At 49.0% G+C, this 288,358-nt stretch overlaps 8 protein-coding genes across 13 annotated transcripts in view; 2 read left to right on the plus strand and 6 right to left on the minus strand.

Annotated features, from left to right (window-relative positions):
* Positions 1–3,846: 3,846 nt before the first annotated feature.
* Positions 3,847–11,960, minus strand: STMND1 (stathmin domain containing 1). The gene is made up of 5 exons (XM_032954512.2): positions 11,629–11,960; positions 10,365–10,587; positions 9,441–9,561; positions 6,049–6,185; positions 3,847–5,441 (listed from the first exon to the last, which is right to left on the minus strand). Exons 2-5 carry the CDS (start codon positions 10,512–10,514, stop codon positions 5,160–5,162), a joined length of 690 nt encoding a protein of 229 aa, XP_032810403.1. The 5' UTR covers positions 10,515–10,587; positions 11,629–11,960; the 3' UTR covers positions 3,847–5,159.
* Positions 11,961–13,920: 1,960 nt separating this feature from the next.
* Positions 13,921–41,108, plus strand: LOC116942515 (uncharacterized). Of its 3 annotated transcripts, XM_076067256.1 has the most exons (20): positions 13,928–14,075; positions 15,268–15,351; positions 17,075–17,174; positions 17,902–18,035; positions 19,291–19,377; positions 19,861–20,011; positions 21,121–21,282; positions 22,025–22,134; positions 27,841–27,937; positions 28,260–28,285; positions 28,470–28,561; positions 29,460–29,568; positions 31,007–31,177; positions 32,787–32,857; positions 34,520–34,687; positions 35,483–35,601; positions 36,442–36,646; positions 37,277–37,511; positions 37,842–37,954; positions 38,835–41,108. In XM_076067256.1, exons 2-20 carry the CDS (start codon positions 15,328–15,330, stop codon positions 39,064–39,066), a joined length of 2,406 nt encoding a protein of 801 aa, XP_075923371.1. In that variant the 5' UTR covers positions 13,928–14,075; positions 15,268–15,327; the 3' UTR covers positions 39,067–41,108. The 3 variants fall into 3 exon arrangements, with proteins under 3 accessions (XP_032810404.2, XP_075923371.1, XP_075923372.1); XM_032954513.2 differs by lacking the exon at positions 37,842–37,954 and having other exon boundaries at positions 13,921–14,075; XM_076067257.1 differs by lacking the exon at positions 34,520–34,687 and having other exon boundaries at positions 13,929–14,075.
* Positions 41,109–41,446: 338 nt separating this feature from the next.
* Positions 41,447–51,140, minus strand: RAE1 (ribonucleic acid export 1). Of its 2 annotated transcripts, none has more exons than XM_032954726.2 (13): positions 50,970–51,140; positions 50,422–50,513; positions 49,585–49,689; positions 48,483–48,575; positions 48,258–48,344; positions 47,722–47,808; positions 46,594–46,665; positions 45,294–45,401; positions 44,450–44,556; positions 44,024–44,093; positions 42,740–42,934; positions 42,091–42,176; positions 41,447–41,650 (listed from the first exon to the last, which is right to left on the minus strand). In XM_032954726.2, exons 2-13 carry the CDS (start codon positions 50,503–50,505, stop codon positions 41,644–41,646), a joined length of 1,101 nt encoding a protein of 366 aa, XP_032810617.1. In that variant the 5' UTR covers positions 50,506–50,513; positions 50,970–51,140; the 3' UTR covers positions 41,447–41,643. The 2 variants fall into 2 exon arrangements, with proteins under 2 accessions (XP_032810617.1, XP_032810618.1); XM_032954727.2 differs by lacking the exon at positions 50,970–51,140 and adding an exon at positions 50,763–50,896.
* Positions 51,141–54,770: 3,630 nt separating this feature from the next.
* Positions 54,771–176,032, minus strand: LOC116942612 (uncharacterized). Its single transcript, XM_032954733.2, has 4 exons — positions 174,418–176,032; positions 170,682–171,575; positions 67,132–67,341; positions 54,771–64,781 (listed from the first exon to the last, which is right to left on the minus strand). The coding sequence occupies exons 2-4, from the start codon at positions 171,339–171,341 to the stop codon at positions 62,562–62,564; spliced, it is 3,090 nt and encodes a 1,029-aa protein (XP_032810624.1). The 5' UTR covers positions 171,342–171,575; positions 174,418–176,032; the 3' UTR covers positions 54,771–62,561.
* Positions 176,033–182,116: 6,084 nt separating this feature from the next.
* UBE2W (ubiquitin conjugating enzyme E2 W) lies at positions 182,117–191,370 on the minus strand. The gene is made up of 6 exons (XM_032954734.2): positions 191,267–191,370; positions 189,139–189,230; positions 186,537–186,639; positions 185,359–185,514; positions 184,730–184,805; positions 182,117–183,971 (listed from the first exon to the last, which is right to left on the minus strand). The coding sequence occupies exons 1-6, from the start codon at positions 191,279–191,281 to the stop codon at positions 183,958–183,960; spliced, it is 456 nt and encodes a 151-aa protein (XP_032810625.1). The 5' UTR covers positions 191,282–191,370; the 3' UTR covers positions 182,117–183,957.
* A 9,726-nt stretch (positions 191,371–201,096) lies between these two features.
* On the minus strand, positions 201,097–208,728 carry ELOC (elongin C). 3 transcript variants are annotated; one of them, XM_032954738.2, is made up of 4 exons: positions 208,604–208,728; positions 206,106–206,167; positions 204,104–204,247; positions 201,097–202,967 (listed from the first exon to the last, which is right to left on the minus strand). In XM_032954738.2, exons 2-4 carry the CDS (start codon positions 206,122–206,124, stop codon positions 202,777–202,779), a joined length of 354 nt encoding a protein of 117 aa, XP_032810629.1. In that variant the 5' UTR covers positions 206,125–206,167; positions 208,604–208,728; the 3' UTR covers positions 201,097–202,776. The 3 variants fall into 3 exon arrangements, with proteins under 3 accessions (XP_032810629.1, XP_032810627.1, XP_032810630.1); XM_032954736.1 differs by lacking the exon at positions 208,604–208,728 and adding an exon at positions 208,023–208,170; XM_032954739.2 differs by lacking the exon at positions 208,604–208,728 and adding an exon at positions 207,898–207,964.
* Positions 208,729–208,867: 139 nt separating this feature from the next.
* MRPL13 (mitochondrial ribosomal protein L13) lies at positions 208,868–221,159 on the plus strand. Its single transcript, XM_032954735.2, has 7 exons — positions 208,868–209,327; positions 211,599–211,722; positions 214,377–214,470; positions 215,724–215,784; positions 215,936–216,022; positions 218,279–218,400; positions 219,194–221,159. Exons 1-7 carry the CDS (start codon positions 209,301–209,303, stop codon positions 219,216–219,218), a joined length of 540 nt encoding a protein of 179 aa, XP_032810626.1. The 5' UTR covers positions 208,868–209,300; the 3' UTR covers positions 219,219–221,159.
* The window catches only part of LOC116942617 (collagen alpha-1(XIV) chain), a 104,835-nt gene continuing 37,501 nt past the window's right edge, over positions 221,025–288,358 (minus strand). The window contains exons 15-56 of the mRNA XM_032954742.2: positions 287,478–287,642; positions 286,676–286,837; positions 286,063–286,220; positions 285,802–285,934; positions 282,767–282,906; positions 274,553–274,682; positions 273,335–273,477; positions 272,041–272,170; positions 271,038–271,177; positions 270,166–270,298; positions 269,991–270,038; positions 269,325–269,467; positions 266,825–266,954; positions 265,629–265,748; positions 264,921–265,070; positions 264,631–264,747; positions 263,507–263,656; positions 263,316–263,390; positions 260,615–260,754; positions 259,909–260,032; positions 258,095–258,238; positions 257,576–257,740; positions 256,732–256,770; positions 255,521–255,659; positions 254,549–254,691; positions 254,073–254,182; positions 253,523–253,681; positions 250,457–250,534; positions 248,428–248,514; positions 244,665–244,718; positions 243,975–244,070; positions 239,324–239,377; positions 238,818–238,871; positions 237,392–237,445; positions 236,497–236,568; positions 235,363–235,398; positions 232,545–232,611; positions 230,449–230,640; positions 225,756–225,833; positions 225,293–225,457; positions 224,004–224,210; positions 221,025–223,258 (exon numbers count right to left, since the gene is read on the minus strand). Of these exons, the coding sequence (XP_032810633.1) occupies positions 222,945–223,258; positions 224,004–224,210; positions 225,293–225,457; positions 225,756–225,833; positions 230,449–230,640; positions 232,545–232,611; positions 235,363–235,398; positions 236,497–236,568; positions 237,392–237,445; positions 238,818–238,871; positions 239,324–239,377; positions 243,975–244,070; positions 244,665–244,718; positions 248,428–248,514; positions 250,457–250,534; positions 253,523–253,681; positions 254,073–254,182; positions 254,549–254,691; positions 255,521–255,659; positions 256,732–256,770; positions 257,576–257,740; positions 258,095–258,238; positions 259,909–260,032; positions 260,615–260,754; positions 263,316–263,390; positions 263,507–263,656; positions 264,631–264,747; positions 264,921–265,070; positions 265,629–265,748; positions 266,825–266,954; positions 269,325–269,467; positions 269,991–270,038; positions 270,166–270,298; positions 271,038–271,177; positions 272,041–272,170; positions 273,335–273,477; positions 274,553–274,682; positions 282,767–282,906; positions 285,802–285,934; positions 286,063–286,220; positions 286,676–286,837; positions 287,478–287,642 (5,138 nt within the window). The 3' untranslated portion in view covers positions 221,025–222,944. The remainder of the gene's footprint in view (positions 223,259–224,003; positions 224,211–225,292; positions 225,458–225,755; positions 225,834–230,448; positions 230,641–232,544; positions 232,612–235,362; positions 235,399–236,496; positions 236,569–237,391; positions 237,446–238,817; positions 238,872–239,323; positions 239,378–243,974; positions 244,071–244,664; positions 244,719–248,427; positions 248,515–250,456; positions 250,535–253,522; positions 253,682–254,072; positions 254,183–254,548; positions 254,692–255,520; positions 255,660–256,731; positions 256,771–257,575; positions 257,741–258,094; positions 258,239–259,908; positions 260,033–260,614; positions 260,755–263,315; positions 263,391–263,506; positions 263,657–264,630; positions 264,748–264,920; positions 265,071–265,628; positions 265,749–266,824; positions 266,955–269,324; positions 269,468–269,990; positions 270,039–270,165; positions 270,299–271,037; positions 271,178–272,040; positions 272,171–273,334; positions 273,478–274,552; positions 274,683–282,766; positions 282,907–285,801; positions 285,935–286,062; positions 286,221–286,675; positions 286,838–287,477; positions 287,643–288,358) is intronic.

Consider the following 288,358-nt stretch of genomic DNA (forward strand, 5'->3'; position numbering starts at 1 on the left):
ATATTCACACGACGACGCTCATGATGCTTGTATGCCAATTGGGGGTCTCTTCGTCACAGCACTGCTGCTGATGATGATGACGATGATCGTTTATTTATTCTCTCTCCGAATAAAATGGTCATGATAATGATCAGCATCATGACTTCGCTGATATCGTGATATGCCAGCCATTACAATGATATCGTCATACCTCTGGCCCGGTGATGATGATGATGACATCAATTGAATGTCTTAGGCCTATCCAGAGCAAAATGTGCGGTCTTATAAAAAAAATAACTTATGATGAAATTGCCATACCTCGGCCATCGTAATGATGATGAGATGACATTCTGCCTCAGACTAATGACTATGATCATCACGACGACGATGACGAAGGGTGATTGATGCAGTTTTACGCTTAATAAAGCTGATGATGACTGTTATGATGACTGTGGTTATGATCAGTGTAGTGCTGATGACTGTGGTGATGATGGATGTGGTGATGGTGAGTGTGATGATGATGAATGTTATAATGATGACTGTGATGATGACTCTGGTGCTGATGATGATTGTGGTGATGATTACTGTGGTGATGATGATGATGACTGTGGTGATGATGATGATGACTGTGGTGATGATGGGTGTTGTGATGATGATAATGACTGTGGTGCTGGTGAGTGTGATGATGATGAGTGTTATAATGATGACTGTGATGATGACTCTGGTGATGATGATGATTGTGGTGATGATGTTGATGATGATGACTGTGGTGATGATGATTTTGGTGATGATGACTGTGGCGGTGGTGATGATGATGACTGTGGTGATGATGATGATGACTGTGGTGATGATGAGTGTAGTGATGATGTTGATGATGGGTGTGAATGTGTGCCGCTCAGGCACTGGTACAAATCGCCGGGAGGTGGCATAGGCAAGGCCTTCACGTCTCACTGAATTTTATTTCGAATTATTGTTTCTTTGTTGGTTTCTCTGTTTTCATTGATTGACGTATTGACGTGTTATTTGATATTTGTTGACGAACGTATTGTTGAGTTATTTTTCTTGTCAAATACTAATCTTTGCGGTCGCTGGGCACACTGGAGTATGTGGCACGTAATAAGTCGCCAAAAAACCCTCCCACGGCGGGTGGGATACTGAATGTTGTGTGCCGGGCGTCGCGACATTCTGTCCGGGTCACTGACCCGGACAGACCCGCGGTCTGATATAACGACGCCCTGCACATTACTACTGCGGGAGGAGGAACAGGAGATAAGTCAGTGGCTCTGAATAATAATAATAAATATAATAATCCTCGCCAGGCAAATGCGTGCGTCACTTTCAAGCGACCATTAATAATGCATCCCTTTAATTAGGGAGATGAATTGAGGGCTGGGGGATGCATCTCGGAGCTAGGGGCTCCTCTTTCCGTGTGCACGGTAAGGGAGACGAGAATGGGCCGGCGAGTCTCTGCATTATGGATTAGAAATTAAACCCGGCGGGGGCTGGAGGGGGGTGAGAGTGGTGGGTGGGGGCTTGAAGGGGGAGGGGGGAGATTCAACGAATGTTTGCAGTACATGCAGAGAGTGACACATACGCCGCATACAGACACAGTGACACAGAGGCATGCAGACACAGTGATACAGACACACAGACACAGTGACACAGACACACACAGACGCATACAGACACAGTGACACAGTGACACAGACACACACAGTGACACAGTGACACAGACACACACAGACACATACAGATGCAGTGACACAGACGCATGCAGACACAATGACACATACGCATGCAGACACAGTGACACAGACGCATACAGACACAGTGACACAGACGCATACAGACACAGTCACACAGACGCATACAGACACAGTGACACAGACACAGTCAGACACAGTGACACAGACACACACACAGACACAGAGACACAGACACAGTCAGACACAGTGATACAGACACAGTGACACAGACGCATGCAGACACAATGACACAGACACAGTCAGATACAGAGACACAGACGCCGCATACAGACACAGTGACACAGACGCATACAGACACAGTGACACAGGCGCATGCAGACACAGTGACACAAGACACATAGAGACACAGTGACACAGCCCCAGACGCAGATACAGTGATACAGACGCATACAAATATCCCCCGTATAGCCTCAACAGACTGTTGGGGCAAGTGTTGTTAGCAAATGGCACCTCTGAAGGCTGAGATGGCACACGAGGGGGTGGGTCGCCGGCACTACTCCCCGGCCGCCTTTGTCTCCCTAGTGACCATGTTTCACACATCGCCACAGGTATTCATTAGAGGCAAAGTCACTGGTGTTGCCCGTGAGCGCGAACCGAACCAGGGCCGTCGGCTTCGTGGAGCTGTGCTCTCACCACTGCGCCACCGCTCCCCACACTGGCAATTTCCCCACGAGCACAACCACACAAAGACAAATATCCCCCGTAAAGCCTCAAACAGACGGTTCGGGCAAGTGCTGTTCGCGAGTAGCACTTATGAAGGCCGGTTTTACTGCACACGAGTGGGTGGGTGGCCAGCACCGCGCCCGGCCGCCTTTGTCTCCCCATTGGCGATGTTTACACACCGCACCAGGTACTCATTTGAGGCTGAGTCGAGCTAGAGGGAGACACAGTACCTGTTCTGATAATCGTCACTGATGTTGGCCGTGAGCGAGAATCGAACTCGGAACGCCGGGTTCGTAGCGCATCTGGCTGACCGCTACACTATCACTGCCCTCTGACACAAAGGCAAAGATCCCCCGTATACCCTTGACATACTTTTCGGGCAAGTGCCTTTAGCGATCTACAACAACAACCGCCATTCGCCACTAACTGGCGTTGATGTCACCACGGCGCTTGTGCCAGGCTATGTGCACTTTTAGGCCGCGTTAAGTATGGAAGGCTCGCTACTAGGAGGACCCAGGTGCCATGGGTTGGCTGAGATGACTGGCAGATGCACCACCTGTAACACACACTCTCTCTGACGCACACACTACCTCTGTCTGACACACAAAGCCAAAGATTCCCCATATAGCCTTAACATACTTTCGTGGAAAGTGTTGTTCGCGAGCACCTATGAAGGCAGGCATGACACACGAGGGGGGTCGGTGGCCAGCACCACCTCCGGCCGCCTTTGCCTCCCTAGTAGCGAGGACCCACGTGCCATGGGTTGACTGAGATGACTGGCAGATGTAAAGACAATGACACACACACACCACCTCTGACACACACATTCCTTCTGACACACGCACGCGCGCAGCATCTGCCAAATGGGACAATTTTGAGAATAATGATGATACCGTGGGTCGCCCCTCTACCCCTCCCCGTGTGCGGCGGAGGAGGAGGTGATCTCTCTGGCGCGCCCGTGGGGTTACAGCTGCTGCGAGAAGGCGGGCGGGCAGAGGCGATCCGGTGGCCGCTCTCATTGTGCGTCGCTCCAGAGTCGGGTTCGCTCAGCCGTCTCTCGTGAATAATGCAGCAGCAGGAGCAGGACCTGTGCTCCTGCTGCTGCTGGCTGGCTGGTTGGTGGAGGTGGTGGTGGTGGTGGTGCCACGGCGGCTCGGGTTCGGTTCCCGCTTACGGCTAACAACACCGATGACGATTATCTGCACCGGTCCTGGGCCTCTCCTAGGTCGACTCAGCCTCAAATGAGTAGCTGGTTGCGTTGTGTAAACATCGCCAGCTAGGGAGGCAAAGGCGGTCGGGCGTGGTGCTGGCCACCCACCCCGCCGTTTTGCCGTCCTGGCCTTTATAGGTGCTTGCTAACAGCACTTGCCCCTAACAAGCACAAATATTATACACGAACTGTGGACCGCTATTGAACACAGACAGTCTGGGACACATCTCCAGCAAAGGTTTTATTGTTGACAACCAAGTCAAACGAGTATTCCTGCTCACACGAGCAATGGGGTAGCGCCCTGGGTAGTGGTGGAAATCGCCCCTTCGCAGGCCCAATATGCCCAGAAGATGACAGCTAATGACTCGCCACAAAGCGGTACGCACTTGATCGACCCCGGAATGATGAAATAACTGTTAGTAGACTGTGTAAAAACACTAGCTCCTGGTTTTTAAAAAAGTTAAATATTACATTACATCGGGGATACCACGTGGTAAAAAAGTGCACAATTTTAAAGAATAAAAGTTACTGCATGTCAATGCACCGATCCACGGCTGCGTGAAGGTAGCATCCACACTTCGTGTCGTTCGTTGGGGGGGGGGGGTTGACCATACTTCACCACGCAAGTCGGTTCAAGTTGGTGAAGGGGAGATGGGGAGGCAAAACAGGATCGGGTATCACTCGCATCTAATGTTCGCCGTGGCCTGGAATCGAACTGGAAGCCGCTGGATTCACAGCGCACTGCGCTAACCAATGCGCCACGGCTCCCACCTTGAACAATATCAATTAACATAATTACACGTTTTATTACCGTGTTCATCGGCATACATTATGGTACATGACAACAGAAGGTTCGGAACCTCTCTCGCTCTCATCGGCTATTGGGGCATAGAGCCGCGCTGCTCGCGAGCAGCTATGAAGTCCGGCACGGTACGCAAGGGGGTCTGTGGCCAGCACCACGCCCGACCGCCTTTGTCTCCCCCTCAGTGGCGATGAGGCCCCGCTTCCATTCCCGCTCTCTCCTTTTACATCATCATCATCATCATCGTCAACGATTGCACTTGTAAAGTGTTAACCAGTGGACTACATCATCATCGCCATCATAGCCGTCACCATGATGATATTCATCACACTTGTAAAGTGTGGATTAGTATCTGACATCACAATAATCGTCGTAATTATAATCTTACTCAACCACACTTATAAAGTATCGGTGAATGCATGACAACATCGCCATTATCAGCATCACCATCAATTAGTTTGGTAAAGTGTCAGCCAGTATATCAAATCATCATCATTCTAAGACAGCGCAAGTTCACTTGCAGTATCATCATCAATCACTTTGGCAAAGTGTCAGCCAGTATATGACGTCATCATCATCATCATCATTCTAAGACAGCACAAGTTCACTTGCAGTATCATCATCATCAATCACTTTGGTAAAGTGTCAGCCAGTATATGACATCATCATCATCATCATTCTAAGGCAGCACAAGTTAACTCGCAGTATCATCACCATAACCACCACGACCATCAATCACTCATCCCTCCTGCTCCTCCTGCGCGTGCTGCTCGTGCTGGATCTCGATCGCCACCGCCCTGGATCTCCGCACGCGGCCCGCGCGCTCCTCTCGCCGCAGCTGTCGCTCCCGCCTCTCGCTCAGCGCCTCCGCGCGCCTCGCCGCCGCAGCCTCCTCCGCTGTTGCCGCCGCCGCTGCCGCTGCTGCCCCTCTCCCGTCGCCCGCGTTGCCCCGCGTGCTGCCCACGCTCAGGATGAGCCTCTCGAGTCGGGCGGGAGGACGGCCCGAAGGCGCGTCCGGCACCTCCATCGGTTGTGTGCGGGGAGGGCAAACAGTCATCGTCGTCATCATCGTCAGGATCATCACCGTGATTTTCACATTGCCATTGAGTGTATCATCATCGTCATCATCATCAGCAGCAGTAGCTGCAGTATCATCATCAGCAACAGCTACAGTATCATCACCTGCAGTAGCAGCAAAAGCAGCTGCAGTGTCATCATTGTCGGCAGAAGCAGCATCAATAGCTGCAATATCGTTTGCATCAACAGCAGCTGCAGTATCGTCAACATCAGCAGTAGAAGGAACAGCAGCTGCAGTATCATCATTATCAGCAGCAGCTGTAGTATCGTCATCATTCTGGACAGCATCATCGTCGTCGTCATAGTCATCACCCCTATTTGTCCTAACAGATTGCGTACAGTCACCCTCCACACGACGACCCGCTGTGTGGATGTGCTCGTCGACAGACCGTGTCTCAGGACCCTCCCCCCACACTGCTGGCTGAAGCGACTGTCGCCAGGCTCAGCATGACTAGCAGACGATAACAACACGTAATAATACATAATACAATCTCCTAAGACCCCGGGAGCCAGTAACGTGACGACCTCGCGAACGGAGTGTCAGCCCTCACCATGACGTCAAAGGCCTGGCCTCCCCGCACCACGCGGGGGGTGCTCTGGATGAGACCCTGGGCCCTCAGCTCCTCCAGGATGTCGTTGGCATCTGCACGGGGCATCGTCCCGGGAATCGGCCCATCGAGTGGACGCCCTGGGATGTGCGGGGGCGGGGGGGGGGACGAGAATGATGGGGGGAGGGGGGCCAAGGTGTGACATCACTTTCATTGATCTCATAACTGTTCATTGAGGTCATTGTCACGCACTTGGGTGGGAGGGATGACATCACCACCATCATCTCTGGTGGTGACGGATAATGTATACCTGAGCCCATGAGGGTGTCCGTATCCAATGTTTTTTTTATTTAATTGAATCCAATATTCATTTGGTTCTGTAGGAGGTGGTGGCCGAGTAGCTTATGGTTCAAGGAAAGGTCAGAACCCGAAGCCAGGATCGTCGAATGTCTGGGTTCGAATCCGGGTTTCAGCCACCCGCTATTAAATTAGTTTATCGAGTGTACTGAGCTAATAATGGTCTCAGGTAGGTTACCAATGGATACACCAAAGAAAAAAAACGTTGAGTGTTACTAAATCCCAGCTCTGATAATTATTAAAACAAATACGTTTTAATTGATATGCCATGCACACACTTTGCAATAGCAATACAATGTGCACCCTCGTGGGTCTTAAATATATCTGTCGATGTGATCGAATAAATAGTTGCATCGCATCAGGGAAAGAGAGTGAGATGAGAGGTAGGAGAGTGCGTGGAGGGGAGTAGAGTGAGATGAGAGGGGAGAGGTAGGAGAGTGCGTGGAGGGGAGTAGAGTGAGATGAGAGGGGAGAGGTAGGAGAGTGCGTGGAGGGGAGTAGAGTGAGATGAGAGGGGAGAGGTAGGGGAGTGCGTGGAGGGGAGTAGAGTGAGATGAGAGGGGAGAGGTAGGAGAGTGCGTGGAGGGGAGTGGAGTGAGATGAGAGGGGAGAGGTAGGAGAGTGCGTGGAGGGGAGTGGAGTGAGATGAGAGGGGAGAGGTAGGAGAGTGCGTGGAGGGGAGTAGAGTGAGATGAGAGGGGGGAGGTAGGAGAGTGCGTGGAGGGGAGTAGAGTGAGATGAGAGGGGGAGGTAGGAGAGTGCGTGGAGGGGAGTAGAGTGAGATGAGAGGGGAGAGGTAGGAGAGTGCGTGGAGGGGAGTGGAGTGAGATGAGAGGGGAGAGGTAGGGGAGAGCGTGGAAGGGAGTAGAGTGAGATGAGAGGGGAGAGGTAGGAGAGTGCGTGGAGGGGAGTAGAGTGAGATGAGAGGGGAGAGGCAGGAGAGTGCGTGGAGGGGAGTGGAGTGAGATGAGAGGGGAGAGGCAGGAGAGTGCGTGGAGGGGAGTAGAGAGAGATGAGAGATATTTGTTGTCGATCATTCCCCATCCCACCCCATGGTGCTGTCTCTCCTTGGACTGAACTCTCAGCTGGGATGGTGGGAGGGTGGGGGCAGAGAGGGGGGGGAATGGAGGTGCGTGAATTGGAGGTCTCTTGTGACCCTGCAATAACCTTAGCTGTGAAATCGATGGTAACAATTTGGCGCTGTAACTATGTTGTAAAATACGATGCGGGGTTAGTCCTTATTACAAACATTGCCCCCGGACGCGTATCTTTTAGTGCCGGGCATGACAACCTAATCCTGGCGAAACTCCGTACTCGAATTGGAAATGTTGTGGGTTTACTCTCCAAGACACAGGTGTACTAATTGGCTGTGTCGGGTGGTAGCGGGTTTAACGACACATTTATATTTATACGATCTAACCCCCAAAAAAACCCTTAGTATGGATAGCCTGATCCCAGTTTGTCCATGAGCTCAGAGCAGAGGTTTCTCTTAACAGTATCTGGGGAGGTGGCATAACTTTAGCGGTTCCAATTTCTTTCTGTGGCTGACAACAGTGAATCATTATCTGATAACCAATTGAAGCCGTCATGTTCGCTGGCGTCACGATAATTTTTTTTCAAAAATTGAACGTTTTACACCGCAAATAACTACATGCCCATATGTATGTTGAGCTTCTTCGCACTGTACAATCGGGACTACACGTGGCAAGCATCGGCCCCTACTAAGGGACACGTGGCAGGACACCTTTTGAACGAGAGATACGAGACTTAATGAGGCAAACAAGCAGAATAAAAAAAATACATATTATTATAAAGACTAAAAACGTATATTATTTTATTTTAAGATGTAAGGCCCACTGAGCTATGTAGCTATTTTTCAGAAGCGACCTGGCCACAATTTATAGCTCAACGAAGTGGCTTATCACGTGGAAATTTATAGCAGCCACATACTATAAACACGTAATGATTCTAAATGTGGAGGGGAAAAACCGGAGGACTTTGAGGAAAAAAAAAACTCCACGCTTCCATGGGAGGAGAGGGACAGAGAACATGTAAACTCCAAATACACATATTATTTGGGTCTTTCGGTAAAGTTACATAGATAGGTTCAAAGAAAATAACAAAAACTACGACGTTTCGATCGCAACACAAGCGGTCGTCATCAGGAAAATGGGGTTAGCTGCTAAAGGCAAACTGTTTATAAAGGTTTAAAATGGGCGTAGCCCAAATGTCAGCAGCATAGGCGGGGCAGCTAATGTTAATGTGAGTGATGGGAAGCGACTGGGAAGGTGGTGGGTTTCCACCAATTAAAGGGCTACCAGGTAAAAAGAAGATGGGTACAAACTTAGCAATCATTGGAAGGACGTTATCAACCAGTTTAAGTCATAACTGGCTGTGATGGTCCCATCCTGCCTTCCTTCCGATCGTAGTTATTATTTTCGACTCTCCGATTTTATATTAACAGGTTAAATTTCTCACACTAACATAGCCACCTTCGCGCGCCGACCTAGAGGTGGAGGCCGCTCAACGATCTTACATGAACACGCTAATCTCTCACATTAACATGCTAATCTCTCACATTAACACGCTAATCCCTCACATGAACATGCTAATCTCTCACGTTAACATAGCCACCTCAGCACACTCGTCGTGGAGGCCGCTCACCGATCTTATATTAACATGCTAATTTTTACCTGGTAGCCCTTTAATTGGTGGAAACCCACCACCTTCGTGATCGCTGCCCATCACTTACATTAACATTTGCTGCCCCGCCCATGCTGCTGACATTTTGGCTACGCACATTTTAAACGCTTGTGTGTTTCGATCGACACGTCGTGGTTTTTGTTATTTTCTTTGAACCTATCTACGTGACTTTACGAGAAAGACCCAAAGAATATTAATTCCTGCAGTCACGGAAGCTTTAAGTCGAGATCCAAATACGCAGCAGGCATCAGGGGTCACGATCTAAACCCACGACCTCCTGCACTGCCATGCGAGGTAGTTAACGTCTCGCCACCGTGGCGCGGTGGGCTACGTACTGCAAGCTTCCCCGGGGGGTCTTCTGTCATCGCAGCCCAGGCCGCTGTCCACCGTCACGGCCGAGTGCGCGGACGTGGCCGATGCTCCGCGATCCTCATCCTGCGCCTTGGACTCGCGCACCTCGAACCCGCGGCGACACAGGGACGCACGTTACCGGAGTCGCCGAGTCCAGACCAGACACTGCGCTGTAGAGGGTGCCTCAAAAAAATGTTAACGCTTACATGGGACTGTCGTTTTTAATGGAACAAGAAAGGAAAATACACTGAGTGACGAACACTGCTCTCGTGGTTTGTAATTATAACCAGCACCGGTGAATTACGGGATAACCACTTGAACTGAGCGGCAGCGCTCAATTATGCGACCTGCCGTGGTACCCATATCGGCTCTGGATCGTGGAGCACATGCACGACACAGAGGCGTTTTTTTAAGAATGACAATGATCACACATTGACTCCGAGATCGTACACACGTCTCATCTTATGTTATAGCCATGGAGCGCCTTATGTTCGACGGAGACATCGTGGGTTGATTTGGTCGTAAACATTGCAGAAGTAAAGATTCGCACCCACTTCCCGTATTCTCCGGAACTGCCGTAGGACGCATCCCCCACCGTCCCCCCTCCCCCCTCCTTGTATTTGGGAGTTGCGTCTTATAATCCGATAGATGGGTGTTGGAGTGAAGTCATACATAAACACAGAATCATAATGCTGTCACTGATGCGTCATAATGGTGCTGGCCACCCAACCCCCCCCCCTCGTGCGCCGTGCCGGTCCTCATAGATGCTTACTCGCCAAGAGCACTTGCCCCCCAAAAGTCTGTTAGAGGCAACACGGAGCGGCGGGGGGGGGGGGGGATCTTTGTCTTTGTGTGTGACCAGGTTTGCATAACTTGACGCCAGACAACACATTTGGGGCGCGTCTTACTTTCCGGAACGTCCCACGAAGCGCAGAATGTGCAGCCAGCTCGCGGTGCTCTTGGCTGGATACATCGCGTACCCTTCGCTTGTCGTTCCATGCCACGTTTTGCTCATCCCCGGGCCCCACCAATGCCTTCCTTGATGACCCGCAGCCCATGTCTGAGAAATGTAGCCAGCGAAGGACCTAGGCAGGCATCGGCGGTGTCCTAGTCCGGCAGACAAAGTACGTGCTACACAAACACACACACACAGATGCGCAGGTATACTTACTCATAGAAAAAAAAGATAGTTCATTCTCCTCTGCTGCTCTCACAGACTGGAATAATTAATCAGACAATTGACCTCTGTTATATATCTGTACCTTCATGTAAAAAGTGCAGTATTTTATTTTACACATCACATCAGCCACATGATTTTGTGCCAGCGGATAGTTTAAGCAGCATTGGTTCAACGCAAGCAAACTCGGGACCGCTTTGACGTTCACTGTCTTCATCCGCAGAGTCAGGCTTGCTTGAACCAATGCTGGCGAAATTCCAGATGTTACAGGTAAGGACTCTCTCTCTCTCTCTTTAAGATATGGGTCCTCGTCGGGAACTCACTTTTCCCCCACCGTTCGTGCTGTCGACGCCATGGCCCTGTTCAAGTCCAGGCTCACAAACTTAATTTTGACTGTCCGTCTTCTCTATACAATACACAAGGATACTTGTTTCTGCACAGCAGCTTTAGATTCGGTCGCGTTTGGACGCTATGTGAATCCAACTTGCAACGTTCCATTATTGTACACGGACACGCGGAGGCACAGACACACAGACACAAATGATTCACAAAGTGACACACAAAGCCACGCAGATGCGCACCCATCGAGACAAGGAGACACATACGGAGACACACATAAGAGTCATGCACGGACGCACATAGCCAGTCAAAACCACAAAAGGCACGCAAAGACACGCAGATAAACTCACACAGACATACAAAGACACACATACGGTACACACATCCATTCCAACATACAGAGACAATTCAAATACATAACTCATAGAGACAGAGAGATACAGAGTCAGGCACAGATACATACACAGAGACACAAAAGCACACACACACACAAGCACAGACACACACAGCGACGCACACAGAAACACGTAAGCACGCGCGCAACAAGGCAGAATAACGCACGCACGCGTACACAGCCACATAAAAAGACGCAGAAACACGCACACGGAGCTAGACGTCCGATCTTCGCGCCTGCCACGGTCAACTCTAAACCTTACACTTGCACTCGTCCAGCCGGGCGATTCGCCCGCTGCGTTCGCTCTGCGTTTGAACTCGTCAAGAAGGAGAGCAATTCGCATCCTCGTTCCCTCTACCACCTCCCGTCGCTCGGTTGCATTCTCGGGATCGCACGGACGCCCTTCCTCGTTGCCGCCGTCCGTTGCCACAATAGATGACGTCGCCTTTCATAAACTTTTCAAGCGTCGCCGATGATCGCTTTCGCCAATTGCGAGGCCTCGAGAAGCGAGGGCGCGCATTGTTCCCCCGCGTCTCCAAGACGAACAACGTCCCCCACCCCACCACGGGAGTGTTCAGTGGCGTAGTAACTAACTACATTGTCAGCGGTGTAATAGTTAACTACATTATCAGTGTAGTGACTAACTACATTATCAGTGGTGCAGTAACTAACTGCATTATCAATGGTGTAGTAACTAACTACATTTTCAGTGGTGTAGTAACTAACTAAATTTTCAGTGGTGTAGTAACTAACTACATTATCAGTGTAGTAACTAACTACATTATCAGTGGTGTAGTAACTAACTACATGTTCAGTGGTGTAGTAACTACATTATCAGTGTAGTAACTAACTACATTATCAATGGTGTAGTAACTAACTACATTTTCAGTGGTGCAGTAACTAACTACATTATCAGTGGTGTAGTAACTAACTACATTATCAGTGTAGTAACTAACTACATTTTCAGTGGTGCAGTAACTAACTACATTATCAATGGTGTAGTAACTAACTACATTATCAGTGGTGCAGTAACTAACTACATTATCAGTGGTGTAGTAACTAACTACATTTTCAGTGGTGTAGTAACTAACTACATTATCAGTGGTGTAGTAACTAACTACATTATCAGTGGTGTAGTAACTAACTGCATTACACTGTGTAACACATTTTTTTGTTCCTGGGTAGTAAGTGTTATTTCCTAATTGCTTATACCTTAAAAGTACAGAAAATGGCTATTATTCCCTACAAACTTTGCTTTTGTGACCAGCATGGTGATATTTTGAAATGTACCTATTTTCTAGAACATTCCAGATAGATTCAGTGCTGAGTAAAAATGGATTAACTTCTAGAACATTCTAGTAATATAAATAGTAGTATAAATACAGGGGCCTTAAGCCCACCAGTTCAGTTTAGTTTCAGCTGCCTAAGTGGATACATATCTGCATTTTTCTGAGATGGCAACAAGAGGCTGCAAGCATCCGGCAGACGCATTTTGCTATGTCTTCGGCCAATTTATCAAGACAATAGCGAAAAAGTTCTCTATGGAAGCATCTGCTAAGATGTGTGAGGCCTACAAGGCATATTTCGGCATGCCTGTCAGGGATCAAGACAAACCCTGGGCACCTCATTTCACGGGCGAGCAATGCAAAAAATACTCGAGGGTATAATGGACAATTGTCGCTCGGAATGTTAGGTGATACAATTTGTAAAAAAAAAAATGTTTTTAAGTTTTACATTTTAAAATGTTTTACACTTTTCAATGTTATTGTAAAAAAATATATCATACGTGAAAAATGTTGCGAGAATCTCTTACACGTTAGTCATGGGTTGAAATAAATGTATTTTTGTAGGATGATATCAGAGGGGAAAAGAGAGCCATGAAGTTCGCTATCTCAAGAATTTGGGCAGGAACCCACTGACCACTCAAGCAACCGCTACTTCTGCATGGTGAACCCTTCCAAACGTCGGACTGGCAAGAATGCACTTGCTATCACATATCCGGACCTTCCTGTCTCGCACGGTGGCACCTAGGCTATCTTATATATTTCTGCTCCTCTTGCTTAATCACATCGTTACATATCTTTCTGTTCCTTTTACACTGTTGTTGAAAACATCTCGTGGTGGTTGTAAAGGGGCACCCCAACTCGTAGCTTTAGCCACCAGAGGGAGGGGGGCACAAGCCACCCCCTGCACCGATGCTAGCTCCGCTACTGAGTGTATGTGTTAGCGAGCACCTATTAAGGTGGCTCTTCAATGGGTAGGTGATTGGTGTGGCTAACACACCACGCGCGACCGTCTTTGTATTCGCTGTTCACACGCCACAGCAAACCGCCAAGACGTGTAACCAATTATATCAATCAGCGTTTAATTTGCTACACGGAAAAAGTAAAACTTTAGGCAGTTACCCTGCAGTTAGTTTGCAAGGGAGATCCGCGGTGAACCAGCACGGCACAGGTACATCGTGTCTCGACAAGCTGAATCGCTGCATTAATTATGGGGGGGGGGGGGGATTGTTTTCGCTTAACGCGTTCGCTCAACGGCACACTACTCAGGAACGCATCTGCCGCGTTAAACGAGGACGCCCTCTAACCCCGTATGCAAATTATATGTAAATGAGGTGCAAGAAACACGTGGGATTTCACGTTATGCAAATGTATTGGGTCACGTGCGCATCTTGGCCCGCGCGATCGAGGGCAACGGGCGACGGCTGTAAGCGATAGCGAACTTAGTAACACAATACCGTCGTTATTATTATTCAATTTAAGTAAATTGACATTTTATTTTGTTTAATGTTCTTTAACCAAGCAACGGATAATTTATAGTTAATTATTTGCCGCTGATTACTGACGTTTCCCCCCCCCCCCCCGCTTTATTCAACCAGGTTGAACAGGCGGCCCCCCTCACGTGAAGGCGCGAATCTTGACTTTTAAATTAAAAACGTCGTAACGGTTTAGTGTGGTAACTGCTGCCGTCATTAATGTTAAAGTTGCCTTATTTAAAATGTAGTTTAGCTATTTTCCCCCTCAAATGTGTCATTTGATTTGAGCTCCGATCACGGTTGGAACACGATAGCTAAATTCTGCCGGGTATCGTGAATAACGTGCGATGATGATTACAGAGTATATACAATCGTTTAATTGAGCTGTGATTGAAACGGCCACGAGCGTGGCTGCATCAGGGAAACAATTACACAACTTTACAACCACTGACAAGCACTCTTTTTGTCAAATACACTGCTGGATGAGGCGCGTCGCCCATGCGGTGTCGTTCGTCGTAGGGGTTGTTTGACCATACTTCACCAAGCTGGTCAGTACAGGTTGATGAACCTCGTGTCAAAGTAGAAGCGTAACTATAGCGACTAATCAATAGATATATGTTTTAACTAACGATGACATGCATCCTAACGCCTGTGCCAAAAAAACCGAACCCATTGAATACCTACAGTGTAATCGCTGCCACGGGGAAGCGTTTTGCATTATTATTGCTCGTTATTTTAATGATGGAGTTGTCTCTGCTAATTGATGTTGCCAATGACATAAAGTAAGCGTTTAATTAATTGGTGTTGAGTTAACTCGTTCCTGGCTCGGCAGTTAAGGTAATTGCCTCGAGACGTCACCATGGCAACGACGTTACCTTTTTGTAAAATTAGCATTTGTATTGCCTCAGCTACGTGTTTTTAATTTACAAATTATGTACCGCATAATGTGAGTGGTGAGTGTTAGCGCCTAAGTATATGTTGCGTGTTTGACTTGTGTTAGGTGAGTGGTGAGTCTGGTGAGTGGTGAATGTTGAGCGATGATTGTCAGGTGAACAACAGTTGAGTGTCAACTTCACCATGTCCATAAGACGGCTTGTCCTCACGTCATGTAACGTATGCCGCTGTACTTATATTAACCTCTAGGTTCGGCAATTGAAATCGGACAATCGTGGAGAGAGAGTGAGAGTGCACGAGGAAATTACAATGTCAGAGCCAACTGAGATGCAGGTAAATTAATAAAGCATTCCTCATGCCTGCCCACTCGAGTAAATGGCCCAAAGCAATCCAGAGATAAAGATGTGGTTATGATTCACTTTGCTGGCAAATGTTTCATTTTATAATCCATCACCAATACACACCTCGGCTTACGAATAAGGATGTGAATCTACTCAACGTATTCAAATTAAACACAATTATTACGATCGTAGTAATGTAGAGTCTTTTGGACAGCTACTTATGGATGAAGGCCATCTCATGCTCTGGCGGTCATGGTGCTTTGGTTAACCATGTTTTACCACACTGGCATTCAAATGCTTGAGTACGAAATGCATCTATGCCAAAATTTTATTGATCAATTACATCGAAAGGTAATTTTTAATTTGACTTATACTGTTAAAAAAGTAAAGGTGTAGTCCTACAATGGCTTGCTCATGGCACTGCTGGCCGTAGACTCTCCACTCAAGGGATCTCTAGAGAGCCTGTCTATAGGGCATTTTGCCTACTCTTCCACCCTGGCTAGACATCTTGGAAGAGGTAACGTATACTGTACTTCTTTAACTGACAAACTGATGGAACTTTCCATGCTCTTGGCCACAGTTTTTTTTTTTCGGGGGTCCATGCCAACCTAGCTTCAGGAACTCCCCTTTACCACTCACCGTTTAAGCGTAAGCCAAAGGCACGACGAATTCCCCTACGCACACTCTGCCAGGACTCTGAATACCTGGCAGCCACAGCAGGGCACTGCCCAAAGGCTTAGAGGACTGAGCTGGTAGGTAACTCAGCCAGGACAGCGTGTACACGCTGCCTAACGTGTGTCCAGGGGTCAGAGTTAGCCCCGTTGTAGTGAATGACGTTTGAGTAATTAGATAGAAATGTGACCTTTCTTTCAAAGCGGATGAAATTATCAAGTGATTCGAGGGTCAGAATGCTGAGCTGGCACCACTTTGGTCCCTGGTTTGAATCTGGATTTTGGCAACCCATAATTAAACTGGGGACTCGGGTGCGGCGAGTTGATTGGCACTAGCTTAGCCACTACCGCACAAAAAATTACGATGAAATAAAACAAATATGGCTAACTTCTAGGTCAAGCTAAATTCCAGGATTTACTGCCATGTGATAAACCTATCACTGAAGCAAGGCGTGTGGGGTTGTGCCGCACTCGTGACAATAAACATGTCCCTTGAAGAGATCTCGGAAGCAAATTTTGATTTAAAGCTTTTGTGACTGCAGTAATTCATATTCTTAGCTCTTTCGGTAAAGTCACGTTGAAGGGAAACAATAATATATATATAAAACATGTTATATATTTTATTATTTTATTGTTTCCCTTCAACGTGACTTTACCACAAGAGCTAAGAATATCTCAGAAGTAGTTCTGTGAAATCCGCTTTCATGGGCTGTTATGCACGCGCACTCATGATAATATATATGATTAGTTGTTCCTTTATAAATATACCTCGTCAGAGTTCTGAATTTTGGAACTCTGATAAAGTGTTTAGATTTTTTTTAAAGATGTTTAAAAAGTAAGAATCCATTAGAAGCATTAAACCGAATGGACACTGTCTCATGGCAGGATGCTGAGAGCACAATTGGAATAGAATTATGTAAACAAGACGAAAATATATATTTTCAAATGGTGACATAGCTGTTTCACGGCAATCGCTGGTTCTAGTCCGTTTTGCTGGGGGGGCATGGATACACACGCACACAGAGGGCTCTGCTTATTTGTCAGGAGGGAAATGTTGCAAGAGAATCTGATCAGATCCGGAAGAAGCTGTTGAGCGGAGAGACTCGGAGGACCAGCGCTGCTTCCTCTAGCTCGTCCATTGCCTGTAAGTGTAATCAAAGTAATACAACTGATGTACATTTGTGAAGTGGTGCATTTCATCCGTAGGTCCCAATGCGCCATTGTGTATGAAAAGCCAAGAAATAAACATAACCTCCAGGGCGAATGACCAGAACTATGCGATTGATAAAGGGCAGTTTAAAGTGGTGAGTTTTCAAGACAGATTTAAATTTAGCGAACAATTATGATTGTCTTATTAGCAAAGGCAAAGCGTTGTTCCAAAGCGTGGGAGCTGAACTGGCAAAAGCCCGATCACCCCAGGAAATGAGCCTTTACCTCGGAGTACTTAGAGGAAGGCGATCTGAAGATCTCGAGGACCTCGTTGTGTGGATCTGTCTTCATTTACAGGACGACTGCTGTGTGTGTTCACCACCTGGCATGTAACAATTTTCCCTTCTCAAGAATTTGATTAATCGCCACAGTTCAGGAATCAATTCATTTTGGTTTTGTTTTACCTGCTGGATTGTATTATTTCTTCTCATGTATACAGTCATGTATACAGTTGCCTTCTCAAAAAATCGAGCTCACCTTTTTGTATGGATATTTGTTGTACTGCTCAGCCTTGTACTAATTTCGGTTCTCAAATTATAAGCAGTATTGGCAAACAAACATCTTCATTAAATCAGTAGCAGTATGATAAGCCCAACAATGTTGACGGCATGTGCAACGTTGCTGAACATTTTATTTATTTATTTTAAAATGCTTTAAAACAGCTTTCTACAATGCTTTCGATGAACCGTATGATGGACTGAGCTACTTGGAGACAACAGAGAACGACGCTGATGTGAATGCAACTTTCCTGCGACTCTTTGACTGTCAGTCCAGACGAAGACAGAGGATTTCCGAGGTTGGTATTGGCGACATTGGAGGGAGCTTGCAAGTGTTGCATTTTCATAAAACTACCCACATTTTTGGGAGGCTCAACCGGGACACATAGTGAGCTGGCAACTCCTTCCTCCATCAGCCTGCTAACCACTCTCAGACGGTGAGAGACTGAGCTCTTTCTGATGTTGGCCCAACCTACCGTGCTTCTCATAGGCCAAACCCACTCCTCTGCCAACCACGACCGCTGCTCAGATAGCACTGCCCTTTGCACGTATCAATCATACGTGAAGACAAAACGTTTAAACCAAGGATAAAATCCCGATTTTCACAAAAGCTTCTGGGTATCCTTTCTGAAATCAGGACTGTATTGTCAACCAGGATGTTGAGCAGCTTTACCCTGTCGGCATCGCTACATTAATTTTGTCATCAAGCTACATGCCAAGGGCAAAATACATACGGAAGTGCTATTGATCGACGTCTGAAAATGGCCAAAAAATCTATTTCCATTAATATAACACTGGCAGTAACATTTATTGATCAACACAGCGTGGAACAGCGGGAGGTGATGGAGCCATGAGATCAGCAGTTGATGTGAGATGGATGATATTAAAACGGCGTCAAACCCTTGCGACGGTTCCAATTTATAAAAATTGCATTGCAGCTGTGCAGAATGTATTGTTTACAAACTAATGATACATAGTTTACACGTAACTGTCGACACTGTGCCCCAACTCTTTCCCTTCCATGGATTCTCGGCCTACTTAATCCCATCGCAAAAGTGGTGAAATCTCAGACTGGAGTGGATTATTTGTAACGTGACAATTTACTCCCACCCAGCGATTCCGTGAATTGTCACGATTCAGAATCGCAATTTGATTCAATAATAAAATCTTTGTTGTCTTGTCTTTACTATCTCATATTATTTTATTGTTGTTCAGTCTCTCTTGTGCAGTTTTATTTGCTGCATTGGCCTAAATATTACCATAGCGTACCATTTGCATGCAATTCTCAGAAATTGTAAAAAAAAAATTCCATGCATTGATTTGATGCAGTTGCCGTGAGTTTAATAAATGTAGGTTAATTCCTTAATCGATGCACCATTACGTACCTAATGCTTATGATGACCTGGCCAAAGCTGAAACATATCTCTTGCCCTAATTAGGTGTAACAAATATTGAAAAACTAGTTTTAATATGGCAACACTGACAAATATTTGTATTGTGTGGAGCTACAACGCTGCTGGTACTGACACAGTGTGTTCAATAATTTCTACACAGGGCAACTTTGGCTTGCTGAACGCTCTGCTGGAACAAGAAGCCAACATTAACTGTGCGGACGAGTATGGCCAAAGCCCATTGCACAAGGTAACCAATTGCAGCTCAACGGATGTTTGTGTCTCGTTTACATTTTAAACCAGCGGTTCTCATCCTCGTTGGCATGGCAACCACCCAACTCAAGACCACTGGTCCAAGCATTTCCTCCACTCCCTCCAGCCCCAAAAACACAACTAATGGGATTAAGGTTACTTTACACGGGGAGATCACATATCCATGCCTCTAGTCAACGCACCGTTAGGCATTTGTATCATGTGTGTGCATATGCTTTTAGTTGCAAGGCATTTGTATTATGCTGTGTTTATGTGTGTTTTCTCGCCGCAACGTGTCACTAACCTTCCCCGCATACATTCAAGATTTCTCCTGCACGGCCTCCATGCCCCTGCCTGCGCATCCCCCCCCCACCCCCCCACTGCTCAAACCCATAGGTTCACAGCCACTGTTTTAAACATCTGCCGGATAAAATTACATGATGATGTTGCTTAATACGAGCGTGTTCCTGTAACTAAAAAGGTTGCACGCAGGCAGCAGCTGGACGTGGCAAAGTTTCTGATTGAAAAGGGTGCAGACGTAAACCTCGGAGACAATTTTGGTCGGACGGCTCTACACATTGCTGCCATTGTGGACTGCCCACGCTTGGTCGAGCTTCTCATTGACAGTGGAGGTGAGTCCAATGGCCACGCTGCACGATGGCAAAAATGGAATAACCTACGGTCCCTGACTTCATTTCACACGGCCCCACAACTTCATTTCGTACGGTCAGTGGATCAATTTTACATGGCCTGTGGCCACATGAGACCTACCCATTCTAAATGGCCCACATGATATCCATCACTGAAAGCATCTTAGCTACACTGATCAGTTTCTTGAGGGGAATATTTACAACCTGGCAACACTATCAATCTGGTAACACCATCAAAGTCCCATTCAGCACCTTTGAAGGAAAAAAAGGTTCCCATTCCCTGCACTCGGGCAAGTTTAGAGCAATTTATCACGAAGCAATTGTCACCGCAATGTATTTACAATGAGCGCTTACAGAATAAAAAGTTTTTAATCACAGGGTATATCACCTGATATTGGCATGTGGCTCGTAAATAGTTGTTGACAAAGTAAATGGCAATACAGCTGAAATGTGTTTCTAAGCATGGGGAGGTGCATGCTTGGAATTGCACTGAGAGACATGAAGAGAAGCACGTGGATTGGAGAACATTCAAGTTAGAAACATCATATTGACTGTTGATAAAAGCAGGCTCGAGATGGACATGTCCTGAGAAGGGATAATGTGTGGTAGTCGGGAATCATGACCGAGTGACAGCCAAAGAAGGGAATACATCTGAGAGGATATCCACCACAGAGACTGGATGATTAAATCATCGCAGGACTGTAGGGTTGGTGACGACTTCAGGGGGGTCTTCATTCAACAGTGGATAGATTATGGCTGCTGCTGATGTTGCTGATAATGATGAGGATGATGATGGTGATGCGTGTATATTGAACTTCTTTCGCACTGTGCGTAGCCAAATGCGCTAATTAGAGGTGCGAGGGAAGGACAACACAACACAAAAAGCAGTTCTTAAGTAATTCGTTTTCAATCTACATTTAAAAGTGCATAGCTCCAGTGGCTTCCTAATATCGGGAGGTAGAGCGTTCCAGACGGCCGCAGAAGCACACCCGAAAGCGCGCGATGCAGATGACCTGGCCACTTTGCTTACAATACCCGTGTCCCACCGTGTGCGTTACTGGGCGGTCACACTCTTCACTCACGGGCGTTAGTGGACACAGAGGTGCGGACGAAGGGAGAGCAGCAGACGGCAGTGCACTACGCGGCGCGGTACGGCTGCACCAACACGCTGGCCACGCTGCAGCACCGAGGAGCAGACCTGGCCGCTCGTGACTTCAAGAGGCGCACCCCGCTCTTCTTGGCTGCCGCGCAAGGTCAGCCAGCGGCTCCGAGGCGTTCTCGCCAGTCTTGACGGCCATGTGACCAACATTTATCCTTGAAGGGTGCCCCCCCCCCTCGTGTGATGATGAAGAATAGGGTCACTTGAAGGGATCTCAGAAGCGGTTCCTGTAACGTCTCCTTCCGTGGGTCGTTCTTCAAATGACACCCGAATCTCTGTAACACGGGTTGGGGTTAGGGTTTCTAAATGAATTTTCGGAACTATCCGATTGAACATGTGACACTTCTGTGACAGTTTCATTTGGTCAAAAATTATATATATATATTTTTAGTAACAAGTTACATTGGTGAATTGATGCATTATTATATGCCTCATGTTCTTCCTCCACCCTTGCCAAATGCTGCGTGTGTCTGGCTGTCTGCATGCGTTTCTGTGTGTTTGCGTGCATGTCTTGCCTGTGCGTCTGCCTGCATGGGGAGTGGTTAGTGCGCTGCTCTACAAACCCGGAGACCCGAGTTCAATTCCCACTCACAGGCCTCCCCTAGTTCGACTCATCCTCAAACGAGTACCATATCTTGCGTGGTGTGTAAACATTGCCAATAGGGAGACAAAGGCGGCCGGGCATGGTGCTGGACACCCACCCACTCTTGTGACGTGCCGGCCTTCATAGTTGCTCGCTAACAGCACTTTTCTTTACAGTCTGTTAAAGCGTTGCAGTGGTCTTTGTCTTTGTCTGTTCATGTGCATGGCTGCACGTCTGCATGTGTCATCCACAGCTCGCAGAGATACGGCACGCCTGCTATTGCAACTGGGTGCAGACACAATGGCTCAGGACAACACAGGACAGATGTGTTTGTCCTTGCTGCTAGAGAAACTCCCTTCAGTGGTAAATAATATAACAATGTCCTTTATTTACGCAGGAAAGCCTGAGTCTCAAGACTCTTTCACAAGGATCTTGTTGCATTGGGATATTTTACCATTTTCATTAACGAGTGTTTGGCTTCGTGTGGGAGGAAACCTGAGTTCGTGAAAGCTCTGCATGGATAGCTTCTCACCACCTCGCAGTACAATCTTATAATACCTAATATCTCCAGGGAAGTCTTCCTTCCAAGTACTGACCACCAGTCTGCAATCTGCTTAGATTCTGATATCTGATGAAATAGGATGCATTCCGATACATGGATTTGGGTTGTACAAGTCATAAGGAGAAATGGGTATAAGGTGTGAAGCCAGCAGAGATGAATTGCTTGGTTGACTTCGACCAGGGGTCACCATCACTTGCGAGGACACAGCTCCCTTGAATTTGTTCACCGTCATCGGCTGCGGCGGTCTCTCGGGTACAGGGATGACAGTTGTCGGCAGATGGCGGAATCATCGGTGCGTCCGTAGATAGCGGGACAGACTGATTTGAGATCCGCATACTCGACTGCAGACACAGCAGGTGGCTCTGGGTGGAAGGGGCAGGCCCTATTGATGTTTTACCCTGCCCTTTACTTTCGTCTCTGCCATTTACCCGCTTCATCGGCAGGACGAATTTGTTCACTCGTATAGACCAAGCGGTGTTGTGTATTTGTCACTGTTGAGGTTATGTAACCACCCCTGTTGCAGTGCTGTGTGTTTAGTCATATTTTCGGAAATTATATACCACACGGCTGTCCTGCTGTTTGCCAAAAGATCCATTGACTTTTCTTTTTTGCCGACTTCTAATTCAAAACCCTTATCCATTCACACTCTAATATTGATTCCTACGGACTGACCCCTCAGCCTTTTGAAATATCCCCTAAATCTACCTCCCTTTCTCCTAGGAGTCCACAGATCCCTGGTGGAGAACCCTTGTCTTAGACAATACTCTCAGCGCTTGCTGTGCGATTTTCTCAAATGAAGAATTGATCTGGTCATCTCAAGTGGACTTTTAAATTGAATCCACACTAAAATCAATGCGTTAAGAAAACTGCAAATCAGTTAGAATAACAGGTGGGGAAGAGCAGAGGCAAAACAGACAGAGAAAAATAGAGACAATAATGATTAAATAACTATTGAATGTCAGGCCAAGGTTCACTTTATACCTGTCAAAGGCAGAAATGTGTTCTTGGTTATGTGTTGTGACAAGCATTGTTTTTCTGGATATAACGAGTTCTACCCTCTCGCTCTAAACCTCCCATGATCCCATTAATCGCTATGTCGCTGTGTGATGAGAGGTCACTCCAGGTTCTGCATCTAACGTCTAAAATGGCACATTCACTGCCATGCATATTATGACACCCACGTGTAATTTGATGTGGGTGTCAAAGCCAGGTCAGTCTGCCAATACAATACGATATTCCTTGAACCTGAATGAATAATCACACACCCCTGTTATATATTTTTAATTTACCTGTTATTTTTATACTAACTCGGCATTTACAATTTCAGTTTATTCCAATTTTGACACGAAGGCTTTCACGACTGATGATTGATAATAGATTTTGTAACCGTTATTACTAATATAATGAGCCAAGAATGTCTGTGTAACGCGCGTGACGGCACTCCACATGCCGCACCCCTCCCCTCATTAATAATCATTAGTGGGTGACGTCACTCCACATGGGCCACCCCCCCTCATTAATAATCATGAGCAGATAACGTCACTCCACATGGGTTGGGGGGGGGAGGCACCTCCTCCATCCTCATCGTCAACTTATAACCCTCACTACAAAGACAGAACTCTCGCGTCACACGATCTCCGTAACGCTATTGAGACATACAAGTAAAAAGGACGTCATGATGAACAAGGGATTATAACCTTTAAATGAAATAAGTCTGTCACCAAAACCTTACAAATTGCACACCAATGGATGCAATGAATATATCACGTCGCGGTCTGCTTTTCGCTTGAATGTTTCAGATTTACTGCAATACACCCGTCCTTGGACGGGTTATAGGCTAGTTACTAATATAATGAGCCAAGAATGTCTGTGTGTAACGTGCGTGACGTCACACCACGTCGACCAGCCTCCATTAATAATCATGAACAGGTGGGGGCATCCACATGGACCCCCCCCCCCGTTATTAATGACCATGAACGGGTGACGTCACTCCGCATGAAGAAGATGGAGCAGAAACGAAAATTTGTTACGCAAATTAGCTTTCATTTTGATCTTTATGGAAAGTAAAGCTAATACAGAAATCAACGCAGCAACGAATATAACGAGTCAAAAAAGGCTGTGTCCCGTGCGTGACGTCACTCCACATGCCCCCCCCCCCCCCCCCATTATTAATGTGTGCCTGGATTTTTATTTTATTTGGGTATTTATCTCAATGAACTCGTATTTTCCTATGGCCAGTTGTACGTGGCTCTGTCTAGATATAAATCTCCTCAGCGGATCAAAGTGTTCATCAAGAATAGCCAACTGCAGGGAAACCTTTTGAACAGTGATAAGAGATTTCCACAAAATATCGTAAACCGAGAAATTTTCCAAGGTCCTTAATTGCATTTAATAAGTTAAGAAAGATGTCTTTATGTGCTGCATTTCCTAATCAAATTAACAATCGCACAATAAAACGTTAATTTACATCTTTAATATTACAGTTTCCGCCCTAGGACGGGGTAACAAACTAGTGATCGATAAAATAATTTTAGCTCGGATAACACGAGAAAACTGCCAATGTGTGTCCTACACCCTTGCTCCGACCGACACAGCCAAATAAATGAAGTCATGCACAAATGTGCCAGTTTTGTATTCAGCACACTGGTATATTGAACTTAATTTTTACACGTGTGATTATCTCTCCAACATACTGGTAGTGCTGAAGCAGTAATACATTTCAGTCCGAGTTGAGGTTGACAATTACAATATAATTAGGAAAAAATGCACAAGCTAAAAGATATATGAAATGCATAGCCCTGCAGTGTAAGTTAGTGCATGTTCTTGGGCCACGTTTGCGGAACAGGAGTTGGCTGTGGTGGAGGCTGTCACGCGATCATTGTTTGCCCCATGCTGGTAAAAGCTCGCAACTGCACATGTGCAAATACAATACAGTATAGAGAAAACCCTCCATGTGTGGGCCAACACTCTAGATTTGCACAGATAGATTTAATAATAATTTTATGCACTGACAACCCATTGTTAAATGCCAGGCCAAACCTACAATATCTTTGCATTCCGAAGCATTCTTCCATCCAAATACTAACCAGACTTAATTCTGCTTAACTACCGAGATCTGATGAGATCGAATGTATTCAGGGTGAGTTGCCATCTCAAGTTGCTATGCAAATAGAGGAAACGTGCATCCAGAGAGTGAGTTTACAGAGGAGCATTTTTTTGTAATATTCTTTAGTGTAGGGCTTTAATGCTACAGCCCATAAAGAGAGTTGAGATGGCATGATTGTCGATGTGTGAATGAATCGACTTCAAAGGGAGATAATCAGAAGACAAGAGGAACGTCTTGAAGCTGAACTTGAACAGAGCAAGGGTTAGAGTAAAGGAACCTCCAGCAGAGAAGACGTGAGCTTCCATTGAGTGATGGTTGATTTGGTTATTGCCAGAAGGCCATGGTAGGTTTGAGAAGAGAGCACATGAATGGGATATCGGAGTTGAGAGAGGAGAGGTAGGTAGGGGTGCTAACGTTGAAAAGAAAAAAAGTAACCGCCACTTTTTTCGACGTAGAATTGTAACGTATAAAGACTTATTGTTAGTAGGTCAGCTGATTGGAGAGTATATTGAGTTTATTGATAACATTGATGTAGTTTATATTTTAGTTTTTTATCAGTTTACTATATGGTATTCATTATATAGTGTAGTGTATACCCAGTTACTTTATGTTAATAGCTCAACTTATTGAATATATTGAGTACATTTATTATATTGATGTAGTTTATACTTAGTTCTTTTACATCGGCGTATTGTATTGTTGGGTAGTTGCAGTTCTTTAGCGTCAATATACTAAATGCCTCTGTTGATATGTAAACTCTGACTTTAACATAGCTACTTCTGTGACCAGTTACATGCTAATCCCTCACACTAACATCATGCTAATCTCCCAGTTACATGCTAATTTCCGACTTTAACACCCTGCTAATCCAACACATTAACACAGCTACTTCAATGCTAAATTCTTCTGTTGATATGTAAAATCCTTTGTCAAGGCGCTCTGCTCCTCCCGCCCAGCTTAAAAGACGCTGCCAAGCTTAGCAGTGTTCATTGGAGCGATGTCTTCCCGACAGTTCTGTTCCTTCACCTGAAGAAGGCTACTTGTGTTGTGGCCGAAACGTCGTGAGAATTTTATTTTATGTTTTATTTTTATTATTTTATTTCCATTCTACGTGACTTTACCGAAAGAACCAAGAAGATAAATACTGTATACTCCATCATAAATCATTTTATGGATGAAAGCCTCCCCACACTGTAAGTCATGGGGGTAGTTTGACCATATTTCACCACACCGGTCAGTGTAGGTTTGTGAAGGAGAGGATGCCAGGACCAGTAAATGTATCATTCATCACTGATGTTCGCCGTAAATCAAACTTAGGTCGCCGTGTTCGTAGCACAAGTACACTAACCACTATGCTACCACTTCACCCCAAATAATCAAAATATATAGTCCAAATACAACATATTTTCAGGGTGCAATTAATGTGGAGAACACGTTGCCAAATAATGTTTATTTTTTATATCTGGCTAGGTGGTACAGTAGTTAGCTCATCACAATGAGAAGGATGAGTTTAACAATCTTAACAGAATACGTAAGATGAGTACTGTAGAATTTTTTTTAGGAAATCAGCAGCGGTTGTTATGTGGATAAAATGTGCCATAGGAATGCAGAATTCACACAACTGTCAAGTTTGTAAATAGAAACTGAATTCCACTGCACAATAATTTTAATGGAAAAATTACGAATTTTTAACAGCAAATGTATGCTTATTGTAAGTAGTCAGCATGATGTCAAAAGCTACTTTACTACAAATAAGTGCAAACCCCCTTCTTTATCCTTTCCAAAGAGTATGCCAGTAATCTTAGGGCAGATTTTAGTGTTGCTGGCAAATATTTTATCTTTTTTTTTTTTTAAATGTGCCAATGTCTCCATAGAGTGATATTTCTACTTAAGTTATCCATTTCAGACATTGTCTTGATGTCAAACTGGGCCCCACATTATCATTGTATGGTGAGTGTGTAAAGGTTCTAATAAACCGATTCTAACATACATGCAGAAGGTTGATGTGATATGCAATGTATGCTGGGAAGACTGAGCTTTTGATCACAATAGAACCTCTTGCTGTATAGAAACCACATTTTTTGTGCATTATTGTTGGTATTTTTTTTATCTGGCCTGGTGGTGCAGCAATAGTGATCAGCAGGTTGCCGTTTCAAATCCTGGTTCTGGGTTGACTCATCCCATCAAGCCTCGGGGATGGATAAAATAGCTACCATTATCTGAAGATATCAACAGTGATTGTCCTACGTTTAGACTTGCCCATGCCATCGAATATGCGGAATTTTTACCACTGGCTCAGGGCTGTAAATAAGAGATGAGGACTGCCTGAATGCTTATTGAAGCAAGAAATCACTTCAACTTTTTCTTTTGGTGGTAAAGGTTGTGTACGCTTCTCCACCAGGCACTGGTGGCATTGGATCAATTGCACGTTGTGGACCATTCCATTCACAAGCAGTACTATTATTTGAAGGCGTTGGAGAGCCAAACTGAATGTAACGGTAAGTCCGTTAGCAGACGTTGCTTGTTAAAAAAATACTAATGCAGTCATAATTTCGTTCTTGCTTTCACAAGCATTGTTTTCTGCTTGTGAAATATACGGGAAATCATCCAGTTGCATATGTTACACGAGCAGGATATCGCATGTCAATGTCAGCTCAAATGTTTTACATTTAAAACGTTAATATAACCCATTCTGACCAATTTGTGGAGGAAAAGAAGAAACGTGTTGGCCCAGATATCCTGCACCACAAGATGTCCCTCCTGACCGCAGATATAATTTACCATAAATGTAAATTGATATAATTTTTGTTCCAATTTCAGGGAATCCTGGCAGTTTGAATTCTCTGGTGAGCACTAAACGAGATTGGCATATCACAAAACAGTACATTGTTCACTCACGCATAACGAGATTATATTCTTTTTTGAGATGGAATCGAGAAAAGACCATTCAACCATATTCTTATTTATTCCATTACACCGGCGCGATTACACTTAAATGTGTTTTCCTTTCCTAAATGTGCTGTTTACCAGCTGGAACTCATTGTGATACATAAATTATTTGATGTTGCGAGTCATCCCGCTGTCAGAAAACTCGTCGACATTAAATGGAAGGCATATGGTCTGTGAGTATCCACACAGCAAATACACAAACATACAATCGCTCTGACACCAAAGGAACATGATCCCACCTCTATTTTCTAAGACCAGTGGCTCAGAACAGCAGTTGTGGGTGATCGGGTTTCAGGCCACTTTTGTGACTCGCGTCCATTTCAGTATTTTGCGAGTTTACTGGGAGATTCTAATTTGACAGCCAAGTACATTTTAGGATTAAATTGTGTTGTGGTTTCCTTAATATAGTGCCTGCGGTGTAATCTGCATGACAGCCTCACACTGGGTTCTTACAAAGTAGGTAAACAGATGGCAGGTGACTGATTTGAATGGTCGGGGTGTAACGATGCATCACTCCATCTAGCTCGGGAGGTAGAAGTTAAACTGATTCTCAGCAAAAGATTGAAATCCCTAAAGAAAAGTGATACAAATGGATATAACAACTTTAATGAAATTAATAACTTTTAAATGAGTAGAGCACTGAAAGTGACATCCAATGTAAATAAGCTACGGAAAATTATTGAACAATTTAATAAAAGATAAATGTGCAAACCTGCAATTGCTTACACCACTGTCGATGGAAAAGCCACACTAGAGGGAATGTTAGAGAGGTCCTCTAGAGGGTATTTGGATGCTGGCCATATGAGGCAGGAGTACTCACACTTTACCCTACCACATGCAAAATTCTAGTCGATTAACTGCCGTGTATCCATTGATAATGTTAGATTGAGGGGTGGGGGTGGGCGGGATTTAAAAAAAAAACGTGCCCATTGTTTTGCTCTGGGCGATCGAACCAGCGACCTCTATTGCAAATCCAATGTGCTGACCTTTACACCACGCCAGCGTCACTGACGAGCTTAACAATAAGATCGTAATGATTGTGGCTTCCGCCTCCTCTCTGTGTACTCACAGGGCCGGCGCTTGTGTTCGACTGTTTCTGGAGTTATTCTTCATCATCACGTGGTCGATCCTCATGATGGGCGTTGACTGGGAGAACCGCCATGTGTACACCTTCCCACAGGCAATGATGCATTGAATTGGTCGAATTGACAATTGCCGTTCGTATGTATGTATGTATGTTGAACTTCTTTTGCACCGTACGTAGCCAACCGTGCTAATCTGGAGGTGCGGGGCAAGGACAACAAAATCGACCAAAATATGCTGGTGACGTCAGCACGGCGCTTGTGCCATGCTAAGTGCACTTTGAAGCCACGTGAAGTGAACCTTATGGGGTCCCGAATAAACAGAAGTCAAAATTGTAATTAATTATTTTTTTGCCGACTCCGTCCCACCGCGCACATAAACACCGCGACCCACCTGGCGCGGATCGTTCTGTTGTCGTGTCGTCCAAGCGCAGCAGCGAGGACGAATGCGCAGAAGAAACAAAACTTTTAAACTTTGATTAGCGCGTTGTGTAGAGCTCGTCGAGAGGAATAGATTGCCGTATCGTTCGCCTTCAACAGACATGAAATGACGTCGCAACACAGCTTATGCGAGAGCCGGGGGGCTTATGGGACCCCGGGGACCCGCCATAAGGTTCAAGTGTCGAAGGCCTGCTGGCAGGTGACGGAACATACCCAGGTGCCGGAACATACCCAGGTGCCGGAACATACCCAGGTGCCATGGCTTGAGATGACTGGCTTATGAGGTAAAGTTCAGACTGATTGTCTGAATCGCCGAATCTGATCTGATCTCGGAAACTAAGTAAGCTTGAGCCTGGATAGTTTTGATGGGTGACCATCATGCACAATAGGTTGTTATAGGCTCTGTGGCAGCAGAAGGCAGTTCAGCAAAATCTTATTGTACTGTACTTTGATGATCACTACGCTACGAACCGATTGACCCAAGTTAATTCCCGCTCAAGGTCAACACCAGTGACGATTATGTGAACCAATCCTGAACCTCAACTAGGTCGACTCGGCCTCAAATGAGTACCTGGTGCGGTGTGTAAACATCGCCACTGGGGAGACAAAGCGGCCAGGTTTGGTACTGGCCGCCTACCTCCTCGAGCGCTGTGCCGGCCTTATATATGCCCCAACAGTTCTGTTAAGGCTGTATGGGGGATCTTTGTCTGTATTTGTGCACGTGTGTGTGTTTTGGGTGAGCACACACGTGTACGAGTGTGTTCGCCTACGCACGTAGCTGCGTGTGTGCAGAGTGCATGGGTGGAGCAATAGTGTAATGGTTTTCCCACTGCGTTACGAACCTGGCAACCCAGGTTCTATTCCCACTCACGGTCAATACCAGTGACGATTATCTGAACGAATCCTGGGTTCACTCAGGCCTCAAAATGAGTGCCTGGTGTGGTGTGTAAACATCACCACTCGGGAGACATAGGCGGCCGGGCATGGTGTTGGCCACCCACCCCCTCGTTTCCGTGCCTTCGCCACTTGCCCAAACAGCCCGTTAAGGCCCTATGGGTAATTTTTGTCTTTGCACGCGTATGTGTGTGTGTGTAGAGTGCGTGGCGTGCGGTGCTGGCTACTGTGTGCGTGGGCCAGCTGGCGATAAACGTGGTGGCCGAACTCGGGGAGTTCCGCTCTGCGTCCCGTGCCCTCCGATGCTGGCGCGAGTGGTGGCGCAGTGAGCTGAGCCAGGACCTCCGCTTCTGCCACCCATGCTGGCCACAGGCACGTACAAACAAGAGTGAGCTGCAGCAACAGCAATAGCCACCGTTCACCAATGAGTGGTGGAGATGTCGCCAGGGTGCTGGGTTCCAGGTTAAACTAATTATTTGGTGATGCTGCTTTGACAGCGGTGCACAAGTACAAATAACAAAAAGCTCACATTTTTCAAAAACACTGGTCTTAAAAGGAAAAATATATTAGCGGATGTTTCAGGCTGTGAGCCTTCACAGCAAATGAGGTGTTAATTCCCAAAACATCCACGATTTAACATTTTATCTGGTTTTCCTTTTCAGAATATGTTGAGTTTTTTGTTCTAGGTTAGGTTCATTCTGAGGCCATGTAAAGTGTCAAAACATTAGCTGGCAGGTAACATCATGTATACACGCGCATATGGTCACTTACACAATTCTACACACAAAAAAACTAAATATCCCGCATAGCCTGCACAGCTGTTGTGGCAAGTGCTGCTAGTGAGCACCTATGAAGGCTGACAAGGCACATAAGTGGGTGGGTGGCCAGCACCATGCTCGGCGACTTTTGTCTCCCTAGTTGCGCAATATTTACACACGTACCAGGTTTTCAGTTTATTTATTTTGGTATAGCCCTGTGAGCCATTCGGCTCTTGAATCGGGTGCAACCACAACAAACAAAAAAACAAAAACACAAACAAGAAAATAATTTTAATGTGACTGTGCAAACAGAAAATCCATGAAAAAAAAACAGCAAAATATTCCAGAAAAAAGCACCGTACACCACCAACGCTGTGTGCAAAAAATCGCAGTGGGATGCAAGACAAACAACAACAACCACAAGAAAACTTAGATTAAGGCCATCAGTCTAACTCCGTACTACAACAAAACAAACATTTCCAAACCAAAAAACGTTTTCGAAATCAGCAAAAAAATAAAGCCATAATTGCAACGTAACAGTGATCACAGGGACTGTGACCGAATTTTTACAATAAACTACATAAATAACTTACAATGTAAGGGGCCGTCCATAAATGATGTCACGCGATTTTGGACTATTTTTCACCCCTCCCCCCTTCGTCACACGGCGTCACAAGTCAGACCACCCCCCCTCAAGGTACTTATTTGAGGCTGAGTCGACTGTTAGCAGGAAACGAACTTGGGTCGCTAGGTTCGTAACGCAATGCGCTAACCGCAACACAACCGCTCCCCACGTGCATAGACATACATAAACATACACACGTGGTTGCATGATTAAACAATACAAATAATTACTTATTTATTTTTATCATAATATCCTCGTTTAGCCTCCAAGACCTTATTGAGGTAGCTTAGCCAGATGGACTGGTTGCTCAGTTCTCTGGGTGTGGTTGCCTTTGGGAGGAAACCGGATCACGCAGAGAAATGTGAAACGTTTAATGTTTAAACACTGGCTATGTGAGGTCCACTTGCAGTGTGTGCATTTTGAAGTTAAGCGGGGCATAATGGTCATCAGATTTCACTGCCAAAGGTAATTAAATTATTATGTTCAGCTTATTAAAATAAATGTGACACCCAAAAAAAAAAACACCTGACGGTCAGATTATGTTATTCTTTTTGGTTATAAGTGTCAGCAATAGATATTGTTTTCCATTATATTACAGGAGAACATTTACTTGGAACAAGAGTTGAAGAAAATAAATAAAGTGAAGGCTAAGTATTTTGGAGGTTTTTGGTACGTATAGAGCACTACAATCACGCAGATTATTAATGTTTATCATTCTGCTCATAACTGGTGAACCAAAAACAATCCATGAATGAGCAAGACACGCAAGATTCTCATTAAATATTTTCGCTTCGTAAAATGTAGCCTCTTTTGATAAGATACGCTCAACTATTACTCAAAATATATAGCAAATATAAACACGTGTAAATTGTGATACAGGAAATACTGTTGTATGTATCGTACGGCAAATGATTGGAACGAGCTTCCTCAATGACATAACGAAAGATTTTTCAACCAAAATAAATGTACTTTTAAAAAGAATGTCATTTTTTTATCTTGATTTGAAGCTTTCGTGACTGCAAGAATCCATACTCTTTGGTTATTTTGGTAAAGTCACGTAGGTATAAATAAAATAAAACAAATCACGGCGTTTCGATCGCAACACAAGCAATCTTCATCAGATGGAACAACCACAGCAAGAAAAAATGCTGAGGTAGGCGAGAGAGCTGCCGTGGCGAGAGGTTATATAGGTAAGAAAGGGGGGAGAGAGAGGGGGGGGGGGGTGGAGCAGGGGAAGGAGAGCTGCGTGAGCACGAGGGAGAGAAGAAGTGAGGCTGGGGGGGGGGAAGTAGGCGGGGCTACAAGTGGGAAGCTGAGTGTGGGACACGGGGGGAAAGTAACTTGGAAAAATAGACTAGTACCCGGCGGGTAAGATGGAAACAACCACAACCAGTTAAGGCTTTACCTGGTTAATAACATTCTTCCTAATAACATCTCTCTCGCCTACTTCAGCATTTTTTCTTGCTGTGGTTGTTCCACCTGATGTAGATTGCTTGTGTTGCGATTAAAACGTGATTTTTTTAATTATATTTCTACCTACGTAACTTTATTTTTTTCTTTTTTTCTTTTTTACATGTGATACATCTGTATATCATGTACGTTGTTTGCCAATGGACAATTGTCCATTGTAGACGTGACCAAGAAACTACACTAACTAAACTATAGTACTACTTTAAATGTTTGTTTTCATAATGATAAATTCTTATTGATGTATTGGAATATGTTTGTCAGTCATTCTGCTTTTTCACTTGAGCACCAAAAGCAGCAGAAGCACCAGCGACTGTATATACACAGACGTGTGCCTTTCTGTGATTGCTTGATAGGGCATCTCTGGACAGATAGCTGAATTCCAATATTTTTTTATAATCAATTAAAGATGTTTATCATACTACCATTATTTGTTTTGAAATGTTTGTTTTAATCTTCGTCATTAAAACTCAAGCAATTGGATGGATAAATCGCTGAATATGTATTGGTCGCTCTACAAAAAGCCATACAAAAGGAGATCAAACTACTCTTCTTTTGTCTATCGCATCGGGATGATACCAAAGGCGGTCACGAACGTCTAGCATACCATCTCAAAGAACGAGAAAGGCTAGAGGTAGAGTGATCAGTCTACCTCTGGCTTCTCTATGTGCTGTGAAGAAGGGCCATTGCCGGAAATGTCACCTATTATCTCTTTTTTATTAAGGCCACAGTGTTATTGACGAACGCAATTAGTTTTTTTGCTGCTTGTGTACCACTGCCAACGCAGTATCACCGAACCATTTTCTCAACTCAAGGGGAGGCAGCGCTGCGACCGGTTGAGTGTCGCCCCCTCGCTTACCGCAGGAGCTTCCTCCACTGGCTGGTGTTAGTGCTGCTGCTGTCCCTGGTGGGACTCCACGTGGCCCTCATACTGAAACCGAGCTGGAACGTCGCCCAGAGATATGACCACTTGGTTGCCATCACCATAATTCCACTGTGGCTCCACAACATGAAGCACCTACGCCCTTTCAAGTAAATCGCGAGCGGGGAACCTTTATTTTTTTCCCTTACCGAGGGCCGAATCGGACGTTTAAATATTCATGGCCGGCCACGCGTGTGCGTGTTGACCAAGTATTAAGCAACTCTTGCAGCAACAAGTAACTGAATATTCGAAATTTAGAAAGGGAGTTTCCAGTTTGAAAATATTTCCCTCTGGTGGCCGATTAGTGCAGCGAAGATTATTGCAGTGATGTGTAAATGTAGTTTGTGGGTCATATTCAGCAAAGAGGTAGTCCTCATGTGGCCTGGGTCATAAATGTCCCACTAGAGTTGCCACCTGTCCTATTTTTGATGTAGCTGTCCTGGCAAATATGTACTGTCTCCCTGGGACATTAAGATGCCCACCTCTTGTCAGTTGCGTAACAACAATAATAACACGCCACTCAAAACTGCATCAACGTGGCGATCGAACATCGATCATTGATCTCCTGGTCTCAAGAGCAACAACGCAACACACTCAAAACAAGGCGTCCACATGTAGTCCTCCCCTCTTCCGGAACTGTGAAATTTTCTCCTTCCCAAGATATGTCCTGGTTTTTTTTAAACCTCGGAGGTTGAAACTCTATTCGTCACCTCTAAAGATAATCCAGTGATGTCTGCAAGTGCAGAGACATGGCGAGTGTTACCCATCAATCGGCACAGCAACAACCTTCTTAACTGGCAGCTGTTTGTATTGTGGCTGCTGCTGCCTTATGATTCTGTCATCAAATCTGTTTGACGAGCTTTTGTTCACACATTTGTTCCGGTCACATGTGTGGTTCTGTGCAGGATCGTGGGCCCGTTGATTATCATCCTGGGAAAAATGGCTGTTTACATCCTCAAGGCATTCTTCCTGTTTGGACAGTTTTTCCTCGCGTTTTTCTTCTCGTTTTGGCTGATATTTGGCAGTAAGTCGTCGTCGGCTTCTACTACAAAACGTGACACTTTACGTGTCCATCCAGTACACAGCCTTGCGCAACAAAAAAAGATTACAAACACGTGCAAACAATTACACCCCTATTACACAAAAAATATGCAGTTACATTTCCTACTTCACAGTGACTCGATTGGCAAAATAACTTACATTTCTAAATTCTAAAACTCTATGCCAAACCCCCACTCCAGATTTCAGATGATCCAGATTTTCTGGTTAAACTTCTCACTTCAGATACGCTTCTGCGGCCGTGTGAAACACTCTTGCTTCTGATATTAGGAAGCCACTGGAGCTATGCACTTTTAAATCATCTACATTGACAAACTCATTCTTTTAGAATAGATTTTTGTGTTTAGTTGTCCTTCCTCCGCACCTCCGATTCGTGCGGTTGGCTACGTACAGTGCAAAAGAAGCTCAACATACATAAAAGCATGTCGCCCTATCTCGCATATCCCTCGCATCAACAGTAAGATTACCCTCACCTACCTTCAAGATGCATCATGGAGTCGCACCTGCCTACTTCTCCCCTTTCATCTCCGGCTACTCACCCACAGCCAAGGCTTTCTGTCAGTCCCCGTTTAGCCTCGTCTCAGAGGAGAGGTCACCCCTTATCCTCTGCTGCCCCCTTAGTATGGAACTTTGTCCATCTTCAGTCCAGGCTCAAAAATATTGCTCTTCTCTGCCAATAAAGGACTGCTTATTTTCCTTTACAATGTATACACACACAATAAAAAACAAACAAATTGCATTATATCACAATAGAACGCCATTGCGATTAGTCGGCATAACCGCTTTATTTGATTAATTTCGCCAGATAAAGACGTGGCGTCGTTCAAGACTGTTCCGGCGACCCTCTTCACCATGTTCCGCATCAGCGTCGTGGACATGGACGAGTACGAGGCCATGCACAAGCGCGACTTCACGATGCTCTACATCCTGGTCGCCTCCTTCCTGAGCATCACCAACATCTTCGTCCACAACGCCATTCTAATCGCCATGCTCAATCAGGCCTACAAGCGGTGAGTCAGGCCTGGCGACCGACTGTGGAGGGGGCGACCGTCGAGTGAGCAGGTGGCACAGTTGGTCTGGCGGGGCCCGGTCACCGACGGGCTACGAAGAGGATGGGCAAATATGAATAAGGGGCCCCATTTCAATCCTTACACTAGGGCCCGCGTCAATCACGCCACACCACTTGATGGCAGCGTGATACTTATCCATTATTCTCAGTCTTTGTAAGGCACGTTTAATGATGACATCTGCGACGACAGATGTATCATATGTGAGGTGCCCGCCAGGAATTACACAGAGAGACAGAGAAAAAACGTAGATGAGTAAACATACGCAGATTAGACACGTCACATTGACTCGCTCCTGCATATTCAGGTTGTACCCTGTGTTGACTTTCCAAAGAACCTCCGAGCCAGTAGAACGAAACGTTAGAAATTAATCCGACAAAATGTGGTACAACCAAAAATCACATCAGAACTGCACAGGGCAACCGCGAAAAACGATGCGGTCAAATAACATTGACTGTTAACAACAGTAATTGGGATTAGGTCTGACAGCCGACTGACAAGACTGGTGACGGAATGGTAGGCGAGGGAGGGAACATGCCCAAGAAGGTGTCCAGTACTTGTGTCTCCCCACAGCGTGTCACTGAACCCCGTGGGCAATGAGTACATGCAGCGAGTCATCCTGCTGCTCTCCCTGGAGAAGAACCCACTCTTCAGAAGCAGGCGCGAAGGGACACGCGACTACATCCAGCGCTGCGCACGTTTTGAGTGCTCCTACGGGGCGGGCGACGAGGGGCCCGGCAGTGACGGCTGTGGTGGTGGCAGAGACGCGGCGCAGTTGGAGTATGGCAGAGTCTCGCTCAAAATCGAGGTGCGGTCATGGTGTGGTTATTTGTGTTTTACGTTCGTTTTTTCCCTCCCATAATTTTTATCAATTTGTGCTGCGAATTAGTATTGCGTAATCACACGACGGATCCATTTGGAACTGTTGCTGAGCAACGCGTAACCCTATGGTTAGAGAACTCCCAGCGGAAGGAGAGCTCATAGAACTGCTTCTGACATCCCTTCAAGTAACAAGGGAATAATTTATCTTCATAATTTATTGGCAATTTGATTAATTTCAGTTACCAGGAAGAGTTGATGGATGCTTGCATGCATGCTTGTTCTGTAAAGAGGTTATTTACGTTGTATGTTTACCCAGGCTACGCTGGAGGGGATGGTATCGTCCCTGATGAATAGAAGTCTGACTAAGAGTGAGAATGAAGGGATCAGCACACCTCTTTCCTCTGCCGACGTCACCCATGACACACAAGGGTATCTACAGCACAGTTCACAGAGAAATTGGAAAATTGTTGTCAATCGAAGCTCGGATCTTACTTAAAAGCACCGAGTACTTAAGATCAGCATATGGTGAGGTGTATCATTTTAAGGAACAATTTAAAAACCATATGTAACCACAAAACTATAATCTAATAGTAACACATGAAACAAAAATTGTAATCATATTGGATAATCTTTTCGAGAGTTATAACTGCAGATGGAAAGACAAAACTTATACATTTAACACTTTCAACCTTCTTTGGAAATCGCTAAGAACTCCACAAACTCTCATGGGCATGCTTCCCCAAACATGAACAATAATACTACCACATTTATAAAACTTGATAAACTCCCAAATTGTATTGTATGCATGTTGCCATGAACGCATTGATGCTTCAACTATAACCATAGTAACATCACACTACGGAGGTGTGTTGTTACCTTCCTTGCCTGGTATGCAGAAGTTGGGGATTCGATCCCGACCCTGATGCCTGTATATTTGGAGTTTGCATGTCTCTCTCCCCATAGTCGTGTGGATTTTTTTCTCCGGGTTCTCTGGTTTTTCCCTCCACATTTAGAAACATGGATTGAGATTAGATTTCGCTGATATAAATGTCCACGTATAAAGCCACTTTGTTTAGCTATCGTTTGTGGCCAGCTCGCTTCTGAAAAATAAGTTAGTCCCTCAGTGGGCTCTACCTGGTAAGATAAAACATAATTTACTTTCATTTGTATATTTGTAAGTAATTTGTTTGCCTTTCCTATACTTTGCACTCGTATAGTGTTTTTGTACTGTGTGCCGTTGTAATGCTCTGACCCATCCCGCCTGGACATGTGAAAACGAGCTTTATAGCTCATTGGATTCCTCCACCAGGGCGCCCCCCGTGTGGCGGGACGCGCTGCCGGGAATCGAGTCGGTGCCGTCGACGCTGTGCCGCCTGCGGGAGGAGGCTCGGGCACTGTGCTTGGAGCGGCGTGCGGCGGCTCGGGGCACCCTGGAGGAGGCGCGGGAGCTGCGGGGCCGCCTGCAGGCGCTCGTGGACAAGAGGCCGAGCCGAGGACGGCGCCGTCGCCAGCTGGGAAGGGAAACGGCAGCGCAATTGTGAATGTAACGTGAGTGGAGGGGGAAGGTCTTCAGGAGCGGAGTACGCTAATCGGACAAGAGCTCAAGCAATTATTCTAACCATGGTAGCCAACCGCAGGTTATCCATGCACATAACCCTGACCACACTAGCCTACGGGACCCAAGCCTTACCCCTAACCTTACCCACTTGAGCCAGGAATTAACCTTACCCATAAGACTATCCCGACAACTAATTACCAACTCGTCATACATATAACCCTAACCACATAAGCCAAAAAGAGCCTATCCCTAAACATACTGTTCAATCAAACCCTATCCCTACCTCAAACCTTAACGATTAGCCAACCAGACTATAGCCCAACCACTTACCCTAACCAGTCACCAATCCTATCCCAAACTCTGGTACCTTCCACGTAGCCATAATCATTTCTGTCATCCTAAGCGATTTAACAATTTAGAAATTAGAATCGGCTACACTTCGTAACGTTGGATAGACACATAATTGTGAGAAATTAACAGCAGCACGCCAGTGGAGAAACTCACCTACGCCAAAGGAACTTGACACATTTCTATAATTGGTTAAGGGCTGCGAATGGTGGGACGCGTCACCCCAGTGCTCACAAGTTAAGATTCTTTGACAATGATGCAAGTATTGCCTTGTGGGCAGCTTGGCTTAGCGTGGTTATATTCCTCAGCTTCGTAATTAAGCCCCAACAAAATATGAAGGGTGTGCAAATTGAACACTTACTGCTTGGAGACTAAATCTAAAATGTACCCAATCCAAAGTTTGTGTGCAGTTCACAACCCACATCACAATAAGCAAAATGACAGTTGATTCTGAGTTTGGGTCACTGTTAGTAGAAATACACCAGAGTTCTTATAGGTCATGTTAATATGCCACCTTAATGGGCTCTCACGGGCTAAAGGATTTATCATTGCTATTCTTCTAGTGCAAAACATATACTGGTACACCGGATTTGTAAGGCAAGGTCAGAACACGGCAACATTTTTGGCTGTGGAATCCTTCCAGGCTCTGCATGTTTTTAGCTCTGGCTAAAGTTGATTAGTCGGGTCGTATCTGTAAATTTGACCCAGTCACACATTACATTGTCGTCCGCTTGTGTTTGGCCGACCGAGAAAAAACACCCACTTGTGAATTAACACTTAGTGAAGCTTTGCGCTGGTAATTAAAATGTACAAAGCACAAACATGTGGCTGGCAGAATTCGCAGTAATTACAACTTTTATTCGTGCAAAGTCCTACAGCACAAGCTAGCAAGGGAACAAGTCTATTTTAATTGTTGTTTTATGGCTTACAGTTAATGTTAATGAGTTCAACATTTTGTTGAATTCCATGTGCAAATCTTTGCACAATAAACCATATAAAACGAATCTAATTAGTGCATTGTTATATTTGAAACTTAATGGGTTGAAGTGTATAAAATACAAATAGACAAAAATCCCCCATATAGCCTCAACAGAGCAAGTACTGTTAGCAAGCACTTATGAAGGCCAGCACGCCACACAAAGGGGTAAGTGGCCAGCACCACGCCCGGTCGCCTTTATCTCCCTAGTGGTCCCTGATATACGTCGTTTCGCACTCACATCGCCGGCTTTTTGAGGAACACAACGTAAAATGTCCCCGCATCTACATCGTTTTCGATTCGGTTCAGCTGAGCCAAGTCGACAACATTGTGCGTGGCTGCGTAGCGGTTAACGTGGCTGCGCTACGAGCCCAGCGAGCCGACTTCGATTTCCGCTCACGGCCAACACGAGTGACGATTTTCATTTTCGATTCGGCTCAGCTGAACTTGGCTCTGGGGGAGGCGGGGCAAATTGTACAACTCGTGCATGCGCCACCATCTTCAGTCCCATCGTGCTCGCTGTAATCGGTGCAGACTTTATCGCACAATATCGTCGCAACGCTTCAACACAGATAATTCACCCAAGGTAAGATCATACAAATTTTAGGTTCAATCTGTTTCAAATGCTGTTTAAGATTGAGCTTTTTACACTAAAATGTTTAAAATGTCACATTTCTATTAAAAAAACTTTTCAAAATGTACAGGGCTGCTTCGAAATGCTCAATGTTTTCAATTAAATGTTTAATGGTTTTTGAACTTATGTGAACATTATGCGTTGTAAAGTATAGTACATGTACAGTACGTATTTTGGTTGCTATTTATTCTGGGAGAAAATTCCCAGTTTTACATAATTTCGTTATAATTCGCAACTTTCCAGCCCCAGACTCATTTGAGGTTGACTCGACCTTGGGGAGGCCCAGGACCAGTTCAGATTGATCGAGAACAGGAATTGAAGCCAGGTTGCTGGGTTCGTAGCGCAGCCCGTTAACCGCTGCACTACCGCTCCCAGCATAACACACACAAAACTCCCAAGTGAAAGTAGTTTTATAACAAATGTTTATTTGTAGCATGAATTGAGGATGATTTACAATAAGGACATGACTGATGTGCAAAGGGATTTAGAACTGAAATACAACCAGAGAACGCTAAAATTGAGTGGTGTGCCAGTGGCTCTTGCGTGAAGCAGTCTTTGAATCCAACACCACAGGAAAGCATTGAAGAATCTTCCCAAGGCCTTCAAATCCTGCAAGCAGAAGACAACAGTTGAGACACATTTTTACTTGTGGCCAATTGCATCGGAGCTCACAATCTAAGCCTTTGACATGGGAGCACCATTTGCATACAATTCCTTAAGGTTAATTTGCAACTTTGTTCACACTGATTTACATTGCAAACTAAGGGAAAATATCACTTAGTAGTTTATAGAACCGACCACACAGGGCTTTCCAGATGTTTAAGGCATGGGGCTGCGAGGTGGCCAGTGGATGGCAGTGATGAGTTACCCCCTCATAAGCACAGTGCGATTTCTCTGGTTTGAGAATTCCAATTTCCTTTCGCATAAAGCCAAACACTCACGAATGATATTGTCCCAACATTGAAATGCAGTACTCTTGAGACAGAATTGAGGCTTGGGTAAATAACTGTAAATAATGCAAGTAAGCATTTTGTGTAAGAGTCACGGACCCCTTTTTTGTTCTGGGCTTCAACTCCTCCGTGGCACTCCTAAGGAAGATGTAGTTCTTCTTCTGTGGGCTGTAGTACTCATGACCCTGACAACACAAAGGACAGACAAACAAAAGGGTTATGAATGAAAGATGGAACCAGCCCCGACAATAAACAATAAATTAAAAAGCTCTCGTCGATACAAGGCGAGGTTGTATCCCGGTCTGTCCGACATGAGCTTTAAGTTGTCATATCGATTTTTTTTTATTATTTAAAGTCTCAAGTGAGCCACAAGGACACATTGACACAATAAGACGGTTCGAGACTTTCATCCAGTAGTGAACAGATCGTGGCTGATGATACATTACATACACGGTAATGGCTATTTAAGCTCATGGAACATTGAAGACGGTGTGAATGAAAGAAGACGTACAAGACAATACAGGCAGCACACACGACTGACATACAAAACGGAACAAAGCAGGACCAAAAAAATAATTGGTTTTCGAATCTGATAGCAAGCCTAAATTGTGACAATTCATCGTGTCATGACAGTTCATCCTTATATGTCTAGCTTCGTCTTGAAACCATCTGAGAGGCTGAACAGCGGAGCGAGTTTATGCACACGCATAACAATACAAGGCCTTCTGGTAAGGGCAGATAAACTGACCTTGGACCAGTCGTAGCTGGAGGAATAGGCGAAGATGTTGCCGTTGTTGTTGATGGAGCAGGCCGTGATGGGCTGGTCCAGCTGCTCGGAGGTTTTCAGCTTGGTCCGCGCGTCCTTGTCCCAGAAGCTGAAGCGGCCGTCGGAGCCCACCGTGGCTAGCGTGCCGTGCACTGGGTGGAATGCAATTCCGTTGACCTTGTGACACGAAAAACCAACACGCACGCACCGGGTCAATGACAGATTCAATTAAAGAGGCTCTGCGTACGTACTTGTTGAACTTCTTTCGAACCCATATGTAGCCAACCGTGATAATCGGAGGTTAGCACGGTTAGCATCAACTGGCAATTGCACGAGCTATTGCTCTACAACAGGGGTGGCTAACCTGTAACAGACCAAGAGCCAAAAGGTATCCATGAGTTCTGCAAAGAGTCAAGTATATATGTGTGTGTATATAGAGTTTCCAGCACAGCACGGGAGAAATTGATCATTCTTTGCTACTGTGATAGTATGTTTGATGTTATGCCCCTTTGATAGTACATGTAAGACAATGTGGGCTCAAGAGATGCCAGTTGGCCACCGCTGCTCTATAGCAATGGCCTGTAGATGCTATTATGACCACTGTTAAGACCTTTTCCCAACATTTCTTCGTTTTGCTTTTTTTTCTCAATTGTATGAGAGCAGCAAGTGGAGTGGTGGCACAATCGTTAGCGCTCCATGTTATAAAATTGATTACTGGAGTTTAATTGCCAGTCATGGCTAAGTGGTGAGTTATATCAGAAATTATACCGAATCTTCCCTTCACCAACCTGCACTGACCAGTGTGGTGAAGTATGGTCAAACAGACAGCTGTATATATAGCTGTGATATCAATGTTACGTGATGAGATATAAAAAGAGGTATGCATTTGTAACTCCCGCAGAAAGCAGTGAAACGTTACCTTCTTTCCAAAAGCCCCAGAAATTGTAATCGCAGAAGTAATTTTAACATCCCTTGCAATTTTCATATCGCTGGCACAGTGGTCATCGTATCACAATTAAATATAAATGTATCCATCAGTTGGAATATGCCGACTTAACCAACTGAGTAATTTTGGATGTGCAATCACCAGTAAACAGGCTACGCTGGAGAACCCTGTTTAAATAATGGGTGGCTGACACCTGGATATGAACCCAGTCTCAGTTGAGCCAGCTCAGTACAAGTGTAATTAGGCCCCCTAAGCCAGGGGGCCCCTCCGACATTCAGTATGATGAACACACAAGAAACAAACACATTGATGGCACTCACCGCATAAATATCCTGGGGACCCGTTTGACCATTGGAGCGATGGCACTTGAATGTGAAGTTATCTTTGGCACTGCAACAATATTTGTAAAACATGGGCAACTCGTGAGCCTGGTATTATTGCAGCCACTTTAGGCTGATGCCATCAACTCGTTTTTAAATCGCGGTTGCTGAGCAGAGGGCCCAAAGGCCCAAATGTATGTATGTCGACCTTTCATACCGTACGCAGCCAACCATGCTAATCGGATGTGTGGGGGAAGGACAACAAACTAACACACACTCAACAAAAATAGTAAGTGGCCAGCCACAAACAGTACTATTTAAGGAGTATTATATATTTGGTGAACACATGTATTGAATTGGGCAGGTTTATAATAGCTTGAGAAAAGAATAGTGATGGCTTGCGCGAGACTAGCTGTTGTCCCTTACGGGTTGGCGGGCTGGATGTACTGGATGGCTACTCTGCCCTCGATGCTGCCCAGTGCAAATCCCGTCGGCTTGTTCTGCTTGTCCATGAAAATAGCCACACAGCGATGCTGCAAATACAAACACCAGACGTCCAAGTCATACATTAAGCACCACCGTAATTGTCTCTCACCTGATTAAGTAAAGAATGAAAGATAGTATACTTTAATTGGTAGACAATTTATTTCCAACTTCTGTCAGGGCATAAAATATTGCATACCAAATCAAGGTGGGAATTATCTCGGAAACACTCTAAAAAATATATAATTTTGTAATGTGTTTTGAAATATTTGGTCATTAAAAAAGCTCTGTACTAACTTAACCGAGTTAATAATGTGGTATTTTCTGAACACAGAACTTAAGCGTTTGCTCGTAGCAAGCACAGAGGTGACATTTTAATTGGTGATAACTTGGTGGATTGGGTGATCCATTAAATTCTGAGCCCACTCGCACAAGAGGCAATAAAAACGATAACGGAGGTATAATGTAATTTTTCTAAGTATAACAATTTATAGTTCATGGCCAGTTCATTGCCTGATAAAGGCTTCACCATACCATGTCAGTCATGGGGTTGACCATACTTCCTCAGTGCGAGTTCATAAGATTTCAAGGACCGGTTCAGATATCGCTTGTTGTCGGTGTTAGCCATGGCGGATAATCAAACTGGGGTTGATGGCTTTATTGCACCAGATTCAGAGTGCAGCGTAAAGACCACTGTGATACTGCCCCCCCACCCCCCGTCTCTATGCAGTAATATGCACGTATAATCACTATGTACATGTAAGACAATCTGCGGTTTGAAGCAGACCTGGTGTTTTAATGGGGAGTCGATGCGTTTGTATTCTGAGGGCTGGTTCTCGAGCTGATACACCACGAGCCCACGCTCGGCTGTTGCCACCACAGCCATGGGGTAAACCTAAGACAAACACACACACTTTTCACTTCGACCATACTGATATAAGTACACGCCTACAAGCAAGCTAACTCCACAGTATGTGCTCATTTGTTTAATATACATTTTTATATTTTCTCCATTTTACTTCCAATCGTGCAAATGGCATTACGCTTGTCACGAGATGAGCGAAAATCCATTCAGAACTATCACACAGCGGTGCACCACTCAGTGTTTGAGAATGGCCTGTGAAAGACTACTTCAGATGCTCTCTGAATGGTCCCTTATTCACAGTATGCAGACCACATCCCACTATTGTGGTGCAAGTCCTATGACAATAAATCCTAAATTTGTAATACTCAGAGTTGGAATAAATCAAATGAAGCAACAAATATATTTTCATGATGGGGCTTTTGTGTAGTAATTGGTGACTTGGCTGAGACCTCTTCTTTGGTTCTTTCGGTAAAGTCACGTAGAATGAGAATAAAAAAATAACACAATAAAATTCTCACGACGTTTCGGCCACAATGCAAGCGACCGTCAGGTGAAAGGTACAGAACTGTCGGGACGACAGAGCTTCAATGTCGTCCCGACAGTTCTGTACCTTTCACCTGAGGACGGCCGCTTGCGTTGTGGCCGAAACGTCGTGAGAATTTTATTGTGTTATTTTATTATTATATTCTCATTCTACGTGACTTTACTGAAAGAACCAAAGAAGATGAATCCTTGCAGTCACGAAAGCTTCAAATCGAAATTGGCTGAGACCATCAACTCACTATATTTGAGAATCCGTTTTAAATATCGAAGGCTGAAACTCAATGTTGAACTCTGTATTTCAGTCAACCTTCGCTCAATGGGAGTTCGCTCATTCTCCTCTGCTGCTCCAATCATCTGGGACACCCTTCGCCCAGCCATCTGTCCTGTTGACTCCCTGCTCCAGTTCAAGTCCAGAATCAAGACTTTCATTTTTTACTCTGCCTCTGACTACTAACTTTATAAAATAAATATGCCAAGTTTCTGCATAGCAATGTATTTTAGATGCGAATTTAATCCAAATTGTACTTTATCGTATCTGGTGTTCTAACCTGGAGGTATGTGCCTCCTGAATCACACGGCAACCTACAGTGCTTGCATTCACAATGACTGACGGCGGTTCATCGTGCGACACGTTTAAGTCTTTGTTGGGTATCCAAAAGGCGAGTGAATGGATTCGTACCACATCAGCGCAGTAGCACCTCTCTGGCAGCTGAATGGTGAGCAAGGGGTTTGGAGTGCGCGTGTCCCAGAACTGTAGAGACAACAATGCAAACAAATCAGCAGCGATAATTATTGCACAAGTAATACCGCGACAGAAAAAAAAGCTATAGGGTTAAGATAAAGAAACTCAAACTTGAACCACCTCTACGGGGAGGTATCAAGTCTGTGTCTTTACGTTGTCTCTGTTTGTGTATCCGTGTACGTGTCTTGTCTCTCTCTCAAATGTCACACTTAACTTAGGTTTGTGTCTCTGTGTTGTCTCTACCTGTGTTTCTGCCTTTGTGTCTACGTGTACGTGTCTTGTCTCTCTCCACAGTCCCTGTGGGCATGCTAATCTGAGTTTGTGCCCCTCCCCACGCTGCGGCGCCATGTGGGTGTGTGCCTCTACTTGCTCTCTCGGTCTCCGCACTCCCCCCCCCCCTCCCTCTATTTAGGGCTTCGACACAGAAGCATCGTTTCACTGTGTCCCATTTGTGTCTCTCTCTGTGTATCTCTGTGCTAACTCTCTCTGCTTAGATGTCTATGTGTCTGATCTGTGCTCTATCACTCTTAACCTATAATTTAGCTATCTTTAAAATAACGTAATCAGCCAGACCATACGTTAATCGTGTTTTGACCGACCCTCTGTGTTGCATTATATTGTTTCCAAATTTTACTAAATCTTGTTCGATTTGATGTGCTTCTCCATCTCTCTTTGTCTCCCCTACATGCTAGGGCCTCGACACAGAGACCCTGTCTCTCTGTGCTCCATACGTTGTCTCTCTTTGTGTCTCTGTGTTAACTCCCTCTACTTGGGTGTCTGTATATATATCTGCGGTTCTGTGTTTCCTCTCTCTCTTAAATTTAGCTCTTCTATGCCTGATGATGATTGCTTGCGTTGCAATCGAAACGTCGTATGCTTTTATGTAATTTTATTTTTATTATTTCTTATTTCTACGTGACTTTACCGAAAAAAACAAAGAATAAAGAAACTCGTTTGCATTACCACCACATTCCATTTCAGAAATTGAATATTTTGTCTGGAAGGCTTTTGGTGGAGAACATGGTGAAGAATAAATGTCTCAGAAGCTTTCACAATCGTACAAACCTTTAAGCTCTTATCCCAGCTGCCTGTCATAATGCAGCTATAGCTTGGTGCCTTGATCCAATGTATTGTCTTTATTGGACCATCATGCTACAACACATAAAACATCAAGAAGTGTTATAAGAGACAATAGCACAGAAGGAATTGCAATTTTAATTAAACTAAGAGTAGGTGATATCTGTCCATGCCCAATTTACCCAGGATGGGTCTGATCTCACCAGATTTCGGAGGCCAGGGGACTGCGTGGATGGGTGACCACTACGCAGCCAAGTTGGCATAGGTGGCAGCAGGGCTATGTGATGGCTAGCATAGGACAGTGGAACAAAATCCAATGTTATACTATGAATCTGCATGCCCATTTCTATGCTCCTTGCCTTTACCAACCGACAGTGACCAGCATGGTGAAGTATGGTCAGTTACCTCCACGACCCGCACGGCGTGGCATTCATCCAGTACTGGATTGGCCGCAGGGTTCTACGTGTAGAATATATTTACGTTTTACTGTTCAACTACACACAAAGAGTAAACGAACCACTGACCTGTGCAACCTGGATAGCCTGATTGCTGTTCAGATCCCACATCTTGGCCGTCTTGTCACTGGACGCAGTAAACACTTTCGTTCCATCCTGAAACAAACACACAGTGAAAATGCCTCCGTGTGCACATAAACTCACGTAGGCAGCCTCCTCGCAAAAGGGCAAAGAGAATGTAAAACCCTCGACATTGGGGGTGTATCAGGTTGAACGATGAATGACATCACTCACGTCACTCCAGCAGACGTCCAGTATGGGCCCTGTGTGCATCTGCTGGGCCTTGGGAATGGTCTGTCCACTGTCCTGCACTTCCCAGCAGCGAACCTGCAGCGAGACGACACGGTGACGTTAAACCTGTTTGCTGTTACGATATTTAATTTTACACGCATAGCCATTTGACAATCCTTTGCTGGACGAGGGCCTCCTTACTCCATGGTACGCTACGTACGGTGCGAAAGAAGTTCAACATACATACACGAGGTCGTGGATGTTATATGACCATATTTCATCACCATGCTCATCAGTGCAGTTAAGGCATGGAGCATATAGAGTACCACAATTTTTTTTCTGTACTACCTTCTGATGCCCACGACTTAGCACGTTTGTCAATGACAAACGTGGCTTTCATGGTGGTCAGCCATCAGAGTAAAATCCTTCAGGTAACATTTTTAGCCATACTAGGGCGTGCACTCTCCCAAACTTCCTGCGACATTGAAATGTTTGCTGCGTGGCAGTCAACCGATATTAAAATGATCAAAGATGAATAAAGCTGAATTAAGCGAATAACCACCATTGATGCACTGGTTCAACAGTCATTGGTAGCCCGAGTTGATAGCATCAACTCAGTACAAGTGAGAACCTGGTTTAATCACAGGCTGGATTCGAAGCCAGATTCTCAGTGGTGCCAGCTCAGGAGTTAGAATTAAACTATAAGCTGAACAAATTTTTATTTTACCAGGTAAGGCCCACTGAGATATATAGCTCTTTTTCAGAAAGGGCCTGGCTATCACAAATGATAACTCAACATGGTGGCTTAACATCATGTGGAAATGTATAGCAGCCAAATACTCTATGCGCATGTTTCTAAATGTGGAGGGGAAAACCAGAGGAACCTGGATAAAAATCCACACGACCACGGGGAGACACGCAAACTCCAAATATACAAGGGTTGGGATCGAACCCACGAGCTCTTGCATACCAGGCGAGGGCATTAACATCTCGCCACTGCGGCGACTTTTAAAGTTCTGAGGTCTGAGCCACCGGGCCACCTCGGCTGCACTGCATCCCTCAAGGCCACAGCATGCTGCCTGCCACCACGCTCTGCCTCACTCACATCATTCGCCCAGGAACCCGCGATGAGGTAGTTTCCGGGCAGAGCGGCTGGGCTGAACGACAAGCAGCTGATGCTGTCATCTGGCGGAGAAGTCACCTCGATGTCCTACGAGACGGGGGTTAGCGACAGGTCACCACTGCACGCAACGCTCCTCCATTCTAATACACTCGGTATATTGAACCACTGCCGCTTTTGTAACTCACGGTATGCTTTGTTGCGACATTGGGAAAATAAAACAGTTTTAAGTGAAAATATAATAAAATTCAGTTTTATTTTTCTTGCAGTGGCATGAACAGCAAGACGTGTTATTCTTTTGTTGACGTCAATTGTACAAAACATATCTAAAGATGTTACATATTCAGCGGTAAAAATCTGCGTGTGGCTACTGGGTGTGCAGGCGGTGCAATTGCACCGGGGTGCATGGGCTGGAGAGGCCCAGGTTTCAAGTTTTTCAAGTTTCATTTATTAGGTATAGCCCTGTGAGCCATGCGGCTCTTAAGTCGGGTGCAACCGCAACCGGGCCGCAGAGTGGAATTGGGCCATGCCCAATCGCTCTTTGCTCTTATTAAGAACGTATCTTTTAATGTTCTATAGCTGATCCCATTCAGCACACCGATCAGCACGGGCGCGTGAAAGCGGTGACCACGGGGATGTTGTTGCCCACAAGTAAAACGACATGGCAGTACATGCGTCACTCTTGACTGCCTAAGTTCATCAAATGTCTCTCATCGGGTAACTGCAAACCCAGCGGTGGTGGTGACGACGACGACGGTGGTGGTGGTCATTGCAATTGCCGCGATCGAGGCGAAAGCCGCACGCCCAGAGACGGGTTACCACCTTCATTGGGTTGTGGTTGTCCGTAGCCGCGTTTCCAAACATCGTGTTTCCTCCAAACCCCGTGCTGGTGCCAAACAGACTCATATTTACACCTGGAAGAAAATAAAACAACAAAAATTAAGAGGCGAAAATGGGTGTCAGTCTGATAAATGAACCAAGACGCCGATTGAATGGATTTCTTGGTTATCTACCGCATCACACACGCGGTTATCCTGAACGGGCAGCTTCATTATAACTCACAACGACGAATCCAAAATAACCCACCCCCCCCCAAACTCGCTTTTGTTTAATAATAAAATACCAGCAAATAAATACGAGCACAAAACCCATTAAAATCGCACCGTTTCTAAAGCTTCTTTATCGGTGGGAGGTGAAGTTACACCGACGCCGGCCTCGCCACGCGGTCGGGGGGCGCCCACGCGTTCAGGATCGGTAGCCCCCACCAGGCGAGACCGGTGCTCGACCTGCGGCCTACCCGGCCTCTTGTCCGCGCGGGAGGCGACGCGATAACACGAACGGCTCGTGCGACCACCCGGGTCCGCTCTCACCTTGACCCGCTGGGTTCGACACCGACTCCGCCGGGCACGGGAACGGCTCAGGAGGCGCGAGAGGCGCGCATTTGCAGCCCGAATCGACGCGCGTTTGCAAAACGTTAGAGCGCTTTGGCAGAGCTGAGCGGGAGCAGCTTCCATTGGACGGGGCAGGTCACGTGGGGTCGCGGGAGTGGGCGGGGCTTTATACCCAAATCTTTAAATTGATTCATTCATTCTAGACAAGATTCATTCATTCACCTACTTACCCCCCCCCATTATTTAATAAATTAATTCGTTCATTTATTCACCCACTCACCCCACTTTTCATTAATACATGTATTAATTCGTTCATTAATTCACCTACTCACCCTTTATACATGCAATTAATCATATTCTTAGCTCTTTCGGTAAAGTCACGTTGAAGGGAAACAACAAAATAATAAAATATATATAATATATTAAACAATTCGTTCATTAATTCACCAACTGACCTCACCATTCATTAATAAATGAATTCGTTCATTCAATCACCCACTAAGCCCACCATTCATTCATACATTCATTAGTTCGTTAGTTAACCAAAGCCAATAATTCGCGTATTTATTTCAATGACTTTAATCATACACAAACCTTTCCTTCATTCACGTATGAATATGCTTAACTCACCCACCCACAATTCATGCAATAAAATGCGTTCATTATCAAGTCTCCCATGCATTCATTCATTCACCATATCAATGAGTAGTTTACATACTTATCCACACCATTCATATATTTATTTACTATATTTTGTAATTAATCAACATTCGTTCATTCATTTACTTAACAATTAATTTGTGAAGTTTTACTCCCCAATCATTTTAAGTTCCGGTACATCAGGTAATAGATGCAGATGACAAGGCGAGAAGTGCTCGCATTGAGAGGCGTTCATTGTGAAGACATTGAGGTCATTAAAGCAAAGGTAACGACCCAGTAAACATGGAACGTTGGGCCGACGTTGCCCTAACGTTAGCCCAGCTGCTCCAACCACATGCCAACGTTGGGTCAACGTTGAATATTCACTGAGGAGGTCACCAAATAATGTGATGCATCGGTGCATACGGCTTTATATAATCATGGGACCAACAATAAAAACCCCGAGCTCAATTGTTACGAATGTAATTAATTCATTTAACTCTTTGACTGCACCCCATATTCTAGGATTTGTGATTTTTTTTTTGTATTAACAGTATTACGTGTGCTATTATAATGAGATGCCTATTGGAGGTTGAAATGTAACAAAGGTAACATTAAAATAATAATTCACAGTGATTTGTCTATCCGCTGCTGGATTAAGGCTTTTCCATTGTGGTGTCATTCCATTGCTGGATGATGCCCGCCTCTCTCCACGCTGCCATGAGGTTGGGGGTTATTTAACCAAACTTCACATTGATCCATCTTGGCTTTTGGGTTCGGCCACGTGGTAGTTTTATTTAAAAAAAATTGTCATTAACCCTCCACCACCTGACAAGATTGTCACGTTTACAAATACATTAACTCACTATAACTAAACCATGTTAATATTACCAGGTAAGGCCCATTGAGCTGTATAGATCTTTTTCAGAAGCGACCTGGCCACAAATGATAGCTCAACGATGTGGCTTATCATGTGGGAATTAATCGCAGCCAAATGCTCTAAATGTGTGATGTTGATTCTAAATGTGGAGGGAAAACCCGGAGGACCCGGAGAAACATCCATGCGACCACGGGGAGAAAGACATGCAACTCCAAGTCTCGAGGCGTCAGGGTCTGGATCAAACTCACCAGGCGAGGTAGTTACCATCTCGCCACCGTGGCGCCCCGTTAGTGACCTATATTATTTATTTATTACGTATATATTATTTCTACGTATATTATTTATACGTGGCAAATGTATTGATCAAATTCTGACATGAAAGGAGTTTGAGCAATGGGTCGTTGAAGGTTAATGACAAGAACTGTGGCATAAAACGACCACGTGGCTTAACTCAAGACACATGGATAATTGTATTGGCTACACAAACCAACCATTTAAGTAAACTTCACGATAGTGGTCAGTGCAGGTTGGCGAAGATAATGGCGGTGCCCTTTCAGATGTCACTCGCCACTTGATTGTTAGCCGTGGCCCGGAATGAAACTCAGATAGCTGGGACCCAGCGTTCAGTTGTACGAATCGCTGCGGCAACTGTTCCCCACATTGCAGCAATTGCAAATAATTGTATTATTGTAGCTATTGTTAATAATATACCCCTGGACATCAGCGAGTTAACGGAATAATTTTAGTTGAAATTTACAAAAAACAAACACGGCATCTTAGTCCATGTCAGCATTAATTTCTGCCTGTAGAAGCCTTTCTTGTCTTTTTAATTATCAAGTATGTCGTGTGTTCACGAGTTATACTTGGTTGGAGATCTGCTTAACAATGCATGCCATCTGTGCCGTCAAAACTAATCTGCGGTGGCACACGAGGCAGAGCATTTATGAAATATCGATGGCATTTCTTTCCGGCATCTCCGGGAATTCCAGATATATCCTGTACGCTAAATTGTTTATGCGTTTTATTTTTGTCTTCATGCAAAGTGACTCCGAGGTGACGCACGTGTCTGTCTCTCTGACTGCTTCAAGAAACTGCCATCAACAGAGAACACCGCTTCTCGTTAAACATTGGAAGCTGGGTTATAATTGGCGCTAATTTGGTCTACAATCACCGAATGAAATGACACAATTGGGGCGATGTATTAATTACAATGGTTAGGGAGCGGGGACACAGTGGGTTTACTCATTGCGCTATAAACCCATCCCCCTGGCCAAGGTTAACATTGGTATTGAGTGATATTGGCAGCTTTGTGCCAAATGTCTTTATTTCTTTTATCATTGAAGACAAAAAAACCCCCGTGTAGGCTATCACAGACTGTTGGGGCAAGTGTTGTTAGCGAGCACCTATAATGGCTGGCACGATAAAACGAGGGGGTGGGTGGCCAGCACCACGCTCGGCCGCCTTTGTCTCCCTAGTGACGATGTTTACACATCGCACCAGGTACTCGTATGAGGATGAGTCGCGGTAGCGGAGGCCCAGGACCGGTTCAAATAATCGTCACTGGTGTTGGCCGTGAGCGGGAATCGAACTCGTGTCCCCAGGTTCGTAGCGCAGTAACCGCTATACTACCGCTCCCTTGTCATTCAGGACCCAGTCTCTCACAAACAGTACCTGCTGAGCTATGTACGAGACATCCCCGCAGTGTGGTGTGCGAATTAGTGATAAATGCAGTGTACGACACGTCCACTAGGCTGCGACATGAGGAAATTAATTCATGACTCCTGAATTTTGCGAAGAGGGCGAGCCGTGGCGCAATGATTAGCGCGTCACACTATTCACCTTTGCCGACCTGAGTTGGATTCTCGGCCACGGCTATAACAACAGTGGCGAGTGATATCCGAACCGCGCTCTTCCACTCTACCTTTACTAACTAGCATTGACCAGCGTGGTGAAGTATGGTCAGTCAGACAAGGACTGCGAGTTAAAGTTGTTGTTATGATGATGAAGCATGCAACACAAAATGCAGCACAGATGCGCACTTTATTTTAAGCTCTCCTCTGCGTGATGAAACAAAAGAGTCGTTATATTATTTTAAGTTTAATCTCGGGAAAGCTACGACATGGATATAAGATTTATAAAGTAGACGTAGGAGCTTTCATGAGAAAACATATCGTCAGCACGGAGTCCAAAAGTTCACAGCATGCCCTGATTTTGACAGAACTTCTGATAGAGCGTGGATTAAAAGAGAACCAGGCAAGGTATAATGCACCAGCGGGTTGCTTATAAAGTAATTTATTTTGTATAATAATTTCAGTCAAATGCTCCTCATTAAAGTCACATCGTATCGAGATACACTCATTCATTTTATATATAAGATTTTTCCATTTCCTCTCCAAAGTTCATCTCCATGCTAAAATAAGCGTCAGTTTTTTTGCTCTCGCATATACATGTACACATGTCCGTATGTGTCAGTCGATGGAGACTCGACACACCCAAGGGGGCATCGCCACCGCTCATGCCACAATTGACCTGGGACGTTTGCATGCACTCGCAGTAGAAACGCTGGCGATTATGAACAGCCCAAAAATGTACAGGAAAATCGTACAGCGACTCATCTAATAAACAACGCGGTTCTTTCGCTTACCATACATCCCTCTGATAGACCCCACGTGTTCATAGATTACAGAGCTTGCGCTCCGCAAGTTTAAAGATGTGTTTTTTTCTGCTCTTTATTTACAAAGTTGTGTGTGTGTACATCAATCGCTTGGATTTACTTTACAGAGCAAAATTTCAGTGATGCGAGCACCAAGGGGCGTCCTGCCGATATTTTTTAAACCAACTTGCCGTCTCGCGCGGATTCGTAAAGTGCAGTCATAGGCGCTTCGTTAAGGACCTGCTCCCGGTTCTTCCAGTGCCGGATTATCCGAGTAGCACAAGTAGCTACATATGTAGTAGTAGCTACGGGCTCCACACTTTCAAGGGCCCCGCGCTAAATTCTTTCAAGCTATCAATTCCGGTTCAGTGATTCTGCACTTGCACTATTACTATAGTACTATACTTGCCTTCAACTTTTATGAGCGACGTGGCGTTTAAGGTTAGCGATTTGTCGTATTATATGGCTGTATAGCAAATGAAAACAAACAAATACTTTACTATGCAAGTAAAAAAAAATTGTGTTTTATATTTAGGGCCCCTTTATAACATATGCTACAGGCCCCGCACGAGCTTAATCCGGCACTGGGTTATTTCGAAATGAAACTCCGAAACGCAGAGGCCTAGTTACGACATTTCGGACGATTCGAATTTGGGGTTTTTGTTGTGTTTGTTTAGAATCGGAACAGTCCGGGAAAAAAACAACAAACCGAGGGATGACGCCACAACTGTGACGTCACTTACGCCCTAATTGACAAACTGGTGACGTCACTGTTAGCACACAAAGGACATTTTAACATTCGTACATTGTGGGAATAAACTAAACTATTTATTTTTTACCAGGTAAGGCCCACTGAGACACAGATTTTTTTCAGCAGCGATCTGGCCACAAATGCTAGCTCATCGAAGTGGGTTATCATCATGTGGAAATGTAGAGCAATCGAACACTCTAAACGCGTGATGTTGATTCTAAATGTGGAGGGGAAAACCGGAGGAACCGAAGAAAAATCCACACCACCTAGGGAGAGAGAGAAACACGCAAACTACTAATATACAGCAGGCGTCAGGGTTGGGATTGAACCCACGACCTCCTGCATACCAGGTAACGGAGTTAACATCTATCCACCGTGGAGCCCAAATAAAAAAAATGAACGTGAAATTGTCCTTAAAACTCGAATATTCAAACGTTCCAATCTGAAATTCATCCCTGCCGCGTTGTAGAGAAAGATAAAAAAAAATGTGGGGGTGGCGGGTGAAATATTGACAACGAGTTTTGTTTACAAAATCGGTGAAACGAGTTACACAAAATCGGAAGCCCGAGCCCTTCAATCCGCCGGGTTGGCAAATGTGACACTTTGGGGAGGTCAGTTCTCGATTCCTACCGATCTGCAAGAGACACGCGGCGAGGTCTTCCACTGTGTGACACTTTACATACAAAACAAAAACACCGCTTGCATTATCCCGTGTGTCACATGCTCAGAATGTATACACATAAATTTAACTTAAATTAAACCCTTTGCGATTCTATATGTTAATGTGAATAATACTCGAAACCTAAATCACATCTCGGCAGACAATAATCGCTTTGATGATGTTTCTACATTAGTACCAGTGATAGAGATACCATAATTATCAGCCAAGGTCAATGAACTGCTGGATGAATCAATCAGACTATTTATAGCGGAGGAATCCGATGAGCTACAAAGATATTTTTCATAGATGTCCCCCAGTCGCCTTCCCAAGCCCTCCCGCCGTAGCCACCTCTCACAGCCATGCGACGTAACAATCCACCCAGAAGCTATTCACGAGCTGATTCAACCGCTCCATCTCCTCCGTAGACGCGCTCACCGGCGCGTTCCATCTCTTGGCTGCTGCTCCGTTATTGCTCTTGAGCGTTGGGCATCGTCCATTCGAGCCGTGACGCGTCCCTCTCACACCCCACCCCAGCCACTCCTCTTACCAGTGTGGACGACGTTGTTAACCTGCGTGCGTTCATCTCATCCACGTGTTCCTCTTTCTGTATCTCAATGTTATTCCAAGCGCGCATCTGTTGGATCTTTTCACTGAAAATCAAATATCATCAAAGGAACATTGGCCAACTTTTTTTTTATTGGGCTTTTAATATTGAAACACTGTAAGCTAAGAGTGAGATCTACCAGACTCCGGTCTCTGGATCTTCTCTTATCATACCAATGAAAGGACACGTGTGTGTTCTCGATGTCTAGTATATATCACGTTACTGCAGTGGTAAGGAACCGAATATTTGGATAATATATATGTCTCATACACGGATGGAGAGGTGGTGCGGTGGTTAGCACGACTGCGCTAAGTGTTGGTTGTCCTGGGCGTGATCTCCATGCAGGACTAACATCAATGGCGAATGAAACCTGAACGGATCCTGGATCCCCCTCAGTTTCACCAAACCGTACTGAATGACGCGGTGAAATATGAACTAAATCTGAACTATGTTTTATTTTCCCAGGAAAGGTCCACTTAACTCTATAGCTCTTTTTTCAGAAGCTACCTGTCGACGAATGATAGCTGAACGAAGTGGCTTATCATTATGTGGAAATGTAGAGCAGCCCAATACTGTAAATGCGTTATGTTGATTCTCAATGTGGAGGGAAACACCGGAGGACCTGGAGACAAATCCACGCGACCATGGGGGGAACATGCAAACTTCAAATATACAGCAAGCATCAGGGTCGGCATCGAACTCACGACCTCTTGTATACCAGGCGAGGGAGTCAATATCTCGCCATACAAACCCCCATTACCGACATGAAATTGGGAGGCCTCCATCCATCAGTGGACTGACAAAGCGTTGTAAATTACAACTTCACACGGAGGGTTCCGCAGCCAATATAACCATTGCAACATTTGGTTCGATAATTACGGGCACTAACCCGAACTCAATTACGAATCGTATAAATGTTGTCGTCGTCGTCGTCAGCCTCTAACTTCGCACTGCTGAGCAATTGTCTCTCCGATTTGTTTTTACCATTCTTTCCTTTCCCGAGTTGCATTGTTCCGTGTAATGTCCGTTGAAATTGTTTCGCACCGTACGTAGCCAATCGCGCTAACCGGAGGTACGTCCTTGTCCAGTAGTGTCATCCGTACTACGCAGTAGACATGCCAACGTTGGCCCAACGTTGGCATGTTTACTGTGTCTCATTCTATCAGTGATAAAAATATATATAATATATTGCAAATGACTGACATTGGAACGTTGACCGAGTGGAATACCCAATAGAAGCCGCCGTGCTCTCATCCCAAATTCAGTGGCAAACTGCACAGCCGCTCAGCGTGCTGGAACTTGGAGTGCCTCCCGTTGAGTTGACGGATGGCTCGGGGAGAAACACGGTTTTCTTTTTTGCTCATCGGCCCTGGCTTCGCACATTAATACCCGTGTCATGCAACGATACCAGAGTGGCCCGGCCGGACTGAACGATGTACATTTTGGACGCTTCCAATTACAGGTTCGCATCCACCCAAACGCGTGAGCCTCGAACGAACGAACGCCGGTGGTAATTTACGCGTTTTACTGTCCGTGATTTCAGTGGTTTTAACTAAAAATAACCGTGAGATGGAATTTGCAGAGTTTCCCCACGTAGCGCCGAATGCACAGGGGAGAGTCTCGGCGTGCAGCGTGGGTGAGCGGTGTGCCGCCAACATCTTTCAATTGCAACGAAACCACCACCACAACCACCACCACAACCATCATCAGCAGCACCACTACCCGCACAACTTTCAGCACCATCATCACCGTCAGCACCATCACAACCACCATGACCATCATCAGTGCCACCATCATTGTCCATCAGCCATACCTCTACCACCAACACCACCACCTGCACCACTGCACTCATACTGAGACTACAACATCATTACAATCTGTTGTTGTTGTTTTTAGCTCTAATCACAAAGAATAGAGGTGGAACGATTTGGCATCCCCGTGACTCGATATACATTGTTGTGATTCTGGGATGCAAATCATTATTGTGTTTTCAACATCACAGCGACCTCTTGTGGCTGCACACGACGTACGCATTGGAGTGGAATAAAAATCCCTATCGATTCATGGACATGCAAATTCGATGTAAATGATGTGAACGTAAGAATCTAAATGCATCGATGCATCGTTGCAGCTCTGCTTGTTGGAATTTCAGACGGAAAAAAACACGCTCAGAGTCAGCTGCTTTGGGGGAGCGGTGTCGCAGTGGTTGGCGCACTGTAACTCTGAACCTGGCTACTTGAGTTCAATTCCTGGTCCCGGCGGATATCAGTGGCGAGTGACATCAGAGCCGGTCCTGGGCATCCCCCTCCCCCCCAACCTGACCCTTCACCAACCCGCGCTGACCAGCGTGGTGAAGTATGGTCAACCCCCCCCCCCCCATGACCAACACGGCATGGGGAGGCCTTCATCCAGCAGTGGATCGACAAAAAGCTGCACATTATTCATTTTAATCAACTGCATTACAATTGTAACCACCCGTTTTACTGTTACACCGTTAAACATAAAATCCCATTACTGGAATACGCCTTCTGTACATATGCATAACATCTATATCTTTCTATCCTTACACAGTATATACACGCACGCGTGGGACGGTCAAAGAGTTTTGAGAACAGGATATTTTAGAGGTACGAATATACTCAAACTTATTGCTTTGTGTTTTTTTTTATCACAATCGCTAACACCAATGCGTTACTTCTATAGCAGCACGCGGGTCAGTGGCGGTGGCTCGTGGCTCCAGGTTGCGGAGGCTACAAAAGTCCACCTCGGGGATTTTGCCAGTCTCAGTTGATCACGCAAGCACGGGGACTTATTTACAATCGGAACAGAAAGGACACGCGTGGTCAGAAAGATGATGGAAGCGTGTGTATGTTGAGGTTATCCTCGCGCCGTATGTAACTAACCGTTGCTAATCGGAGGTGCGGACACCAGAACCAGTGATGGCTTCCGCTGGACCACTTCTTAGTGGGTCTCTATTGGAATCTATGGGTCTCCATGTGAGTCTATGGGTCTCTATGTGAATCTATGGGTCTCTATGTTAGTCTATGGGTCTCCATGTGAGTCTATGGGTCTCCATGTGAGTCTATGGGTCTCTGTGTGAGTCTATGGGTCGCTTCATGAGTTAATGGGCATCTATGGGAGTCTATGGACCTTCATTTGAGTTTATGGGTCTCTACGTGAGTCTATGGGTCTCTGAGTGAGCGTAGGGGATCTCTATGGGGGTGTATGGATCTCTGTGGTAATCTATGGATCTCTATGGGAGTCTGTGGGTCTCCATGTGAGTATTTGGCTTCTCCGTATGAGAAAGCGCTGATGACGAAGCCACTGCCGGGCAATTCAAGTTTCTCAAAAACTGCAAATTCACCTGCACGCGTCATCACCTGAGAACGGAAAACCGACACTGAGGATTCATTCAAGATCGAGTTGACCCAAAATGTGATCAACTTTTCATAGTTTCAGTATCTCGCTCTCAAAACACGTTTAAATCACATTTTACACGATAAATTATCGTACATTTTTTTCGTAATGTCCGTAATATCATTCAACGTGCACGACTTACAATTGAGCTTAGCACGCAAGCCGGACACAAGAGGTGACGATCACGATTACATTCGGTAACAATTATTGCCTCTTTGACTTTCAACTGTGGGTGGGTGGTGGGTTGACTGCGGGCGGGGGCGGGAGGACATTCAAATGCTGTAAAGTATACTTTTTGGTTCTTTCGGTAAAGTCACGAAAGAACAAAAGTATGGATTCCTGCAGTCACGAAAGTTTCAAAGCAATGCTGTAAAGTGTTTCAGCTGCGCAGTGGCCGTGTCGTCTCTCGTCTCTCGCTTCCCTCCAGTCCCTCGCCACGAACGATTCCCGCACCTTTGCTCAAGAGCAAAATTCACCGCGCAAAAATAAACCAAAAAACAACCCCAACACCATTACCCCTCTTCCTTTCGTTGTCGACCGATGACCGAGTGCTTTTATTGTTGTTGTTGTTGTTGAAAATACTACAAAGAGAAAGGAAATATATTTTCGACGACTGCCGAGTGTCCGCATCCCTTTTGTATATTTTTGTTGTTGTTGTTGATTTAAATTGTAAAAAAAGGGGGGGGGGGGTTACGCTTACTCACGCCTACCGCGTCATCATCCTCAATACTGCAAAACACCCGACATCAATGCGCGTAAATACGGAGCGACGCCAACCAACGCAGCGTTGGGAATCTTTTTTTTAACTTACGAACTCTCTTGTTCACGACCCGTCGATGACCGCATAATTTTGTACATATATATAATTTACATTCATGCATAAACACGTGCGTGCGTGCGTGTGCACTGTGTGTGTATTCGGCGAAGGATGTCACGCCAGACAGATACAATTCGCTACAGCCACTACACCAACATCTCCCGGTAGCCCGCGGGGATTCTCTTGCAAAAGCGCTCGCAGTGCCCTCCGGGCAAACTCTGCTGCTGACCGCAGGCGGCAGTTGGCCTCGGAGGTCATAAGGTCGTGGACCTCCCCGAGAGAGTCCTCATCGAGAAACTGAGAAATCACAACTCCGCTTCTTCTCTTTGCATTAAAACTGTGCAAATTTTAGTTTTTAATGCACACACGCAGGTGGCGCGTGGCGTAGAGAGCTTTCACCTCTGTAGGTTAAAAATATAAAAAGTAAACGGGGTGCATCACGGGGGATTACTAATCTCGCTCAATACCAGCAGAGGAGAGAACTACGTGTTATAATATCGTTTCCAGTCGTTTATTATTAATGTTACTCCTTCTACTACTACTACTACGCAAAATGACATTAAGCGGAACTATGAAAGACCTGGGAAGACTTACAGATTTCGGAGGACAGCAGCTGCCTCCTCCTCAACAACAAGAAGAAGATTCTGTAAAAAAATACGGGACAGGTGGCAACCCCAGCTTGACAGCGCGTCTTGACGATGGAAAACCGCAACCTTCAAAAAATAGAAGCAGCGTCCCTATTTTGGTGACGGCCTATCGTTTGCATAATATCTCATCGTTCGTCACTGTTTTAAAATTGGTATCAATTACTGCAAAATCCTTCACGTTGATGTTCGCGAATGGAACGTGGGTTTGAAAAAAAACCCCCACCCGCGATGGACTCCTCGGTGGGGAGGAACATCCCTTGTGTCCTCCCTCCTCCTTATCCTCCTCCTCCTCATCAACAAACAGCGACACAAGATTTTTCAAAATCCCCGTGTGGATCTCACCATCCTGGGGTTCCACTTCTCATCGGTCCGACTTCCCCCCAACCCTCCCCCGCCCCCCGCACAAGGCCACATCTGCCACCGCCGCCAACACCGCCACCACGGCCGCCACCGCCGTCGTTGCCGGATATCCACCTGGATATCCGCCCGCCGCGAAGACTCCTCACATGCGCGTCTCGTAAGTGACGGGCGATGCGGCGCTCTCCTCGGCCGTCCCCTCCTCGCCGGTGCCGTCGGCGTCGTTGCCGCCCCGCGCCCCCCGCTTCCCCTCCTGCCTGGAGGCGGTGGCGTCGTCGTCGTTGGACAGCTTGCTGTACGCGTGGCAGTGCCCGTGCAGCTTGATGAAGTGGCGCCCGTCCCCGCCCGCTCCGTCGCCTCGCCTCGAGCCCAGCAGCGGGGAGCTCTCCACGTGGTTACGCCCGCCGTCGTAGAAGCCCCCGCGCACGTGGTTCCCCAGCGTTGGCGCGCCGTCGCCGCCGCCGCCGCCGCCGGCGCAACCGCCGAAATCGCCGCAGCCGCCGACGACGACGACACCGCCGGCGCCGCTCGCGACACCGCCGCCAGCGGTGGCCGCGCCGGCGTCACCGTCGCCGCCCGGGTTACGCCCGACCGGCGCCAGCAGCTCCGCCTGCAGCAGCGCCCGGGCCAAGTCGGCCGCCCCTCCCATGTCGTCCTCCCAGGACAGCGCGCTCTTCTTGCCGTTCTCCGGCGCAGACGGCGAGCCCTTGATGTTGTAGAGCAGGGGCGCCGGCTTGCGCTGCTCGCCCACGTGAGCCCTGCTGGGGGCCGCCGGTGCCGGCGCGGCGATGGGGCCGCCGCCGCCGCCGCCGCCAGCCGTCGCCGACTCGGACAGAACCCCGCTGCCGGACTTCACGACGAGCCTCACGGAGGAGACGTTCCCGTTCAGCTCGTTGACCGCTGGGTGCGACCCCCACAGCAGGGAGCCGTGGGAGGCGCTCGTCAACTTGGAGGTACCGGCGCCAACACCGGCAACGCCGCCGGCGCCAGCGCCGACGCCACCGTCGCCGTAACCGCCGCCGCCAAACATGTCGCTGTACGCGGGGAAGACGCCGGTGGTCTGGCTCCCGTCGCTGCTCGGCTGCACGTCGAACTTGGGCATGGAGAAGTGCGGGGCGCGGGGCGGCTCGGCGAGGAGGCGCGGGTGGGCGTGGATGTTCCCCTGCGAGCCGTACGCCTGGTGGCCGCGGCGCCGGCACGGCGTGCTCGTGGTGGTCGAGCCGGGCGTCTTGCCCAGGAAGTCGGCGCTGCAGCTCGCGAAGCTGTCCAGGCTGGAGAAGCTCTTCTTCGTGTCTACGGCGGGCGGCTCACGCAGCATGCCGCCGCCGCCGCCGCGGGGCGGGAACACCGCCGGGCCCGCGCCGCCGTGCGGCGGAAGTGGCAGCGGCGGCGGTGGCCCCAGCAGCAACGTCGTCGTCGTCGTCTGCTGCTGCTGCTCCGTCGGCTTGCGCGGACGCTCCAAGCCCATCAGCTTGTCCGCGAACGCGTCCTCGAAAGTTTCGTTGGTGGCTCCTCCGCCTCCGCCGCCACCGCGGGCCGCCGCGGGCCCGCCGACCATCTCGTTGTAGTCGTCGTTCAGCTTCTGCGCGTCGAGATTGAGCGGCGCGGCGGCGGCGGCGTTGTTGCTGCGATTTTCCTCGGCGAGGCTGTCGAGGCGCTCGGCGCCGTCGAAGGACCTGGCGGAGCTCGTCTCCGACACGGTGCGCTTCCTCCACCGCCACTTGCCTGGCGAGTGCGCGCCGCGGTCCACGAGGACGTCGGAGAGGTCGCCGCCCTGCGGGAAGACGTCGCGCGAGTTCATCGACACGATGCTGCCGTTGCGCTTGGCGCGCTCGAGCGCCTCGCGCCGCTTCACCGCCTTCTCCTGGCGCTTCTGCTCCTTGTAGAACTCGCTGAAGTTGTTGACGATGATGGGGATGGGCAGCGCGATGACGAGCACGCCCGCGATGCAGCACAGGCCGCCCACGATCTTGCCGAGCAGCGTCTGCGGGTAGATGTCGCCGTAGCCCACCGTGGTCATGGTGATGGTGGCCCACCAGAAGGAGGCGGGGATGCTGCGAAATTTCGTGTCGTCCTCGTCCTTCTCGGCGAAGAAGACGAGGCTGGAGAAGATCATGATGCCCATGGCGAGGAAGAGGATGAGGAGGCCCAGCTCGTTGTAGCTGCGGCGGAGCGTGAAGCCCAGCGACTGGAGGCCCGTCGAGTGGCGGGCCAGCTTGAGGATCCTCAGGATCCTCATGATGCGGAAGATCTGGACGACGCGGCGGACGTTCTGGAACTGCAGCACGCTGTGGTTGGACTCGGTGAGGAAGATGGTGATGTAGTAGGGCAGGATGGCCAGCAGGTCGATCACGTTCAGGGCACCCTTTGCAGACGCGAAATGACAACAACAAAAAACAAGCCACTAGTCACACTTGGCGCGTCAACGTTCGGCTTCGGGGAGTGAACCAATCGGAGTGAGATTCGATTGGGGTGATGTGGAGGGTTTCCCTGGATCTGCTTTATGTATCCATGTCGCTATGTTGAACTTCTTTCGCACCGCCCATAGCCAACCGTGCTCATCGGAGGTGTGCGGAAAGGACAACAAACTAAACACAAAAAGCGGTTAGAAAGAAATGAGTTTTCAATCGACTGCACTTTCAGCTGTTATCATACAGGATGTAAAGTTGACGCCGCAAGCAGAGTCGAGCGTGGGTTGCGCTCGAGATTGCTTTGGAGTTACCAGGCGATGGAAGCGCAACAGTGGATTCTTAAATCTGTCTGTGCGAAGCTTTGAGTGTCACCCCCACCACTCCCCCCCTCGTTTTTAGCGCAGTGCTGGGTTTTCTCCGGGCGCTCCGTTTCTTCGTGCGCTCATTTTTTTTTTATTGGACAAGATCCCAATGCAGCAGGACCCTCCTGAAATAAAACTTTGAGACCCAGTGAGACATCCCAAGGTCAAAAGGAGTATTGGTTAATTCAATGGGACACGTAATATGTTAACATATCACGTGTCGTTCATCACATCATTACTATTCTTTTCCATTATTTGTCAATCTATTTATTGGATTCAGGACTCCTCGTGCCGTGTTGGTCATGGGGATTGTTTGACCATACTTCACCACGTGGGTCTATTCGGATTAGTAAAAGTTTTTAAAATTATTTATCACCCTGGTACAAAATACATTTTTCGCTAAACAGATGTGGCTGGGTTAGATTCAGGGGTCAGAACCACTGATCCAACATCACCGAGGTCCTGGGTTTGAACCGGGGTTTCAATCAACTATGATTGAACCAAGTTCAATCACAGTTGATGAATGACTGAAAAGTAATAAAAAAACTACCCCATCCTGTAAAATTTGCTCTTTCATGTAACTTGGAAAAACATTCCAGATGTGAGCTTTTAACATCTCTGTGACAAATGGTGTCTCTGTAACCGGGCATGTGAGAAAATATTGATTTTTATTCTATTTTAATGTGACCAGGTAAGGCCCACTGAGCTATTTTTTTAGAAGCGACCAATCCACAAACGAAAGTTCAATGAAGTGGCTCATCACATGGAAATGTATTGCGGCCAAATACTTTAAACGCACATTTCCAAATGTGGTGGAAAATTCCAGAGGACTCGGAGAAAATCCACGCCACCACGGGGAGATAAACTCCGAGTATAGAGGTGTCAGGGTCGGGACCGAACTCACGACCTCCTGTATACCAGGCGAGAGAGTTAACATCTCCTAGCCACCGTGGCGAGAAGTGTGTTCTGGGGCACTTGAAGGGGTCTCAGAAGTAGTTCTGTGAGATCTCCTTCGACGGACCGATCATCTGACACGTGGAGTGACGCACAGCTCTGAGTTCTAAATTAGCCCTTCGTCTCACACTACGACATCGACAGTGCAACTGAAATAACATTTAGGAAATTATCAAATGTAACAAACATATCATAGCCTTTATCTATCCTCTTCCAACACATCTAGTTAACCCACTGCTGGATGAGCCCAACCCACCCCCAACACACATCTGTTCAATGTGGAAGAGTAAACCAAACACCACCCTAGACTTCTCACAGGTGGAGGCTCTTCCATCAGCAGTGGTGAGAGCATCTCCTGCTGCTTCAGCTCCCCACTCCCAGCCCCGCTCTCTTCCCCGCCCCCCGACATCGTGTCTCTGCTCGCCCTTTAATCCCTGCTAGTAGCGCTCCACTTGGCAGCGCTCCACTCCCCCTACTCCACACCCCCCTCTCTACCTCTCCTCCCTGGCTCCTTCCCCCTCTCTTACCTACATAGCCGCTTGTTACAGCAGCCCCTTTTGCCCACTTCAGCGATTGTTTCTTGCTGCGGTTGTCCCACCTGATGACGGACGCTTGTGTTGCGCCCAAAACGTCGTGATTTAATTTATTTTATTTTATACCTACGTGACTTTACCGAAAGAACCAAAGAGTATGGAATGAATAGACCGCTAAGCAAGAGCTGGCAGATTGCGCATGTAAGTAATACCCTTTATACTGGTAGGAACGAAGTTGTAAACTGAGTGTACCAGCCTGCAATAGATGAATGCGTCCGTCCGTCCGTCCCCTTTCAATACTTTAACGAAGTGAAATCTCGTGCTGTTGGGTGTAAAAAAAATTCCAATGTTCCTACCAGCCCACCCTGCAAGGACCTGTTTTACACGGGCAAGCCTCGCACAGTGTTAAACACATTTACGACGTTGCGGCCCTCCCTCCGGCCGACTGCGGTCACCTTGAAGAACTTCCACTTGTTGGGCGAGGAGAGGAAGCGCAGCATGTACTCGGTGGTGAACCACGCGATGCACACCGCCTCCACGTGCGCCAGGCTCGGGTTGTCCATCACGTTGCCGTACTCGTCCGTCTCCTGCAGGTCGGGCAGCGTGTTGAGCGACAGCGCAATGGTGGACAGCACGATGAAGAGGATCGAGATGATCGCCAGCACCTTGGCGGGAGACGGGGAGGGGCAGAGAGATAGAGAGAGAGAGGGCAGAGGATGGGGATTGTTTTTTTTTACTGGCGAGTACAGTACGGTAAGTCGTTCGCTTAACACGTGTCCATGCGATGCGTTTTCGCTGTTACGCAGTTCTTCAATTCAGGAACACTGTTACGCACAACGCGCTTACTGAGCTGTCGACGACGAACTCATACTTTCTTGAGCGGTTCGATACATCCTGCGGAATGATGCAGTAACGGGGGCGGCGTGCCCACAACAGGTGTTAGGGACGGGATCGAACCCACGACCTCCTGCATACCACGCGAGGGAGTTAACATCTCGCCACCACGACGCCCCCGTTCTTTGTCCCGCCACGAGGATCACTGCAGGCTGACTTTATAGTGCAATCTTGATTCAGGAGCAGTAATTCACCGTTTAACGCGGTTTTCGCTTAGCGCGAAACCTTTCCGGAATGCACCCGGCGCGTTAAAACGAGGAATTGCTGCCCACGTAAACACAACGCGCGCGTGCTGCTGCAGTGGCGTGATTGGTCAGCAGTGCGCTGGAGGTCGCCGGTTCAAATGCGATCTCCCGCCGTGGCAGTTGAAAGGATGGTGCCATGAATCCCAAGCCCGCAGCCCTGTCCACACAGCAGTGTAGATGGGTACCCCTAACCCGGTCCCCGCACCCCCCCCCCTCCCTGCCCGCCACAGTCAGTTGATCGGCACGTTACGAGTGGTGGGGTAAAAATGTGGGTACTCACAGCTCTTACTAAATTATCTGGCCAGCATGGGACAGTAGGCCAAATACTGCTCTGGAGAGGCTCTAGAGAGCTTCATCTATTGGGGGCGCCGCATTGTTACATTTTAAGCAAAGCCAAAGCGGCACGGTGGACGTCAAACACTGCGGGCTTATTTCGTTGGCGAGTGCGCGAGGCGACCTGATCCCGAGCCTTGGGTCATCGAAGCTGAACGTGCATCTGCCATTGTAGATACACGCCTTGTGGGGAGCGGTGGTGTAGCGGTTAGTGCTACGCTGCGCTACGAATCCGGCGGCCCGGGTTCGTTTCCCGCTCACGGCTAACACCAGTGACGATTATCTGAAACCGCCCTGGGCCTCCCCTAGGTCGACTGAGCCTCAAATGAGTACCTAGTGCGGTGTGTAATCACCGCCACTAGGGAGACAAAGGCGGCCGGGCGTGGTGCTGGCTACCGACCCCCAAATGTACCGTGCCGGCCTTCATAGGTGCTCGCTTACAGCACTTGCCCCAGCAGTCTGTTCAGGCTATACGGGGGATCTTTGTCTTTGCCTTCCCTTCCAGAGGCACTTGTAAAACATAGTGGAACGTCCAGAGGCAGCTGCAGCAAGATCCACGTGTTGCTTTGTGTATTTTGCGCTCACGGTGTAAATTTTTTAATGGGAAATTTCCATGGGAATTTTATATGAGAAGTATTTTTTATATGGGAATTTAATTGGGAATTTTGTATGGGAAGTCTTTTTTTTATATGGGAAGCCTAAACGGTGGAGCAGCTGTCGAGTGATCAGGTCACGAGTTCAAATCCTGGTTGGGGATGCCTCAGCCTATCATCCCTCTGGGCCCAATAAAATGAATACCACTTTGTGGAGCAGCTTACAGTGGTCGTCCTATGCATAGACTCACCGCACCCCACCAGGGGAATGTGGAATTTCCACCACTGGCTCAAAGACTATAAAACAGGAAATGTGTACCGCCGAGATGCTCATTTGAGCAAAAACACTGACTTTTGTTGTTGTTGTTCGCATAAAGTCTAAAAATCCTGGACTTTTATTAGCAATAAGCTTCCCAACAGCGTCGTTTCGCGAGTCTAAGTGTCGAAGCGCAGGCCAACGTATGTTTCCATTGCGTAAATGACAACAATAATAATCTGAAAATAAGTTAGTTTTTTGCTCAACGTGATCAAGCCACAGGCGCCGTGGTGGCGAGATATTAACTCCCTCGCCTGGTATACAGAAGGTCGTGGGTTCGATCCCGACCCTGATGCCTGCTGTATATTTGGAGTTTGCGTGTTCTCCTTGTGGTCGCGTGGATATTTCTCCGGACCTTCCGGTTTTTCCTTCCACATTTAAAAAAACACACGCGCTTTGTGTTTTTGGCTGCTATTCTTTTCCACACGATGATAATCCACTTTGTTGAGCTATCATTTGTGGCCAAGTGTGAAAAATAGCTAAACAGCTCAGCGGGTCCTTACCTGGTTAAATGCATTTTGTTTAAGTTTAAAGCGTGATTCATTTCTCGTGCACTTTAACCCCGTGTACACGTGAAATAAATAATTCGCCGGGGCTCCGAAATGCGAGCGACGGATTGAGACATCGATTAGCGCACTTCTTCGCGCCGCGAGGCCTCAACCAAAGCTTCGCAAGAGGTCACGCGGCTCCCCCTCGCCGCTCGGCATTATTTGAGACCGGACGGCGGCGAAGAGCGGACGCGCCGGCAAATTTGTAGTCATTTTGCTCGTTTCATGCCACAGAGATAAGGGGAGTGGAAGCTGGGTATGGTCGGAATGGGGGGGGGGGGCAATGCTCAGATTGAGTGTTCGAAGCTTGATTTTTTTTTTATCTGCGTCGAAATGTCAGCGGCGCAATGAACGACGAACGCGATTGCGCGTGTCAATGTCGTGCCCCGGAGCTGTCGAGCCGAGAGTGAAACGGTGGTCACGTGCGCAGCCGCGACCCACGCCCCACGCTCGTCCGCTCACCGCATGCGCGCCCCCCCCCGCCGCCCATCCCTGCACTCTCCCTCCTCCCTCCCCTAACGTCTCTCAGCATTGCTCCGCAGTTCAGCTTTCACAACACACAACGATGCCTGCACCACCCACACATCCAAGAAAGGTCGCCCGTTTCTCGGCTGAACAGACTGTTGGGGCAAGTGCTGTGTTAGCCAGCACCTTACGAAGGCCGGCAGGGCACAAGGGGCGGGTGTGGCGGCACCACGTCCTTCCGGTGGCGATGTTCACACACCGCATCAGGTACTCATTTGAGGCGGAATCGACCTAGGTTGAGACCCAGGACCGGTTTACATCATCGTCACTGGCGGTGGCCGAGAGCGGGAATCGAACTCAGGTCACCGGATTTCGTAGCGCAGCGCCGCGCCGCGCTAACCGCGACGCTACCGCTCCCCGTACGTCCGCACGGCCACGCACGCACACACAGAGCAACACGGCCACACGCACACGACACCGCCACACGCCAACACACTCGCAGACCAACATACCAACACACTCGCACGCACGCGCACACACCCACACACCCGCGTGCACAACTGAGCTCCCCAGAGGCAGTCGACGCTTCTGAATGGAATACATTTTTAATGCGACTTATTTCCCTGCCGCCAGAGCCCTGCCACTATTGGGTTAGGTCCAGTGACCCCATCCGGCAGGTTGGTGTCCTGGGTGAGTGACGCCAGGCCTCGTGGTGCCGTGCGCAGAGACAGATCCGCATTGTATGATTATAAATGTCATTGTGGGTTTACTCTCCAACACACCGGTGTGCTGAACTAGTAACGAATTGGCACGTTTTGTTTTGCGTGACAAACCTTACTAATTGGCCGTGTCGGATGGTGGCGGGTTTAACGACGTGTTTATATATTTACGCGATCTAAACCAAAAACCTCTATTATGGACGGGCGTAGATCTTTGTTGAACTTCTTTTGCACCGTACGTAGCCAACCGTCCTAATCGGAGGTGCACCGTAGCTGCCGGCGTGGCTATTCGTGAAGGAGCTTTCGTGGATTTCCGTGAGATTGTGGATGTCCATGAATCGCGGTGGCGAGATGTTAACTACCTCGCCTGGCATACTGGATGACCGTGCGTTCGATCCCGACCCCGACGCCTGTTCTGTGTTTGGAGTTTGCGTGTCTCTCTTCCCATGGTCGCGTGGATTTTTTCTCCGGGTACTCCCATTTCCCCCTCCACATTTAGCACCGTGCGTTTCGAGTATTTGGCTGCTTAAAATGTCCACACGATGATCAGCCGCTTCGTTGAGCTATCATTTCTGGCCAGGTCGCTTCTGAAAAAAGAGCTACATAGCTCAGTGGGCCTTACCTGGTAAAATAAAAAGAGTAAAGTATGTTTCGTTTATCTGATGACGCTACTTGCTGCTGCTGCGTTGGCAGCGGTGCACAACCACAAATAACAAAACAATCTCAACGTGTTCGGTAATAACGCCATGTGGCTTTAACAAAAAAAAATATATAACAGGCGACTTTTCAGGCAACGGAACTTTTTCAAGGGACAAAGTGAAGGCCACAAATGATCCACAAACTACTCAAATGGGATTACACATCTACGCACGTATGTATGTGTGTTGAACGTCTTTCGCACCATACGCGGCCAACCTTGCTAATCGGAGGTGCGGGTTCGTGATCGTGGCAGACTAATGCCCTTTTGCCGCACAGGGACAGCTGCCACTTTGAGTTGCAGTGGCGGTTAAGCAAGTGCCATATAAACGTAAACTATCCTAGCCATCGTTATTATTATTATATAATTGTCCACTCTGTCTGCTTCCTCGATCTCTCTGCTTTGAAGAAGGCCATTGCCCGAAATGTCACTCGCAATTTGCCTCCTTCCAGGGCAGTGTTATTGATGCACGCATTGAGTTTTTGGAATTTTTGGAGGTTAGCGGACTGCGTCCCGAGTTCGATTCCCGGCGATGGCTCACATCAGTCACTGGGTCGTGTGATATCTGCACCGGTCCTGACCCGCCACATCCCTTCGCCAACCTCCACTGACCAGCACGGTGAAGTATGGCCTAAGATCGTCCACGATTGACACGGTGTGGGGGGGCCTCCATCCAGCAGTGGATTGACAAAGTGGCGTATATTATTATTATTTTTTAACTAATTGTCCATAAAAAAATTCAAAATAACAATATATTGGGAACATCACCGGACCTGCCACAATTGTAAACGACAATAAAGAGATAAAAGTTTGTGCTTGGGTGCAATAAAGTAAGCGAGGCAGTTTAATCTCTTTAAAGGCTACTGAAGGTTTTGCAATTTAATGCGGGCCCCTGTGGGCAATGCACAAGCGTTTGAGACAGCAATCCGCACTTCTCAGAAGCTGGCCCAAAAGTGTGACGAGAAGCAGCAGCAGCAGCGGCACTATCGGGGGATGTGGCTGGGTGGGTCAGAGGTCAAGGGCGCTGAGCCAGCATCGCCGACAGCCTCGGTTTGAATCGAGGCCGTGATTCACGCTAAAGCTCTCGAGCATATTCTTAGTTCTTTCGGTAAAGTCACGTTTATATATATTTTATTATTTTGTTGTTTCCTTCAACGTGACTTTACCGAAAGAACTAAGAATATGAATTACTGCAGTCACGAAAGCTTTAAATCAAAATTTATCTCGAGCATAGTTGAGTTGATAGGTGTGAGAAGGCCCGTGCCAACAATGATCGCACGGAAAAAAATATATACCCTAATTAAATCAACGTAGATAATTGATTTCATTAATTAACTGCAATTAATTTCGATAATGTTCAGCTCTGAGAATTTAAATAATCGGTTCGACTGTTATGCGATGAACACTGCTCTCTGTAGTACAGGGAGAGAGCAAGTGATGACGGTGATGAATGTGTGGATGCTGATCTTCTTTCGCACCGCATGTAGCCAACCATTCTAATCGGAGGTGTGGAGAGGAATACATTGAATGCCCACCCCACCCCCTAAAAGAGCCCAATGAATCATTCCACAAATAATATTCCATCATTTTTGGGACAGTCAATAAACAAGAATAGTTGTGGATGGTGTTGGTCCAATCTCTGCACTACCTCTGATTTTAAAGTGTTTAACAACGGATATTATTGCCAGATTTAGGTATTTTGTGATGGTACAGCGGTGAATGACAAATATCCAAATATGCCACACTGCATCGTGAGCGTTAAAACAATTGCCGACTGTTTTTAAAAAGAAACAGCGCTCCCTTTCACACATCCCATCAAGCACACAGCTTTGTGTGGTAGCGCATGATTTTAACATCATCAGTTCAACACAAGAAAACTGTGGACAGGTTTTACCACTCACTGTCTATCAGTACAGTCTGGTTCGCTTGCTTGCTTGCTTGAACAAATGCTGGTGAACCCGGCGGGTGATTATAGCCAAGGACCTTTGCCCTATCTGTGCCCATGTCAAACTACTTATACTGGAGGAATCCGATGAGCTGTGAAGCTCTCTTTCACAGATGTCCAGCAGGAGCATGAGATGAACAAAGCATTCTAGAAGCTCACAGAGCAAGGCAACCCTCCCGTGTTGGGAGGGAGGCTCACGGCTGGCTCGGTCGGGCTGTGACCATCAACTCACTCACCAAATTTGAGAAGCCGGATCAATCCCAGGCAGCGGCTCAAGCCAGGGATTCAAACCCAGGGGGTCTGGGCGGCCCCTGCTCGTCGCTCTGACCTCTGAGCCATCCGACCACCCACCAATCACTTTCTACAGCCCCTGATGAGGAGGGCGACCGCGCGCGATGAAAATGAGGCTCCGTTGAAATATTTCTGTGAACGTTCGTGCTGAGTAGGTCGCACGTGATTTATGGGGCTACGGTTGGGCGGCGTTGCAAGAGCACAAATCAAAGACGAACTCATCGCATTTGTCAATTATCGCCGCCGTATAACAGAGAGGTGTGGAGCAGCATCGACGTGCCAGGCGATGTACATTCTCACTAAAAACACACACAAATATACGGCACAATGATCAGCTCTCCCCGATGTTGCTTGGTGAAATGTCCGGCATTTCGCTCCGCGTGCCCTGAAGCTCCCCCCCACTCCCCACCCCCCCGAGACACTGAAAATGCTCCCTCCACGTGGTAGCAAAATCGTCGCGGACGTCGTGGCGAGCACCACGCGGTGCAAACGCGAAAGCGCCCCCCCCCTACCCCCGTGAGAGCCACACGGCACAAGCGAGGAAAACCCCTCGCGTCAGTAAGGATGACGATGTCGGGGCGGCTCAATAAAAGTCAAACGCCACGCAATCGCGGACGCACGGAACGACGCATCGAGGGACACACATTTGGTACGTGCATCGATTCGTGCGAGTGATAATTGGACATCTGTGAAAAATTTAAAATAAATATTCTTGATCATCGGAATTAAGAATATGTATTTTTTACTTTTTCACAGATGTCCAGTGTCCATAAGAGAGGTAAGGTTTTATTTGGGGGTGAGATTGCGTGAATATAAATAAACTCGATCTAACCCCCACCCAAACAAACCTCTACTATGGATAATATTGGTCGCAAAAACCCACGTGTTAAGATGTCCAGTAGTTTCACAGATGTCCACTCTTCAAGGTATATGCCGGCTATACGATTCTAGCCAAAGTTGGCAAAAAAATAAAAACATTTCGGCAAACAACGTTTTGTTTTTTTTGTCTAAAGCAATGTACATCGCCGGGTGCGCGTTGACCACCGGGTGGTGGAGGCTCACAAAGGAGCGAAAGCTAAAGGAGGGAACAAAAACAGAGTCCAAAAAATGATGAAGCTTTTGCAATCGGCCCGCCTGGAGGTGCGTGGCGATGGGTCGTTACCGCGAGAGAGGGCGACGCATCCGGGAGGCCTTCATCCATCAGTGGATAGATCAGGGCTAACGATGACGGTGGCGATGGTGGTGGTGATGATGATGATGATGAGGTCACTCGCTCATCGCCATGAGTGTCACGCCGGGCTGCCCGGAGTGGATAAAGTGCGCGGGAAGGTTTCCAGCCAGAAGCTCTCCACAGCAGCAGTAGTTTTAGTCACGTAGGCTTTTATCTACGTTTACTTATTTATCTCATTATTTATTAACGTCTCGCATTATTTCCCCCCTACTTTCTATTTTAAGAGTTAATTTATTTTGTATGACCTTTAGTCAATAGTGGAAATACAAAAGACACTTAAAAAACGCACGTGCCGGGCAGGAGTTATAATTAAGCACGATGTAGAGGCAGAGAGAGGCCTGGACAGGCTCCAGCTGAACATAAAGTAGGGATAACTTTGGGGTAATCTGACAACCTCATTTATTTGACAACAGCTGCCAACAACACAATTATTACATTCCCAAGAGATTTCAATATCTGTGATGGCAAACTGTTTCAATTAAATCTTCGAAGCCAAGAGTCCGAATATTGCTGCTATTCTGTGCCTACTCTTTGTTAGTCCAATTCATTATCCGTACTTGGAGATCTATCCTCTTCTTCTTTGGTTCTTTCGGTAAAGTCACGTAGAATGAGAATAAAATAATAAATTGATAAAATAAAATAACACAATAATATTCTCACGACGTTTCGGCCACAACACAAGCGGCCTTCATCAGGTGAAGGGACGAGAAGGGACGAGACTGTCTCGCCTCTTCACCTGATGAAGGCTGCTTGTGTTGTGGCCGAAACGTCGTGAGAATATTATTGTGTTATTTTATTTTATCAATTTATTATTTTATTCTCATTCTACGTGACTTTACCGAAAGAACCAAAGAAGATGAATCCTTGCAGTCACGAAAGCTTTAAATCGAAAGAGATCTATCCTCTTACATAGAGATCCACATACCTACATAGAGGCTCACAGATCCATATACACTTACGTGACCCGTAGATGTAAACAGTTTCAGTTTCATTTATTTGGTATAGCTATGTGAGCCATTCGGCTCTTGAATCGGGTGCAACCGCAACAAACAAAAAACAAAAACATGAACAAGAAAAACATCTTAAAGTGACTATGCGCAAACAGAAAAATCCAGGAAAAAAAACAGCAAAATATTCTTGAAAAATCACCGTACACCAACGCTGTGTGCAAAAATCCCATTGGGATGCAAGTCAAACAACAACAACAACCACAAGACAACTTAGATTAAGGCCATCAGCCTAACTCCATACTACAACAAACAAACATGGCCAAACCAAAAAAACTTTTCGAAATCACCAAAAATAAAGCCATAAATGCAATGTAACAGTGATCACAGGGACTGTGACCGCATACAAACGTACAAGCTTACAAAGAGATATACAGCACTTCGGATGTGAGGGTTGACGGATCGCGATGTGCTGCAAGGTGGGGCCACGAGGTTGCAGTACAAGCAAGCGGGTTCGTGAACCCGTCTGTGCAGAGCTTTGAGAGTCAATCCCGCTCGTGTGTGCGATAGGTTTTCTCAGGATTCTCCGAGTCTGCTCATCCCAATGCAGGAAACCTCCTGAAGAGAAATAAAAGTCTCGCGGCTCTGCCCGGCTTTTCTCGATAAGTTTCGGGCATTAGTATGATGAATATGGGACGGGACGATTCACTTTGTGTAACAACTGTCTCAGCTACTCTGAGCGGATTACATTCGTCAAATACAATACGCACACTGTGTGTGTATACATAATGTGCACGCATCACTTTACAGGTTCACGAAGGCAAACGGGTCACGCGAAATGGAAGCAAAGAAACGAATGTGTACTTTTAAAAGACATCCGCTTGTAAGGACAAATAACACGGTATGAGTGACACATACAACTGGGTGATTACATCTGAACAATTTAGTGGGGTTTTTTGGCATATAATTAAAAACATCGCTTATAACCACTGTGTGCTTTGGCGGGGTGGTGGGGGGGTAGGGGGGATAGGGGTTCAGGCAGCGGATAGGGGAGGCGGGATACGGGTGGGGGATAGGGGTAGATTAAATATACGAATGCAATCCACTCGGTCGCTAGACAGCAACACGCCCTCTATAAGTCTCAGCGTCTCCGTTCCAGGACAACAGTGACCAGACCCGGCCCCGCCCAGCCTCTATGTGAATGTGTCCACCAGGTCAGCCAACAGGAGGAAGGTCACGTTGACTGACGTATGGCTGCTCCGACACATGTCTTGTCAGTGTTTAAAGAGTCGACAAAGATACCATTCGGGGGACGGGATCTACTACGGCAGCTTAGTGGAAGCGGAGAGCCCTTCCGCTAGCAGCGGCGCGAGCAAAGCAATTGCAGGGCTTCACCCTTTACAACCTCACGTCTTGGGGCACAACTCCACCGTCCCCCACACACCCACCCAGCGACCGTCACCCACCCACCCACCGTCACCCACCACCGCTGCCGTGACCAGGCACGCGCACGCTCGTCGCCACCGCCACAACGAAAATAACCAAATCCTGAGCCGCGGACAAATCCGATTTGCCGCAACCCGGCGGGGCCACCCGTGGGAACGCGGTTCGCTTATCGCAGGACGGATTTGGCGGGAGGTAAAGCGGCGCGGACCGAGTTGACGTGCCGACGTTCGCGGTGAGCCTTCGCTACTGACAAGCAGCACGCGGCTTGGCCGTGGGCAGGGTGGACGAGATGAGGCCACCACACGTCCCGGTTTGCCCGAGACAGGTTCGGTGGTTTCTAAACTTAAACTCGACGACGAAAACATTCGTTTGTTCACCGGATACCGCCCACTCGAGCTACGTAGCTCTTTTTTTTTCAGAAGTGACCTGCACACCACAAATTATAGCTCAACGAAGTGGCGTATCATCACCAGCATCATCATCGTCGTCGTCGTCGCGTGGACATTTATAGCAGCCAAATACTCGAAACGTATTTTTTCTAAAAGTGGAGGTACAAACCACGCGACCACGGGAAGAACACGCAAGCACCAAACTATACAGCAGGTGTTCGGGTCGGGATCAAACCCACGACCTCCCGTAGACCAGGCGAGGTAGTTGACCTCTTGCCAGCGCGGCGGGGCAGCCTCGCAGACTGCGGTGGTGCCGTGAGACTGAGAGCCTCCTCAAATCGCCCGACCGGCGCGGAATTCCGCGGCGTGAGGAGGCGTTCATAATCCGGAGGGAGGGAGGGAGGGAGGGAGGGAGGGAGGGAGGGAGGGAGGGAGGGAGGGAGGGAGGGAGGGAGGGAGGGAGGGAGGGAGGGAGGGAGGGAGGGAGGGAGGGAGGGAGGGAGGGAGGGAGGGAGGGAGGGAGGGAGGGAGGGAGGGAGGGAGGGAGGGAGGGAGGGAGGGAGGGAGGGAGGGAGGGAGGGAGGGAGGGAGGGAGGGAGGGAGCGTCGGCTCTCTGCACAAGCCCTCGGTTGTCACCCGAGCCGGATCCCGCAGCGGGGACGATTTGGGGTTTTGCGATTGGCGGAGGCTTTTCATTTAATACCCGCGGCGTTGCAGCGCACCGATCAGATAATTCCCCTCGACAGATAAGGCGCACGGTGAAGCCTTCATCCAGCAGTGGATTGACAGCGAGCACTAGTTGTATTACGTTGCTGTTTTGTCTCGTTTTATTCCGTGTCCAGCCCTAACGTGGTTTTAATTTAACAACACAAATCAACGCATTCCTCGTTAACACCGCCTGTAAATGAACTAAATATACAGGTGAAGTTCCAGGCAATTAACCTTATTCATGGCATGTACATGAAGAAGGGCCATTGATGATCATAGCAGCAATGATGATGATGACAATGGTGATCATTACGATGACAATGATGATGATGATGACAACAGCAATGTCTGTCTTAGCATGATGATTATGACGACGATCTTGATCTGGAGTCAGCACGCGACTCGTTAAGGACCGCTTCGGTCTATTTTACCTATCCAGGACCACCGTCTCGTTTTTCCACACAGTGCATTGCGGATTTTCAGATATGGAACAAAACATTTTTTTACCGAATAAAAAATAAAATGTATCTTACTATTTTGGTTGCCTGACCCCTGATCACGATGATGCTAATCATGATCGTGATGATCATTGTAATCATGACCGTAATGATGGTGATACTGACGATAATGCGATTACATTGACGTCAAGCGTGAAGCGCCGCGTCTATTTTCTTCCCCGGGCACCAGAAGCCCCGCAGATTTCAGAGCCCCACCGTGAGTTATAATTAGAGCACCCCGTGGCATTAACCACGACTTACAAACCGGGAGGAGGTGGGAGGAGAGGAGGGAGGGGGACTCTGCACCCCCCCCCCCACGCCTTCCTCCCATCCCCTGCCCCCCACCCCACCCCCACCCCGTGCGTATTCTTGAGCCGTGCGTGATTCTGTCTCTGATGGCAGAGCCGCGAAGTCCCAGCCAAAGCAAACGCCGCTTCAAGTCCGGGCGTCCGCTGTCCGTCAGCCCGAACGCCGCCTGCCCGCGGTGATTGCCTCCGCGGTGATTCTCACGACGTCGCACGCGACGGGAAGAATCCCGTCGCGATATCAACGCGCCGAGGCGTTTGTGTTTTTTGTTTGTTTGTTAATTCTAATCACGACAGCTGCTCCGTCCGCCCGTCGAAGAAGGAAGGATAGCCCGCGTGGTTTTCGTTTGTGTCTTTGGCCGAAATAGTTCGCGAGACGCATCGCACGCAGAGCCGCTTGTACCCAACGCGCAGCAACAGCAGCAGGTATATAGCAGATGACAAACAAATTCTGACTTAAATAAACAAAATAGGCGATGGATTAAATTGTGTCTATTTCGCGTGTGTGTGTGTGTGTACCCAAACTTAGCTAAAACTTCAACAATACGATTTGACTGTTGTACATTTTTGTCGTTACCAAGACATTACACAGTGAACAATTCCCTGCCATATTTAATCAATTATCTTTATATGAAATTACGTTTAAGATTTAAGTTGATTTTTTTTTTAACGGCTGCCCGCAAGTGGGTGGGGAGGGGAGGGATAAGCCAAAGAGCCACCGCACGCGGTTCCATATCCGAAGGTTGCCAGCAGCCCCGGGTCTGCGCAATCCGCGTGTGCGTCCGTGTGTGTCCATCCCCGTCTGTTTGTCTGCACGTGTGTACGCACGTCTGTGCTTCGTCGTCTCAAGGGCTGCGCTGGGCTGGCACCGTGACTTTCTCGCGAGGACGGTGAAATGTAATTGAAACCAGTTGTGCGAATGTGGTGGGGTTTTTTTTGTTATTGCTGCTATTAGGGCTTGCCATTGTGAAAACGGCCACATTGATCAGAATCTGAATATTTATTTATACTGGAGGAATTCGATGACCTATGAAGATATTTTTCACAGATGTCCAGTGATCACAGAGCCACCCAGAATATGAAGCCACTGAGCAGCCAAAATGATGGAATATCGAAACTTGAAGCTTCGTAAGAATCGAGATTTTCAATGTAATGCCAATGATAATGACGACTTTACATTTAGTTTCACTGAGCAAATAATACTGCACGAAAGAGACTAAAATCATTCTAAATACAAAGCGGACGATAAAAACGAGATAAGTGATCGATTCCTGTATCGTGGACCTGAATCGCGACAATTCATCCCCGAGTGGAGCTGGCACGATGAGTCAATTAAGCGGATTAATCGTCAAGAGCAACACAAATCATCGGCGTCATTATCAGCAACTGCAGCAGCAGCTACGGCAGAATCAACGGAACAATCTCATCGGTATCGCCAGCGGCAGCAGCAGAAGTATAATCATCAACAACAGCACCACCGTCAGCAGCATCAGCAGCACAAATTACCATCATTGCTCATCATCATTCTCTAGCCAGAGCTGGATGAAAGTCCCGCTCCCACTATCTCCCGGAGCTGCAGCGCTTGTTGCTTCCAATACCTCACTCGATTTAATCTCCCGCGTTCCACACAGGCCGCCCCCCCCCCACCCCCCTTCACGGATTCCTTCACATCGCGGGACTTGACCCCGAGCTGTGACCCACCCTGGGGCTCTGACCCCGAGGCTCTGACCCCGAGCTGTGACCCCGCGGCTTTGATCCCGAGGCTCTGACCCCCAGCTGTGAGGGTGTGACCCCGAGGCTGTGAACCAGAGGGTGTGACCCCGAGGCTGTGACCCAGAGGGTGTGACCCCGGGGCTGTGACCCAGAGGGTGTGACCCCGAGGCTGTGACCCAGAGGGTGTGACCCCGAGGCTGTGACCCAGAGGGTGTGACCCCGAGCTGTCGGCTGTTCCAACGCCTTCCTTGCGCCTCTCGGTCCCACGATGCGTACGACTCTCTGGTTCGACTCACGTGCTGTTGATGTCGCCGTTAAGACTAAAATGTGGAGCTAAACTTACACCGACGCCGAACCATTGCGGGCGTCTTCATGCTCTCGTTAAATTTGCACGGTGTTTTTTTTTGTTATCATGAATGCGAGTGTGGTTCATATGTGATCGTCAAATACCTTCGTTTGTTCGTCTTGAGACTCAATGAGGCTTCCCGAGGAAAAGCACATTATATGACCGTATTGAATTCGGAAATCCTTACGCCTGTTGTTTCCTTAATATTAACATCTTCGTAGTCTTAAAATAGGTGCTAGGAGGGGGGGGGGGGGGGTTGGGAGAAGGAATTAGGATTTAACGAGGATTATTTCCTCTGCATCTCTATTTGGACGCTGCGAGAGCCGAGCGAGCGCCCTGGCTGAGCCGCGGCTGACTGCGCATTCGCACCAATATGTCTTGATGCGCCAGGCAATCAAACAAGGATTACCAGTGTGCGAGGAGGCAACACTCGATCCCGTACTGACGGAACAGGTGCGAGTGCACACGCTCGCTGTGCCGTCTTCTCCCGCCGAGCCGCGGTTCGGCCCCGACTTGCGGCACTGTGTTGTGAGCGTAGCGCGTGTTGTTCACAGCAGCTGGTGAATGCAATTTCTCGACGGTAATGAAACATTTGTTGTTGGGTTTTTTAAAAAATATATATATACACCACCACCCCCACCCCAGCGCCACCGAGTTTTATTAAATAACTGTGCAAGAAAAATAATTCCTGCGGTGAACGGGAGGGCGAGTGAGCGAGAGGATGAGTGGGTGAAAAGATAAGAAAGATGAGCAGGCAAGAGGGTGAGCAGGTGAGATGGTGGCTGGGTGAGTTGATGAGCGGGTGAGTGTAGTGAGCTCGGAGGGGTGGGTGAGTGAGAGGGTTGTTGGGTAGATGGGTTGGGTGAGGTGAAGTGATCGAGCGAATGAGTGGGTGGGTGTGTGCGTGCGTGGATATGCGGGTGGATGAAAGGACGAGCCAGTGAACAGGTGAGCAGATAGTTTGGCTGGCCACGTACGTGAGTCGGTAGCGTAGCGGTTAGCGCGCTGCGCTTGGAACCCGGCGAACCGAGTTCGATTCCCGTTCACGGCCACCAACACCGGTGACGATTATCTGAACCGATCCTGGGCCTCCCCCTAGGTGGACTCGGCCTCAAATGAGTAGCTGGTGAGGTGTGTAAACATCGCCGCTGGGGAGGCAAAGACCCATCCATTAGTGGCCGTGCAGCACCTTCATAGGTGCTCGCTAACGGCACTTTCCCCAAAACACTGTTAATGCAATACGGGCTGTCTTCGAGGATAGGCACGTGGATAAGCAGGTGGATGGGCAAGTGAATAGGTGAGCAGGTGGTTGGGATGGACACGTGCGTGCGCGAGTCAGTGGGCAGTTGTGCGGCGTTGAGGGGTGGTGGGCGGGTGGGGGCCCTTGAGTGGGCGAGTCCATACGCAGGTGCTCGAGTGACTCAGCGAATGGGCAGGTCTGGCGATTGAGTGGGTTGGCTGTACCGAGGGGTGCGACAAACAACAACAAACAACAACACCTAACGACAGTCATTCCCCCCCCCCACCCCTCGCCACCTCCAGCTCGTCTCCATACACCCAAAACGCAATGGTTTGTTTCCCCCTCCCTCTCCTCCACATGCGGAGTGCGGCTGCAAATGCAGCGGCCTCTGTACGTGCGCGGTGTGCAGTGTGGACCGCCAATAGGATGGATGGTGGAAGCAACCCGGCACCAACACCAGCGATAGTAGCAGGAGGCTTACGCCACCAATATTATCCATAATAGATGGGTTTGTTTTTGGGGGGAGGTGAGATCGCGTAAATATATCACGCGTCACCACCCGACAGAGCCAATCCGTAAGGTATGTCAGGCAATCCATTGTCGCGTTATGTTTAGGCGACAAACCCCTACTAATTGGCTGTGCCGGGTGTTGGCGGGTTTAACGACACATTTATATTTACGCGATCTAACCCAAAAACCTCTATTATGGACCACCAATAGAGCTGGTGCGACCATCCATACCATCGAGAAATTGAATGCAATTTCTCGATGGTAATCACATTTTCGCTGTTTTATATATATAACTCCCCCCACCCACTACTGAGTTGTACTTAATAACTGTGCAAGGAAAATCATTGCGGCGGTGAGTGGGTGAAAGGAGGAGTAGGCGATGCGGGTGGCTGGGTGAGAGTCGGTGAGTGTGGGTGAGTGTCGTGAGCGATGAGCTACGAGTGGGTGAGTGGGTGAGTGGCTTGGTTGAGTTGAAGTGAGAGGACGAATAGCCGTAGGCAGCCGCAGAGGCGTGAAATCACACGTAGCAGGATACAAACGACCAAGAAAAAGTCAGAGTGATTTCTTGCGAAATGATCACCGATTCAGTGCTCACCTCCTGTTAATGGCCCTGAGCCAGTGATGGAAATTCCACATTCCTATGGCGTCAAAGAGCCTCTATATAAGACGACGACTGTTGACATCCCTACAGAGTGGTACCTATGTTACCGACCCCTGAGGGATGATAGGTTGATTCAGCCCCCCAACCAGGAATCGCATGATAGCCGCTTCGTCATTGTTTCCTAGCCGCCTGGTCGGTTTTAATTCCACATGAAATAATCTTTGTTTGGGCTCGATACTCAGGCGTCTATAGATAGTGCGGTCGCCTCCACACGCTGTCCCCCGAAGGGCAGCAGAACCCCCGACAGAGCCCCGCTGTGGCGCTTACCAACAAGGAGGCATCATCGCCCGTGCGAGCGAGGAGCCGATGGAAGGCTGTGCTTCGTGCACAGCAACGCTAATCACGCGCGTGGCGAGGGGAGTTGTGTGTGTGTATACGTGTGTGTGTATACGTGTGTGTATACGTGTGTATACGTGTGTGTCTTTGCGTGTACACGTGAGTGTGTGTGTGTAGTGCGGAGCGGTAGTCGTAGCGGTTAGCGCGCTGCCCTCCGAACCTGGCGACCCGAGTTCGATTCCCACTCTCGGCCAACATCGGTGGCGATTATCTGAACCGGTACTGGGCCTCTCCTAGGTTGACCCAGCCTCAAATGAGTACCTAGTGAGGTGTGTAAGCATCGCTACTGGGGAGACAAAGGCGGTCGGGCGAGGTGCTGCCTCACGTACCATTCTGGCCTTCACGAGGCGCTCGCAAACAGCGCTTGCCCCAAGGAGTCTCTCTGGGTTGTGTCTGTGTGTTGCTGTCACCTTCATTAGTGGCGTGAGACTGTGCCCCAGCACGCCCCGCAACGTGCATGGATCGAAGTCGTCGTCGCAAACATCAAGCGACAGTTCGCGACGGCTCGTGACGGTGGAGAAATCGGCGTGTTTTTTTTGCGCCGTTTATTATTGCTGCCACCCACACACGCGCACGCGCGCACGCACGCGCGGCGAAGCGCCTTGCACACGGACGGAACGTCAATGATTGAATTAAAGAACGCACAGGGCCTCGTTCTCTCTATTTGGCTATCTCGCTCGCCGCGTGCGGCTTCAAGGGTTTCTCGACCGACGCGCTGCTGAGCGGAAACTGCGAATGAGCCTCGCGCGCGGCGAGACTTGCACATTTTCTGAAAGAGCCTCAACATTATATCGCGCGGTTACAATCGCGAGTGGAATTGCTGCATTGTGATGCCATTTAGTTATCAAGGGAAAGCCTCTTCAATCTCACCGACTCGTTTTAATGGAGAGTCTTGCCGCATTGGAGAGGTTTCGGTCAATTTATTTGATGAGAGTCTGACTGCTTCTTTAGCCCTAAGCCCAAATGGCAGGTATTTGTCTCAAACTCCCTCCGTCCTTAACACGTTAGGGTTGCATTTGCCTTTCTGGATTAAAATAATGTTAAAATGAGTGGAAAAAAAATCATAAGGAACGGAGAAGGGAGGAAGCACGGTTGCAGTGCTGGATTCTCCTAGTAGCACAAGCAGCTGCACATGCTACGGGCCCCGCACTTTCAAGGGCCCCGCGCTAAATGCTTTCAAGCTATAAATTCCGGTTCAGTGATTTTGCACTTGCTCTATTACTGTAGTACTATACTGCCTTCAACTTTTATGAACGACTGGGTGTTTAAAGTTAGCGATTTGTCGTATTATCCGGCTGTATAGGAAATGAAAAAATGCAATTACTGTATTATGCAAGTTTAAAATTTGTGTTTTAATATTTACGTGTTTTATTTTTCATTTAGGGCCCCTTCATAACGTATGCTACAGGCCCCGCACTAGCTTAATCCGGCACTGCACGGCTCAAGATGAGCGGTAGAGAGAAATAAGGAGCGCCGGTGGAGGGCGGAGGCCCAAGATGTCGGGAATGATGATGAGCGAGAAGGGAAGAGAAAGACGGAAAGAGCGAGCAGAAGTGAGCCGCGCGGAACAGCGTCTGTTTTCACAATGGGGCCGGGCAGGAGTGAAGGGATTCAGCGTGGGTGTGGCCACACAGAAGTCACGTGGTTTACGGGAGGCTCGAGCTGATTTATATTCAGTGTAAGAGATATAATGGGTACTATTTACTGCCCTCTGTGGCTGCCCGTTGTGAGTAGCACAGGGCAGGGCGGGATAATCTGTTGTTGCACTCCACTCCTTTGCTCCCGGCACGAGAGTTTAAACAAAGACGCAGGTTTATTAAAGTCTACCCAACACCACCGCCGCCTCTGTTCCACCCAGCGGAATAAATGGGTTAGTCGATAGGCCAGTTGGTGTGTGGTGGAGTAAAGTGTGAGTCCAGTAGTTCCACCTCTACGAAGATGCCACAGGCCAACGTGGAAGAGTAGACCAAATACAGATATTCTCTTGGAGGGGCTTTCAAGAGCTCGCACTCTTGTTGCGGCCCTAAAGCCAGCAGTGGCGCAAGCAAGAAATTGCAGGGCTGCGCCTTTATCTTAATTCCCGGTATAACTGCAGTATGCTGTATACTGTACACTATAATGCACAACTAAAGGCATTGCTGAAATACCGTGGGGGAGACAGAGGCATGGGAATGCAAGCTCACGGGTCACAGTGGCTGTGAGCTTATCAAGGCCTCTGGACAGCGTGGAGGAGTAGGCAAAGATACCCTCTTAGATGGGCTCGCAAGATATGTCTCCTAAGTCCACTCAGCAGCGACGTGAACAAGATGAGTCAGGGCCCGTACCCCGAGCTCCACCTTTACCCCCTTACGGTGCGTTAGAATGCCACACTCGGGCGACGCGGGGAAGAACGTTCACGGTGCGTTTGGTCGGAGCATCTGTTGGTCGTCGTCCTCTTCATTCGCTGATGTCGATGGCTAGAGCAAAGACTGCAATTTCACACGCAGGTGGTCAAGCCACAGATAACCGCGTCAGCAGGAGCAGCAGAGTGGTGTCGCTGTGATAAGCGTCTCCTCCTTCGCATTTGTGCATCGGACATTGCGTTGTTACGGTCTCTATAACTGGGTGACACACAATCGCACCGCTACCACTTGGAGAGTTTAACAACAACAAAAATCATTTGTGCGTCGTTAGGTATCCGCATCAGCTGCCACGGTTTGCGCAGTGGGATGCGATTCAGGGTGGACCATGAGCAGCTTCGGTGGGAAGATTAAACCCCAGGGGGGGGGGGATCTTCTGCCGTTGGGGTCTTTCACTACACGGCGGTTGTTGTTATCGTTGTTGTTTGGTTGTTGTTTCACGGAGCGCCGCGCCGTGACATATCGAGGCGACACCACCACGCGCCGGCGTAGGAGGCGGCCCTTTGTTGGGCACCTCGTTTAGAGTGCGGAGCAGAGCGCCGTGACTTTACCGAGGTGGCGATGGGGACAGGCGAGGTAGGTTTGCCGTGACCTTGGAGCAACGAGGGAGCAGCCAGACCGCTCGGGCAGCACCTCCCACACTGGGGCTCTGCTGCCCGCAGAGCCCCAGTGTGGGAGGTGCACGGCAACCTGCCGTGCAAGCTGGACACCCCATCCAAGCAAATGTCCTAAACTGTAAACGAAACTATTTCCATTTAACAAAGGTTAGGTCTATTGAGCTACGTAGCTCTTTTTCAGAAGCGACCTGCCCACAAACGATAGCTCAACGAAGTGGCTTAGTATCACGTGGGAATTTATAGCAGACAAATACTCTGAACGCACGATTATAAATGTAGAATGATTTTTTTAATTTATTTTTCATTTAGAATCAGTATGCCTCATCATTAGACCTCCTTTGCCAGTACCAAAATATAATAATAGGGTTGTTCCCCTTTTTCGGATGTAGATGCTTACCCCGAGCCCTCATTACTTTCATAGTGGCATTATCTTTGAGCTGTACGCCTTTTGGCGTCCTCTGGTCTAGCTCCAATTGGCACGAAAAGAAAGCCGTCTCTGGTGTGGACCAATCAGTTTCAAGGACAATGCATATATTATCAGAGTGTGTTTTTTGTTTGCATTTTGGCCACAAGTATCGTGGTTAATGCACGCAGGATTCCTTGTAAAAAGGATTCAGCTTTGTTGCCAGAAAAAAAGGGGGAAAAACCCCAATTATTATAATCGATATGTCGTTCAGTGTATTTTGCTGCCATAAATGTCCACGTGATAAGCCACACTTCGTCGCGTTATCATTTGTGACCAGATCGCTTCTGAAAAAGCAGAGCTACACAGTAGCGCAGTGGGCCTTACCTGGTACCAATCATTACGTGGTACCCTGAGAGGCTTCCAGCGATGGTCTACGACAACATTTGGCGCCTGCTCACGTCGACGCGCTTGTACATTATTTAAAAGGACCTCTTTTGTGCGATCGCCTACGCGTTGTAAAATCGATATCTCCCCCCCCCTCCCCCTCCCATCACCCCCACTGAGAGGTACGCGGTCCCTACGCACGCTCCCTCCTCAATTTTCGACCGCGTCATTTGCAGTAATGAATGCAACGGGCGGGGGTTGTACGACGGATCGTATCGCACGTGCGCGTCTGAAAATTCTTTCGCCACCACCGTGCGTGGAGCAACCGTTGCTCATCGCAGGCTCGGCGACCCGCTAAAGCGTTCGCTTGCTCCTCTTCCGCAGACGACCTTTTTGGTTTTTGCCTTGGAGTTTGTCGTGCATTCAGCGCGCTTTTGCTAAGGCACGGCGGCGTGAAGCAAGTCCAACGTACGGCGCGTACATACGTGATGAACCTTGAGGGCGATTCATCAAAAAAGGGCGGTGGGGGGGGGTGGTGTTCGTTCGTGATGCCACGTGGCCCGGAGCCAAAATCCCGCAACGCTTGTGGCGATTTGCTCGAAAGTCATTAGCGGGAGAGCGCAGTCGGTCTGTGGCCCTACGCTGCGGTGTAATTAAGGTAAAGCCGAACAACAAATTGGGGTTTTAAAGCAACCGTGCACACGTGACCGCATCTCGACCTCGCTGCGTATCGTGGGCGACGCTTGCTGCTAGTTGGGGCGAGCTTACTGAGAATCCCGCATGGCCTCGCCTTCCTGAATACGCCGCAGTTGGTCAGCATGTGGAATGCGGTGGTGTTAAAGTGTGGGTAACTCCGGCACATTCCAAGACGCCTCGCCAGCGTGGAAGAGTAGGCCAAACGATGCCCGATAGGGGGTCGCCAGAGCTCCCCTCCCGCCAGCAGAGGGCCCTTTAGTCATCGGTGGTGCGAGCAAGGAAATTGAGGGCTACATCTGCACCTTCAGAATCATCCAGGGAAGCCTCACTGTTCGTTCTTTCTTTCCAGGAGGCTGGTTATATTCTTGCGAGACGGCACGTCCGCATTAAACGGCATTCAATTACGAGATGCAAATTTGCAAGCCACGACAGCCAAGCGAATCGCGCACGAAGTCCATCGCGATTTTGTAACAAGCGCACCGCGTGTGTGCGCACGTTCGTACCGGCGTGTGGTGTTTTAATTTCATTGTTTGTTTCGGCGCATTGCTACGATACAAAAAGGGGATGAGACAAACACAGAGGTCTCACGTTGCTTGTCTGTCACCAGCTCGGGTGCTAATTCGGTGAAAGAGATGAGCACCGGAGCGGGGTCATTAAGGTATCAGGCGCTTCTTATTTTGCTGCTGCATACGGCCGATGTTGATGTAGAGCGTCAACTGTAATGTCACGTCGACGTGCTTTCAGTCAGATGATTGCAGTCAGGAGTAGCGGCGCATATCGCTGCGATGGTGTCTCATTCATAGAAATCTATGCGTGAGCCTATGGATCTCTGCGCAAGTGTGTGGGTCTCTATGCGAGTCTATGGGTCTCTATGTGAGTCTGTGGGTCTCACTGTGTGGCAGTCGATAGATCTATGTGAGTCTATCGGTTTCTATGGGAGTATAATGGTCTCTGTGTGAGCCTATGGGTCTCATTGTAAGTCTGTGGGTCTCAGTGTGAGTCTATCGATCTGTCTCATTTTTCTAACGGCTGATGTTGATTTTGTCTGGAGGTGGTCGAGCCTGATCATTGCGTCAGGAGTAGCGGAGTGGCGAATCATCGCAGCTATGATGATGATGATGATGTTGTTGGCTCCTCCTTGTTTGTGAGTCTGGCACTGTTTCGTCGTTACATGACCCACGGATCTGCCGTGGGTGGCGACCACATTTTCCCGCACACTGCCGGAGAGATTTAAAATTCCCATTCGTGCATCACGTTTCGTTTGTTGTCCTTCCCCCCGCATCTCCGATTTGCATGGTCGGCTACGTACGGCGCGAAAGAAGTTCAACAAACACGTGTGCATCTTGGCACTGAAGCGTAGGTAGCAGGTTACAATACCCTTCCAATGTTTTTTGAGTAAGGCTGAAATATAAATATTTTTAAAGAAACACAATTGCATCTATTTTTAAACGAATATTTACCAACTTCATGTCCAAAAAAACTCGCAGGGATGAGGTTGTCACGAGGAGCACTTAGCAACTCCGTTTCTTTAGAACTGCTTTTTGTCCTGCCCTCGCACCTCCGATTAGCACGGTTGGCTACGTACGGTGCGAAAGAAGTTCAACATACATACCAAATAACAAGAACAACAATAAGAACTCCCTTTAGGTAGTCAGAATCTCATTACTGAGTCTCTTTGATCGAAATGACCCTGCTACATTGGAATGTTGGATAATTATATGAATGAGTGATTGGCTTTACGTCTAAGCAAATCTGAAAAAAATGAAAAATGCCCCGTGCATATGATGGAGGGATGAGGTCTGCACAGATGGAGCCAATAATCTATTCCTGGCCACTGTGCAACCCAAGCATTACAGTATAGTACCTATTGTTCCCGGGCCGCCTCCTCTTCAATTAACAACCCTGCAATGAGTAGCTGCAACACTCACATGTAGAGCAACACGTTCACTTGACCAACGTTTTTTTATATATATAAATGTATGACTCAAATAAACATTTCAGATGCTGAAATGATAATAATAAATTCATTGCAATTTGCAAAACACAACTATACTGTCAAGAACTGTAGTTTAATAATAAGTTAATTAATTATAATTCACTATTTGGTGTTTCGTGAGTTGCATTTTCGGTCGTGCGATTAACTCTTTTTATAATATCTTTTGAATTCGTCGACTCGTAAAATGTATACTAATGCCCTCGTTGCGATGAATAATAATTGAAAAAAGAAAGCGAGCTGTTTATGCAGTTGGTCGGCTGTCTGAGCTCAGCGTGTGCATGCTAATTACCGCTAATGAACTTTAACGAGAACTCCGCGTACGTGGGCGTTTTGCGGCCGGGAAAGCGGTGAAATAAAAACCGGCACCCTCCCCCATGCGATCAGCAACGCCGACGACGAACATTTGTATTTCGGACGACATCCGAATAGAAACGACAAAAAAACATTCTTGAGATTGTTATCTGACTATATAGATGATAGGGGATGCTGCTGCTGCTGCTGCCACAGCGCTGCGATGGTTGGCACCGTGAGCTTGCGATGCGGAGGTCACGGTGGCGAGATGTGAACTACCTCGCCTGGTATGCAGGATGTTCGTGGGTTCCATCCCAACCCCCAACCCTCTATGTTTGGAGTCTGCATGGACTCTCTACTCGTGGTCGAGTGGATGTTTCTCCAGGTTCTCCAGTTTTTCTTTCAATCCGCATTTAGAATAGTGCGTTCAGACTCTTTGGCTGCTCTGCGCCTCCACATGATAAGCCACTTCCGTTGAGCTATCATTTGTGGCCAGGTCGCTGCGGAGCTCAGTGAGGCTAACCTGGTAAAAAAATACAAAATAAAAGTTTAATTTACTTCTTAGAGGTCGCCAGTTCGATTCGATCGTGCAGTGCTGTAGGCGAAACGATGGGGCAAGTTTCTTAAATTACTACCTCCCCCTTGCCCCCCCTCTCCCTTTTCCCCTAGGTCAACTCAGACTTAAATGTGTACTTGTCATGAGCAGAGGCGGCCTGCCTCTGAGACGTGCCTTCACGTTCACCAGGTGTGCGTTGGCGTCGTGGATGAGCGATCGTGTTGCAGTTACCACGCTGCGAATCCGGCAACCCGAGTTCCACTCCTGCTCACGGCCACTAACACCAGTCACGATTATGTGAACCGGTCCTGGGCCTCCCCTATGTCCACTCGGCCTCAAATGAGTACCTAGTGCGATGTGAAAACTTTGCTACCTAAGAGACAAAGGCGACCGGGCGGGGTGCTGCCGTGCCGACCTTCAGAGGTGCTCGCTAACAACACTTGCTCCAAAAGTCTGTTAAGGCTATACGGTGGGGGGGGGGGGGGTCTTTCAACCGTGGATAAGTCACTGCACTATGAACCCCGGCCACCCGAGTTTAATTTTGCGGCCACGGCCGCGAACAACCCGGGTGAGCGATACTCCACAGCGAGACTTTGACACACCAGCGGACCGACCGCACTGAAAATGACCGTCAGCCGTGCGTGGATCTCAACTGCATTGACGTACGTTCATCCAGCAGCGGATCGACAAAGAGGCCGCACACGGTGTGATGCTCCGTCGCAGCAGTCGGGTTAACGCCGATCGCCACCGCTGTCGACTGGAGGTTGACGGTGGGACCGCGTACAGAGAGGAGAATTTAAAAAAAAAAACGATAATCAATCACGCTGACAGGGTGAGTTAAGCCGGCCTTGCGTCTCGAACGCTATTTCTGGAACAACCTTCGTGTTTATAGTTGTCTGCCGATTTTTCCCCAAAAAACGAATTAGGTGACGCCAGCGATTGGCCAATCAGAGGAGCAAGGGGAGCAAGCAGCGGCTGTTTGGTCCCAAACAGCCAAACTTTTTTGGCTGTTTGGGACCAAGGTAGTTGATCTTGGCTGGGGTGGTGGTGAAGGTGTCAAGTTGGGGGGGGGGGGGTTGGTGGTGGTTAAGGGGGTGATGGTGCTGGGGGTAGCAGCTGTGTTTTTGGCAGTTTTAACAATACGAAAATCCGATGGCGAGGCTTGTTTATTTTTTAATAAGTAAACACTACGCCTGGCAGGCAGCCCCAACGAGTAAGTGATGTTGCGCATGGCCTGCCCCCCGAACGCACGCACGCTCTGGGGAAGGAACACGCCACAACGTACGGGGTCTGCGTACTCGCAGAACTCCTCGTACCAGGCGCGTCGACACAATTCATCAATAAAATTAGATTTTATTCCCCCCACGCTCGCGCGTCGAGTGAGAATCGATCACTTGCCGTCTATGCAAAGCAATGCGCAAAAAGCTACACGCCAATTTAACATTTGGGCTCGCGCAGCAAACAATACTGTAATAACAAAATAAAAAGTTACAGCAATTCTGAACACAATAACAAACGAGGCGGCATAACGAAGGAAAATTATACATTATTCATTCTCGTTTCGAATTGCCCGCTCGGCGAGTTGTTATACAACCATGAGGCGGGATCGACTGGCGCCTCAGTCAGCTGTGAGGGTGGGGGCGCATCGCATAGACCTTCTCGAGGTGGGGTTCTTCATTCATACTTTGCTTGGGCAGATAGTAACTCGAGTTAACGGAAACTTCGGTCATCCTCGCAGCAGCGGCTTTTGGCTGCTGGGCCATTGAGCAAAGGCGGCGGTCACCGCATCGCGCGGCCCTTTTCGGATGCGCTTCTGCGGCCGTCTGGAACGCTCTTCCTTCCGATGTTAGGAAGCCACTGGGAGCTATGACACTTTTAAATCATCATCTAGATTGACAAACTCATTTATTTAAAAGGGCTTTTTATTTTAGTTCGTTGTCCTACCACCGCACATCCGATTAGCACGGTTGGCTATGTACGGTGCAAAAGAAGAACATACAACCACATGCCAACGTTGTCGCAACGCTGGCAACGTTGCATATTTATTGGGGCAACAGTCGATGGACAACTGAAATCGGTAAAAAAAAAATCGAGCTACATTTCCGAGTTTAACACGTAGGCTTTCGCGACCAATATTATCCACAGCAGAGGCTTATTTCAGAATCTAACCCAAATATACCTCTGTGGCAACATTTCCCAGTTACTTCCCGGTTATCGTCAGTGGGGCAGGTCACTCGATGTAAAAAAAAAAAATTCGGCACCTACGTATTCGTGTATTTTATTTGCTAATCGGCACGTTTGTGCCGCGGGGGATCTGCTCGCCTATGATCGCCACGCACGAGTCCAGGCGAGCTCGCTAGGCGAACTCTTGCGGAAGAATTCCGTGCACCAGCGTGCGGGCTCGAGGTCGAATTGGCAGGCCACCGGTGTTTTTCAAAAACAAAGGAAATTGAGTCGGAGGGGGGTTGGTTCAATGCCCACTCAAATTGACCGCGACGTTGGCCTGAGACGAGATCACCACGATGCACTCTGTCATCAGTAAATGCCGATGCGGTTTGTGTTGTCGTTGTTTGTTGGACAACGCGCAGACGATCTCCGTCTTCTTACCCGCTTGGACGTAGGTACGTTGAACTTCTTTCGCGCTGTACGTAGCCAACCATGCTAATCGGGATCAGCGGGAATAAGGGGCAACGGAATCCGCACAAAAGAGCAGTTCTAAAGAAATTACTTTTCAATCTAGGTTTCAAAATCGCGCATTTCAGGTGGCTTCCTGGGCCACGTTCCTCGCGTGTTGTTTGGAACTTCGGGTCGGGAGGGAAACGCTCGAGAGAGAGAGAGAGCGGTCTCGACCGCCTTGCGCGCGCTTACGGCACCGGAGGATCGGACGACTCCACCTGCTCCTCCTCCTCCTCCCTGTGCCCGGTCAGCCATCCTCCCACCGCCCTCCTCGCCCCCCAATCCGCTTATGAATGTCAAGGCGGCACGACGCCCCCCCCCCTCCCCCCCTTGTACCGCCCGCCCGCTGCCGTGCGCACCCTAATGACCCTCGCGGGATAAACGAGCGCAAGGACCGGCGTAGCGGGCGATTTCCTCTTCAACAACTTCATTCATTACCCCCCTCCCCCCCCACACCACAGCTATAACCTGAACTGCGAGCGTGCGCCAAGTTCGCGCTGCCAAACCACGGAGGCGCGCTGCCAGCCCGACTCCTCGAGAGGTACCGGACGCTGGGCAGACTCCCTCGGCGCCGTCAGTTGGCCTCGAGCCCACTTTGTTTTGCTCGTTTAGGCGACTTCACGACCGAGAGGTCCTGCCGCCGGCGATCCTGCCGGCTGTCTTCTCTCCCGCTTGTATTCGGGCTCGCGCTGTTGGCGTCACGAGATGAATCGAGGTCTGATTTGTATGTGTGTGTGTGTGTGTTGAGGGCCTCGAAGTGCACCTAGCCTGGCACAAGCGCCGTGGTGACGTCACCGTCACTTCGTGGCGAATTACGGGTACTGGTATTGTATGTTGAACTTCTTTCGCACCGTACGTAGCCAACCGTGGTGCTAATCGGAGGTGGGGGGGGGGGGGGGGGGGAAGGACAACACACTGAACGCAACAAGCAATTTTAAAGAAATTAGTTCGTCAATCTAGGTGAGTTCAAGGTGCACAGCTCCAGTGGCTTCATAATACCGGAAGGAAGAGAAGAGCGTTCCGGACGGACGCAGAAGCGCATCCGAAAGCGCCGCGCGTCAGACCCCCCCCTCAAATATGACGTCACAAAGCTCTGCCCACCCCCCCAAAACAATATAAAACATGCTTCAAATGGATTCCAGATTTGAAGCTTTCGTGACTGCAAGGATTCATACTCTTTGGTTCTATTCGGTAAAGTCACGTAGGTAAAAAAAAATCAAACAAAAAATCACAACGTTTCGGCCACAACACAAGCGGCCTTCATCAGGTGAAGGGACCAGCCTGTCTCGAAGACTGCGCTGGAGTGAAACAGAGCCAAGCTCAGACTACGACCTTTAAGCTGTGTGAGAGGGATTAAGGTGCCTTGAATCGGACGCCATCCAGACTTCCACCCTCAGACCTTCCCTGTGGAAGAGATATGTGGATGACACTTTCGTCATTTGGCCACATGGCCTCCCAGCTCTGAATCTTTTCCTACACCACATCAATTCCAGGCATCCCGCCATCAAATTCACCATGGAAGTGGAGAAAAATGGCAAGCTACCATTCTTGGATGTTCTGTTTGAGAGGAGACCTGATGGCTCATTGGGGCATTCTGTCTACAGGAAACCCACCCACACAGATTCCTACTTGAAGCCTGATTCCCACCACCACCCAGCCCAAAATAATTATCTCATCAAAACTTTATACCATAGGGCTCATTGCATTTCGGACCAACACCACCTGACCAGTGAATTAAAACATGTACACCTGGCCCTCAAAAGGAATGGATACTCTGACCGTACCATCCGCCAAGCTGTTTCTCCCTCCATACAGAAACAACCACTTGATACTCCGGTCAAAACCATCACACTACCATATATTGCAGGCGTTACTAAAAAGATTTCCAAAATTCTAAACAAACACAAGATCCAGGTCCGGTTCAATACAGTACATAAAATTCGTGATCTGATCCCATCCGTGAGGGATGTCATTCCTGACTTACAGTTCCCCGGGGGTTTACAAATTGAGTTGTACCTGCGGTGATTGCTATATCGGGGAGACGAAGCGACATGTCTCTGACCGAATTCGCGAGCACAAATCAGATTTGAAACACGGCAGAACGAATTCTTCTGACGTGGCTGATCACTGTTACAACGCTGTGGGTGATCACGATATAATTTTCTCCGATACCAAGGTTCTTTGCAAACCCACGGGTTTTTATCAGAGATTTGTTCACGAGGCAATTCAGATCTACAAACACAGACACAATTTCAACCGAGAAGATGGTTTCAAATTAAGCAACCATTGGAAAGATGTTCTAAATCGAACCAAACATTAAACTAATTTTCATTGGTACAGTATATTTTTTCAAGTAGTGGTAACCCAAACTTTTGCAGCACAGGCTGGTGCACTGCCGGTGCCGATCACTGTGCTACACCTTTCATCATGATAAGTCTGCCAATCAAATGCTAATTTTTATGCTAATTCCTTTGTCGAGGCACCTTAATCCCTCTCACACAGCTTAAAAGTCGAAGTCTGAGCTTGGCTCTGTTTCACTCCAGCGCAGTCTTCGAGACAGGCTGGTCCCTTCACCTGATGAAGGCCGCTTGTGTTGTGGCCGAAACGTCGTGATTTTTGTTGTTTTATTTTTTTACCTACGTAACTTTACCAAATAGAACCAAAGAGTATGCTTCAAATTGCTTTAAACTATTGTCATTGTAGTGCGTATTTAATGTGGCGCTGCACTCTGATGTTGTAGGAGAAAACATTTATTAAAAAGTCCATTTAATTAAGGAGAACGTGTTGTCTATATTTATTTTAAGTTGCTCATTTTGATGTGACGTCACATTTCTCAAACCCCCCCCCCCCCGTCACACATCGTCACAAATTTCTGACCCCCCCCCCCCAAGCGCGTGACGTCATTTATGGACGGCCCCCAACGCGGTCATACCAAAAACTTGTCAGGAGGAAGAGCGTCAACCCGAGCATTGAGATCTTTCTATCATCTCAGTGAGAGTAAACACCCCCCCACTAAAGAACACACACACGCTGTGTCCAATTAACCTGTCACCGATCGGCGTTTCAAGGCGATGCAATCACAAGCGGCAGCAGCAATCCGCCGCGCGTCACGGCGCTCAATTGAGATTCCTCTGCGCTGGAGGTGGCCCCGGGGATCGGAACGCTGAGCCTAGCGAAACCGCCCCGAGTCAACGGCGTGAATCCGAGACAAAAGCCGGAGGGGTCTCTCGATTGAACAAGACACATTCTTATAGAGTTTTAGCACCGAATTTTGTGATCATTTTTGTTGTTAATTTTTTTTTTGCTCTTCGCACGCGCGCCTTGGCTTACGTACGGTGCGAAAGAGGTTCAAGGTGCCTACGTCGGGAGCACGTGTGACGGTTTCCCACCAAATGGCTGCACAATAACAGGCGAGCACTGTACGTTGAACAAACGACCGGCGATGCCGAGTATGCTGCCGCTGCCGCTGCTGCTTCATTGGCAGTGGCGCACAATCACGAAGGGCAAAAAAGGAAACACCTCAACAAATGTGTGCGTGCATGTTGAACTTCTTTCGCACCGTACGTAGCCAATCGTGCTGATGGGAGGTCATTTGGCAATAACAATGTTTGTGGCCTTAAAAGGAAAAAAAAGCAAGTATAGGAAAGACAACGTTTCAAGCAATGGCCCTTCTTCATCAAACATTGTCAGAAACGTCGCAGCACATGTGAGGGGAAGAGGGCAATCGCCCGAAACGTCGCCTAGTGTACATTTTTGTTCTTTAAGGTCACACGCAGTGAATGTGTTGAGTTTTTTTTTTGTGGGCTCATGAAACGTTGCTTTGCATTAAATTCGGCTCATCCCAGCTCTGGGAATTGAACCTTTCGGTTTGATTGACGTGCGAAGAAGAATCTCCACAGGATGCGTGAAAGGCGTGGGTAGAGAGAGGGGATCGAGGCGACTTCAGAACTCGTCCTGAGACATCCACATTACCCGGGATGATGCACAGCAAGCTTCCCGACCGCACAATTTAAAGTGCATTAGTTAGCAATCTTAGATTCGAAGCTTTCGTGACTGCAGGAATAACTCTTTGGTTATTTTGGTAAAGTCACGTAGAAATAAATTAAAATAAATAATAATAGAATATGACGTTTCGATTGCAACACGACCAGGTGGGGTGTTGACTGTTGTGTTGGCCGACTCTCTCTGTGTTGTATTGCATTGTATTTCAAAGTTTACTATGTTTTTCATAATAAAGGTTTTTGGGTTAGATCGCGTTTATTTATAAATGTGTCGTAACCCTCCACCACCCGACACGGCCAATCAGCAAAGAAAAGTGTCACGTTGACAAAAGACAAATAATTCACTACTTCAGCCCACCGGTGTGTTGAAGAGTTAATCCACATTTACAGTTTGAGTACGACGTTTCGCTGGTAAATACTTCCAGCATCATCGGGCAATTCGCCAGAATGGTAAAGCCCTCGCTTGCTCCCGGGAGCAAGCGAGGGCTTTACCATTCTGGCGAATTGCCCGATGATGCTGGAAGTATTTACCAGCGAAACGTCGTACTCAAACTGTAAATGTGGATTAACTCTTCAACACACCGGTGGGCTGAAGTAGTGAATTATTTGTCTTTTGTCAACGTGACACTTTTCTTTGCTGATTGGCCGTGTCGGGTGGTGGAGGGTTACGACACATTTATAAATAAACGCGATCTAACCCAAAAACCTTTATTATGAATAATATTGGTCGCGAAAGCCTACGTGTTAAATTTACTATGTTTGTTTTCTCATTCATTTGTACCTGATTATGGTTGCTTGTGTTGCAATCGAAACGTCGTATTCGATTATTATTTAATTAATTTCGACGTGACTTTACCCGAAAGAACCAGAGTAAATTAGCAATCAATGCATACATCACGGTTCGCATTCGTGCTGACGTTTGACGCACGTTGGTTTTTCATTTCATTCTTTCTAATTAATACGGAGAGCCCCCCTCCCCCACCACCCCACCCCATGTTAAGATGCTAAGCGTCTGCTTGGTTAGCTAAAGACCAAGCTGCCGCCTATCGCGGAAGGCGAAGCTCTTGGGGCAGAACGCCCGGGTCTCCATCTCCCCCGAGCAACTAAATATAAACTGGAGACAATCAATAGGCAGGTGTTTTTGGGGTGTTTTCTGTCAATAGTCTAATGGACAAATCACATCCCAGCCGTTTCAAAGGGAATAACCGACCCCCCCCCACGCACCCACCTCATCCAAACAGCTATCACGGGAACAAATTAGCACATTCTCAAAGCGGGTCAAAAGCAGCAGGAAAAACACCACCCCGGGCCAGAAGCTTTACGAATTTTTTTAGGCTAATGCCATGGAAATATAAGAAGTAATTTATCTCTCTCTCCCCTTTACTCTCCCTCGTTTCAAATCCACCCTTATTTCAATCGCCTTCTCTCTTTCTCTCTGTGTGTCTGACGTTTGTAGTGATTTCACATGCGACATGTCCGGAAATCCACCCTCTCATGTGATAATATATTTTTGGCAAGGTGTACGAACCAGCACTCCCTCGCGCTCTCTCACTCACGCTGTTTCTCTCTCTCACGCTCTCTCTCTCATCTGGTTCACCAGTACTTGGGGTGTCCGCGGCTCAACTCAATGTTCCGGCTTGTGGGGTCCGTTTCAGGAGACTTGAGGCGCCTTTCTACAGGAGCAGTTTCGCATACGGGGTTGGCTTACCTGGCAAATAAGCGCCACGATCTTGCAAACTTCGTCTGTGCGCAAGCAAAGATGGCACAGTTTACGAGACCAGGGGAAAAATATGCTGCAAGGCGACACTGACGGCTTCCCTGCGGTCCAATGTTTAGGGGCATGCTCAAGGCACGGCTCCAGCTGGTGCACCACGCGCACCACTCTAATGCCGGTGATGCGCGCGTGGCTCTTCGAACGTTGGGGGGGGGGGGCGGTCAAGGCCTCTGCACCGGCGCAAACGGCATTCTGCATTTGACTTTCTAACGAGATCATTCGTCGAGCGTGGCATGCGTGACGACGCGATGTTTGTTTCGCCGCGGGCAGTTGTCTCGTGACGTGAGGCTGCCGTTGATGTGACTCGTATCGAAATCGGCTCCAGTGCTTTTGCTGCTGGCAGCAATAAAAGTGGTTTAAAAGTCAAAAATCTCTCTCTCACTCTCTCTCTCTCTCACTCGTAATCCCAACACACCTCTTTACACTTTGATGTCGGAATGCCCCGCTTTTTACGAAGCGGGAGAACACGCCAATGCAATTCAAAGGGTGTGCCAGATTGTGAAGCCAATTTTACTTGCATTATCCATTAAAGCAATTCCCCCCAAGCATTATTATCTATTATTGCTTAAAAATACCCTGCAGGGCATTTATGTTTGCATACAAAGGGAATCATATCTTTAAAAATGCAGTGCAATTAATTGCATAGTCTTGCTCCATTGTTCGCCACGTATCAAAGAATCAATTAATCAGTTGGAAACATCTTTTTTTTCTCTCTCTTTGGAAAACGACACAGCGTGCCGCGCTGTTTGTGTAAGAACAGCGGAGCTTACGATTGACGCAAATTTACATCGAGATCGTAGACTTAACGCGAGCGGTTGATACTAACGAGAGAAGATGATGCACGGTGAGATGGGCAGAGCTCTCGTACGAGACGGGAGGCACGGACTCAACACGGAAAGAGAAGGGCGGCGTCGCCGCTTGTCGCAGTGGTTCAAGGTTCGACTCCAGTCACAGCCCTGATTATTAATACTGTAAATGGCCATGGGGGTCACTGCGCTGGCGAAATGTTAACTTCCTCGCCCGGTGCGCAGGAGGTCGTGGGTTCGATCCTTACCCTGACGCCTGCTGCTGTATATTTGGAGTTTGCGCGTCTCTCTCTCCCCGTGGTACGCGCGGATTTTTCTCAGGGTCCTCCAGTTTTTAACCTCCACATTTATAATTAACATCACGCGTTTAGAGTGTTTGGCTGCTATACATTTCCACACGATGACAAGCCACTTCGTTGAGCTATCATTTGTGATAGCCAGGTCGCTTCTGAAAAATAGCTATAAAGCTGAGTGGGGCCTTATCTTGTAAAATAAAATAAAAATGCGTACGATTACACGTGCTGCCTGCTTCATAGCGGACGTTAAAAGTCCACGTGGTGTCATTCGCAAGAACAGGCCATCGTGTATCCGCGTCAGGAATTCACATTTTACCAAATAAGAAAATGACACGGCAATTTGAAGTCCTCATTTGGGATGATTGTACACGGAGCACACGTGCCGCAGGTCACTCTTTCAAACGAGACTCCTCCTGGTCTCCTGAGATCTCAGAGTCAGAATCACAATATTAATTGCCCTCGCCCGGTTAAACAAAACACACTTGGAACGAGTCGGGCAACAGGAACAAGGCAGTACTACTAACACGGCACGACCAAGGTCTTGTCTGTCTTGTATGTACGTTGGACTTCTTTCGCAGCGTACGTAGCCGACCGTGCTCATCGGAGGTGCGGGCAAGGACACGTTTGCAGACAAGGCGCTAGCACGGACCAAGATCAAGAAGGGGGGGGGGGTGTGGGCTGGGGGGGTAGAACAAACAAGTAAATAAATTCATTGAACCGGAACCTGGAATCACGACAAGGCCCAGGGCGGTGGCTCGTTCCGTGGGTTCCCACCACCACTACCACCACCACTACCACCACTACCACCACCACCACCACTACCACCACCACCACTACCACCACTACCACCACCACTACCACCACCACCACTACCACCACTACCACCACCACCACTACCACCACCACCACTACCACCACCACCACTACCACCACTACCACCACCACCACCACTACCACCACCACTACCACCACTACCACCACCACTACCACCACTACCACCACCACCACTACCACCACCACCACTACCACCACTACCACCACCACCACTACCACCACTACCACCACCACCACTACAACCACCACCACTACCACCACCACCACTACCACCACCACTACCACCACCACCACTACCACCACCACTACTACCACCACCACCACCACTACCACCACCCTCGCACATTAACTCGCTTCCTTGCACCTTTGGTTTGCACAAACATTGTACATTCTAAGGCTTTCATCTTCTCTGCTCTCAGGTTTCCCCTGCCACCCCACAGCCCCCCCCCCGCCCCTCCTCGCACATACCCCCCGCCCTCTGCCCCCGGCAGCGGCGAATGACAGTAACAAAAAGAGCGAGGCGAGGGGAAGATCCGTCGATTGCGCATAATGACGGCGTTCAGCCTTAGAACACCCGGGGGGCGGAGGGAGAGGGGAAAGAGTAAGAGCTCGTCGCGGTTTTGAGATGGGTTCCTCGCGGGAAGATGAGGAGGGCAGGCGTTGGCGGGTGGGTGGGTAGGCGGGGGAGAGGGAATTGGGAATGGAGCGACAGCGCGAACGCGCGACTCAATCTCCGTCAGCAGCGGCGGCACCCTCCTGCCCCTAGTGCGAGCGCTGTCTGCAGCTTCTGGGGCCGCCCCTGCGCCGAGCGCCTCTCGCTGCACGACAGCTCCGAATTCTGTCACGGCCCAGGCGGAGCGCCGCCTGGGCCACAAACAAACGAGATCGCCCGAGGGCCACAAAAGACGAAAGGTTCCCCCCTCCTCCTCCTCCCCCCCGCCGTTGTGGCCTCGATAAAACTGTTGGGGGCAAGCGCGGCGTTGTCGAGTTAGCGCCTGCGAAGGTCGGCACGGCACACGTGCGGGTAGGTGGCCAACACCGCACCGGGTGCTCTGCTGGATAAAGACCTCCCCCCACCCCTCCACCCCCAAGCTGTCACCATGTGTCACGGTCTCGCGACGCAACGATCCGTCTTCCGCTTGCACGCGAGCTCATTTATCTTTGAAAACAAAAACACCCCTGGGGTGATTGAAACACTAAGCACGATGAGTGCATGCGCTGGCAGCAGCAGCAGTATCGAGCAGAAGGAAGGAAGCGATAGCGAGACGCGTCAACAACAGCACCACTGGCTCGTGATGACACCTCGCCGACGGCAATGATGCAAGCAATATAAGCCGTGCATTAAATTTGGCTATTATCCGTTCGCATCTGAATAGTGGATACTGCGATCACCTCCCTCGTACCGGCTACGAGAGGCTGAGATTAATATTTCACTTCACGCCTCGTTCGCAAAGGAGACAGACGTGGCCGCGTAATGAGTGGCGGCGTTTAAAGCCGAGCTTTTGTTTTCGGTTAAAATAACCCCGCCACAGCACAAAACGTGGCCCAGAGGTCAGAATGTCGAGCAGGCACCGCCTGAGATCGCGAGTTTAAATCCGGGGTTCTGCCGCCCGTGATTAAACTGGTTTCCCATGTGTTGTGGACATGAAAGTCACCGTCAAAACGGCAATACTAACTTGCCGTTTTGACGACCACGTGACGGACAGTTATGCTGTGGGACGTGTGGCAGAAGTGCAGCGCCGCTACTGAATGGATAAGAGGTCACGTGAGGACATCTCAGAAGTAGTTCTGTGACATCACTTTCCACCGGGACGCTCCCCATCTCGCCGTACGATGCACCGGAAACTCTGCATATGTTTGTTGAACTTCTTTCGTGCCGTACGTATCCGACCGTGCTGATCGGAGGCGCGGGTCACACCTGGCTGCCTTTGTCTCCCCAGTGATGTAATGGTCATAAGAACATGATGGCCCAGGAGCAGTTAAAATTATTGGTCACGAGCGAGAATCGAACTCGCCTCGCCGGGTTCTTAGCGGAGTACCATGACCGCCGCAAACAAAGACAAAGATCCCCCGTATAGCCTTAACAGACTGCTGGGGCAAGCGTTGCTAACCACTGCACTATACTTCGCACACGCGCACAGGCACGCCACAACGCAACTTGGACGATAACAGGCGGCTCAGGTGACCATAACGTGTTCCGCTTCATGAACATCAAATCTTTCATGGAGCGCGACTTACATTAATCTCTCATCTCAAAGTGTAAAGGCGGCCCTTTAAAAGCCGCCGTCAGTGGACCGCCGCGTAACCCGTGGGTCAGAGCGCCGAGGCAGAGTGCTGCTGACACTGCGCGTTGGAATCCGGGTTTCAGCCGCCCCGGATATAAACGCGAGTTGTGCATGCACAGGAACTCACCGTTTAAAACGCGGTCGTAGATGCGTTACCGGCAACGTTCCGCGTCAAGCTATAACAGCGGTTCGGCGAGCAATTGAGCGAATGTACGTCACGGGGAATTTCGTTTTGCGCTATGAAAGGGCAGGAGCTGAGATGAGGGTACGCCACCGCATCACCGTATCATTCCTGCGCGTGTACCCAGAATTCCCATTGTAGCTCAGCTCATGAAAGTAGTTCGACGTCGACCGCTCAGAAACCGCGTCGTAACGGTGCGCGTACCGCGTGGTGCGAAGAACCACGATAGGTAGAAAAGGCGTCGTGTGAACGCCGCGAGTAAAGCGAGGCCTTACCGCACGGCGAGGTGGTGGTCGCAGCTCGGTCTCAATGAATCGCCGCATGCAATTTCTATTTCGATTTTCACTTAAAGTTGGCTCATTCCGTATCCTAGAATCAAGCATTTTGGCTTCACTGACGAACGACAGAAAAAAATATAATCTTTGCAGGGCAATTTAAATATGTGTTGCCCCATGTGTGGCGAACGAAAAAGGTCAAGTCAAGTTGATTTGTTTAACTGCATGAGAGTGCAAGAGACCAGAATAAGTCTCATTTACAAGAGGTCAAGCGAAGCGAACTCGTATTAAACGTCCCGTGACACCCAAACACCTCCATTCTCCGACACAGGGTGATGCACCGCTAGCCGCGAGAATTTTCCAAATGTAAATTGCTTGATCTCTGAGCACGGCACCGACAGTATGAACGTAATTGAGGAAATTTATAAATTCTGCAGCGAAAATTTGGTCCGCAGGAGGCACATTGATTCACAGGACAAGTGGCAGTGGTGCCGCTCGGTTTATAATTTTTAGTTCAGTTTAGTTTTATGCACAGCATTTGCATCCTTCACGCAAATTGCATCTCCCACAATGGTTGAGGAACCACAGACAAAGCTGGAAGGCAGCAGCCAGGCAGTGATCCGTCGCTACCAACAATTGCCCAAGTTCTGCAGCCCTCTATATATAATCAAGATGTTTTCATACATTTAAAAAAATTGAGAGTAAAAACTCCCCCCCCCCCACTAAAGAGGCCATCGCAATACTTTGCAGGATGAATTAAACTAAGTTAGTCCTACCGATACAATCGATGGACAGCACTCTATACAATCGTACAGATGGAACAGATGGAGATTGTCCCGCGCTTTGCGGCACCGCCCTCTCCTAGCAAGCCGGGGTTTGTCACCTCGACGCCCACGGGAAGGGAGTTTCGCAACCGTTCGTGCAATACCACCAACATTTAGCCTCCACGGTGAGGGATAACGGGCCATTGAAAAACCCCACCACCGGTGCCCAGCTGGGGTGGAGTCACGCGTCCTGCTCTGGTGACGAGCTGTTATCGCCCTTGCCTGCTATGCAGGTCTGTGCGTTGGATCCCCGGGTTGGTCGCGTGTTTTTTTAATTTTCTTTCTCAGGGGGGGTCCCCTCCGGGTTCCCCCCCTCCCCCCCCCGCACTTTTGTACGTGCGCATGTATATCGAACTTCTTTCGCACCATACGTAGCCGACCGTGCTAATCGGAGGTGCGGTTGATTTCACTCGGATTATTTGGCTGCTACTACAAATTCCCACGTACGCCGAGCCACTTCGACGATGAGCTACCCTGTGTGGCCAGGTCACCTCTGAATAAAAAAAGGGCTCACCGCTCAGTGGACTTTACCCCGTAAATATATCAACATAAAAAATATAGTAAATATGGTGCTTGTGAGATTCTTGGGTTCATATAGCGGTCAAACTAGAGGTGACAGTGTGAGGAGGCAGGGATAGGGTGGGGGTGAATCCACTTTCCCCTCTGATGGAAAAACGGCTCTGTGCACGGTGTATCGAGTTTGATGGCCCCTGGTCGAATGTCAGAGGCTCGCGCGAGAGTGACAAACGCCCCTTGGACGTCTGTTCATCTCTCCGTGCACATCCGCAGCGTCTTGCATCCGTCGAGACGCTCCTCACAGACGTCACGGGAAAAATGCAAATGTTACAAACAGCCGTTGCAGAATGCTACGTATACTCTGCGTCTACATGCGTGCATTATCGTGCATTCAACTGTTGTGTTCGGTTGAGGAAGTCTTTCATGCACTCCCGGTGTTCGACGCGAGTCTTGTGTCACGGTGTCGGTTGAATCAACGCACCGTTTGGCCGGGCGGTGGTGGCTATAAATGACATTTTCAAGAAAGTTCTGCATTGGGATATTGAGCCAATTTTATTCATATGTTTGGCCAATTACAGAACTTCTAAAACGTCTGGCCTGTGTGGAAGAGTAGGCCAAATACGCTCTCGTGGAAGCCCTCCTGCCAGCAGTGACGTAAGAAAGCAGTTGCAGGGCTGCATCTTTACCGTTGCCTGATAATTCCCACATCCAAAATATTTATTTGAAACACCCTCTACGTTAATTTAAAAAAAAAAATTCTGAATCACCTGTTTATCTCTGAGTGGTTCATTTTTTCACTCGTGGTATTCCCCCCCCCCCCCCGAACCATCTTTCAGGAAAGCTAAGCTCGGGCTTTTGAATCATAACTTCCGCGGCCACGATTTCTAATCGGGTTTTTTTTATTGACGAGATATGGTTGATACAAACCACGCTGGACAAAGCCTTGGGGATTCAATGAACCAAATCAGGCTTCTAACCGTCGGAGACAAGGCGAGCCCAAGCATCTTCCGCTGAGCCACAAACCAAAAAGCGTTCAATACAGAAGACGAAAGGGGAAATAACTTCTGTTATTTTTTTACGATGAGAACCTAGCTCTGGATGTGCCTCTGTATGCGGCTAAGATGTGTTGGTGGTGATGAACACAGACAAACAATCAAGCGTGGGCAGTGCTTGTTATTTGTTTACAGCCCTGTACCAGTGGTGGAAATTATACGTTCCAATGCCATGGGTGAGTCTGCCCATCGGGAAACCACTGTTTAGTTTACTAGTGTTACTCGTTTTGTATGTATTATGTTGAACTTCTTTCCCACCGTACGTAGCCAACCGTGCTCATCGGGTTGACCCTAAAAGGGATGATGAGTTGATCCGCAACTGAGAATTGAACCCCCAGGCTTCCACCTGTGAGCCGCGTGCCCTACTGCTCTGCCACCCAGCCAACAAAATAAAATAATATATGATACTGTATATACTTTATCCGGATGAATTTTGTTTTAATACAAATATTATCCGGTGCCCTTCCCTCCAGCTTAATAATTTATCGTGAGTCGGGGCAAAATGAATGTTCATCTCGCTCGCTTTCGCGTATTTTTCTTTCTCCTTTGCAGTGTGTATCAACGCTCCATCAGCCGAAATGAAAAATTCCCGTTTAATTTGCAGTATAAAAAAAACATCAATTCTTACAAACCCACCTTTAAACACGCACCCGTGGGTCTTAACAATCAATATTCACAATTATATTACTCACCGCATTTGACGACCTGTAATTACAAACGCACGAGAATGTTGGTAACCTATGCAGGCTGACGAATGGCTCGTACACATAAAAGACGACACGCACTAAAAAAAACATTTTTACTTATTTACCGTCTTTTCATTGCCGGCCCTGTCCTCGCATAATATCAGAAGGCAAAACATAAAATCATTAACAATTCATGCCCACCGCCCGGGTGCCATGTGCTACGAGGTACGGTTGATACAAACCACGCTGAAACACGTCTACGGGATATAATGACCCGATCCGGCTTCTAACGCTCCGAGCACAAGCGTCAACCCCCTTCCGCTTGGCTACAAACCAACACAGAAGTAGAACGGGGAGATCACTCCTGAGAAACTCTCTCAGGAGGTGCCTCTCTGTATGCGGCTAAGATGCGGTAGTGGTGGTGGTGGTGGTGGCGATGGACCCAGAAAAATAATCAAGCGTGGGCAACGCTCATTGCTTGTTTACAGCACTCTACCGGTTTCTGTAATGCACCCAACGAGTGTTTTTGTTTGTTTGTTGTTGCTGCTGCTGCGATTACAATCTCAGCGGCTTGGCCAGCGCCGAGCCCACGTCCGCGAATGCTGCGTCCCTCCCGCCGTGAAACGTCCACGACCCCCCATCGTCGTTTCGTTTCTGAACGACCGACACAACGATCACGGCCGGCTTCTGCAAACAACCCCCGCCAAGCGAAGTCCACGAGCCATCTCCTCCTCCCCCTCTCCAGGGAGTCTTCCCACAACGCTGCACGCAAAACGGTGCAACCAGCCTCCTCCTACCCGCGTTTCCAGCTGCCCTGCGTGATAGACGGGGTTTTGTTTTGGTTGGGTTAGATCGCGTAAAGATACAAATGTGTCGTTAAACCCGCCACCACCCGACACAGCCAATTAATAAGGGGTTTGTCACGTAAACAGAACGTGCCAATTCGTTACTAGCACAGCACCACCGGTGTGTTTGTTTATAGAGCAACTCCACAACATTTGCAATCTGCGTACGACGTTTCGCCAGTAATTACAACCGGCATCATCAGGCGGCAGCCAGATTTGTGAAGGAATACTCCTGTTTCGTTCCTTAATTAGAGGGGTAGATGTGTTGACGTCACTTGTGAGACCTTCTTGTGCGAAGTGGGGGGGGGGGGGGGGGGTGTCCTGGATTTCCCAGAATGTTTAGACAAACAAAAAACGCACATTCTGAAGTTGTCCTAACCCTGATTTTTTTTTATATATATAGGCAACGTGTTTCATAGCAGATCCCTCTACCATGAGGACCATTGACCGACGCGTAGCTTACTTTATATACATATATTTTGGAAGTACGTACGCCATTCGCCACTAAGTGGCGGTGACGTTACCACGGCACTCGTGCCAGGCTAGGTGCACGTTAAGGCCACGTGAAGTGTCGAACGCCCGCTGGTAGGAGGCCACGAGACAGACCCAGGTGCCATGGGGTCGACAGAGATGACTGGCCGATGCACCATCAACAAACTAAAGACACAGACACACATCCTTTTAGAGCACCAGCGCTCTTGATGAATGCGGTGAATGTTGTTATTTGTGCCTATGCACCGTTGTCAAATCAGTATCACAGAAACAAAAAACACATTTTAGTTATTTTTTTCACTAAGCCATCCTGGGCAAATCTGGAAGTTTTCCCGGCACATTAAGTGGCCCAGTTTTTTGTCAGTTGCATAACAGGAAAAATAATAACAATACTGTAATAACAACAGAGCACTGTGTGGGGTCTCTGTGTGAGTCTATGGGTCTCTGTATGGGGCTATGGGTCTCTAATCTTCACAGCCCATCTAATTACATCTTCATTGTCAATTCTCAAAAAAAGCCCACACCATCTAAGTGTCACCTCCCTGACCTCCAGAATATCTGTAACCCCCGCTGAGGCTCTAACCTCTTCATTTTGCTTCCTCTCCCTGATAGATATTCCCAACATCCACCTCAGCAATCTCATCTCTGGTCCTTTCAAGCACTCAACTTTCTTCTCTACTCCTGAGTGCCCAAAACCCTGCACCATATGACAATGGAAATCATGGAATTCGGATTAATGTGACAACAAAGAGAGGGGGAGGGGGGGCTAATACAAAGACCAAATTCAAATGACATTCACAAAAAAACAAAGACCAAACTAAAATAAGTAATATTTAAAAATACTTTTTTTTTTTAAACACGTTTTAATGAAATGTACCGTACGAGTCATGGCAGAACTCCACGACTCCAGGAAGTGGCCCCGAGGCTTGCCATAACGTAAGGGACCGTGGTGATTTACAGCCAACGCGAGTTGAGCGTGGACAATTAGACCCGTAAAAAATTGTTTGAAAATATCTTTTATTTTTTAATGATAGAATATAGAATTGTCATCAGTATGACATACCTATACCAAGTTGGCAGTCGATACGACATTGGGAAGACGGTTTAAATTGAGTTACAAGATTTGAGGATACGACAACAGAGTGAGTTAAATAAAAGGTGTGTAAAATGTTAAAAAATATGTTTTGGATTTTTTTATGATAGAATATAGTCTTGTCATCAGTATGACATAAGTTTACCAAGTTTGCAGTCGATAGCACATTGGGAAGTGGGTAAAAATTGAGTTACAATATTTTTTGAGGATACAATAACAGACGGAGTGAGTTAAATAAAAGCGTGTAAATGACATTCACAAAAACAAAGACCAAACTCAAATGACATTCACAAAAAAACAAAGATAATAAAACGACAGCTCACGCGGCGCCTCCAGAAAGCGGCGTCCTTTTTAAGCGCCGATGATTTGGCTTAATGAGAAGTCAGCGATCGTTGCGATCGAACTGCTGTCAAAGCCATATCTGTCCCATCCAACCCCCCCCCCTCCCAACGGAATGAATATTCTCTCTGTCTCCTCTTCGTGTGTGAGCCCACCCCCCACCGCCCTCCCCGGGGTGTTCGCGAATGTTTTTTTTCTTTCCACCAACGCAGAGAAACAGAGAAAGAGAGAGAGAGAGCGACCTCACCCTGGCAATTAACAGGCACGTGGATCTGACCTTTGGCAACCACAGTTCAAGTGGTGGCGATGCGTCGGGGTGCGTTGGAGTGTCGCGAGAGACGACAGGACGGCACCACAGACAGGTCTCTTCCACCCTAGGTAACCCTTTCCCATTGGAAATATAAACTATAAAAAATATCAACTATTAACTTATTTTTACCAGGTAATTTTACCCAATGAGCTATGTAGCTCTTTTTCAGAAGCGACCTGGCTATCAAATGATAGCTCAAAGAAGTGGCGTATCACGTGGAAATGTATTGCAGCCAAATACTCGAAACGCGCGATGTTGATTCTAAATGTGGAGGGAAAAAACGGAGGACCTCGAGAAAAATCCCAACGACCACGGGGAGAGAGAGAGAGAGACACGCAAACTCCAAACACACAGCAGGCGTCAGGGTCAGGATCGAACCCACGACCTCCTGTGCACCAGCGAAGGTATTTAACATCTCGCCACCGTAATGACTGGTGTTCAGTCATCATCATCAGTCATGGTCATATCCACTGCTAGATGGCCTCCCCACGTCGTCGCCGTCCCCCTCAAAGGGTCCAACAACGCATCTCAATCTTGCCCGTGAACCGACGCCATCGCTCTGTCCCTCCCCGATCTCGTCCGTGTGTTCTTGCCCAGGTCCGCCGCTCTTTCTTCAATGTCCACGCGATTCATATTGACGCCCAGGCGAAGGAGGACACATCGGTGGAAATGCAACGTAGGCGATCGTACGCCCTCGGCATCCATGGCGTCTGCAGCCACGAGAGGCCGCTACATTCTCCGCGAGGTAAAAAAAAAAACAATTATTTGATCAAATGTTGGATGTAAATCTGGACCATCCGTCTCTTCGCTGAGGGAAGGAGAGTGAATATATTTTGGTCTCCCCGAGGAACATTCACGTGATGATGACGCGCGCGCCTGCAGGAGGCGCGTGAGTCATCGTTCCACTCTCCGTCCGAGCTTTTGTTTTATTAATATAATTTAATCTTGGGGGTTTTCCAGTTGTCACACGATTCTAAATTCACAATGTCAGCCCGTTGTTTAGTGTTCCGTTTACAAGGCAGCGTTTGCCTCTCCGATGTGCGTGTGTTTTTTTTTTGTTTTCATCTTCGGGTCGTACCCGCGTGCTGTTGCTCGGCACGGTGTCCAACGTTCCGCGCGGGGGTGGGTGGGGGGGCTTCTTCAGGAAAAGGTCGACACGCAGCACATCCCGAAGAACACAACCCATTTCTTCTAAATTGCTTTTTTGCGTTTCGTTTGTTGTCCCCCCCCCCGTCCCCTTCACCCCCCGGCACCTCCGATTCGCACGGCTGCCTACTCACGGCGCGCAACAAGTTCATCATGCACGTGAACTCACAGCCGCGGTGGCGCTACGGCTCCCGGTGCCCACGACGAATTCGGCGAGCGTCCCACGCACTCGCGGGGGTTGCGCGCCGCCACCCTCGCCGCCGCCCTCGCCGCCGCCGTCGGCACTGCCCTCCGGAGCCGGAGCCAGAGCGTCGCGTTTGCGCGCCTCTGATTTGCGCGTCTCGAAAACGAAGGCGAAAAGGTCTCCGTTGAAAGGCGACCTCCGCTCGACGCGCCTCGAGGCTCCCCGACTTAATGAGCTACGTCCGTTCGTCTCTTTCCTTTCCGTCGAATGTGCCACCACCCCCCCCACCACCTCCTCGCTGTACTCTGACAAGGCGCTCGCACGTGTCGCCTGGTTAGAGGCGAGCGAATCGATCTTGCTACGCGGCACGAGGTTTACCGTACAGCTGATGCCCCCCACACCCCACCCAAACAAAAAAGACACAAACACCCAACTCGGCCCCGCCGACAGTGTAAGTTAGAATCTGTAGCTACAAGTCGGTAAACATCTCTCCGTCCAACGTCACCTCATGCTATTTACAGGGCGCTTAATAAAACAAAAACAATGTTAAACACTTCTGAGAATTTGCAACAATACCACGAGAAATGTTCCGCCTCCGGGTTCTAGAGACCACCTGGAGAAGATTAGAGGCACGTGTTGACAATTATGGCGAACAAATAGAGACTCTTTTTGAAGCTATTGACGTACATTTGTTATCACGTTACAGTGTGCTATCCGTTATTTTTTCCATTAGTCCCACTTAAGTGTTAACATTTATTTGAAGCACACTGTATATAATCTTTGCTTTTAGAGCAGTTGCCTACTAAATACGTCTCTTTAAAAAAAAAAAGTACAATTCTCCAGTTATTTTTCAAGCTCCAATCGTGGGGCATGTTTTAACCATAATTCACCACACTGCTCAGATTGGTGAAGGGGAGGCGAGGATCAGGACTGGTTCAGGCATCGCTCGCCACTCACGTTAGCCGTAGCTGGGGATCAAACTCAGTCTTGCATAGCGCAGTGCAGCAGGAACCCCTGCACGCTGGCACCGTCACGTCCACATGTATCATGACTGCTACGTTTGTATATTTTAGCAGGTAAGGCCCACTGAGCTATATAGTTATTTTGCAGAAGCGGCCTGGTCAAAAATGAAAGCTCAACGAAGTGGCTCATCGTGTAGAAACTTATAGAGGCCAAACACTCTAAACGCGTGTTGATTTATAACTGTGGAGGGAAAACCGGAGGATCTGGAGACAAATGCTCGCGACCACGGTGGCAGAGACACTGAAACTCCAAATATAGAGCAGGCTTCAGGTTCAGGATCGAACCCATGACCGCCTGTGTGCCAGGCGAGGCAGTTAACATCTAACCACCGTAGCGGCAAAAACCACCGCGTTCATGTGGCACGTGGTGGTTATTTCTTTAGGCGAGACTGTGGAGGAATACTTTTTTAATTGGAGGGGTCAGAGCAAAATGTTGACAATTGGAGACAAGGAGAGAGCAGGTTGGAGAACGTGGCTGGTGATTATCGGGTTAGAGGTGGAGAAAGCTTGCCACGTGAAGATTAACACGCGAAGAGACTTCCCAGCAGTGAGATCTGCGCTGCTTGAAAACCTCCAACTTCCACCCACCCGTAACACCGCCCCCCTCGCCTCCCCCCCTCCACCACGGCACATTTAGTGCAGGGGCACGAATTCATAAATGGAAAGAAAAAAAAGACTGCGATCCTTAAATTCGCCCCGCTTTAGGATGAGGTTTTTTTTTGTAATTAGCGCGTGCGGCTGCTTCGCAGTGCCACGATTCATTGTGCAGGACGTGAAGCGTAAGGCAAGTGGCAGCGCGTGGCACTCACAACACGCAAAATCAAATTCCTCTGAGCAGCTAAGCTTGGCAAATCAAAGAAAATGAAATTGCCGTAAACTGAATTAAACGCTAACTAATGCCGGATCGTGGCAAGGGGAAGCCGCCTCAATAACCGTCTCCCTAATTGCGGGTGGCGAGATGACGCAGTGGTAACACGTGCCCCTCACGGCGAGGCGATTATATTCTTGGGGTCTATCTATAAAAACACGTAGATAGAAAAAATATAATAATAAATAAAAGAAATAAAATAAAAAAGAAAATAACAAATATAATAATTTTATTATTATTTTTCTATCTACGTGGCTTTACCGAAAGACCCAAAGAATATCACGTAGATAGGTTCAAAGAAAATAACAAAAGATCTACGGGTTCGATTCCAGCTCACGGCCAACACCAGTGACGATTATCTCAACCTGTCCTGGTCCCCCTCTAGGTCGACTCAGCCTCAAATGAGTACCCGGTGCGGTGTGTAAACATCGCCACCGGGGAGGCAAAGGCGGCCGGGCGTGGTGCTGGCCACCCACCCCCTCGTGTGCCGTGCCGGCCTTCATAGGTGCTCGCTAACAGCACTTGTCCCAGTGTGAGTGAGTGTGATGTCGCAAGGTTAAGGGGCTTAAACTAAACTATTTTGTTTATTTTACCAGGTAGAGCCCACTGAGCTGTATAGCTCTGTTTCGAACCCACGACCTCCTGTGATGGCCTGTATACCAGGTCTGTATACCAGGTCTGTATACCAGGCCTGTATACCAGGCCTGTATACCAGGTCTGTATACCAGGCCTGTATACCAGGTCTGTATACCAGGCCTGTATACCAGGCTTGTATACCAGGCCTGTATACCAGGCTTGTATACCAGGCCTGTATACCAGGCTTGTATACCAGGTCTGTATACCAGGTCTGTATACCAGGTCTGTATACCAGGCCTGTATACCAGGCTTGTATACCAGGCCTGTATACCAGGCCTGTATACCAGGTCTGTATACCAGGCCTGTATACCAGGTCTGTATACCAGGCCTGTATACCAGGTCTGTATACCAGGCCTGTATACCAGGTCTGTATACCAGGCCTGTATACCAGGTCTGTATACCAGGCCTGTATACCAGGCTTGTATACCAGGTCTGTATACCAGGTCTGTATACCAGGTCTGTATACCAGGCCTGTATACCAGGCTTGTATACCAGGCCTGTATACCAGGCCTGTATACCAGGTCTGTATACCAGGCCTGTATACCAGGTCTGTATACCAGGCCTGTATACCAGGTCTGTATACCAGGCCTGTATACCAGGTCTGTATACCAGGCCTGTATACCAGGTCTGTATACCAGGCCTGTATACCAGGTCTGTATACCAGGCCTGTATACCAGGCCTGTATACCAGGCCTGTATACCAGGCCTGTATACCAGGCCTGTATACCAGGCCTGTATACCAGGCCTGGTATACAGGCCTGGTATACAGGCCTGTATACCAGGCCTGTATACCAGGCCTGTATACAGGCCTGTATACCAGGCCTGTATACCAGGCCTGTATACCAGGTCTGTATACCAGGCCTGTATACCAGGCCTGTATACCAGGCCTGTATACCAGGCCTGTATACCAGGCCTGTATACCAGGCCTGTATACCAGGCCTGTATACCAGGCCTGTATACCAGGCCTGTATACCAGGCCATCACAGATGACAGCTCAACGCAGTGGCTTCTCGCGTGGACATTTCTAGCAGCCAAACGCTCGAAACGCGTGGTGATGTTGATTCTAAATGTGGGGGGGGGGGGGGGAAACCGGAAGACCCGAAGTAAAATCCACGCGACCATGGGGAAAACTCGAAATATACAGCAGCAGCAGGCGTTAGGGTCGGGATCGCACCCACGACCTCATGTATACCAGGCGAGGTAGTTAACATCTCATAGCCACCGTGGCGAGTTGAGTGTGGAGGTGGGAGACCTCAGCAAGGGTTCTGATGGAGGGAACTTGAGCCATGCAAGGACCTGGCTCTCAGATTGAGAAATCAAGAATCTCCAGATCAAGAGGATTGACCGTGTATTTAAAACTTAAATTAACGTTGAAAGGTTCCTCCTACACCTTCCTCCAACCCCACTTTTACTCATAAATAATCCATCTTCCCGCGATGAATCACTTAACAAAAATTGCGTGCCGCCGATGCAAATACCAAAGCACGTGGCCTTTGGAACGAGACGCGACGACCTCGGGGGTTATTTCTGAATAATATTCCTAATTAGAGTGAGCCGTGGGCATCCTCCCCCCGCCCCCATCCTCCCCGGGCCAGCACGCAGGAGGCTGACGCTGATTTGACTTCACCTGTGCGGCAAACTTCTCCACCGTTGGAATGCGAAATCCCCGCCTGCCCTCGTGTATCGCGCGGCCCGCCCGCCCGCCGCCCTCGTGGATCGCGCCTCGCCCGCCCGCCCGCCGCCCTCGTGGATCGCGCGCCCCGCCCGCCCGCCGCCCTCGTGTATCGCGCGAGGCGTCCACCGACAAATGCGCTCCGCTGATGCCGAGTTGGCAGATCGCGCGCGCTTGCGTCGTCGTCGTCGGCTCTTGCGACATAATTATAGCGGTGGCTGCCAACGTTAAACGTGAACAAAAAAAAATGTAGACGAACATAATAGAGGGGTTTTTTTTTGGGGGGGGGGGCGGTTAGATCGCGTAAATATATGTGTCGTTAAACCCGCCACCACCCGACACAAACTGTGTCGGGTGGTGGCGGGTTTAACGACACATTCATATTTTTTACGCGATCTAACCAAAACAACCTGTATTACGGATGATATTGCTCGCGAAAGCCGACGTGTTAAACCTAATCAAGACAATTAATACCTCGGAAATTACGGAGATTTGTTCGGGGATTTTTTTTTTATTAATTTTAAAGAGCTGCGTGCCATTAAGTAAACCTCTCTAAATGTGCGCGGCCACGTTCACAACCAAATCCGAGACTCATCCCGAGTTGAGTAAGTATCAAAAAAAAAGTCGCGTTCGCCAACAACACCGTGTCCCTCAAATAAAATATTTAATCTTTATTTGAAGCTTTCGTGACTGCAGGAATCCATACTCATTGGTTCTTTCGGTAAGGTCACGTGGGTAGAAACCCGTTGCAGCAGCTCTTTCTCATACGTCAGCAGTTCTCCTGCTGTGTTTGTTTCACCTGATGACGGTTGCTTGTGTTGCGATCGAAACGTCGCGATCTATTAAAATATATAACGGCCGGCGATCCGGGACAACGGCCCTTCCTCATAGCGACGTGACAATTGGTGGATTTTCGAGAGGGGTACTTCATCCAGCAGCGGATGGTTCATAGTCGATGATAATTGTACGTGCCTACGAAGAAGAGCCGCTGCCCGAATCGTGGCGGGTTGTGTACGTTATTTAGTTTAACTCCACACGGTGCTATTGACGCCTGCTTTGAGTTGTTGTTGTTGATTGTGCGTGTGCAGCACCGCCAATCGCATTAGCAGCAGCAGTGTTACCGAATCCCCAGCTTGATAATAAACGTGCACTTGTCTTTGAAATCATCGTCTCGTTTACACGTATACAAACCAAGGCCTGAATTATAATATATTGGGGGGGGGGGACATCCCCCCCCCCACCCACAATATTCAAATATGCTCAAAATGTCCCCCCCCAATATATTGCTATAAAATGTATTCATGTTCATATGATTCTGGTTATGGTTGTACTTTATGAATCCCTAATCTCTGCGATTACATACAATGAAACAAGAAAAGATAAAAAAGAAAAAAAAACAGAGCAATGTAATACAATAACACTATTAGACATTATTGTAAATAAATAAATATTCCATCCCATGTGTTAGTAAACATTTTTTTTTATTTTGGGCAGGAAATGGCAGAAAAATCGTTTTCAAATGTAGATTTTTTTCGGGGGGGGGGACCCCGGGGGGGGGGACCCCTGGAAGATTTGGTCCCCCCCAATGTTGACTCCACGGCTACGGCCTTGAAACAAACCATTGTGATATTTCACGATCATCATCGACATCATCCTGAGCCATAGTCTATCCACTGCTACATGAAGGTCTCACCGCGCCGTCTCCATCCCTCACCGTCCTGCAAAGCTACAATCCATCTCACTCCCAAACAGGAGCTGATCTTATCGTCATCGTCAGCTATGATCTATCCACGGCTGGGTGAATACCTCCTCCGAGCCGTTGTTAAATGTCTTGCGATGCAGCACTCCATCTAAATCTCCAGCTGATGAGCTGAATTCATATAGCTCCATAACATAATCAAGAGGCCATTGTACGTAACAATAATCCGTGATTCAACTCCAGACTCTAGGGCTATTACGTCAGCAAATAAAAATCCACTTCACTTAATCTGTGTTATTTATATCGCCATTCCACTCATCCCATTTTGTTTAGAAATTATGAAAAAATTAACTTTCATTTTGAAAGCCTTTCTGTAACCACTGAGACCCTCCTTGTCAAACCGGGGTGTTTGGTAGTTTCATCGGATACAGTATAAACCAGAGAGAGAGATTGAGCTCGACAGCCAGAGACAGCGGTATAGAGATACACACACAGATAGAGGGCACATTAGAGAAGGAATGAAAGAACAAGAGAGGAAGAGAGAAAGAGAAAAAGTGAGAACAATTACAAAATCTGTCCGCTGCTTCAGCCACGGTGCTCAACGTCATCATCACGATCCATTGGGCAGATAGCCCGTCGGTGTCCACTGCGCGAATCTCGTTATTTGTTTCCACTTTCCTCTGTCTTGCGTCAATATGCTCAAGAGGCGCCACATCATGCCCGGCAGTGCCCTCGTTCGTATCACAGCCAGCGTCTCGCTCTCGGCGCGAGCGCCGAGGCAAAACCAGAACGAGGAAACGCTTCAACGGGGGAGCCGATGGACAACCTCCGACAGTCCGCCGTGCCAACCCCACCCCCCAACCCCAAAGACAGACTGCTGGGGCAAGTTGCCATTAGCGAGTAGCACCTATGAAGGCCGGCACGGGACACGAGGGGGTGGGTGGCCAGCAACACGCCCGGCCGCCTTTGTCTCCCCAGTGGCGATGTTTACACACCGCGCCACGTACTCATTTGAGGCTGAGTCGATCTCGAGGAGGACCAGGACAGGTTCAGATAATCGCCACCGGTGTTGGCCGTGAGCCGGAATCGAACTCGGGTGGCCGGGTTCGTAGCGCAGCGCCGCTACCCGCTACTCCACCGCTCCCCATAGCATCCGTAACACACAGACACGCGCGCACACACATACACATACACACGCGCGCGCGCACGCCTATTATAATATTTACGTGTAGATTACTAATCAGGCAGCTAAAGGTCTCAAGCTGCCATTTCTCGCGCAAAAAGGGGCTCAGATTAGTGGCGCTCCGCTGTGACGCCCAGGGGTCACGCGCACTCACGACCCCACCACCACCCCCCCAGTTACCGCCGCGTTCTCAAAGCCACGGCCGCCTCCACCGCGCCAGACGTCTGACCCCCCCCCCCTCCCCGTCCGCTCCGTCAACGCCAACATTTTACCTCCCGCGTGAATCTCAATGGGGAGAGGAACACGCGCCTGCAGTGGCGTAACGAAGGTGGGGGGGGGGCGGTGGGCAGGGGGGGGGCAGGAGGGGGTGCCTTACCCCCACCGCCCCCCAAACCACCTCTCCTGGTGGCCCAAGCTACGAGCTGGGGGCCTCCCCCTTGACACGCACCATGAGATTTGTAGTCAACGAACAATGTCAAAGAGCAACGTATGCAGTGATGTGATTTGGGCAAGAGGAGGCGGCGACATACAATAGCCTCGGTGCGACCGTGAGAGACACATCAAATATTGAGGCACCTCCCCCTGAGCTGATAATCTAGTTACTACACCACTGATAATGTAGTTACTAGACGTAATGTAGTTACTACACCACTGATAATGTAGTTACTACGTCACTGATAGTGTAGTTACTACACCACTGATAATGTAGTTACTACACCACTGATAATGTAGTCACTACACCACTGATAATCTAGTTACTACACCACTGATAATGTAGTTACTACACCACTGATAATGTAGTTACTAGACGTAATGTAGTTACTACACCACTGATAATGTAGTTACTACACCACTGATAATGTAGTCACTACACCACTGATAATGTAGTTACTACGTCACTGATAATGTAGTTTCTAGACGTAATGTAGTTACTACACCACTGATAATGTAGTCACTACACCACTGATAATCTAGTTACTACACCACTGATAATGTAGTTACTACACCACTGATAATGTAGTTACTACACCACTGATAATGTAGTCACTACACCACTGATAATCTAGTTACTACACCACTGATAATGTAGTTACTAGACGTAATGTAGTTACTACACCACTGATAATGTAGTTACTACACCACTCATAATGTAGTTACTACACCACTGATAATGTAGTTACTACACCACTGAAAATGTAGTTACTACGTCACTGATAGTGTAGTTACTACACCACTGATCATGTAGTTACTACGCCACTGATAATGTAGTTACTACACCACTGATAATGTAGTTACTACACCACTGATAATGTAGTTACTACACCACTGATAATGTAGTTACTATACCACTGATAATGTAGTTACTAGTACACCACTGATAATGTAGTTACTACACCACTGATAATGTAGCTACTACACCGCTGATAATGTAGTTACTACTACACCACTGATAATGTAGTTACTAGACGTAATGTAGTTACTACGTCACTGATATTGTAGTTACTACGTCACTGATAATGTAGTTACTACACCACTGATAATGTAGTTACTGCACCATTGATCATGTAGTTACTACACCACTGATAATGTAGTTACTACGCCACTGATAATGTAGTTACTACACCACTGATAATGTAGTTACTACACCACTGATAATGTAGTTACTACACCACTGATCATGCAGTTACTACACCACTGATCATGTAGATACTACACCACTGATAATGTAGTTACTACACCACTGATCATGTAGTTACTACACCACTGATAATGTAGTTACTACACCACTGGTAATGTAGTTACTACGCCACTGATAATGTAGTTACTACGTCACTGATAATGTAGTTACTAGACGTAATGTAGTTACTACACCACTGATAATGTAGTTACTACACCACTGATAATGTAGTTACTACACCACTGATAATGTAGTTACTACACCACTGATAATGTAGTTACTATACCACTGATAATGTAGTTACTAGTACACCACTGATAATGTAGTTACTACACCACTGATAATGTAGCTACTACACCGCTGATAATGTAGTTACTACTACACCACTGATAATGTAGTTACTAGACGTAATGTAGTTACTACGTCACTCATATTGTAGTTACTACGTCACTGATAATGTAGTTACTACACCACTGATAATGTAGTTACTGCACCATTGATCATGTAGTTACTACACCACTGATAATGTAGTTACTACGCCACTGATAATGTAGTTACTACACCACTGATAATGTAGTTACTACACCACTGATAATGTAGTTACTACACCACTGATCATACAGTTACTACACCACTGATCATGTAGATACTACACCACTGATAATGTAGTTACTACACCACTGATCATGTAGTTACTACACCACTGATAATGTAGTTACTACACCACTGGTAATGTAGTTACTACGCCAGTGATAATGTAGTTACTACGTCACTGATAATGTAGTTACTAGACGTAATGTAGTTACTACACCACTGATAATGTAGTCACTACACCACTGATAATCTAGTTACTACACCACTGATAATGTAGTTACTAGACGTAATGTAGTTACTACACCACTGATAATCTGGTTACTACGCCACTGATAATGTAGTTACTATGCCACTGATAATGTAGTTACTACACCACTGATAATGTAGTTACTACACCACTGATAATGTAGTTACTACGTCACTGATAATGTAGTTACTACACCACTGATAATGTAGTTACTACACCACTGATAATGTAGTTACTACACCACTGATATTGTAAACACTACACCACTGATAATGTAGTCACTACACCACTGATCATGTAGTTACTACGCCACTGATAATGTAGTTACTACACCACTGATAATGTAGTTACTACTACACCACTGATAATGTAGTTACTACACCACTGATAATGTAGTTACTACACCACTGATAATGTAGTTACTACACCACTGATAATGTAGTCACTACACCACTGATAATGTAGTCACTACACCACTGATAATGTAGTTACTACACCACTGATAATGTAGTTACTATACCACTGATAATGTAGTCACTACACCACTGATAATGTAGTTACTACTACACCACTGATAATGTAGTTACTACTACACCACTGATAATGTAGTTACTACACCACTGATAATGTAGTCACTACACCACTGATGATGTAGTTACTACACTACTGATAATGTAGTTACTACACCACTGATGATGTAGTTACTACACCAGTGATAATGTAGTCACTACACCACTGATGATGTAGTTACTACACTACTGATAATGTAGTCACTACACCACTGATGATGTAGTTACTACACCACTGATAATGTAGTTACTACACCACTGATAATGTAGTTACTACACCACTGATAATGTAGTTACTAGACGTAATGTAGTTACTACACCACTGATAATGTAGTTACTACGTCATTGATAATGCAGTTACTACACCACTGATAATGTAGTCACTACACCACTGATAATGTAGTTACTACACCACTGATAATGTAGTTACTACGTCATTGATAATGCAGTTACTAGACGTAATGTAGTTACTACACCACTGATAATGTAGTTACTACGTCATTGATAATGCAGTTACTACACCACTGATAATGTAGTTACTACACCACTGATAATGTAGTTACTACACCACTGATAATGTAGTTACTAGACGTAATGTAGTTACTACACCACTGATAATGTAGTTACTACGTCATTGATAATGTAGTTACTACACCACTGATAATGTAGTTACTACACCACTGATAATGTAGTTACTACACCACTGATAATGTAGTTACTAGACGTAATGTAGTTACTACACCACTGATAATGTAGTTACTACACCACTGATAATGTAGTTACTATACCACTGATAATGTAGTCACTACACCACTGATAATGTAGTTACTACTACACCACTGATAATGTAGTTACTACTACACCACTGATAATGTAGTCACTACACCACTGATAATGTAGTCACTACACCACTGATGATGTAGTTACTACACTACTGATAATGTAGTTACTACACCACTGATGATGTAGTTACTACACCAGTGATAATGTAGTCACTACACCACTGATGATGTAGTTACTACACTACTGATAATGTAGTCACTACACCACTGATGATGTAGTTACTACACCACTGATAATGTAGTTACTACACCACTGATAATGTAGTTACTACACCACTGATAATGTAGTTACTAGACGTAATGTAGTTACTACACCACTGATAATGTAGTTACTACGTCATTGATAATGCAGTTACTACACCACTGATAATGTAGTCACTACACCACTGATAATGTAGTTACTACACCACTGATAATGTAGTTACTACGTCATTGATAATGCAGTTACTAGACGTAATGTAGTTACTACACCACTGATAATGTAGTTACTACGTCATTGATAATGCAGTTACTACACCACTGATAATGTAGTTACTACACCACTGATAATGTAGTTACTACACCACTGATAATGTAGTTACTAGACGTAATGTAGTTACTACACCACTGATAATGTAGTTACTACGTCATTGATAATGTAGTTACTACACCACTGATAATGTAGTTACTACACCACTGATAATGTAGTTACTACACCACTGATAATGTAGTTACTAGACGTAATGTAGTTACTACACCACTGATAATGTAGTTACTACGTCATTGATAATGCAGTTACTACACCACTGATAATGTAGTTACTACACCACTGATAATGTAGTTACTACACCACTGATAATGTAGTTACTACGTCATTGATAATGCAGTTACTAGACGTAATGTAGTTACTACACCACTGATAATGTAGTTACTACGTCATTGATAATGCAGTTACTACACAACTGATAATGTAGTTACTACACCACTGATAATGTAGTTACTACGTCATTGATAATGTAGTTACTAGACGTAATGTAGTCACCACGGCACTGCGCACCTAACTTCATGCATCTCTTTCTCTCGTCTGTGATCCCCCCACCCCCCCCATACAGACACGTACCCGAAATCCAAGTGGGATCAAATGCAGCCGGGAGTTGTCAGGGGCTGAGTTCTGGAAAATACTTGGAGGAGGCGGTGGTGGAAGGGGGGAATCCCGGGGAAAAGTGATTTAGAGTTTGGTGGCCATGAAATGTATCCCATGAGGAGCGAAGCCTGTTGTACGCCCACTGTGCCGGGTTTCGCCGCTGTTTGTTCTGCTGCAGCATAGCAACTCGATCGAGCTCTCGGGTCGTGTCGCGTGTTGCTCGGCACGATGTCCGACGTTTCGCTCCACGGGCCGGGAGTTTCTTCGGGGGAGATAATGAGGCGCTCAAGTCGCGGTATACAAACAAAGTGAGAGATTAACAATTTAAGTCCGCGAGAGATGTATGTAAATTTAATAATCAAAGAATATACAAACTCGTGTATCGCGTGTGCATTTAGTGTCCACGTTTGTGTACGCGTCTCTGTGTGTTTGCCTTTGATTTCGAGTTGGTGTATCTGCGTGTGAGCGGTAGTGTAGCGGTTAGCGCGCTGTGCTAGAAATCTGGCGACCCGAGTTCGATTCCCGCTCACGGCCAACACCAGTGACGATTATTTTCACTGGTCCCGGGCCTCCCCAAGGTCGACTCAGCCTCAAATGAGGACCTGGTGCGGTGTGCAAACATCGCAACTAGGGAGACGAAGGCGGCCGGGCGTGGTTGTTGGCCACCAACCCCCTCGTGTGCCGTGCCTGCCTTCATAGGTGCTCGCTAAGAGCACTTGCCCCAACAGTCTGTTAAGGCGATACGGGGAATCTTTGTCTTCATTTTTTTAATCAGAATCTTGATTTATACTGGAGGAAGCCGATTAGCTATAAAGCTCCTTTATGCAGATGTCCAGGAGTTTACACGCTGTACCAGGTTAGATTCAAACAGAATCAGAATCTTGATTTAGACTAGAGGAATCCGATGAGCTATAAAGCTATTTTATGCAGATGTCCAGGAGTTTGCACGCTGTACCAGGTTATATTCAGACAGAATCAGAATCTTTATTTAGACTAGAGGAGTCCGATGAGCTATAAAGCTCTTTTTAAAGATGTCCAGGAGTTTGCACGCTGTACCAGGTTAGATTCAGACAGAATCAGAATATTTATTTAGACTAGAGGAATCCGATGAGCTATAAAGCTCTTTTATAAAGATGTCCAGGAGTTCGCACGCTGTACCAGGTTATATTCAGACAGAATCAGAATCTTGATTTAGACAAGAGGAATCCGATGAGCTATAAAGCTCCTTTATGCAGATGTCCAGGAGTTTACACGCTGTACCAGGTTAGATTCATACAGAATTAGAATTTTGATTTAGACTAGAGGAATCCGATGAGCTATAAAGCTCTTGTATACAGATGTCCAGGAGTTTAAACGTTGTACCAGGTTAGATTCAGACAGAATCAGAATCTTGATTTAGACTAGAGGAATCCGATGAGCTATGATAGTCCAGTAGGGGCGGGTCAGCAAGTTACGTTGTTACTTCAGCTGGTAAGTCCCATTGAGCTCATCAGCTCGGTTAACAAGGACGACCACAGACAGCCGAAGATCGGACTCATTTAAGGCTGAGCCGACGTAGGCGGAAGACGCACGACCAGTTCGGATATCGCTCGCCACTGATGTCAGCCGCGGACCCCACGAATCGAACTCAGGTCACCAGTTTCGTAAGGCAGAGTGCGAAACGCCGTGATCCCACTCCTCGTCACAGCCCATGAGTGTGGGTACTTTTACCATCACATATATACAATGTGTGTATACATGCATGCCAAGAATGTGTTTCATTCCGAACTAAAGAACAGCGCGAAGTGGCATTGATTGAAGAGTGGTCGGATATCGGCGGTATTTTTGCCTTCTTCAATTTGGCTCATGGGGACGACTGACAAGATGTATGGACTAATCATTCAGCATCACTCACACGGAGACCACGACCGCAGCCACGGCGCTGGCCATTTGAAAGCCAAGCAAAGGCGTCGGGTCTCAAGGGGCTCGAGGGGAGAAGTGTTCCTGATGAACTAGTTTAATTCTTCTCCTATCTTGTTCGTCCCTCGTGTCCAACCTATGGAGTCTTTTCCCAATATTCTGGACAGGCCACCGCTTCTCATGGTGGCATTGCCAAATCTTGAGGAGTGCATTGTGGCGCTGCAGCGCATCTCAGGGGATGATCCACGGTTTGTATCATCTCAAATAAACAGAAATAACAACCTGAGAACATAAACGTAAATTACCTAATCATCTCACTCATTTAGATCGTGTCTGCGCCTCTCTTCTCACATCTAACATCACGTTTCGCCATTTCACTCCGCGCACGTCTCTATTTAGTCAACATTTCTCTCATCTCGCGACAGTCTCAGTCAGTCTCGTGTCATCTCAACGCCCGCTCGGCCACGCGACGCCTACCACGCACGATATTCATGCATCGTCACTGCCAGTGTGGGACAAAAAGGACAAGGGATCACCGGTGAGACTGTTGCTAAAAGAAGAACGAAGAAAGGGAGTATCAATGGGGCAGCACACGATGCCATGAGAACCCACTGATGAGAGAGACGAGAGATAGAGTGGAGACAGACAGGAGGCAAGAGGGGGGCAGACGGAGACAGCGGTAGAGGCGGCATCGGCGAGACGATATCGCGGAGTTCGGAGGCCACTGATGGGCAGCGGCGGCGGCGGCGACCGAGGGAGTGGGACACGATGGAGGGGCGCCTGACGACGACAAAGGCGGCACGCATCTCAGCAGCAATAATCGGATACTCGAAAGGGATATTTCCTCCCTGCCATTCGCAGCAGCGATTGCGGATGATGGGACCGAGTCAAAGTTGACGGGGACTTCAACGCAAAAAACTACATTGTTTTCTGTAAATAAATGTGCAATGCTACGTATTCTTATCAGACGTAGTATTCCAGAGAGGAGGAGGGGGGGAGGTTGTTTGGTTAGTTTAAGATGTGTGCCTGATTTGCTTTTAAACTAGGAGTTGTTATGCAAGGGCGGTGGTGGGGGGTTGAATAATGGCGGCTGTCACCATTGTAGCTGCGTTCGTGTCCCGTGAGAGCGTGAGTCCCAGTGAATTCATAAGTCTCACCAACTGGAATCACAACGAACCTCGTGACGTTATTCAACGTCAAGATGGAGGAGCGTCGATGACAGACGAGGACTTTGCAAGGGGCAGAAGTGTTTCTCTCGCCACGCAGCCAATTCGGAACACACCCGACTTTAAATTACCCAGGTAAGTAAATACACGAGGATGCATGCATTTTGCAAGGCTAATTCATATTTAACTGACGCCATGAAACAATTAGTTGCGTTGGGAAATGTTGTGCCGTATGAGAACTCAACGTAGTCCCACTCTCATCGCTTGTTTATCGGCCCTCTCGGCAGGGATGGAAATTCCACTGTCCCATGGCAGGAAAGAGTATTTCGGTACAAACGTCAATTGTTGACTTCCCCATTAAAGCGGTATTTGTTTCATACTCACCCCGAAAAAGATTATGGGCACAGTTGACTGCTGACCGCGATTTGAACCCGTGACCTTTTGTCTGACTGTGAGAAGCTCTGCGTCGCGATGATGAATACATGAACCCTTATCGATATACCGTACAGGTGAAATAGCGCATCTTAAGTTTGTTTAAAATAATAACGTGCATAAATTCGTATCGGCTCCAAGTGCATGTGTACGCTTGGACAATTAACACAATACGCCACGGTTTAACCCGCAAATATAATTGGGCTCTTTTTAGTTCTGTATGCGTGCAGTGCTGCCGTGGGTATTCCACGCAGCAAATACACAACGATTACAACTACACACCCCTACGTCGTATTTATAAGGGCATCGAAACGGCTACCGCTCCCCACTGCCGCAGTGTGTGAATTGCTTTAGTCTCCATTTGCAGCATGAGCGCTGGCCTGGTGTGATGGGGAGGTTGGTGGTGGAGGAGGAGAGGTGGTGGTGGTGGTGGGGGCTACCGGGGTGGGTGGAATGGACCCTACACCAAAGATCCCCCGTACAGCCTTAACAGACTGTTAGGGCAAGTGCTGTTAGCGAGCACCTATGATGGCCAGATCGGCGCACGAGGGGGTTGGGTGGCCAGCACCACGACCAACCGCCTTTGTCTCCCCAGTGGCGATGTTTTTACGTACCGCACCAGGTACTCATTTGAGGCTGAGTCGACCTAGGGGAGGCCCAGGACCGGTTAAGATAATCGTCACCGGTGTTGGCCGTGAGCGGAAATCGAACTCGGGTCGCCAGGTTTGCAGCGCAGCGCGCTAACCGCTACACCACCGCTCCCCCTACACCACCACCACGTGTGTCCCTTTGGCCTACCCAGGTTCAGTGCTGACCGACTGGGCTTGTGGACGGGGATTGGTGCCCCTCCACCCTCACTCGACAGCTCTGCTGCCCCCCCCACTGCCCCTCCATCAACCCCCCCCCCCCGCATTCGAGAGGAGCAGGAGTCGGACCTACGCGGGAGGCGTACGAGATGTGTTCGTTGCTAAAATTAGAAGTTGTGTTGCGAGATTCACAACGCAGGCAACGTGCTACATTTCAAAGGACAAAATTCCATATTTGTCAAATCAGTTACAAAAAATCGTGCGCGCGGATGCCCTAATTTAGAGCTGCAATTCCAGAAAGTGTTGTTGTTGTATTTGCCAAGCTCTCATAACCTTGCTCAAAATTATTTGTCAACTCGTTACCCAATAGCGGATTTGAAAGTGCTGTTTGTGGCTGGCCACTTGTAGTTTTTGCGCTCAGCCAACTGTGTTTAAAAAAAATACCACAGTGCCGACCAATAGCTGCCCCTGGAAGAGGTGTGTCTCTACGGGTATCAGAATCATAATATTTATTTATTCGGGAGGAATCCGATGAGCTATAAAGCTCTTTTTTCACAGATATCCAGTAGGGGCGGGTCAGAACGTTACAACAACCAGTACAAAAAACACAAGAGTGCAAAAATATATAAAAGGTAAACATCTCACGTAAAATATATATACACATACAACTACAACTATTTCTTTATCTTACCAGGTAAATCCCACTGAGAACTTCTTTTTTTCAGAAGCGACCTGACCACAAATGGGTACGGAGGGCCTGTGGGCAGGGCCGTCCACAGCGCTGGGCCAGGGGGAAACCCCCAGCGTGTTCCCGCCCCCCTCCCCCCCCCCGGCACCTTCAAACTAAACCATAATATTACATCCAACACCGTCACACCGAAGCGCGTGTCACGGGGAGGTCGCCCCGAGTCGCCGTGCACCCAAGGGGCGACGGGAGCCTTCACTGCGGGACGGCCACTGCCAGTTGCACAAACGCTGCTTTCACCCCCCACCCCCCAGCCCTCGTTGAGGATTAACGAGAGACGGTGGGAGGGGGGGGGGCAGTGAAGGGGAAAGAGATCCCAGCGCTGTCATCTCCCCAAGCCACCATCCGCAAATCCCCATCAGCCAACCGGGTTGTCGCCTTTCTGCGGAGCTCGGCAATAAAAACAAAATAAAGCTTCACGATCGCTCAGTGACTTCAGTGCAAGCTGAGAACGCAGGTGCAGGACGCAACGAGAGTGCGCAATGTATCGCGGGCACTGCAACGCAGGTGCGCAAATGTTGTGAACGCGATGCAAGGCAGGTGCACGATGCAATGCATGCGTACATTGCGAATACGATGTGTGATTCCGTAGCTGTTTAAACGTGACCGCATCTCAAGGCGCCGCATATGAACAGTGGCCGTATGCAATGTATAGAGAGGCAGCCGGTCACAGGGGAGGGGAGAAGGTTGCCGTTTTGAGATCGGACTTTAAACGGGGACGGCGGAGTCGGCAGCACGACCGTCTGGGACAGGAAACTGTCGACTATGTGGGGCAGCACACGTGATGAAGCGCGCCTCTCTTGATGTGGCACGGATGTACCGATTCTGCTTTCGGGACGGTGTTCTATTTGTCGACGGCAGCGGCTTCGTCGTCATTGTTACGACCGCTCGTCACCTATCGGTGGGCTCTGCTCGGCTTCCAACACCGCAAGCGACACCGACGGCAAGTTACTTGGTGGCGCCGATGATGCCAACGTTTTAAATCTCGAGTGCTCAGCACGAGGACTCACGCCAGCGGGGAACCTTGAGGCTCACTCTACCCTGTGAGCAAAGCAATTCGACCTTTGCGATCACAGATATTTTATTTAGGGGGGGGGGGGGAGGGGGGGGGGTGGCTGAAATTCGACAAATTTTCTATTTAGATGATTCGAGTCGAAACCACAGCGGCGGCGGTGCGTGCGATGTTTCGCACACCGCACTATGAACACCGCCACCCGAGTTCGATTCCCAGCCACGGATAACATCAGCGGCGAGGGGCATTCCCCTTTGCTCGATTTGAGACGGAAGCAGGAAGACTCCTTCACAATTGTGGCTCATCGCCCAAGGGGCCGTCCATAAATGACGTCACGCACCTGGGGTGGGGGGGGGGTCAGACATTTGTGACGATGTGTGACGAGGGGGGGGGGGGTTTGAGAAATGTGACGTCACATCAAAATGCGCAACTTTAAATAAATATAGACAACACATTCTACTTAATTAAATAGACGTTTTAATAAATGTTTTCTCCTACAACATCAGAGTGCAGCGCCACATTAAATACGTACTACAATGACAATAGTTTAAAGCGATTTGAAGCGTGTTTTTTTTTTGGGGGGGGGGCAGAGATTTGTGACGTCATATTTGAGGGGGGGGGGTCTGACTTTTGTGACGCCGTGTGACGAGGAGGAGGGGGGTGGGGTCAAAAATCGCCCAAAATCGCGTGACGTCATTTATGGACGGTCCCCAACGGAGTTGCTGTCGTGCTGATCGCCGGCGAAACGTCCCGAGGACTCGCATTGCCAAGGCCGTGGGTTTACTCCACGACACGCCACCGGTGTGCTCCAGCAGTAACCAAATGGGCACCGTGTTGTTTACACCTGACGAGCACATATCAATCGGCTGTGTCGGGTGGTGGCGGGTTCAACGACGCGTTTATAGATACGCGATCGAACCTTCCACCCACTACCCCCCCCCCCCACCCTAAAAAAACCAACAAACCCCTTTATCCATAATATATTTTTGGGGTTAGATCGCGTAAATTACGCGATCTAATGGCGCGATCTCACTCCAAAACCTCTATTATGGATGATATTGGTCGCGGAAGCCTTCTACGTGTTAAACAAACCACTTTATTTCGGCGTGACATCTGAACCGGATCCTGCCCCACCCCCCACTTCCTCTTGCATTGACCAGCAGAGGCGAAGCCAGGAAAAACAAATAACGCCCCGCGACCTCGAGAGCGTGGGCAGGGGTGGGGGGGTACACCCAGTAGTGACTTGACAGAGGGGGGGGGGGCTGTGTAAAAAAAAAAATCCCAACAGAAAAAACAGGTGCGGTTAACCGAGAGCGATGACTCACGCACTTGGGATCTTTTTGTTTGAGTGACCGCTCGCAGTTTGTTTAATTAAGAGAGAGAGGGAGAGAGAATTTGCCGGTCCGCTCACATTTCCCTTTCCTCTCTCCATCGCCAGGCAACGAGAGGTGGGTGGTGGGGGGGCATGCGAGGCCCGGCCGTAGCGTGATCCTCCCCGCACGTGGCCTGCACGTGGATGCCCCTCGCCAAGGGCGTTACCGCCCGAACTAAAACTCATCTACACATCCATGATCGCGTAAATATACAGAGTGCTGAAACGAAAGTTGCAACACTTGTGTGGGACTATCGTTTTTTTAACGGAAAAAAGAACGGGCAATACACTGTAACATGATAACAAATGTAATGTTAACAGCTTCGGAAAGTCAAAGAGTCTCCCACGTGTTCGTCATCGTTGTCAACACGTGGCCTGCAATCTTCTCCACGTGGACTCCAGAGCCCGGAGGCAGCAGCACATGTCACGTGGTGTTGTTGCAAATTCTCCGAAGTGTTAACATTGTTTTGAAACACATATAAATGTCGTTAAACAGAACGTGGCCAATTCGTTACCAGTACAACACACCGGTGTGTTGGAGAGCAAAGCCACAACATTTACAATCTGAGTACCGCGTTTCGCCAGTAATTACAACTAGCTTCATCAGGCGACAGCCAGATTTGTATTATGGATGATATTGGTCGCGAAAGCTTGTATTAAACTGAACTAGACATTTTTATTTAATTTTACGAGGTAAGGCACACCGTGCTAAAAAAAGCTCGTTATCAGAGGCGACCTGGCCGCCACAAATGATAGCTGCCAACGAAGTGGCTTTTCATCACCACGTGGAGATGTATAGCAGCAGCAGCAGCAGCTAAATATCCTGAACGAGTTGATGTTGATTCTAAGCGTGGATAATGGGGTGGGGGGAACCGGAGGACCTGGAGAAAAATCCACGCGACCACGACGGAGAGAGAGAAAGACGCAAACTCCAAATATAAAGCAGCAGGCATCGTTAGCGTCGGGATCGAACGCACGACCTCCAGCATACCAGGCGAGGGAGTTAACATCTCCTAGCCACCGTGACCCGAGCGGTAGGGACAAGGGGTCGAGCTCGGAGCGGGAGCATCTGTAGGCGCGCGGTGGGCGAGGGTTGTGGGGTTGGGGTTGTGCAGGCGAGACTGCGGAGTGGCGGGGGATCCTTATTTATTCATCGCGAGGATTTGGAAAGTCGCGTCTCGCCATCCACGGTGGGTAAAGGCGCAAGGCTGCGCTCCTTCTGAAAGTTTAATTGGGTCGTTTGTCAGCGAAATATTTTAGGAGAGCCGCCGGGATGTCAGGGAAGGCCCTCTGTGCGGGTGTTACGCCGTATAGAGTCCCCGCTCCGGATGGTTTTGCGATGCAAAGCAACATCATTGCACATTCCTAGCGGAGCGAAAAACGCGCGCGCCTCCCTTGATGGATTGCGGGCTATTTTTTGTAACAGGCTGACGTTTTTGTTCGAAGTTTACGTTAATATCAGCGTTGTTTTACTAACCTCGATCATGATATTGGATATCGCTTCCCACACTCAAAGACAACATGTCACGTAGCGCCAACAGAATTAAGAAGCACAACTGAGCGGATAAACACAGGAACTTATGTGTGCGTCTATGGGTCTCTGTGGTGTGAGCCTATGAGTCTCTGTGTGAGTCTATAGGTCTCTGTGTGAATCTATGGGTCTCTGTGGTGTGAGTCTATGGCTCTCTGTATGTGTCTATACAGTGAGGGGAAAAAGTATTTGATTCCCTGCTGATTTTGTACGTTTGCCCACTGACAAAGAAATGACCAGTCTATAATTTTAATGGTAGGTTTATTTGAACAGTGAGAGACAGAATAACAAAACAAATCCAGAAAAACGCATGTCAAAAATGTTATAAATTGATTTGCATTTTAATGAGGGAAATAAGTATTTGACCCCCTCTCAATCAGAAAGATTTCTGGCTCCCAGGTGTCTTTTAAACAGGTAACGAGCTGAGATTAGGAGCACACTCTTAAAGGGAGTGCTCCTAATCTCAGCTTGTTACCTGTATAAAAGACACCTGTCCACAGAAGCAATCAATCAATCAGATTCCAAACTCTCCACCATGGCCAAGACCGAAGAGCTCTCCAAGGATGTCAGGGACAAGATTGTAGACTCTTGTTGTTATACTCTCTCACTGTTCAAATAAACCTACCATTAAAATTATAGACTGATCATTTCTTTGTCAGTGGGCAAACGTACAAAATCAGCAGGGGATCAAATACTTTTTTCCCTCACTGTAGGTCTCTGTGTGAGTCTATGAGTCTCTGTGTGAGTCTATAGGTCTCTGTGTGAATCTATAGGTCTCTGTGGTGTGAGTCTATGGCTCTGCGGTCTCTGTGCGAGTCTATGGGCCTCTGTGAGTTCCCAAACAATTAATTCCAGTGTATACACTGGGGCGTGCAATAAATTAAACGAACACATGGATAAACTCATATAGAATTCCATCACTGTATGCGTACGACATACTATATTTTGTACAACGTTCTAAAAAGGGTTAGTGAATTCAACGACTGCCTCACAATAATTTTACAGCGCTTTGTTCACTTCCTTGCAACTCCGTGTCGGTGATGGGGGCTCGTTTGACAATACTTCACCAAGCTGGTCATTGCGCGGGTGAGTGAAGCACCCTTGCCCAGAACCGGTTTAAATGTACCACGCGCCACTGATGTTAGCCGTGGAACGGCAAATTCGAGCTCAAGTCGCCCGGGTTCAAAGCGCGGTTGTGCCACTGCTAAAACCAACCGCATCTCACCCGGGTTAGGCACGAGGAGCAAACTCACTCAATCAAAATAAAAACACCAGGTTTGACCTCTACCTACAATTAAAGTATATTCTGCCCCTCCCCCACTCCCTCCCTCACTCCCCCCCACCGTTCACCTCCAGCAAAGTCTCTTAGCAGCAGCAGCGTCATCATAATCAGCGACCCTTACGCCCACTACACTCGCATGCTGAAAGCCTGTCGCACCTGTCCTATAGTAAATACACGGAGAGCTTTACTGGCAGGAAACTGACGCTCGCACTTACACACACGTGCTCGGGAGGGCATCTGGACACAGAGAGACTGCGGAGAGAGAGCGATGTGGTTACAGTTCAATGCAATTTGAATTAACAGAGCGACGCATTTGTTTGCGTTTGGAGACGCCGTACGGAAACTGTGGCCGTATTAATTTTGCGAGAGAGAGAGAGAGATGAAAGTGTAGAACTCCACAAGGTCAGAGTGAACAGAACGGATGGCTTTGGGGAGAGAGAGCTCCAGAGCATCGAGGAAGATTGAGCTACCTCCCCACAAAGCAACCTCCCTACAAAGCGAAGGTTGCCCGGGGCCTTGGGCAGAGAGCCTTCGGTGCTGGAACAGAGATGGGAGGGGAGGGGAGAGGTAGGAGAGTGCGTGGAGGGGGTAGAGTGAGATGGGAGAGGTAAGAGAGTGCGTGGAGGGGAGTAGAGTGAGATGAGAGGGGAGAGGTATAAAGCTACAACAGACTAAGTTTGTCCCAAAAAATCGACGACTTCGCATTGAATATGCCGTCACATTTGAAAGCTCCAGGAATGTTTCTCCAACAATAGTCGATGTCTGCCGAACAGGTAGATAGAAGCAAACAAACCGCGCAATGAAGCCACCCGTGAGATTATAATTGGTGATTAGATTATAATTGATCTATGAACCCTGACAGCCCACGCCGCAAAGTACGCAGCTACGAAGGAATTCGATCCCATTTGCGATTGCGCAAAAATAGAATGGCAATCGATGACGATGCGTGCCGTACAAATTTTGTGAAGACCAACACCACCCCCACCCCCACCACGCCCACCACTACCACCCCCACCACCCCCACCACCACCACCACCCCCACCACCCCCACCACCACCACCACCCCCACCACCACCAGCCCTACCACCAACAGGGTAAATGAGTGAGTGAATAACGAGTGGGTGACTGAGTGGGTGAATGAGTGGGTGAATGAGTGGGTGATTAACGAGTGGGTGAATGAGTGAGTGAATAACGAGTGGGTGATTGAGTGAGTGAATAACGAGTGGGTGAATGAGTGAGTGAGTGAAATAACTAGTGGGTGAATGAGTGAGTGAATAACGAGTGGGTGACTGAGTGGGTGAATAACGAGTGGGTGAATGAGTGAGTGAATAACGAGTGGGTGAATGAGTGGGTGATTAACGAGTGGGTGAATGAGTGAGTGAATAACGAGTGGGTGATTGAGTGAGTGAATAACGAGTAGGTGAATGAATGAATGAGTGAAATAACTAGTGGGTGAATGAGTGAGTGAATTACGAGTAGGTGAATGAATGAGTGAAATAACGAGTGGGTGATTGAGTGAGTGATTAACGAGTGGGTGAATGAGTGGGTGAATAACGAGTGGGTGAATGAGTGAGTGAATAACGAGTAGGCGAATGAGTGGGTGAATAACGAGTGGGTGATTGAGTGAGTGAATAACGAGTAGGTGAATGAATGAATGAGTGAAATAACGAGTGAAGAACCCTCGCCAGACAGCCGCTACAATGCAGCAGCCCGACACGCAGACTTCATCGCAAGCTCACATTATCATGACAACAACAACAAATACGGTATATACATAAACATGAAATATCTAAAATATTCCAGATGTTATCCCGAGTGCGCTATCGGCGTCATAGCGAGCTGCCCCGTCCATTCAGAACGCTCGCATGGCAAATGCATTGTCACCCAATTGTTTGTGGGGGGGTAATGGCCCGTGAAAGGCGATATCACAGAGCTCGATGTGAGAACCATTCTCTCTTTCTGTGTGTCTGTGTGTGTGGCGGTTCGACTCCCGCTCACGGCCAACACCAGTGATGATTATCTGAACCGGTCCTGGGCCTCCCCTAGATCGACTCAACCTCAAATAATAACCCGGTGCGGCGTGTAAACATCGCCATCGGGGATACAAAGGCGGTCGGGCGTGGTGCTGGCCACCCAACCCCTTGTGTACCGTTGCGGCCTTCATAGGTGCTCGCTAACAGCACTTGCCCCTACAGTCTGCTAAGGCTATAAGGGGGATCTTTGTCTTTGCACCTTCTCATATAAGTCGGCTGGTCATTGCCTCCTTCCGTTCACCTCTGTTCATGATATTTACTCAACGATTCTGAACTGGATACTCCTCCCAGTCCCATCCAGGTTGTATACGTTGCTGATATACTTCGCTTAACAGTCTTCCTCGGCTTCTCGTACCGAAGAATTGTCCCAGTTAACAGCATTTGCAGCAAATCTCCTTGTCCAAGTAGCCTGCCTTGTCTCTATCTATAGATCCCTTCGGGTGACCTCATTCATCCACGCACTTGGGGGGGAGGGTGGCGGCTGAACCTGTCCACATGTCCTTCCACAGAGAAGTATTTAATGGCCTGCCAGTCAAACCAATATTTTCAATGCCCACAGGACTGAGACCATCGAGTTCCGGGCTACGCTTGAGAACTATGGCTGTAGCTCAAACCTGGGGTCGAACCCAGGATCCAGGCAGTCACGGCCCAGTGCTCACACTCCTAATCCAATAACCCAGCAAACATGCAACGATGGCCCAACGTTGCCGTGCAAGTGGAACTGTTGGACCGACGTTGGTCTAAACGTTGGCTCAACGTTGCATGATAACTGCGAAGCCTTGGCAAAAAAACAGAATCGTTTCCTTGGGAGTACAGGAGGCAAATCCAAAGCGCCAATCAATATTTGACCGTTAACACTGCCCCAGACTATAGTCGGGGTGCTGCTGGTATGGTTCTACTTAACTACCGAGGAGTACTCGGAGCGGAAACGATGGACGGTCTTTCCCTGGTTGCAACGGTCAGCACACCGGACTGGCGAGGGTTGTCGCCTTCTTCGATTGCACCTCCTTGGCGAGGGAGTTGACGCAGTTGGCAGGGTTTTGAATCAACTGTGTTCGGTTGATGGCAACGTTAATTAAACTAATGGTGAGGAGGGTGGTGGGAGACGGGGGGAGGGAGAATGGGGAGAGGGGGGATACATACTTCACTCCGCGATTCATTTATTTTTCAGGCGTATGCTTGTGTCGGTTCCAGATCGTGGACTTGTAAATGAGCTACTGGTGTTTGGCCCCTGCAGGTGGAGTGAGCTCATGAATAAGTGAATGAGCGACGGGGCGAGTGGGCAAGCGAGCGGACGATCGTGAGAGCGTTCTGAGCTGGCGGGGGGCTCCCTCCTTCAATCCCGCTGAGCTCAAGGGGTCCTTAACGTGCCACCGAGCCAACAGCTGGTCGTCTTGTGCCACCTACTCATTTATGTACGTATTTATTGATGCGAGTGTAGGCATTCATTTACTTACGATGATGATTATTTTATTACTCGACGCGTCCGTTCGTCTATAACCGCGACCACAAATTACCGTCGCCTCCCGTCTAGCCTGGACTGCAATAACACGACAGGCGTCCCGAGGATTCGCGGATCGAAGCTCCTGCGAACCAGGCGAGGGAGATGACACCTCGCCACCGTGGCTGGTTGGCACACTACCCCAGAGGCCGCCAGTTGGATTCCATCTCCTGGCGTGGCAGTTGAAGCAGCGTTGCGCTGTTCCAACACCGCAGTAGTCGATACGGAGTATGTGTTTGGTGGGGTAAAGTGTGGGTACTCCCCCCCCCCTCCCCCCACCTCTTTCAAGTGTTGAAATATTAGGCCAACATTCCTTATAGAGGAGGCGCTGTCGATTTCCCTCGAGTGGAGGCCCCTTCTGCTAGCAGCGGCGTGAGCAAAGCAATTGCAGGGCCGCACCTATACCTTGGTTTGATCTTACAATCGGCAATTTAAGAAGAAGAAAACAACGCAAAGATGTCCCGTATAGCCTTCACAGGACTCTTGGGTCAAGTGCTGTTAACGAAGACCTTTATGAAGGCCGACACGGCGCATGAGGGGTTGGGTCACCAGCACCACGCCCAGCCGCCGGTGTCTCCACAGTGGCGATGTTTACACAACCGACCAGCTCCACATGAGGCTGAGTCGACCTAGGGGAGGCCCAGGTTCGGTTCAGAAAGTCGTCATTGGTCTTGGCCGTGAACGGGCATCGAACTGGGTTGCTGGGTTCGTAGCGCAGCGCGCTAACCACTACACTACCACTCCCCATACATACATACAGTACACACACAAAAAACACAGGCCCCCTGTATAACCTCAACAGACTGTTGGGGAATGTGTTGTTGGCAAGCACCTTTGAAAGCCGGAACGGCACACGAGGGGGTGAGTGTGCCAGCATCACGCCCGGCCGTCTTTGTCTCCCTAGTAACAATGTTTACACACTGCACTAGGGTACTGATTTGAGGCTGAGTCTACCTAGGGGGGTCCATGACCGGTACAGATAATTGTCACTGGTGTTGACCGTGAACGGGAATCGAACCTCGGTCGCCAGGTTCGTAGCGCAGCTCGCTAATCGCTACACTACCACTCCCCACACACAAACACACATCACCCCCAATATTCAAATATGCACAAAATGCCCCCCCCCCCAATATATTGCTATAAAATAGATTTCTGTTGATATGATTGTGGTTATGGTTGTACTTTATTACTCCCTAATCTCTGCCATTACATACAATTAAACAAGAAAAGGTAAAAAAATAAAAAAACAGAGCAATGTAATACAATACACTATTATACATTATTGTTAAAAATAAAATAAAAGTCCATCCCATGTGTTAGTGAATTTTGTAATATTTTAGGCAGGAAATTCGTTTTCAAAATTTAGATTTTTTTCTGGGGGGGGACCCCCAGACCCCCGGGAAGATTTGGTCCCCCCCAATGTTGACTCCATGGCTACGGCCTTGACACAAACACACACAGCTGAATGCGACTGGAACTGCAAGCTTGCAAATATTTCCCGTGTGTTCCACCCGTGACGACACGAGACATGATGTTCCAGTGCCGAGGCAGTTTCCAACGCGCGCTCCCAGCCCGCCCGCATCTCCGCGGTTTCCCAGAGGAGAAGGTGGCCCTGGAGGCGGGGCGTGGGGGATATTTACGGTGAGGAGCGGTGGCGAATCTCCATCCACTGCACCCAACCTTGGGAGATCCCCCCCTCCCCCGGGAGATTCACCACCGCACGAAAAGACCGTGGTGCCGCTGGCGATGCTGCTGCTACTTTCCCAACTCAGCTGGGCAGGTGTGGTGGCGGTGGTTGACTCATAGCCTCGTGGGGTGGGGGAGGGGTATTTAAACAACGCAACTGGGGAGACAAAGGCGGTTGCGCGTGTTTCTGACCACCCACCCCCTTGTGTACCGTTCCGGCACTCATCGATGCATGCTAACAGCACTTGCTCCTCCGGTCTGTCAAGGCTATATGGGGGATTTGTGTCTTTGTAAGGGGCTGAAGCTATAGCAACCCTTGCTCTACCCATCACCAACCAATGGGCACCGCAGTCGTGCCCCACACACGCAGGGAGTGAGGGCTGGGGTTGCCAACTCGACCGGAATTGGCATCGATCACCCGGCGATGATTGAAAGCAATCCGGGAGATTTTACTCGTGCGTATTTTAAGGAAATAAATAAATATTGCCATGTATTTGTTTTTATTCAAGCTTCATGACGGTGATGTCTTAAACAGTAAAAAAAAATTGGGTTTTTAATCAATGGCACTCCTTACAGGCACGCACAGTACAATGCTGGCTGCATATTGTGAATGGGATGAACGGTACAGTTAACAACGTGACATCACGTTGTTGCAGAAACAACAACAATAACAACAACAACAAATCTCCCTGAATAGCTTCAGAAAAGAGTTGGCAACCCGAGTGAGGCGCAAAAATAAACAACAACAGTGAAACAACACGCCAACGATAAACAACTCAAACACGTGACCTCTCTTTGTGACGTGCCGATCGCCCACGTGACACAGCGAGCGCAACAAAGCGGGGCATCGACGCAGGATTCCCTAATTGCACTTTCCGCCGTTTGGCAGACGCTGCATTCCCCACTGACTCCACATCTCCCCTGGATGTACGTGCGTTAGACTCGTTGACGCCCATGCAGCCAGCCAGCATTGCCCTACGCGCACACCCCTGCCCTGAGTCCCATGTGTGCAGCAGGTGTTGAGCCCAGGTGCCCACGTAGCCGAGGCAACCGCCCAGCTCAGGTGCAATGGATCCGTGCAGGGTGGTGGTCGAGGGAGAAGCTGATTTGTTTCCTACGTGGCGTACGTGCGCGTGTGACAGTGAGATGTGTGTCTGTGTGGGCCACCCCCTCCACCCCCCCCCCCCCCCGATTATCTGAATCGTTCGTAGGCCTCCCCTAGATCGACTCAGCCTCAAATGGGTGCTTGGTGTGGTGTGTAAACATCGCCACGCGGCGGAAGACAAAGGCAGCCGGGCGTGGCGCTGGTCACCCACCCCTCTCGTGTGGCGTTCCGGCCTACATAGGTGATTGCGAAAAGCACTTTCCCCAGCTGTCTATTAAAACTATAGGGGTATCTTTGTTTTATTAGCGTGTGTGTGATAGCACTGTACACATGTGTGCCTATGTGTTTGTGCTGGTGCTTTTGTCTTTGTGGGGGAGCAGTGGATCAGTGTGGGTCGTTAACACGCCATAGCTTTCGAAACCCAGCGTTGTGTGCGTTTGATTCCACGCCACAACGAACGTGAGCGATTATCACACGGACTTGTCCGACGCCTGCTTCCCATTAGGAACAACAAATATACACATCAGCACAAAGGCAGTTAGAGCCGCAATGAGTGCTGGGCATCCCCCTGTGCTGTGCTGGCCTCAATAGGCGCTCCCTAACAACACTTTCACAAAGAGTCTGCATGGCTGTGTGGGGAATCTCCTCCTCGTGAAACGGTGACTTGCACAGCCTGGATCGTTCGTCGGAAAGGGCGGAACACGGGTGCACAGTGCTTCTAAAACGCCAGCTGTTACGGGCCGACCACTCCCCTCCTTCTCATTATCCCCCCTCATTGCACATCTGAATCATTTGGCGGGACCCCGGGGTCCCGCAAAAATCAGGGCAATAATAATTATTGTTGTTGTTCAGTCCGTCCCACTCGTGACCCCGACAGCAACGCGCCGCCCGCCCAGACTCGCACCAACAACAAGCGCCAGCAGCAGCAGGCGGCGATCGACACGATGGGCGCCACCCCACCGGCCAAACGCGAGCCCCGGGGGGCGTCCGCCGCCCTCCGGTCAGCCGTCGATACTCAGCTTCTTTGCCAAGGCGAGCCCGCCCCAAACGCAGTGAATTTAACGTGTTCGTGTAATTTTTCAACTTTTTACGAAACTTAAGTACCCCCGAGTAGCTCTCGACGAGGCCGATCTATTGACCACTAGTTTTGTTGTTGTCGGTAAGGCAGCAAGACTCGTGTCGCTACGAGGGTTTTCCCACCCCGGAGAAAGCGATGGGACCCCGGGGTCCCGTCCAATTGCTTCACCTGTCAATCATCGGAGCTCGCATCCTCCTCGCTCACGCGGCGCTGCCTACCCCCACCTCGAACGCACGTGACGGCGCTGCCGTCTGTCTGCCGCCCGCCTCTACTTCCGACATGAGAATTGTATTCTGTTTTTTGTTTGTTATCTTCTACATTGTACCATCATCATTAGCAGCTGCAGCCGTTATTTATCCACTGCTGGATGAGGGCTTCCACCTCCGCCAAGCCATAATCATCTCTGCAAGTGTGTTCTCTCCTTTGGCTGACAATCTGTTATCAGTCTTGACCATGGATCGCCGTTCTCTCCCTGGCCATGATGTGTGTCCTGTCCCACCTCACTCAGTTCTCTTGGGTCAATGTCGCACATTTAATTCACTTGCGTTCTCTTTTTTTTCCCTTCTCTCGACGTACTTTAATTTCCAAGTGCATTATACGATTGCGGCGTATGCTGATCGTTAAGACTTCAAAATGCCGATGTTGGTCTTGCCATGTACAAAGCGGGATCTTGGCTCACTCGAGTGTGCACGCTGTTTTGTATTGCTCAATCTATAAACCCGCGACGTTTTGGGAGGATTACATCGGGGCTTTCCAGGGCCAGTAACACTCTGGATAAGGATTTGCTTTGTCGGTTTAATCTTTGCCTGCCAGCTTTGTCTGGCAGTGCTGCCTTCATCGGCGGGAGATATTCTCGGCGTGGAATAATGGCTCAATTAATTATTATTCTTTTTTTCCCTTCCATTCAAGATTCAGCTGCGAGCGATTTGGCCGTTCAATTTAATTGCTTGAACGTTGCTGAATTGCAGACGGATCGCCGGAATGTTTCTCGTTGGGGTCCGTGGTGGGGAAAGTTGCAGTGGGCGGCAGTTTGCCGCAGTGGTGAAACTCGTGCCGCGCAGAAAGCAGCAACCTGGGTTCGATTCCCAACTCGAGAACGTTTCTGTGTGGAGTTTGTATGGTCTTCCCCCTGTTCTGCATGGGTTTCCTCTCGGATCTTCCCATATCCTGCCATTGTTCATTAAAAAAAAAACCATACACTGTAACTGGTATTGGCTAAATATCTCAATAATTCTAAATAAATGTTGGGTTAGATCGCGTTAACCCACCACAGCCCGACACAGCCAATTAGTAAGGTTTTTGTCACGTAAACGAAACGTGCTTAATTAGTTACCACTTCAGCAGACCGGTGTGCTGCAGAGTAAACCCACAACACGCTGTGTCAGGTCGTGGTGGGTTAACGACACAGTGACATTTACGCGATCTAACCCAAAAATAAACTCCTTAATTTTTTTTGTGTTTAAACAACGGTTAAACAATTTCGTATAACTCACGGTCTTTGAGAAGTGCGTCAATGGCGCTTAAGACACGTGGCGCCTGCGTTTTGTGCGACCCGATTCCACAGTTTAGGGACCGCGGCGTTTTTGACCTACACACAAATATATATAAATAATAAGGCGTCCATACAAAATGTAAATTGCTTTAAAGTAGCGAATTAATTGATTAATTTATGCCGATTTTGATACAGGCATGCGTTGTCACCGGATCTGAGTACGTGTGCAAAATGTGGAATTGATTGGACAACGGGAAGTGGACGAAATTTTGATTACAAGATTTGACCACGACAAACAGAGGAATCAAGTTCAGTAAAACCGTTGAAAAACCCTCTTTATTATGAATAATATTGGTCGCGAAAGCCCACGTGTTAAACAAACATTTCAGTGTTGAACATTTACCGGCAAATTGGTATTACACCCAGCAGCAACATCACCTCTTCCTGCAATAACATGGCAGTTACCCTCCGGTAAAGTCTTGAGACTCGGCGAAGTTTTCCTGGGCACACATGTTGTGATCAATGGTGGAGCCAGGATTTTCAGGTGGGGGGGGGAGGGGCAACCCCTCCAGCAATTAAAAATAATAGAGGAGTTGTTAGTAAGTAAGGAGTTGTTAGTAAGTAAGGAGTTGTTAGTAAGTAAGGAGTTGTTAGTAAGGAGTTGTTAGTAAGTAAATACTTGTTAGTGAGTAAGGAGTTGTTGGTAAGTAAGGAGTTGATAGTGAGTAAGGAGTTATCAGTAAGTACGGAGTTGTTAGTAAGTAAGGAGTTGTTAGTAAGGAGTTGTTAGTAAGTAAGGAGTTGTGAGTAAGTAAGGAGTTGTTAGTAAGTAAAGACTTGTTAGTAAGGAGTTGTTAGTAAGTAAGGACTTGTTAGTAAGTAAGGAGTTGTTAGTAAGTAAGGAGTTGTTAGTAAGTAAAGACTTGTTAGTGAGTAAGGAGTTGTTAGTGAGTACGGGGTTGTTAGTAAGTACGTTGTTAGTAAGTAAGGCGTTGTTAGTAAGGAGTTGTTAGTAAGTAAGGAGTTGTGAGTAAGTAAGGAGTTGTTAGTAAGGAGTTGTTAGTAAGTACGGAGTTGTTAGTAAGTAAGGAGTTGTTAGTAAGGAGTTGTTAGTAAGTAAGGAGTTGTGAGTAAGTAAGGAGTTATTAGTAAGTAAAGACTTGTTAGTAAGGAGTTGTTAGTAAGTAAGGACTTGTTAGTAAGTAAGGAGTTGTTAGTAAGTAAGGAGTTGTTAGTAAGTAAAGACTTGTTAGTGAGTAAGGAGTTGTTAGTGAGTACGGGTTGTTAGTAAGTACGGAGTTGTTAGTAAGTAAGGAGTTGTTAGTAAGGAGTGTTAGTAAGTAAGGAGTTGTGAGTAAGTAAGGAGTTGTTAGTAAGGACTTGTTAGTGAGTAAGGAGTTGTTAGTAAGGACTTGATAGTGAGTAAGGAGTTGTTAGTAAGGACTTGATAGTGAGTAAGGAGTTGTTAGTAAGTACGGAGTTGTTAGTAAGTAAGGAGTTGTTAGTAAGTAAGGAGTTGTCAGTAAAGAGTTATTAGTAAGTAAAGACTTGTTAGTAAGTACGGAGTTGTTAGTAAGTAAGGAGTTGTTAGCAAGGAGCTGTTAGTAAGGAGATGTTAGTAAGTAAGGAGTTGTTAGTAAGGAGTTGTTAGTAAGTAAGGAGTTGTTCGTAAGTAAGGAGTTGTTAGTAAGTAAGGAGTTGTTAGTGAGGAGTTGTTAGTAAGTAAGGTGTTGTTAGTAAGTAAGGACTTGTTAGTAAGGAGTTGTTAGTGAGGAGTTGTTAGTGAGGAGTTGTTAGTGAGGATTTGTCCCTCGCTTTTTATTTGACGCGTGTGCGGCGATGGCACAGCCATCGATCGAGGGTCGAATTCGAACCGCGTTGTGTGATCGGCATCACGCTCGCTGAAGGAATGCCTTCAGGGATGTCGTGTACTGTATGGGGCCGTCCATAAATGACGTCATGCACCTAGAGTGGGGGGGGGGGGTCAGACATTTGTGACGATGTGTGACGAGGGGGGGGGGTGAGAAATGTGACGTCACATCGAAATGCACAACTTTAAATAAATATAGACAACACGTTCTACTTAATTAAATAGACTTTTCAATAAATGTTTTCTCCTACAACATCAGAGTGCAGCGCCACGTTAAATATGCACAACAATGACAATAGTTTAAAGCGATGTGAAGCATGTTTTTTTGGGGGGTGGGGGGGGGCGGAGCTTTGTGATGTCATATTTGAGGGGGGTCTGACTTTTTGTAACGCCGTGCGACGAGGGGGGGGGGGTCAAAAATCGTCCAAAATCGCGTGACGTCATTTATGGACGGCCCCTATACGCGACTGCGCACAATTCTGAGTCACTCGTAACTGATGTGCCGTTACTTATTGCCAATTATGGACTCAGACTATTGTCCTATCATCTCATAGAGTCCCTGGCACGTCATAATATGCTACACAGTGGCAGTGGAGGTCGCAAAATGCCGATTTATTACTAATAAACCCCAATCATCTGATCGAAATTGGGGATTTCGTGTGGTACACGGTTTGGATTTTGTAGACGCGGTCAGTAGCACTTTGTGCATTAGCTATCCACATCTGCCGTGGGTTTTTTGTATTGTTTGTTTGCGGATCCGGATGTCAATGAACCCGTCCCATTTGTGTAATGTCAATGCCCATGATACAGGCCAGGCGTACTGCAACGTTTTGATAGACCTAGGCTGACTGAGCGATATAGCCCAGCCCCGTGTCAGCCACGCCCCCGGCACACTCCACAAGCGGGTCGCGTAAACCGCGCCAACGCGAGCACCCCCAGTAGCCAATCACGGTGAACCACGTGCAGCTTGAACCAATCGGTGCGAAGGCAGGTGAGTAATGGACTCCGACCAGGGAGAGAATTGTCATCGAATAATTGTGGGGAAACGTCCGTCTGCAATGCGTAGGCGCATGACTTTGATGCTCAGGAATTAATAAGTCAGTGGCGCGAAGGCTCCAACGCATTTTCCAAGGGCCGCACAATTACACCTGTTCGTAATTCCCCCTCTCGCTGCTGGCGTTTGGGTTGGAGCTCGCGCCGAGCAACTGCCAAGCGAGCGCCAAAAGCGGCACTTTGAATCGCTACATTCACCCAGAGGAAGCGTGTGGGGCGGGCGGGCGAGGGAGGGGGGCGTGATTGTACATCGCCCGTTTGTTAAATAACTAATGATGAACGTTCAGGGGGGCGTAAATGACATTATCAGCTAAGGGGGTGCGGCAATCGGTCAGGTGGGGAGCCAATATTTGACTTGCCTCGCACAGTCGCACCTCGGGGCTGTTATAAATCACGGCTCCTCTTGCCTCATCACATCGTTGCGCTCACGGTCTCGGATATTTAACGCTGTAAGGGCGCTCCGTCATCGCAAAATAAGTTGTTGTTCTTTTACACTTTTGTTGTTCAAAACATATCTGCGTATACGCTTCTGCTCATTGAATGTTTAGGTCTTTTAGGAAATGATAACGAAAAAAATGTACGTGTAATATTATTTATATGCTGATTGTCTGTTGCTGCTGCGTCTAAGTCCGGCGCTTTGAGATCCTTGATGAAAAGCACCATATGAATATAATCATAATTATTAGATGATCATAATTATCTCACGGTGGTTGTCAAGGGGGTGCCCAACTTGTAGATTTGGCCACTGGACGGGGAGGGGGGGGGGGCAAGGCACCTCCTGCCCCCACCCTCGTTACGCCACCCCGAGCGAGCGTTGTGTTCGCCGGCGCTTAACGAGGAAGAGAGTGGTGGTGGTGGTGGTGGCGGTGGTGGTGGTGGTGGTGGTGGCGGTGGTGGTGGTGGTGGTGGCGGTGCTTCCTGTATCGAGCCCGAGTGAGTCACGCGCACTTTCCGGTGGCGTTGAAACGCAGCGACCGCAGCCAAGCAGACGAGGGGACGAGCGGACCCGCCGGATGAGACGCACGCAACCGCCATTCGCCACTAAGTGGCGGTGCCATCACAATGGCGCCTGTGCCAGGCTATGTGCACGTTGAGGCTGCGTGAAGCGTCGAACGCCCGCTGGCAGGAGGTCACGGGGCAGACGCAGGTGCCACGGGTCGACTGACTGAGATGACTGGCCGATGCACCAATTGATAAAAGCACACACACACACGCGCACCTAAAGGTAAATATACCCCCAATAGCCTTATCAGACTGTTGGGGCAAGTGCGCTTCGCGGAGCACCTATGTTGGCCATCCACCTCAAGGCACCCCAACAGGGTACACCACGTCCGAGTGGCGATGTTTTGACACATCGCACCAGGTATTCATTGGAGGCTGAGTCGACCTAGTGTTCTTTGCGAGGTTTAGATCATGTTAGCGAGTAGCACCTATGCTGGCCAGCACGGCGCACACACACACACGTTCGCACGCTGAGACACGCGTGCACAAGCGCCTGCGCATCAACAGCAGGGATATTACCGAGACGCGATCGTCTCATTTGTGTTCATAGTCAAAGGCGCAGCGTGCAGTGCATGCCATCATAATGAATGAAAATCAGAAGGAGCTAAATAAATAAATAATGCGTGCACTGACTGTAGTCTGTCTCCTCTTTGAAAATCCATTGTTAGGTAAATTGGTTCCCCCGCTGACAAGCTAAATGAATGATCTTCACTGGCGTAGCACATTGGCTACAGTCTTATGTATCAGAGACAGAAACTGGCGTGGCACATGGACGGACAGGGTGACACGGGCAGTGGCATTTCTGTGCAAAAGGCAGAGCAGAGTTTTGCGATCTCTTTTTCTCTGCCAGCGAGGCTGAAATTTGCAAAGCCAACGATGCCTGCAATTTGGAATGACTGCGCAGCTGGTCGGTATGTAAATTGTGACTTTAAATATGTAAATACATCCATATTATATTTAGGTTCGGGGTTTTCCTCCCCATTACATTCTGAGTGTGTATTCTATTGGCATTCTGCAGCCGGCTCTGTGGCCTCCCCCAGATCAGAGACCGGCCTTCGATAATTAAATCCACAGAACCAATTCTGCAGTGACTTCAAGCCGCCTCTCTACGGCTATTGGAGACGTGTCCACACGTCCTGTCAACAGTGTTCTTTGCGAGCCAATCACAACCGTTCAGAGCTACATTACACCAAATTAAATACCAAAACCACGTGGTAATTTGTTTGTCGGTGGGACAGACTGGAACCGTCGACTCGGCTGCACTTGAGAACTCTGTAACGGATGACGACTCCGCTGTCCGATTCACAAACACGAAGGAGGAATCATCACGGCGATGGTGCACCACTCCGCTCCTCCACACGGCAAGGAATGCGCGTGCGTACGTGTGCGTTGAGATGATTTGAGCCAACTACCGCGTGTTTATTACAGACGTGGGGAGAAAGAGAGAGAGAAAAACATCCTTCGCGTGCGACAGGCGGGGGTTTCAAGAAGAGGGTGCGTTGCAGGCTGGCACACGTGCCTGATATGGGTAGCGCGATGACGTAGCGAGGGGATAGCGGTGGGGCACGTGGTGGAGAATCGCTAAGCGATGACGTAGCGAGGGGATAGCGGTGGGGCACGTGGTGGAGAATCGCTAAGAGATGACGTAGCGAGGGGATAGCGGTGGGGCACGTGGTGGAAAATCGCTAAGTGATGACGTAGCGAGGAGCTAGCAGTGAGCGCGTGGTGGAGAATCGCTGAGCAGATCGCGAAAGCCCCACTATCTCTCTGTATCTCTCTGCGAAGCTTTAATTAAAACCGGTGGAATAGCGGGCTGCGAAATGGTTGCAGAGTCGTCATTATTGCCGCTGTGACTCGACTCCTCCGTCACTGGAGCAGTTCGTTGTTCGTGGGTTCCATGGCTTTTTTTTGCGAGAGTAACGCCCTCCGCTCCGCACGTGCAAATCAACTGACGCAAATAAAATCTCACGTAAAACAAATTGGTACGACAGAGGCTAAGATTTCCCCTCTACGGCCATGCAAACTGCTGGGGCAAGTACTGGCAGCGAGGGACACAACAAGCCGGCAACGGCACGAGGAGGGTGGCGTGGTCGGAACCGTGCCTGGGCCCCGTTCGTGTCCCGCGACGCAAATGTTCATAGTCCGCAGCAGGTACACTCATTGAAGGCTGAGTCGACCTAGGGGAGATCCAGGGGCTGTTTTGATATCGCTCGCCGCTGATATTACTCGCGGCAGAGTGCGTAAACCACTTGTTGACTTCTGGTGCTCACACGCAAACACACCGCATCTTTTACTCACTTCAGGCTGAGTTGACGTGTCACTTGACAACAGCTGTGCCAGAAATCGAACCCAGGCTGCTGGAGATTGTCAAGCAGTGCACGAACCGTTGTTCCACCACTCCCCCACCACTCCACACAAACGATCTCGCTATCACGTAGTATGTACGCATGTAGAATTCCTTTCGAACCGTGTTGTTATTGTCATCCCGCACGATAACCCAGGAAAGCCTCACTGTGTCTCACGGCTTGTTTTTCACAGCAGGGAGCGATGAATGCAATGCTTTTTTTCCTTCACGAATTAGTAATTCGAGAATATTTTTCTTTCAATTTGATGCCGCAACGCAACACGGCGGGGGCCTTAATCTTACGAATGACGCCACACTATGTAGAACTTGCGTTGTGAATCAGACGGCGCATATTCTCCTATGGAGAGTACACACACCTGCAGGAATGACCGGGGTGGCCGCTCAACATCGAAACGCGAGCCTCCGCAACAGCCGGTCAACGCGATTCCTGTTGAACTATTGAACCCGAGTTGACACTTGGAGAAGACCAGGGGAGGCTCATGCGGTGCAAGTGGCCACGAATGTTGGAGAGGGCCGGTCATGGGGCCCATATCCCAAAGATTGCATCTCGTAAAGCTTACATACCATTCTATGAATACAAAGATAATGATCCCCCGTATAGCCTGAACAGATTTTTAGGGCAAGAGATGTTGGTCAGCACTTATGAAGACCTGGCACGGTACACGAGGAGGCGGGTGGCCTGCACGTAGCCCGGCCACCTTTGTCTCCCCAGTGGTGATGTTTACACACCGTGCCAGGTACTCATTTGAGGCTGAGTCGACCTAATGGGAGGCCCAGGACAGGCTCAAATAATAATAATACATTTTATTTGTGAGCGCTTTTCTGAATACTCAAAGACACTTTACATAAAATCATAAAAGCAGCAAAAACAACATCAAAATGGTAAAAACACTAAAAACACGTCAAACTTAAATTTTGATTTAAAGCTTTCGTGACTGCAGTAATTCATATTCTTAGTTTTTTCGGTAAAGTCACGTTGAAGAGAAACAACAAAATAACAAAATATATATAAAAACAATAAAAAATTCTCACGACGTTTCGACCATAACTCAAACGGTCATCATCAGGTGTGTCGGTTTGCATAAATTTATTTTGAAAACGGCATATTTATTTATTTATATATATAAAAATAACGTTTGCGTCACGCGCAACGATTGGCTGTTTGCCAGGACTAGTCCATCTATTTTTTGAAAAGAGGAGGGGGGAGACGAAATTTGTTTTTATGTATGCTGTCTGAAAGCCACTGTAAGCGTGAACAATCAATCAAGAACTGAAATTATTTATCAAATCTTTCCAATGATTGCTAAGATAGAATCCATCTTCTCGGTTGAAATTGTCACATATACAAACACAGAGACAATTTCAACCGAGAAGATGGATTCTATCTTAGCAATCATTGGAAAGATTTGATAAATCATTTCAGTTCTTGATTGATTGTTCACGCTTACAGTGGCTTTCAGACAGCATACATAAAAACAAATTTCGTCTCCCCCCTCCTCTTTTCAAAAAATAGATGGACTAGTCCTGGCAAACAGCCAATCGTTGCGCGTGACGCAAACGTTATTTTTATATATATAAATAAATATGCCGTTTTCAAAATACATTTATGCAAACCGACACACCTGATGATGACCGTTTGAGTTATGGTCGAAACGTCGTGAGAATTTTTTATTGTTTTATATATATTTTGTTATTTTGTTGTTTCTCTTCAACGTGACTTTACCGAAAAAACTAAGAATACGTCAAACTTAGCTAAACATTAAAAGCAATTTTAAAAAGGTGAGTTTTAGTCAATGATTTGAACGCTGGAAGGTCGGTACAATCACGGATTTGTTTTGGGAGAGAGTTCCAAAGTGATGGGGCAGCTATAGAGAAGGTTCTGTCGCCCCAGGGTCGATGCTTGTTCCTGAGAGGTGGAGTCAGGAGGTTGGCGTCAGATGAGCGAAGGCTACGGGATGGGTTGTGGCGGTGGAGCAGGTCGGTGAGGTAGGAAGGGGCCTGGTTATGAAGGGCTTTATGTGTGAGGAGGAGGATTTTGAATTGAATTCGTTGTGAGACCGGGAGCCAATGGAGGTTTTGGAGGACAGGGGTAATGTGGTCACCGGTGCAGGTGTGAGTGAGCAGACGAGCAGCAGAGTTCTGGATGTACTGGAGTTTATTTAATGTCTTGGTTGAGGTGCCGTATAGGATGCTGTTGCAGTAATCGATTCTGGAGGTGATGAAGGCGTGGATGAGGGTTTCTGTAGCGGAGAAAGAGAGTGATGGGCGAAGTCTGGAGATGTTTTTGAGGTGAAAAAAGGCAGTTCTGGTGATTTGTTTAATGTGGTGTTCAAAGGAGAGGTTATTGTCAAAAAAGACTCCAAGGTTGCGACTTTGAAGGGATGGAGACAGGGTGTAGGTGTCGACAGTGACGGAGAAACTGCGAATGGATTTAGTGATAGATTTGGGACCGATGATGATCATATCTGTTTTGTCGCAGTTAAGTTTAAGGAAATTGGTGTGCATCCACGATTCAATGTCAGCGAGGCAGTTAGAGAGAGTGGAGTGGGTGGCGGAGGTGATGGATTTGGTGGAGATGTAGAGCTGGACATCATCGGCATAGCAGTGACAGTTAAGACCATGGTGGCGAGTGACGTTGCCAAGGGGAAGCAGGTATAGTATGAAGAGCAAAGGACCAAGCACCGAGCCCTGGATGACACCTTGGGACAATGGAGCGGTGGAGGAGGTGCAGTTGTTGATGTGGATGAACTGTTGTCTGTCGGTGAGATAAGATTGGAGCCAGGAGAGGGCGGTGCCAGTGATGTTGAGGGTAGATTTGAGGCGAGAGAGAAGAATGGTGTGGTTGACAGTGTCAAAAGCTGAAGTGAGGTCCAGGAGGATGAGAATGCTGAGGTGACCAGAGTCTGCGGAGAGGAGGATGTCGTTGGTAACTCTGAGGAGGGCTGTTTCAGCGCTGTGTTGTGAACGGAAGCCGGATTGAAATGGTTCGAACAGGTCATTTGAGGAGAGGCGGGTTTTGAGTTGTTTGGCGACAGTGCGTTCCAGTATCTTAGACTGGTGTTGGCCGTGAGCGGGAATCGAACTCGGGTCGCCAGGTTCATGGCGCAGCGCGCTAACCACTACACTACCCCCCCCCCCCCCTGCACAAATACAAACGCGCACACACACGCAGACAAGACACACACGCAGTGAATTATACGTAACGTGTGCTCACAAAGCGCAGTCAGGCAGCGCAGGCTGACACCCAGATGATCCACACTTGCGCGCTAAATGCCAACATAAATTTCCTCTGATTAGGCAAGTCAAAATGTACGGCCGCATAGCAAAGGACGACACACGGATTGTTCTACTCTGGTCAAGTTGGTTTTTAACAATGAGTTTGCTGTGGGTTCATCCGCAGGGTGGCACGGACGCTGCTTCTTGTGGCAACGTGAACCCCGCTGCAACTGCATAAATTCCCCCCTCGATTGTATGCATGTATGTTGATCTTGTTTTGCACCGTACGAAGCCACACGTGCTAATCAGAGGTGCGGGGGAAGGACTACAAATTAAACACAAAAAGCGGGAATTCATATTCTTGGTTCTTTCGGTAAGGTCACGTTTTGCTTTTCTTTTTTTCTATTTTCTATTTACGTGACTTTACCGAAAGAACCAAGAATATCGAAAGAAATGAGTTTGTCAATCGAGATTATTTAAAAGTGCATAGCTCCCAGTGGCTTCCTAATTTCGAAAAGGAAGAGCGTTCCAGACGGCCGCAGAAGCGCATCTGAAAGCGCGTGATGCGGTGATCGCCTTGTTCCATGGTTATCCAAACGCCACTGCGAGGATGACCGATCACGGAGACCCGCGCCCTTGATTAAAAGGTGGAATAAAATTAGGTGCGCTAATGACTCCCGAGTCTTGTCGGCAGTCAACCAGCCTCGCCGTGCCCCCGTGAAGGTGTAAACCCCTCCGTACACTCTGCCTGCACTTTAAAAAATAATGTGGACGCCTAACCCCCCCCCACTCACTTATTTCCAGCAGGCGCAAGGGGGGGGGGTCTTTTGTTGTCATTCGGTGTTCATCCCCCAAGTTCAGCTTCAGGCGGGAGGGGGCACGGAGACACGGCGAGGGGTCTGCATGAAGCCCGACCTTGTCGGTGTGAGTGGATTCAGTCTCACGACCACAGCCATATGCGCAGTCGGTCGCAAACGATGGATGATCAATGGGTTGTAATCCCCACTCTCGTTCTCTCCCTCTCCATCTCTCTCTTCACCTTGTCCGAACGTGTCCTGCCACGCACTCTATGGCATTCGCTCAATAGTTATCATTTTGTGACTGGTCGCAGATGGCATTGAGGCGATGGTCTCAGAGTTATTCCCTCCATTAAATGTTTTGTGTTTGTTTGTCCGCTCTTCAGCCGTCGGGTCACGAACTCCCTCCCTCTCTCTCTCTCTCTCTCAAAAAACAACCCCCACCCACCCAAACTTACACTGCACTGTTCTGTTGCGTTTCTCACTTATGCTTTCTTTCGTTCGTGAATAACGGCCACGGACGGAGCAAGCGTCTCTAAGCAAATCAATAGCGGCATGAAAACGCTTCAATGATCGCCGAGGCACTTCAAAGATAAATGAATTTTGTTTATTTGTGTATGCCTTGAGCACATTGAAGAACGGACTGAGACCATCGTCCTAACTTTAAACCTGCGAACCGTTTTTAATTATAACCGTATATTCTTAGTTTTTTCGGTAAAGTCACGTTGAAGAGAAACAACAAAATAACAAAATATATATAAAACAATAAAAAATTCTCACGACGTTTCGACCATAACTCAAACGGTCATCATCAGGTGTGTCGGTTTGCATAAATTTATTTTGAAAACGGCATATTTATTTATATATATATATATATATAAAACGTTTGCGTCACGCGCAACGATTGGCAGTTTGCCCAGGACTAGTCCATCTATTTTTTGAAAAGAGGAGGGGGGAGACGAAATTTGTTTTTATGTATGCTGTCTGAAAGCCACTGTAAGCGTGAACAATCAATCAAGAACTGAAATGATTTATCAAATCTTTCCAATGATTGCTAAGATAGAATCCATCTTCTCGGTTGAAATTGTCTCTGTGCTTGTATATGTGGATAGCCTCATGAACGAATCTCTCATGGAAGCCAGATGGCTTACAAAGAACCTCCGTCTTGGAAAAGTCAATGGCATGTGAGCCTACTGAATTAGAACAATGATCTGCTACGGCCGAGGTGTTGGTCCTACCGTGTTTAAGGTCTGCTTTATGTTCACGAATGCGGTCCGAGATATGGCGTTTGGTTTCTCCAATGTAACTACTACCACAGAGGCAACTTAGTTTGTAGACACCAGGGTATTGTATGTCCGGAATCACATCTTTTACAGACGGAACCAGATCACGGATTTTATGTAATGTGTTGAAACGGACCTGGATCTTGTGTTTATTCAAGATTTTGGAGATCTTTTTTGTGATCCCAGCAATGTAGGGTAAAGTGATGGTTTTGAAAGGCTCCTCAAGAGGGTTCTTCTTCATGGTTTGAGTGATAGCTTTGCGGATTGTATAGTCGGAGTAACCATTAGCCCTAAGAGCTTGGTGTACGTGCTTGAGTTCACTGCTTATGTGTTCCTGGTCGGATATGCATTGGGCTCTATGATACAGAGTCTTGATGAGAGAATTCTTCTGTGATGGATGGTGGTGGGAATCCGGTTTCAGATAAGCATCCGTATGGGTAGCTTTCCTGTAGACAGAGTGGCTCATTGAACCATCAGGTCTCTTTTTAATTAGGACATCCAAAAAAGGTATCTTGCCATCTATTTCGACTTCCATGGTAAATCTGATGGCTGGGTGTATGGAATTGATGTGGTCGAAGAATTGGTCTAGAGCAGGCCGGCCATGTGGCCAGATGACAAAAGTGTCATCCACGTACCTCTTCCATAAGGTTGAACGCAGAGTGGCAGTCTGGATGGCGTCAGTCTCAAATTTCTCCATGAAAATGTTAGCTATAACTGGAGAAAGGGGGGAGCCCATTGGGGTGCCCTCAGTTTGTTTGTAGAAAGTTCCATTCCAAGTGAAGTATGTATTGGTTAAACAGTGTCTCACCAGGGGGGGTACCTCAGTGTTTAGTCCTTGATGAACCAAGTCTTCAATGATTGCAATGGTGTCAGGTACAGGAACCTTGGTGAATAAGGAAACTACATCAAAACTGACAAGCAGGTCGTCTGGGGACAGGGAAATACCCTTGATTGTTGATACCAGGTGAGTAGAATTTTGTACCGCAGAGGTGGTCTTTCCAGTGAAAGGACGCAGGATTTCAGACAAAAAACGAGCTAGTTTGTAGGTGGGGGAGCTGATAGTAGAGACTATGGGACGAAGAGGTGTATCAACTTTATGTATTTTTGGTAAGCCGTATAATCTTGGTGGCCTGGCAGCAGAAGGTTTCAACGAAAACTGTTTAGATTGATCAATTAATGCGGTTGAATCAGAAATTATTTTGTTGGTTTGTGTGACGAGGCTGTTGGTGGGATCTCTTTTTATTTTTGTATAACTACCATCGTCGAGTAATTCTTTAATTTTGTTGTTGTATTCTATTTTATCCATGATGACAGTAGCATTGCCTTTGTCAGCTGAGAGAACTACAATATCATTCCTCTTTTTTAATTTATATAATTCAAAACGTTCATCTTTGCTGAGGTTGCTAGCTGGCATCTTAGCGTTTTTGAGGGTTGCAGCGATTTCAGATCTTGCTACGTCTGCAGCGATGTGACCCAGGCCCCTGAGAGCAACGTCTACTTGGGCAATTATATCATTAACTGGTATGTGTTTAGGTGTGACTGCAAAGTTTAGACCTTTAGCTAAAACGGATTTCAGACCATCGGAAATAGAACTGTTACTGCGATTAATTACGACTTTATTAACGTCTAACTTTTTGGTGTGTGGGTCCGGTCTTTTGTTGAAGAGGAGGTTAAATTTGGAAATCACCTAAACACATACCAGTTAATGATATAATTGCCCAAGTAGACGTTGCTCTCAGGGGCCTGGGTCACATCGCTGCAGACGTAGCAAGATCTGAAATCGCTGCAACCCTCAAAAACGCTAAGATGCCAGCTAGCAACCTCAGCAAAGATGAGCGTTTTGAATTATATAAATTAAAAAAGAGGAATGATATTGTAGTTCTCTCAGCTGACAAAGGCAATGCTACTGTCATCATGGATAAAATAGAATACAACAACAAAATTAAAGAATTACTCGACGATGGTAGTTATACAAAAATAAAAAGAGATCCCACCAACAGCCTCGTCACACAAACCAACAAAATAATTTCTGATTCAACCGCATTAATTGATCAATCTAAACAGTTTTCGTTGAAACCTTCTGCTGCCAGGCCACCAAGATTATACGGCTTACCAAAAATACATAAAGTTGATACACCTCTTCGTCCCATAGTCTCTACTATCAGCTCCCCCACCTACAAACTAGCTCGTTTTTTGTCTGAAATCCTGCGTCCTTTCACTGGAAAGACCACCTCTGCGGTACAAAATTCTACTCACCTGGTATCAACAATCAAGGGTATTTCCCTGTCCCCAGACGACCTGCTTGTCAGTTTTGATGTAGTTTCCTTATTCACCAAGGTTCCTGTACCTGACACCATTGCAATCATTGAAGACTTGGTTCATCAAGGACTAAACACTGAGGTACCCCCCCTGGTGAGACACTGTTTAACCAATACATACTTCACTTGGAATGGAACTTTCTACAAACAAACTGAGGGCACCCCAATGGGCTCCCCCCTTTCTCCAGTTATAGCTAACATTTTCATGGAGAAATTTGAGACTGACGCCATCCAGACTGCCACTCTGCGCCCAACCTTATGGAAGAGGTACGTGGATGACACTTTTGTCATCTGGCCACATGGCCGGCCTGCTCTAGACCAATTCTTCGACCACATCAATTCCATACACCCAGCCATCAGATTTACCATGGAAGTCGAAATAGATGGCAAGATACCTTTTTTGGATGTCCTAATTAAAAAGAGACCTGATGGTTCAATGAGCCACTCTGTCTACAGGAAAGCTACCCATACGGATGCTTATCTGAAACCGGATTCCCACCACCATCCATCACAGAAGAATTCTCTCATCAAGACTCTGTATCATAGAGCCCAATGCATATCCGACCAGGAACACATAAGCAGTGAACTCAAGCACGTACACCAAGCTCTTAGGGCTAATGGTTACTCCGACTATACAATCCGCAAAGCTATCACTCAAACCATGAAGAAGAACCCTCTTGAGGAGCCTTTCAAAACCATCACTTTACCCTACATTGCTGGGATCACAAAAAAGATCTCCAAAATCTTGAATAAACACAAGATCCAGGTCCGTTTCAACACATTACATAAAATCCGTGATCTGGTTCCGTCTGTAAAAGATGTGATTCCGGACATACAATACCCTGGTGTCTACAAACTAAGTTGCCTCTGTGGTAGTAGTTACATTGGAGAAACCAAACGCCATATCTCGGACCGCATTCGTGAACATAAAGCAGACCTTAAACACGGTAGGACCAACACCTCGGCCGTAGCAGATCATTGTTCTAATTCAGTAGGCTCACATGCCATTGACTTTTCCAAGACGGAGGTTCTTTGTAAGCCATCTGGCTTCCATGAGAGATTCGTTCATGAGGCTATCCACATATACAAGCACAGAGACAATTTCAACCGAGAAGATGGATTCTATCTTAGCAATCATTGGAAAGATTTGATAAATCATTTCAGTTCTTGATTGATTGTTCACGCTTACAGTGGCTTTCAGACAGCATACATAAAAACAAATTTCGTCTCCCCCCTCCTCTTTTCAAAAAATAGATGGACTAGTCCTGGGCAAACTGCCAATCGTTGCGCGTGACGCAAACGTTATTTTAATAAATAAATAAATAAATATGCCGTTTTCAAAATACATTTATGCAAACCGACACACCTGATGATGACCGTTTGAGTTATGGTCGAAACGTCGTGAGAATTTTTTATTGTTTTATATATATTTTGTTATTTTGTTGTTTCTCTTCAACGTGACTTTACCGAAAAAACTAAGAATATGAATTACTGCAGTCACGAAAGCTTTAAATCAAAAATATAACCGTATAGTCAAATCCGATACAGAGCTATTGAAAAATGTCATTCACTTGTCAAACCGTTGAGAGATGGAAAAAAAAACAACTATCAGGGCTCTAGCACCAAATCGCCAGTCCTATATATGCGTGCGCGCAATATATTTGAATGTACATTTTTAGGGTTTTTTTTACGCGAGACTTATTTCCCGTCAAATATTATGGAGCCGAAACACAAAACAGCGTGTCGCTTCAGTTACGTAACGTCTCGGAAGACGAGGGCTAAAGGAACATAAGTCACTCTCCGTTAAATATTCATGCTTCGGCTCGGCGTTCACGTGCAGCCTAAATTTATCGTGGAATTTTTCACCTTTTTTTTTGGGTTCACGACTCGGTGTTTTGGGGAGGGGGCAGGGGGTTGGCGGAGTGGGGGGAGAATTTGATTTTTCGAATTGACAAAATGAAACAAATGGGCTTCCTTGGTGAACAATGTATTGATTGTGTCAAAAGTTCCCAGGGTAGTTTAATTCCATTTAGACTCATTAGCTTGGTCTGTTCGGGGAAGTTAAGAATAATTCTGCAATAAGCCGGATTATCACACCGACGTACACGCAGGGAGACACGCAGACGCGCGCACGCACACAAAGATCACCCATTTAGCCTTACAGACGGATGGGGCAAGTGCTGTGAGCGAGCACCTCTTAAGGACAACACGACTCGCGATTGGGGCGTTGTGGCTAGTAGAACACCACACCCGACCCACTTTAACCTCCCCAAGTGTTGATGTTTACACATTGCAGCAGAAGCTCTGGTACGGTTGAGTCGACCTAGGGGAGACCCAGGAGCGGTTTACTGGACATCTGTGAAAAAAAGAGAGCTTTACAGCTCATCGGCTTCCTCCAGTGTAAACAAATATACTGATTCCGAGTTTAAACATCATGCGCCACTGATGTTAGCCGTGGTTCAGGAATCGAACGCAGGCCGACGGGTTCGCAGGGCAGCGTGCCGACCGTCGGCCCACACCGCTGCTCCCCGTAACGTACGTGTAATGATTATTGACTATTTTTACTTCTGCTAACTCTCGCTCATCTGCGGGGAGGATTATCCAGCTCGAGGATTAACTAACGCTCATTTGTGCCCCTTTGGCGGGCGTCGTTTGTTCTGTTTCGTGGCCGCTCCTCGCTCGTCGAGGAGCGGCGACTCGGCGCTCGAGTCAGCCGCTGTGGTGTCGGCAAGCGAACCAAAGTGGTCCCCAAGCCGCGCAGCCTCGCGTCTTCAAACCCCATCTTTTGCGTGCTGTGTACGCACGCTGAACTTCTTACGCACCGTACGTAGCCAACCGCGCCAAATCGGAGGTGCGGCAGCGGGGGGGGGGGGGGGGGGGCAGGACAAAAACTAAACATTTAAAAAATGATGACAGATAAGAATAGGTTTTATCCTTTCTGGCAATGTTGCCAATGTTCCCAGAAAGGATAAAACCTATTGTTATTTTTCATCATTTTCAATATCGCCAGAAAGGTTAAAACCTATTCTCGTTCATCATCATTTTTGATAATGGGAAAAAAGGTCACATAGATACAAATTTCAATGAAAGTATAACAAAAATAGACATTCATAGCGTAGTTTTCTGTAGGCTTTGCAATATCCGAGTCGTGATTGGGTCACTCCCTCCGCCCTTATTGCCCGAGAAAATCGAAAATTGATTGGAGCAGCAACGAGAGGAAAAATCAGGTTTAAGTTCAAACGCGAGTGTACACAGAAGTGACAATCGCCCTCCTAACAAGGCGCCGCCTGTAAGGGCAGCAGCATTGATTAGCTCGCCCGGCCACGCCACAATGATTACGCTTGCAGGGTGGGCGAACTGGGGATGCAATTGGGAAGAATCAATGCGCCATGACGATGATGACCATGATGATCATAATGACCATGATGCCCATGATGATAATGACGATGGCGATTATGGTGGTTGTCCATGCTCCGATTGGTCCGATCGGCGCAATCGCAGCGCGCCCACTCGGCCACTGAAGCCGACGTCGACCGATGCCGCAGAAGCTTCAAAGGCTGACGACGAAATCAGTATCGTTTATTTATATATTTAGTTATTTGTACGGGGTTGATGTTCCTAGGGTCAAAGGGCAAACACTGGTCGATAATCCTTTAAAGCCAGAGCAGATATTTTACTGGCTGAAGGGGGGGGGGGGGTATGTGGGAGGGGGGGGGATGACTGTCGTCCTGACTTTAATCATTTGGGGGGGCCCTGCCAGATACGGAGTGGGGAGCGGGCGAGGTGGGGGGGCTAGTGGTTCCACGTGATTGATATGGACCGTGGTGCAAGGAACTAATTAAATGGCCCCCTGTCCAATGTCCCCGCTTATTCGTCGGCCACAGCCTGGGCCCCTCCGGCGGCCCATGGGGCCCCTGTGTGCAGTTGCACCGCCTGCACACTCGATAGATACGCCACTACGTTCTCTATCCCACTGTCCCAGAATCTCCTTTACTCTCTTTCGTCATACATCGGATTTATATATCATCAATTAATGTATTATTTTCTTAACATGTCGTGACTTGTTTACCCCTTTCTCAATGTTTGCACTCCGATCGTTTGGTTTTGCATGTTGTTGCATCGCTTGGCCGGCGTCACCTGCCGAGCCGCCCATAACGAGACATTTGTCGACATTTGTCGAAAAAAACAAGAGCTTTAACAGCTCACCGGATTCCTCCTGCAGCCTAAACACACATTCTGATTCTCTCCCGTGTCCATCCTCCCGTCTCTGCAGCCCCACGCTCTGCCCGCCTGCCTCTCCGCGCGCGCCCACGCACGGTGGTGCGGCTCTTGCACATCCCACGGCGACGCAGCCGCTGTCGGGGAGGGGGGCCGTCTCCCGGCCAGAGGAGAGGGGGGTGGTGGTGGTGGGGGGGGGGGGGCAAAGGACATCCGCGACGTCGCCATCAGCCCAGCCGGAATAATCTGCCCGCCGATTTGACGTCGAGATTGACCCCGGGGAACCAAAATGCGTGACGGATCATCGCTGGGATCAGCTTACCTGGGAAATCAAATGCCCAATTGCCCCCCTCTCCCCTCCCCCGTGGCGTAACCACGGGGGTCCACTCTCCGTGTAGAGCACTGCCCCGTCCACTGGCCGCCAGTGGCACGACGACCGCCAAGGGGTGACGGTGCAGGGGGTGCAGCTGCACCACGGGCAACACCTCTGGCTACGAAGAGAACGAGGAAGAGACAGGGCACCCTCGCCCCCCACTACCAGCCCCTCCACCCTCCCATTTAATTTGCGTGCATCAGAGCCCATGCCCCCCCTCCCCTCCCACTGGCCCGCACCACGAGCGATTCGATGTATCGTCGCACCGAATCGATTCCAGAATTTATTTGTTTGTTTCCGCCCCCCCTCCCCGCTCATCTCGTTTGTACGGCAGTCCAAGCTCCATCAACCTAAATATCCAACGGGCACATCATTTGCATATTGTTACGACCATCTGCTAATTCCCTGCCGCGTTAAAGGTGACCCTACGCTGCTGTGTCAGTCATGCGAGGTTTTTTTTTATTTTGGAGGCGGGGGGGGGGTGGAGGGCATACTTCACCATTCTGGTCCAGTTCATATAGTCTCTAGAGTCTGATCATCGTCCACGTGATCCGCCGTTGGGAGTCGAACTCAGGTTTGTAAGAGCGAGAGAAGAGAGGAGGTTAACGTTGCGTCACTTTCCCATCGCCTTCAACCCACAGCCATAAATAAGTCACGCGGAGTAATTATTCTTTATCCCGGGACGCGGCCAAAGCCCATTCAGGGGATCCTTGCCTCTCCGGCAAATCACCAAGACTCTTTGTGCCATTGTTGCCCTGCGCTATAATGGAGGGTTTCTCTGTCAATGCTTACCACATCGCTGAGAGGCAGCGGCGTGGGTGCGTGTCGTGCTTACTACAAGCGAACGCGTGCGTTGTTCTGCCGGTTGGCGAAGGCTGAGAGCTGGGGGGGGGGGGCATAGAGACTACACCGCAGTAGCGTACAACTACCCTATTGCAGCAGTGCCCTCTGTTGCCTACCACAGAGTCCGGTCTATGCAGCCGATAACAGCCGGGTTATGGATGGTGGTGGCCATGAGTGGAGCTTTGGAGGGAGCAGGAAATACCCCCCAAACTGGACGCCTTTATTCGTTTTATTATGAGCAGTTTACAATAACATTGAACGATTAATTATTTGAACGATTAATTATTTGAACGATTAATTATTTGTGTTTCCTAATGTGAGGGACAAAGCGAACTCCTGACCCCTCCACCCAAACAAATAAATAAATATATATTAGTCGCACTCTGCCTGTGGTGGTCACCCATCCAAGCACTAACCCAGGTTCAAGGCTGCAGAGTTTCTGGCATCGGACAAAGTCGGATGCTTTGGCAACATGCTTAGTTGGGGCCGTGTGCCGGTGCGTGTTTTTCCTCATTAAAATGTATAGCTACATTTAAAATGTACAGGACAGTCAGCGGCATAGCGATAGAGTGTGTAGGCAGTGCTGTTGCACCAGGGCTACAAAAACAGCGGACGTGTGCCGAGCCGTGGTGTTCATGTACGTGGCTGGCTGTAATCCGGCAAACAGCAAGTGTGGACGCCATCTGTTCCATGCGTATGGGATAGAGTGTTGTCCCCTCTCACAAACGTGGGATTTCTTAAATTAATCACGAAAAAATCAACATTCGCGTATATTTATGACAACATCGTGTCTTTGTCGCCTCGCCTGGTATGTACGAGGTCGTGGACTCGATCCCCATACCGACTCTGACCCATGGTTGGCGTGGATTTTTCTCCGGGTCCTCCGTTTTTTCCCCTCCACATTTAGAATCAACATCACGCGTTGAGAGTATTTGGCTGCAATACATTTCCACGTGATGATAAGTCACTTTGTTGAGCTCACGTGTGATTGCCAGGTCGATCTGAAAAAAATATATATGGCTCAGTGGGCCTTACCTGGTCAAATAAAGCATTGTTTAGTTTAAATGTTAGTTTCATATGCATCCTCTTCCTATCAAACAGCCCCCCACCCTCACTCCACGAACCCACGACGTAACAATCAATTGCACAAAGTTACGAGTGCGTGGAGCGAAACGTCGGACGTCGCGCGGGGCATCGAGTGACACAACCCCCCCCCCCCTCCCCCTGGCCGAGCCCACCTCCCCAACCAGAGAAACATCAATCTTGATTTGAAGCTTTCGTGACAGCAGGAATTCAAATTTATTTGCTTTCTATCTACGTGGCATTTACCGAAAGTACCAAAGTGTACAGAGCAATGTCCCCGCAAACGCACCGGATGCTGGGATTGTCTCACCCTAATCCAATTACACGGCCGTGATCCGCGTGTTCCATTCTCATGCTTAAATGACATCATTAAGCAATCTTAAATGACCCGCGCTTAAGATCTCGCCGAGCAATCTCGATTAACGAAATCTGCACGAGGGTCCATCCGTGAGAGCAAGAGTGTGTATATAAAGTTTTTTTGTGGTATATTTGACTAGAATCGTACCGTGGTTGAATGTGTTCGAGCTCACGGGATCTTGGGTCGGGCCTGGTTATTGCTGGAATGGATGGCCACTGGAGCATACTAAACTAAACGCTTTTTGTTATTTATTTGGCTAGGTTAAGGACCACTGATCTATGTAGCTCTTTTTTTAGAAGATACCTGGCCTACGAATGATAGCCCAACGAACTGGCTGATCATGTAGGAATTGCAGCTGCCAAATACTCCAAACTCATGTTTCTCAATGTGGAGGGGAAAACCGTAGAACCCGGAGATAAATCTACGCAACCATGGGGAGAGATACATGCAAACTCCAAATATAGAGCAGGCGTCAGGGCCGGGATCGAACCCACGATCTTCTGCTGGTGTTATTCCCAGGTGTTATCGGCTTGGGGCTGTCAGGTGCCAGGACATGGGAGCACAGCAAATGGTCGACAGATAAGAGTTGATCATCATCAATCAAAAATTAAAAAATTTCAACTTGTAACGCACTGCACAGTATTTGCTCGCTCTCAAGGGGAGAGGGAAAACAAGCCAGAGGCGCGAGGAACCAAAGGCGAGCGAGGAAGGTCGCCACGCGGGCGGTGAGCCAATGCCAAATTCCACCCCAAAGCTTTGCGGTTCTCTACAGTGAGGGAAAAAAGTATTTGATCCCCTGCTGATTTTGTACATTTGCCCACTGAAAAGAAATGATCAGTCTATAATATTAATGGTAGGTTTATTTGAACAGTGAGAGACAGAATGACAACAACAAAATCGAGATAAACGCATGTCAAAAATGCTATAAATTGATTTACATTTTAATGAAGGAAATAAGTATTTGTCCCCTCTGCAAAACATTACTTAGTACTTGGTGGCAAAACCCTTGTTTGCTTTCACAGAGGTCAGACGTTTCTTGTAGTTGGCCACCAGGTTTACACACATCTCAGGAGGGATTTTGTCCCACTCCTCTTTGCAGATCTTCTCCAAGTCATTAAAGCTTCGAGGCTGACGTTTGGCAACTCGAACCTTCAGCTCCCTCCACAGATTTTCTATGGGATTAAGGTCTGGAGACTGGCTAGGCCACTCCAGAACGTTAATGTACTTCTTCTTGAGCCACTCCTTTGTTGCCTTAGCCGTGTGTTTTGGGTCATTGTCATGCTGGAATACCCATCCACGACCCATTTTCAATGCCCTGGCTGAGGGAAGGAGGTTCTCACCCAAGATTTGACGATACATGGCCCGTCCATCGTCCCGTTGATGCGGTGAAGTTGTCCTGTCCCTTTAGCAGAAAAAAACACCCCCAAAGCATAATGTTTCCACCTCCATGTTTGACGGTGGGGATGGTGTTCTTGGGATCATAGGCAGCATCCCTCCTCTTCCAAACACGGCGAGTTGAGTTGATGCCAAAGAGCTTCATTTTAGTCTCATCTGACCACAACACTTTCACCCAGTTGTCCTCTGAATCATTCAGATGTTCATTGGCAAACTTCAGACGGGCATGTATATGTGCTTTTTTGAGCAGGGGGATCTCGCGGGAGCTGCAGGATTTCAGTCCTTCACGGCGTAGTGTATTACCAATTGTTTTCTTGGTGACTATGGTCCCAGCTGCCTTGAGATCATTGACAAGATCCTCCCGTGTAGTTCTGGGCTGATTCCTCACCGTTCTCATGATCATTGCAACTCCACGAGGTGAGATTTTGCATGGAGCCCCAGGCCGAGGGAGATTGACAGTTCTTTTGTGTTTCTTCCATTTGCGAATAATCGCACCGACTGTTGTCACCTTCTCACCAAGCTGCTTGGCAATGGTATTGTAGCCCATTCCAGCCTTGTGAAGGTCTACAATCTTGTCGCTGACATCCTTGGAGAGCTCTTTGGTCTTGGCCATGGTGGAGAGTTTGGAATCGGATTGATTGATTGCTTCTGTGGACAGGTGTCTTTTATACAGGTAACAAGCTGAGATTAGGAGCACTCCCTTTAAGAGTGTGCTCCTAATCTCAGCTCGTTACCTGTATAAAAAACGCCTGGGAGCCAGAAATCTTTCTGATTGAGAGGGGGTCAAATTCTTATTTCACTCATTAAAATGCAAATCAATTTATAACATTTTTGACATGCTTTTTTCTGGATTTTGTTGTTGTTATTCTGTCTCTCACTGTTCAAATAAACCTACCATTAAAATTATAGACTGATCATTTCTTTGTCAGTGGGCAATCGTACAAAATCAGCAGGAGATCAAATACTTTTTTCCCTCACTGTACATATTAAGGTGTCATCAGTCATTTGGGAGGTAGCCAGAGCACGCGGAGACAACCCACGAGGGGAGGAAGTCACAACTTTTCAGTATGCAGAGGGAACAGACGAGGTTCAAGTTCGTTGTAGCGCCCCTTGTTGGCGAGCCAGGGACTGGCTCTTTGCTCGACGCCCATGGGAAGGGAGTCTCACAACATCTGTGCGATCCGCCAACCCTCGCCTCCACAGTGCTGGATTATGGGCCTGCACAGCCACCAACCAACCACTCACCTAATAGGCCTCTCTACGCAGACCAGGGACACGCCTTTTTATATATACACTGCCAATCAAACCGAATAATCATAATAACAATGGATTTTCCAAAGTGGAAAACAGAATTCTAGATTTAAAGCTTTCGTGACTGCTAGGATCCATACTCTTTGGTTCTATTGGGTAAAGTCACGTAGGTGAAAATAAAATAACAAAAAAATCAACAAAAAATCACGACGTTTCGGCCACAACACAAGCGGCCTTCATCAGGTGAAGGGACGAGACTGTCAGGAGGACAGCGCTGGAGTGGAAGTGTTTTTCTTCTCACACAGCTTAAAGGTCGTGATCTGAGCGTGGCTTCTTCCACTCCAGCGCTGTCCTCCTGACAGTCTCGTCCCTTCACCTGATGAAGGCCGCTTGTGTTGTGGCCGAAACGTCGTGATTTTTTGTTAATTTTTTTTGTTATTTTATTTTCAAAAACGTGACTTTACCCAATAGAACCAAAGAGTATGGAAAACAGAATGCCACATTTACGGACGACTTTTAAGATGACGGAACGCCGTGCAGTCACAGGTGGCCCAGGTGGATGTAATAAACTCGCTGCACTTGAGAATCCGGTGGCTCGATCACGAGCAGCGGCTGAAACTACCGATTCGAAACATACATTAACAATGGCCATGATGGACAACCGTCATAGCCATTATGAATCCCGTGTGTGTCGGAGAGAAATAGAGAGATACGCCTAGCCCCAGGGGCCCAGCTCTCAGAACACCATCCTTGAACGGTCTTCACGTGTTAGCACGAACCAGCTCTGGGCCATTACAATAGCTTCACCTCTTCTGGGAGCGCAGAGGCCCTCCTTGAGAGCGAATGTTTGATAATGGAGTCCATTACATCATCAAGACCACACACTCCCCGGCCAGTGATTTATTACACAAACAATGCTGAAACACAAGACAAAGAAAGACCCCCGTATAGCCTCAACAGACTGTTGGGGCAAGTGCTGTTAGAGAGCACCTATTTTGACCAGCACGGCACACGAGGGGGTGGGTAGCCAGCAGCACGCCCGGCCGCCTTTGTCTGAGTCGACCTAGGGAAGGCCCAAGAACCAGTTCAGGTAATTGTCACTGATATTGGCCGTGAACGGGAATCGAACTCGAGTGACCGGGCTCGTAGCCCAGAGTGCTAACCGCTACACCACCGCTCTCCACACACACGCGCGAACGCACACACATTCACAGCGAGACGCAGGCAAAGAGAGAGGGAGAGAACGGAAGCGGCCGTACTCTGCGAGAAATACACCCGGGATGACACCGACACTTAATGAATGGAACGGCACTTCTGGGAGAGATGCGTAGCAGGTTCAGATGATACTGGGTCTTTTGATGCCTCTGGGGAGTAACATAATTACAGGTCCACTTGCGACACACCATTGCGACATGCTACCAGCATCGGGGATGTCAATGCAAGCGTGGCTTGTGAGTGTGCATGGTGTCAGGCGCAGCTATAATAAAAATGAGAAATATTTTTTTTGCAACTGCCTCTGTGTTGCTCATGTCCAGCGCTGCGGAATTTGTAGCGCACGTGGAGCGCGGGGTAATCGCATGCAAGCAGCAACCGGGGTCAATTATTTTCCCAAGGTCTGTGGTCCTATCGTTGGATCTGTGGTGTCAGTGTGTGTGTGTAGTACATGCCGATCATGTGCTCAGGAGAGTTTCACCGAGTCTCAAGACGTCTTCAGGAGGGTCCCCGCGGCTGATGTTTCCAGACTGCGACCGGTGTTTATACAAGACTGAGTCGACCTAGGGGAGGCCCAGGACCGGTTCAAAAGTCGCTTGCCACTGATATTCGTCGTGTCCAGGGAATCCAACTCAGGTCATCGGTTTCGTAGCACGGTTGCGCTAATCGCTGTGCCACCATCCCCCCCACAAACAAACAACAAACACACAAGCATCCACACTTACACTCATTTCTTTATAACAACTTTTTCTTCGTAATGAAGGTTTTTGGGTTAGATCGCGTTATGTGTCGCAACCCTCCACCACCCGACACGGCCAATCAGTAAAACATGTGTCACGTTAACAAAACGCCAATAAATTACTGGGGTTTTTTTTCTGTTTAGTTTATTGTCCTTGCCCCGCACCTCTGATTAGTACCGTTGGCTGCCTTACGGTGCGAAAGACGTTCAACATACATACACGCGAATTATAACTTACATTTATTCACCTTTAGGGACATTTTGCTTCAGAAATACAGAGGGCCCTGCAGTTCACAGGGGCGCACGGACCACTCACGCTTGTCGCATTCAACTCGAAATGTGCCACGAAATCCGTTGACTGCACAGACCCCACTCTGTACGCGTCGAGTACGAGCCCGTGATTAATGAGCGCCACGTATCGCTTCCTCACCTCCACGGTACGTCCATCAATCACACCCGGCACGTTACGTAACACACGACATTTAGACGGCGTTCAGGGTGTCAGCAGCCCGCCTGAAGTCTCTGGCGGCCCAACAGTCGCCACGGCTTTTCTTTTACCAGATTGATAATTGGATTAAAATAAAAATAAAAATTGACGTACGTTTACATTTTGTGGCGTGTTTTTATTTTTGTTTGCGAAACCACGGGACATGAAATACAAATTTCCCTCGCGCATTCGCTTTGTGCCTTTTGTGTTAAGGTACAGGACCCAAGACCGATTCAGATATCACTCGCCGCCACTGTTAGCCATGGTGGGGAGTCGAACTTACAGAACAATGCGATCGCAGCACAGCCCATTAACCGCTGTTCCAACTCTCCCCCCCCCCTCTATCCCCAACCTTCCCCCACCACAAATAATTATCAGTAATATTTTTCGAGTGCAATTAGTGTACGGTGAAAGTGAGGATGGGGAAGCGTGTTACGTTAGCGTAGGTGGAGCAATGGGTGTTCTCTCTCTCTCACACACACGCACACGTCTAATTGGAAACTCGCCGAAGAGGAGTGTGCCTGCTGCTTCTGTTGCATCCACTCACGGACCATCGTGTTCTGACCAAGTTGGCGTTTGTTAAGATCCAGTTCCCGGGTAGGAAAGGCGTGTTACAAGCGCTGTGTGATTCGAAGGGGGCAACTTTTGAGCGGGTCCCCACTGATGTTAGGCCGCACGTAACATCATCATACCCATCATAGCCATCATACCCACCATCGTCATCATACCCATGATCATCATCGTCATCATACCCATCACCATATACAGACCCTCACGGCACAACTCCATAGGTTTTTTTTTTTAGTGAGTGTAAGATCAGTTCTTGTGAGTCATGAGCTGTTGTAGCCACTGTGAATTCTGGCAGAGGAAAGGAAGTGATGGCGATGTGTGGTGACCTCAATAACGTGAACTTGATTGGCTCCCCCGAACATTGCGGGGAGGGTGCACCTAGCACCCCAAACTACCCCGCGCCTCCCCCCACCGCGCGACCTTTTTGTAGAACCAATATGACCACCAGTGCAGAGGTGCAATAGTCAGCACACTGGAGCTGCAACTCAGAGGTAGGCCGGTTCGATTCCATCTCCTGGCGCGGCGGTTTAAAAAAATAGGCACATTTCTTAAATCCACCCCACTCTCCCGCCCCCACACAGCACATCGCCTCTGTGCAGCCAGCAGTATTCGTGGGTACAACGCCACAGCTGGTCGATCAGCAGACCACGTGCGGTGCGATAAAGCGTGGGTCACTGCCATAACTTCCAAGACGTTTTGGTCAGCGGGGCAGGGTTAGGCCACAAAACCCGCCGTTAATGTGGCCATCTCGGGCTGCCTCCAGTGGAAGCCCTACCACCGGCCAGCGGCTTGAGCGAAGCAATTGAAGGGCTGCCCCTTAGCTCATTTGGTATGTATCTACGTGCGCTGGCTCTCTGGCGCTCCCTCCAATGGAAGCCCTTCCACCCGCCAGCCGCTTGAGCGAAGCAATTGCAGGGCTGCGGCTGTTACCCCCCCCCCCCGGTCTGTTAAAACTCGCGCCTCACCTTGGCCGCCACGGACGAGTTGGGCTTCTCGAGGAGGTCCCAGAGCTTCTTGCGCTTCTCCGCGCAGCACGCGCCGTCGAACACCTCGGCGTCCATCTCACGCGCCGTGTCCGCCTCGCGCCTCAGCTCCTCGTTCATCTGCTCCTTCTTCTGGTGGTACCGCGCCTGGCAGCACGACTCCAGGTAGATCTCGTCCACGCCCCAGTAGTCGAGCTCCTGGCTGAAGGAGAGGGCACACATCTCCTCCATCATGTGCAGCTTGCCCGTGCGGTAGAAGTTGAGGATGGACGTGAAGGCGCCCGGGTGACGGTCGAAGAAGTACTCGTTCTCCCCGGGGCTGTGATCGTCGCAGAGGGACGCCGCCTCTCCCTCGGCACTCGAGTCCCTGAGCTTCCCGAGCCTGGTCCGCGGGAGTCTCTCGAGGGTGCGCCACAGCACCTCGTGGCACACGCCGCCCACGTTGAGGCGAACGCGGCGGCTCAGCGGCTCTCTGGCCTCTTCTGCCGGTGATCTCGTAGCGTCTTCTCCACCACCACCACCACCACCTCCTCCTCCGGTGGGAGCGTTCACTGTGTCCGGGTGGCTACCGTCAAGCCCCTCCGGGAGGGGCTGCTTGGGAGGAGACCCACCGAGGGATGTGGTGGAGCCGCGGGTTTCCATTCTGGTGTTTGTGATGAGGACACCTCCTTCTCCTCCTCCTCTCCTGCTCCTGGTGTCTCGTGTCCTCCCGGTATTCCCTCTGCGCTCCTCTCCCTCCCTCTCTCCCTCCCCTCCTGTTCCCTGTGTTCCTGCTCTCTTTGATCTTCCTTCCTTTTGCTACCTCTTGGCTTCCTCCTCTCTCCTCCTCCCCTTCCTCCTCCTCCTCCCTTACATCAAGTCCCTCGTGAGCAAGATCTAAGAGGTCAATGAAACACAGCGAGGGTCATTCGCGGACGCGATCTGCTTGGACGCACACGCGGCCGCAGATGCTCGTCATACGATGTGATGAACGGTTTGCCCAATTCATCGTTTGATGGTTCAAACAACAATTGACGACTGCTGCATCGATGTGGAAGGTTGGACAAAGGCGAGACAATAATTATTTCGTGGACACGAGGAAGAACGCTGTACTGCACGTGTGCATTTTACGCATTGAATCCGCTCATTAAAATGCCAAGCCACATCTTACGGGTGCCACACACACAAAGACAAAGATCCCCCGTACAGCCTTTTACAGACTGCTAGTGCATGTGCTGTTAGCGAGTAGCAGCCTATGAAGGCCGGAATGGTACTCGAGTGGGTGACGGGTGGCCAGCACCACGCCCGGCCGCCTTTGTATCCCTCGTGGCGAATGTTTTACGCATCGCACCAGGTACTCATTTGAGGCTGAGTCGGCCCAGATAGATAGAATCGTCACCGGTGTTGGCCGTGAGCAGGAATCGAACCCGGGTCGCCGTCCAACGCTCTGATGGGCTACGCCACCGCTCCCCACTACCCTACCGCGTTTGTGCGTCCCTGTGGACACCAAAGACAAAGATCCCCCGTATAGCCTTAACAAACTGTAGGGGCAAGTGCTGTTAGCGAGCACCTATGAAGGCCGGAACGGTACACGAGGGGGTGGGTGGCTAGCACCACGCCCGACCGCCTTTGTCTCCCCAGTGGCGATGTTTACACACCGCACCAGGTACTCATTTGAGGCTGAGTCGACCTTGGGGGAGGAGGCCAAGGACCGGTTCAGATAATCATCGCTGGTATTGACCGTGAGCGGGAATCGAACCCGGGTCGCCAGGTTCATAGCGCAGCGCGCGCTCACCGCTACACTAGCGCTCCCCACTGTGGACACCACACACACACGCGCGTGCAAGCTCGCCGGCCTCTTCAACACAAAGGCAAAAGCTCATTCGCAGTCTAACGCGCGCTCTGCTCGGGCTGCAGTTTACAATTTTCACACTCCCCCTATGCGGCATCCCTGGTCTCTACGCGACACGCGACTCTGTGTGTGTGTGTATATCTTGGTGTTTGTGTGTTACTCGCTAACAACACTTGCCCTAACAGCATGCGTAGGCTACACGCGGGATATTTGTCTCCGTGTATCAAACTGTGTGCATCTCTGTGCGAGTGTTTCAATCTATGCACGTACGTGCCTGTGTTATCTGTGCTTTCGACCGCGTGTGTAACACGGTAAGAATATGCGAGAGCAGGCGTGCGTGATCCGTGTTCTGCCAGCGACCTTTCCACACTTCACGTAGCCTCAAGGTGCACCTAGCCTGGCACGAGCGCCGCGATGACGTTACCGCCACTTAGTGGCGAACGGCGGTTGTTGATGCTGCGCGCGTCCGTATTAGTATGTGCTGTGTGCATGTACATCGGTCTGTCTCATTGTGTCTGTGCACACACGTGTACGTGTGTGTGTGTTGTCACGTGTGTGTGTACACGTGTGTGTACGTGCATGCCGGCAGTCGTTCCTTAACAGCTCATACCCACATACATGGGTCGTTGTCCTTGTGCGTGGGTCGACGTCTTGCTGTGGAGTGTGTGTTTGCCATGCACGTGTGTACGTCTCTGTGCGCACGTGTTCGTAACGCACGTACGTGGGTTTACGCGCGCGTGTCGTCGTGCGCATACACGCGTGGAAGTGGTTCGCTCGAACAACATATTATTCAGAGCAGTCCATCAGAATAAACGAGACATCTGTGTGTGTGTCTTTGTTGCCACGTGTACTGTACGTGTGTAGAGGTCTCTCTCTCTTTGTGTGTATGAAACTGGGCAGGGAGCGTGTATTTACTAGTTGTGTATATGTACGTGTCGTTGATGTGTGTGTGTCCGTGTGTGTCCGTGTGTGTGTCCGTGTGTGTCCGTGTGTGCGCGCGTCCCTCCGTGTGCGACTCAATGACGTTATTTGTATCCGAACGTGATCCGGACATCTCCTAGGTCGACTCAGGCTGAAACGAGTGGGAAACTCATAAGCTGCGAAAGTCGTCACCCGCTGGGGAGAGACAAAGGCGGCCGTGCATGCGCACGTACGTGGTGCGAACCACACCGCCTGATTGTGCTCCGTCCCGTTCCTAAATAGATGCTCACTAACAACACCGACACTTCATAAGGACACATACAGTTTAGTCTCATAGCTAGCATGCACCGGGACACACATAGCACGATCCCAGTGATAGGAACTAATGGAAAACGAGTGGAACTCTATTATTCGTCTCTCTCTCTCGCTCCATGTTTTAACGTCCACCAGCCAATTGGTTTACAGGACCAATGTCATCCAGTGGACCCTGTTTATATGCGAACCAACTGTGGACCCGTTTTGACCTTCAGGGGTCACATCAACATTGCCAGCCTGGTGAAACAAATGCAGATACGTTGCCAGATGTTACTGTTAAGAACACTATCGAAAAGACTGAGTCCTATTCAACATGCAAAGCAATATATATTTTAAAGCAACTACATTTATCATGTGAAGCTGTGGAACATGACTGATGATGGCAAATACGTTGGACCTCCGTCTACACACGTATGTTTTAGTTCCATCAGCCTATTGGCTTTGCGAGATCAATGCAGTGGTATCAAGCAGCGTCTGTTTAATTCTCGAACCGGGATTCGATATCGAGGAGTCTTATCGGTTGAGTCGGGGGCTTTGCGAAAACAATTCCATCACCGGCGAATTGCGGCGAACATTTACGAAGAGTTTCAAGCGAGATGCGCACATTCGGAGTTTTGACAAATCGACGATATCGATGGTCTCAGCACCCACCTTGCTTCGATCACACGGCATGCATCGCCGAGTGATCCGCACGCGACCATAATTGTAGTCGGTGGTTGCTGCTGTCGTTGGTATGTAGTAGATGTTGCAGATGTCGTCGTCGCTGTTTTACGATTAGCGCGGTGTTTTCACGCCGGATCTACGGGACGCGGAGACGAGAGAGCCTCGCTCGGCTCGCTGCTGCTGGAGGCGCTGCTGTGTAGTGAGCACTGGCTTTGTACAGCGACTCCCGCCCGCCCCCGACGATTTGCTGCCGGGCGCCCGAAGAGAGACCACCTTACTACAGCCGGACCAGGCACCGAGCCAACGACGATGATGAACTCAAACGCTGCCCTGCTGTAATGATGATGCTGATGATTAAGAAATTGAATTAAACACTGCCCCTGTTGCTGATGTCGGTGATGATGAACTCATACGATGCTGATATGGTGATGATTGTAAAGAAGTTGAATTTAAAAAAAAACTGGTGCGGATGATTATACTGATAGTAGCGACTTAAGTAACGCCATTGATGATAATGCTGCGGCTGATGATGTTGATGATGGTTAACTCAATTGATGCTGCGAATGAAGAACTCTAAATTGATGCTGACACTGCTGATGATGAACTCCATTGAAAGCTCAAATTAAATGATACTGTTATTGCTGTTGATCGTTTCGCCGATAATGTTGCCGCTGTTGATAACGCTTCTGCAGCAGCAGCTGTTGCTGATTAAGATCCTGACGAAGATGACGATACTGATTACAAATAATAATTTAGCCGCACGTGCTATTCATTAGAATGCCACTCGTGATGCCAGCTCAGCTCGCCCGCCCGCCCGCTCGCTAGCCCGCCCACCCACCGCCTTCCAGTCTCTATCTACTGCTGGTCCCAGGTCCCTCCATCCGCCGATGGATAACGTTCTTGCAGACAGCGCCGCTGTCCATGGTGCTAGAACGCGAGAGACGACACCGTGCGCCGCGCCGTCTCTTCGCCGTGACACCGACTGATGTGCAAACTCCGCTTCGCTAAGACGCAGCGCCCGCAGCTGGCGACAGAGGGGAGCTGGCGTGGGGAGAGCGAGTGGGGGGCGGGAGAGAGCGCACCCGAACGAGAGAGAGAATGAGGAGGGTTGGAGGAGAGGGGAGGGCAGAAGCACGGTGATAATGGGATGGGGTGGTAGCATGATGGTGTCTGTGTGTGAGACAGAATGTGCCTGTGTGTGTCTGTGTGTGAGTGTGCGCGCGCGTGGAGAGCGGCAGTGTAGCGGTTAACGCGCTGCACTACGAACCCGGCGACCCGAGTTCGATTTCCGCTCACGGTCAACACCGGTGACGATTTTTTGAACCGGTCCTGGGTCTCCCCTAGGCTGACTCAGCCTCAAATTAGTACCTGGTGCGGTGTGTAAATGTCACCACTGGAAAGACACAGGCGTCCGGGCGTGGCGTTGGCCACCCACCCCCTCGTGTGCCGGCCTTCACAAGTGCTCGCTATCAGCACTTGCCCCAACAGTCTAATAAGGCGACACCGGGGGATCTTTGTCGTTGTCTTTGTAGATGTGTGGGAGTTACGTGGGAGCGGTAGTTCAGTGGTTAGCGCACTGCGCCGCTCATGGCCAACATCCGAACCGATTCTGGGTCTCGCCTAGGTCGACTCGGCATTGAATGATGACCTATTGCGGTGTGTAAATAGCGGGACTGCTCGTGGTGTTGGCCATCCACCTCGTGGTGTGCCACGCCGGCTTTGATAGGTGCTTGCTAGTAGCACTCCTCCCAATAGTTATCTTAGGGACATACGGGTAGTCTTTGTTGTGACAAAGGGGGGATATTGGGGAATGGGCTTGTGTGTAAGTGTGATGATGGGGTAATGGAATGATAAGTCGCCTTTAATTGCTGTATATTATTGGCTCCTGGTTAAATAAAGGATACGTATTACGGGGTAATGGGATAATGTGTGCGTGCGCACGCAGGTGCCTGTTTGTGTCTACATCCATTCTCGTCGTGTTTGTTTTGCGCTCTGTATACACACAGTCAAAGATCCCCCGTATAGCCTGCATAGGCTGTTGGGGCAAGTGCAGTTAGCGAGCGTCTATTATTGCCTTCACGGGTGGGTTGCGTGTCCAGCACCACGCCGGGCCGCCTTTGTCTCTCTAGTGCTGATTGCTTACACAGCGCACCAGGTACTCGTGCAAGACTGACAATGTTATTGCCATACTGCGTTGGCAGTAATTCATAACCACAGGTCACGTACACAAAAAATGTGCTGCTGCCTCCGGGCTCTGGAGATCACCTGGAGAAGATTCCAGGCCACGTGTTGACAACGATGGCGCACAAGTGGCGACCCTTTGAATTTTTAAAGCTATTAACATGACATTTGTTATCATGTTTACAGTCTATTATCCGTTTCTTTTTCCATGAAAAAAGATAGTCCATTATAAGTGTTCAATTTATTTTTTAAAGCACCCTGTATATTATCGGAGATATAATCTCTCCGCTTAGGGCTATCACCCGCAAAGTTGACTGCTGTATAATGTTTTACTGCGAGGGCAGTATTGTTGACGAATATAAACCTGAGTCGAACTCGGGGAAGCGCAATATCGGTTCAGATATCACTCGCCACTGATGCTACCCTTGGCCGGAAATCGAATTCAGTTGCCGCCAGGTTCATAGCGCTAACCATTGCACCACCGCTCCTCCCCGCGCGCAAGCGCGCGCGCGCGCACACACGCACGCATGCGCAGGTGTGGATCATGCCGTACATTAATACTGTAGAGCAGGGGTCTCAAACTCAACTTACTTGGGGGCCGCTGGAGGTAGAGTCTGGGTGAGGCTGGGCCGCATCAAGTATTCCAAAGAAAAAATACAACTGATCCAATCTACTCAATCTTTATTAATAACAGTTCACAACATGAACGGTTCTTCAGAACATAGGCTTTTCTTACCTACTCCATGCTGCCAGAGACCTGGCAGCGCTTCCTCTTCTTACACAGCTGAGCCACATTTGGCTTGAGGGAGAAAGCAATTGAGACCCTCAGTATGGCTTGAAGATGCTCATCAGAAAGTTTTGACCTGTACTTTGACTTATTAAAGTTCATGGTGCAGAAGAGCTTTTCACACAGATATGTGCTCCCAAAAATGCACATGGTCCGCTTGAACATCCTGAAAAGTTCAGGGAAGGTGGGGGTGATGTATTTACATGCTTTTATCTCAATACCTGAGTATTTGGGATCTTATTTAGTATGGCCTTTCTATATATTCTGAGAGGTGTTTGAAAACTTTATCATTGTTCATAGCTTTTTTTGAGCACTTCGTTTTTCTTATCATTATTAAATTCATCGATCGTGTTCTCAGGTGTTTATACCTTTCACATTCATAAAGTGATCTAGATTTTCTTATTTTTGTTTACATCCTACATATCCTTCTGCTCTACCAAATCTCTCTGGATGCCATTGAGCTAACTCTGGTGTCCATGTTACTCCACCTGTCTTAATTCTTAACATCAAGTGCATTGTCTCATGTTTTATATATTTTAATTTCTTGCTCTTTTTTATTACATTGTTCTTGGTAAATTCGTTTTCTTTTGCGATTACACATATCTGTCCTTTTTCCTTGTCTTTGTTTCTCTTGTAATAATAATCTATAACTTCTTTATAATGTTCAGGTTCTAATCACTATTTGGCTTTTGTTCTTGCCACCCATCTCATGCTACTTGCTATCCATGTAATTCTTTTCCCTTTCCTATTGCAATACCATGTTGTCTTTGTTAGGTCGCTGATTACTCTTGTTGAGTCCGCCCACTTCCTAAGTCCTCTGTACCTTGCACTGGGTGACAGGATATATTTTCCTTCCACTTGGTGTCACTCCGGAATCACGTTTCAACCAAGTGACTAACGTTGCTAATTCGCGTTGACTAACTTGTCAACAAACACCGGAAGCTGTCACGAGCCTGAGCTATGGTAAAAAATATAATAATTAAAAAATAAATTAAAAATTGATGTCAAGTAGGGGGCCACAAAATATCATTCCGCGGGCCCCAATTGGCCCGCGGGCCGCGAGTTTGAGACCCCTGCTGTAGAGGGATGCGTGAGAGCGTACGTCTCAATACGCAAGAGTGCTACCGATAGTGAAGGGTTTTTTTGGGTTAGATCGTGTAAATATGTCGTTAAACCCGTCACCATCCGACACAGCCAATTAGCAAAGTTTGTCACGTAAACAAAACATGGCAATTAGTTGCTAGTTCAGCACACCTGTGTGTTGTGTCGGAGAGTAAATCCACAACATTTACAAATCGAGTATGACGTTCGCTGGTAATGACAACCAGCTTCATCAGGCGACAGCCATATCTGTGGAGACTTCCTCCTGCGTTCGTCTTAAATCGAGGGGGTAACTGTGATGTCGTCACTGTGATACAGAGCTACCTACATTTTTTTTACAGAAACGTGCCATTGCCTTGTTGCCCGTAACGTGGCCTGTGTCATTCGAGGGGGTTTCCCCAGGCAAAAAAAAACATATCCCCAACAAACTGGATAACCCGCAGAATTTGATTGCCCAGAAAGTAGCAGCTGGCTTTTTTTCAGAGCAATCGATGGGATAAAGTGAATTACTCCGTTCGCTATGCGGCCATCTGTGGGGAGATGATGCAATCAAAAAAATTGGATTGTAAAAAGCATGGGTTGTCTTAAAAAATATATACAAAATATCAACATCAGGAGCCATGGTCAATCCACTGCTGGATAAAGGCCTCTCCTAAAGCCGCCACTCTCTCTCTCTCTTGCAATCCTGCGAGCTGCGCCCATCAACGCACTACACTTGAGAGAACTGTGGAGAGACATAATTGAATTCCACTTATCGCATTTGCTTTAACCCACGATGCTCAACGGCAACGCATCACGAGTTTGTGCGGTCTTTGTATTTTGCAGCGAACCGGGGCCAATATATTAAACGCAGTGCTCTTGCCAATAGCTTCGCGTTAATTTAGCAGCATTTGATTAACCAGCCTGGCTCAGCTGACGAGTCCCCAGAAGGTCGAAACCGGCACAGACTTTGCTTGCTTAAACAAACGCTACTCGGTAATGTTGATATTTGAAGTCACGAGGCTGCCTGACTACATTCTGCACGTGGGAAGCTGGATTGCAGTTCTGCTTATATTCGGTTTATAATCACAGACGGCTGTCTGGATTTTAACCTCGGTTCAGCATTCTGATCACTGAGCCACCCGGCCATGCGTAGAATTCGCGTTATACGAATGTCAATGCTGGTAAACATTGGACTGGAAGGCCGATAGGCTGATGAACAAAAACGAATTAGGTTTAATTTTCAGGTAGACATTCTTATTTTGCGAGTTCCTACTTTGTTTCATTATGTAACTGTTGACGTTGTTGCTGCTGCGGACGAAAAGAAAATAAAACATTTGACATTTGAAGCTTCATCCGGTGGCTCACAGCAAGGTCATGCAAGGTTCTGGCTGTCGTCCAGAAACAAGCATTGCGATGAAAATGATTGAGTGAAAACGACTTTATTTACAAGCACACCGTATGCTCAGGGTCAGAGTTATAACACCGAATACGACAGTTGTACAATCACTGGCTGCCCAACGCTGCTTTGTCTCGGGCCACCAATCACAAAACATGTCATCTCGGATCTCTCTTCGCCTACGATGAGATGGTAATTAATTGATCGATGTCATTTATTTAATAACTAGAAAGCCCATTGAGATTCAATGGCCGTGCGCTGCGGATACGTGGGATGTTCAAAGTGGTTTTGTTCTCACACCGATCATCAAACTGAGGATCGTGAGTCACGGTCTCTCCACAGCTGAATGAAGTCGTCTCTATTCTATCACTATCCGCCATGGTCCTGTAATGTCCCAATTTACCTCCTGCTGATCCGATTGCTCCGTCTGTGCGGTGGTTGTCCTCAGGTATGTGCTCTCTTCCTCTGGCTGCCAATCTGCCATTCGTCTTGTCCATCGGGAATCAAACCGTCTCGTGAATTCCCCTGCCCACACCCACTCAATATTATTATAACTTTTTTTATTGACGCGGTTCTCGAAAATATAAGTCACTAAATAAAGGAAAATGCAAGCTCCTTCACTCTCTCCGAAAAAAAAGATAGAATTTGTTTTACACATCCCATCAGCCACACCGTTTTCTGGAAATTAATTCTTACAGCAGCAGTTTCGGCATTCAATATCTCATCAGCAGTCAGGCTTGCTTAAACCGCCAGTATTGCTTTAAGCAAGTATGCGGAATGACAAACACCTCTAAATAGATCAAGGAGTAGAATGACGATGATCAAAGTGATTCCCATAATCACTTGGGTCCCGTCTGATTATAAAGGTCACATCTCATTATAAAGATCACATGTCTTCAATAGCCACATGCAGATGGCAACGTCATCACTTCGACCCTTTCAAGGGAAGAAAACCAGAACGAGAGACTGCATGTTGGGCTCGGTAAGGCATTAGAGAGTGAATTACTCACGAGTGCAATCATATCTGGATTCATATTAGTTCAGATAAACAATAAAAACACGTAACAGGTCGTTGGCTGGGACACCTCGATAATGGCATTTAGCTTCTGAGCAGATTAAAATACGCAGGCATTAAGACTTTCGGCGCACTTAAATGAAAATATTTGATGCCCAGGACAGATATCATTGCACACCTTCCTGTACCCTAAAAGCCTTTTAATCTCCAACGTGCACATTTTTATCAGCCAGCTCAGGACACGGTCTACATTTGTATTCCATAAAATAACAGCCGTTTGCGTGTATTTGTTGGTTGTCATTCTCTAATGCAAGGTTACGTATAAAATGACATTGACACCATCTTACATCGGCGTCCTGTAATTGTTTTCGGCCCAGGAAATGGCCTCGTCAGCCCTCGGGAACTCCACTGCAAATTTCAAAACGGTCTTGGAATGTTTCGCAATTGGAACATTTCACAAGGACAACGCAATCGGTCAGCTGTGGTTCACACAATGAGCAACGGCCATCGATCAGACACGCGCCATATCGTGATGGGTGAAGCGATCCACACAAGCAATTGGCGCCGTCACCAAGTGAGTTGTGAAGCCATCATCAGGATTAGGCGTTTTCTCCACCCTCTAGAGGTGGCGGCAAGGCGGATAATAAAAGTTGCTTGATGCTATCTTATAAAGGAATATCCTGCAAACCTTGAGGCGTGTGTGGCGGCGCACACCTGTGATTCCGTTCTTCGGAGATAAGGGTTAGTGGATAGCGTCCACATTTGTGACCCTAAAATCCTTTGTGCTGTCGGGGAAAGTGGCAATATAGAAGTTGGGGGTTCACAAACCAATCTTTGCATGCTTTTTGGAGCGCTATCCCCTTGCAACGGGGGGGCTTTCTTTAGTTCCTTTACCGCATGCACATACAAAAGCCTCTTTTGAAATTGGCCAAACATTACGGCGCAGGACCCTCCTAAAAAAAGAATACGACCATTTGATTCACGTGTGGCTTTCCTGGGTGGGTGACGTTATTCAAGAACGTTACTTCGTTGGCTGCCGTGAAAACCCGAGACGACAGACAGGTGGGGGTTAAGTAATACACGACAGTATTGATCGGACGTTTCGGGAGGTAATGCAGCTTACAACTTGGAAAGAGCTTTGAAAGAAAAGGGAACATCGGACCGAGCTTTGTATTTCGCGTCTATTGACCGAGACTCACGACGAAAACAACCACTCAACTAGAAGTGGCTTGGAAAAAAAAATCTTTTATTTTCTCCTCTCGCACACACAAAAAAGGATAGGCCAGGTTTTTTTTTTTACTGCTTTTAAAATATTACATCTCGTGAAAATGCTCAATTATTCATACAGTATACACAAATTTTTAGAATCAGTATAAGGCTGTGTTCCAAGTCTTACCATCCTCAACGATCCAACCGAAAAGAACAGCCGGGTCGCGCTTGCCCCCCCTGCCGTTACCTCCGAATCAAAGTTTCCACGCAACGCGGCTAGTGTGACGACGCGCACATGCAATTCACGACGAGTGGTAAACACCAACAAGCCCGACCCCACCAAGGCCACAACACATTCCACGCGTTTGTGTTGAGCAAGGTACAAATCACATGTGTTGAGATAGTTGTGATTTTACACCCCCCCAATCACAGATTGCATGTGACCACCGTTGCGGGTTCAGTCGTTGTTCAGCCGTTACCCGTTCCAAGATTCGCAATTTTTGCACAAAGCGACGTGAATTTCGCCGATCCAATGTAACCGGTGGTCAGAAAAGACTTCCCATACACTGCATACGTGACCACAGAACAATGAAGCAGTGTACAGCGTAATGTACATAGACACATTTACTTAATGTACAACAAAAGTACACATCCATGGAGCTTTCGGGTGGGGAACATTGCAATCTTAAAAGGGCACTCAGGCTTTCGATTTTGGGGCCCATTTTTATAGTATCAATGTAGTTCTGGTCTTAACTGTAACGCTTAGGTCGATTGTGCCAAATCTACTTTGGATGATGTTACCTCTCCAGTATGGTTTCTTTTGGAAAATTGAAATGTGTTTCAAGTAGTTTTTATATGTGGGCATTAACATTTTATTGACCATGACAGCACATTCAAAATGTATTATACCAACACGTGTATATTTAATGTTACAATACAGAGCAAATAATAAAATAATCCCCTCCTCACTCACAGCACAAGAGATTTAAAGCAAGTCCAAATCCTTTAAATCACTTCAGACTGAACATTAAGAGAACAGGACTCACATTAACATTATATTCCACCAAGGACAGGAACATATATACAGTTCGCCTGTATCGCCTTTTGCATTGCCTGCAACAATGTACATTTAATACACTGGCAATTGATGGAATAGTTATGTTTAGAAAATCAGTCGCAAAACTACCACTGTATACACTCTTTATTTAAAGACAAAATGCATGATTTGATTCCATTTATTGCACTGACAAAGTGTAGATATAAAAATCTACAACAACAAAGAAACATGTTGGGCCACAGGGGGAGGCATACCTATCCAATATTGATATCTAACAAGGGCAACACTACCATACAAAATAAACATCGTTTACAAGGGACCAGATAAATAACAGTGCAGTCGTCCAAAAAATAATCCCACAGATGCAAATGAGACACTGGACTGGCAAGGAAAGCTCCGATGCCTTTAACAGAAAGCTACATTCAAAATACGCCTGCAGCCCAATTTGAGGTTTCACCAATAAAAAAGAACTTGTACTTGTTGTTTTTGTGTTTGTTTTTGGGAGCGGGGATAGAATTGCCCTGTTCTTCCCCACCACCTCCAGTCTGCCCCCCCCCCCTACGCAAGTCAGTGAGAGCTTGTACCGCTGTCCCTCGGAGCAGCGCAGGATTAGTGTGTGGCGACACCGTCACACTCACGCAAATCAACGCTGGGGGCAGGCTTCCCCGCAATCACTCAGAATGTTCAAAGTGCTTTGGAGGTTCTGTTTTACTTGGTTCGTATTCCGTTCTCTCTCGCTCTTCTTTCTCGTTCCCCTCTTCCTCCTTACACCTCGTTCATTTGTCAGTCGGTCCCCTTTGTCAGCAGCTGTCATCTGCAATGGTGGAAACATGTTCAGTGATAGAATGGCTAAGGCAATTCAATGCGCCAGCGTGTACGACCATGGGTAAGATACACAAAAGTACATCTCTCCAAATTTAGCTAAAATATTTTAGCCATCGTCAACATCCATTACTTGAGATTGCACCTCGCACAAGTATTAAACGACTTCTGAAATATATCAGACGATGGGCCTTCTGTAACAATGATTAAGCACACCGATGCAATGGTGTATTAACATATTTAGAGAATGTATGACCATAACCTCAAACACTTGCAATCTCTGGAAATGACTAAAGTGCACAACCAAAAATGTCACGTGTTCATTAAAGACGTTATGGTTGGCCATTCAATTCGTGAATAGGAATTCTTCTCATTCATGAAATTTCAAATATGTCAGACCTTATTATAAAAAAATTTTGGGTTAGATCGCACAAATAAAAATGTTTTGTTAACCCAACACCACCCGACATAGCCAATTGGTAAGGTTTGTCCCGTAAATAAAACATGCCAATTAGTTTACTACTTCAGCACACTAGTGTGTTGGAGAGTAAACCCACAACATTTACCATTCGAGTACAACGTTTGGAACGTCGGTACGTATTTATAGAAGTGTTGTTTTTTGGGGCCACATTTTCAGCTCAACCGCCAATCGCTGAAAATAAAAAAAAAAACTCCATGTGCACGTGAAATATTTGTAAGACACATGGACGACGGCGGTGGTGGCGGTGGCACACAAGAGCAGATACACACCGTGATACCACCATTTCGTTTTCTTTGGGTTCTTGTCGCACGTTCTGACGTAAAGTGCATTGTCTGGAGGCCGTTTCTGCGAAAGAAATAACGGTGATCTAGACAAAGATTTTTTTTTCAGAGGCACGTTACCAAGTGATTTGCGAAACTCATCCTTTTAGCATTGCTCACCAGGAATTGGTCAATTAAGAAATCGCCTGCAATGTTCCATACCTCGTCAAGATCGTGGAAAATAAGCAGGCTTTAGACAGGACAGACAAGTTAAATGTATTTAAGACAGTGATAAAACCAAGCGACCACACACGATGGTCTCGTTTGCAAGTGACCTGGGTGGCCGGATGAGTGATCGCCATGCAGCAAACAGGTTTGTAATAGGTCTTGCAAGTTTACATGCGGGGCAGCAGAGGGCACCAAGGCAAAACCCCAATGACACGCACGGAGTGGGGGAAACCTCACCCAGCAGTGGACTGGTAGAAGGGCTGCACGTGTGCAATTTGACCTTCAGCAACGCCTCTGATCCACCACTGATAACGAATTAATAACACGTTTAAGGCACCTCGGCCAAGATTTACAAAACCCATATTTTGAGCAAAACGTGTGCGCGCGAGCGAACTACAAATGCACAACACCTTCTCCTTGGAGCTGGACAGCATGCTGATGATGCTAAGGCAGACGGACTGAACGGAGAGTGCCGGGGACCAATCCTCTGTGAGGATGGAAAGGCAGATGTGGCCATTGCTGTACACGTGAGGATGCACGGGGATGTTCTCGCCGATGAAGACGACCTGCATCACGTGAGAACGAGTGCGCGCAGACGGCGGGGATAAAAAATCCAACATTTAGTCCTAAACGTTTGATACAAGTGCTGTTAAAAGCGAGCATCAAGTAAGGCCAAGCAAGGCACATGCAAAGGTAAGAGTCAACACCATCACACTTGGCTGCCTTTAGCTCCCCAGTGCTGACGTCCACACATGCACTCAAGATACTTATTGCGACGTTATCTGTGGTTTGGAATCAAATCCAGGTCTCTCGGATCTTGGTGCAGCGCGTCAACTATTGTGCTGCGGCTCTCGGACTCACGCAGACAAATATTTTTCATTTCGTCTTAAAAGACCACGGAGGAAATTGCTGTTAGCGAACGACTGTTGAGGCTGGCAAGGCACACAAAAAACAAGTGGTGTAGCTCGCATGTACACGCAGACATCAATATCTCCCCAGAGCTCAGCTCCCCATTTCACCAGGTAACCAGTGAAGGACACGACAACCCAGGGGAAGGCCCCAGTGATGTTACCCACGACAGGGAATTTAACCCTCGTTGCCAGGATAATTAAGTGTGGTAACCATTACACACTTCTGGAAATTACCGTGTGAAAAATTAACTCTAATTTTAATAAGTCCCATTTATATTCAATTGAAAAGTGTTTGGAAAAGTGATAGGTTAGATAAAAACGTATATATCACTCAAAAACGCATAGCCTCTTCAAGACTGCTATTGTATTTATATATCTTGTATATTATGCAATGCATTGAGGATGCAATGCCCAAAAAGTTTCCATACAGGTAAAGTTAATACAATGCATAACATCACATAATATCGACATGTTTTGACCGCAACAAAGCAGCAATTCTATTTAGATAGAAAATAGAAAGTTACTCTATTCATATAACACCAACATTGTCATTTTAAAAAGAGGAGTTGTATCAACTTCTACTGAACGGGAAACCGGTATACCTGACCAGCACAAAGTGAGAAAAAAAATAGAATTAAATAACCGGTGCCCTGAAAAGGAAGCCTGTAGCACCTCACCTGTGGGGAGTCAAATGGGTAGCGACTGCTGAATTTAAAGAGAAGTTGAAATTTCTCTCCTTCATACAGAGTGCCAGGTGCTCCCTCCATGTCAACAATCCACCTGTAACATAACGTACAATCACACTCCCATTATCAGTCTGAGCTCAATAAACAACAATAAAAACAGGACACGGTGTCAAGACTGAATTACAGAGCATTAAGTTTGCGGTATGGATACGGGAACAAGATATGTCACATTCATCGTCATTTTATCGTTTAAAATGCACTTAAATCTGTAAAAAATAGAGCATTAGAAAGAAATATTGTAGACGACTGTTCTGCTATAATAAACGGTAGAACCATGATAAACGTTTGAACTATAAAATAAATTAATCTATTTGATGTGTGCCACCTGAAGCCAACCAATGAGAAAATAACGGAATTAAAACAGCAATGTGAACATACGTAGTTAAATTTACAATGAAGCCCATTAACTGTAAAATGCCGTAATTAAGTTTTGTTTTCAAAAAGTCTGCACAGTAGCACAAAGTCAACATCACGCTTTGCTGAATCAGACTGTTAAAACATTTGTGACAGGTGATACAAATATTCACTCAGACTGGTTTATTGTTGAACACTTCAAATATTGAAAATTAATTGTAAAAGACATTTAAAATAGTAAATTAAAAAAACAGAGCATATTAAGTTTCAAGAGCACATTGGATAGTTTCCAGCTAATGTTAAGGCCATTAAACCAATAGAAGTAAAATATAACTACAAAACGTGTTTGAACAAGCCATGAAGTGTAAGATAACGAACAAATTTTGATTTAAAGCCTTCGTGACTGCAGGGATTCATATTCTTGGTTCTTTCGGTAAAGTCACGTAGAAGGGAAACAATAAAATTATAAAAACATACAATTTTCACGACGTTTCGACTGCAACACAAGCAATCATCATCAGGTGTGGAAACCACAACAAGAAAATTTTAAAAAGTGGCGGTTTTTTAACGTTAGCACCACGGATAGCGATTTGACAGTTTGTTCAGATGGACGAGTCCATCTATGTTCGGAAAAGAGGAGGGGGGAGACAAAAAATAATGGATGCGGTCTGAAAGCCACCTTAAGCGTGATCAATCAATTAAGACCCGAAATGGTTCAAATCCTTCCAATGATTGCTAAGCCAGAATCCATCTTCTCGGACCGCATTCGTGAACACAAAGCAGACCTGAAACACGGTAGGAACAACACCTCGGCCGTGGCAGATCACTGTTATAATTCAGTAGGTTCACATGACATTGCAAGCCATCTGGCTACCATGAGAGATTCGTTCATGAGGCTATCCACATATACAAACACAGAGACAATTTCAACCGAGAAGATGGATTCTGGCTTAGCAATCATTGTAAGGATTTGATAAACCATTTCGGGTCTTAATTGACTGATCACGCTTAAGGTGGCTTTCAGACCGCATCCATTGTTTTTCGTCTCCCCCCTCCTCTTTTCCGAACATAGATGGACTCGTCCATCTAAACAAACTGCCAAATCGCTATCCGTGGTGCTAACGTTAAAAAAACGCCACTTTTTTCAAATTTTCTTGTTGTGGTTTTCACACCTGATGATTGCTTGTGTTGCAGTCGAAACGTCGTGATCATTTTATTGTTTTATATTTTTATTGTTTCCCTTCTACGTGACTTTACCGAAAGAACCAAGAATATAACGAACAAATGTTTGAAGAACTTATATTCTAAACGAGAGTAAAGTAATATCGTCATCGGCTTTGAGTGACTTTTTAGCTGGCGACGGCATGAAAAACAACTTTTATCAATGTTACTGGGAAACATGAAGTACTCGTTGCTATGTCAAGTAACATGGTTGTTATAGTTATCTCGGTCTCAAAAACATTGATCGCCAATACGCAAATTATTTGACACTAAAACAGGACGTGGTTGTTAAAATGTTTGCATTCCTACGTAGAGCATATTGACAAGATTTTTAAAGCAGCGGTGCATACGACTGTGTAAATAAGGCCCATGTCTGGCAATCGTACACACAGGCGTGGCACTGTTATTGTGACACTGTCATTATAGCATCTGGGTAATGATAATGGAGTTTCATGGTAATAAGAGTTGTTTTATTGATAATGATAACTAATCCACGTCAATTTTAAATCTGTTCATTAAAAAACATTTTTAAATGTAATTCATATCAAGCCCCATGGTGTGATGTGCAGTCAGAAATATTATTCACAATTTCTCTGACCCCTCAATGTATGTGCTATGAAGAAGGGCCATTGCCTGAAGCATATCATATTACTTCTCCTTTCAAGGCCACATGATGAGTTTAAATGATAATGGGGTTCGGACATTTTAGCTGCTACAAATAAAACGATGGTTTAAAACCCGAATTTCAAACTGCACAATGGTAAATATAGGAAGTTGGGAGGGCATAATTAAGGCCACGTTATGTCTTGTGGCCTCACGACTTAATAACGGAGTGCTCAAAATAAACGAAATTGTTAACTGTGCCCCTACAAGGAGTGCTTTGGATTTACGATCAGCTGGGGGGAAGGGGGCATAGCTCAGCCCAGTGGGATGGGCCCGGCGTGCCGTTCGTACTCACTGTGTCAGGGAGGACTGAATGCTCTTCTCATCAACCTTCATTCCAGGGGGTGGGTCTTTCTGGAGGGCCATCAGCTCTTTCTGTAACCTCTTCTGCAACAGAGAGAGTTGTGCACCGCATGCTGTGCATAACTCAAACTTGATTTAAAACATGACACCCCCCCCCCCCCTTAATAAACCAATGAAGAAAACCTAATTTTCAAACAAACCATTCACAGATTCAAATCTGCAGGGCTAAGAGGCAGCCACAGAAATACGGTAAACCAACTGGGTTTCCAATACAGAAAGCATATTTTTAGTGGTTCTCCTTTGTAGAAACGGTGTTTTCCTTGATAATTTCCATTTTCTACAACGTAAAAAATATATAAGGAAATGGACAAGCATCATAAACAAAGAGCCTTGTGACATGTCAGAATTTTTCCAGATAAATAAATGTAATTTTTATATCCGTGTTGTCAGATATCAACTACATTTTTACAGAACATTACATTACACTGAGAAATATAGAAAAACACGCGGATCAGAGAACATATGCAGGTAAAGGAAAGTGGGCTTAGACAGGGAACGTTGCTGGAAGGTATGATGATGGCATATGATCAACAATGAGAGTGGCAGCCAATAAACGATACGTCGGGAGTACGGCCCTCGAGCATATGACGTGATGAAATCTGCTCATGTGCAGGTGCTATTTGGATTACATCGCAGCAAGGCGACAGGTGGCAGTGGCTTGGGGAGATGTGTTCAGCAGTGGATTCATAATGGCTGATGATGAATCATTACTCAAATAAACGGTTCTTACTACCAAAAATGAGCATGGAGCAGCAATTGGTTCTATGTGGGGCCCTTAGTCATATCTAGATTCCACTATGGTGGAGAGGGATTGTGGAAACTCGACATTATTGACGGAGGCGGGGCAGTCTCCGCCTCCCCATAAGAGTGTTATTGTAAACATTTTAAACAGTTTCATAAAGTGATGTAATTAAGGCTACAATCTTGTCTGAGCATCAGGAAATGACATTGACACGAGGGCGTGGTGAGCGCACGGTTGTGAGGGGTTGGTTGGACTCACGGAGAGATTTGTCAAACTAACAAACTTGCTGGGGCTATGAAGCGACTTAGATACCAGGGCAGTTAATGGGTTCTGGTAACCTTTTGCCATTATCCACTCACATGTACTGCTTCATTTACGTAGTCCAGTTTCCTAACACCATGTCTTGAGAACAAAGCATTTCAGTGTATAGCGACACATTCTTGTACGAAAAATAATGGTGTATTTCTCTTTATTAAGCCACGATTGCATAGACTATTCATGTCGACCATTGCTGTTTCACTTCACTTTAGCACATTGCTCAGTATAGTATAACTCATCTCTGTAAATATTATCGTGATGCCATTAAACTGCTCGCAACTATTTTTTGCTGTATTAATATATTTATATTACACGGTATATTGATAGTACCACTGTGATTATAATAAACGTTATAGTATCACCATCAGTTGCGCGCAATGGTACATGGAGTAAGGATTTAATCGTCACTATTAAACGTCATTATTTTAAACATTGTGTAAATACCATAACAGACGTTCAAGCAAGTATCTACTTTTAACACTTACTAAAATTCAGGACCTTACAATGATTATACAACCACCGTTACCTAAACAAAGGCGGTTCCAATGGGGCGTTACCATCGCTACGGGAACGGAACAAAAACACGCGGGGTCCTTTAGTCCCACAACACCAGCAGCTGCCAACAACGACTACGGCAGTGACAGCGGCAACCACCATCACACCAGTGAAGTCGAATTAAAACCAAACAACCACCAAAAAACCTCAAACTACCACTGCGGCCCAGTCCGCCCCCCTCCCCCGGGTGAGGCGCTGCTCGCCTGGCTTCTCCGCCGACTCCCGACTCGCGTCGGCCGCGGCCACCGCGCCCCCCCCCCCCCCCCCCCCCCATTAAACTTCCGCCGCTTTTTGCGGCCCCGCCGTTCGAAGAGATGATCAAAGCGAGGGGCGAGCGCGCCACGCGTTGCAGGGCGGCCAGCCGAGTCCGCGGCGACCAAGTTCAAGTCCCACTTCCCCCACCCACCACCGCCACCACCAACCACGACGGAGCCGCCGGTCTCACCTGCATGGACGCCATCTTCCCAAGCCGCGCTGCATTATGGGAGCGCGGGTCACGTGAGCGAAGTTAGTCCCCTTCCCGTTTCCTGACAAACGTCACCGTCTCGCCCCCCCCACTAGCACCCCCCTCTACCCCTCCCCCACCAAACCACCACCCCCTAACGAGCCCCCACCCCGCCAGCAGCACCCCACCCCGCCACTCAACTGACCTTTCACATTATTCTTGGGTCAATATTCTTCGGTCTTTCGGTAAAGTCACGTAGATAGGTTCAAAGAAAATAAAAAATACTAAAAACTACGACGTTTCGATCGCAACATTCTTCGGTCTTTCGGTAAAGTCACGTAGATAGGTTCAAAGAAAATTAAAAAAATACTAAAAACTACGACGTTTCGATCGCAACACAAGCGTTCGTCATTTTTGTGTTATTTTCTTTGAACCTATCTACGTGACTTTACCGAAAGACCCAAGAATATGAATTCCTGCAGTCACGCACGAAAGCTGTGAGTCAAGATTCGCAAGCAACGTTTAGAAATTGACTTGTTAAGTACATTTTGATTTAAAGCTTTCGTGACTGCAGTGATTCATATTCTTGGTTCTTTCGGTAAAGTCACGTTGAAGGAAAACAATAAAATAATAAAATATATAAACAATAAAATTCTCACGACGTTTCGACTGTAACACAGTCATCATCAGGTGTGAAAACCAACGGCAAGAAACATTTGAAAGAAGTGGCGGTTTGTATTTATTAATTTATATTTAAACGGTGTTTGCATTTCTCTTCTTTGGTTCTTTCGGTAAAGTCACGTCGAATGAGAATAAAATAATAAATTGATAAAATAAAATAACACAATAAAATTCTCACGACGTTTCGGCCACAACACAAGCGGCCTTCAGGTGAAGGGACGAGACTGTCTGGAGGACAGCGCTGGAGCGAACAAAGCAATTTATTTATTTTTAAGCGTTGGCACCATGGATAGACAGTTTGTTTAGAAGGACGAGTCCATCTATGTTCGGAAAAGAGGAGGGGGGAGACGAAAATTTAATGTATGCTGTCTGAAAGCCACCGTAAGCGTGAACAATCAATTAAGACCCGAAATGGTTTATCAAATCCTTCCAATGATTGCTAAGCCAGAATCCATCTTCTCGGTTGAAATTGTCTCTGTGCTTGTATATGTGGATAGCCTCATGAACGAATCTCTCATGGTAGCCCGATGGCTTGCAAAGAACCTCTGTCTTGGAGAAGTCAATGTCATGTGAGCCCACTGAATTATAACAGTGATCTGCCACGGCCGAGGTGTTGGTCCTACCGTGTTTCAGGTCTGCTTTGTGTTCACGAATGCGGTCCGAGACATGTCGTTTGGTTTCTCCAATGTAACTACTACCACAGAGGCAACTTTGTAGACACCAGGGTACTGTATGTCCAGAATCACATCTTTTACAGACGGAACCAGATTACGGATTTTATGTAATGTGTTGAAACGGACCTGGATCTTGTGTTTATTCAAGATTTTGGAGATCTTTTTTGTGATCCCAGCAATGTAGGGTAAAGTGATGGTTTTGAAAGGCTCCTCAAGAGGGTCCTTCTTCATGGTTTGAGTGATAGCTTTGCGGATTGTATAGTCGGAGTAACCATTAGCCTTAAGAGCTTGGTGTACGTGCTTGAGTTCACTGCCTATGTGTTCCTGGTTGGATATGCATTGGGCTCTATGGTGCAGAGTCTTGATGAGATAATTCTTCTGTGATGGATGGTGGTGGGAATCCGGTTTCAGATAAGCATCCGTATGGGTAGCTTTCCTGTAGACAGAGTGGCTCATTGAACCATCAGGTCTCTTTTTTATTAGGACATCCAAAAAAGGTAGCTTGCCATCTTTTTCGACTTCCATGGTAAATCTGATGGCTGGGTGTATGGAATTGATGTGGTCGAAGAATTGGTCTAGAGCAGGCCGGCCATGTGGCCAGATGACAGAAGTGTCATCCACGTACCTCTTCCATAAGGTTGGGCGCAGAGTGGCAGTCTGGATGGCGTCAGTCTCAAATTTCTCCATGAAAATGTTGGCTATAATCGGAGATAGGTTGGAGCCCATTGGGGTGCCCTCAGTTTTTTTGTAGAAAGTTCCATTCCAAGTGAAGTATGTATTGGTTAAGCAGTGTCTCACCAGGGGGGGTACCTCAGTGTTTAGTCCTTGATGAACCAAGTCTTCAATGATTGCGATGGTGTCAGGTACAGGAACTTTGGTGAATAAGGAAACTACATCAAAACTGACAAGCAGATCGTCTGGGGAAGGGAAATACCCTTGATTGTCGATACCAGGTGAGTAGAATTTTGTACCGCAGAGGTGGTTTTTCCAGTGAAAGGCCGCAGGATTTCAGCCAGAAAACGAGCCAGTTTGTAGATGGGGGAGTTGATAGTAGAGACGATGGGACGAAGGGGTGTATCTACTTGATGTATTTTTGGTAAGCCGTATAATCTTGTTAAATACAGTTGAGTTTTTGTACAGAAACCGCGGTGCAGCGGTCAAAGAAGGGTTTGTGACCCGTGTTCATGGGACGAACGTAAACGGGCTGCGATGTTGGGAATCGAATGCGCACACAATGGTCCACATATTCCGATTACACTGTGTAACAAATTTTTTTTTCCTGGGTGGTGTTATTTCCTAATTGCTTATGTCTCAAAAGTACAGAAAATGGCTATTATTCCGCACAAACTTTGTTTTGTGACCAGGGCACACAAGCAAAGTTAATAATCCACTCCATTAATAACACAAACAATTGTTTTTGTTCCTGGGTAGTAAGTGTTATTTCCTAATTGCTTATGCCTCAAAAGCACAGAAAATGGCTATTATTCCCCACAAACTTTGCTTTTGTGACCAGTACAGTGATATTTTGAAATTTACCTATTTTCAATGAGAAAACGTGTGCATTTGTGTCTTTCGTTCACATAAAGTCCTGGTCACAAAAGCAAAGTTTGTTGGGAATAATAGCAAGTTTTTATACTATTTTTAGTTTCTATACTTTACTTTTTAGGCATAAGCAATTAAAAATAACACTGGAACAAAAATTGTGTTATAAAGATGCTCGGAAGATGTGGAGTTGGGGGAGGTAAAACAAACAAAAGCCAAAAGTGGGCCCTGCTCTCGCATGCACGCCGCAAAGATGATCGATATTCGTAGCTCTTTCGGTAAAGTCACGTTGAAGGGAAACAATAAAATAATAAAATATATATAAAACAAAAAAATTCTCACGTTTCGACCATAACACAAACGGTCGTCATCAGGTGTGTCGGTTTGCATAAATGTATTTATTTTTAAACGGTGTATTTATTTATTAAAAAAAAATGTCAGCGCCACGCGCAGCGATTTGGCAGTTTATTTTATTACTCTCTGGTTCTATTGGGTAAAGTCACGTAGGTAAAAAATAAAATAACAAAAATCACGACGTTTCGGCCACAACACAAGCGGCCTTCATCAGATGAAGGGACGAGACTGTCTGGAGGACAGCACTGGCGTGAATAGAACCAGAGAGTATGGATCCTTGCAGTCACGAAAGCTTTAAATCTAGAAAAGTTTATTTTATTATTTTATTGTTTCCCTTCAACGTGACTTTACCGAAAGAGCTAAGAATATGAATTACTGCAGTCACGAAAGCTTTAAATCAAAAGGTGATCGAGTTGAACCGCCGGCGTTTCGTTGAGAATGCCGTGACAAGAGCTGCGGGTGACTCATAAAATATAAAAAATATAGTTGACACGAGGTTATATTTGGTTCTCGTTGCAACAACGGCAGCGTGATTGGACGGTATGGGTCACGTGGCGGTGCAAAGGATGAATAAAATGCATTTAAATATTGAATCGGCGATCACGTTTTTTTTTGTTGTATATATAAATGAAAGCAACAGACCTACGTTTTATTCGTTGTATTTATTTATATTTTTTCTTGCAAAGCCTGATTTGTTTTCATTCATAGGCAGGGCCAAATGCATCCTCGTGCCAAGATTTGTTTTGCCTTATTTGGTCGGGGCCCCTTGGGCTGGCCAACTAGGCAACAGGGGAGGGTGGGTGTGGGGTTCGGGCCTTCACAGCCTGCGCGACTACGGAGTGTAAGTGGATGGGTCATTTGTAACCGCGTCCCAAAACAAGCTAAGATGATGCATTATGCAACGTCCGATGTTGAGCAACACTTCACGAATTAGACAAAGTTGTGTGTGGAGGAAAGTCAGACCCTTTAATTTCAGATTGTTTCACGATACACGCCTCAAACAATACACGTACAAATGCATTACCGTACTTATTAACCTGTTTATACCTTTTAAACCACGAGAGTTACATGGATAAATAAGCCGGAATGCGCCTGATCTCATCAGCTGATGGGAGCTAAACAGTTCTGGGCCTGGATAGAGTTTGGATGGGTGACAACCATGCACAACAGGTAGGTACAGGCAGCAGAGAGACGTCAAACAATATCCATTGCTCTTTTACGATCATACCCTCACGACCTGCACAGATCAGCGTGGTGCGGTAAGGTCAAATAACCCTCACGACCTGCACAGATCAGCGTGGTGCTCTGAGGTCAAATAACCCTCACGACCTACACAGATCAGCGTGGTGCGGTAAGGTCAAATAACCCTCACGACCTACACAGATCAGCGTGGTGTGGTAAGGTCAAGTAACCCTCACGACCTGCACAGATCAGCGTGGTGCGGTAAGGTCAAGTAACCCTCACGACCTACACAGATCAGCGTGGTGCTCTGAGGTCAAATAACCCTCACGACCTACACAGATCAGCGTGGTGCGGTAAGGTCAAATAACCCTCACGACCTACACAGATCAGCGTGGTGCTCTGAGGTCAAATAACCCTCACGACCTGCACAGATCAGCGTGGTGTGGTAAGGTCAAGTAACCCTCACGACCTACACAGATCAGCGTGGTGCGGTAAGGTCAAATAACCCTCACGACCTGCACAGATCAGCGTGGTGCGGTAAGGTCAAGTAACCCTCACGACCTACACAGATCAGCGTGGTGCTGAGGTCAAATAACCCTCACGACCTACACAGATCAGCGTGGTGCGGTAAGGTCAAATAACCCTCACGACCTGCACAGATCAGCGTGGTGCTCTGAGGTCAAATAACCCTCACGACCTACACAGATCAGCGTGGTGCGGTAAGGTCAAATAACCCTCACGACCTACACAGATCAGCGTGGTGCTCTGAGGTCAAATAACCCTCACGACCTGCACAGATCAGCGTGGTGTGGTAAGGTCAAGTAACCCTCACGACCTACACAGATCAGCGTGGTGCGGTAAGGTCAAATAACCCTCACGACCTGCACAGATCAGCGTGGTGCGGTAAGGTCAAGTAACCCTCACGACCTACACAGATCAGCGTGGTGCTGAGGTCAAATAACCCTCACGACCTACACAGATCAGCGTGGTGCGGTAAGGTCAAATAACCCTCACGACCTGCACAGATCAGCGTGGTGCTCTGAGGTCAAATAACCCTCACGACCTACACAGATCAGCGTGGTGCGGTAAGGTCAAATAACCCTCACGACCTACACAGATCAGCGTGGTGCGGTAAGGTCAAATAACCCTCACGACCTGCAATGGCGTAGAGGCCCTCATCGAGTAGTGGCCCGACAAGAGGGTTGCACGTGTACCTACAAGGCAGTAGGATTCTGCAAGAGATTACCTCGAAGGTCTAATGTCGTCGACTTTAAATCTACAATCACCGAGCAGCAGGAATTGATGTTGAGGTGTGGGTGGTATCAACAGGCATTGGCCACGCCGATCTAACGAACTGGACCTTTCACACCACGATGGATTCTACACACACCACGTCTGCTAAAGTAATACATGACAAGCAAATTTTATTGTGACCCCGAATAGCGACAATTTATCACAGCTTGCGAGGGAGAATCCACGAGGTTAACTTTGGGAGACAAATGGGTAAAGTGTTCGTTGGAGTTAGGGACTAAATTAGTATCTGTTCTCATACCCACAACTTTAAAAAAGCTGCCGATGTGCCTCAATTCATGTCATGGGTCTCCTCGGCTACTCACAGGTTCCCAAAGCTGCTACTATTCCCTCAACTTCACAATCGTTCTCACGCTTGTTTTGATTGTTGGAAACCAAGAAGCCTTGGGTTGTGGGAGACGGTGGCGTGACTCAATGTGCAGACGGTGCGACTTGCACAAGTTACCACAGACCATAGGGGGCCCAGGCTATAGAGGCAGCAAATTATATTTCTTACACCAGGGCGCATGCCAACCACACTTCCCCTGGTTGGAACCACTACGCAGTGTAGGAAACTTTTATTTTTTTAGCTTAGGCCCACTGAGCTATATAGCTCTTTTTTAGGAGCGACTTGGTCACACATTATAGCTCAACGATGTGGCTTATCAAGTGGGAGTTTATAGCAATCGAATACTCTATAAACGCATGATTCTAAATGTGGAGGGAAAAACCAGAGGACCCGGAGAAAAATCCACGCGAACACGGGGAGAATATGCAAAATCCAAATATACAGCAGGCGTCAGGGTCGGGATCAAACTCACAACCTCCTGTATACCAGGTGAGGTAGTTAACATCTTGCTACGGTGGCACCCCAGTGTAGATACACTATGTGGTGTGGTGGAGACCCGTATGGTCCTGCATGTGGGAAGTCTGGGTGGTCTGGCCACTGTGTTTGTGAAATCATCCGGTGTGGGGAACGTGTGGAGACTGGGCATGGAATGATGAACCAATTATTGTACAATACTCAGAAAACATGCATTGAAATATATGGGAATACATTTTTGACACGTGCATGTTTTATGCAATGCGTTCATGTAAACCATGGAGCCACTAACATATCTACTTTCACAATTGAAAAAAATACATAATTGAATCGTGACCCCGAATTATAAAAATTCATCAAACAGCAAGGTGGGCCATATCATGTCATACCTAATCGAGACGCATTGAGTTTGGGCCCATGATATGAAGTTGCATAGCTTTTAAACATCATCTTGCCACTCGAACAGTGTATTATAATGCCTAGCATACATGGGGAAATCCGTTTTCATGTTAAATTACATTTCTCCATCGAGAAACATTTGGTTTTCGGCCAATCAGGATCGAGAGACTCCCACGAGCCCAAGGCATCAATCATGTGATCACGCACATGCTGCTTGAAAACGTTTCTGGAAATGTTTTGAATACATTTACTCAGGATGCTGGGCTCAAATAGTTTAAATATATATTGGTTGAGGACAGAATAAAAGCGCTTTGAGATTATCGATTTTAAAGGCGCTTTATAAAACTGAGTTTATTAGTTTTTTTACTGAAAACTTTCGTGACTGCAGGAATTCATATTATATGGTTCTTTCGGTAAAGTCACGTAGATAGAAAAAATAATAAAATAATCAAAATAAAGTGAATAAAAATATCACGACGTTTCGATCGCAACACAAGCGGTCGTCATCAGGAACAGGGAGGTTAGCCTCCGAGGGCAAGCTGTTTATAAAGGTTTAGAGATGGGCGGGGCAGCTAATGTTAATGTAGGAGAAAGCTCCCACACCAGCAGGTCTACACCAAAGCATTGCACCTTGTGGGTCATGACTTGATTTGTTTTCTTGTCAACCTCAACAGTCAGCAGTGTGGGTGTGTGGAGCGAGGATCAATGCTTTGATTGGTGTAGACCTACTGCTGGTGTTGGAGCTCTCTCCTACATCAGGGGTGGGGAACCTTTTTTCTGCCAAGGGCCATTTGGATATTTATAACATCATTCGCGGGCCATACAGAATTATCAACTTAAAAATTAGCCTGTTATATTTGGTCAAACATTTAATTAACTCACCCCTAATGTGATGGCTGGAACTGCTTCTCTTTGGCGAAGCGTGTGATGTTAGCTGGTGTTGATGATGTTGCAACTCGCAACTGCTTTTCCAAGTTTGCTCCTAGATTTATTGAATTTCGAGTCCTGCCTGCGGTTGCCTTGGCAGGGCCACACCAAATGATTTCGCGGGCCTCGTACGGCCCGCGGGCCGGACGTTCCCCACCCCTGTCCTACATTAACATTAGCTGCCCCGCCCATCTCGAAACCTTTATAAACAGCTTGCCCTCGGAGACTAACCTCCCTGTTCCTGATGACGACCGCTTGTGTTGCGATCGAAACGTCGCGATATTTTTCATTCACTTTATTTTCATATTCTTTGGGTCTTTCGGTAAAGCCACGTAGATAGCAAAAAAATAAAAAAAATATCACGACGTTTCGATCGCAACACAAGCAATCGTCATCAGGTTAAACATAGCGAGAGCTGCTGAGGCAGGATGTTGTAAAGGTTTGAGATGGGTGTTGCCCAAGGGTCATAAGCGAAGTGGGCGGGGCTATTTTATTGTTATTATTTTTTATATCTACGTAACTTTACCAAAATAACCGTATAATATGAGTTTATTAGTATTATGAAAGGCCCAAAACACCAAGCTGTCGGCAACAAATAAGTTGAAATAGACACCATTTGACACGTTTCTTGAAATTGTGCAAGGTTATCAAAGAATGTGGTGACGATCGGAGGGAATCCCCAATGTCGAGAAGTGCGAGGGAATAAGCAGAAGTCCTTTGACCTGCAGTGTGGTGGTGGAACAGTATGGATGAGACGAAACGGTCAGTGCGTTAGACCAAATCCTTAACAAGATTGGATCAATTATAGCCTTGTGTGAGTCTCGAGAAAATGTCATTACGAGTGTGACGACTACCAGCATGAAGCAGATCACTGCATTCATTCATTTCAGGTGTTCAATTTTGCTCTGTTGCCAATCAAGGCTAAGTGGAGTCTCTTAAACACACTTTTTTACGTTGCCAGTGTCAAGCATGCTTGTGTGAGAAAATGCACAAACACAAATGATTGGGACAAAAACAGGCTTAGCCAATGGATTACCGGCTTTGCTGCCAGCCTCGTGTTGCGTAACTGGCATTCACTAACATTAAAGCGCAGTGTCATTTTACAGGTTTGTCTTGCTTTTGCTCTGCTAAGAGCACTCGGCGTGCTATTGTCGACATTACGCACGTGTAATTTGATTAGGGATGAGATTCTATGATCGTTATTTTTAATTAGTCAATAGCAGTGCCTCCAGCGGATGCAGGGGTGACGTGAACCCATTTATAATCTACCAACTGAAAACACTGATGTACGTATTGAGCTGAAGATTCATTATTCGATGAACCGATGGATCTCTTCACCCCTAATCAGACATACACAGGGGCCATCCATTTAGTAGGTACGCAAAAATCTGTAAAAACTTGACCCCTCCCCCCTCCCTGTACGCACACGCACTTTTTACCCCCCCCCCCCACCTGCGTACGTACGCTTGACGAACCCCCACTACCCCATCCTAAAGAACGGCCGTTAATTAATCCACGCAGAAACGATCAAAGATTAATAATATGAACGTGTGTAAGCAAACAGATAGTCCACAAACGGCTGCATTAAATAATTAAGATGCGTACCTTGGCCACATTTTGCGGAGATGCGCGATAGCTAGCAGTCAGGGGTACTGTGGCATACAAGTGACACCTCTCCCAGTCCTACTGCTCCTGGTAGTACTTGTTGTCTGACAGCTGAAGAAACTGAATTGTGGCTCATTTGAAGACAAATGTAGACAAATTATTATCGAGGCTTCACCCCCCCCTCTTCCTATGCGTACGTACATTGTCAGTAGACCCCCCCCCCCCTCCCATACGCAAGAGTACGCATTTGGGTTAACCGCCCCCTCCATGCGTACGTACGAAATTGATGGCCCCATACTTAAATGGCAAGTGTTGTGCACGGAGCCCAAAAAAAATGCGACCACAAACTTCCATCACTTTGACCCTTGTTGCGCACATTTTAATTCACGCTCATTCCTGTGGTGCAATCCGGGAACAATAGACCGCTTTTATGATGCGCAAAAAGCACATTACATTAAAAATCATCAATAACACTCACCGAAAGAGGTAAAATTATACAACAGATGACGTTTCGGGGAATGGTCCCTTCTTCAAGGCAGAGAAGGATCATTGCTCAAAATGACAACTTTTTCGACCTTTTCCTCTTCCGGTAAGTGTTATTGATGCATGTGTATATGCCCTACTGCCAATGCAGTATCAGAAAACTGCAATTTACATTGAGATGCATGTTTGGGCATTGCCAGACTTGTTCCCAATAAAGTCTGCCAAATATACATAGGCCCTTCCTATTTGCACACTTTGGCAATGTTGGATGTGAAAGATGTGACATGTTCCTATAATGCAGCACTTTAATATGAGACAGGCTTGGTGGATAGGTCATTGGCAATTATGTGCACAAGACTTCCACCTACAGGGAAAAGTGGGAAACAAAGTGGTACCAACAGGCATCAGATTTTCTTCACGTTATCCCTTTTCTTTCACGGGTATATTTCCCCCCTCACCATAGACATGCAAAATTTTCACCACCGGCTCAGGCGTGTACACAACATATGAGCGCGCTGCCCACACCCATTTCATGTGAGATCACTGACATTTGACCTGATCCCTTCATATTGGGAGGATTGTCTCTGGGTGCTCAGGTTTCTTCCCACAAGACTTTTCCCAAAAACATACCAAAGCATCAGGATTTCTCAGAAATCCAAAGGATTTCTTTGGGTGCATACAAGCGCCTCATTTCAAATTCGGTTGCGGTCTCAGGCAAACACGAGATGCGCGTGCCCATCTGGCGTGCAGCGGGAAAGGGGATCTGTCACAAATTTTAACCGAGTGCTTTTATTAGCAGGGTCAGTGAGGCGATCACGTCCAGTTGTTACACGTTTATGCATTCCTCAGTAATTTTAAACTAGGCAAAGCAGGGGACTTTGTTGTGTACACATTGACTCCAGAATTACAAAGCGATTATAAAACAATGAGCTTCAACGACCTAGTGGCAAAAACAAAAAAAAAATCAACAATGACCCAAAAAGAAAACTCTTTAACCACTGCAACTAAAACTTAAATCTGTTCCTTTCAGGAGATAACTATTGCTTGACTGAAGGCAAAAAAAATAAAAACAGTTGCTCTTATCACCAAACTTTGAAATTTTCATAGCTACACCCACACGCAATGTTTTTTTTTACATTTTAATATATATTTCAATCTATTATAAATAACATTCTGTGCCACTCCTACCATGACTGAAAAAAATCAATAGCCATCTCCTAAACTGATAAACTCAAATGCACGTGACATTACTTGCGATGCTAAATGTTTTAAAATGGCATTAAATGTGTCGTATGTTACCCGAGTAACTACAGTGCTGAAATGTGCTAGGAGAAGACATTTCAAAGTTTGGTTTTCACAACAACTGTATTATATACGCAGCTCAATTCCGCACTGCCACTGCCAGATTAACAACAGATAAAAAAACAAAAACCCAGTGTGGAGGTTAAATACTGCAGTGAAAAACAATCCTGTGGTAAACACAACAAAAAATTAAACCGGCGCCGTAGCGATGGAGCGACGGACAGCGCCCCGTGCGGGTCAAAGCGCGTCTAACAATCCAAGAAGTTGGCGGCCATCAGCAGCTCCAGAGCGATCTCGGGAGCGATGGGGAACTCGGGTATCTCTGTCGAGCTGTTTGTGTAGCGCACCTTGTAAGTGAAATACATGCATACTTTGGAGAGGACGTGCGAGGGGATCTCGCGGAAGTTCACCTCGTTTGTTTCGTTCTCTGCGAACTGGCCTACCGCAGATAACAAACAAAACAAGCAAAGATTAATGACGCACGCCTACGGAAGATTACGTTGCTGGCATTTTATTTATCAAATGATCTTCAATAGCAAACACGACAAACGCAAAGGTCTCTAAACACGTTATCACGTTGGAAAGCATGTTGTTTTGCATCAATCATGTCCGACGTTTCGCTCCATGTGCTGGGAGCATCTTAAGGCAATGAGTTCCAAGCACGTGCAACGAACTCACGGACGTGCCAAAGAATACAAGGTACAACCTGAAAATATCACAGAGAAAAACAGCACAAGAGCGAATGCCTAAGAAATATGTTGTGATACATATTTCCTCCATCTGGCTGTGGAAACCATGGAAACCCTCAAGTCTAGGCTCAAGACTTCCCACTTCACTTCTGCATCAGTCTCTCTCAATGAAGTGTCATCATCTTCTGCGTACAGCTCTTTGTCACTCCCCAACTGCATGCAGTGGAATACTACCATTGTCGTCTCAGGCATACATTTAGACTACTTGCTACTGTATCTCAAGATGCTGTATGGAAAGTGGGCACACTAATATTAGAGGCAGTCAGTTATGGGCAGAGGTCTTGCTTGCATAATAACAGGGAGCCAACATGAACCACTGGGGGAAGGCAGTTCCACACTTTAGGGGCAGCAGAGGAGACTGAGTGACCTCCAACTGAGCAAAGGTTTACTGGGGGGAATCTTTATTTGAAACTTTCGTGACTGCAGGAATCCACTCTTTGGTTCATTCGGTAAAGTCACGTAGCAAGAAATAAAATAAAAAATCGCGCCGTTTCGACCGCTTGTGTTGCGATCGAAACGTGATGACCGCTTGTGTTGTGATCGAAACGTCGTGATTTGTTTTATTTTATTTCTAACTACGTGACTTTACTGGGGGGCTTTGAGAAATATCTGCGGGCGCTGAAGTAGTGAACAGAGGGCGGAAAAGTGGGATGAGTCCTGCATAAATCTACCCCTAATTTTCTTGCTCGAACAAAAAAATACAACTCCCCCTTCAAACGCTTCATATAGGCATATTTCCCCGAGTTGCAAAGCATCTTTGAACTCGGATGCATGTATACATTTTATTCACGTAAAATTTATATTTTACGCGACTTATGTAACTTACCAGGGCCACTCAGCATGGCTTTAATTGTGCCGGAAGTTAGTGCATGATCTCTCTTCACAATGAACTCGTGGCCGTCAGAAGAAACCAGCTTCACGTACATAGCATCTGGACCTTCACAGCCACCATAGATCTTCTCTTCGCCATCTGTCACACAGCACGGCCCAGAATGCAGATTTAAAAAAAAATTCCACCAACAGATAACAAAAGTATTTTATGTGTATACTTCATTACTTAGTCTCACCGACCACGACTCTAGCAAAGTTTCGCCAAAAGTTGCTAGTGTACGGTTCAGTTTGTGTTGACGTGTCGATGGATATTGTGGTACGAGTTTCAAAAAACGGGGCACAGCCTTTTTGTGTCGTCCAGTAACACAGATGAAAATATCCAAAGTTTCCAAGGTAAGACTGGCACTCAAGTGAATCTTTAATTAAGAGTGGGAGCAGGAATGTGTGCTTATCCAACAGAATGACAGGCCTTTCCATTTACTGTGCAACTAATTTGGGGACTGCTCATGCAGGTAATCCGAAGCGTCATATCACCACTCACAATGCTGATTTTACGGGTAAATTTCCACCGGGCTTTGCTAAAAGGGCTGTAAAAATGCCTTTTTAAAAACAACAGCTAACCACTCGGCAAGAAAAGATAAAAACAGCCATGACCGAGTTAAAGAAATGCATTTTCACAAAATTGTGTTATACTGCCAATAACCATTTCTTTAGAATATCTTTTTGTATTTGGTTTGTTGTCCTCCCACCGCACGCACAATTAGCGTGGTTGGCTACGTACGGTGCCAAAGAAGTACGGATGGAAAGTCACATTGACTAGCATTAAGGTTGCTTGGCTAGTACCAAATATATATGCTTTAATTGTGCGTTTGTTATGTTTTATAACTCTGGTTGCTTTGTTGTAACAGTTATCTGAATGTATTGTATACGACTATATTAGTCTGGAGCATATGACAATATTTAGCCACCACTCTAAAAACACAGCCTCCCATTCAATGTGTATTCATATGCAGTACAGTGCGGCCAGACAGAAAAAAATGTTTGTACAAGAAACGTAATCTAATTACATAAACCAGCTTTGCTCATTAAAAAATACATGCTTAGGCATGACAAGGTTAAATCCAGGTAATTGTTGGTCAGCTTTCTGGTGGATTGCGGATCCCATTGAGGTCCAGAAAAAAATGTTTATCACAGTGCTTGGTGTATTGCCAACCGCTATTCTATGCCAGGGTCGACATTGGTGAAGTCACCCTCACAATGGGATGGAATCGGTCGCCTACCTCTGGAAAAATATCAGTAAATCAACAAATAAACCTTTTATACAGGCAAATGTAAGGATGTTTATGGCAACAAAGTGTTCGATGTGTCATCAAGAAAAGATTTTGATGGCGATGGATGGGACTCATGTGGAGGGAGGAGAACACGTGACCGAGATATTGGAATCGTATCTCGACATTGGTAAACCAGGGGGAAGATAAATCCAGGTCGTGGTATAAAATAAACAAAGGTATACCGTAGATGTTTTCTCCAATTGTGTTTGGTATCCCATCTTGAGACGAAGCATGATCTCACGCAAGCAGAGCAACCTTTCATGTTAGATAATCGCCAAGGGATGGGAGACCATCAGAACTGCCTCTGAGAGCCCCTTCAAGTGTGTCCTAACGTTCCCACAGTAGGTGGCAGTATTTTCCCACCTGCCGTGCATGATTAACGGCAGAACATTTTTCCAAGCTGTAATTATCGACAAATTAAGTGCAGTACAACAATTTATGCAATTTTTTTTTTCGTGTAGAGACCATGAACTCACTACAACGAAGAACCAAAGTTTATTAAGTGGGCTGAAACCCAGGAATCTCAGTGGCGGTGGCTCAGCGCTCGTCTGACCTCTTCCCCCCCGCACCCCTCTGGCCTCCTTGAAAAAAAAATCTAACTTTTAAACACTGCTCTGCCTGTGTTGTGCTGTGACGTGCACGCAGCTCCAGTGACGTCTCACCCACCTCGTTCCCTGTGTGCCATTTTTAACGGTGAAGATGCTGCTCCCTGGCCAGAGTACGGTCACCTGCCAAGGACAAACATCTCGTTAGGGCCACCAAGCCTCTCAAACAGTGGACAATTAGCAACCCGAAGGTCGTCGCTCTCAAAAACGGTGGTTTCTGCAAGCAGTACACCGATCGTGAACATGAAGTGAACGCACGCTACTCAAAGCAAAACTGTCAGTTGCTGTATAAAAAGCACCGGGCTACCAGACCGCATCTAAATGGGACCAAGATTTGCTGTTGATGCGCCGAGAAGTTGAAGCCGTTGACAATTCTGGAAAACATTGATCCAAGTGGTGGAGTTTGATGGGCTTAAACGCTATTTGATTTTTGGCAGAGACACTCATCTTTTTTTTAAATGGTGCTATTAAGTTACATACTGTACCGCAGCTCAACATACACCTTCTAAACGACACCACACAGAGGCAGCACAACTTTAAATGTTGTGATTAAGAACAAATGTACATCATAAAGTGAATATAAATATTGTTATAGCCGTCTCGGCTGAACATCTTAACCATCGACTGCTGTTTCAATCCTGTGCATATGCAATAACACCCAAAGCCTATAAGTTGGCTCCGTGTCCAAGTCCAATCGACGGTCTTCAACCAAGTGCCTAAACCTCAGTTGGTTGTCATGATTGCATCAAGGCAAAACAATGAACCAACCTTTGGCCGTTATCTATTCGTTTGATTGCATATTTTTTTAATTGAACGTTTCTGACGAGAGGTCGACACTTCCTGTGCATTTGCTAATTTTTCCACGTAGTTTCCTTTGTCCAAGCAGGCTGGGGCCTGGCTAGAACTTGAATGGGTTACCACCGCGATTCACAAACATATTGTCAAAAGGTCATGCGAGGCTAAGTGGTGGACAACAGTGGACAGTGCAACATCAGCTGTTGGCCTGTACTTCTTTGCTCCCCCGTCTTTGCCAACCCGCACTGATCAGCGTTGGTCAAATAGCCCCCCGTCCCTCAACACTCACACGCCGTGGTAAGGCCCTCATGCAGCATTTAATTTGTACATATACTGTATACGTACATTTGGAACACGTCATGTCTCAATTGAAAACGAGACTTTTGAGTCTCTAGGGAGTCTCGCGTCTTTAGGTATCCTTTGTTTTCCCAGGCGTGATCACAAAGGATACATTGATGGCATACATATACTTTCACCTCGCCACTATCAACGTACAGTATATCATATCTGCTCGTAGTAGCGAGGTACTTGAAATTCATACTTCGGCAGAGGTTGCGGGTACAATGAGTTGCAGAGTTTTTTTGTTGTTGCGATACTTGGGATTGTGAAGGACGATCAGCGAAGCCGTTTCACGTTGTACCAGCAAGAAATGCCACCGTGCCCAACAATAAGATGGCCTTACATCATCGCCTCGACGCAAAGTGAATGCGGCCTCACTTTTCCAGCCGCCGGTCTGTGGCTTCACACGAACACACACAAAGGCCCTCTCTCTCTCTCTCTTGAGGCAGCGTCAAGCCTCGCCGTCAACCAATTCAGCGGCCGCCGCGACATCCACGAACACACAATCACGCCCGCTCCTTAAATAAACAAGCCGAGTCATCGAATAATACGAGACGCCCGCTGCTTGGACGCGCAACAACAACAAAACATAAATGTCCACGGCCACCACCACCACCACCACCAAACTCGAGCGGCCATGGTTTGGCCGAAAGTCTCGTTCCTCCCCCTTCCTCCCCCACCATCATCGCGTCGCAACGTTCCCGACCACGGCAACCCGCCTCTCGCGCGGGGGGAACGAAGACGGCGACGGGAGTGGAGCGGGAGGAGGGGGACAACGCAGCCGAGGGATTACAACAAAAAAAGCCGAGCGGGGAGAGCGAGTTAGGGGGCCCGCCATGCACACCTCTTGTGTGCGGCCCCGCGCCACCACGAAAAGTCGCTCTCCCGACGAGCAGCGCGGAGGTAACGCGATTTTTTTTTATTCCCGGCGTTTGACCCCCTCCCCTCCCCCACCAACATCAAATTTCTCGACCAGTCCGGCACCCGTAGTCGTCTCTCCACTCCCCCACCCCGCTACCACCACCGGGTGGCCATCTTGCTAGGGGAGAAGTCGCCGCCGGTTTTCAACGGCACCGAAAGCGCGCCGTGATGACGTCGCGCATGCGGTTCTCGCTCATCGGCGGCAGCTCTCTCCTTTACAAAGATGGCCGCCGAGTCGCACACGCGCGTTGGAATCGACGCCGCCGACTAACGTCAGCATTCTCGGCCAGTGGCGCGCGGTGTCTGCAAATTCACCCGCTCGCGACAGACGAGAGCAAGTTTAATGGCTGAATACGCGGCAACCGAATCACCAATGCTGCAAGTTGCTCTTCGTTACGAAGTTATCATACGCTTTGTGAAACGAGCAGACGTTTTTTGAAGACGAACACGTAGCTATCAATCGGTTTATTCTCCCGCGACACTTATTTAACAAGCGGTTCTTACATTGTTTATATTCCGATCTAAAAGTGCTAATATTGAGATTTCATTTTACCCCCCCCCGCCTCCTTCGTGCAGCCACAATAAGATAACGCAGCGAGACGTCACCTCTGCATTACATTTCACAACTCGGATGGAACATGACTCTAATCCCCGCCCCGCACTACGATTGGTCTGCTCGAGCACGTGATCGAAATTTTTTTTAGTGTAGCCACCGTTGACCAATCGGAGCGCGGTGTTAGCTCCGCCGCCGCTTATCCGCTCTGTGGAATGTAAGCCACGTGCGCCGTTGTGACTTTGTGGAAGCGCCGTGACTGACTGTAAGGGCAGTTTCAGACATTTCGCGTAGGCTTACGCGACCAATATCACCCATAGTACAGGTTCTTTTTTTTGTTTGGAGGGGTTAGATCGCGTAAATATAAACGTGTCGTCAAACCCGGACGTTACTTATAGTACAGAAACACCGGTTGCTGTGTTTGGAGAGCGAATCCACAACATTTACAATCTTGAGCACGACGTTTCACGCCAGCAATTACGACCGGGCATCATCATCATCAGGCGGTCGCTCACGAGGGAACTTGCGATTGCTTTTGTTTTCCCGGGGGGGGGGGTCGTTTGCGCGTCGATCTCCTCCTGACTCGGCCTCCAGAGACAGCCCCCCACCGCCCCCAACGTCGACACGCGCGGATAAACTCCTCCAAGGATGTCGAGTTGCAGCCGCGTAGCGCAGGTGAGAGGGAAGGCGATTATTATTATTATTGGCTTGACCCCGCAAACCTGCGATCGGCTACGTGCGGTGGCGAAATAAAAGTCTTACCTTCAACTCCCTTATTAGTGCCCCCTACCTTATTACGGACCGATCCCAGACCTCGTTGGTTGCCCTTGTAAAGTTCAACGTTCGTCCGACAATGTCCCGTCACAAGGGAGAAACGCAAACGAATAGACACGTGGTTTTGTTGTTACCCCTATTGAAACGGCTGCACGCTGCATGGACCCCCTATAGTTCTATTCCCCTGTACAAGAACATTACGGGGTTTATACATCGTGCGGACATAGCTGCGTGGCCGTGCGCAATGTACTGCTGGATGAAGGCCCCTTCCACGGCCGGGGCGGTCATATTTGACCTGCTGCTTGGCGACTAAGTTGTGCGCTTTCCAGAAGGCTGTGTGGCCGATGGGATGTTGGAATATTGTTTTAAAGTTTTTTTTTTACGTGAGGGGACGGGTGATAACGTGTTGACACTCGGTCACTGCGGATTGGTGATCCCCGTGGGACAATAGACGCTGAAGCATAGTGCAGTGTAACAATGGCTTTGCTTCCTCATTAGACCTCCTTTGCCAGTCCCAAAATATAATAAGGGATTTTTCCCCCTTTTTTGGCAACAAAACTGAAACCTTTTTGCAAGGATTAATGTCTGCATTAACCACAATACCTGTAGTCAAAATGAAAAAAAACATACTATGATAATATATGAATTGCACTTGAAACTGATTGGTCCACACCAAGGGACGGCTTTCTTTTGAGCCTCGACCCAATTGGTGCTCGACCAGAGGACGCCAAAAGGCGTTACACAGCTCAAAGACAATGCACTATCAAAGTAATGAGGGCTCGGGGTGAGCATCTACAATTCTACATCATTAGACCTCCTTTGCTAGTACCAAAATATAATAGAGTTTTTCCCATTTTTTCTGGCAACAAAACTGAAACCTTTTGATAGTGTCGCCCATTCAAGCACTTTGATAGTGCATTGTCTTTGAGCTGGATGCCTTTTGGCGTCCTCTGATCGAGCACCAATTGGGTCGAGGCTCAAAAGAAAGCCGTCCCTTGGTGTGGACCAATCAGTTTCAAGGACAATGCATATATTATCATAGTCTGCTTTTTGTTTGCATTTTGACTGCAGGTATTGTGGTTAATGCAGACATGAACCCTTGTAAAAAGGTTTCAGTTTTGTTGCCAGAAAAAAGGGGGAAAACCCTGTTATTATAATGGATTTGCTGTTGCACTGCTCCCTCTGATGTCCACACCACGTAGCCTGGATGCCGCCTATAGCAGACGTGTTAGGCGCTGTAGTCACCCATTCAAGCACAATCCAAGCTCAAGCCTGCTTAGCATTCGATATTTGCAGAGTTCGGGGAATTTTGGGTGATTTGGGGGTTTGTTAGGAGTAGAAATGTGAGGGCATTTGAAATACATTGTACGTTTTCGGTGCAATTTGGCTAGCGTCACCGATATCCTGTGTCAAGCCAAGGATGGCACGTTTCTCTTGAGGGTCCATAAATGGCCATGTCAGAGACCGGACCGATACATTTGGTTCCTGGGTTCAAGATTCATGGTGGTGCCCTGGGACCGAGTATCTGTTAGGAGGCTCGTAATGGCCACCGAAAAACACTGAGCCAGCAACATTTCCTTCTAGGTTTAAGGCTCGGGTCCTGGGGCTGGGTGTCTCTCAGGTTGGGTTAATAATGACCATGTCCAAGGCACTCAGCTGGCAGAGGAGGAGCAACATGTTCAAGGTATATGTAACACGGAAAACAAATAACTCGCGTCTTGTCGATACTTGCCTAGGCTGCGTGCCCTGGGGTGCCCAACGCTAGTTTAAACCTCTTTCGTTTCCCCAAGTCGGTGTTATGTCATTGAGATATGAACGTCAGTTTGTCATGCATTACAATGCACGCATTTATGTTAACTTACCTAGTTATTGGGTATTCGTGCTGACCATGGTGTATCTGTGCCTTTTACCCTCCTGTCTCCTTGTCCCGCTGTCTCTTTGTCCCTCTCCCTTCACCCCATCTGTCCACATCTCCTTGCCTCCTCGTCACCCTGCTACCTCTTGTTCTTTTGTTCATTTTTCTTGCCCTCTCATTTTCCTATCTTCTCATCGCCCCGTCTCCTTGTTCCCCCATCCTCTTGCCCCTCCCTGTCTCCCTGGCCCCCTTGTCTTGGGTTCGCTCTGCCCTATGCCTCCCCTGTTCGGTCCACGTCTATTCTGCTGCCGCTGTAGCAATGGGGCACGTTTTCGCGGATGTGGTATCTGCTGGACGCCCGTCTCCAGCCGCCAGGCAAAGTGGCCAAGCTGTGTGCCATGCACCTCAAGGGACAAAACAAGCCCATCTACCATGCCCTGAGTAAGTCTCGCAGCCCCTCAAAAGCCATACACATGTACAGCCCTTTTTGTAAATCCACTACTCGATGAGGGCCTCCCACCGCAAAGTGTTAGTCTTGGCAGTTGCTTGACTCTACTTTACCACACTGTTCAGTGTGCGAATGGTGGAAGGAAGGGCCCGGCAGCGCCTGTTCCGATATCACTCCGTACCGATGTTAAACGCGGCTGGGAATCGAGCAGATTCGTCGTGCGCTGTGCGGGTCGCTGCGCCTCCGCTCCATCTCCGTTGGTGCACATGGAATAATTTCCTGCTTGTAATAGGAACACAGTGAAGTGATCACGACTCATCATCAAGCTGAGCGTTTGAAGAGCGACGCAATCCACAAGAAATATCCCCTTGTTGCAACGCACCTAGGTTGTGTGTCCCGGCCTGCGCAACATACATTTAAAAGCACATTAATGAAAATAAATATATACTCTTTGGTTCTTTCGGTAAAGTCACGTAGGTATAAAATAAAATCAATCACAACATTTCGGGCGCAACACAAGCATCCGTCATCAGATGGGAAAGCATGATACCTACGTGATTTTACCGAAAGAACCAAAGAGTATGGATTCCTGCAGTCACGAAAGCTTCAAATCAAGATTTAAATAGACTTTAAAATCATGGTCCGGTGCACACAGTATGGGTATAATGATTCATCCCCTCCGCAATTAGATGAATCGTCACCATTAAGGGTCGCACCTCCGATGAGCACGGCTGGCTACGTACGGTGAAAAAGAAGTTCGGCCTCTTGAGGCTGCAATGGAACACGTGAAACCATTGCCTTTAACATGCACATCTTACACGCGTGATGCGATGCACGTATCGCGAGGTTAAAGAATAGACGTCAATCGGATGAATCGATGGCGTGTAACACCCGTTATTGTGCTCCTCAATAAGCCGCAGTTGTTGTGCGCACCGACCCGTTGGCAATTTTACCTCGAGACGCAAGGTGGCGCCCTCGGTCCGTGCAACAGCTCGCCAGAGTTGAGAGCAATCATAAAATAATGTCATTCTGGGACACGTGAAAAAGAGAAGGCTCGTAGCTTTAAACGACTCTTTTTTTGGGGGGGGGGGGGTTAGGTGGGGGGGGCGGCTGATTCGTTTCTGGCGTTAACACGCTTTTACGTCTTTCCCAAGGCATGAATAATTTTTGAAAACGTATGACCGCTCGCTAAGCCTTGCCAGGCTGATTGCGTATGGAAGGGTCCTTGTGTTTTTCTCTCTCTCTCGCCACTGGCTTCAGTCCAACACATGGTCTAGATTACAAAAAAAATTGCTCCAGCAGAATGTTTTATTTAAGAGAGCGGAGCCAGTTTATTTTTTTTTTCAAAGGGAGCGGTGGTGGATTTTTTCCATTCGCTGCCAAAGTGAAGCCTGTTTAGGTTATACATTTTACTATTTGATATGTTAGTATAACATTGTAAAGCATATTTGAAACGCAAAGATTTTGAAACTTTTTTTCCCAATTTAAATTTATCACTGTTCCATCACTGTGGTCATAAACAGATATAATTTATTTATCATCATAGTTTACACTCCAATTATTTTTTGTTTAATCACGGTCTCCCAACACATAACCAAAGGCCTATAATAAAAAGCAGCTAGAAACTTAAGAGCATTAATGATAAAAAATATAAATTTCTATTTAAAGCTTTCGTGACTGCAAGGATTCATCTTCTTTGGTTCTTTCGGTAAAGTCACGTAGAATGAGAATAAAATAATAAATTGATAAAATAAAATAACACAATTTATAATTTTATTCTCATTCTACGTGACTTTACCGAAAGAACCAAAGAAGATAAAAAATATATATGTATAAGAACGAACATGTTTCTTGAATGACGGGAAGAGTTACGAGAACCTAGGAAATGAGACTGGGGGAGAGAGCTTCCAAGTCAAGCAGTGCGAGGAAAAAATGAAGGACGAGAAATGTTGCGTCCTGTGATATGGGTTGTTGAACATGGTGTAGATGACACGAGGGTTGTTAATTTAAGTTTTTTTTGCGTGAGTATTCGTTGCATGCCACACATCAAACTCTCAACGTAACTTGAGCCCATGGTGTGGCTATGTGTGCGTGCACTTGCCCGAACAGTCGGTTAAGGTTATTTGGGGGGGATGTTTGTCTTTATCTTTGTACATATTTGAGTCGGTGTGAACGCACCACGCCGTGGCCGAAGAGCCCTGCCGCTGGTGCCTTACGATGACCGCCGCTGTCCAGTCGCATCGGAGCACTGCGTCCCGTGTGAATGTTCCAGCTTGCCAATCGGGTCAACCTTTCATTGAAATGAAACGGGTTTGTGAATATTGATTTCCATGGCTGGCTATTGGAATCGATAATTCCAAAAGTCATTGTAGAAAAATTGCTTATCGATTAACAACCCTAGGTGAATGACATGGTCCTAAAAACCAGTCACTAAAATTGTGGCACTTAATCCAATGTGTTGTTGCCATACGGATAATAGGCCGGCTTGTTTTGCGTGTGACTCAACGAAGAGGAGAGTTAACGGCTCATACCTGCCCAAGTTACGCAACTCAACCTGGACGTCCAATCCCCCTTGTTGATTGAGCTCTCGGTGCTTTGCTGCCCCCCCCCCCCGTAACCCCCCCACCCCCTTCCCACCCCCCAAAAGATGACTGTGGGGACCATGTGGTGGTGATCAACACGAGGCACATCGCATTCTCCGGCAACAAATGGGACCAGAAGGTGTACAGCAGCCACTCCGGGTACGGTGAGAAGCGCCGGGGTAGGAGCTAGAGGAGGTTGCCGCGCATTCTCTTCAACGGGACGTGCCGTTGCTTTGGACGAGGTTGCCGCACCAGGGTTGGGGAATCTACGGCCCGTGACTTGATTTAATTTGGCCCGCGGCCATATGAAGTTGGGTTATTATAATACGAACCCGCAGGTTACTGGTATTTGTCTCTGTGAGCATCTTGGCTTCCACCGATTGGGTACTCGGGGGCGGGGGTGGGGTGGAATATTTGTGTGCGCTCAGTCACTTCTCTCCTTTTCTTACGCTCACGCACGTTGTTTTGCACGTTATTATTGTATTGCGCCAAGTTGTGTGCTTTCACGTTTGTTAGCCCGCCATCGGTGTTTGTCTTTTTCTGATCCCAAATGTTCCCCATCTCTGTCCTACGCCGAGCAGCAGGTGGAATTTACGATGGACCGATTGTCCCACCCTCAGCCGTATGACTTAATTCTTTCCTCTTCAATAAAGTCCAGTTTGGGCACTTCAGTATATATTTTACTGGTTTAAAAGAAATATGTTTGTTATTCCGTTGATAACTCAAGCACCAAATGCCGTACAGGGTGGTGAGTTATGCGTCGTAAAAAAGAAAAAATCTTCTTTCCTTTCCAAAGCGAGAGTTTTTTTTTTTTCGGAAAGTGCCTGACCTGACTTGGAGAGAGGGCAGGAACATTCCACCTTCTACTTTGAGAACTGAAAGTTGATGCTGGGATGAGCTCCTGTATACACGGCCGTCTTTCTGGCTCAGAAAAAAAACAGGCAACGTTTTTAAGTAGCTTGACAGTAAGTAACTTTGAATCAACCGGCTTATGGGCCATTCCAGATTAATACTCCTGATTACCATTTTAAACATGACAGACTATAGACTATCATTGCTTTTAGTCACCTACCTCAAACAGCAATACAATGGCTGTTAAATCAATCACCATACCCACTTGATACATTGCGGGACAGTAGAATGCACGGATTAAAGATAACATACACTAGTTAAAGATATCCTTCATGACGTTGATTGGTAGTCGATTATAACGATGGGAACGGGCATGACAGTACGTCCACCGCAGAGATGGAGCAACAAAAATCTGCTTTTGTGCAGATCCTGAGTGGATCGTTGCATCGTGAGACCATGGCGGGTGTCGGTGGCTGGGGGCGGGGTTGGGCAGGCCTTCATCCAGCAGTGGATTGAGCGTGTCGGACGATGATAACCAATTGTTTTGATTTAATGAACAGGTATGCCGGTGGATTCAAACAAGTGATTGCAAAAGACCTCCACAAGAAGGACCCTACTGCAGTACGTATCAAACGTGCGACTACATCACCCGGACTCCTAAGGCAGATTCCGGGGGTATTTTTTACGCTATTTTGTTCCCGATTGGTCCACTTCCAAATGACGCGGTAACGCCTCGGGTTTTCCCCATTTTAACGCTTTATTTTACTTGCAGATTGTACGGCTGGCTGTGTATGGAATGCTGCCCAGTAACTTGCTCCGGAAGACCCAGATGATGAGGATCCATCTCTTCCCGGACGCCGTGAGTGCCGCGAACGAGATTTCCTTTCTTGATAAACGAGGCGGCGTGGACGTGGGCCCAATTTTGCCACCGTGCTGGCTCGCTCTTCCTTTGCGGCTGGATGTGAAGCAGCAAATATCCCTGCGCAGATTCATTATATGTGGATTTCACAGCGGTTCATCACAACACACCTCCGATTAGCACGGTTGGTTACGTCCTGTGGGAAAGAAATTCAACATACATACGGTGTCGTTGATGGCCTGGTCACTATCGCCGCAATCTTTCAAAGCACGGCCGGTGACGCGGAGGTCCTGGGTTCATCGATGTCTTCCTTCCGCGGGACGTTCTCGAACGTGTGTGGTGATGCTCCGCTCTGCGAGAGTTTCCAGTCGGACGCTTAATCGCTTGGGCACGATCCGAATAAAAAAAAAATGGCCTTATAAGAACTTCAAGTGAGTGGGCAACACGAGGCCACGAGATGGCGATGTCTTCGGGAGGCTTTTGCCCAGCAATTAATAGGTCACGGCTGGTGATTATCATTAGGGTGTTGTATTCATGCAATATGTACACATTTGGTTTCCATTTGACTAGAGAAAATGAGTTAACCTGATACGACGGACTGTAGAGGAGGACAGGCACATGGGATGGTGTTTAAGAACCCCAAAGCTAGCTTGTCTCTTCTAGGAAGGTGCAACCTAGCCTGTGGTGCCCCAGGCTGTCTTGATACATTGGAGGCACCGTTAATGAGAATTAACATTTTTAAAAGTGACTTTCATACGCACTCTAGTGACCGCACAATGCAGTGAATTATTTTTAAAAATATCGCAGTCACACCAGTGACATCACTGGAGCTCTCCAGAAGTTACTTTGAACTTTTTTTCCCCCTTCTCATGAATCGAGCTTCACACTCGTGGCACAGCCTGGGACGCACAGCCTACCTGTGTAGCTACAAGGCAAGAGCTAGTTGCTCGTTTAGTTTGCATCTTCCTTCAATGATGCCATGAATTTAAATCGAATCTTGAAAGGAGATGCAAGTGGCCTGGATGCCATTCATTTTAAAGGACAAACAGCATTGAGCTGTTGAAGCGAAGGTCATTAAGGGGTCCATAAATATGTGTTTCAGCAAGGGACATGAACAGCTGCGTGAAGAGCACGCCTTCTAAAATCATATTCCCAAACGAAATAAATGTTCCCAATCCTTGCGGGTAATGCGATAAATCTACGTCCTGCTGTGTAAATCTCGTTAAAGTAATTTTAACTCGGTTAAGCTTGGAAGAGTTTTGTTAGTCCCGCGGTGGGGCCCGTCTTACTCGGCTTGACCGAGTCCACGACTTGGCCACTTACGCCACGCACCCTCACCAACGTCGCATCCTCGTCACTCGTTTACTGCTACTACCATGCGTGCTCCACCCTTGGTGTTAAAAACTTCCTTTAAGTGGCATACTTGGTGCTATATTTTTTTTATAGATGTATAAGTAAAATGTGTTCAATGGAGCTGGTCGAGTGAGGTTTGGTTGTAGCCAACAAGTTATCGGAGACCACTCGTTGACAGGTGCGCGTGATTGTGTGCGCAAACATGGTTTCTGTTTCAGAACAAAGACGGTGGGGAGCGGTAGTGTAGTATAGCGGTTAGCTCGCGACGCTACGAACCCGGCAACCCGAGTTCGATTCCCGCTCATGGCCAACACCAGTGATGATTATCTGAGTTGGTCCTGGGCCTCCCCAGGTCGACTCGGCCTCAAATGAGTACCTGGTCCGGTGTGTAAACATCGCCACTGCGGAGACAAAGGCGGCCGGGCGTGGTGCTAGCCACAAACCCCCTCGTGTGCCGTGCCAGCCTTTCTAGGTGCCTGTTAACAGCACTTGCCCCAACAGTCTGTTAAGGCTACACGGGGGATCTTTGTCTATGTTGCAGGACAAAGGTGGTGGGAAGCGCAGTGGTGCAGCAGCTCGTGCAATGCTCTATAAACCCGGCGACCCGAGTTCGATTCCCAACCACGACTAACATCGGTCCCAATATCTCCCGTTTCCTGATTTGTGTTCTGCGCTCTGAAATGTTTGTTACTTTATGGTTGTCTGAACCGGTCCGGGGCCGCCCCCGAGGTTGATCCGGCTTTAAAACAAGTACCTGGTGTGATGCGTAAACATGAGTGCTGGAGAAACAAAGCACCGCCCCTGTCGTGCGCCGTTCTGGTCTGAACATTGTGCTCGCCAACAGCACTTGACCCCAGCAGGCTGTGTAGGCTACACGTGGGATCTTTGTTTTGGTCGCTGCAGGACATTCCCGAGGACATCCGCAGGAACCTGGTGCAGGAGCTGGAGCAGCCGCGGGTGCCTCCACGCACGCTCAGGCAGTACAGCAAGGAGGACATCGAGGCTTTCCCACGCGTCTGGACCCCGTAAGCAGTAGCACGTGGGAGCAGCTGTCGCCACACGTTGATGTCACCGTCTCTTTGTTCGCTCATCGTAATACCTTTTAAGTTCGATGTGTTGTTTCTGCTTAATGCTGCACTGTACCAAGGGGGATCCTCACCTAGTCTCAGACTGCTTCAGGGGAATCTTGCATGGGAATGTTTGGCCAGTTTCTTGTTGAGTGTCATGTGGGTGGAAATTGTAATTCCCAGTCACCGATGACTACATGGAGGAACCATCACATGAAATTTGAGTTTCATGTAATTTGCTCAAATTCCAGCTGTCGTTGAAATCTGATATGCAATCAATGCTCACTGCAGGGTATAGTCAAGTCAAGTTAGTTCATTTTTGGTTAACACATGGCACCTTTTTGGCACAAATCAGCCACCCAAAGTGCTTTTAGCGTGGATAGAGAGGCCTGATTGAAGTGACGTCAGAAGTAGTTCTGTAATGCCATCTCTCTGTGCCGTTCTCTAACGGTGACACAGGGGCATCCACCGCTAGCTGCGGAGTTCCAAACGGAAATTTCCTTGACTCGTGACAATACGCCGATGGCACAGTATCAAAAATTGGGGCACAGCGTGATAGCACTGCGGATAGCCATGTTCATTAGATGCCTGGGTGTGTGCATTGCTAGTCTGGACGTGGCTGGCATCGCGATGTAAAAGCAGAAGAATGCTTGCGCGTTCCGGTGGTGACTTATAGCCCCCAGAGTACGAAACGTGCTGTTTAATTTCTAACATTTCTGGGTTGTTTTTTGTCTTTTTTTTATCGTTCAAGGCCGAAGGACTTTTTGTGGAAGTAAACTGGGAGATGCAAGTTACGGGCCATGTTGACTTCAAGTACTAAAGCAAGGCACACGTCGGGCTGTGCGGACTCGTGTGACGAATCCGTCAATCCCACTTACACACAAAGACAAAGATTCCCACCACCCGCCACGTTAGCTGAACAGATTGTTGATTCTGTTACACGTACACACCCACACACACAAGGGTGCACACACGCACACAACAAAAACAAAACAATGATAGGGCAAGTGCCGTTAGTGAACGCCTATGAAGGCCAGCGTGGCGTACAAGAGGGTTATGGTGTGGCCACCACGATGACTGGGCACCTTTGTCTTCCCAATGCCAGTGTTTACACATCGCACCAAGTACTCATTTGAAGGCAAGTCGTCCGAGGGGAGGCCCAGTATCCGGTTCAGATGTCGCTCGCCACTTATTTGTCTTGGCTACAAATCAATTTGGGTTGTAGGGTCATAGAGCAGTTCACTAACCGCTGGAAACTAAGACAAAGATCCCTAGTATAGCTTCAACAGACCGTTGGGGCAAGTGCTGTTAGCGAGCACCTATGAAGGTCGGCACGGCACACGAGGGGGCGGGTGGCCAGCACCACGCCCGACCGCCTTTGTCTCCCCAGTACCGGACACACACGCACGCAAACGCTTGCCGTTGCGCCCATGCGGTATATCTTGTCACTTCTGCCATCTCGTTGACCACAGCTAAGATGAACTGTTCATGTTGGCAAAGAGTTGCGGGGCACTTTCTGTTTAATCTGTGCATTTTTTCTTCATGAGTTCAAGATGAAATTGCTCTCTCTCTCTCCTGTTCTCTGTCCTGCTCTCCCCCGCTCACTGTGCCCCAGAAAGTGGTTTTGCTCCAAAAAATGTTTTTTTGCAATTCTTGAGGGAGATTTAGTCACAACGGTGTGCCTGTGAGTTTGATGGCGGCTTCATGTGTTTTTTTTTTTAAAAGATGAATTATATCCTTTAAATCGTAAAGGGTTTGTTTCACGTATGTAATAATTATATCCATATACCATCAGATGCCAGCTGAATCAGAGCCGTGTTTTTGTAAGTTGCACATATAAATGGACGGTATACCCTGCACAGTATTTCCTTACACATTTAACATACGTGGCAAAAAATAACTACATGCAACCTTCGGATCCAGCTGTTAAATTTGAGCTTAAAAGGGAGTGGGATAGTAATAATACTCCTAACGTGCAGCGCTTTGTGCATTCATTGCTGGATAAAGGCCTCCCCGTGCCAAGTCGGTCATGAGGGTTGTTTGACCATATTTCACCACGCTGGTCAGTGGGTTGGTGAAGGTGGGGGGGCTTATAAGTGCAGTCCATACATTTATTTTTCTGCACTCCACTTGCACCACCACGTAGCCCCCGCAAGTCCTCGGATATCGCCCGCTACCAATGGATAAAATAAAATACCGAGCGGAGGAAAGCGAAGGAGATGGGGGGGGGGGGCGGAAGAGGCGATGGCAGTGAGAGCACATCACGGAGTTCGGAGGTCACTGGGGAACGTGAGCGACCCGAGGGGAAGGAAGGACTGGAAGATAATTTCGGGAGACTTTTTGCCTGCTTCGCAGTGGGAATTCACACGGACTGACGAAAACAATCGCGACAATGTTGGTTGTTACCGGGTTCATAACGCCGTGGCGTGAACCGCTACACAGCCGCTCTATACCCCCACTCCACCCCATCTTACATCGCCACGTGTGGTACAGAGAGTTAAATTCACTGAATTACATTGAGGGACTTTTATTTTCCTCCAGCTAAAAGGAGACAACCCCAGCAATACATTTTGCACGCACTCTTTGTGACTTAACGATTTATTATACCAAGTTTTTGCATCGGTACAAAAGGGGAGGGGAGGAATTTCTAGCATCTTTGTAAACAAGTCGCGTTGCTGAGCTTGCGTGCGCGGGTGCAATAAACACTTGGAACTGGCCGGGAACGCGGCGAATGCGTTGAGAACTTAAAGGAGCAGCCACTAAAACTGTACATGCAGGCACCCCCGAGGCTGATCAGAGGTCGTGAATAAGACTACTTGAGAGTGTACATACGTCCAAACAACTGGGCAAAGCAAAATGAAAGCACGTTGAATAACAGCCATATTCTAGTGGTGGTGTAGCCTTAAATGCATCCATACGTTTGGGATGCAGATCGTCGGTACAGAAACTGCCAAACGAAATGAAACAACCCAGGGTCGAAACTTAGCTAAGGATTGCATTAAATACTGGCAGCAGGGAAAGTTGCTCATGCTTGAGACGAGACACAGATAAAAAAATAAAATCCACAAGGCCAAATAGTTTCGATTTAAAGCTTTCGTGACTGCAAGGATTCATCTTTGGTTCTTTCGGTAAAGTCACGTAGAATGAGAATAAAATAATAAAATAAAACAATGAAATTCTCACGACGTTTCGGCCACAACACAAGTAGCCGTCCTTGTGTTGTGGCCGAAACGTCGTGAGAATTTCATTGTCTTATTTTATTATTTTATTATCATTCTACGTGACTTTACCGAAAGAACCAAAGAAGAAGGCCAAATAGCTTAACTGTTGGCTCCTGGTTCGTTAAAGCCACGATCATATGTCCTCAAAGTGTCTCGCCATCAGATTCCCTCTTAAGTAAACCACCGCTCACACCGATACCCATATGGGGCAAAACCTGACAACCACTACAGCTTTAGCAGGTAGAAAAACTACTAATCTATGACGTGTTAAATATCCTTGCAATACCCTTCTTTGTTTTAAATAAATCTCACTTCCTTCGCTTACGTCACCCCCCCCCCCCCAAAAAAAAAACAACCTCAATCCCATGAGGAAACGGCGAGGAAATGAAACGGTGGAGTTGAAACCATGTACCGTGCAAACGGGGCATCTCGCAGCAGTGCGCAGGGTCGGAGGGGCGTTGCTAAATTTCCATCGTTCACTTTTAATTGCCATTCAATTAAAAGACCTCGAAAGCAAAAAAAAAACGGCACAATGCCTGCATCTGAACGAAATCTCAACAAGCGTTTGCCCCTAGGATTTATTCTAAAAATATATTGTATTTATTTCCCCCCCGCGCTATATTCTGACCCGCGTTCATCTAGTCGGCATGTTTTATATTTCAACTATAGTCTTAGCCAAGTCGATGACAAGCTGTGGAAGTTTGGTGAAGCGTTAGTTACATGGTGACGGGCTTCGCCGAGTCGTTCTCTGAGTTTAGTTGACTACAGTGGTCAAAATAAAACTAAGCTATTACTAAACTAAACAATTCTTGTTTTACCGGGTAAGGCCCCACTGAGCAATGTAGCTCTTCTTCAGAAGCGACCTGGCCACAAACGATAGCTCAACGGAGTGGCTTGTCACGTGGAAATGTATAGCAGGCAAATACTCTAAACGCACGTTTATGAAAAAAGTATTGTCCATTTTAAATGAGCATGCAATTCCTTTTATCACTCCCTCCAATATTGCAGGTAAGCCAGTAAGTCCACTGTAGTCTCGGAATAACTTTGCCGAATTATTTCAATCTGCATTTGCATTCCGACGAGTCAATGCCATCTCATCGTAGTCACGCTTAGGTCTCTGACTAAAAATAACACTTATTGCTGAATATCTCCATCATGAATTCTGTCATCAAAATGAACACCGATTCCAAACCTCCCAAGCCACATTCTACCCTGGGTTCCCTTTGTGGTTTTCCTCTATCCTCCCCGCACAGCACGGACGCCACCTTCCCACCCAACTCCTCAACCGCGGGGAGGTCTCGAATCCTCAAAGAACTCCTCCTCCTCCTCGTCTCCCTCCAGCTCCTCCTCGGTGCCATCCTCGAGCACCCGGAATCGGCGCACGCTCGACGATACGTAGGTGCGCGGCTGCACCACGGTGCGCGAGATGACCGTCTCCCGGCTACTGCCGCCACCACCTCCGCCACCACCTCCGCCACCATCGCCATCTTCGAACGCGTCCGTTCGGGTGAAGCTGGTGACGCGGCTGCTGCTGCTGCTGCTGCTGCTACCGCCGCCACCACCACCGCCGCCGCCGCCGCCCACCGCTCTGCTGTCTGTTGAGAGAGTGAACGGATTAAGCCGGTTAACGTTTAGCCCCCCGCAATTGCTCATGCCACTACTCGCCCAGGGGTGTGGGTGGGTGGGCCCTGGGTGGGCCCTTGGGTGGGTGGGCCCTGCACTACCAAATGTCCATTCGCCCCCCCCACTCCCCACCCATCCAAGCTCACACTCCGTAGCGGTTTTATTTTCTCACCCTAACAGTGCCCCCCCCCCCCCAACCCCATCAGCGCTACTGGACTCCCATCTGGGAGCAGCTGGGCCTGCTGCTGGCTGAAGGGCACTTTACAAGAGGGGTGTTTTGGCCTACTCTTCCATGCTGGCCAGACGTCTTGGAAGAGGCGGGGGTACCCACGCTTTACCCCACCACACTCGACCTGCTGGTCGACGAGCGCCAGCATACGAGATTATTTCCGTCGGTGACAAGCTTGAAACGACAAACCCACGAACCCCGGAGCGCATCGTTTAATCGCAGACTGCCAAAATCTGGATTCAAACCAAGTATACTCAGCCGCCCTGACTCGAGAGAAGGTGCCGGAGTCGAGGGCATTTTTAACGCGATGGCCCTACGCTAATAATCAACCTCACTGCCTCGATCACGAGACTTTCTCTTCCTCCGCCTCCACATGGCGCCGTGGCACAAACAACCGATGCACACTGCAGCAGCTTTGTGCTCCGGCCAAGCAATTCTGGGGAAATGCTTTGCGCGCTGCGGTTTGGACCTCGAACTGGGTCACTCACTGTAGGCCTGCGAGCCATATGTGTCGGCTCCGTACGACTCCGGCTGGTACGGCTCCGGCTGGTACGGCTCCGGCTGGTAGGGCTCAGGCTGGTAGGGCTCCGGCTGGTAGGGCTGCGGCTGGCCGTACGGGCTGTAAGGGTTGTAGCCGGTGACGGGAAACGCCGGGGCTTCTGGCTCCCCGGATTCCGTCCGTCGGTCGTATCCACCTGTGGTCCATGGAATATGGGAGGGGTGAGCGGTGTTCGGTGGTGATAAAGGTGCGGCCCTGTAAATGCTTTGCTCAAGTCGCTGGTGGCAGATGGGCCCTCCATGAGGGGGGAGGGGGGAGCTTTGGAGAGCGCCCTTCACAGGGTATCTTGGTCTACTCTTCCACGCTGGCCGGATGTATTGGAATGAGTGGGAGCACCCACGCTTAACCCCATTCTGCACGACCTGCCCATTGTACAACCACGGTGAACCCATTCATACAGCTGGGCAGGCAGGCGATGTGTGTGTGGGGGGGGGGGGTGATTTAAGGAACCTCCCCATTGTGTCAACTGCCATGAACCGTGATGCCACAACAGTTTCCCGTAGAGAGCGGCGCTCTTAAGGCTCCCGCTAGTGGGGGCCTTTCCCTCCAGCATTGGCGTAAGTGAGGTAGCTGCAGCGCTGCGCCTTTAACTTCTTGAGGAGGATTTAGGGGACGCTAATCGCTCTTGGGTGAGTGGTAGGATTGCTCCCACGGGACTGTTCAATTGTGCACGCAGGATTAGTACACGGGGACAAATGTACACACGAATAGTTTAAACATTTTCATGCGTACGTTACACAGTGGAGGTGGAGCGTGGCTGGCATGGACTCCGATGTGAGGAATAAAATCAGGTCACCTGTCTACCCCCTCCACCTTGCCCTCCCCCCCCCCCCGCCCCCACCACATCTGATATTACCAACGGGACATAATAGTGAAGACTGAGAGCCTATTTATGTAAACGCTACCGATGTTTCGGAAATTTGGCTGGCTTCAAAAAGAAGGGGCGACGAGCCATGTGTTTCGGCGCAAACAATCGCCGCCGTGGAAGCGCCGATAGCCTCACCCACTCTCTCCCTCTACCGGAGAGGAATGATGGATGAGGACGATCGGCAGCGGAAGGGCAGGCGGCGCAGCAACGTGCGGCAGGCTCAGAGCCACAATCTTTTATTTAGGCTGGAAGAATCCGATGAGCTACGAAGCTCTTTTTCACACAGATGTCCTGTTGGGGCCGCCACCGCCTCCTCCGCCTCCTCCGCCACCACCGGCGATCAACCTTACCGGCCACGCCGTAGCCCCCGCCGCCGCCGCACTGCGACGGGTCGCAGTAGCCGGGCGGCCCCGGCGGCCCCGACTGACCCCTCGTGCCGGGCACCCCGTCCCGGCCCCGCTGCCCGGAAGGCCCCACCGGGCCCATGCTGCCCTCGCGACCGATGCCCTCGACACCTGCGGCCGTCGGTGACGGACGGGACGGGGACGGGGGGAGGGGGGGAGTGCAGGGGGGAGGGGGGACAGAGAAGGAATGGCGAGGGACAGCACCGCGAAGGGGTTAGGGTTCAGGGGTCATCGGGAGGCATGAGCGCGGGGGAGAACATTCGGCGTCCACTGGCAGGAATACGAGCATGTGCACATGAAATGTCGCTGCTATTTCTATGCAGTCATTTGTTCGCTCAAATGTTTCCATGTAATAAATTGGCCATGGTCTGTCCGCTGGTGGATGGAGTCCGGGGTGCGTCGTTCTCACCTGGCGGGCCGGGAGGTCCTGGGGGTCCACGTGTTCCCGTGCCAGGGTTTCCCCTCTCCCCCTTCTCCCCGGGCACACCTGTGGACAAGTAAGGGGGCGATGCCGCACGGCCGTCATTTGCGTTCCCGCGTTCCAGCCGGGTCCGTTTGCGTCGCCGGCGACGACCCGTAAAATATTGCCACACCCAGCACACCGCATCCCGTATACCGGGATGCAGACTGATTTATATGAGTCGTAACTTTTTACCACTCCACGGCTGCCCCTCCTGTGAAGGTGTCCTAGCTTGGTTGAGAAATTCGGGATTGTGGTCTATGTAATCATGTGTATTGAACTTCTTTCGCACAGTATGTAGCCAACTGTGCTAATCGGAGGTGCGGGGGAAGGGCAACAAGCCAAACACCAAAAGCAGTTCTAAAAAAATGAGTTTTCAATCTCGAATTAAAAGTACATAGTTCCAGTGGCTTCCTAATGTCGGAAGAGCGTTCCAGACGGCCGCAGAAGTTGATCTGAAAGCGCGCAATGCGATGACCGTCTCTGTTTGATGACTATCCAAAAGCCGCTGCGAGGATGACCGGAGTTCACATGATGGTTTATCTTCCTTGACGAGATCAGCAAGGTATTGTGGTTCATTTTTGGCAAGCACTTTGTGTGTAACGAGTGCAAGCTTTTAATGTATACGTTCAGCAACAAGAAGGCAATGCAGCCCAGCGAGCACTGGACGGACATGGTGGGATCTTGCAGTACCCGTCACGACACGTGCCAAATAATTTTGTACACGCTGCAGCTTGGTAATGTTTTGGTCTTGGATGTGTAGGGACCTCATGGAGTCATTTCTTTGTTGCGATAACTTTTGAGTTATTTGCGCTTTTGGTGCCATTTCTTAATTTCTTTTTCATATTTGAGTTTGCTTGGAACCAGGGATTTAATTTGCTTAGTAGCGGCTCATATATAATTAATGTACAGCGTTGTGGGGTGCTATTAGCGTGAATGACGCTATATGAAATGAAAGTATTAGGACCTCTGCATGTAGGGCCTCTGCATCTATGGCCTCTGCATTTACAGCTTCTGCTAAAAAAAAATGTTTTTACTTTGACTCTGGCCAGCAGGACCGCTCTCACCCTCTCCCCCTACAACCCTCCCGGGTCCGCCTCGCACGACCGACCCGCAACGCCCCAACTTTCCCACCCACCCACCCCCCCCAACACCAAACAGTGCAGAAACCCTGCTCAGAAATGCATTCTCTTATTATTGCCCTGCCTGTGGCCCACAGGGGGCTTGCTCGGATCGCTGCGAGGGTTTCGTACACTCTGGCTGCAGCTGTGAGCTCTGGCGCTCACTTCCCCCCCTCCCCCCCCGGTGGGTTTATTGGCATCTCTACCCCTGCACGCACGACCTTGAGGATGTACGCATATTTTAGGGGTTTTTACCGCTTCCGGGCAAAGGTTTGAAAGCGATAATGCAGCGTCCATTTAGTCTGTCTGTCTGAGGTGGGGGGTGGGGCGTGATAACTCTTGCAAGGATGATCCAATATGAACAAGACTTTTGTCTAAAGTTTAGTTGCTAATAGCGAGTTACGCTATAACAAAAAAAACCCATAATAAATTGATCAAGAGGGTTGCCAATAACTTGGAGACAAAAACCAGCCCTAAAAGAATCTATGTTTTGGGATTCGTGCCCTGGCGGCTGAAGTGCCGGCGCGTCCCCCTGCGGATCATGTGATCTCGCGACGTCACATGCGCCCTGGCGAAGTCGTGATTACCAATGAAACACTTCCGAGGACAATGGCACGGTTGTAAAATCGTTGCAGGATCCTCGAGTGTGCATGCATTTCTTTCTCCCCCGTCAAAACGAGAACATCGATTGCAGCTCTCTCTCTCTCTCTCTGTTGTTCTCTCTCTCTCCGGTTGCGAGTGCAACACCCCCAAAGCACCGTGAACGCACGAGACACCGTCACCGTCCTCCGCTCGTCAGAGGGTCGTTTCATTGTCAACTTGCGCTGCACCCAAAGCATCCCGCCGAGCCAGCAAATACACAGGGTCCGCTTGGTGCCAGTGTTGCCCATGAAGCTGAGTCGGCACATTGCAAATCATCGCCTCCTCGCCCTCCCTGCTGGCTAATGCCTATCTCAAGCCCTCTCTTCTCTCCGCAGTCTTCTTCATCAATCACGGCAAACCCAGGGCTCCCGAACGTCAGCGCCATAATGCACGCTGGGTTCTTGGCCTCATAGTCTTTACTTGTTAGCCTTGGCCTATCGACCGTTGGGACAAAGTCGTGTTCTCACGGTCTCGCGTGGACGTCCCTCTGGAATGCGTTCCGTGCGTTGGCTGCCACTCACTCCATCATACGTCTTGACCAGGGGGGTCGGGCAACCTGCGGCTCCAGAGCGGCGCGCGGCTCTCTCCAAGAACAGCGTCGTGACGCGTTATTTATTAATGACCACCGTCTTGTATTTACCACTCGGTGCGCATTGCAGGGGGGTTTTGTTGTTGTTCATGGTTCCTCTTGTTGGTTTGGTTGCTGAGCCCTAGGGCTTGGCCAATGGCCATCATGTCTTCGAGTGATGTGTCTTGCCCAAGATTTGCATTGAACTGCCCATATAGGACTCACCATTGTGATCTCTACATTGGGTCAAACGTAACATCTCTTAATGTTCGACGGCTTGTACACCAGATCTTATTTATTCACGATGTGCTTACAAAAAAATCCGCAGACTACCTGCTGGATCTCCTCTCTGTTTCAAAGAACAAATTTGACCTCAGGTCTTCGCTCATCTACCAGCTTCACATTCCCTATTGCCGTACAAAAACCGGAGGAAGGGCCTTTGCTATTGATGCCCCCAGGGTCTGGAATGCTATTGCCAATAAACTGCAACTTGAATCACTACCTATGAGACCTTCACTCAAAACTGCTCTAGAGGAGTTGTACACCCCTAGCTGCCACTGCTATTCAGTGGCCTAAATAAAATAAAATGTTTCGCTCCGGATGACCGCTGCAAAGTATTACCTGTATTTTGATTTAGTGTGCTGATCTTAAAGGTGCATTGAAAAATGTGATACTCCGACTGATGCTCCTGTTGTTTGTGGAGTGACTCATGCAGCCAGCTGTGGCTCTAGGGTTTGGTGTTACATGTTATTTATTTAGTTTATTGTTAAAAATTCGGTCAGTTCCTATGAGCACTGTTACATGGCATGTATGGCTTTATTTTGGTGATTTCTAAAAGTTTTTTGGTTTGGCCATGTTTTTGTTTTTTTGTAGTACGGAGTTAGACTGATGGCCTTAATCTAAGTTTTCTTGTTGTTGCTTGACTTGCATCCCACTGGGATTTTTGCACACAGCGTTTTTGTACGGTGCTATTTCAGGAATATTTTGATGTTTTTTCGTGGATTTTCTGTTTGCACATGCACAAAGTCACTTTAAGATGTTTTCTTGTTCATGTTTTAGTGTTTTTGTTTGTTGCGGTTGCACCCGATTCAAGAGCCGAATGGCTCACAGGGCTATACCAAATAAATGAAACTAAACTAAACCTAAATTCCATGACGGTCAGTAGGACGTCCCTCACCTGTCTATGCTCCATCATCCATTGAACTCCTCTTTCGGCCTTTCAATGCAATTCCAACCGTGCACCTCGCCACGATTACTTGCGCACTTTAAAGCTCTTGCTTCCAACTTTCATTGTCCGAATGAATAAATGATTGATTTTGACCTGCTCACTTCTCAAACTAGACCTGCTCACTCTTCAACTAGACCTGGTGACTCTTAAACTAGACCTACTCACTCTTAAACTAGACCTACTCACTCTTAAACTAGACCTACTCACTCTTAAACTAGACCTACTCACTCTTAAACTAGACCTACTCACTCTTAAACTAGACCTACTCACTCTTAAACTAGACCTACTCACTCTTAAACTAGACCTACTCACTCTTAAACTCACTCTTAAACTAGACCAACTCACTTATGCCACCCTCTCCACTGTTTCACCTCCCCCCATATGGTCACCTATCACCCCCCCTAGCCCCCCCCAACCTCCAAGCCCTTCCTGCACCCATTCCCTCCCCTCTGCCCTCCCACCCAACCCCATGTTCATCACACGTGCCTGCACGCTCCACAGCTACGCCGCTGACTTGAACCCTACGGGTGCCTTGGCCTACATAGGAAGCCACTGGAGCCATGCACTTTTAAATCTCGATTGAAAACGTATTTCTATCGAGCTGCTATTGTGTGTTTACTTTGTTGTTCTTCCACACCCGCACCACCGATTAGCACGGTTGGCTACATACGGTGCGAACGAAGTTCAACATACATACATACACGTATAAGCCTCTTGAATGAATGCTTTGGTAATGACGTGACATAGTTGTTTATAAGGGGCCATGGTGCAAGAAGGCGCACTGAGCTATTCAGATCTTTTTCAGAAGCGTCCTGGCCACAAATCATAGCTCAACGAAGTGGCTGATCACGTGGACATGTACAGCAGCCAAATACTCTAAACGCACGATGTTGATTCTAAATGTGGAGGGAAAAACCGGAGGACCCAGAGAAAAATCCACGTGGAGAGACGCCAACTCCAAATCCAAAGCAGGCATCAGGGTCGGGATCGAACCCACGACCTCCTGTACACCAGGCGAGGTAGTTAACATCTCGCCAACGAGGCGTCCCCACGGATCGCTTCCCTCGTCCCCCGACGGCGCACCTCTCTCCCCGCGGAGGCCCGGCGTGCCGGACGGCCCAGGGAAGCCGGGCCGGCCCATGGGCCCCGTCTCTCCGGGCGGGCCCCGCGCCCCAGCTCGGCCGGACTCCCCGGGTGGCCCCGGCGTCCCGCGGCCACCGCCGTTGTTGTTGTTGGGCATCTGGTTGATGATGCTGCTGATGCGGGTCATGTGGCCTGGGAACAACGTGATAAACGTGCAAGGCGTGACGGGGGAGCGGTGGGGGAGGACCGCACCGACGGGCTCTCTCCGCGCCCGTTCCGAGGCCGCGCTTTGCGTGTGCAAGCGGTCGTCACGCTGATTTTGTTTGCGGCCTGCGAGCACCTCTCTGCCCGATGGGTTTCCCATCGTTTGCAGAAATTGGTTCGGATTGGGTTGTTGTCTATTTAACACGCAGGAGTAGGCTTTCGCGACCAATATTGTTCGTAATAAAAGTTTTCGCTGATGCTTTCTTCTGGGTAAACAAACGGGACAACAACAACAATACATCATAATCTTTCACAAGAATGACGACGATCGTCACGGTCACCGGGCGACCGTGCTTAAAAGAAAATCTCCCTCAAAGCTGGATAAAATTGTGTGAACGACACAACAGTCAAACATCCCCCGTACAGCCTCGAACGGACTGTTGGGGCAAAGTGCTGTTATTCCCAACGGGATATGATCGTGTAATCTGAGAACCTATTTATGGAAACAATACCGATGTTTCATGAATTTGTCTGGCTTCGAAAGAAGGGCGATTATGCATGTGTTAAGTGCAAACATCCAAAGACAAAGATCCCCCGTATAGCCTTAACAGGCGGTTGGGGCAAGTGCTGTAAGCGAGCACCTATGAAGGCTGGCACGGCACATGAAGTGGTGGGTGGCCAGCATCACGCCCGGCCGCCTTTGTATCCCCAATGGGAATGTTTTTATACATCGCTCCAGGTACTTAATTGAGGCTGAGTCGACCTAGGGGAGGCACAGGACCGGTTCAGATATTCGCCGCTGGTGTTACCCAGGAGCGGGAATCGCGAACTCGAGTCGCCAAGTTTGTAACCCATCGTGCCAACCGCTACTACACCACCGCTCCCCGACGCGCACACAGACACACACTGACACACACAGACACACACTGACACACACTGACACACACTGACACACACAGACGCACACTGACACACACAGACACACACTGACACTGACACACACTTACGCACACTGACACACACAGACACACACTGACACACACAGACACACACTGACGCACACTGACACACACAGACACACACTGACGCACACAAACGCACACTGACACACACTGACACACACTGACATACACAGACACACACAGACGCACACAAACGCACACTGACACACACTGACACACACTGACACACTGACACACACTGACACACACAGACACACGCACACTGACACACACTGACACACACAGACACACACTGACACTGACACACACTTACGCACACTGACACACACTGACACACACTGACACACACTGACGCACACTGACACACACAGACACACACTGACGCACACAAACGCACACTGACACACACTGACACACACTGACACACACAGACGCACACAGACACACACTGACACACAGACGCACACTGACACACTGACACACACTGACACACACAGACGCACACTGACACACACTGACACACACAGACACACACTGACGCACACTGACACACACTGACGCACACTGACACACACAGACACACACTGACGCACACTGGCACACACTGACACACTGACACACACTGACACACACAGACGCACACTGACACACACTGACACACACTGACACACACAGACACACACAGACACACACTGACACACACAGACACACACACGCACACTGACACACACTGACACACAGACACACACAGACACACAGACACACTGACACACACAGACGCACACTGACACACACTGACACACAGACACACACAGACACACACTGACACACACAGACGCACACTGACACACACTGACACACACAGACACACACATACACACACTGACACATGGAACGTCCAGCGCCCCCAAACCCCCCACCGCCCCTCACCGTTGAGGAGGTTCTCGCAAACTTGCCGCGCGATCATGCGCACAACTTGCTGGCCTTGCGTGTCGCCCTGGCAACAGGAAGGAAGAAAACACACAACATCTCCGCAGGCCCGCGGACACGAGCGCCAAAACACTATCCGGGAACACGTGCGGCCCCAGCATCTGCCACTGATGGTAGCACTGCAGCCGCCCCGCCAACCCCTCCCGCAGCCTCTCCCCCCCCCCACCTTCTCCATCACGAGCGTTCATCATCGCAGCCACGGGGGCGATGACGGGTCCTGGCGTCACCATGGGGCTGCTGATATCAGCTGATTGAGTTCCAGGCTAGAGCACCCCGCCAGCATGCTGATGATGATGCTGATGACACTGATGCTGATGACACTGATGCTGATGACGCTGATGCTGATGACACAGATGCTGATGACACAGATGCTGATGACACTGATGCTGATGACACTGATGCTGATGACACTGATGCTGATGACACTGATGCTGATTACGCTGATGCTGATGACACTGATGCTGATTACGCTGATGCTGATGACACAGATGCTGATGACACTGATGCTGATGACGCTTATGCTGATGACACAGATGCTGATAACACTGATGCTGATGACGCTGATGCTAATGACACAGAAGCTGATGACTGATGCTGATGACACTGATGCTGATGACACTGATGCTGATGACACTGATGCTGATGACACAGATGCTGATGACACTGAAGCTGATGACTGATGCTGATGACACTGATGCTGATGACACTGATGCTCATGACACTGATGCTGATTACGCTGATGCTGATGACACAGATGCTGATGACACTGATGCTGATGACACTGATGCTGATTACGCTGATGCTGATGACACAGATGCTGATGACACTGATGCTGATGACGCTGATCCTGATGACACAGATGCTGATGACACTGAAGCTGCCGCTGCCACAGGCCACCCCCGGCGTCGCGAATTGTCGATATTCGTTGTGTTTCCCTCCCCCCCCTTGCTTTGTGACGCTTATGTTCCAGTCGTGTTGATGGCAGCACAATTGAAATGAAGACTCTGGATTCTGACTCTGAAAGGCAATGGGCATCGTATCGTATCGTGAGAAGGAAGGCGTCTCGATTGGGAACAACCGGGAATAGCTGCGCATCAGCCCCTGTCCGCCAATTACGGTGGTGACGCCGGTCCACCGACTGCACCCGTCAACCATCTTTGTTCTGCTTGTGGGGACCTCGCGTCTGTGTGCCGCGGTGGCGAGATGTTAACTATCTCGCCCGGTATACAGGAGGCCATGGATTCGATCCTGACGCCTGCTGTATATTTTGAATTTGCACGTTCTCTCTCGCCCGTGGTTGCGCGGATGTTTCTCCGGGTCCCCTGGTTTTTCCCTCCACATTTGAAACGAGTATTTGGCTGCTATAACATGTCCACGTGATAAGCCACTTCGATGAGCAATCATTTGTGGCCAGGTCGCTTCTGTTAACGAGCTATATAAGCTCAGTGGGCCTGACCTGCTACGATAAAAAAAAATTGTTTTAGTTTAGTTTTACCTTGCCAAGTCGGGCTTCGAAGAGCTTTAACTTTAAAGTCTGTTACCTTACATTAGAGCTTTTCCGCGGCCTTATATTTCAAGTTTATCCACATGTGACTGCGGCGAATCTGATGCCGTTTTACAATCTGACAAAGCTGCCACTGTGCAATCCGCCGCAGTTGCTGATCCGCCCGCGCTACGCAGGACAAGCCGCCCGCTCTACGCAGGACAAGCCGCCCGCTCTACAGCAGGGCAAGCCGCCCGCGCTACGCAGGACAAGCCGCCCGCTCTACGCAGGGCAAGCCGCCCGCTCTACTCAGGGAAATCCGCCCGCTCTACGCAGGACAAGCCGCCCGCTCTACAGCAGGGCAAGCCGCCCGCGCTACGCAGGACAAGCCGCCCGATCTACTCAGGGAAATCCGCCCGCTCTACTCAGGGCAAGCCGCCCGCGCTACGCAGGACAAGCCGCCCGCTCTACTCAGGGAAATCCGCCCGCTCTACTCAGGGAAATCCGCCCGCTCTACGCAGGACAAGCCGCCCGCTCTACGCAGGACAAGCCGCCCACTCTACTCAAGGAAATCCGCCCGTTCTACTCAGGACAAGCCGCCCACTCTACTCAGGGAAATCCGCCCGCTCTACGCAGGACAAGCCGCCCGCTCTACAGCAGGGCAAGCCGCCCGCTCTACTCAGGGAAATCCGCCCGCTCTACAGCAGAGCAGGCGGGATGGGGGCGCGGGCTGTGAACATCACAGCCTCACTCGTGGTAACGTCTTATCATCGCGTTACATTCGCAATCCTAATCCGCCGGGGCCTTCGGAGAGGGCAACTTTAAGCAAGTGGGCAACTTTAAGCAAGAGGGCAACTTTAATCTGCAACTGGCGATGAAGCCACACACGCGGTCACAGCCAAATGAAGCAAATTTTTGCTCTATGTATGTCGCATCGTACGTAGCTAACCATGCTAATCGAATTTGCAGGGGAAGGAAATCAAACTTATAACAAAAAGCAGTTCGAAAGAAATTACTTTTCAATGTAGATTTTAAAGTACGTAGCTCCAGTGGCTTCCTTATACTGGAAGGAAGAGCATCACAGATGGCCGCAGAAGCGCATCTGAAAGCGCGCTATGGAGCGACTGTCTTTGTTCGATGGCCAGCCAAGCTGTGTATAGGCTCTGTTTGAACGCTAGAGCTGCCGAATGGGTTTGGCGGAGCTGATCCCGGCCAGCCTGAGCCACCTGGTGCCCATAATGTCGGGATGATAGCACGATGGGCAAGGAGACTCACCCTCTCTCCTGGCTCTCCCTTGATACCCTGCAAGCCCTGTAAAAGAATAAAAAGTGAAACGCACTCATAGGTACACGCACAACAACAGCTGCTATTCATCGCCGGGTGTCGGTGACATCACCAAGCCACCTGCCAAGCTAGGTGCATTTTGAGGCCCCGTCCAGTGGTGAAGACTCTTTGGCGGGACGTCGTGGAAAACAAAAAAAACCCACGGTGTTATGTGTTAATACAAAGATAAAGATACTCTTTGGTTCTTTCGGTAAAGTCACGTAGTTAGATATAAATTGAAATAAAACAAAAGATAAAGATCCCCGTCATTTAGCCTTGCAGACTTGAGTTTGGCTGCTGTTAGTGAGCACCTATTGAGGCTGGTGGAGTGGCCAGAATTAGGCATTGACACCTTTGTCTCCCCCCGTCGCTCATGTTTACACACCACGCCAGCTGATCATTGGAGGCTGTTTTGACTTAGGGGAGGGTGGTTCACGACAGATTCAGATACAACTTGCCGCTGGCTTCATCCGTTGCCGGCAATCAAACTTGGGTTACGGGGATAACAGCCGCAGTGTGTGGATCACTTGCCCATTACTGGGTTCACGCAGCATCGTATCCACGGGACAAAGAATCCACTCGAAAACTCTCGCAGAGCTGTGCAACTCCCCGTGTCAGAGAACAGGTCCACCGAAGCGGATATCACGGTGCTACTCTCGAAATCCATTCAAGTGACCTGTGGTCCACAGAGGAAGGGGCGGAGTGGGGGCTAGCGCCTTTCCACCCGCTCTGTCACCATGAGTAAAGCCCGTCGCGCATTCAGGCTGACATTTTTAATTAGCATAACTGGTATTTAGCCAATTGAAGTGCGGAACGGAATTCGACGTCTCTCTCTCGTTTTTTTTTCGTACGTACGTCTGTATTTATGCACGTATCTACGTTGAACTTATTTGGCATCGTACGTAGCCAACCGTGCTAATCGGAGGTGCGGTGGGAAGGAAAACTAATTAAAGACACAAAATTCCCACACATATATATACTGTGTGTGTGTGTATGCCGGCATCCGTGACCGGGCGGGGCGCCTTGCATTGAGCAGCGATACTCCTCCCCGGCGCGCGCGTTTGCCGTGCCGCTCCTGGCTCTTACCGGGTCTCCCGATGGTCCGCGTGGGCCCGGTTTCCCCATGATCCCGTCCATGCCGCCAGGCCCTTGAGGGCCCTGTCACGGTGACACGAACGCGAGCGAGACCGTGAATCCCCGGGCGGTGCCAGTGGCTCTACTCATATCCAGATTATGTTTTCGGGGGTACACCCCGGGGCTGTTATAGTTCTCGTAACGGTGGCGAGATGTTAGCTACCTCGCCTAGTATGCAGAAGTGGGTGGGTTCGATCCCGGCCCTGCCGCCTGCTGTATATTTGGAGTTTGCGGCGTCTCTATCCCCATGGTCGGGTGGATTTTTCCTCCGGGTCCTCGGGTTTTTCCATCCACATTTTTAATCAACGTGCATTTCGGAGTATTTGCCTCCTATAATTTTCCCCGTGATAAGCCACTTTGTTGAGCTATCACATGTAGCCAAGTCGCTTCACGGATTATAAAGAGACATCAAAGTTAAAACGAACAAGAAGCTATACACATAGCCATACTTTGGCTTTGATTACCCAATTACTCTTATATCAATTAACACAGCGCTACCACGTTGCATTGGAACCTCTATATAGCTCTGTTTCTATATTGTGTGTGTATATGCAGTCTATATGTGTTTTTGCAAGAACCAGGTGAATTGTTACATCGCAGGACCGTGCCAGGTGGCGATGGCTCGGAGGCCTTCATCCAGCAGTGAAGTGAACAATGCTGCTGCTGCTACTAATGATGCTGCTCACAATGATATTGACAATAATGAAAACGAAGACGATGATGATGTAAGTACACGTGATCGTTATGCGTGTCACACGGTGGCTTCGTCCGGTGCGAAAGGAGTTCAACATGCACACACACACACGTACGTATGTCGGCGTGTACATGCCGAGCATACGCCACTCACCATGAGGCCGGGGGGTCCGGCCGGCCCCCTCTCCCCATCTTTTCCCGGCGGGCCCTGCCCCCGGGCAACATGACGCGCGGTTAGCCACATCGCATCGTGAAAACAGAAAGAAAACGAACAAAAAACCCCAGGCGGCGTGCGCGCCAGTGGCGGCAGCTATCGAGCTGGCACGCAGGCGGTGCAATCGCACACCGCGGCCCAAAGGCCAGAGCGGGGCCCGGGCACCGGGCTAAGAAAGGAGCGGCGGGGGGTGGGGGGCTCGGGGGGTGGGGGCTGTTTCGTCGCTTGTCCCAGGGCCTATGCCGCCGACCCCGCTGTGCCACGGCCTGGCGTGCTAGTTTTTTTGTCAGCTTAGGTTTTGTGTTACGGGATGGAAAGCGCACCGAGGATTTATTAAACAAACGTTTAACTAACCTGAACCTTGAGCAGCATGAACCACTTAGCACAACGCACCGCAATTGGCATTGTGGTTGTGTTTCCCACCGGATTGCATTTCATTGCGGTGGGAATAACTAAAGTGAAACATGCTTCGACGATGGCCACAAAGTGCGCAGAGACGCACGGAGAGGTGCAAGCAGGAATTAGAACACGTGTCTTAGAACACGTGTCTTAGAACACGTGTCTTAGAACACGTGTCTTAGAACACGTATCTTAGAACACATGTCATAGAACACGTGTCATAGAACACGTGTCTTAGAACACGTGTCTTAGAACACGTGTCTTAGAACACGTGTCTTAGAACACGTATCTTAGAACACGTGTCATAGAACACGTGTCATAGAACACGTGTCTTAGAACACGTGTCTTAGAACACGTGTCATAGAACACGTGTCATAGAACACGTGTCTTAGAACACGTGTCTTAGAACACGAGTCTTAGAACACGTGTCTTAGAACACGTGTCATAGAAAAACGTGTCTTAGAACACGTGTCATAGAACACGTGTCATAGAACACGTGTCTTAGAACGTGTCATATAACACGTGTCTTAGAACACGTGTTTAAGCGTCGTCCTGTTAACCGCACAGAAAAGTGTGTTGGCTTGGGCGAGCGACGAACGAAAGGAGCGAAACGGGCCCGAGAGGACGTTTGCCATGGGATTGAGCGAGGCCTTCATCCAACAATTGGTAGACCCCACAGCCAACGGCGATGAACCGTCGCGTTTGCATGTTGTTTCCTCTGGGCACTCCCGCTTCCTGCCACAAGGAATCTCGAGAAAAACTATAGAACTGGGCAAGCATCCCCGGGGTAGCGAGGCCCTCCTCAAAACAGCCCTTGAGCTGCTGCGAGGCTCTCTTGGGCGAAACGTCAGCAGCGTCGCTCTCCACGTCCAAAACAGTGCCCGGCCGTTGGCCTTAAACTAGCCGCGCGGCGTGGCTCGCTGCCCCTGGCGCAGGGGAGAGAAGTAGGGCGGCCGATGAGTCTTACCCTGGGGCCCTCCGATCCCGAGCGGCCAGAAGGCCCCACTGGACCCACGGGACCCTGCGAAGAGACGGCGCAAGAGTGAGCGTCATGACGCAGGTCGCGCTGCGTTGCGTCCCGCGCACGCCGCGACGCAAACGTGGGCGGCGGTGCGGCGACAGTACATGTGTGGCGGTGGTAGTGGTGGCGGTGCTGGTGGGGCTGGTGGCCTCAAAGTGCACCTGGCCTGGCACAGGCGCCGTGGTGACGTCACCATCACTTAGTGGCAAATGGCGGGTATTGGTGTTGGTATTGGTGGTGATGGTAGTAATGTCGGCAGTGGTATTAGCCAGCTGACAGTGCTACTGGTGGAGGTGGTGGTGGCGGCAACATCAGCAGCAGCTGCAACGGCGGGTGGTGGTACTGATGGTGGCGGTGATGGTGGTGTGGCGGTTAATGTGGTCGTGCTGGTGATGGTCATTTTGGTGGTGGTATTGGTGGTGCTGGTAATGGTGGTGGCACTGTGGAGATACCGGGGGTCCTGGTTGGCCAGGGTGGCCCCTCTCGCCCTTGTCTCCCGGACCGCCCTGCAGAGACAAACGGGAGGGTCGGTGAACTCGCCGGACGCGCGGCGGAGACAAGCGACGGTCACGGGGACTGCAAGCGCCTTCAGCCGCGTGTAATGAACAAAAACACGCGAGATGACACAAGACGACAATAAAATTACGAGTCGAAGCGAACTTACCCAAAAGTTGTACCTGTCGTGAAAGCTATGAAACACGGAGAGGAATAACTCTTACACAGTCGTTTTTGACCGTCATGTGACAGGCAAAGCAATATATTTTGTCATTGTTCCGATGACTATCCCAGAGCTGGAATGTATCCAAAGCAGGTCCAAAAGCAAATGTATCATTTCTTGTGGGGTTTGTGCAATCCTTGGCGACTTGGCTGATGGAAACATCACCGTGGTCTAACCACCGCCTGCTCACACTCGCCCTTGAAGCCAGGACCTCGGAAACACCGGCGAATTACGGTCAAACAGCCCAACCATCAGGTGGTTGGGAGTGCCCTTCCCAACCACCCCCCACCGCGACCCCTCCCCCCAGCCCCCACCCCAGCACGGATGGGAAAATAGGACAATTGTGAGGTCAGTGGGTCACGCAGAGAATGGGAAATCGTGTCGGTTAGCAGGCGGGGTGAAGCTGCATGAGTTGTTTAGCCACGGCTCACATCAAACGGACAGCAGATTAAATTGGACGTTAAACTGCAGACAGTTACTGCACACGCAAGGTACGCATAGCTCTTAAGTAGAACTGCCCGCATTGCGAATATTTAACGTGCGAAAAACACAATGGAGCAATGTCTAATTGTGTTCTTGCTTACACAGAAAGTATCTGTGGCCAGCGAGTGAGCAATTGATCGAGTGAGTGCGTGCGTGTTTGTGAGGGTGTTTGTGTTGAATGACAGGAGGTCTGGTGGACCGGTTCTGGCTCCTGCCACCATGAGGGGTGGACAGTCCTCTACTTGGGGCAGCAGACTGCCAAACAACAGGGTGTGGCTCTTCTTTTGAACAAAAGAATGAAGGGGGCATGGGAGCGTGGCGGCGAGGTCTGGAAAGCTGTAAGCCCCAGGCTACTTTGGGCTCGCCTTCCCATCAACTGGAGGTGAGGAGTGGTGGTCGTGGTTACTTATGCCCCCACCGAAGACTAACATCCGTGAAGGGATGCAGGCAAAGTCGATGAGTCAGATGCCTTCTATGACCTGTCACAGGTGCGGCTAAAGTGGCCCCTTGGGATAGAGTCATCTTGTTGGGTGACTTCAATGCCCGAGTTGGTCATGATGCTGGCACCTGGTCTGGAGTGATTGGAGGGCATGGGCCAGATCAGCTCAATAACAACGGTAGGAGGCTGCTAGATTTTTGTGCAGCCCATGGGCTTGTAATTACCAACACACTGTTCCAGCATCAGCGCATCCACACAACATAATGGATGCATGCCGGGTCCAAGCAAGAGCATCTGCTGGACTACATAGAGACGGACCAGCGGATACGAGCCCATGTGCTTGACACCAGGATCTACCGTGGAGCTGATCTGCCCTCTGACCATCGACTAGTCATCTGTAAGATGCGCCTGCCATTCTTCCACTCTGGTAGTGGGCGTACACCCAGGACCCCATTCCAACCTAAAGTGGCCTGGTCTCAGTTATCTGATGATTGCAAGCGAGAATTTAATCATCGCTTGCGGCTGGGGTTGGCATCGTCCCCCACTCCTCCTGATGTGGAGGGTAAATGGGCGAGGTTTAGGACTGTGACTCATGCAGCTGCAATGGCTGCTTTGGGTACGCGGTCCAGACCTCCCCAGAGACCCTGGATGACAGAGGAGGTGTTCAGGATGGTTGAGAAAAAGCGACAGGCCCACTGTCATCGGCTACAGAATCTCATGTCAGAGAATGAGGAGGCTTACCGCAGCCTTCGCTCGGAGGTTCGGAGAGCCATGAGGTGCTGCAAGGATGGGTGGTGGTCGCGGGTTGCTGAGGAGATGGAGTCTGCCTCAGTGGCCCGTGATCACAAATCTCTATTTAACTCCATCAAAAAAGTAACCTGCAGCGCCACACCTATTTCCATCATTAGGGGAAAAAACGGTGATCCAATCTCCGACCCCCAGGAACAGGTTTGCAGATTTGCTAAGCATTTCTGTGAGGTCCTGGGGGAGGGGAAATCCCTCAGCCAGGAAAACAATGTGGCACAAAGTGGGGATGACCCTGCTGAGGCGGCAGTGCCTCAAATATTGGAAGAAGTCACCCCCTGTGAGTGGCTGGCTGAGGTGCCATCTGTTGAGGAAGTACTAAAGGCGATCCAGAGTCTGAGACCAGGAAAGGCACCGGGTAGAGATGATCTCCCAAGCGAAATGCTGAGGGAGGGTGGCGTTTGTGCACAGACTGCCCTATATGACATCATAACAACAATCTGGACCACTGGACGGGTTCCGCAGGATTGGAAGGATGCCCTGGTGGTCCCCCTCTTTAAGAAGGGGGACCGCACAGACTGTAACAACTACAGGGGCATCTCACTCGTCAGTGTGCCGGGAAAGGTCCTGGCAAGGATTATTCAACATCGCCTTGCCAGGCACACTGAGGAGAGTGTGGTCCTGCACAAATGCCATATTTTCTGTCCATCTGCTACAGCAGAGGTGTAGGGAATTCCAACAAGACCTACATCTCTGCTTTATTGACCTGGTCAAGGCCTATGATACCATCAGTAGGCCTGGGCTCTGGGTTGTTCTTCGTGCTTTTGGAGTCCCTGACCCTCTGCTCACGATCATTAAGGACCTTCATGATGGTGAGCGGGCCCGGGTAAAACTACGTGGCCGGGAGTCAGAGCCATTCCCTGTACACCTTGGGGTGCGACAGGGATGTCCTCTGGCTCCCACATTATTTAACATCTATTTTGACCACGTAGTTCGTGAAGCCTTCAATAGCTGTACCGGGGGAATCTCCATTTGGTACAGACATAATGGGAGGCTGATCGATGCCCGGGTGTGGTCAAGGGATGGCTCCCTATTGCTCAACCACGTTATGTATGCCGATGATTTGGTAATAGCTGCTCATTCAGAGGAGGAGTTGGAGACGCTGCTGCTGAGACTGGAGTGTGCCACTAAGAGATGGGGCCTTACCATCAGCCCCACCAAAACTAAGCACCTGCCTGGGTATTTTGTACCATCGGACACTCCACCCCCACAACTCCCAATCGGTGATGGAGCAGTTGTGGAGAGAGTGGAGAGAGTGGAGAGTTTCCCATACCTGGGCAGTGTGCTTATGAGCGGCTCCAGTTTAACAGCAGAGGTCTGACTCCGAATCAGTCGAGCGACAATATCTTTTCATCGGTTGCGTAACGCTGTGTGGAAGCTAACTGGTCTGTTGCTCCGCACTAAGCTTCAGGTCTTCTCGGCCACGGTCATTCCCTCCCTTCTCTACGCTTGCGAAACGTGGACCCCCTTAATGGAGCATCTTCGCCGGTTGGAAACATTTAGGCTGGCCTGCTACGATCGATCCTGGGTTTAACTAGGCTGGATTGTGTGAGGAGCTCACAAATCCTTGAAAGATCTGGGCAAGGTCCCATCGGTGAGCTCCTCTGGCAGGCAAGGCTGCATTGGCTGGGTCATGTAGCCCGCATGCCCAGCCACCGCATGCTGAAACAGCTTTTCTTCGGCCGAATCGAGGGGGCTAAACGGGCACAGCACGGGCTAGAGAAGAGATGGAGTGATGTGGTACAGGAGGACGTGGAGCTGAGTGGACTTGCCGATGACTGGTATCAGCGGTGTAAAGATCGGCCTCTGTGGAGGAGGCTCGTGAAGGACGCTACTGAGCAGTTAGAGGCAGTCGCCCTCCAACAACAACAGAGGGCGGAGGAGCGACGCTCACAACAACGAGCGGAGCGCCAGGTGGCTAAAGCACAGCAGGTTGGCACAGTAGGGGGCACAGGTGGTGCACCAGCCAGTGATCTCAGTCAGTCGACCCGTTGGATCTGGGTCTGACCCGTGACCTCCTGCCAGCGGGCGTTCGACACTTCACGTGGCCTCAAGGTGCACATGGCCTGGCACAAGCGTCATCGTGGTGACGTCACCGCCACTTCGTGGCGAATGGCGGTTGTTGTTGTGTTGAATGACTGAGTATGTAGACGAATTAGTGAGAGTGAGCAAGCAAGGTGAGTAGAGGTATGAGTGGGTGAGTGCGTGGTTGAGCTAATGTGTGGGTAAACTTACGAGTGAAAGGATGGGTGAGTGAGTGGTTGAGTGGGCAGGTGTATGAGCGAATGAATGGTGGACGAGTGAGTGTATGATGTCATGGTTAAGCAAGAAGTGTGTAATAGAGCTGATAATGACATGTGGTTTAACTAGCTGTTATTGTGAGTGCGTGATTCATTCAGTCAGTCGTTGGGTGACTATGTACATGAGTGAACGGTTTTGGGAGTGGTTGTGTGAGTGAGTGAGCGAGCAGTTTCACGAGTGGGTGAATATCTGAGTGTGTGTCATTGTGCGGTGAGGCGAGCGAGTCACCAGCTAAGCGAGCGAGCGCGCATTTGAGCAAGTGCACAGATAAGTGCACTCGCCGTCGGGTGAGCGTGATTGAGTGAGCGAGCGCTGCAGCTGGTGAGCGAGTACGGTGCGTTGAGTGAGCGTTGCTCACAGGGGTTCCAGGAATAGAGATCCCGCTGGGCCCTTGGGGTCCCCTCTGTCCAGGCGGTCCCCTCGGCCCCTGCTCTCCACGTAGCCCAGCTCCACCCTGCGACACGTACAACAAGGGCAAAGATCAACCGTGTAAGCCTTCACAGACTGCTGGGGCAAGTGCTGCTCGCGAGCTGCACCTGTGAAGGCCGGCACTGTGGAACACGAGGGGATGGGGTATTGTCACCAGCACCACGCATTTTCCTCCCCACTTCTGTTGCTTTGTACTCAGCATCAGGTACTCGTTTAAGGCTCAGTTGATCTAGGGGAGCCAAAAATCTCAACATCACCGGCTCCATCCTCTGAGCCCCTGAAAGCACACAGCTGCACGTGTTTCCTATCCCTTCTGTCAGCTTCCGGGATGATGGGGCCGGATGACGAGTGAAGTTCCCCCCCACCGGAGTCTGTTCAGCACGAAGCTTCTTGCACTGCTCGTATCTCAACCTCTCTGCTCGGTGTCCAGTCTGGTGGCTACGCATTGTCTTTAGTTTGGTGTCCTTCCCCCGCACCTCCGATTAGCACGGTTGGCTACGTACGGTGCGAAAGAAGTTCAACGTACATACGTACATGCATACATTTCTCTTCACCGGCCACGCATACTTCCTCGTGATGTGCCAGAGACAGCAACGTTCTGTTCGACCTCGGCACTCACCTGAGTTCCTGGGGACCCTGGGTGCCCACGGGGTCCCTTGGGGCCAGGGCTGCCCTGCACACACACACACAGAGGTCAACGGTGAGGTCACCAACAGGGCCTCTTTTTAGCCCCCAGTGGGAGAACCCAAACTAAAACATATTGTTTATTTTACCAGGTAAGGCCCAATGGGCTACATAGCCAATTTTGGAAGCCACCTGGCCACAAATGATAGCTCAACGAAGTGGCTCATCACCATGTGGAAATTTATAGCAGCGAAATACTCTAAATGCATGTTTATAAATGTGGAGAGAAAAAGCGGAGGACCTGGAGAAAAATCCACATGACAACGGGGAAAAAAAACGTGCACATCTCAAATATACAGCAGGCGTCGGGGTCGGCATCGAATCCGCGACCTCCTGCATACCAGGTGAGAGAGTTGACATCTCGCCAACATGGCACCCCAATGCAGGACCCTCTTGCTAATAGGGTCTTGAGACTCATTGAGGCTTACCCAGGTAAATAAAGAGCATTAGTAGATGACTTATTTAAAGTACACACGAGGGCATCTCCTACACCTGGCAAGTTGTTGGCGTTATTTGACCATACTTCACCACGCTGGCCTGTGCGGGTTGGTGAAGATGGGCGCAACCTATAACACCTGGAACGCGTGGTAGTCTCCCAATCGAGCACGATCCAGGCTCAAAGCTCCTGCTTAGCGTGCGTGATCTGATGAGGCGGGGTGCATATCCCAGGGGATTTTAGTCACCGGCTGCACTACTGCTTACTGTAAAAATGTGACATTCACATTGTTTTGAAATCATGCCTAAGGACTTATCTGAATATTTTCTTGCCACCGCTATAAGTTGCGTTCTTTTGTACGAATACGAAAATATATATCTCGTAAAGACGATTTCCTATAATTTATTTATACAGGGTCCTTCACAAAATGTCAACACTTCTGAGACTTTGCTACAGCACCACAGAAAATGTGCTGCTGCCTCCAGGCTGTGGAGATCACCTGGAGAGGATCCCAGGCACGCGTTGACAACGATGGCCGACAAGTGGGAGACTCTTTGACTTTTTAAAGCTGTTAACATTACATTTGTTATCATTTTACAGAGTATTAGCCGTTCTTTTTCCGTTAAAAAAAACGATAGTCCCATGTGAGTGTTAAAAACGTTTTTGAAGCACCCTGTACATACGCCTCAACATTTCTCAAGGTTGTCTTTGAACACACCGTTTGTGCCGTGTTTGCATTGTCGTGCATCACGGGGTGACTCCTCGGTGTTGTTATTAGTATTATTACTACCAGAGCATAATAATTATTTAGCGTTTAAAATGATGGATTTTGGCATCGCAGGGGGCACACGATGAGGGATGGAGACGGCTTTGTGATCGCTGTCATCTAGCAGTGGGTAGAACATGGATGGTGATGATGATGAAAGCAACGTTTGCGGAGCCAAAACACTCTTGTGCTTTCATAAAAAAAACGAACGGTTTAGTCTGAGTTCGTGTCGCTAATGCAAGCGGATTTGCCAACATGTGCATCTCGGATTAACGCTGTACATGCAATTACGCTCACGCACGCATGCATACATACACACGCACACACCAGCATGCTCATTGCAAACACGCAGATGTGCACACACGCGTCAACACACTCACAGAAATGCATACACGCACGCACATGTACACACACACACACAAAAACAAAGATCCCCCGTATATCCTTTAACAGTTTAAGGCAAGTGCTGTTAGCGAGCACCTATTAAGGGTGGAAAGCCGCCTTTGTCTCCCCAATGCCGATGTTTACACATCACAACAGGTCCTCATTTTAGGCTGAGTCAGCCCAGGCGAGGCCCACGATGAGTACAAATATTTACAACGGATGTTGTTAGCCTTGGCCTAGAATCGAACTTAGTTGACCCGGGTTCGCGGCGCACCACGGGAACCGCTGCACCACCGCCCCCCAACTGCGCCACACGCGCACATGTACACGTGTGCACACATGCACATGCATACGTGTACACGTGTACACACGCCTACACACTCAGGAAGGAAGTCAGTATATTGGCTTTAAGAGAGTAACCTGTCTGAGTTCTATACACTTGGCAGCGAAGCGAAATAACAACCACCCAACTTGGCAGTGGTCGCGTACCACACCGTACCACTGCTGCGAGGGAATTCATAATCAAATGTAGACGTGTGTGTGTATAAAGTACACCTAGCCTGGCACGAGCACAGCGGTGGTTTTACCATCGCATAGCGGCAAATGGAGGTTACTGTTGGAGTGAGTTTCAGTGTCTTAGCCGGGCGTGGTGCTGGCCACCCACCGTCTTATGTGCCCTGTCGGCCTCCATAGATGCTCGCTGCAGTCTGTTAAGGCTATACTGGGGATCTCTGTATACATGTGGGCGGAGCAGTAATCTATTGGTAAGCGCACTTCACTACGAATCTGGCGACCAGAGTTCGATTTCCGCTCACGGCCAACATCGGAGACGATTATCTGAACCGGTCATGGGTCTCTCCTCCTAGGTCAACTCAGCCTCAAATGAGTACCTGGTGCGGCGTGTAAACATCGCCACTGGGGAGACATTGCCGGCCTTCATCAGGTGCTACTCTTGAACAGCACTTGCCCCGACAGTCTGCTGAGGGCTATACGGGGGAATCTCTGTGGCTTGCTTACAGAGAGAGAGAGAGTGAGCGAGAGGAGTCACAACGCAAGTGTTTTTCATTACCGCTACAAATCCACTCCTTTAACGTGGCCCAAACGCAAAACTCCTTGGGACGTCGCGCGCCGTCCAGTTGAGTTTGCACACAAAGCGTTGCATCGTGTACAAAAAAATATATATAACACTTACATAACGCGCTCGTCACGACAGCGGACAACCAGCTCCGCTGACGCGCAGCTGCGAGCAGTAAATTACTGTGGGGGTCGTCTCGCGTCGCCGAATTGTCCATGAACATTGAAAACACGGCCAGAGGCTTACGTTTTTCGATCGGCCGCGGGGTTTTTTTTACTCCCCTCAACGGCTTATCCCGCTCGCGAAACCGCCTCTGCGAGAACTCCAGACATTTGCTACCACTGAACTCCATGAAGCCATCATCTGTGGTTTAGTCTGGCTCCGCGAGGCTCGGTCATTGCCGTCGAACCCAAACTATTTTGAAAGTGTCTTAGTCCGACTCCGTTAACCTCAGGTATTAACATTGAACCCTAGTCGTCTTAGCGATACTCAAGTCTGACATCTACGAGCTTTCGACGTTACAACTAAACCCTAAGAATATTAAATGGGCCCAAGTCTAATCCATGAACAATTGACGCTCACAATATGACCATCAGGCATTCACACGGAACGGCACATGATGCCAAGGGCCTAGACGATAAAAAAAAAACCTTCAACATTTCAAGAGCTGCAATGCATGTCAATACGAGACGGTGGTCCGTAATAAATAACGAGTCACGAAGCAGTCCTTGAAGAGCCGCATGCGGCTACGGAACCGCAGGTTGCCGACCCCTGGCCGAGACGATGGTGAATGTGTGTTTGTTGGACACCTTCCGGAACCGTACCGTAGCCAGCCGAGCTGATCTGAGGTGCGAATGAATAGCAACGTTTAGCGCAGGAATGGGTTCGGTTGCAAGTCCCGGCTTTTACCTTCAAGGTAAAAGCGTAGCCCTGCTAATTGCTTTGCTCAAGACGCTACTGCCGGAAGGGCCTCCAACTCGAGAGTGCTCGAGAGAGCCCCTGTGGGCGGGGGTGGGGGGGGTGGAAAGGAATCTTACGAGGGGGCCCGGGGGGCCGGGTGGCCCCTTGCTGTCCTGGGAGCAGGAGCACGCGTGGGGCAGCGATGGGCACGAGTCCTCCACTCTCTGCGACGGGAAGAACACGGCAAGCGGTGATCACGACGACGAATGAAACCGTGGGGTCAACGGAGGGCAAGAGGTCAACACGGCGGACGCCAATGAGGTTACCAACTCCGTAAGAGTTTTTTTTGGGTTAGATCACGTGAATATGAATGTGTCGCTAAACCCGCCACCACCCGACACAGCCAATGAGTAAGGTTTGTCACGTGAACAGAACGTGCCAATTCGTTACTCGTTGAGCACGCCGGTGTGCTGGAGAGTAAACTCACAACATTTACAATGTTACCAACTCCCGCCGTCACTTCCATCCATCTGCCAGATCCCACAACTATTGTGTGTAGAAGGGAAACAATAAAATAACAGAAATATAAAACAATAAAATTCTCACCTGATGATGATTGCTTGTGTTGCAGTCGAAACGTCGTGAGAATTTTATTGTTTATATTTTTATTATTTTATTGTTTCCCTTCTACGGAACTTTACCGAAAGAACCAAGAACATGAATCCCTGCAGTTACGAAAGCTTTAAATCAAAATTTATTGTGTGTATCTTTTTAAAATGTTTTCATTATATTTCAGTAGGAGCCCGGTACAGAGCACGAATCTTGATGTAAGGCTGGTGGGGGGGGGGGTACATAAACTCCGTGGACATAAGTCCCGAACGCTGCGCTCCTGGATTTAGAGGAGAGAGGAAATTGGGCTCACAGATGTTGTATTTGTATGGTGGCACGTCACCTGGCCTTGAACGTTTAGGGGATCCCACGTAAGCGTGAAGGGGACAATGTGTTCGTTCATTTGTTTGTCATTCAGCTGTAATGATAGTTAAGGTGACGCGGCAGCGGCGGGGGTAATTGGTTGTCCCAGCGCAGCGATTGCTTACCCAGCAGCGTGCATGGAATCACCGCAGTCACGTCGGTGATCGGCAAATCTGGCGTACGGTGGGGGTAAAGTGTGGGCTCCACCACGTCTTCCAAGACGTGGCGGCAAGCATTGGTGCGAAGGCCAAATATCAGTCGAGAGGGGCTGTCTCGAGTGCCCCCCTAGTGGAAACCTTTCCACCAGTAGTGCTGTGTGTGTGTGTGTATGTTGAACTTCTTTCGCACCGTACGTCGCCAACCATGCTAATCGGAGGTGCGGGCCAGGCTAATTGGAGGCTATTACAGTCAAATTACCGGCAACACCACCACCTGGGTTTAGGTCATCCCCTCTTGTCTCAACAGCCCTGAGTCGATCTAACATCTCTGGAAGAAGGACAAGCTTGTATTTTTTACGATATATACTTTTCCCCCCCCAATGTAATCCCGATTGTGCTATTTATTAGCGTCATGTCGCGAGACAGAGAATCCATTCGGGTCTCTCACAGATGGAGAGCAACCCAGGGAAGCAGACATCACAGAGCTACCTCTGAGATGCCTTTGAGCGATCACTGGTTCACGTAAGAGGGGGGGGGGGGGCAGCACATCTCCGCCTGCTGAGAATAACGTAAAGTCGAACAACAACCACTATTTTTATTTATTTTCAGTATGAAGAGCTGAAACTTGGCCAACTGCAGAGTCAAATCCAATTTTCTGGATTTGGTAACCGGCTTGGGACCATCAACTAAGTTCACCTGAAACAAATAAATTGGCAAAATAGCGCATTGGCAGTGGCGCAAAAGCACGACAATAAATACGTAACAAAAAAAATAAAACCTCAACACGTTCGCCAATAACGCTGTTGCCTGTAACGGACCAATATTAAACACGCAACGTTTCGGTTAATTGGCCCTTATTTATAGCACGTGAAGGGCCTTTGCCTGAAGCGTCGCCTGTTACCAACGGTGATGTTGGATGAACTTGTGAACTCGTTCAACTAGGGCTCTTTTTGTATTTCATTTGGTGGGGTGCTGGGTGCAGCGTGAATGAGAGGGCCTCTGTTGTATCTCTGCCCACGAGGAGTGCGTCTCTCACCAGCGACGGCAGCTCACAGCACTTGTCCATTGTACCCCAGTCCGCGTTGCAAACCATGTCCAACATCTGCAACTGGAACTGTGAGAGCACGCACACGCACGCAAAACAAAAACAAATATGAAGATTGCCCAGTGTAGCCTTAACAGACTGTAGGGGCAAGTGCTGTTAGCGAGCACCTATGAAGGCCGGCACGGCACACGAGGGGGTGGGTGGCCAGCACCACGCCTGGCTGCCTTTGTCTCCCTAGTAGCGATGTTTACTACACACAGCACCGGGCATTAATTTGAGGCTGAGTCGACCTAGGGGAGGCCCAGGACCGGTTCAGATAACCGTCACTAGCGTTGACCATGAGCCGGGTTTATAGCACAGAGCACTAGCCGTTGCACATGCATGTGTGTGCACGCACACACATGCATGTGTGTGTGTGTGTGCACGCACACACATGCATGTGTGTGCGTGCACGCACACACGGACGCACACAAAGACGCAAAAGCATTCTGGCAGCTGATGAATCCTGCTCTGTTTTCTGGCAGCGGAACTAATCTTTGAAACATTGCAGTATGATAGACGTCACCGATACGTTTCCCAAAAGGCACTTGCGAGTTAATGAAGCACGATTTGTAAAAAAAAAAAAATGAAAATCTATCTCGTTTGGGAAATGCGAAACAACACCGACCAACTGTGCGGTCCGCGCAGTGTGCCGGGCCTCTGCCGTGCGGTAACGCCGCCTCTACCCGAGGAAGAAACACACAGCGAGGGACGTTTTGGGCGGTGTTCCTGCTGCAATAGCAGAGCGGTGGAGATGCCAGGGACCTTGAGCGAACGTCAACGTGGAGGCTGAACGAGGCCCTGGGCACACCACAGGGCCCTGATATAACATTCTTTTAGACGAGCAGTCTGAACGTGACACGTGAACAATTACTCATTAGTGGATTTTTCAAAAGTCCACAATGTATGCATAAACTTACATAATTTTGCCATCCCCCCCCCACTCCCTCACTCTCTGAGTCTGTCTCCATGCCTGTCTCCAAGAGCTCCTCTCTCTCCCATGTGCATCGGGCCCCACTGGAGTGTCGAGCTGCCTCCACCTCCCCCCAGCTCCCCTTGCTCGGCTGCCCTGCAATGCGCGATCCCCCACTCCGGTCAAGTTTGCTTTGTCAGATGAGACGGCTGCTCTGGGAGGGTCCCGGAGGATCAATCCGAATGAAATTAAATCCACGCGGACTCCCACGTGGTTCCGAAGGTACGCGGAAACAAGAAAATGGACATCGGGGGTGGGCGGTGGGGGGGGGGGCGAGGAGCGTCGGTGACGTTTTTCCCTCGCGTCGCCACGACACACCGAGGTGCTTTGAGAACGCGCCTCGTCGTCGCCCTCATCGTCGTCGTGACGATTTAACTCCGATAGCGCCGTCAATGGCGTGTCGGGAGACGGAGAATCGAGGCGTGGGAATGTTGCCGAAGCGGTTGCGCCGCTCACGCCGTGCTCGAGAACGGCCAACCGACGGTTAAGTCGGACGAAAAGAATCGTCAACCCCCGATGACGAGTAAACATTTTTAATTGCGCCGTGACAGCACGCTGGTGACATCACTGTGATTTCACCACGCAATGACATCACAGTGACATCACAGTGACATCCCAGTGACATCACGGTGACATTGCAGTGACCTCACTGGATCGCAGTTCGGCCATAGTGCTTGAGCTTACAATTTTTATTAATATATGGGACATTTATTCGTCTTATTCCCTACCCCGAGTAGAACTTGGTGTTTCCACAAATATCAACAAATCATCTGACAACCAAAGAAGCAATGCAGTAAACAAGTGAGCACGTTCAATGCATCCCTGTGGCTTTGAGAAAATGCGAGCGCTGGAACACTATGACCCAGTATAGTCACCGACTCTCAACTGGAGACCCCCCCATCCCAACGTAGCTTACATCAGCTGATGGGGCAAGTGCTGTTTGCGGGAACCTAACAACACATGAGTGCAAATCAAACAAAAACAAAGATCGCCCGTATAGCCATAACAGACTGTTGGGGCAAGTGCTGTTAGCGAGCTGCACCTATGAAGAACAGAACGATACACGGGAGGGTAGGTGGTCTCCAGAGTGGCGATGTTTACACACCACACCAGGTAATTATTTGAGGCTGAGTCGACCTAGTGGAGGCCCAGGACCAGTTTGGATAATTGTCACGGGCGTTGGCCATGGGCGGGAATCGAACTCTGGTCGCCGGGATCGTAGCGCAGTGCGCTAACCGCTACACTACCACTCCCAGGTGATGATAATGATGGACATACCATTAGAATGATGACGATGATGACATTGATGAGCTGCATGTTGACAGTTAAGATGACAGTGACGATGTTTGATGATGATTAAAGCGAGCACGATGATGAACATAATGCCGACACTCATGATGATTGAAATTACGATGATCATTTTGACAATGATGACGATGACAATGTATCCAATCGCAATTAAATGATCATCAATTACGTGTGCGGCTGTAGGAGAAGAGTCGCTTGTGTTTTGGGGTACGTTTCGTGATATTCTCGTTGCAATTCTTGTCTCCGTTGTTTTTGCTGTTGTTGTTATCCATTTCCCAATTGATTCTGCCTCGAGAATCAATTTACTCGAGAATCAATTGATTATCGCCATTATGTTCGTCATCAGCATCGCCACCGTCATCTCAACCGTCAGCATGCTTCTCTTCAATGTCATCATCGTTTTCATTGTTATCGTCGATGCATCATTATCATCATCTGGAACGTGTGTGTGTGTGTGTGTGAGAACCTCCCCCACCCCACTCGTGGGAGCCCTTCCACCAGCAGCGGGCGTGAGCAGAGCAAGTGCAGCAGTGCTGCACCTTCACCCTCCGTTTCCGAATTGACGAATCTCGCCATTGCTGACGGCGCAGACGACAATCACAACAGGGCAGATGACGACGACGACGGCAAGGAACAACCATCGCGACGATGACGGACAACGACGTTCGATGACGAGCGCTCATGCGGACGGACGGAAGGACGGGCGGGCGGGCGGGCGGGCATGCGGACGGACGTACGTCTGCCGAGGTGACTTTGTTCCCGGCGGTCTTTGCGACGTGACCCAGCAGCTCAAAGCCGTCGGTGGAGTAGTTGGAGAAGGGGCGCATGGGGCGCGACGCCACCAGCGAGCAGTCGATGAAGAGACGAACCTCCGACTTGGTCACCGCCACGTGCACCTGTGGGGTCACATGGGGTCAAAGCGGGGTCACGTGGGGTCACGCGCGGTCGTGTGGGGTCTTGCGCGGGATTGCGCGCACGGTCGTATTATCAGAATCAGAACATGAATTTATACTGGAGGAATCCGATGAGCTATAAATATATTTTTCACAGGAACTGCAGCTCAGGGTCTTGAGGGCCACACCAAACATATATCATCATGATCATCATCATCGACACCAATAAGCAGCAGCAATGTTCAATCCACTGCTTGATGAATGCCTCCCCCAAAATGCCGCAACTCACCTGACGGGCAGCGCATTGCGCCCTGTGTCAGACGACAGCCTCCCGGAAGCTGACGTTGCAGAACTACTTCCTTGCGTCAGCCAATCGACTGGCCCGGGCGGGTACCTTGTGGAAGCTCCCGTAGAAGATGGTCTTGACCTCTGGCCCTGTGAAGGCGATGTTCTGCATCTTTCCGGCCTCGTCGAGCCCGAAGAGCGTCACGGACTGCCTCCCGGCTGCCGTGGTGTGGAGCGAAGGGATGGGGGTCAGAGTCCGTCGCCCTCCCGGCGTTCTCCACATGACGATCACACCGACACTGTCGATTGAACCATTGACCCCGGTGACCCCATTGACCATGGTGATCCTATTGACCCCGGTGACCCCATTGACCTTAGTGACCCTAACGACCCCGTTTACCCCTTGACATACATAAACCTCGTTGACCTCCTTGACCTCATTCACTCCAATGACCCCATTGGCCTCAGCGATCCCAACGATTCCGTTGGTCCCAATTGAACCCAATGGCCCCATTGACCCTGGCAATACCATTGACCTCGGCGACGCTGGTCACCTCCCCCCCACCCTGCGGCGCGTCCACTCACGGTCGAGCTGCACCCCCAGCTCGGGCTTGAGGCGCTGGTTGGTGAGCTCCCACACGGAGAACGGCTCCGTGCCAGTCTCGGGCAGCACGCGCAGCAGGAAGGACACGGTGAACTCGGGGGGCAGCCCCTCGGGGTGCACCTCGCTGCACGGTCATCGCAGTGTGTCGCACCACCACCACCACCACAGCGATGGCAATGACGGCGACAGCGCATCAGGCGTACCGCCACCACACGCGCGGCACGGCCGTCAACAGCAAACAATGGGAGCAGCATCAACAACGGCATCGACGTGATCAACACCACCACCACCACCACCACGAGTAACGGCATAATGAACACCACTGCCATGAACGCCATCAGCTACCCCATCAGCAACACCACCATCAACAACACCACCAACAAACATCAGTACCACCACCGCCCCTGAATGAGCGAGACCTCGCCATAGTGGCGGATCCAAGGGGAAGAGGGCTGCTCGGGGCAATGATATTTTATTCTTAATTTACATTCAATGTGGGGTTTTAATTATTCTTCTTAATGCCTTGGCTTTATTAAAACATCTTGACATTTCAGGGCCAACCCCCCCCCACCCCCCCCGACTTGGGAAGTTTCTAGATCTGTCTACCACATCCAGCAGTGGATTGACAAAGGTCTGAAAAGTAAGCTATTTTTATTTGTCTACCCGGCGGTGCATGTGAACACACAGACAGGCGGACAGGCGGACGGGCGGACAGATAGACAAATAGACGGATGGATGGACGGATATATGGACGGATGGACGGATAGACAGGTGTATGGATGGATGGACGGATATATGGACGGATGGACGGATAGACAGGTGTATGGATGGAGGGACAGATGGATGGATGGATGGACGGATGGACGGATAGACAGATGTATGGATGGAGGGACAGATGGACGGATGGATGGATGGATGGACGCGCAGACAGACGGACGGACGGGTGGACGGACCTTGTGGGCACCTTGAGCAGGGCCCCCTTCTGCAGGCGGTAAGCGGCGAACTCGTTGAAGGAGCCGGGCTGCATGGAGACGCCTCCCAGGGACGCGTAGGTCTTCTCCACCAGGCCAAAGGCCTCCATCATGCGGAAGCCTGTCCTCGTGCGTACGTCATGTACAGTGTTACCAACTCGACGAGACAGAGAGAGAAGGAGCCGGGTTGAGTCTCGTTTGCGAGGGTGACCCGGGGGAAGGTCACCTAAAAAACGACGAAATAAAAAACGTTTCCGGATATACATATATCGAATTAACAACAAAAAAAAGACGGCATTGAAGCGAGTTGGACACAGGAGCAAAGAACAATTTCACCTCGCGAGATAACAACTGTAACCACTGCACTAACCTAAAGCCACATGAATGGTAATACATATCCTGAAATGAAAGTTGGCTCTGACAAACCGCGTTCAAACCGGTCATAATCACGTTGCAAATCGAGTTACAGATGCGGAGAGCAGCGAGGCAGTAGTGGAGGCCTCTGTTCAGCGGGCACCGACCGGCGTGCGCGTCAACTTGGGTGCAGCGCGTGCGTCCCTGTCCGCGGCCGTCCGCGAGTCCGTCTCTGCATCTCGCGGCGTCTGTCCGCACGTCTCACCGTGTCTCATCACCTGGTCTCTCTCTCCATCTCACCATGTCTTTCTAAATCTCACTTTGTCTCTCTCTCTCTCTCTCTGGTTCTGTCTCAATGCGTGTGCCCCTGGGCTCATCTCAGTGTCTCTCTCTCTCTAAGTCGTACAGCCGTTCTCTCCCTGTGTCTATCTTCACGTCTCACTGTAAGTAGCTCTCACTGTGTCTTTCTCTTTGTCCTTGTCCGTGTTTCACTTTCTCGTGTCTCTCTCCTACACCTCTGCGTGTGTGTCCATCTCTAACTTTGCCATTGTCCGCAGGCCACTGGCGGCCCCTGGTGGCCTTTAGTGTGGCCCCTGACGTCCGACCCCCGACCATACGCAACACGTGACAACACCCCACCCATCATCATGACCATGCTGCTGTCAACCCTCTCTCGCATCAAATGTGTGGCGGCCCTCATTTGCACCGATGTCTTTTCAGCGAAAGTGCCCCCCCCCCCCCTCGGAAAATGAGTGAGGAACATCGCCGCAACAAGGCTCAGTAGGCTGACAGGGTGAGTGGCATGTTGACGAGATGGCTCTGGTTTTTCGAGCGTTCACCTGGTACAGTGTAGCCGTTCATGAAGACAATGGGGCACGCTGTGGAGAAAAAAAAAAGAAACGAGTTTAATTAAATTACCTAACGAATTCATGTTGAACTTCTTTCGCACCGTACGTAGCCAACCGTGTTAACCAGCGGGGGGGGGGGGGGAACGATAAAAAACTAAACACATTCAACTAAAATAACAACAATGGCAGGTACCCCTTACCAACAATATAACAGAACAGTTACCCCTCATCGGCAATGCGTAATCAATTTGCCGTATATCAAAACTCTCAGCACGTTCGTTGATAACACTGCCTTAAAATATAAAAAAATATATATAAATAGGCGATGTTCGGACAATAGCTATTTATTTATTTTGTTATTTGCGCTTTTGCACCACTGTAAGTGCAGCAGCAGCAGCATCAAGTAATTCGTCTCACGTGCAGGATGTCATTGGCTGGAGTTCAATATTCCTCCAAAGGCAAAGGTACAGCCCTGCCATTACTTGTCCATGCCACTGCTGAGAGAATGTTCTCCGCTAGAGGGAGCTGTAGAGAGGACATACCTAGAGTGCATGTGGCCGACTAATTCCACTCTATATTATTGTAGTGGATTTAAACGAAAAAAATATTAATAAATATTCAATCGTTCGGTCAAACAAGCTTTCAAAGTGTGATTGTTTTTTTAAATCCCTCTGGGGGTCGATAAAATGAGGACCAATTTTGTTGCCATGTCAATGTTGAGCTCTAACCGCCATGAAAACGCAGCGGGTGACTTCACGCCGCGTTCTATCGTTAATCCACTTCCGCCCCACCTCTGTCCCACGTAGCAGAGATGGTGGGGGGTGGTGCCACTTACGGATGGACGCGACCTGGCACAGGTGCGACATGATCTGGTTCTCGATCTTGCGGAAGGAGTCAAAGTCCTCGGCGAAGTAGACGTGCTTCTCACTGGGGCGGCTTGCCACCTGGTGCATCTCACTCATGTCCGCGTCCGCGATGCCCACCGCGAAGATGCTGTAGCCTGCAGGGGGCGGGGGTGGGGAGGATGAGTGGGGGGCACCGTGGGAGCAGAGAGGGAGAGAGATGGGTGAGTGGGGGATATTGTGGGGGAGGCGGGGGGAGGGAGACAGGGTCGGGAGGATGAGTGGGGGGCACCGTGGGAGCAGAGAGGGAGAGAGATGGGTGAGTGGGGATATTGTGGGGGAGGCAGGGGGGAGGGCGACAGGGTGGGTGGGTGAGTGGGGGGGCACCGTGGGAGCAGGGAGGGACCGGCCAGTGTCCGTACCATCGCACGGGGGGCGGTCTGGGGGAAATGTGGGGGGGTGTGGGGCGGTGTGAGGAGGGGGGGGGGGCAAGCGAACGCCGCGACACGGACCGCTGGCCCGGAGCTCTTGCGCCGTCTTAGTAACGTCGTCCTGCGAGCGGCCGTCCGTGATGAGGATGAGAGCCTTGGGCACGGCCTTGCGCATCCCCCCCGTGGAGCTGAACAGCTCCTTCTGCACGTGCTTGAGGCCGCGGCCTGCACACACACACACATGCACACACACGCACGCACACACGCACGCACGCGCACGCAAAACGCATACACACGCACACAGACGCGCACACAAAGATCCCCCGTATAGCCTTAACAGACTGTAGGGGCAAGTGCTGTTAGCGAGCACCTATGAAGGCCGGAACGGTACACGAGGGGGTGGGTGGCCAGCACCACGCCCGACCGCCTTTGTCTCCCTAGTGGCGATGTTTACACACCGCACCAGGTACTCATTTGAGGCTGAGTCGACCTAGGGGAGGCCCGGGACCGGTTCAGATAATCGTCACTGGTGTTGGCCGTGAGCGGGAATCGAACCCGGGTCGCCAGGTTCATAGCGCAGTGCGCTAACCGCTACACTATCGCCGTCGACGAGAGGAAACTTTTCATTTAGACTCCCAATTTTGTTTTCAAATGCCAAATTTGAGAACAGTTTGCTTTTTGTTTTTCTCGAACAAACAAAAAACCCCCCCACGTAAACCGGTACTATAATTGGGCCAAATTTCTGCTTCCCGCACCCATTCATTACGGTTCACGTCAGTCACCTACTCGCTCAGTCGGTGATTCATGGCAGTGTATCGTATATATGTTACATGTAATAAGCCTTATCAAAGAAGGGTCAGTCGGGCTCGTCAATTTGACATTTCCGTGTTATTCAGGGCTCGTGTTGCCTTCAGCATCAATAGAAACTGATTTACGAGCAGTCGTTATCGCACTAAACGTTTCACTGATGCTCGTTTGACATTTCATGGTTTCTGTTAGAGCGGCCTGTCTGATTTTACAGCTACAGACAACTAAGATAAAGATCCCTCTCCCATAGAGCCTTGACGGACTATTGGAAGCTAGTGCTGTTCGCAGCGTGCCCCTATTAAGGTTGGCATGACTCACAATGTGATGGGGGGGTGGTGTGGCCGTCACCACGCCCATCTACCTTCGTCTCCCCAGCGCTGACATTTTACGCACCACAACCGGCACTCACTCGAGCCCGAATTGACCTGGGGTGTTAGATCAACGTCGGCTTGGATAATCGCCACTCGCGTTAGGAGTGAAACCTAACGTGCCAACGTTGGGCCAACGTCGGGGACGTCCTCGCAACCACTGTCCCAACGTTGGGCTGACGTTCCGTGTTTACAGGGGAGTCAACTCGTGGAGGCTTTCACACGAGACATTGCGGGAGGTAGGAAGACGTTCTTATGGAGAGACAACGGAACCCAACGCACCCCTCGCTCGAGACGTCCAGTCTCAATTAACATTCGGACGTTCAGGAAAATCAATATATATAAAAAATTTATACTCATTAGTTGTTGTAGATTAAACATTTTGCAATAATATTGATGTTTAAAAATAATTTAGGGAAGGCTTTACGTGCATGCGAAAAACACTTTAGACAATTAGATAAACTGTGTATGAGGGATCATTTATTATTGCAAGCCGTAATGTTACAATGATCAAAGACATCTCTGTCATCAGAATTCAACACAGAAAATCCTCATAAGACCAGTACGTTGCACTTCAAATATCAGGAAAAATTCCATATCGCGGCCAAAATGTAAGTTTTTTTTTCAGATTCATTCAAATTCAGGAAACAAATATTTCACTGCGCACCTACCCAAGCCGTGCCCCCCCCACCTCCACCCGTGCCCCCCCCCCAGACTGACCAGTCTTGGTATTTCCGCCCAGGTACCGCACGGAACTGAGAGCCCCCAGCACCTCCTTTTGGTTCTCGTACTCGTTGAGGTCGAACTCTGTACGCGGGTTGTCGCTGTAGACCACCAGGGCCACCTGCACACGGAGGGGGGGGCGGGGGCGGGGAGGGGTAGGGGGGCCAGGGGGAGGGGGCCGGGAAGGGGGAGAAACGTCGTCATCGGCACGCACGCACAGCGACGCCCGCGTGCGTTTTTCTGCGAGCAATGCGGCCGCCCTGCAAGTCGCTTTGCTCAGCGGCCGCTGCTAGTGGGAGGGTCTCTACAAGAGCTCGAGAGCACTTCCAGAGGGTCTTCTGATCTCCGCTTCCACGCTGGCCAGACGCATTCAAAGTCTGCGGCTGCGGCTGCACCAACGGTTTGCCCCGCCACACCGGGGCCGGGCCGATCGAAGTAGGGAAGAAGACGAAGATCTTAAAGCCTGGACTTAGACTAGGGATGAGAGGCCATCGGAGTGGGGGCGGGCGGCCACGGCATGGATGGAGTTCCACGCAAGGCAGTCAAGCTACTTCATTGCCCTGCTCAAACGGGCATGTGGCGCTGATCGTAGCTATCGGAGGGTCCCAGAGCCAGTGGTGGAAATTCCACATTTCTATGGCTTGGATGAGTCTCTCTCACTCAAGAGAGAAGGCAATCGCCGTTGACGTCGTCGTTGCTTCACCTGCGAGGCGCTGGGGCCGATCCTCTCGAAGGACGACACGATGCCGTGCACAAACGAGATGAGCTTCTGGAAATTCTCCTCGCCGATGCTCCAGGAGCTGTCCACCAGGAAGACGAGGTCGGCCTTGGCCGAGGTGCACACTGTGGAGGGGTCGAAACCGCGTGCAGGCGCACACACGGGCACCGCCTTTGTTGAAAAACAATCGGCGTTACCGGAGGTGTGAAAATGTTCAAACAGCAAGTAGATACCGATCGCAAGGCATCGGGTCTGCAAAAACCGCGCACGCCTGCGGGGAAAACGTGCAAACGAAACGTGCTTTGAGAACAATAATTATGGTAATGTTCGCATTGTCTTTGAAACTGATCTGCCTACAGCAGAGCTACAGCTTCCTTTGCGGCCCTGTCTCACCACTGGCGTTAGAGCAGAGACCAATGCCGAAAGGTGAACAGCACAGCGGCAATGGAAATATCAGAGCATTGACAGCTCGGCTTGAGCTATCCAGAGGGTGCCGTAGAAGCGCAGCCACGTGCTGGAACGGCGCCGCTTGTTGCAGAGGTTCGTGGTTCAAATCCAGCAGCTGCCCTGATTATTATTATTTATCGCTTACTGGACTTTCATTGTACATTGTTCTGGTTGTTTCAATGTTTTTTTACTGTTTTTATTACTATTCATTAGTCATGTTTATAAAATGTTATTGCTTGTGTTCCACGCAGCCCCTGTAAACCCTAACTTCCCATGCAACGTCGTCACTTCTATCGTGTCAGCCATGCCATACAGTTCCTGTAAACCCTACCTTGTAAATGTAATTGCTTGCGTTCTACCCAGGCCCCTGTAACCCCCCCCCCACCCGATTCAACATGCCGGCTGCCATCCTATCAGCCTATTTGGCCGGGTCGCCACTGGCAGAGAGCTCAATGGGGCCTGAGCTGCAATAAACGAAGCGACTCATCACCTCGGGTCTAATGACCGTGGTAACACCACGCGCCGTCCGCTTCAATGCAGACGGTTAAAGATCTCGTGACATCATTCTCAAGAGCAGGCCACCGTGTTGCCAGCGTCAGGGTCCATGTTTTCCAAATTCGAAAAATACACCGCGAGGTTTTTCAATTGGGATTGCACACAAAGATCCCCTATGAAGCCTTAACAGGCTGTTGGGCAAGCGCTGTTAGCGAGCACCTATGAAGGCCAGAACGGCACACGAGGAGGTGGGTGGCTCGCACCACGCCTAGCTGTCTTTGTCTCTCCAGTGGCGATGTTTACACACCGCACCGGGTACTCATTTGAGGCCGAATCGACCTAGGGGAGGCCCAGGACCGGTTCAGATAATCGCCACGATGTTGGCCGTGAGCGGGAATCGAACTCGGGTAGCCAGGTTCGTACCGCAGCGTGCTAACCGCTACACTATCGCTCCCCACGCACACACGCACACACACGCACACGCACGCACACAACAGCGACCATCGTCCCCTTACTTCGAGGACTAATGCCTACCACGGGGCCCTCTTGCAAATGAGACTCTATCCTGGTCTCTAGAAATTCTCTGCTGCTTAAACAAAATCAACCTGAAACTTGATTTTAAACTAAAGCAAACACACAAATGACTAAGGCGACGATACGTAATCTTGGGCTGGAGAGGCAAGTGCCGTTTGCGAGCACTTTTGATTCTCCTCAATGTTCGTTCTCGCTAGGACGCAATGTTCCGAGAAATGTTTTGGGATATTGATTTCCCTTCCCCAATATTTGCATCCCCCGTTTCTATAACAAAATAATTGCTCTTTTTATGCGAGTTCATGTCCATGCATTTTCAAACTAATTTACGACCGCTTTTAACGTACAACGTTAGCCTGCCGTCTGACATATGAATGAAATCACTCAACTTTAGCTCCGAAATTTCTGAGTACAAAAATTCAATAATTTAGGGGGTTGGGGGATTTTTCTAATTATCAATGATTTATTTTTATAATTAAGGATGGGCCCAACTACACTTGTGCCAAAATGTCAGCTTTTGCCTGCCCTTCCACAACTTTCATCGGCATTCGTGATATTCCGCACGTAGCGGACACATCAACACATCGATCTACTCTGCGCGCTCTGCGAGCCGGCCATTTTTTATTTAACTTTTTTTTCCCCCCCAACATCCGCGAGAGCCGTCAAGCTCGCGCCACGTTATCGCTGCATGCACATAAATCCTGAGCGCGATGCCCAACTGACAAGGAGCTAATTGGTCGCCGCCGCGACCGGCCGGTCGATACGCCACCGCAGGGCGGGGCAAAAAGGGTTCACAAGCAGCTGGGATTATGAATGGCCCGTTCATTGGGGGGCCTCAATGGAGAAACAACGCCGCGCTTGCTCATTAACAACGCGGCAAGCGGACACAAGGCGGGGACAATGAGCGGACGGGAAAGCGAAACTTGCTCTAAACACTGCACCACCACTCCCTACACACATCACACACAGATCCTCCACCCACTACCCCGTGTAACCCACACATCGGCTTCTCTGGCCACCCACCCCCTCGTGTGCCGTGCCGGCCTTCATAGGTGCTGCTCGCCCACGTCATGTACGCCAAAACGCCTGTTAAGGCGACACGGGGGGGGGGGGGGATCTTTTTCTTTGTGTGGATAAGATGTTTCCAGGACAAGTTGCCCCCATCCCCCGTGGGAACGGGGGGGGGGGGGGTGGGGGGTGGTGTGCCGCTGACCTTGGCGTATCGGAGGAGGCGTGGGCGCTGCGGTGGGGATCGCCTGAGGGTAGAATGGCATCCCGACGCCCGGATCTGAAACGGGGAAAACAAGCGCTCCTCCGCTTAATTGTTTCAAAAGCTTCCACTTACTCCATCAGTCTGAGGATGATCTTTCACTTGGGAGGTGGGGGGTAGGGGGAGGCGGTTACCGATGGACTGCAGCACGGAGGCGGGGGGCCCCTCCATGTCGCGGTAGCGCGCGTACACCTTGGCGCGGTACTGCACGCCGGGGAGCAGGTTGTCCAGGCAGTGGGTGGTGACGCCGCGGCCCAGCTTGAAGTCCTGCATCGGCTGCTCCCCTGCACGGCCGGCGGGAGCAGCAATCGACACCGACAAGACGCACATTGACGTGGCCGTGGCGATGCATTCGGGGTGGTAGTCAGGGGCAGGGGGCAGCGGGGTGGCTGCCCCGGGCGCCCCTCCCAAACGGGCGCTGTCCCCCCGAAGTGTAGCCGAACTGTTGGTCGGTGGCTCACGTTTTTCGTGGTGCGGTGCCGGTACCACAACAGTGGCGGTGGGGGGTGGTTGAAGGGGGGGGAGGTGACAGGGGTGGTGGGGGGGGTGGTTGAAGCGGGGGGAGGTGGCAGGGGTGGTGGGGGGGGGTGAAGGGGGGCGAGGAGGCAGGGGTGGCGCATTGCCCCCGGCGGGTGAGTTGTCCGTCTCCGGCTGTGCAAGTGGAGCGCTCCACGTGATGCGTTCTCACGCCGTGACGCGTGGAGGCACAGTGGTTGGCGCGCTGCGCCACGAGCCCGGCCCACCCGAGTTGGATTCCCCGGACACGGCTAACATCAGTGGCGAGTGATGCCCCACGTGGGCACTCGCCAACGTCAAAGGAGAGCCGCGGCCCCGGTACGTGATGTCGGCTGTGGGAGCCCCAGGCATGCTCACAAATACACACATAGCTTCAGCAGTCCGCGCAGTCACGCAGACTGCTAAAGGTATGTGCCATTAGTTAGCAGCTTTTAGGGTGATTTGGCCACAGCACGTGTATGACGGACGCCTTTGTCTCCCCCATGCTTATATTTTTTACACGGCGCACCACGTGCTCATTTGAGGCTGAGTCGACCTATGGAGGGCCCAGCGCCGATTGAGATGATTCCGCACGACAACAACGACAACAACGACAACCGCCACGAAGCTGGCGCTGACGTCACCACGGCACCTGCGCCGGGCTACGTGCACCAGCGCAGGCGAACACGCAGCTGCGTGCGAGCGCGTGCGCGTGCGGGGATTGTGCCGTGCGGTGGCGAGCGTGCTGGCGGCCGCCTCGCACCTCTCAGGGACTCCAGCGTCACCCTGTAGCTGGTGGCGTCGCGATGGGGGTTCCACTGCACGCAGAAGCTGTTCGCCTCCACGCTGGACGCGTACAGGTCGTCGATGCCCAGGTACACTGCGAGTCACGCGCGCACAACGTGAGCGACGGACCGCCGCGAGCGATTTGGGCGCGCGTGTAAAGTGTCCGTGTTACACGGGCGCATCCATGCGCGCGAGCGTGCGCACGCGTGTCCGTATGTTCACCACGCGCGCGTGCGAGGGTGCGTGGGACGCGCGCGGTCCACTCACGCGTGCGTCCGCGGCCCTGCAGCGGCTGGCTCGCCCCGCCGGGGTAGGTGGCGTAGATGCGGACGAGGTACTCGGTGCCGCTCGCCAGGTTCTGCATCACCACCGCGTTCACGCCGTCGCCCACCACCGTCTCGTACGCCTGCCCACCCTCTGCACGGGCGGGGGCACACGACGAGCGAGCGAGCGAGTACGCGAGTCTGACCATTCGGTATCGCGCGCCCTTACGTGATCCACTCAATCGCCTTTAGAACTGCTTTTTGTGCTTAGCCTGTCGTCCTTTCCCCCGCACCCCCGATTAGCACGGTCGGCTACGTACGGTACGAAAAGAAGTTCAACGTACATCGTGGATGCCGCCGTAAAACTGGCATGGCCTCGAAGACGGATCCCGAACATCCGCTGCCCCCGGTAACTGAGTCTGGGTCTTTGGGCCGGAGACCCCGAAACTGCGCGGGTACAGCAGCAGCAGCAGAAGAAGATCGCCTCCCCTAGGTCGACTCAGCCTCAATTGAGTACCTGATGCGCTGCGTAAACATCGGCACTGGGGACACCCACACTCTCGTGTACCGTTCTGGCCTTCACAGGTGCTCGCGAACAGCACTTACGGTCTGTTAAAGGCTATAACGGGGGGATCTTTGTCTTGGGTATATCACGCACGTGAATGCGCGTGCGTGCGTGTGTGCGTGCGAGCCGGCACACGGCGTGACGCACCGACGGGCTGGTAGACGATGCGGTAGCCCATGGGAGGCGTCGTAGGTGGGTCCCACGTGATGCGGAAGCGGTTGTACCACTCGTCCACCACCCGGAAATTGTTGGGCGGCGCGTACCCGGCTGCAACACATGTGGTGCGCGCACACACACGGACACACAGACACGAGCGCATACACACGTGTGCGCACGCACGCGCGTTCGCCGCTGAGCGGCGGTGGCGTCTGTGCCAGGCTAGGTGCACTCCGAGGCCGTGTGAAGTGTCGAAGGCTCGGTCGCAGGTGACCATACGAACCCAGGTGCTATGGGTTGACTGACTGAGACGACTGATGGACGCATGCACGCACAAAGACAAAGGCCCTCCAGTATAGCCTTAACAGACTGTTGGGGCAAGTGCTGTTAGTGAGTAGCACCTGTGAAGGCCGGCACGGAACACGAGGGGGTGGGTGCCCAACACCACGCCCGGCCGCCTTACTGATTTTTTGCGCACTGCAGGTACTCATTTGAGACTGAGCCGACCTAGGAGAGGCCCAGGACCGGTTCAAATGATTAATCACTCTTATTGGCCATGAACGTGAATCGAACTGGAGTCACCGGGTTCGTTGCACAGCACAATAACCCCCATGCCACTGCTCTCCATGCACACACACACACAAAGATCCCCCATATAGACATTTGGGGCAGGTGCTGTTAGCAAGCTCCTATAAAGGCCAGCACGGTGCGTGGCCAACACCATTCCCGGCCGGCTTTGTCTCTCCAGTGGCGATGTTTGCACACCACACCAGGGACTCATTTGAGGCCGAGTCGACCTAGGGGAGGGCCAGGACCGGTTCAGATAATCGTCACCGGTGTTGGCCGTGAGCGGGAATCGAACCCGGGTCGCCAGTTTCGTAGCGCAGCGTAGCGCTAACCGCTACGCTACCGCTCCCCACACACGCACACACGAACACACACACATGCACACACACACCCACACAAGTACACACACACGCACACACGTACACACGCACCCACACACGTACACACACATACACACACGCACACACGTACACACACGTACACACACGCACACACACGTACAGACGCACCCACACACGTACACACACGCGCACACACGTACACACACGTACACACACGCACACACGTACATACACACGTACACACGCGCGCGCCGACGGACTGCGCCGCTCGTCACTGACTGGTGCGGCCGATGCCGGCGATGCTGGCGCCGTCGCCGTCGCTGTAGAGCGCCGTCACCGTCACCTTGTAGGACGTGCTGGGCGCCAGCGGCTGCAGGACCACCGAGTTGGAGCGGGCCGGCACCAGCACCTACAGAAGACAAAGATATCCCCATGTAGCCTTCAAAGACCGTTGGGGCAAGCGCTGTCAGCGAGCGCCAACGGAGGTCGGTGCGGCGCACGCCAAATGCCTGTACGGACGGCGCCTCGCCCAGCAGATTTTTGTATCCCCAGTACTGATGTTTACACGCAGCACGAGGTTCTCATTTAAGGATGAGTTGACCTAGGGGAGGCCCAGGAGCGGTTCAGGCAGCGGCGGAGCCAGGGGGGTGGACAGGGTAGACAATAGTCACCCCCGAAAAAAAATAAAAAATCGAAAATCTGAAACATTCTGCGTATAAGTGTACGACACTCGGTCTGGAGGACTCCGTGCAACTGCATTGTCAGAGCGTGTCGCCAACCGATGGCGTCTGGTTCAACAGCCGGACTCTCTAATCATTCTTGAATTTAAAATGTGTTGAATGTCACCCCGGGCTGAAAATCCCGGCTCCGCCCCTGGGTTCAGGTATTCGTCACCAATGGCAGGAATGGAACTGGGGTCATTAGGATCATAGTGCAGCGCGCCAACAGCACTGCAACAGCTATGGGATCTGGCAGCGATGGTGAGGTGCCGCGACATCGGCGGAAATACCACAACGACCTCTTGACCCTGACCGCGTGTTAATTCATTGCGAAATTACGTCGACATTTGTTACATTTACCATTCGTCTCCACGTATAAACACTCATAAATCGCCTCGAAGCATCTTAATACATCGAGGACTGCAGAACTCGGGCAAATTGTTGGCGTCGCCGGCTCGGTCACCGCCTGCCTGCTGCCTTCCGGCTCGTCTGTGGTTCCCCCAGCGCCTGCGAGAGACGCGATCTGCAGGAGCGATGGCGACGCTGTATATGAAACTCAACGCTCGCGGGTTCATTTTCGTCTCCTCGTCAAACCAAGGACACGACCGTGAATCCGCCGCGTCCTCCATTCGGAGCAGACGGAAAGCGGCGCAGGCAGGACTGCTACAACACGCCGATTCCATTTTACAACACGGCCCCTTGAAAGCAACGGGAACTTGGAAGGGGGTTCGCGTGAGAAAGATTTTAAGTTCGCACGCGCACAGTTTCAAAAAAGATGGGCAAACGCTCGCTGAGCCAGATCTTCTCCGCCACGCTCGAGCCAGCGTATTTCCCTCCTCTGACGCACTTTCGCTCACGTTTAGAATTTTAACACGCGGCAAAGTATTCCTCCGTCGATACGGAGCGTGAAGAAAACCCATCGCCCCCCGAACTCCCCCACTCCCACCCACCTGCCACCACCCCTCCCCACCGCACCATTTCTCATCTGAATGTTGCAAAAATGACGGCTCTTAGTTATTTATTCCGCGGGGCGATTCCCCGCTAACGATTTGCGTGGGAGGACAAATGTCAGCGGAGTGGAGATCAAAAAATCCTTTTGGTGTCCCGGAACCCTGGCAAGTGGGACAGCAGCCCTCGCCATGACCTCATAACAGCAGCAATCCCGACGACGATGACGACGACGACGATGATGGATAATTACTCATGGCGACGGTGATGATGAATGATGCAGCTGACCAACACTTATAAAAAAAATACCATCGCCCATTGAGTTTTCCAAACTGCTCTGTTTCTGCTTCATCCACCTTGGGAAAACCGAGGCTCTGGACTCAATGGGAGGGTGCCGCATTGCGACGTTTGGCCAAATCCACGCATTAATTTTGCTCTTTCATGAAATAAAAGCTGCCAAAAGCAAGTCGGGCTGTACCAGCGAGCGGGGAAATACCATGGCTGGAAAAACATAATTGCGAGCCGGCACTCAGAGGAGCCATGATCTACCCACTGCTGGATGATGTCGGTCGTGGAGGCTGTTTGACCATACTTCGCCACGGTGATCAGCACGTGCGTTTGTTAAGGGGATTAGCCAGGACCGGTTTCAGATATCGCACGCCTCTGATGTCAGTCGTGGCCGGTTGGCCGGTGGGTGATCTTAGGTAAACAAGGTACAGTGTGCTAAGCACTGCAGTAGCAGCAGCAGCGTCACGCAGCTTTAAGGTCCCTAGATTTATAAGGTGGCTGGAGTGGTGGCACAGTGGTTAGCGCGCTGCGCTGTGAACCCGGAGACCCGGGGATGCCTTCGTCAACCGGCACTGACCAGGGTGGTGAAGTATGGTCACAAAACGACCGACATGGCGTGGGAATGCATTCACGAAGCAGGAGAAGGACAATGCCTGGTCATTCTGGAACATCGTTTGAACGTTTAAACAAAGGGCAATATCATCATCATCATCATCATAATTATCACTGCTGGCGAGAGACAGTGGCGGCTGCTGGTGATGTCGATGATGACATCAGCAGGCGGGCGAGCGAGCGAGTGAGTGAGATGCCGGTGAAGCGCTCACCATCTCCTCGCGCTGCGTACGCCGCGTGGGCTCGTACGTGACGCGGTAGGAGGTGACGGGGCCCTCCGCCGGTTCCCACGTCACCTCAATGCTCATCGTCGTCTCGTCCGAGAACACCATGTTCCGGGGCCCCTGGGGCCCACCTGCCCACGGGGGGGGGGGGGAGGGGGGGGGAGGAGGATTGGGGGGAGGGGTGGGTATCGGTGGAGATAGCCGCTAGGGTCACTCTTGTCACAATCAAAGACACCCTGCCCTGGTCTCTCCAGTCCTCCTTTGTGACTTTTATCATTTCCCTTAACACCCCCCCACCCAGCACACCACAGAAAGGTGGAATTTCCACGATAATGCATTTGCTATATTACCAAATCTCAGCCACTCTTCCCCTTCAAGCCCACATCCACCTTGCTGTTCTCCCATCAGAGAGATAGCCAAGCTTCAAATTTCTGCTGAGAATTCCGAGATCCCAAGTGACCAGGCGTCTTCAGAGCGATTCGGCTGCGGGGAATGAGTGGCACAAACTCCCCGAGACGATATTCGCCTCCCAAGCAAATCTGGCACGAACAGTTGAGGCTTTGACCATCTCCATTTGGGACTGGACCGTGCCATCTGATTACGATCACGGGGGGGAGGGAGGGTGGTGGAGGGGGTGGCGAGGGTTCTTCTTACCTGGAATGCGGGGAGCGGACGTGTATGTGAGCACAGAGGACTTGTCTCCTGCGAGGGACAAACGCGAAAACACGGTTGGTCAACAATTCTCGCCCGTTTCGCCGTGGTGAATGCGGGCGAGCGGGGGGGGGGCGGGGGGGGGCGGGGGGGGCGGGGGGGGCGGGGGTCTCATTACCGGTCGTGACTCGCCCCGACAGGGGGCTGCTTTCAGCCTCGTCGGCGTGGACCGCCGCCACAGTCACCTCGTACGGCGTCTGGGGCAGCAGCTTCTCCAGCAGCACCGACGTCTGGTCCCCACCCAGCACCAGCTGACCGTAAAAGAAGACACAAATCCCCACCGCCCGCCGGTTAGCCCGCGCCGAGTGCATGGGGCAAGCGCCGAGTGCGGTGAGCGGGCGGCGCCTGTAACGGCCTGCACGGCGCACGAGCGGGGGGGGGGGCAGGTGGGTGGTACCACGCCCCGGCGGCGGTGTCTACGCATCGCACCAGGTACTTATGTGAGGCCGAGTCGGCCTGGCGGAGGCGGTCTTCTTCATCTGCTGCTGTACCCACGTGCCAGCCTCTGGCGAGTCGACCAAAGGGAGGCGCCCAGGACCGGTTCAGATAATCGTCACTGGCGTCGGTGTCCGTGAGCGGGAATCGAACTCGCGTCACTGGGTTCATTGTGTGGCACGCGAAAAGCTACACTACCGCTCCCTCGATCGCCAGCTGCCGTCGCACACACATCATCAGCAGCAGCAGCAGCAGCAGCCCCAGCCCTGATCTATCTGCTGCTGGACAAAGGCTTCCCCAAGCAGGCTGCGCAGCTGTCGCAGCTCTCCGACGCGCTATCGGGTCACTGCCGTGTGCCGTTCGGGCACAATGCCCGACGTTTCGCTCCGCGCGCCGGGAGCACGTCGGGCGCCGCGTCCCAAGTCTGGCGGCGGCAGTCGGGGTCGTGCGGAGTGTTGCGGCGAAGGATTTGGGGGGGGGGGGGTTGGGGGGGGGGGCAGGGAGGATGAATTCTCTCGTGGTTCTGTTTGGCCCGTGACCCGCGGCACCACTCACCTCCTGGGTGCGGTCCGAGGGCGACGCGGTGAAGCGGACGCGGTACATGGTGACGTCGAGCGCCGCCGCGTTCCAGGAGACGCGAACGCTCTTCTCTCCCACGTCGGAGAAGCGCAGGGACTGCGGAGTCGGGTTCTTCACTGGCGGGGGCAACGGCGCGCGGGGAGCGGAGAGCACGAAGCGGGGAGTGTGCGGGGAGCGGAGGTGGCGGGGAGGTTGGTGGATGGGTGGGTAGGTAGACGGGTGGAGAAACAAGGCACGGGAGGAGAAGATGGTGGATGGGCAGATGGATGCGTGGATGCGTGGACGGATTCATGGACGGACATGAATGCGCAGGGCGAAGGGAGACGTCGAGATAGGGACGGAGAGATAAAGTGTGGGAGATGACGACAGGAGGACGTAGAGGACAGGACAAGGTCGGAGGGGAAAGTGAGGCAGTGCACGCCAAGACGAACAGGACAAGGTCGGAGGGGAAAGTGAGGCAGTGCACGCCAAGGTAACAACGGTAGGATAGAGTTGTGCAGCTCCTTTTCCAGGGCCACCCGGCCAGCGGACAGTTGCTAAATTCAAGAGGAAAACAAATACCGGGCGCAATCCTTGACAAAGTGAGCAGCACAAAGATAGACGGAGGCCGATAAGGAAAGTGGCGGTGGCGGCAGTGGCGGTGGTAGCGGCGGTGGTGGTGATGGCAGTGGTGGTGGTAGTGATGACGGTAGTGGCGGTGGTAATGGTGGTGGTAGTGGCGGCGGTAGTGGCAGCGGTGGTAGTAGCGGTGGTAGTGGTGGTGATAGTGGCGGTGGTAGTGGTGGTGGTAGCGGTGGCGGTAGTGGTGGCATTGGTGGTGGTAGTGATGACGGTAGTGGCGGTGGTAATGGTGGTGGTGGTAGTGATGGCGGTAGTGGCAGCGGTGGTAGTAGCGGTGGTAGTGGTGGTGATAGTGGCGGTGGTACTGGTGGCGGTAGTGGTGGCATTGGTGGTGGTAGTGGTGGCGGTTGTGGCGTACGTGTCGTGCCGCGGCCGCTCAGCGGCTCCGACTGGCCGTCCTCGAACACGGAGAAGACGGTGACGAGGTAGGCGGTGTTCGACTTGAGCCCCTTGAGCACGGCCGACGTCACGTTGGCCCGGATGTCCTCCTGCGCCACAACGCAACGCGCATGTGCACACCAGGCCGACGGCGCTCCGCGACTCTCCCCACCCACACGGTCGGACCTCGCAGGCCGCCCTGGTTATCGCTGCGGTCCTGCCCTGGTTATCACTGTGTCTGCGTGCGATAACCGCACGCAGACACACTCCGTTAAAGATCCCGTGAGCCATCACATTGCTGGTGGTCCAAATTTTCCAACTTGACAGGGCTGCACCCACGGATACCTACAATAGCGATCGTCGCCTCTGATAAGCGGGAGGGCTTAGGGCCCGCCCGCCCGCCCGCTCACAGGCCAGGTGGCTGGGTGACCTCGGGCCCCACAGGGGACACCTGAGGTGGTGGTCGTGGTGGCATCACTTTAGCGGTGCCAATGTCTTAATATGGTCAAAGACAGTGAATTGTGAGATAACCGTGTAAAATACAAAACTACAATTGTTATTTAACCAGGTAAGGCCCACTGAGCTATATAGCTCTTTTTTAGAAGCGACCTGGCCACAAAGGATAGCTCAACGAAGTGGCTCATCACCATGTGGAAATGTGTAGCAGCCAAATACTCCAAACGCGTGTTTCTCAATGTGGAGCGATAAACTGGAAGAAGCGAAGAAAAATCCACGCGACCACAGGGAGACAGAGACACGCAAACTCCAAATATACAGCGGGGGTCAAGGTCGGCATCAAACCCACGACCTCCTGTAAACCAGGCGAGGTAGTTAACATCTCGTTGTCAAGTAATTAATTCGGATTAGCCGTATTAACAACATCTTACAAATTATGTTGGTGATGGCTGCTGCTGCGTTGGCAGTGGTGCACAAGCACAGCCAACAACAACAACTAAACATGCTCGCCCATGGCACGGCGTGGCTTTCAATTGAAAAAAAAAAGTGAAATTCCCGGAAAAGGTGACATTCTTCATAGCACATAAACGTACGAGTCTGCCTACAATGTGCTATGAAGGAGGGCCATTGCCCAAAATTAAGGCCCCACACAAACAGTGTTATTGATCAACATAGTGAGTTTTTCTTCAGTGTACGTACAAAGCGCTGCCACTAACGTTGTTCAGCAACGTCAAGCGGCACTGACTGCGGCGCATCGGACAGCTACGCTCACTGGTGCCACCCTGAGCACCGCGGCGGGAGCCGGAAGCGGCCGGTACCTCGATGGCGCCAGTGCCATCCTCCCGCTCGTACAGCATGCGGTATTTCTTGACGCGGGTCGACGGCGCGTCCCAGGCCACGCGCATGCTGTTGTGCGTCACCTCCGAGAGTCGCACGCCCCCGGCCGGAGAGTGCAGCGGCACTGCGGCGACACGGCATCACCACCGGCTCACGCTTTGCCACCAGCCCCGTTTGGAATGCCGGCCCAAGCAGAGGCACCGGCCGCGCGAGGGTGGGCTATTTAAGAAATTCGGGATTTGGAAGTTAGTTATTTATCTAGTTCACTGTGTGGCCACCTGTCAGTAAATCTTACGATTTCAACTTCTTTTTTTACTATTTTTATTTTACCAGGCAAACTGGCTAATAGCTCAACGAAGCGGCTTATCGCGTGGAAATTTATAGCAGCCAAATACTTTCAATGCACGTCGATTCTAAATGGAGGGAAAAACCGGGAGGATCCTGAAAGAAAATCCACAAAACCACGGGGAGAGAGACATGCAAACTCCAAGTATACAACAGGCGTCGGGGTTCGGGATCAAACCCACGACCTCCTGCATACCAGGCGAGGTAGGTAACATCTCGCCCGGTTCGGGATCAAACCCACAACCTCCTGCATACCAGGCGAGGTAGTTAACATCTCGCCCGGGAGATCGGATAGAACCGGCTGTCTCTCGACTGCGAGTGCAGTCTGCTGACCATTACGTGATGGCAGCATCCCCTAAGGGCGTAATTATCATGATAATTATGCATGTAATCTTCTCATTTTTATGATGATTGTAAAATTAGTGTTGCTGGTCTGCCACGGGCTGTGCAGTGTATGTGCTGCGTGCGGTCCGAGTGGTGTGTGTGGTGTGTGTGATGCGGTGTGGTGCGTGTTATGCGTGCGGTGTATATAGTATGTGTGGTGCGTGTGTGTTGTGTGATGGAGCGTGTGGGTGTGTGTAGTATATGCAGTGTGTGCTGTCCGTGTGGTGTGTGCGGTGTGTGTGGTGTATGCGGTGTGTGTGTCGTGCGTTGTGTGTGGTGTGTGCGGTGTGTGTGTCGTGCGTTGTGTGTGGTGTGTGCGGTGTGTGTGGTGTGTGCGGTGTGTGTGGTGTATGCAGTGTGTCGTGCGGTGTGTGTGGTGTGTGCGGTGTGTGTGGTGTGTGCAGTGTGTGTGTCGTGCAGTGTGTGTGGTGTGTGCGGTGCGTGTGTCGTGCGGTGCGGTCTCCACGCACGAGTGGTCTCCTGCGCAGTGAGCGGCTCGCCGATCTCGTCGTCGTACATGGCGTACAGCGTCATCACGTACTCCGTCGACGCGTCCAGCCCGTCCAGCAGGAAGTCCGTCACCTCCGGGCCCAGCTTCTCCTGCGTTGGGATGGCGAGAGGGGCAGGTGGACACATCGATGGGGTGATGGGTAAGACCACCAGTCAGAGCGGCAGGTGAGAGCAGATTGGGAAGAGAAAATCAGTTTTTAAACGTCGACCTGTGGCTCACGACAACAGCCAGCTTCGACGATGGCTCTGAGCACCCACGTAACGCCGATTTTTACGGCCATTGCACTGAGTGCCGGTCACTCATAGAGTTGATTTTAAAATTATTTTATTGGTTTTTAAATCGTTGAATGGTTTGGCACCAACAAACATGTCCTCGATGCTTTTAAGATATGAACCAACGAGATCCCTCAGACGCTTCGGCTCCGGTCGTTATGTCGTCTCAAGGGCCAGGACCAAAAGTAACGGAGAAGACGATCTTCAGTGTCCTGGCCTGTGGAGCAGCCTGCCGGGAGATCTTCAGTGTCCTGGCCTGTGGAGCAGCCTGCCAGGAGATCTTCAGTGTCCTGGCCTGTGGAGCAGCCTGCCGGGAGATCTTCAGTGTCCTCGCCTGTGGAGCAGCCTGCCGGGAGATCTTCAGTGTCCTGGCCTGTGGAGCAGCCTGCCAGGAGATCTTCAGTGTCCTGGCCTGTGGAGCAGCCTGCCGGGAGATCTTCAGTGTCCTGGCCTGTGGAGCAGCCTGCCGGGAGATCTTCAGTGTCCTGGCCTGTGGAGCAGCCTGCCGGGAGATCTTCAGTGTCCTGGCCTGTGGAGCAGCCTGCCAGGGGATCTTCATTGTCCTCGCCTGTGGAGCAGCCTGCCGGGAGATCTTCAGTGTCCTGGCCTGTGGAGCAGCCTGCCGGGATATCTTCAGTGTCCTGGCCTGTGGAGCAGCCTGCCGGGAGATCTTCAGTGTCCTGGCCTGTGGAGCAGCCTGCCGGGAGATCTTCGGTGTCCTGGCCTGTGGAGCAGCCTGCCGGGAGATCTTCATTGTCCTGGCCTGTGGAGCAGCCTGCCGGGAGATCTTCAGTGTCCTGGCCTGTGGAGCAGCCTGCCGGGAGATCTTCGGTGTCCTGGCCTGTGGAGCAGCCTGCCGGGAGATCTTCATTGTCCTGGCCTGTGGAGCAGCCTGCCGGGAGATCTTCAGTGTCCTGGCCTGTGGAGCAGCCTGCCGGGAGATCTTCGGTGTCCTGGCCTGTGGAGCAGCCTGCCGGAGATCTTCAGTGTCCTGGCCTGTGGAGCAGCCTGCCGGGAGATCTTCGGTGTCCTGGCCTGTGGAGCAGCCTGCCGGGAGATCTTCGGTGTCCTGGCCTGTGGAGCAGCCTGCCGGGAGATCTTCAGTGTCCTGGCCTGTGGAGCAGCCTGCCGGGAGATCTTCGGTGTCCTGGCCTGTGGAGCAGCCTGCCGGGAGATCTTCGGTGTCCTGGCCTGTGGAGCAGCCTGCCGGGAGATCTTCAGTGTCCTGGCCTGTGGAGCAGCCTGCCGGGAGATCTTCAGTGTCCTGGCCTGTGGTGCAGCCTGCCGGGAGATCTTCGGTGTCCTCGCCTGTGGAGCAGCCTGCCGGGGGATCTTCGGGCTTCGCAATCATTAAGCAATGTTTCAGTGTAATCTAAAAACTTACTTTTTTAATCGTGCTTTTACTTTAAGATACTTTCATCGTGTTCTTTTTTTGATATGCCTTCGCTAGCAATTTATTTAATGTCATTTTGTTTTTCATGGAAATTGCTTTTATTGTTCTTGCAATTGTCTTATAATAATGTTTTATTTTACCTGTACAGCACTTTGAATTGCATATTTTACAAGAAATAGTGCTATATCAATAAAGACTTTGATTGATTGACGATGGCTCTGAATGAAGTCCCCCATCAGTTGCTGCACCAATCTCACCACCTCGTTCATCCCCCCCCCACGCCCCCCTGCCTAACCCCTCCCAGCCCCCGACATCCAACATCATCCTTCACTTCATCAGTCCAACGCGTTCCACGTCTACACCCCAAATCGCTCATCCATCATCAGCCACGATCTATCCACTGCTGGATTAGGGCCTTCCCAAGCCGCGGCCGCCACCATCTCACGGTCGGTCTTAGCAGGTGTGTATCGACGTCTACAGAGTCGACTGTAATCCATTATTCGTTCCACCTCCATACAACCGCACACTTCGCCCGACGGAGGAATTGTGGATTTTCCCACCAGGGCCTCAGGGCCTGCCGACAAACATGAAGCGTACGGCACGTCAACGTTTGATGAGATAACGGCGCTTCCGCAGTGTATCAGCGACCACTTTTACCAAGAGCGGGAACCGAACGTTTTATTAATTTCTGCGAAAGGGCGGCGTTCACGATGACGGCGCTAATGACGACGGCGACGATGGGCTCACGGTGAGTGATGGGGCGCCCGTTTAGCAGCGTGAATCACACAGCGTGGTGTCAATCATACCGCAGCGTGTGAATCACAGCGCAATAGAAAATGACAACGCAATGTTTTGAGGCGGGCGGCCGAAAATGTTTCATTGGCGTCACCGGCCATGATGTATCTGCTGCTGATTGAATGTCTCTCACGAGCCGTCTCTCACGATCTTCCAATGCGCCCAATCCCTCTTGCCTCCAGCGTGTGCAGCGGATCCGATCGCTCCATCCCCGCACAGCAGATCCAATCGCTCCATCTCCGCGCGTTTTTTGGTTGCACGAATTCAACTGCTCCATTGATTTATCCGGAAAACATATCTCCATCAGCCATCATCTATCCACCGATGGATGGAGGCCTCGTCGCTCCTTCTCCGCGGCGGGCGGGACCTGTAGGGAATCCTTTTAATTTCCCTTCATTAAAATTGACGGCGGAGACAATTGCTCGCGAATGAGCACGCGCTGAGTGTACGTATTCCGCCGCCGAGAAGGAAACCCCCGTGAGACCAGCACTGACACGCGAGCGCGTGGAGAAACGAGAGCACTGGGTTGAGAGAGAGAGTGTGCGCACACGTGGCATGTATGTTGAACTTCTTTCGCACCGTACACAGCCCCCCCCCCCCCCCACCTCTCGTGTGCTGTGCCGGCCTTCGTGGGTGCTGCACTTTCCCCAAGAGTCTGTTAAGGCTATAGTGGGGAACTTTGTCTTTGTAATTGTATATGCTGGCGACCCACCCCCACGTGTGCCGTGCCATCCATCATAACTGCAGCTCGCTAACAGCACTTGCCCCTATGGGCTATTTAGGTGAGACGGGGGATATCTGTCTTGTGTTGTACTTGTATATAAAGGGAAGCAGTAGTGCGCTTATCAACCCAGCGACCCGAGTTCCATTCTCGCTCGCGACCGATGACAAGTGCCGGTTATTTGAACCGTTCCTGGGCCTCCCCTAGGTCGACTCCCCCTCAAAATGTAGTATCTGTTGAGAGTGCCTAATCATCAAGATTGTGGAGACAAAGGTGGCCCCGACGTGGCGTTTGGCCGCACGACCCCATCGTTACGCAGTGCCGCCCTCCAGAAGGGCGCTTGCTCACGGGCACGCGCCCCCAACAAGTGTGTTCGAGGCTGCGCGAGGGAGGGATCTTCGTCTCGGTGCGTGTGAGAGAGGCTACGACCCCCCGGTGTGCAGGCGGCTCGGCCCGTGGCAGGCTCGAGCGAACGTAATTATCAGCTGCGAAGCGAGGGCCCTTCCTCCGAGTGGCAGCCAGAGGCGAGTTGCCGCATCCCAATGTCAAACGCAGATGCTACGCTGGGCTTTGTCCCCACTCTCTAGATTATTATTATTATTATTTTTAAAACATGTGCGTTTAATACAGTTCTGGGAAAATGGAGCTTTGTTGTCTGTATGCACACACACACACACATCAGACGTTGAATGATATCTCCCATATTGCCTTGAGCAGACCGTAGGAGCAAGTTGCTGTGAGCGAGCACCTATTAAGGCCGGCACCGCGCACGAGGGCGTGGATGGCCAGTGTCATGCCCGGCCGCCTTTGTCTTCCCAACGCATGGCCTTCCTGAAAGGGTCCTACGACTCACGTTTGGCTTTCCTGTATAAATAAATGAATGACCAGATGACAAAAAGGCACCCCAAAAAAAACGTACCTTTAAAATACAAAGCTTGGTAACAATAGTGAAATGTTAATTATTTATTGGCAGCTCGCAGGTCGTTGTCTCAGTTCGCTGCAGGGTAGTGCCCACCATCATCCACACTGCCGTGTGCCGTTTGGACAGCGGCAATGTCTGCACTGAATGAAAGGCGACGGGGCTGGTCAGCTGCCCACCCAGGAATGCGCCAATCGTCGCGGCGTCACCGTCAGCGATTCCTTACGTGAAGTCTCGACAGCGGACTCACTCGGTTGCACCGTGCGATGCCAAAGTCTTTTCTTTCGTTGCGCTTGTGCCACTCGCGTGGCGTTTGAACAGCAACAACAACAACAGAGAAGACACCAAAGCTGCCCGTTTTAGTGTGGGAATCCATCTGGTGGCACCAGGAGTCGCTTGGTGTCCATACCTCCTGTGCAAGTGTGTTAAAATACGCGGGGACTATCCGCGCAGCATCGGTGTGCAGTCAGCAGAGATCGAATCCATTCCAGTCAAGGGTTGAACTCGGTTGGATGCAGTGGTAACCATTGCGCCTCACAGCAAGAATGGGCCTGGGTTCGATTCCCGACTCGTGTGTGAAGTTTGTACTTTTCTTCCCCCCTTTTTGCACAGATTTCCTCTGAGTTCTCCACCTTGCTCCCATTGCAAAAACAGAACATTACATTTTGATTTAAAGCTTTCGTGACTGCAGGGATTAATATTCTTGGTTCTTTCGGTAAAGCCACCACGTAGAAAGGAAACAATAAAATAATACAAATATAAAACAATAAAATTCTCAGGACGTTTCGACTGCAACACAAGCAATCATCATCACGTGTGAAAACCACAAAAAACCGCCACTTTTTTCAAATTTTCTTGCTGTGGTTTTCACACCTGATGATGATTGCTTGTGTTGCAGTCGAAACGTCGTGATAATTTAATTGTTTTATATTTTTATTATTGTATTGTTTCCCTTCTACGTGACTTTACCGACAGAACCAAGAATAGAACGTTACATAATAACCGATATTGGCCAAACAACTTACTCAATTGTGATTACACACGGGCACGTAGCAACATCGTTACCCTCCTGCAAACAGCCTGGTCAGGGCCCTCCAGTGAAGCTATCCTGGGTAAACAAAGCGCAATAAGCGATGAACAGAGTGAACTTTCGTCACGTTCACAAAAGGCAGGGGCGACTCCCTCTGCTCGAACCAAACGTGACGGAAGCATCCGCGTGCCCACGCCGTGCATCGGTCCGACACTATTGTGTGCAAGCCCGTCGTCTTTTCCTCTATCCTAGCAAAGCTTAAAAACTCGCGTGTTGGAACCTCCCAGGAAGGAGGGGGGTGACGTGGCTGAATGACTACGTTTCTTAAAGAAATATATCTATGTTAAAATGTAATCTCCCGTTAATTGAATTGCGTGATTGCAGGCAGCAGGGGAATTGTGTGGATCGGCACGCCAGCGAACGGGCCCACTGGGGCCTCCCAGGGATACGGCGCCGTCGAGTGGAGGAGATCGACACAAAAAAAATAAACAGGGGCAATTTAAGTTTATTGGGGGAATGTCCTTGCGTCGAAAGTAAAACGCGGATTTCTTGCCCCTTGCGTCCAACTGTCGGATTATATTTCCTTCGCAAAAAATACTCCCGGCTCTCGTCGAAAAAAAAAGCATAGTAATAAAAAAAATGCAATTGACAAAAAAAATTATCGGAAGAAAAATAAATAAATGCGAAACAACCTCACCATCCACATCTCTCATTATCGGCCTCAATCAGTCGCACTGCTGGACGAATGCCTTCGCCACAAGATGTCGCCATCGCTCGCGCTTCTGGTGATTATCAGCACAAACAGCTGATTTCGGCGCTCCATCTCCACGCTGCACGTGCCCCCCCTTGCATCGGGTTCTCATTTTGCTGAGACGTTCGTAAATCATCTCTTTTATTTCATATTATTTCTCTCAACTTTATTGACGATCTGCTTTTTTGGTCGCTTACATCGTAGATTGTATTGGTTGCTGTAAATTCCCACATTGATGACGAGCCACTTCGTCGACCTATCACTTGTGGCCAGGTCGCTGCTGAAAAAGAGCTCCGTAGTTTAAATCGCATGTTCTCTTGACAACTGCCACACAGTGAACTTGACAAATAACTAACTTCAAACCGCGACTGCAAGTTTCAAACAAGTCACAGAACTGCGTAAAAAGCACGCAGCTAATTGTTTAACACAGGACACAAAAAAGCCCCATCAGCATTTCCTGAAGAAGTGCATTGTGGTCCGTTCGTCTTCAGGCAAATCAGACTAACTGACAGCAGCTGCATTGACGCAGTGGATAGACAAACCGTGGACCGATTTCGTCCTTAATAGGACTCATCGACACAGTATCGTCACCATTGCTCACTGCCGCAAAAGTATTGCCTCTGGCCACCATATATAGGACATGTGAAGTGTAGAATCTGGCAGCAGCGCCAAGCCGTCGGAATCGACCCGGCCAGAACCTGCAAGCGGCGTTCCCGAACACAAGGTTCACCGTCGTGCAGAGATGTTATCTCCCTCGCCCGGTAGGACTGAGAAACCCGTCCGGGGTTTGGCCTACTCTCAACTAAACTCGACAGTTTCATCAACAGCACTGCCTACGAAGGGCAAACTTTTTTCCCAGGCACCGCTTTCCACGAGAGAAGCCGACGATAACGTCGCCGCTCGCGCACCCTGACAGGAGACTTTGCCAAACCAGAGATAGTTGAATTTCTTTTTTAAGTTCCATTCATTTTCATTACTGTCAGAAAAAAAAGTGTTGGCCTACGTTTTTCATTTTTGCTATTTTTCATCGGTGCCGTTGCGAATCGACGATCCGAGCGCGGCCACACGAGAACTCGCCACATGTGTGGCCCCCGTCCGGGCAACGGTGCCAACAACGGCCGCTGTAATGAGACGCAGACGGCTCACACGGTCTCCTGGGCCCCCCCTACTCCACCCCCCCCCCCCCCCCACACACACACAACGTTCGCCTCGTAGTTCCCTCAGCAGGGCCTCGCGGAGTCTCGAGACCATCTCATGGGGAGGGTCCTGCTACATTGGGGATGATGTTTGGCCAATCCCATTGGTGAGGACTTGGCTTCGCGTTGGCAGGAAGCCAGAGAACCCCGGACAAGAAGCCACCACACGTAAGACAGAGGTGGTGTGCGGGGGTAAGGCTCCAAGTTCAGCACAGACACGATTCTCTTCGTCAGCTTGTGAAAGGGCATCGCACTCCAAGGCAGTCTCTCATGCAAGCAGTCGCCAGGCTTCTATCCTGCTCAGTGTGCACCATCTCATAAGATCGGGTGAAGAGAGGATGATTTAGCGAGAGGCACGATGCCCGGAGCTGGCACACGGCGGTGGTGGCGGCCGCGGAGCCTCGCTCGTGATTTGTGTCCCTGCCTCAGGCCCCTACCCCTCTACCCCCACATGGCGAGTGCAGTGCCGTGCACAGCGCTCAACGCTAATCCGCTCCATCTCCCTGGCCCCTATGTCTACGTGCTTTGGACGAGGGCCACTGCCCCCGAAACGTCACCCATCGTTACATATTTCTTTCCTCTCGAATTGAAAAATAAAACAAACTCACTAACCCTCATCAACAACACTGCCTTATAAAATAATAATAAGTAAGTAAATGATGGGATCAGTTTTTGGTGACGTTTTACGCAACGGCCCTTCCTCATAGCACATAGAGCAGTGTTCGTCATTGCAAGGCCCGCGCGCCACTGACGGCCCCTGGTGGCCTTCAGTGCGGCCCCCGACCATACAACAAAGGGTGTGGCGGCCCTCTCACTGATGTTGTCTTAAATTTTGGCTTAAAACTTTCGTGACGGCAGGAATTCATATTCTATGGTTCTTTCGGTAAAGTCACGTAGATAGAAAAAAGCATAATAATGTGCGAAGAACACCGACATAGAAGGGAGAGGAATCTTTAGTCTTCGGATGCTGCGAGGCCCTCCCAGAATGACAGAGAGCGAGAGAGGGCGCGAGTGGGCAGACGGGGAAGACGAAAAATCCGGCGTCTCGTTTTTTTTAATTATCATCCGGGAAGACGCGAGCGACAGACAGACGGACCTCCTTGTCGCCGTCGTCGTCCTCGTCGCCGCCGACCGGGGCGTAGGTGAGCGTGTAGCCCGTGGCGCCCTCGGCCTCCTCCCACTGCACGCGCATGCTGCTCGTCGTCACGTCGTACACGCGCAGGTCGGGAATGGACACTGCCACACGCACGCGGGAGGTGGGACACAGGTCAGAGATACCCCACTAAACTTTTACTAAACTCAACGATATATTTATTTTACGAGGCAAGGCCCACTGATCTATATATATATGCTCTTTTTCAGAAGCGACCTGGCTATCACAGATGATAGGTCCACGAAGTGGCTTATCACCGTGTGGAAATTTGTAGCAGCCAAATACTCCAAACGCATGTTTCTCAATGTGGAGCGATAACCTGGAAGAAGCGAAGAAAAATACACGCGACCACAGGGAGACAGAGACACGCAAACTCCAAATAAACAGCGGATAAATAACTCTCGATGCACGTTGTTGATTCTAAATGTGGAGGGGAAAAAGCGGAGGACCCGGAGACAAAATCCACGTGACGGCTAGGACAATGCGCATGGCTTCAGAGTCGGGATCGAACCCACGACCTCCTGCATACCATGCGAGGCAGTTAACATTTCCAAGCCACCATGGCGCCCGGGGACAGGAACACGTCGCTAGGCTGGGCAATAGCCGGCGACAAGAGTGGCCAGACACGCGTCCGAGGAGGCTGTCCGCAGCAGAGACGGAGCCACGGGGTCAGCTCCCGCGCTGGGGGCGAGAGATGGACGGAAGCAGCGGCGTCAAGCCGCGCGGGACGGCGACCGTGGGGCGCGGCCTCGGTCCAGCAGCGGATAGACACTGACTGATGGCGAGGATGCACAGCACGGGGCTCTGCAGTCGCCGAAGGGAGACGCCGAGCCTTCGCTGGAGATAAAAATCCGCTGTGCCAAATGGAATGCCCCTTCGCTCTCCACGCACAAACGCGCCGCGGTTCTCAACAACAAAGCAAGCGCTTGTGGGTTGTAAAAGACATGGGGGGGGGGGGGCAGGCGAGGCGGGTGGGGTGGGGGGGAAACTAAATTAAATTAAACATCTGAAAAAAATCCTCAACAATGAGACATTCACTGTGAAATGACAAACGGTCACCGAGAACAACTGTGAAGGACGGCAGGGCACAAGAGGGGGTGGGTGGCCAGCACCACGCCTGGCCGCCTTTGTCTCCCTAGTAGCGGTGTTTACAACACACAGCATCAGGTACTCATTTGAGGGCGAGTCGACATGGGGGAGGTGCAGGCCCAGATCAGATAACCGTCACTGGTGGTGGTGGCCGTGAGCGGGAATCGAACTCGGGTCGCCGGGTTCGTAGCGCAGCGCGCTCACTCACTCACTCACTCGTGTCACCGACCATCACATTTCTCACCACCACCACCACCACCCCGTGAATAAACTTCACGGCCAACTGTTCATCTGCAGCAGCACAGCAGCAGGAGCAGCAGCACAGCAGCAGGAGCATCAGCAGCAGAAATAGGGGCAGCGGCAACAGGAACAGAAACAGCAGCAGTAGAAACAACAATAGGAGCAGAAACAGCAGCAATGGGAGCAGCAGGAGCAGCAGGAGCAGAAACAGCAGCAGCAACAGGAGCAGCAGAAGCAGCAGCAGCAGCAACAGGAGCAGCAGAAGCAGCAGCAACAATGGGAGCAGAAGCAGCAGCAGGAGCGACTGCGGCATTCCCAGCGGATCTCTCCGTGGCTGCAAGGCGCGACAGGACGAGCCCCACGGCCAGGGAGCCCCGGGGGGGTGAGGGGGTGGAGTGGTGCCCATAGGGGCGGTGCGGCCACTCACGGCGGACTGCGCGACGTCGCCGGCACCGCCGCTGCGTTCACGCTCTACCGCGATACGTCCACGCCGACTCTGCTTTGCTTCAGCCGTTGACATTTTGCGCATTCTTTGCGCTATCATTCTAAACAGAGCCGGCCGGCTCTACCAACATGCTGCTTTGTTTCACTCGCTCCCCATTTTTATTTATTTTTTCTTCCTTTTTGCAAACGCTCGTAAGGAGAAAAATTGGTTTAACGCTTAACTGGTACGGGCCCCGCCCTGTTAGGGCGTACTCTGCAGATGAACGAACCCGTGATTGTGAGATTGCGATATTGAATTCAGTCGGCGATACAACGTCCTTGTCGTTGTTATCTTCACCGCGTTTTTGTTTTTTCTCCAAATAAACATTTTCTGGCGGTGTTTCCAAGAGAAAAACCGTGTTAAAGTTTTGCCTCTCTCTGCAAAAGTAAAAGGTTGCATCAACGTGGCCTTCTCAGAGTGCTCTGGTTTCCTCCACCACGTACGAACACACATTCATTGGCCGAAAACACCTTGATATAGGGGACGGCAGAGCTTGGGGATGTCTGGTGGCTCTGGCTCGCTCTCTTTGAGAGCAGGCGGGAAACCGCGTGGTGCTTTGCAAGTTGAACTTCTATTAATAACTAGCCTTTGCCCGTCCAAGGACGGGTGTATTGCAGTAAATCTGAAACTTGCAAGCGAAAAGCAGACCTCGACGGGATATTCATTGCATCAATTAGTGTGCAATTTGTAAGGGCGCGGTGACACAGACCTATTTCATTTGAAGGTCATAATCCCTTGTTCAGCATGACGTCCTTTTTACTTCTATGTCTCAACAACAGCGTCACAGAGATCACGTGACGTGAGGGTTCTGCCATTGTAGTGAGGGTTGTGAGTTGACGCCGAAGAGGGGGGAGGAGGCGCCTCGGCCCCCACGTGGAGTGACGTCACCCGTTAATTATTATTAATGGGGGGGGAGTGTCCATTTGGAGGATGTCACCTATTCATGATTATTCATGAGGGGGGGAATACTCCGTAATGAGTGACGTCACCCGCTCATGATTATTAATGAGGAGGGGTGTGGGGTGTCCATTTGGAGGACGTCACCTGCTGATGAATATTAATGAGGGGGGCGTTAAGGAAAGACATTCCTGGGTGATTATAGTAGGTATAAGGATGATGATGATGACGATGATGACACTGCAATTTGTAATGTGGCGACGCTCACGTGTGGTCTCGGTGATCTGCGAGCTGTTGCCGGAGGCTCCGCCGATGGAGAGCGCCGTGACGTGCAGCCGGTACTGCGTCTCCGGCTGCAGGTTCTGCAGCAGCGCCGAGCTCTCCGAACCCCCGACCAGAACCTGCGGGCGGCGGGCGCGGAACACAAGCCTCGACGTTATCTCGCTCGCGCCGAAGGCGACCGCCAAACCCGTGCGGGTTTGGGGGCCTACGGCGGCCGAAGATGGCAAACCCTCCCCCGGGGGCCTACCTCCTCCTGTGGGCCGCCCACGTGCGGCCAGTAGACCACTCGGTAGCCGGACACGGGGCCCGCGGATTGCTTCCAGTTCACGCGGAAGCCGCCGGCGGTCACGTCCGACGTGGAGAGGCCACTCGGGGGCAGCACTGCCACGCCGCCGTCGCCCTCCCCTGCCGACGGCGCGAGGGTTAGGAGGTCACTGGGGTTAACGGTGTGTGTGGGGGGGGGGGCGCGTGGTGGGGGCTTGGCGGGGTTGGGAGCTCTGCCCCCTGCCACGCGGCGAGAGGCTTGGTGCCACTGGTCGGAGGTTGGCGGTGCCGACTTTGCGTTGCTGGCGACCTCGTGAAGTTTACCGACGCCACCGGTAGCGGTGACGTCGGTACGCGTGGGCAACTTGTGCAGCTTTGCAATTTGGATTAATAAATTGTGTATATGTGTGTGTGAGCATATATGAGAACGCATCTCGAGACACTGCGCAGGACGAGTGGACATAGAGGAGGAGGAGGAGGAGGGGGAGGTGGGGGGAGTGGGGGGGGAAGGGGAGAGGGAAGAAGGAGGAACAAGTGGAAGTATAAGAATGGAAGAGGGGTAGGAGGAGGAATCCCGAAGAGGGGAGCGATCGGACCTCGCAGCGCGGTGAAGAGGAGGTCGGCGCGCGAGCAGACGACGCGGGTGAGCCCCTCCACGATGGCCGCCATCCCCGTGAACTCGGAGGCCTGGTGGACGTGCGTGGCCACCGGTGTCGAGGCGATCGCCCGCAGCTCCTGCTCGTCCGCGTTCTTCACACCTGCGCCATGACGAGCGAGCTCAAAACCAGCGGCTCCGTGCGCCCCCCGCGCACAAACATCAAAGTTCTACCCACCGATGTAGCCCACACAGGCTGTCAGTGCAAGTGCTGTCAGCGAGTAGCGCCTCCGAAGGCTGGAAAGGCACACGAGGGAGAGGGTTGGCCAGCACCTTGCCCAGCCGCCTTCGTGTCCTCCCCAGTGACGATGTTTAGACACCACACCAGGTACTCATTTAAGGCCGAGTCGATCTTGGGGAGGCTCAGGATGGGTTCAGATAAATGCATCACCACCGTACCCTGTGCCAGGCTATGAGCATGGACAGCTCACTGGTAGGAGATCATGTGACAGACCCAGGTATTATATGTTAACGGACTGAGATGACTGGTACATACGGACAGACGAACGTGAGTACAAAGACAAAGATAGCCTTACAGCACTTGCACTTAGGGCAAGTGCTGTAAGCACCAGATACTGACTTGAGGCCAAGGACCGGTTCACGCAATCATCACTGGTGATTGCGAGCGAGAATGGACCTCTGGGCCGCCGGGTTCGTAGCGCAATGCACAAGTACACACACAGGCAGACAAATACATAGAGGTAAACGGGGAGGGGTGGGGGGTGCTATGCGGTGCCGCTTACCGATGGCGAACAGCTCCACCCCCTGGCTCTTGAGCTCCGCCGCCGGCTTGGCCACCTCGTCCTGGGACTTCCCGTCGGTGATGAGAATCACGATGGCCGGCACCCCGGGGCGAGCGCCGGCCTCTGGCCTCAGGTTCTGCAGGCGTGCGTGCTCCAGGGCCATTCCTGCGGGGGCAGCGGGGGGTCGTTGCGTGCGTGTCACGCGCTGCAAGCGTGTTACACGCACGTGCGCGGTGCGGCCGTGGGGGGCCGCCTCTGTCGATCCACTGCTGGATGAGGGCCTCCCCAGGTCGTGCGGGTTCCTGGGCATCGCTTGACCCCCAAAAACTTCGTTGTGCGGAGGGTGTGGAGCACCGAAGTATGGTGCAACAACGGGGTATCGCTGCCACGGCCTCTGGTGCCCTCCGCGTCGCCCGTCCGAGCCAGGCTAAACCCTGCTTAGATTGAGATCGGGCGCATCCCGTCGCGATTTGGCCTATCGACATATTTTGATTATAATCAATAGTCTCTTCGTCTATCCACTGCTGGATAGAGGCCTCTCTACTCCGTGACGGTTATTGGGGCTGTTTGGGTGCTTTTCGGCTGGATGAAGTGGGGGGTGCCCAGGACCGGTTCGGGTAGATTACTCGCCACTGATGTTAGCCGTGAGCAGGGAATGATCTTCGGAAGTCGCGTTCATAGCACAGTGTGCCATCCCCTACACCACCGCTCCCCCATAATTGGATAATTGGCAGGGATTAGTTGAAATGTTTTCGGGCCAGGGGTTAATTGTTCATAAGTCGGGGATTGTGATGGATAGCATCAGGTGCCCTGAATGGTTCCGTGCAAGCAATGCCGTCAATCAAGTGTGCGTGCCAGTTGGTAAAATAGCAATGTTTTTA

The sequence above is a fragment of the Petromyzon marinus genome, chromosome 15 (genome assembly GCF_048934315.1).
Source record: "Petromyzon marinus isolate PM22_M1 ecotype Great Lakes invasive population chromosome 15, UKy_Petmar_22M1.pri1.0, whole genome shotgun sequence".
NCBI classification, from domain to species: domain Eukaryota; kingdom Metazoa; phylum Chordata; class Hyperoartia; order Petromyzontiformes; family Petromyzontidae; genus Petromyzon; species Petromyzon marinus.

Bases quoted from the DNA above. Each gene is read 5' to 3' on its own strand.
- UBE2W (XM_032954734.2), bottom strand. The intron at 186,640-189,138 runs GTGAGTACGAAC...GTTATGTTACAG, and splicing joins ATTCAGTCCTCCCTGACACA to GTGGATTGTTGACATGGAGG. The intron at 185,515-186,536 runs GTGAGGTGCTAC...CACGTGATGCAG, and splicing joins ACCCATTTGACTCCCCACAG to GTCGTCTTCATCGGCGAGAA.
- LOC116942612 (XM_032954733.2), bottom strand. From the start codon at position 171,341: ATGGAAACCCGCGGCTCCACCACATCCCTCGGTGGGTCTCCTCCCAAG. The intron at 67,342-170,681 runs GTGAGGCGCGAG...TCTCCCGCCAAG, and splicing joins ACTCGTCCGTGGCGGCCAAG to GTGCTGGCGATCATCTCGAT. The intron at 64,782-67,131 runs GTGACCGCAGTC...GCGTCTGCAAAG, and splicing joins ACAAGTGGAAGTTCTTCAAG to GGTGCCCTGAACGTGATCGA.
- RAE1 (XM_032954726.2), bottom strand. From the start codon at position 50,505: ATGAGTCTGTTTGGCACCAGCACGGGGTTTGGAGGAAACACGATGTTT. The intron at 46,666-47,721 runs GTTTGTACGATT...TTGTCTCTACAG, and splicing joins GCTGGGATAAGAGCTTAAAG to TTCTGGGACACGCGCACTCC. The intron at 42,177-42,739 runs GTCAGTTTATCT...TTGTGTTGTCAG, and splicing joins CCAGCTACGACTGGTCCAAG to GGTCATGAGTACTACAGCCC.
- LOC116942515 (XM_076067256.1), top strand. From the start codon at position 15,328: ATGTCAGAGCCAACTGAGATGCAG. The intron at 29,569-31,006 runs GCAATGATGCAT...GTGTGTGTGTAG, and splicing joins ATGTGTACACCTTCCCACAG to AGTGCGTGGCGTGCGGTGCT. The intron at 37,512-37,841 runs GTGCGGTCATGG...ATGTTTACCCAG, and splicing joins GAGTCTCGCTCAAAATCGAG to GCTACGCTGGAGGGGATGGT.
- STMND1 (XM_032954512.2), bottom strand. From the start codon at position 10,514: ATGGGCTGCGGGTCATCAAGGAAGGCATTGGTGGGGCCCGGGGATGAG. The intron at 9,562-10,364 runs GTAAGACGCGCC...CGCGGGTTCGAG, and splicing joins TTCGTGGGACGTTCCGGAAA to GTGCGCGAGTCCAAGGCGCA. The intron at 6,186-9,440 runs GTACGTAGCCCA...CGCACATCCCAG, and splicing joins ACCCCCCGGGGAAGCTTGCA to GGCGTCCACTCGATGGGCCG.
- MRPL13 (XM_032954735.2), top strand. From the start codon at position 209,301: ATGTCGAGTTGCAGCCGCGTAGCGCAG. The intron at 209,328-211,598 runs GTGAGAGGGAAG...CTGCCGCTGTAG, and splicing joins GTTGCAGCCGCGTAGCGCAG to CAATGGGGCACGTTTTCGCG. The intron at 218,401-219,193 runs GTAAGCAGTAGC...TTATCGTTCAAG, and splicing joins TTCCCACGCGTCTGGACCCC to GCCGAAGGACTTTTTGTGGA.
- ELOC (XM_032954738.2), bottom strand. The intron at 202,968-204,103 runs GTAAGTTACATA...TATCTGCGGTAG, and splicing joins AGCCATGCTGAGTGGCCCTG to GCCAGTTCGCAGAGAACGAA.